The 288,358-nt window shown below is 43.4% G+C and overlaps 4 protein-coding genes and 1 long non-coding RNA gene across 18 annotated transcripts; 2 read left to right on the forward strand and 3 right to left on the reverse strand.

Annotated features, from left to right (window-relative positions):
- Positions 1–10,311: 10,311 nt before the first annotated feature.
- On the reverse strand, positions 10,312–103,625 carry SMAD4 (SMAD family member 4). 7 transcript variants are annotated; one of them, XM_049112691.1, is made up of 12 exons: positions 103,494–103,625; positions 48,170–48,549; positions 46,970–47,144; positions 46,496–46,525; positions 41,569–41,781; positions 38,260–38,379; positions 38,049–38,165; positions 36,545–36,595; positions 28,577–28,760; positions 27,303–27,471; positions 18,458–18,596; positions 10,312–16,945 (listed from the first exon to the last, which is right to left on the reverse strand). In XM_049112691.1, exons 2-12 carry the CDS (start codon positions 48,416–48,418, stop codon positions 16,734–16,736), a joined length of 1,659 nt encoding a protein of 552 aa, XP_048968648.1. In that variant the 5' UTR covers positions 48,419–48,549; positions 103,494–103,625; the 3' UTR covers positions 10,312–16,733. The 7 variants fall into 7 exon arrangements, with proteins under 7 accessions (XP_048968648.1, XP_035561010.1, XP_048968639.1 ...); XM_035705117.2 differs by lacking the exon at positions 103,494–103,625 and adding an exon at positions 64,211–64,248; XM_049112682.1 differs by lacking the exon at positions 103,494–103,625 and adding an exon at positions 62,040–62,200.
- On the reverse strand, positions 85,449–105,700 carry ELAC1 (elaC ribonuclease Z 1). 2 transcript variants are annotated; one of them, XM_035705146.2, is made up of 4 exons: positions 105,550–105,700; positions 103,494–103,658; positions 96,918–97,385; positions 85,449–95,438 (listed from the first exon to the last, which is right to left on the reverse strand). In XM_035705146.2, exons 2-4 carry the CDS (start codon positions 103,648–103,650, stop codon positions 94,972–94,974), a joined length of 1,092 nt encoding a protein of 363 aa, XP_035561039.1. In that variant the 5' UTR covers positions 103,651–103,658; positions 105,550–105,700; the 3' UTR covers positions 85,449–94,971. The 2 variants fall into 2 exon arrangements, with proteins under 2 accessions (XP_035561039.1, XP_025278041.1); XM_025422256.3 differs by lacking the exon at positions 105,550–105,700 and adding an exon at positions 104,080–104,100.
- Positions 105,701–106,800: 1,100 nt separating this feature from the next.
- On the forward strand, positions 106,801–143,475 carry LOC112644109 (uncharacterized). The gene is made up of 3 exons (XR_003126135.3): positions 106,801–107,143; positions 108,505–108,559; positions 143,213–143,475. It is a non-coding gene; the product is annotated as an uncharacterized LOC112644109 (long non-coding RNA).
- ME2 (malic enzyme 2) lies at positions 119,595–168,447 on the reverse strand. 6 transcript variants are annotated; one of them, XM_049112678.1, is made up of 17 exons: positions 168,292–168,445; positions 166,257–166,483; positions 159,977–160,096; positions 153,225–153,358; positions 150,895–151,044; positions 148,705–148,780; positions 147,199–147,360; positions 146,607–146,710; positions 144,296–144,405; positions 143,879–143,976; positions 143,475–143,588; positions 140,634–140,748; positions 138,040–138,182; positions 132,719–132,821; positions 125,484–125,554; positions 124,706–124,804; positions 119,595–120,426 (listed from the first exon to the last, which is right to left on the reverse strand). In XM_049112678.1, the coding sequence occupies exons 3-17, from the start codon at positions 160,082–160,084 to the stop codon at positions 120,259–120,261; spliced, it is 1,755 nt and encodes a 584-aa protein (XP_048968635.1). In that variant the 5' UTR covers positions 160,085–160,096; positions 166,257–166,483; positions 168,292–168,445; the 3' UTR covers positions 119,595–120,258. The 6 variants fall into 6 exon arrangements, with proteins under 6 accessions (XP_048968635.1, XP_025278046.1, XP_035561065.1 ...); XM_025422261.3 differs by lacking the exon at positions 166,257–166,483 and having other exon boundaries at positions 168,292–168,447; XM_035705172.2 differs by lacking the exons at positions 166,257–166,483; positions 168,292–168,445 and adding an exon at positions 167,147–167,206.
- A 47,954-nt stretch (positions 168,448–216,401) lies between these two features.
- Positions 216,402–228,697, forward strand: MRO (maestro). Of its 2 annotated transcripts, none has more exons than XM_025422264.3 (6): positions 216,402–216,504; positions 217,594–217,740; positions 218,805–218,987; positions 222,163–222,318; positions 223,136–223,243; positions 223,561–228,697. In XM_025422264.3, exons 1-6 carry the CDS (start codon positions 216,406–216,408, stop codon positions 223,612–223,614), a joined length of 747 nt encoding a protein of 248 aa, XP_025278049.1. In that variant the 5' UTR covers positions 216,402–216,405; the 3' UTR covers positions 223,615–228,697. The 2 variants fall into 2 exon arrangements, with proteins under 2 accessions (XP_025278049.1, XP_025278050.1); XM_025422265.3 differs by having other exon boundaries at positions 225,580–228,697.
- Positions 228,698–288,358: the final 59,661 nt, after the last annotated feature.

Genomic DNA, 288,358 nt, shown 5'->3' on the forward strand with positions numbered 1-288,358 from the left:
GCGGGCAGGCGAGCAGGTGGGCAGGTGGGCAGGTGAGCAGGCGAGCAGGTGGGCAGGTGAGCAGGTGGGCAGGCGAGCAGGTGGGCAGGTGGGCAGGCGAGCAGGTGAGGGCTCGGGGAGCCCCAGGCCCTGTGGGGCTCTTGGCGGCCTCCCCGCGGGTGCAGGCCCTCGGAGGGGCAGAGGGGCCTGGACCACCCCCGAGCCCGTGCTGGCCGCCGCGCCGTGACCCCGGGCCCCTCCGAGGCCCCCTCCCACCCGGACCCTCGGGGGTCGGGCCCGACCTTGCCCGCTCTTGCTTGTGCCTGCCTGGCGCAGTCTGCAACCGCGCAACCGGCCCGCTCTTGCCCGCCGCGCCCCGCAGGGCCTCCGTCAGCCCCCAGCGGTGCGGCCACCCGGGCCCAGGCCCTCCCGCAGCGCGCGGGATCCCGGGACCCGCCTCCAGGGCGGACCGCCCCCCCCAGGGGCCGCGTCTCTGCCGCCCGCACCTCCCGCCGCCCCCGCCCCCGCCGTCACCTCGGGCTCCCGGGCGGAGCAGCTGCCGTCGGGGCGGCCGGGAAACTGAGTCACGGCCACACCTGGGCGCGCTGCCCCCCGCCCCCCGCCCCGAACCACCGTGTCCCGCCCCCCGAGGCTCCAGGAGCAGCCCGCGCCCGCCCGCGCCGCCTGCGCCCCACCCGACCCGCCGCAGCCTCCCGGCCGCGCCCCTGGGGGAGGGGACCCGGCCTGGGCCAGGAGCCCCGCAGCGTCCAGGGAGCCCCCCGCGGGCGCAGGCTCCGAGGCGTCGGGGACCCGGGCGGCAGCGGCTGCGCAAGAGCGCGGGAGGCGGGGCGGGGACCGGGGCTCCCTCCGCCTCCGCGGGGCAACGGCGACACCTGCTGGTCACGGGAGGCAGCGGCCCGCCCGCCCGTGGAGGGAGCCCCGCGACCCTCACCCCGGGCCCCCCCACCGCCGGCCCCGCCGCACCCCGACTGCGCGCAGTTGCCCCCGCGGACCCCTGCCCCACCCCCTGGGGGTCGTGGGCTCCGCGCTGTGCCCTGGAATCCGCCGGCTCCGCATCAGCCCTTCCCGGGCGGATCAGGGGCTGCGGGACGCAGGTCGGGTCGGCAGGGAGGGGGCTGCATGCGGAGGGGGGGGCGCCCGGGCCCCAAGACAGCGCCAAGGGGTCCCCCTTGACGACAGCGCTGATAGGATCGTCAGGCCTGTAAGGGGCTTCCCCCAAAATACTGGGTTCTAAGAGTCTTCTAAGGGTGACGGGTGGTGGGGGTGGGTGGGGTGATGATGGGGGTGGCAGTAGTAGTGGTAATGGTGGGGGGGTGAGGGGGTGGTGGAGACGGTGATGGGGTGGTGGTGCTGGAGTGGTGGTGGTGGTGGGGGGGGTGATGGTGATGGGGTGATGATGGTAGTGGGGGTGGAGGTGATGGTGGGGGGGGTGATGGTGATGATGGGGTGATGATGGTAGTGGGGGTGGGGGTGGGGGTGATGGGGGGGTGATGGTGATGATGGTGATGATGGTAGTGGGAGTGGGGGTGATGGGGGGTGATGGTGATGATGGGGTGATGGTAGTGGGGGTGGGGGTGAGGGTGGGGGTGATGGTGGGGGGGCGATGGTGATGATGGGGTGATGATAGTAGTGGTGATGATGGTGGGGTGGGGGTGGGGCTGGGGGCGGGGGCGGCAGCCGACCTCCCTGCCTCGGCGGGCGCATTGCTGGTGGCGTCGGGGCATTTTCCTGGCTCGGTGCCCGCGCCTGGGCCGGCCACTAGGTGTCCCCGCAGGTGCAACAGGTGGGGGAGCGGGGCCTCCGGGAGGTCGCGGAGGTCGCCGCGGACAGACGCGGGGAGGCTGTGCCCCCGGCTGGCGCCCCCCCACCCCCGGGCCCTGGCCCTTTCCGTGGGGAACCCGCGGGCCTCAGCGGGTGCTCGGCAGGTGCTCAGCAGGGACCCGGGCGTGTCCCGGTGTCGCCGCCATGGGCGCCCGCACAGCCGCTCCCTCCCAGCCAAGCGTGGCGCGACCCCTGCCTCCTGGGGAGGGGGCGGGGGTCAGGGCATCCTGGGCCTGTGCATCCCGGCTGGGCTGCCACTCCTGGGGTCGCCCTTGCTGTATCCTCCTGTTGACAGTGTCCCCAGTCTTCGAGGGCCAGCCCAAAGTCCACCTCCTCCAGGAAGCTCTCCCTGAAGCCCGTGGCCCCGGCAATCCAGGTCTTTGCAGGGCTCCCTCTGCCCCCCCACCCCCAGAGGAGTAGCGCACAGAGGCCCAGAGGCGGTTTGGTGGTGGAGGATGCTGGGGGGAGGGGGGAGCAGAGACCTCCAAGAAGCCACCAGCTCCCAGCTAAGTGACTTCTAACACCTTGGGACTTGGAGCTCCTTGTGGAAACCACGCCTGGGCTTCCCTGAAGGTCCTTCTCACACACACACACACACACACACACACACACACACACACACACACACCTGTGCCTCGCTGGAGAATACCCCCCTGCCCCATGTAGAGGTCTCTCTGTGCACCCTTTCAGGTGGTGTGATGCGCAGTGGGGAGGACCCCAAGATTCCCTGCACCCGGGCTGTACCTCCCCTGAATAATCCCCGGGGCTGTGAAAATGCTGGTTTCTGCCTGAGATGAGGTTGTTAGGGCACAGTTGACCGGCCTTAAACTAGGAACATTATCCGGGTGGGCCTGTGGGAACTTTCAGGCAAGAGCACTTGGAGAGCAGTTTTCTTCAGCCAGTCAGGGAAGAGGAAGTCGAAGAGCTCAGGCTGTGAGGGCTCTGACTCAGGGGAGGCCCCCGTGGCAGACGGGGGCAGCCACTAGGTCCCCTAGGAGCAGCCCCAACCAACAGCTAGGAGGACCATCAGTCCTACAGCCCTAAGGAACTCAATTCTGCCAACGATCTCAGGGAGCTTCGACGCAGGCCTTCCCGTACACGGAGCTTCCAGCCGACGATGCCGCCCTGATTTCAGCCTCGTGAGAAACCATCTAAACTGTGTAGACTCCCGAACCATGGGAACTGGGGGTCAACAAACGGGAGTTGTTCTACTCTGCTCTGGGTGCGGTGACCCGTTACCTAGCAGTAGAAATGAGTGCAGGTGGTCAACTCTCCTGGCCCGATACACCTTCTGTGCAAACGAAGAAAGAAAAGCAATGAGGGGATTTACCCTAGTGGCGACACTGAAGTCTATTTTAGGGCCAGAAGAACTTCCCTGGTATTGGCTCAGGGATGCAGCTAGATCAACACACCCACAGAATGCAGTCATGGGCCCAGAATGAAATACACACACACGAAAGTCCTGTTCACGATAGAGGAGGCGTACCAAGAAATAAATCCGTGACCACGTGGTTTATTTAATAAATGGTGCTAAATCAATTAGGTCTCCTTGGAAAAAATGGAAGTTCTGTCTGTAAACCTCACGACAAGTATAAATCACAACTGAATGAAATGACTCAAGTAAGTAACCCCACAACCTGTAAAATACTAGAGCCTTACAACACGGTAGAAGAGCATTTGTATGATCTTGGAGCGGGGAAGGCTTTCCTAAGCCAAACATAAAACACAGAGGCTGTGAGGGAAATTTTCGAGACATGCGACTCCATCGATTCAAAATTTATATAAAACATCGGGACTAATAACAACACTAAAAGGAAGGCTCAGGCTGGAAGAAACCATTTACAAATATAACAGGTGAAGGATAAATATATAAATAAATATATAATATATATTAATTTATATATTAAAAATATATTTATGTATATAAATATACTTATATATTTAAAATATATATTATATGAATATAAAATATATTATTTAGAATTTAATATATTAAAATATATTTTTATGTAATATTTTATAATTTAATATATATTATTTATGTAAATATTTTATATTATATAAATATGTTTTATATATTATATATTTTATATATTAATGTATATTTTATATAAAAATTTTAAAAATATATTTTATATAAAAGATGGTACTGATAGATTTTTATTTATTTATTTATTTATTTTTTTTTTTTTTTTTCTGATAGATTTTTAAATTAAAAAATTAAATTCCAGGGATCCCTGGGTGGCTCCGTGGTTTAGCGCCTGCCTTTGGCCCAGGGTCCTGGGGTCCCGGGATTGAGTTCCGCGTCGGGCTCCCTGCATGGAGCCTGCTTCTCCCTCTGCCCGTGTCTCTGCCTCTGTCTCTCTGTGTCTCTGTGTCTATCATAAATAAATTTTTAAAAATCTTAAAGAAATTTTTTAAATTCCTTGCCCCAGAATCCTAAGCAGGCTCCACGAGGGACCACGAGATCCCCCGCACTTACCAGAGGGCGAGACAGGGAAGATGCAGAAAAGGTCCCACGTTTCATCAGTTGGTCCCGAGACCCCCACCTCGACATCTGTCAACACCTGTGAGGATCCGAAGTCACCTGACAACGAGCGGCTTGTAGGTGCCCTCGGCTAGGCGCCAGTCGAGGCGCCCGAGGAGCTGTGAACCCTGGACGCCTCCAGGGGTGTGACAAGGCCGTGGAGGGACGTGCGGAGAGGGAGCGTGGGCCTGTCACCACGAGCCCTGTTGGCCCTGGGAGGACGAGGGAGCGCTGGCGCCGCGCCTGCCCTGGTGCCGGAGCCGGAGGAAGGCGGGCGCGGGGCCTGGCACAAGGGCCACACGCAGCTTCTGCACGGCCCGGGCACAGCGCGTGCAAAGCAGCCACGGGCGGTCCGGGGTCGCAGAGATTCCCCGGAGTCAGGTTCCCAACAGCCATTTCCAGTCAATGTGCAAGAGACATCCAGGGTGAACAGGTGGGGCCTCCGGCCGGGGCGTGTGTGTCTTGTGCCCCGCGGTGTCCTGTAGCCAGTACGATGCTGCGATGTAATCCCGCCGGTGTGAGCGGACAGTGTGCGTGTGCGTGTGAACATACGCCGGGAAAGCGTCAGAAAGACAGAAGGAGGAGGCTGCTGAAGAGTCCCCGGCTGTAGGGACAGGGATGGAGGAGGCGGGGACACCGAGCAGATTTCTGTGATTGTGCTCCACGTATATGGGCATCTTCTTTTTTTTTTTTTTTTTTTTTTTTTTTTGAGATTTTATGTCTTTATTCATGAGACACAGAGAGGCAGAGACACGGGCAGAGGGAGCAGCAGGCTCCCTGCGGGACTCTGGGGTCACCACCTGGGCCCAAGGCAGAGCCCGCTGCTGAGCCCCCGGGCCGTGGGCATCCCTTACCGTGGGAACGCACTGGCCCCACAGGAGTGAGAGTCTGTTATTACATCTTCCGAGGCCCCAACCACGTCACACGCATTAGAACACTGTGTACAAAGTCGCACGTTGCATGTCTTGCACCTGGAGCTCTGGGAATTTGAGTAGCACAGTGAGGAGGCAGGAGTGCGCCCCCGTGCCCCCCACGGACAACCCAGGGCCGGGGCTGGGGGCGCCAGGTCCCGGGCTGGGCAAGCGTGGCCCCGTTTGGTGGCCGAGGTACCACGCACCCCAGGCTAAGACTGCAGGGGCGCTGGCCAGGCGGAGACCACGGCCTCTCCTCCCTGTAGGGCTTGGCCCCCGAGGCCCAGGGCGCAGCTGCTGGGGCGAGCGCTGCCTGGGGGGGGGGGGGGGCGCCGGCTCGCTGGCCCGGCCTGGCCCGAGGCCCCAGCTATGACTTCTCTGGGCCACGCGCTCTCCACTTCCCACACCTTCCCCAAACCCCCGGAACAGTGTAATAAAATCCTGAGAGTGCAAGAAGAACGAAAAACACTGTCTAGAAATTCCTTATCAAGTGGGATTTTCAAAACTGAAGCCAGAACTTTCTCAAATGAAAACCGAGAAAATGGAGCGCCAGCAGCCCCGGGCTCTAAGAAATGTTCCGGAAATTCCCGAGGCGTAGAGAAAATGTGCCAACTGGGAACTCCAATCTGCACAAAACAAAGTCCCCAGAAATAGTAAGTATTGATTAAAATAAAGGATATTCTTTTTGCTTTTCATATTTCTTAAGAGATAACTGATGGTTTCATTATAAACGGTATAGTGATGCCTTTTTTCGTTTTTTATTGTAGTAAGGACTAAACATTCATTCATTCATTCATTCACTTGGAGCACAGGTGGGGGAGGGCGGAGGGGGGGTTCAAGCGACCCCTCACTGAGCCTGACCCCGAGCTCGATCCTGTGGCCCTGAGATCACAACCTAAGCCAGAATCAGGACGAATGGAGTCACCCAGGCATCCCCCCCCCCCAATTTTTTTTTTTACTTTTACTGTGGTAACAGCATGGAACACGGAGATCCGCCTTCCGAGCAGCTGTTCTCGGGGGCAGGAGAGTATGAAGCCTCAGAGGAGGGGCAGTTGAAAGAGGCCCTGGGGGAGGCTGCGCAGGGGGACTTCGCAGCGTCCAGGAGCCATCCTGCTGCTCAGGCTCCCCTGCCTCTGCTCCCGTGTGACCGCTGTGACCGCGGGGCCATTCGGGGCCCAAAGCCCAAGCCTGGAGTTGAACGCTCAGCAGTGACTTCCCGAAGTTGAGCTGCTTACTCCGAGGCCATCACGTGGGGTCCCGTGCAGCATAAGAGATCCTGCCCAGGGCCACGCCTCGTGCAGTCCGCACCAAGACACCCCCAGGGACAGTCCAGATGCGCTGCCCTCGCACGTTCACAGCCGCTCGCCTCCAGCTATCCCCTCCTCAGGCCCCCGCCACCACTGTGTGTTTTACATGTTGCTGAATTCTATTTGCTAAACTTTTGTTCAGGACCTCTTTGCACGCATATTCACGGGTGAAATTTCTTGCATTGTCTCTGGTTTTGTAGCAGAATACTAGCTTCATGAAGTGTTCCCTTCACTTCCATTTTCTGGAAGACTGCGTGGTTGGCATTACCATAAAATATCATTATGATTATTGTAATTCTTTTGTTTGGTAGACTCTCCAGTGAAACCATCTGGGACTGGAGATTTCATTTCTGGGAGTTTATTTTTTAATTTTTTTTAAGTTTATTTTTTTTAGTGATCTCTACACCCAATGTGGGGCTCGAACTCACAATCCTGAGATCAAGAGTCACATGTTTTTCCAACTGAGGCAGCCAGGTGCCCCTCTTTTGGGAGAATTTATAATTATGAATTGTTTCCTTAATAGCTATAGAGCTATTCAAATGATTCATTTCATATTGGGTGAGTTGTAAAAGTTTGCTTTTCAACAAATTGTTGAAAATTAGATGTCAAATCATGGAAGTTGAGACATTTGTGCTTAAAGTTGTTGGGGTTTTTTCCCCCCTCTTTTATCTTTTGATGTCTCCAGAGTCTGGAAGTGATATCCTGCTTTATTCCCCACACTGGTAATTTGTATCTTCTCTTTGGTCAGTCTTGCTAGAGGTTTGTTGATTTTACTAATCTTTCCAAAGAACCAACTCTGTTTCACTGGTATTCTCTATTGCTTTTGTTTCAACTATATTGATTTCTGCTCTTTAATTTCCTCCTTCTGCTTACTTGCTTGTTTTCGGTTTTTCTAGCTGTTTGAAGTCAAAGCCTGGGTTTGAGATTTTTTCTCTCCTCTAGTAGGGCACTTAATGCCACAAATTTCCCTTTCACTATTGCATTAGCTGTATCTCGCAAATATTTGTATCTTTAATTTTCACTTTTCATTCAGCTCAGTGTGTTGCAGGTTGGTCTTTTTTTTTTTTTTTTAATTTCCCTTGACACTTCTTTGATCCATGGATTGTTTTTGGAAGTACGTTGCTTCTTGTTTCTATGTGGAGATTTTCCTGTTCTCTATTATTATTTTTAAAGATTTTATTTATTTACTAATGAGAGACACACAGAGAGGCAGAGACACAGGCAGGGGGAGAAGCAGGCCTCATGCAAGGAGCCCGATGTGGGACTCGATCCTAGGACCCCAGGATCATGCCCTGAACCAAAGGCAGACGCTAAACCACTGAGTCACCCAGGGATCCCCTGTTCTCTATTATTCATTCTTAGTTTGATTCCATTGTGGTCAGTTCAATTTTTTAAATTTTGTTGTTTTGGGCCTATCTAGGACATAGTTTATCTTGAAATATGATATGTTTGTACTTGACAAGCATATGCATTTTGGTGGTGGTGTTGGGTGACTTCTTTATTTTGATGATTTATGAGAGAAATGTGTCTCTGCCTCTCTGTCTCTCATAAATAAAATCTTAAATAAAAATAAAAAATCTTTAAATAAATCAAATAAATAAATAAATAAATAAATAGGATGTTGAAGTTTCCAACTACAGTGTGGATGTTCATTTTTCCATCCAGTTCTATCATTTTTTTACTATTTTACAGCTCTGTGAGATTTGGTGTACACACAGTAAGGATTACTAGATCTTCTTGATGGATTAGCCTCTTTACCATTATAATGTCCCTGTCTCCGCTTTTTGTTCTGTTTTGGTTCCGAAATCTTTTATCTGGTATTAACATAGCCACTACTGCTCTTCTTTGATTTTTATCTGATATATATTTTCCATACTTTTTCTTTCAGCTTGCCTATATCATTGTACTTTTTTTTGTGTGTGTGATATTTATTTATTCATGAGAGAGACAGACAGAGAGGCAGAGACACAGGCAGAGGGAGAAGCAGGCTCCAGATAGGGAGCCTGATATGGGACTGGATCCCGCATCCCATCCCGGGATCAGACCTGAACCGAAGGCAGGTGCCCAACCGCTGAGCCACTCGGGGGTCCCAATATCATTCTACTTGAAGTGTGTTCCCTGTGGACACTATAGAGTTGGATAGTGTTTTTAAATTTTTTTTTTTTTTTTTTTGAGAGACAACAAGTGGTGGGAGGGGCAGAGGAGGAGAGAGAGAGAGAGAGAGAGACAGAGACAGAGAGAGATGCAGACTCCCTGCTGAGCAGGAAGCCTGACTCCCAGCTGATCCCAGGACCTGGAGATGATGACCTGAGCTGAACGCAGACGCTTAACTGACTGAGCCACCCAAGCGCCCTTGGATCATGTTTCTTATTCCAATTTGCCAATAAGTGTCTTTTAATTAGCATATTTAGACCATTTATATTTAATGTAATTATTGGTATGTTAAAGCTTAGTCTGCCATTTTAACTTTCTGCTTTTTTTTCTGCCTATTGTAAGATACTTGAGCTTTTTTTATAATTGCATTTTATCTTTAGTATTTCTGAATGTCTCTTTATACAGCCTTGTCAGTAGTTTCAAATATTCCTGCTATATACATTTAGAATTACCTTAGGCATAGGCAGTGTTATAATTTTTGCTTCAGCAAATATAAATTTAGAAAACTCAAGATGAAAAGGAAAGCCTACTGTTTTTGTATTTATGCTTACCATGTGTTTTTTTTTTTCCCCCAAAGTTTCCATTTCTCCTCTTTTATCATTTCCTTTCTTTTTAGAGAACTTCCTTTAGCCATTCTTTCAGGGTGTATCTGTTGGAGATAAAATTCTCTGGTCTTCTGAATCTATTCTATCTGTCTGAGACCAAGTGGTAGTTCAACAGAACATCAAAATATAGAAGTGGGTGCCATCCCCAAAGTATGGCAGAGAACCAAAAATAATTCCTCTTTTAGAACAGAAAGGGGTGAAGGAAAAGCACGTTGATGGGGGAAGAAAGGGTTTGAAGGGGATTTGGGGTTTTGAGGTTACCATTTGTGGGACTTTTGATGAGGCAGGGCATGGAATAAAGCAGAAAGAATTAGGATTCAAGAGCAAAGGGCAGAGATGAATACATACAACTGCCCTTTATCCTTAAGTGCTTCACAAAAAAAGTTTTTATTTTTTCCCAAAGAATGTCAATCTACTACCCCCTTTGAGTTCTAACCTTTTAAAATAAAATACCATAAACTTTAGGTGAGGTGAGAACAAGTCTCTCAGCCTAATAAATATCTCTGGAACTCAGGTCAGCAAGATCAGAAAGAAAATACTGATTTGGTCATGCAATTCATAAGTCATTGCCATAGAGTCATCTTACCTGATCTCATCCCCCTCCCGCCCCCCACCCCCCTTGCTTCCCTTTTTAGAGAAGAGGGAACTAGGGAGCTAATAGCTTTCCTTAATTCTTAGGTGGGCAATGACATGGCCTCCGATTTCCAGTGTCTGCCTCTCCTTTAAGCATCTTGGTTCTCATCATCCCCTAGCATCCTCCTCTTCTCCAACCACCATCTCTCCACCCTGTCTCCTTTTAGAAATGGGAAAAGAATGGGGACTCTTCTTGCACGGTCATATCTGAAATGCTGTATATTCCATTTCAGTGGTCACAAAGCAGTGAAGGAAACGGTCGTCCTCAAGTTTGAGAATTCTCCCAGTGATTAGGAACTCTTTCCAGATTCAAGACATCCACGAGCTTAAGAAAAAGAATGAGCACATAATGATTTAATTGGCTTTCTCTTTTAATCAAAAACATACTTTGTTACAGAGTTCTCAGGAAAGGTTCAACTATTTTTCAGCCACAGACTTCAACCAGGCAAAAGTATACAGAAAGCCGCAAAGGAACTACCGGGGCTTTAGCTGACCAGTTTTCCCAAAAGCAGAAGCTAAGTGTGGCTCTTCTCTGGGTTTTGGCATAGCTGCATTACTCTGATTTCAGGGGAAGAGACCAGAGTTGGTAAAATACCACCACCAAATCGATCCCCAACCCCCAGCCACTTCCTCCAAATGGTTCTGCAGTCCACCCGATTTCCATGATCTACAGGCATTCATGCTATCCCCTTAAGTCACATGTCCAAGGCACTGACCAGAACCCCATACCTGGAGGAAGTTTCTTGACTCCGTTTAGCCTTCTAACCAATCCAAGCCCGTGAGTCCTTCTATCAATGACAAGCAGCCATGGCAACAGCAGTTGGTTTCACTCCCTCCTCTCCAGCTATCACAGAGCTGGCCTCTACCAGGACTCCCCAACCCCCGACCCCTTGACCCACTCCCAAGGCAGGCTCTCAAGGTCCTTGAAAAAGCCAACTTCATTAATTATACTTCTCCAAGAATAGGCTGGAAAAGTACTGTGAAAGGAACGCTCCATCCAAAAGTCTAATCAATATGGACCTAAAAAGAGCCAAGAATAAAGTGAACGATCATCCACTGGTGGTTTTTTTTTTTTTTTTAATTCTATTATATGAACCATTGTACAGTTACAATGCGGTTCAGAGGAGTTTCCCTGTTTTGAACATAAAAGAGATAAGAAACCAAAGACCAGAAGTAATGACCTCTAATATCATTAGGCATTTACAGTTAACTTTTCCATTCATTTTAGCTGGAAAACCAATTACCAGCACACAGCACTGAAGAGGATGGCGGGGCACACATACCAGCCCAAAGCTGGAATGCCAGGACTCAGAGAGTCTCACGAAACCTTCGCTAGAGATGATGGGAAAATAGAATGAAGGTGTTTCCCCTGCTCTCAATTTTTTTTTTTTTTTAAGTATTTATTGCAGCCCCCAAGGTGATGCTAGGCCTTTGGTTAAATTTAAGTCTTAAGGACATATTATGTAACTTCTTGTCCATAGGAGAATAGTAATAAAAAATCAAGCCTAATCTCATTTGAATGACATGGAAATAAGTACAAAGCCCCCTCAAACAGCAGAGCAAAAGGAAGGAGGAAGTCAGAGCCTGCTGCAAGGTAGGCAAGGTCACTTGGATTTCAGACCGGAAGAACACATCTAGTCCAACTCCCTCATTTTACAGATGAGGCAACTGAGGCCTGGGAAGGTAGATGACCTGCCCGAGGTCACACATCAGATGAGTGGCAGAGGGCAAGCCAGGCAGGGCGTGCCTGGTGCCCGCCCAGAGCCACCAGTTTCAGGATGAACAACAACATGGGCTCTGAGATCTACTGAGAAAACGATCCACGTCCAGAGAGAGAAATGATTGTCTTCACCTCAATCCTTCCTATGGGGGAGAAAGAGAGAGAGACAGGAAGGAGGAGAGAGCGGTGGGGAGGGAGGGAGGAAAACAGTTCATTCATTCAAGTCTGATGTTAAAATCCCTGAAAACATCAGCAATGACTTTAGCGACTCCTTGGGGCAGGATCTCAGACCCTCAATTCTCATAAAGGCACCTATAGGTCAAAAATATCTGTAGAGGAGGAAAGTCAGAAGATAGGGCGCAGAAGGGGACACCCAAACAAACAAAAATGACCCTCTCGTTCCCCAAGCATATTGTGTTGTTGTCGTTTTTGTTGTTGCTGGTATTCTCTAGGCAATGGAACTGCCTCTGATGACTGATGCTGATTTAGTGAGTCCTGTGACCCCAGTTTTTGTATGAACAGCATTGAGGTGGAAGCAACAAAACGTTTCAAAATCTTTCAAAGGGGGAAAATATGAATATGACCCACTTCTCCCTACCTTGACTACCTGGAACTCAGCCAAGAACCAGCAAACACTTTAAGCAGTCAAACCGATGTCAGACACCAAAGCACTGAAGGCCTCTTCAATGCTTGACAGGGAAGTTTCTTGGGACCCATCCCAGTCTGTCCTCATGTTTCAAAGGTAGTTCTAGTAAGTCTGGTTATCTGGTTTTCTTGCCCAAGAAGTCGGAAAAATGAATCACAAAGGAAAAGAAGAAACTCCTAAGGGGAGGCACACACAAAGTGGTCTGTCAGAAGGGGACAATACTGGAGGGTATGTGTGTTAAAAAAAAAAAAAAAAAAAAAGTAAACATTCAGAACCATAGCAGTCTACAACCATCTGGTTTATCAAGGCAAAAACCTTAGCAGCTCCGGGCATCTACAAAGACAGCTAGGCACAAAAGGAACATCATGCCTAGAATGTTCTCTGATATACATATTAAATAACTCCACCCCCCAAAAAAATGGCTAAAATAAAAAAGGGTTTAAGGCTTAAATAAGGCAAGTCTGGATAATGCAGAAAATTCCATCCCACAGTGACAGCAGATAAACAAGACAGACAACCCGGCAGCACTGGGACAAGTGCTGGGGACGAGGCCGAGCCGAGGATGCTTCTATGAATGTGGCCACTAACCCTATACATTAGGGTATAGGGTATCACTAATCCTGATACATCTCAGGAGAGAGAACCTCGTTGTCAGAAAACAATAGAGAGGCTTGCGCAGAAGATTCTCAGAGCCTGTCTTCTATGACCTTTGCAAAGAAGAGTTTAGGCAACTATTTACAGACCGCTATCTGCGACTGTGACAAGAGGAGGTCTGCCTTTAGAAAGAAAAAAAAAAAAAAAAAAAAAGCATTTCCTTTCCTCTAACCCCTTCTCACATGGTTACTGTAGAGATCAAGGGAGAAACAGTATAATAAAGAGCTTTGAAAGCTGAAACGAACGAGAAAGAAAGAAAGAAAGAAAGAAAGAGAGAGAGAGAGAGAATTTCTTCATGTTATTACCTGCTAGTCTTAGCCCAGCCCCATCTACTACATAGCCGTTAGGTGATTTTGCAGGTTAATTGCTTTCATATACTCATTTACCTCAACAACCTAAAATTCATCTTCCCAATCTGCTATTGTTAAACAAAATGCCAGTAAAATGACTTAACGATGAAGGGAGCAAACCATAGAACACTATCAACAAAAATGATCCTGCCCTAGTCAGAAGAGAACTGCTTTTTCCAAAAGGCTCTAAAAAAGATGTGAACTAATCTAATTCTGCATAATAGCTATCGAGTGACTATTAACCGGTCACCACCAAAGCAGGAATAGAAATATTTCACCTCCATAGATGCGTAAGGAGCACCATGGGAAAATCTAAGATTTCCCTTCTCCAGATGGGCATAGTAAGAAGACGACTGCAGTGAACTTTTAACTAGGTAAGATGTCTATCATCGGAAGACAGAGCATTTGATTTTGCCTTCAAAATTTCTATTACAAATATCCCCCCTTCACGCCACACCCCTCCCCACAAAAATGGATTTTCAACTTTGAAATACAACACAGCTAATATGTGTTCAGTTTACCTGGATAATTCGAGTGTGGTAATCCCTAAGCTAGACCACCCAGCCTGTTAACCTACGGTGGTGATCGCAGGAGAGTAGGTCGATACAAATGAGCCGTGCTTCTAGAAAAACAAGGTTATATGGCAGTGATTTATTATCGTTATCTTTGTACACCAGGGGTAGCATACTATAAAAAATGAGACAGGCTATATCCCACAAAAGAATCTACTCCCTGGAAAATAAAGGCAACACCATTAAGGATTCCCTTTGATAACGCACAGAAAGGCACTGGACCAAAGTGGAATGGCCTCATACTGGATTATAAAGGTACTTGGTTCAACTCTCACTCAGCTTTCAATGAAATTCAACATTTTGAGATAGGAAATAGCTAGAGAAAATCTATCCGGAACCATATCCTCATAATAATCAGATTCTGAGAACTACAGAAACCATCCTACCCTAAAGTAGCCATGAAATTTTAAACCTAGTGATTCTTGAGTTTTACTCATCAAAGATGACTACCTCTAAGAAATGGGAATACTGTTTAACAACTAAGGTCTCAGAATAACCGATCATTGACATACTAGGCGTGTTCTCAAAAGCATGTGACTGATTCTAGGTACAAATATAAAGCGATTAAGAACTAGAAGTACTCCTACGTACTGGTAGTAACATTATGGCTCTTAGCAGAAAGAAACCAAGACGGGTGGTTTGGCTTCAAAGACAGACTTCTTAGTAAATATTTCCCACATACTTTCCCAGATGATTAAACATGAAAACCTTCCTTAAAGGAGAAAAGGAGGCAACAGATGATATCCTAGCACGCTAATGATCCTAATCAAATAATCTGAATTTTAAAAAATCTCTCCCTGCACTCCTATTCTTCATTCACAGTAAAACAGACCTAAAGTCAGCAATTTCTAGAGAATGAAGATATCTTTTCAAAAAAAAAAAAAAACAAACCTGCCAATAAAACTTAAATCACCAAACTTTTACAGATTAAAATGAGGCCTTTAACAAAAGTACCACTAAGTACTCAAGAATTCAAATGAGCCAGTAGAGAAGTTATTTTAAAACAGAAGACATACAGCTTGGATCAAGATCTGTGTTTACATCACAGCGATAAGCAAAGCCAGTGGTTTCTGGAACGGTCTTACACAGAAGACCTTCCGACCAAGGACGCAGATGACTTATCCATTTAAGTCGACAGAAGGAGGACTACTAAGCATAGTGCTTCTCAAATCTCAAACTTGTAACACACCTTAAAGAATCTTATTACAGTTAAGAAGGCCTCCAAGCAAAAAGTGAAAGCATCTAAAAGATGACCCTTGGTTTTACTTCACACTATTTATCCTGTAGACAATCAGGCCTATTTTGCTACAGCAAAATAAAAGCTGAACAAAAAAAAATCCCAACCAACTCTACACTTGATACATAATGTCCGTGGGGAAGTCCTGGCAGAGTGTGAGGGAAACCAAAGCTGCCCGATAGTCTGGCTGCTGCCTGTCATTTAGTAGAAGGTGTCTTGCTTCTGAGGTTGAACTCAAAAGTGCAAAAGAAAACAAAACTTAAAAATCAAACCTAGAATTCAACTTTGTATGTTGAGATTTGGTTTTATTTATGCTACCATCTAAGTAAAAAGCATACATATTGTGTCTGTGGTACAGTCAATACATTTGCAACTTTTCTACTTAAATTCTCTATACAAAGTCACTGCCAATTGATATGATCATTGATGGCAAAGGGCTTAGAATAACCAAAAGGTATAAAAAAGTTTGCAGTCTTGCCCCAAGATACAAAAACTGAATTTTAAACAATGTCATAACATACATGATTTAAACAGTATACGAAAAAAAAGTCACACATCAAATCAAGTACAAAAATATCCAAACTACCTATTATGAACTGTAATGTTTCCATTATTCTGCACAGTATTTAACATAGAATTTAGCAGTTTCCAAAATACTCACTTAGTTTAAGCATTGCCATTTTTGCAGAACAGTGAGATATTAGGTGGAGTGACACTGCTTTTAGTGTTTTTAAAAATACAAAACCTTTCCTTATGAATTCATGAAGGAAAGAAATTTCTCTTCTAGGCATCTTAGTGACCAACCCTGTGCCTAGAAATATAGAATACATCTACTGTATAACAGGGCAAAAGAATTATTTCTTGATAAAATAGTTATCCAACAGGGATAACACATGTAATTTTAAACGGTATTTCTTTGTGGGTAATTGTAAGGAATTCTCAATATACACACAGATTAGTGTTTTGCCTTTGGCAAAAATAAAATTGAAGTTGCAAGGCTATCTGAATTGAAATCGTCTTCACTAGTTTAACTTGCAAAAAAATATTTTGGATAAAAGGTTATAATACATTACTATCTTATTTTTTAAACACAGAGGGAAGTTGCTCTCGGTAAAATTAACTCACCCACATGGCACAACATTTTGGAGTAAAGTATGTTCAACAATAACAACTTGCACACAAAATAACATAGGTGAATTAACTTTGAGAACTTCTCTCCTTTAAAATCGGCAATATTGAACTGATTCTGTTGAATAACACACGTATCAATGTTCTGCATATAAAAGGCTCTAAGACATTTTAAAGGGCTAAATTTTCCAGCACTGGAATGATTCCTTCATACATAACTGGTGAGGATTTTATGTGTTTTTCCTTTTCTTTAAGCTCTGAGCCATGCCTGAAAAGTTCTAAATAGGAAAAAAAAATTTGTTTTAATCCAGTTTCTGTCTGCTAGGAGCAAGGCAGCAAACACACTTTTCAACCCTTTATGAAAAGATAAAGCAGAACAAAAGTGAAATATATCTTCAGATTATAAACAGGATTGTATTTTATAGTCCACCATCCTGACCATGGTAAGGGGCCCAACAGGGAAAGACCTCAGTCTAAAGGCTGTGGGTCAGCAATAGGCATGGTGTGAAGCACTTCATCTAAGAGCTGGAGGGCCCGGTGTAAGTGAATCTCAATCCAGCAAGGCGTTTCTTTGATGCTCTGTCTTGGGTAATCCGGTCCCCAGCCTTTCACGAAACTCATCCTGAGTATGCACAAGCGGCGAAGGTCATCGACACCAATGCCAGCAGCTGCTGACAAACCTAATGGAAAAGATGTGGAAGATGTCAGAGGGACAAGCTGGCATCTTCCATCCTCCCTACACCTTATTAAGTGACCAGCTTTCTTTACTCCATGCTCCCCAGCATATAACTTCCCTGTCAAAGTGCCAAGAAGTAAGTGTAGCTCTACACTGTATCAACAGGGTCTGAAAACCTTTGGTTAACACGATTCACATTCCACACGAGTCTTCTAGCTACCGGCCATCGTAAAGTAAGTTACCACAATCCACCAACACCCCACCTATTTCTCTCTTTAGAAGTAGAGGTGAAGGGTAAAAAAAACAACTTGTTTTTACGAGGTAGCACATGTCCACAGGCTGGTTCTAAGAACCTTACTGTCTGTCTAAGCAGCCTAGGTCAAAGACAGACGTGACTAACAGTGAGAAGCTGATGGTCCTGGTTCCGCTAAGACTCCTTGGACGACCCAGATGATGTCTCTCAAGGTCACAATGTCACAGAGACACCGTGCAATTACTCAATGGGGGGGGGAGCAGTAGGTAAGAATGAGAAATTTCATAGCAGTTTTGGATTCTTTAGTGAAAGCTCGTTTGTAACATCAAAACTAGCAAATTAGTGGTTTAGATGCTCAAATTTTTTTTAAAAAGTCAAACTCTCTAAATGAGTATGTCTTATCTATCTCTACACTGTAAACTCCTGAACATAAGTCACAAGGCAGATTCTGCAGCTAATTTTCCAGTCAGAACATACAGTCATATAGTCAATCTCCATTCATCAGTATCACAGTGAATCTAATGGGAGGAGTCTGCATGTGCTGTAGAGAAACCTGCAGGGCCACTGCAGTTTTCTTAGCCAGTGTGATTTGCTTACCACACTGAAGAGGTTAAGAACAGGGGTTGAATGAATCACTAGTTATGCCTTCAGACGTGGAAGATGGGTGCCACGTGTTTCCATCATAAAAGTCTATAGTCAGGAGTTTAACTCTGCAGTAAAAAATTCCCCATCAGTGTGAAACCTGGCACACAGTTCAATTTTACCCTAAAATTAAAAAAAAGTCTACAAGTTATCAAAATACCACCCTCACTTAGTTTTCTCTCCATGCTTAGCATACTTAAAAAAAAAAAAAAAAAACTTGGAGAAGTACCTAATTCGGAAATTGAAATATGCTTTCCTTCTACAACAAAGCCAAGCACGTCAGTGATTACAACCCACCCTTGCTGGTGAGGCATGAATTAAAAGCATCAACAACAACAACAAAAAACCATGGGAGATTGATCAATATAATCTAACAATAACCCCCTTTTTCTCCTTTATCCCATATTCCCTTTTTGATATAAAACGAATGAAAACCGGGTCCTAGACAAAGCGCAACTATTACAGAAGAACAGTTTTTTAAAATTCAAAAATGATATTATCCCAGGAAAAAAAAAATTTAGTTTTCTATTATTGCCTAAAGTAGCTAATCAACTGAATGAATCCAGATAAAATGCCAACTATTACATTTCAAAACAAAAAAAAAACCAAAAGCATACTTACTGATAGCTGGAGCTATGCCACCTACTGATCCGGGGCCAGGGATGTTTCCCGCCACGGCTGCTGCCTGGGCGGCGGCTGCAGCCTGTGCGGTGGCCGCCTGCTGCTGCATCTGCCGGTGACACTGACGCAAGTCAAAGACCTTTAAATAAACAGTGTGAGTTCAATGCTAGGAGTCCATCTGAAAAGATTCCACCACACATCAAAAACCGATGCACAGTTTGTTTAAAACTCATACCTCCATTTAGCTCTCAGAAAAAAAAGAATTTAAAAATCTAAGTTTTTATGTTGACTATAACTAGTGGTGAGAGAAGGGTACTGGAGCTCAGCAAGAGTTCTGGCTGCCGTGCACCTCCATGGTGTGTATCTAGTTCAGCAGGGGTCAGTTATGGTCCCTGCGATAAACGACCACCTGCATGAAATAAACCCCCAGCCTTTTATAACCAAATTGCTGAGAGCACGCTTTAGGCTGAAAAGATGGTCTTGGTCCCATAGCCAACTTCTTTACCATTCTAGCTATTTGGAGGAGTGTAATAAATGGCACTTCCATGATTTAAGAAAGCATCTATATTTTTTAGAGATATACACAGGAGCAAAATAAAATGGTATCTAGGACCAAGAATACTTAAGAAATAGAGGTGCCTGGGTGGCTCAGTCGGTTCAACATCCGACTCTTGCTTTCTGCTCAGGTCACGATCTCAGGGTGCTGAGATTGAGCCCTGCATCAGGCTCAGTAAGGAGTCTGCTTGAGATTCTCTCTCCCTCTGTCTCAAAAAATAAATAAATAAATCTTTTTAAAAAAGCACTGAAAGATCAACAAGCAGAGTGGTCATCTACAGAAGTTATAAGAAAGGAAGACAAAGAATAGAAACAGGCTATTCTCAATGCAAACTTTTTATATTATTTTAATTTCTGAACCATGAGACTATATTCCTTATTTAGAAAGTAAATTAAAAATTTAAAATATCCTCCTAATATGCACAAAACCTAAATATGAGCAAGCATAATTATCCTTGGCAAAAAAAAAAAAAAAAAGAATGCATAACATACAACTTTATCAGATAAACAAGTTTGGAACCCAAACCACTAATTCTTAGAAGCCTTATAAAAGAAATTCTGATGGTCTTTAATCATGGCATATGGTATTAAAAAGTAAGAACACACAACAACAATAAACAAAGCAAACCTCTGTAAGTTGCAAATCATATTCCTATTTACTTATTTCTCTATTCAACAGCAATCTTCTAGCATCAATGAAGAACAAAGCTTAGACTATCTCATTCTCTGAAGAGATATGAATTTGTCAAATACATAGGTAAGTATTACACTCGGCCAAACTATTAGTTCTAAAAGACTGCAGGATAGAAATCATGACAGAGTCAGGTCTGAACATCAGAAACCTCACAAGGCCCACAACAGGAACCACTATTTTTTTAAAATTTTTATTTATTTATTTTTAATTTATGATAGTCACACACAGAGAGAGAGAGAGAGAGAGAGAGGCAGAGACACAGGCAGAGGGAGAAGCAGGCTCCAAGTACTGGGAGCCTGACGTGGGATTCGATCCTGGGTCTCCAGGATCACGCCCTGGGCCAAAGGCAGGTGCTACACAGCTGCGCCACCCAGGGATCCCTAGGAACCACTATTTTTTTTCAAGATTTCCTAGGAATCCATTAGATTCTAAATTTTTTCACTGAGCCATGACCTCTCAGAAGGCATTACCCAGCATAGCACTAAGCAGGAACTCAAATATTTGAAAAGCCAAATAGCTTTACAGCCACTTTTTTTAAAAGAAGGAAATTAATGAACTTTATATTTTAGAGTAGTTTCAGATTCATGCTAAAACTGAGCAGAAAGTTAAGAGTGTTCTCTATCCCCACTCAAGTACAACGTCCCCCAGCACAAGTGGTACATTTGTTATAATGGATGAACCTACAGTGACACATCATCACCCAAGGTCGTAGTTTACATTAGGTTTCACTTGTGATTTTGTACATATATCCAACACTGTAGTACCATAGACAGTAGTGTCAATGCCCTAAAAATCTTCTGTGCTCTGCCTATTTATCCTTCCCTGCTCACTTATCCCTGGAAACCAGTGATGATCTTACTGTCTTCACAGTTTTGTCTTTCCCAGAATGTCATGGAAATGGAAGCATACAGTATGTAGCGCTTCAAATTGGCTTCTTTTACTTAGTAATATGCATATAAGGTTCTTGTATGTCTTTTCATGGCTTGATGGCTCATATCTTCTTGGTGCTGAACTATATATTCCATTGTGTTGATGTACCACAGTTTATCCAGTCACCTGCTGAAGAACATCTTGGCTGCTCCCAAGTTTTGGTAATTATTGGCAATTAAAGTTGCTATAAATATTCCTGTGCAGGTTTCTGTGTGGACATGTTTTTAATTTATTTGAGTAAATACCAAGGAGTGCAATTGTTGGATGATATGGTAAAAATGTTTAGCTATGTCAGAAACTACCAACTGTCTGTACTATTATACATCCCTACCAACAATAAACACAAATTCCTGTTGCTCCACATCCTCACCAGAATTTGGGCTGTCAGTGTTTAAGATTTTGGCCATTCTTCTCGGTATATAATGGCATGTCATCTTAATTTGCAATCCCCTTATAACATATGATGTTGAACATCTTTTTTACCCTTACTTGCCATCTGTATATCTTCTCAATGAGATATCTACTCAGGTCTTTTGCACTTTTTAAAAATCAGATTGTTTTCTTATTGCTGAGTTTTAAAAGTTTCCTATATTTTAGATAACAATCCTTTATCAGATGTGTCTTTTGCAAGTGTTTTCTCCTAGTCTGTGACTTACGGTCTTATTTTCTTGACAGCCTTTTACAGTTTTTAATTTTAATGAAGTGCAGCCTATCAACTGTTTTTCATGGACAGGACCTTTGGTATGGTACCTAAAGTCACTGCCCTACCCAATGATCTCTTCTAGGACTTTTGTGTTTTACATTTAGGTCTTTACAACCACTTTTAAAAGTTGCATTAATCCTCACTAACCAAGTATGGTCCCTATATAATCTTACTATTTGGGAACAAGGACTATAATTTGCTTATAAATTACTATTTGGGAACAAGGACTATAATTTGCTTACAAATTCTTCCGGTTCAAATATGCTCTCAACATACCCCACTCCTCACCATGAATCATTAAAAATAACCAATAGATAGATCTTCACACATAGGTTCCTTACAATATGCTGTAAACAATCACAATTACGATCATCTTAGCCTACATCTATGCTAACAGCAGCCACACATTATTATAAGTAGCCACAAAAATGAAATTTTAAAATATTATGACTTTTATCTGCAGATATAGAAATGATTCATTAAGCACCTCAACAAATCCCTCCACAGTGGATTATTTATGTAATTAAAGCACTCAAACCAGAAAATTTATAATTACTGACTATACTGCTAGATGAAACCTGGGTCACTTCTCTACTACATACTATATCTGACCCATTAAACTGTAATAGATATCTGTTATACTGCATGGCAAGATGAAGGCTATCACTGAAATGCAATCACCTTCCTTTCAGAATCTGACTGAGTTGTTAGTAAAGACAATTCAAAGGAACCAAGGATTTAAATATCCTTTTGGGCTCAGATCCAAAAGACATTTTTCATCACCACTTCTGATCTAAAAAATCATTTTCACTTATTTTAGCATGTTTCCTATGGTTACTCTCATAGAAGTTTATTGCAAACTTTTTACTTAACACAGGTGAGTGTCTTATAAAGCTCAACATCAACATCTTCAGGATACTGTCTGTCAACCAGGAGTCAAAGTTTTGGCATTTTTTATATATAAGGCTTAATTACATTACTCTTAGTTTAAATTAACACCAGGAAATAGTAACCCAGAGAGAGAAACAGGTATCTGTGTTGGTATACTGGGCATTTGGACATAAGACTGCGTTAAAAATTTGCTAAGTTACCGGACCTGGAGATAAGAATCACAATATATGGTAATTGGGAATCAATTTAAGTTGGGATTATAATAATCTTCAACCTAGCCTACCTGTGGTTTAGAAGTATCCCCTAATGCATACGTGTTCAAAAACAAACCTAACTCAACAGTATCAGAGAAATGCAAATAAAAAACCAACACAATGAGATAATAACCTCATACCCACTAGGAAGGCTAATATCAAAAAGACAAATAACAAGTGCTAAGACTGTAGAGAAATTGAAACCTTCCCACAATGCTGATCAGAATGTAAAGTGGTTAAGCCACTTTGGAAAACAGTTTGGCTGTCCCTCAAAATGCTACAGTTACCTTATAATCTAGCAATTCCACTCCTAGGTATATGCCCAAGAGAAATGAAGACATAAAATCATATAAAAACTCGTACACACCCATGTTCATAGTAGTAGTATTATTCATAATATAGCCAAAGAGTGGAATCTCAGATATCTATCAACTGATGAACGGAAAACAGACAAGATGTGGTATATGGAATATTATTCAGCCATAAAAAGAATGAAATATAGCTATATGCTATATGGATGAAGCTTGAAAACACTATGCCTAATGAAAGAAGTCACAGAAGACCACACTATATGAATTCATTTATACAGAATGTTCTGAATAGGCAAATCTGTAGAGAGAAAAATTAGAGTGGTTACCTAGTGCTGAGGGAAATGAGGGGTTGAGGAACGATAGCTAAACGGTATAAGGTTTCTCTCTAGAGTGATAAAATGTTGAAAAATTGACTGTGATGATGGTTGCATAACTATGTGAATATATTTTAAAAATCACTTAATCATACAATTTAAATGGGTGGATTAAGTGGTATGTGAATTATATCTCAATAAAATTGTTTAAAAAAAAAACCTTACTAACCATTAGTAAGCACCACAAAACAAAACAGATTTTACTTTTGAAAGCAAAACAGCAAGGCCACTTAGAATTCAAACATTTGCTTCATTTAAAGCTTGTAAAATGCCATTTCATTACATCAGATTTTCATGAATGTAAGAGGACTACGGTGTCATGAAAGATGAAGGTGGAAAGAATTCAATAACTTAGAGGGAAAAAAATCTGGCCACAATTTAGTTCTAGCTTCTTGGGCACTCCTTCGAGAGGTTCATGTTATCTGCATATAATTCACCCCAGTAATATCATCTTTGGTGGGAATATGACAATTTAAACAGCAATATACAGATCCTTTAGTTACTACTGCCTAAAAAAATTTGCAAATGAAGAAAATGCCAATGGTTAGACTTAGTGTATACTTGCATCTCTTTCTTTCTGGCTAGTAAGATTCTTCTAAAGAATAATAATATGCTTGATAAACAGAAATAATTCTTTTTATATCTTAAACAATATGACAAAAATGGGATGTTTTTTACCCTACTAAAATGTCCCACAAGATAGGTTATTTATTATTCATGGCAAAAGCCTGTGGGTACTATAAAAATCTATCCATGACCGTGTTTTATCAAGTGATGGTATGTCTCGTACCTCAGGGGTTTTTCAAGAGCCATATGTATCAAAATACAGATGGTACATTTATTTGAAAATTGTAGAAATTACTTAATTATACAAGATCGCACATTTTTAAGCTCAAATGTTTTAAATATGACCCTACATTAAATAAATTCATAACTTCCATCTGACACACATAGTATATATAATCAACACAGTAGTTCTCTGTCCATTCACTGCAAATCACACAAGTAATCCAGAGATTTTTCAAGTTAAGGTGGATGAGTAGGTATGCATGAACAGCTTCTCTCTCTGCTAGAAGCACAAAGGACAGAAAAACTATTACAAGTATATATCCTTCAAGTCAATCATAAAATTCACATGGAAATACAAAGAACAGTCAATAGCCAAAACAATCCTGAGAAAGGACAAAAGTTGGAAAACTCATACTTCCCAATTTCAAACCTTACCACAAAGCTATAGTAATCTAGTCAGAGTAGTACTGTCATAAGGATAGACATATATACAATCAATGAAATAGAATTGATTGCACAGAAGTAAACTTTTACATTCAAGGTCAACTGAATTTCAACAAAGGTGTCAAGATAATTCATAAGGGAAAGAACAGTCTTTTCCACAAATGGTTGCCAGAACAACTGGATATTCCCAAAGGAACAAAGCTGGATCCCTTCCTTACACCATACACACAAATTAACTCAAAACAGAGCATAGACATAAATCACAGAGCTAAAACTAAAAACACTTAGAAGAAAATATAGGAGTGAATCTTCATGACCTTGGATTAGGCAATGGCTTCTTAGATAAGACACTAAAAGCAAAAGCAACCAAAGAATAAATAAGTTGGACTACATCAAAATTAAAAATTTTCATGGTGCAAATCATATCATCAAGAAAGTGAAGTGAAGGACAAGCCAAAGAATGAAAGAAAATATGCACAAATCATGTATCTGATAAGGGACTGATGCTCAAAATATATAAAGAACTCTTACAACTCAGTAATAAAAGTGACAAAGAACACAATCTAAAAATGGTCAAAAGATCTGAATAAATACTTCCAGAGAAGATACACAGATGGCCAATAAACCATGAAAAGATGTTCAATATTTTTAGCCATTAGGGCAAATTAAAACCACAATGAGATGCCACTTCACACCCACTAAGATGGCTAAAACAAAAAAGACAGACAATAACAAGTGTTGATGAGAATACAGAGAAACTGAAACTCTCATATACACATTGCTAGTGGAAACGTAAGATGACATAGCCACTTAGGAAACCAGTCTGGCAGTCCATCAAAATGCTGAACACAGAATCAACCTTATGATCCAGCAATTCCACTCCTAGGTATATATCCAAGAAAATGAAAGCAAATATCTACCTAAAAACAAATGTTCAGAGCAGTATTATTAATAGCCAAAAAGTGGAAGCAATCCATGTGTCCATCAACTGATGATGGATAAACGAAATCTACAGTGGACAGCAGGAACTAAAGACAGAAGGTACTTGGGGTACCAAGACTAAAAAAAGGTGTAAAGGTTAGTTATTCAACTTCTTACAGTAATATGGAAAGACACAATAGCCAGGCTCTCTGAGGGCTACAACTGGGCACCTGCCCATGAATTAAGTGCTGGTTAATTAACTTTGACAGCTAACTCGGAAATGCACCTAGGAATAAAATTCTTGCCCATGGCAGAGATAAGCATCAGAAACCTATGCAATAGGAATTAGGCCCTGAGCATACCTGGGGATTGGAACTCAATTTCCTCATGGGACAAAATTCCTCTACCTCCTAAATATAAGAATTGGTTCTGAGATGTTGATCCCAGGGTGCCAGACTAAGGCAAAACTGCCCTATAGGGAGAAGCAATAACAGGGAGGAAAAAAATAAAAAATAAAATGAATTAATTCTCTCAAGACAAATTTGCCAACCAACATAAAACAGATTGCAAAGCATACGAAGACATCCAACACCACTTAAAAATAAAAATAAAGCACAAATAACTAAAATTCCTTGTGGAAAAATTTGAAAATGCAAATGAAGATAATTCTACTTTCCAGAGACAATTCCTGGTAAGACATTTGTGCACATGATTCTAGAATACAAAATATCCTTGATATTATTTCTTTTACAAAAATAAGACCACATTCTATATATTGATAATCAACATTTCCACATCATAAATATCCTATCAATAAATATATTTTAATATTTTATTGTTCTATTCTGTTCCAGTGTTTAACAGTTCAAAACTATAAAGATTCTCTATTGTCAAGACTTTCAAAATGGAATTACCATTAATTCTTGTTAATACCGTTAATTTTGTTAGGTATGATAAACAGCATTGTGATTATGTCTCTTAGAAATATTTACTAATTAGCAATTCACACAAAAGTATTTTATGAGTGAACTAATATGATATTTGGAATTGGCTTTAAATAACTGGAGAAATAAGTGCAGTGATAAACACAGTACAGATTGATAAAATGCTGATGACTATTGAAGCTGGATGACGAGTACCTGAGGGCTTATTTTCTCTACTGATATATTTGAAAATTTCGTTTAAAAAAAGATCCCTATATCTTTTAACTGAACTATAGTAACTGAAAATGAGATATTGGGTTTGTTGTTGTGAGGCATTCAAACAATTCCACTGCTGCATATGCTATTTGACTATATTATTTGTATGCTAAGCAATTTCTTGGGAGTAAATGATGAGTTACAGTAATTCTACAAATCTACAATGGCTAAAATGAAGATGCTTAGAATGACTGTAAAAAATCTGAAATTAAAAATATATTTAGGCTTTTTAATTCCAACTATCTTTCTTTCAAAACCAGTTTGTTATAAACCAAAATGGGAATCGATTCAACAATGATAAACACCTCAGACTTAATATGCAAAATGATATAATAAATAAAACTCATTTAATATACAAAATAATACTTAAAAACCTGGTATTGAAGAATTTTTCACTTCTCAGGTTCTTAATCTGAAAAGCTATTTATTTTAGAATTCCCCTCCATACAATCCTGAAGACTGGCTAAGACAAATTTCTGGAGTCTGATTTTTACCTATTGCGGATTGGAGATTGGCGATTTCGCTCATTTCAAGAGCCTGTGTATTACTCTAAAACACTTAACAGATTTTTTAATGCAAGAGGGCATGAATGCAACCATAAAACCAGATATAGCCAATCCTGTCAATAAATGCCCCAAGAAATGTGTTTTATTCACAAACATAATTTCTGATTATTTAATTCATAAAAAGACATTTTTTCTTCTCTCCCCACCTCCATCTCAATTCTTTAAACAACAAATAGACCCAAGTCTAAAATGTTGGAGTAAAACTGCAACTAACCTTTATGTATGCACTTGGGTAGATCTTATGAACAGCATCTCCAGGTGCACGACCAGCTTCTCTGTCTAAGTAGTAACTCTGCACAAACACTGCATGGTCACTAAGGCACCTGACCCAAACATCACCTTCACCTTTACATTCCAACTGCACACCTTTGCCTATGTGCAACCTGAGGAAGGAAAAGGGAATTATACTTTGTTTTGATACCTATTTAAAAATAAGTTTTAGTCCAGATTGGACAGCACACTCAATGTTAAAAAAATTCTTTTAAATAAAAGATGTTATATAGCATCGTAACTGAAAGACAGCCATCGTTAACATTTCTGTATACTTCCTTCTTTTTAAATATCTTATTCATATATAATAATGATGAGCATACTTACTATGTACAAATTCTCACTTAACCTTCATAATTCAGTAAGGTAAATACTATTATTTCCATTTTATAAAAGATGAAACTAAGGCTTATAAAAGCTTTTAGCTACACTGTCCAAATCAACAGCTACTACCTACATGTGACCATTTAAATTAATTACAAAATTCAGTTAATCACGTGAGTCATATTTTAAGTGCTCAACAGCCATACTTTAATGTAGGTAGTGGCTACTGCAGTGAACAGCACAAATATGAACTATTTCCTTCATCACAGAAAATTCCATCAGACATTACTGGCTTAGAGAATAAGCAATTTGCCAAAGTCACATAGCTAGTGACAGAGCCATGATTACGTAGTCATGCACACACACAATTCCTTAAAGAGCTGAGATCATATAGTACCTAAAACTATTTATATTTTTCCATAATATTTCATCTTAAGCATTTACATTTGCTATATAAATATTTAATTAACATTTTAATGATACATAAAATGAAAGTTCATCAAAATTTGCTTAACCCCTTCTCTTTTATTATCATTTTTCCAACATTATAAATAATACTTGCAGAAACATCATTTTATATTATTTCCTCAACAGATCTGTAGAACATATGATCTGAGGAAATACAAATTCATTTTCAAACTGGATACCAAAGATCCAATTTATTATTCAAAACAAAGAAACATCACTAACCTAAACAAAAGACAATTTTTATATTTGAAATAACAAACATCTATAATTACAATACAGTGCTTACAAATTCTGAATTTTCAAAATGACCTTTATACTCTTACCTATATTCAAAATCTTATAAATCTACATCGAAAAATGTCACTTAGAATAAATGACAATGTACTATGTTCAAGTTTTAAATAACAACTATACAACCGACAATACCTTGCTCGCTCAATGGCTTCTGTCCTATGAACATTGGAGAGTTGACCCAAGCAAAAGCGATCTCCTCCAGAAGGGTCCACATATCCATCAACAGTAACAATAGGGCAGCTTGAAGGAACCTTAAATGTCTCTCCTACTTGAACATCCATTTCAAAGTAAGCGATGGAACACCAATACTCAGGAGCTACAGTAGGTAAACAGGAGAGAACATCTACCCGGGTAAGAAAAATAAAAGGCATTCACGTTCATTCCATAAGACAAAGCCTTTCCTAAAAGAAAGGGTGAAGGGGAAAAGCGTCTGAAAAGCACCCAAAATAATTTTAGTAAAATGACAATGCAGTAAAAAGTAGGTACCATGTCTTCCATTTTTCAGCTCAGTACCTTAGCATTCTTGAAAATCTAGTCATTTTTAAAATCTAGAATCAGTTCTTACATCAAAGGACTAAGCCAACTAGGAATTTAAAGAAGTGATCAGATTCCAAAGTACATTATTTTATCACAATGTTTCATTTGACTGTACATATTTTCTTTTTAAGATTTTATTTATTTATTCATGAGAGATGGGGGGGAGGGGGGGCAGAGAGAGGCAGAGACACAGGAAGAGGGAGAAGAGCAGGCTTCATGCAGGGAGCCTGATGCAGGACTTGATCCTGAGTCTCCAGGATCAGGCCCTGGGCTGAAGGCAGATGCTCAACTGCTGACCCCCAGGCGTCCCAACTGTACATATTTTCTTTGTAGTCTGAACTACAAAATATCCTAAAATGAAGTATGATTTAAAACACACACACACACACTGACTTTAAGACATATTCTAGGGAAGCATCCTTGAGTGATATCAATTTATGACATACTTTTATAGATCCCTAATTGACAGAAAGGGCATAAGCAAGTCAGCCATCCCAGACTAGAGTCAAGGTTAATTACACCCCACTACACAGTTGCTGTGAGCAGGAATTCTCAACTGTCTCTTGAGTGAAAGGTCATTTGTCCCATCTGCATTTTTACTATAGTCAATTCATGTTAACTAGTATAATTTCAACTTTGCAGATGTATTCAGTGTATTCATTTAAACAACAATAAATAACTTACAATAATTTTAAATGACTGGGGAAAAAGGCACTATTTGGTGCGGTTTGCAAATACAGTTGATCAAATATTTCTAATTTTTGTTTGAATACAATTATTACATAGAGACAACACGCATGGAAATTATTTGGTTTTCCTTTTTTAACTGATTTAACAGATATTTAAAGAGTATCTAGGAATTATTCTAGGCATGATATACGCAGCAGTAAACAAGACAGCTGTTGTCCCATTCTCATGGAGATGCAGAGGCAGACAAATAAAGAAATAAATAAGATGGCTCCAGTAATGATAAACACTGTTAAGAAAATAAAATGGGGTGTAGGATAGATGACAGGAAAGAATCCTTCAGACTAGATGGCAGGGGTACATCTTATCTGAAAAGGTGAAATTTGAAAGACCATGTATCTATGAAAAGACCGTGAGCAGAACATTTCAAAAAGAGAAGAATGCAAAGGTCCTTGAGTAAAAATGGATTTGACATATTTAAAAGAGGAAAAGGCCAGTGCCACTTTTTAGAGAATAAAGTTTTCTGCTAATAAACCAATTATTTTTTTCAATGTGTCCTTTATGAACTCTGACTAAACCAGAATTTGCAGCAGTAAAACTTTCAACAATCTATAAAGATACTTAGGATAACAAAAAAAATAGATCTTTTCAAACTCCCAAAATATCTTAAAATGAAGTATGATTGATACTTAAAATGTATTTTAGAAATCTTGCAAAATCTTGGGTGCCTGGATAGTTCCGTCAGCTAATTGTCTGACTTTGTTCGGCTCAAGTCATGATCTCAGGGTCCTGAGACAGGGCTCCAGCTTCTGGCTCCCTGCTCAGCAGGGAGTCTGCTTGACCCTCTCCCTCTGTCCCTCCTCTCATGTTCTCTCTCTCTCTCTCTCAAATTTTAAAAATCTTTTAAAATCTATGTATTTAATTGCTTTTTGAAATGTTGTCAAGGGATAAAGTACTTTTCAATGAAGAATTAATAAAACAGATCACATGAAGACAGTGATTCAAAAACTTAACAATTCAAATGTTTTGCCACACAGATCATATCAACTAATTATAAATACTTACATTAAAAAATATATTTTTGGTTATCATTAAAACATGGAAAGTAGTAGTGATATACTCAAGTCTCTTCTTAAAAAATCAGTTTTGAGGGATCCCTGGGTGGCTCAGTGGTTTGGCGCCTGCCTTTGGCCCAGGGCGTGATCCTGGAGTCCCGGGATCAAGTCCCACGTTCAGCTCCCTGCATGGAGCCTGCTTCTCTCTCTGCCTGTGTCTCTGCCTCTCTCGCTCTCTCTCATGAATAAATAAATAAATCCTTTAAAAAAATCAGTTTTGAAATATTGGTGAAGTTATTCTACATTAAAGATTTCCCATTGGGATGCCTGGGTGGCTCAGTGGTTGAGTGTCTGCCTTTGGCTCAGGGCGTGATCCCACGGTCCTGGGATTGAGTCCCACATCAGGCTCCCCTCAAGGAGCCTGCTTCTCCCTCTGCCTATGTCTCTGCCTCTCTCTCTGTGTCTCTCTCATGAATAAAGTCTTTAAAAAAAAAAAAAGACATCCCGTTATGCTATGAACAAAAAGCTTCAGCAAACATAACTGGCAGATATATTTATATTAGTTGAAGCTAAAGCTAAAGAGATTGTCTAAGACAAGATAACAATTACCCAAAGTTCTAGAAGCAAAAAACAGTAATAACACTTAAAAAAGGTCTTTAAACAATCCAAACAGTAAATTTTGTTACAAACAATGCCCTGAAGTTATGAATGTTTATGATGCTTGGTAAAAAAAAAAAAAAAAAGTCCCAGAACATGCAATTCCTAGTTCATACTGAAGAACACTATTGGGACACCTGGGTGGCTCAGTTGTTGAGCGTCTCCCTTTGGCTCCATTGTGATCCCAGGGTCCTAAGATCGAGTCCTGCATCAGGCTGCCCTTAGGGAGCCTGCTTGTCCCTCTGCCTCTCTCTGTGTGTCTCATGAATAAATAAATAAAATCTTAAAAAAAAAAAAAAAAAAAAAAAAACACTACCCAGAAGTAAAGTGCATGATGAGCAATCTTTTTCCACTGAGAGTCAAAGCAGGACAGAAAAAGAGAATTGTATAATCTCTATTATGTTTAAATAAGACAAAAATATACTTTCATTGCCATAAATTGTAACATCTGCAGCTGCACTTAAATCTTATTTTATTATTTTCCAATCACCAAAGGGGTTTTTGTTTGTTTGCCTATTATCTCAGACACCATACAACAATGACAGTTACATAAAGCTGCATCTCTGAAAAGGTTTAGTATGAGTTCACCTTTGGTAATGGGAAGAAGAGTTTTAATAAACTTGAAGTGAACAGAAACTGGCATCAGAATTGCAGACCACAAACCAGGGATGAAAACCACCACCTGTTAAGCGATTATTAAGGCCTAAGAAAGCATGAGCAAGGAAGGGGGTTACTATGGTTACTATGTGTGAAGACAGAGAAAAGAAAGGTAATCTAAGTGGGTTCCAGAAAACTCGGCAGTGTTGGGATACAATATACCATGTGAAAAACTTCTCTACTCCACTCAATTTGCTAAACAGCCAGGAAGAAACTTTTTTATTTTAAACAGGAGAAGGTAATAGGAAACGCTTATTAGGACTTCCTAGATCTCTCTTTGCTCTTATGCTCCAAGGACCAAATGCCATATTAAGTGACAAGTCTGTGGCTTCTCAAACCAGTATTAACAGCAGGATGAGATTACTCAGTTCAGAGAGAGCTTTCCTAATGTCCCAATTCATACAAAAGGGAGTGGGGTTGTTATGTGTTTGCTAATGTTGATATTTTGAGTTTCTTGCTGATAAATTAGTGAAGCTGAGGTGGTCTTACGAAGCCCATGGACTGCCCATTACCAGCCAGAGAAAAGGTTCTTAGAAAACTGAGTTAACAACATGATTTTTTTTTTAATATAAGAACTTAGCTAAATAATTTTTTTTTTTAATTTTTATTTATTTATGATAGTCACAGAGAGAGAGAGAGGCGCAGAGACACAGGCAGAGGGAGAAGCAGGCTCCATGCACCGGGAGCCCGACGTGGGATTCGATCCCGGGTCTCCAGGATCGCGCCCTGGGCCAAAGGCAGGGGCCAAACCGCTGCGCCACCCAGGGATCCCTAAATAATTTTTATAATGGGGCAATGTATTAATAAAGCACAATTATATTGAAAAATATAGTCTCCAAGGCACTGTCTTCAATTTCTGAAATAAAGTCATTCAAGAAGTTAAAAACTTGGTTAGAGTGCCTACAAGACTCATTATAAATTATTATTCAGATCTGAATGAGATGCCCTATAAGAATCTTTTATCAACACATAAAAGCAAGGCACTCTCTTGAATAGTAGATAGTTCCTAAGTACTAGACTATAACCTAAATTTGGAAATCTGTGGATTTTGAACTCATCTGTGAATTACCAAAACAATTTCAAAGACACTGAGGAAACTCTTCACTTTAATTTGTAATTAATATTTAATGCAATGAATATATCTCAGCTTTAAGAAAAAGCAAAAACAGAGTCCACAAAAAGAAAATGACTAACCTTTTCCAAAAATTTTTTCAACTTAGTTATCAAAGTCAAAGCACAAAAATCACCAAGTATATGGCCTATCTGAAATCCTTAACCTTACCTTAAGGTAATGTCCAATAATAATTATTTTCATTTTCCACAATTTCTATTACCTCTATTTCTGAAAACATCTATGTAACTGTCTTCAAAAATCATTTCTCAAAAATAGATTCACTATATATTGATGATATTTAATTATTTCAAAGATTTTACCTATTGAAAGGTATAGGCTTATTTCCTATCTAAAGGGCCCTAAGTCTTTGATAGGATACTTTAGGATTTCTTAATCAGACCTTAAGGGGCTACATAAACCAGACACCTAAAACAAATACTAACTTTGTTTTCTTTTCTATCTGTTCATGAAATAGAATTGCAGAGTTGTAAACCAACAACTATAATTTAGTAGAATTAAAAGTGCTAGATAGCAGGGGACATAAGGATTAGGAAAGGTTTCCCAACAGTGGTGTACTCCTGCTAGATCTTAAAAAGTTTCCCACATTTAGGATCTTAGGAGTACATGGATGGGCATCAAGATGGTCCTCAATAATTCTCACCTTCTGATATTCACATCTTTGTGTTGTCCCCTACCCACAAAAAAAGGTCTTACAGAAATTATGACATGACTTTTGAGGCTAAGTCTTAAAAGATCCCAAGGCTCTCTTGTCTTCTCTTGATTACTTACTCTAGGTGAAGCTAGCTATCATGTGAAGACACTCAAGAAGCTCTACAAAGAAGGTCCACACAGAGAGAAACTGGAACTTCCCGACAACGATAACATCAATTTACCAGCTATGTGGGTAAACCACCCTGAAAGTGAATCCTCCAGCCCTAGAAAATCCCTCAGATGATAGTAGCCCAAGCCAACACCTTGACTGCAACCTCATGCAACTCTACATCCAGAGCAAATCAACCAAGTCATTCTCAGATCCCTGACCCACAGAAACTAGTAAGTAAGATCAAGAATTATTACTACTGGCTTAATCAGCTAAGTTTGGAGAGTACTCAGTTTCAGAAAAACAAGTAACTAATTTGGAGTACAAAACCTATCAGAGATTTTTTTGCATGTGTAGAGAAAGCACAGAGGAATGATATAGCTGAGCAAGCTTGAGTAAGTGGTTCAGGGTGGTTAGAGCATAAAGAGACAAAGCTAGGAAAGTACGCAGGGACCAGGATCAGACTTTTTCTGCCCAGCTAAGGAATTTAGACCTTTTGACCAAGCAATGAGTAGGGAAAGCAATGCCAGTTTGTCAGCAGAGAAATAATTAGATTCAAATTTGAAAAGAAATACGGAGTAAGAGCAGAGATTAAAGTATGACTAGAAGCTCTCCCAACAGGAAGACCAGTTAAAATCTTCTCTTAACAAGAGGAGAAATGAAGAAAACAGTTGTGAGGTAAAACTCCTTCGAGACCTGTAAGTATTCATAACCAGAGTTCACAGAGACTGGGTTCTAACTAGCTGACTCCACTAAAGGTTTATGCACAGAGCTAATCCCTTCTCACAACCTCTCAGAGACCTTTCAGGATCATTTGTACTATTAAGTCACTTCCTATTCTATTCGTAGACAAAAGCTTTAATGCCGGTGTGAGGCGTTCCGGATGTGTCTCCCATAACTAGTTAATGCTATTCCCTAACCACCAGAAGCTGTTAGACCTCAACATCAGTTCTACCATGAGAACAATGAAGTAAATCTATCAAGAAGCCAAAAGCATTCACTGAATACAAATTGAGTCCAAACAACCAGCTAGATGCCACCATTTCCAACCCCACCTCACCATCCCATTCAGGGTAGGTCTTTCTTCTGAGCTCTGGTTATCCTCCCTCCTGCAGATCACCTTCCAGCATATGGACACTGAGGCACCCCCAAATGACCAGGGACCACTACTGACTCTTAATGATGCTGCCCTGAAGCCAGCAAAAATTCTCATTCTTAAGACACTAGATTTCCCCCTCTTATCACAATATGTTTATTCACAACAAATTAAGATTATGATACAGTGATTTCATTTATATAATTTCAAAAACAAGTAAAACCAATCTACTAGACTGTCTAGGGATGCATTCATCACTTTTAAAGAGCAAAAAAGGAGTATCCACAAAAAGCAGAATAGTGCTTATCTCTGGGGCAGAGAAGTTTCTGAAACAAAATGCACAGGACAGGAAGTTTTCTAGGGGTGTTGCACTGTTCTAGTTCTCAATCTGGGTGGTGGTTACCCAGGTGTTGGCTTCAATATTATTCATGAGACTGTAAATATAGCTGTTTTATATACTTTTCTGTATACTATATTTCTCAATAAAAATGTTTATAAAAAGGCGAGGATCCCTAGCCAACAAAAAATGTTTAAAGCCACGGTAAATATGAAAATAATATATAGAAAGTCAACTAGAGAGGTCATTTAACTAGCAATTATGTATGCTAACATATTTATATACAAAGCAATTTTACAGGGCGGACTTCCTTCAAAATAATAGGTGAGGGTATGGTTGAGATAAGACTGGCCCTCAGGTGATAGTAGCTGAAACTGAGCCATGAGTATAATGGGGGCAGGGTCTGATATTTGGTGTATGTCTGAAATTCTTCATAATAACACAAATTCTTATTTTTATCTTTAATTGGGGGAAAAACTAAGTGATGAGTGGAAATTAAATATTTGCCATTTTAAACTAAGAAAAATAGATATGAGGGGATAGAAGGAAAACAAATCAAAATCCTATTTTTAGAAGCCTTCAGTATTTTACTTAAACTTTCTGTTTCATTACTTCTGTAGTTTAAAAAGATATGTTCAAACTCTGATTTGAGGAAATCTACTTAGTTATTTTCTCCTTCGAAGATAATTTAATCAAAAAGTCTCTAAAAATTTCAATTAACCAGAAATTCCTGAATTTATCTTCTAAAATAGATACAGTGAATTATTATTTTCAGCATCTACTGCAGATTCTTCCTTGTCTTTTTAAGCTACAGTTTTACAGCTGTTCTATTTGAAACCTAGTTTTCTTCTGCTGCATATTTATATATTCAATGCTAAAACCAGCATTTTGGTACTTCACGTCTTAGCTGAAAAAAATCTTGTTTTTTCTTTTACACACTTAAAAGAGTCAAATATAGACACCTTATGTGTGACTATTTTGGCTACTAATAAACTGTTGATTAGCTAACATGATAAGGAGTATTGTACTTCTCTATAAAGTTAGGCTACCCTGTAATTACACTAAAATGTGTATTTGTGTGTGTTTTAATTAATATAAAGAAAATATGAATATAGGGAATCGATTTTGAAATACACTTACCAGGATGATTGGAAATGGGAGGCTGGAATGCAAGCTCATTGTGAACTGGCCCTAAAGAAAAGACAATAAAAATCCCATTTTTATTTATTAAAAGTTTTCTAATGCTAAAACTTTTAATAAACTTTACTTAAATATAACCATCATACTTCAGGAGTTATTTAGATCAAGCTTATGCAATGTCTAAAACTTTAAAAGCTTCGTTTAGATTACTTTATAATAAGCAAATACTCTTGAGTTACTTTGGTGGATATTTAAGAGCTAACATTTTAATACTATGTGTCAAGTGCGGTTAGCAATTTACAATAATTGTACATGCGAAATTTAATGTAAATTATAAATGAATTATTCATGTAATGTGATAGAGTATAATTTACAATGCAATACATATAATAATAATTCAAATTGTCAGATCCATTCTAAAAACAAATGTTTAAGGTTTATTACATTAAGGTTGTTTACATAATGGACCAGTAGCTAAGATTAAGAGATTAAGAGATTATTAAGTGTTAAAACATGGTGCTAAACACTTCACATGAGTTATTACATTTACTTCCTACAACATTCCTTGAGCTGGATACTACTGCTACCCTTAAGGCTTAGTTAGTGAGGGTTAAAAACTTGCCAATGGTCACACAGCTAATTAAGGGTCCGAACTCAGCACCTTAACCACTATGCTGGGCCAGCCAGCCATAAAAAATTATACTCTCTAAGACATGGAAAAATAGTAACATAATTGAAAACAAGAAGGATACAACAATATATACACGATACGATCCTTTCCCTCCCAAATTTCTGTACACCCATTTATATGACTGGAAGAAAAAATATGACAAAATATTAGAAGTGGGTATCTGTAGGTAGGACGACTCTGGGTATTTTTTATTTTTTATTTACACTCTTCTGTATTTTCCAAGTTTTCTTTGGTACTATTAATCTTATAATGGAGGAAAAGGAATTTAAAACATAGGAAAATTTATGCTCTTCATTTCACTAAGCCAAATGAACAAAGTCCCTCTTCTGCCTGAAACTACAAGCTATGATCATCAGTAGAGTAACCTTCCCAATCAAGCCTACACAAAGTAATGATAGATTCCACAACTAAGTGTCTACAGTATGCTAACAGTATGATGTGGGAACCTTTGAGATCTTGACACTCAAGGGGTTTCAATCCACATAGGATGGAAATACATGATACAGGATATACATGAGATCTAGGAACATATACACAGCGAACAAACAAATGAATGGAAATCAATGTGGTGTTAATGAAACATCAGCAACAGAGAAAGAAATGTATTTAGTAAACATCACTTCTCTAAAACAAATGTATGGTAACAAAACTATAAAAAAGTAAATAATACTGTTTACTAAAAATGCTGAAAAGCAGTAATCATTTAATGAAACTAAACTGTAAGATGAATAAAAGATGTAAAACATAAAAAAAAATAGAAAGAAAACCAGTTCTCAAAAAGAAAAGGCCCTTACAACAAAAACAAGAGCTTACAGTAATGTCCGGGATGGGGCGGCATAGGCGGGTGGTGCTGAAGATGGCCGTTTTGGTGGTGAGGCAAATTAGGTGTGTATGGTGCGCTCCTACTTCCAGTCCAGGTGGTAGTGCTGTCTAAAAATTAAGGCCCACATGGATTAATTTGCTTTTAGAAAGTCTGCCTATTTTTTCTCAACTAGTTAAAAGATTTTAAAAAGCATGTACATACTATGGTGGTAAGTAGCTGGCTGAGCAGTAAATCCATTCTGCTGCTGTCCTGGCTGAGGCCCTGAAGCTATCTGCAACAATCCTTCACTATGGCTGCCTGCCAGTATACTGGCGGGCTGACCTAGAGGAACGAGAAGACATTAATATGGTACATTTATCGATGCAATCCTACATTGTTATACAGTAGATGAAGGACCAATTATATCTGATAATCACAGCTGTATTGATGGGCAAAAAATGGAACTTGTCCATGATTTATCAAATAACAAACTCTAAAGTCATCTACGAAGGCAATCCTTAACTTGAAAATGTCTGAGATTATTCTATCTTAAGAAACAACTGGCTAATCTTTAGAGGACTTTTTCTTCATAGATATTCTTCAAATGCCAGCAAAATCTCACTATATGTCTAGCCTATCATCATAAATTCAGAAGCACATCAGCTCATCCCTGGTCATGCCATCTAGCTCTGGACCTTTTTGATGAGGACTCCCAAAGTCCAGCCCCAATAAAATGTTGAAAACTGGAAATTCATTATTTTTATCAGCACTGGTACTGGTAATTGCAAAATGCTACTGTTTGATAAAAGAAAAGCAGAGCACGCAAGTATTTTAAATGGAATGTGATGGGTAAGGCGAAGTTTAGAAAAGGTCAAGCTCTACTATTCAATCAGTAAAAGCACTGCTAGTAAAAAAATAAATTAAAGAAAGAGAAAGAAAAACAAAAAACAAAAGCCACAACAACAAATTATAAGTCTATTCTGAAATTTTTCATGTACTTTTAAAAACCAAAAAATCACTTCCTTCCAAGAACACTAACATCTTCCTGGACTGACAAGAAATTAGTTACCCTTTCTATGTGTAATATACCAGAAGTAAGATTTGTCTGGTTTCTATTTTACTTAAAACCATTCTAAGATATTGCTTGCTGACCTACATTTTTTTTTAGATTTAAAAAATTTTTAAAAGTAATTTCTGCCCCCAACATGGGGCTCAAACCCACAACCCTGAGATCAAGAATCGCACGCTCCACCGACCAAGTCAGCCAGGTACCCCAACAACCTACATTTTTAAGGCTCTTTTTTTTTTTTAAGTGGAAAAAGCTTGATTTTTTCAAGCAAGCATGAATTGAGTCAATTATTCATCGCATTTGGAAAGCACTGAAATTTCCTAATTGTTACAACTGGCATCACTTCAATCTTTTCTCATCTAAATGGGAGTATAGATAGAAGAAAGGATATGACACCATAGTTCAAAGTATCAAGGAAAAGAAACATTTTTTTCCTTCCTACAAATCACATTTCCTTAAGGTGAAGATTATAAAAGTTAAAAAGATTGTTGCAATAATCTCCAAATTATTTAATTTTAAAGATGTTTTTAGCAACCTCACTCCCTATTTATCCCCCCAAAATTTTTTCCAAGTTTCTTTAAATGTTAATTACATTTTAACAACTATGCATGTCACAGACTTTTAGCTTACAAAAAGTGTCACTACGTAAGTGAAATGAGATTATTTTAATTTACAGATATTTAGAAAGAAAACCTGAAGATATTCAAGAGCCAAGTGAACATAGACTATAAAGTAGCCCACTGTGGTTATCTGTACTGAATATTTCCATTACACAATCCCAAGTACATAAGATGAAATGAAACAATACAACTATACCAGCTTATTTGAAATAGTCTTCCAATCCTTAGTCCAATTTCTTCTTTAATTCTATCAATACACTTTCTGAGATCTACAAAAACATTTTGCAACAAATTCTAAAAATAATCATCTATTCAATTATAAAAAATATCCAAAAAATACCAAGAAAAATTATTAGCATTTCACTCATACCATTTTTCTGGTTTTCAATGGACTTGGCTCCAGGGAATAGAACAGTTAAAGTCATTTTAGCAAGCACCAACAAAGGCATGTAAATTCAAATCTCCAGATAATATCAACAGAAGTAAGTGGCTACACTCTCACTAATCTATGCTTAGGTGGTTTTATTCTCCATCATTGACCACTCTGTCAACTATATTCTCAAACTGGTTAATAAACAGTAGACAGATAACAGAAGCACTAAGTGATTAAGAGGATCCAGGTTCTAAAGCGTGTGCTTAACCTGTATACTCCACGTAGAATATGTTGTCTATGGTGAGACTGTCATCTCACATAGCAAATCCAAAATACACTGAAGAGAAGAAATGAATTAAAGGGGAGATATTTGGTATACTGTACTTATAAATTCCATTAGAGAAATCAGTCCTCTATTTATTCTAAAGATCAAATTTCTCTTTTGAATATGATCTGATATTAAAGTAAATAGAATAATGCTCCCTTTGGTAGCCACTAACAAAGTATTAGTCCAGATCTAGCAACAATCCACTGCTGATGTGGGCTTAGATACAATCTCCGTAGCAACCAGGTACAAATAGCACCATACATATGCCAAGACCCTGCTCTGTAATTAGTTAAAAAAACAAACAAAAAAGCAACTTCACTTGCCAAACAGCAAACTACGCAGCCTTTGGTAACTTTGAAAATAAACAGCAGTATCAACAGAACAGAGTCGTTATTGCCTTGATCAGGCTCCAAGAAAAGATAAATCTAATAACCCTCTGGCTCTATAATGTGGCAAAGAAAATGGCATCTCTATCATGGGAAGAATCTTTCTGAAAAAGACCTCCTGGTTTAAAAAAAAACACACACACATACACCCCCACCCCCCCCACCCCGCCCCAGAATTTAGCTATATTTCAAAATTGACTAAAATACTTAACATCTATCTTCAGGGATGTGTATCATAAACAACTTTGCCAGTATCCCTTTTTTAAAGTTTGTACAATGAGAGACCGAAATGACTATTATAAAGTAATATACTGCCAGATAAAGCACAATAAAAACCCTGATTAAAGGAAAGCATACTATTCCATCTAGAGATTTTATAAACATCTTGGTCCAAAACTACTTGTTAACTACTTAAATATTTCTCTAAAACATATCTGAAAGTGCAAGATGATTCTTACTTCTGCATGTAATAATTGGGAAATTACAAATTAGACCATTAATTTATTTTTATTTCTTTATTTAAATTTAATTTGCCATAGACCATCAATTTAAATCAGTATTATAATCAAAGTCATTACTTAAATCCCAAGTGACCGTTTTTTCCAGGACCAACTGAAAAATCTACTTAATACCTTTGTGCTATAAAGATACCACAGTACTTTTCATTTGGACTTACTTGGAGTTATCCTCCAAGTACATATAAATTTTAAATGGGGAAGATCAATTTGTTGACTACATTTGATTCTACTACTCACTTGTGGAAGCCACAGGAATGTTGGGAAAGTTGGTGGTGCTGGTAGCATTAGACTCAGATGGAGCCAACAGAGCTGGGGTACTGTATGTCTCCGTTGAGGCACGATTACTTGGTGGATGCTGGATGGTTTGAATTGAATGCCCTTCAGTGGATAATGATGGCTGTCCCTCAAAGTCATGAACATATTCATCCTTCACCAACATACTTGGTGGAGCTATATAAAAAATTAAACACATTTTAAAATCTTCTAAGCTTTGGTTACCAGGAAAAAAAATGTTCTAAGTAATATGACAACATCTAAAAATCAACTATAGTGTAAATAACTTTTAACTCAGAATTTTTTCATATTTGAAAACACTACTACTTTATCAGCACAAACTATTTAGAAGTAGGGACCTCTGATATATTCTATCGATCAATCTGACTGACCCCTGAAATTTGAAACTCGACCATATTCCAAACCCATCCAGCAGTGGTCCTCAAGAGGTATTCCTTAGTTTTCTGATTAACCTAGAAGAATAATCACCTTAAATACATGAGTTAGATGGAAAGCATATGGCTGGGGGAAGTGTTTATCCATGAGAAGACCAAAGTGAGATCAAGTACTTGGCTATATGTTTTTGCTAATTTCACAGTGTAGAAATATAAATGGGATCTGATAGCTATTCAATTCCAGGATTTATACTTATCATTAAATGATATGCTTTGAAAGTGAAATGTACTGAAATGTCCCCTACTAGGTCAGAACCAGAAGCAAAAATCCTAAATGGTAAGCCAAACTGAAATTTCCCTCTGAAAATCCAAATCACATAATGATGTTTGATAAATATTTGTTGTGAAAAAATTCAATAATCAACATCTTTCACCTTAATAAGCAATCCTAAACTCAAGCCAATACTACAGAACATTTTTCCTTTAACAAACTAGGGAATGGTTGCCTTTGTTTTAAGGAAAAAAAGAAAACTTAAACTGCATTGATAATGTCAACTGTTCTCTGCCCAGAACCTATTTGTTTTAGGCTATTGCTTTGTGGTATGCTTTTTATCTTTAGCCAACAATCCTTTACTGCTTTTCAACTAATACTACCCCAGAATCTTACAATTCATTGAATTCTAATATTAGGTTCTCTTCTTAGAACACACAATAAATAGTCCACAAAAAGACATTTTTTCCATTAAGAATCAATATATAGGGCCCTTTACCTTTCCCTACATCAATTTTTGAAAAAACTGATTACTAAATACCACTTCATTACATGGTCTTTTGTTTTGTTTTTAAGCAGGCTTCATGCCCAAAGTGGAGCTTGAACTCGCAATTCTGAGATGAAGAGCCACATGACGTACTAAGCCAACTAGGTCCCCCAACATGGCCTTTTTTTAAAAAATGGAGACTATTCCAAAGCAATATGAATAATCTATTGTTCAAATTTCTACATACAATCTCTTAAAGAGGTTTTCCATGCATCGAAAGACATGAAGGGGCACCTGGGTGCAGTCGGTTGAGCACCCAACTTTTGGATTCGGCTCAGGTCATGATCTTGGGGTGGTGAGATCAAGCCCTGTGGCCAGCTCCACATTAAACATGGAGTCTGCTTAAGAGTCTCTCACCCTCTGCCCCTACCCCACCCGTGCATGTACACACGTTTGCATTTTCTCTCAAATAAATAAATCTTTAAAAACAAAAACAAAAAGAAACGTAATGAAGATTTGGATATTTTTAAGACCAATGAATTCCATTCCAAAAAGTTTTTCTTTAAAAAATTCTAGGGAAACAAAAAATAATGAAAAGGACGCTGCTTAACACATCACTGTATCAGTAATAAAATTGGACCCAACGATTCATCACCAATGTTAGCCAGATTATAAAAATACAAAGAAAAAGTCATTTGGGACAAAAAGTAGATATTACTGTTATTTATTCGATCTTTTTTTTTTTTAAATTATACCCTTCAACAAAATTCTCTAATTTTCTTCCTATAGATCCTGACATCTCTATGTACTTCCTGGACCTTTTAGGGTTTTTGGTTGTTATAGTAACAAGGATCTTTTTAACCAAGATATTGGTATTGTTAGTACAAAGGAGAAAGCTACTGATTTGAGGAAATAGTTTGTGAACTGGATGGCTCATCACTTTTGCTTTTCAGTTGACTGTTAGGCTTAAAGTACAACTGTAATGACTAAATTCTCCTTTTAAAGAGCTACGCCTCATAACCTTCTCTCGCCTAATACACTGAATAAACCTTCCCCAATGTAAGTCTGAGAGTTCTACCGACTGCAAGTGTCTTCAATCAAATAACTTAAAACATGTCCCTTAGGTAAAACTATAGGTATCAAGGATAGATATCTGCAGAATATTTTTGCCAAGAGAAAAAAAGTTGGTTACAAAACACCATTGTACACTATGATCACATGCATGTTTAAAAAATCACATTCTGTAATTAAAAAAGCAAGGTCCAGAACAAGTGCACAATATGCTTTTAATGTAAGAAAAAGAGGGAAATAATACATGTTTTTTTGCATAAAGAAACCCTGGAAGGAAACACCAGAAACTAATAAAAGTGATTACCTGAGGTAGGGGGGAATGGGGGCAGGGGTGGGAGCACTTCTTTTCACTGTATACCTTTTTATAGTATTTTGATTTATGGACCATGTATTGCCTATTCAAAAAAATAAAATTAAAAAAACATATAGTATATATTTTTTAAGTCCAGAATAACAGACACCAAACTATTAGCTATTTCTCTTTATGGACTAGCATTCAACAAATTTATTCACTGAATAAATATTTATTGAGTACTGTTCTAGTACCTGGGACACATGAATAAAGAAAAGAAAAATTTCTTTCATGGAACTTATACTACAATATTTTTTTCCAATATTTTTTTATTGTTTAAATATCTAATATCGAGGACACATTACTCCAGCTCCTCCTGTCTATCATGATCTTCATCTCATCAAGCGTAGATAATGCCACCTTCCATGTGGGAGTATAACGAGAACAATGAAGCAATACTTGTAACTCGTACAGCTCAGTTCTGGACAAAAAGTCTGTACTTATCAAGTATCAGCTGTTATGCTTTAACCATACTTTTACAGCAGTCATACATATAACTGTAAAATATTTTATGAGGGGTAAGAAATGTATAAGGGACAGAAAAGCTGAAGCCACTGGACTCACCCCAAGTCAGTGTTCTTATCCCCACCAGCAGGCAGAGCACAGCACTCGTCTGATGCTATTGCTGTCTTATTTACTTTGTCTTTCCTCCACTAAACTATTAGCTACCTAGTGTGGAGAAAACACACCTTACTTATCCTATCGTCCCTAGATCCTAACACAGTACCAAGCAATACATGCTCACTAAACATCTCTTAAAATGAATATGCAGACTGATGTGGTCATGGAAAGCTTCACAGAAGATATGAAATAGGCTGGAAATGATTACCCTAAGATTCCAACTCAAAAGTGAAGGAGTTATCCCATTTTCTTAACTTTTTCTTTACCTGGCTTTATATTATTACTCTGTCCAAATCTAGATGGGGATGTGGAAAACACCTGTTGTTTTTTAAGGAAATAAGCCACTGAAACTGGCCTTTACAAACCACCACTAGGGGGATGTGCAAGGCTAAAACAACCCTTAGAGCTACTAAAAAGAGCCTATCACCCCCACACACAATCTGACCAAAGATAGCTACTCATAACAGCAACATGTTAGGATAAGGGGGGAGTGTAATGAGTCTTCAAAACTGGATCTCCTCACAACCACTCCCACTAAGGAGATTCTGATATAGATATCACTAGAGTCCCCCAATCCTTAACCCCTGCTGAGCTAAATAGTTTAATTCTCCAAAAGCATGGGTGGAGAATGGTGAAGATCTGAAGGGTATTTACTTTCAAAGAAAAAAGAAGACTAATATTAATGTAAATTGTAGTAAAGAGGCAAGACTTAAACCAATCTTAGAGCTACCCTTCCAGACCACTACCACATTACCAATCCATGTTTTCAGAAACCTACTAACCAGTAACAAGTACCAAAAGGGACTGGAGTCTTCCTCTATTATAGCGACATGGAAGAAAGGTGAACTATAAAAACAAGTAGACTTTCAAGCTCTTCCAAAATTTTGTTTAAGGTTAGATGTATTTCTGACCCACCTCTAAGATTCTGCAACAAGTACCAACCCACTGTTCCTCCAGAACAACTGCACATCTTTCTAAGATAATGGTGGTTCTTTATCAGAGTTTCTCTTCAAATTAACTGCTTACAAAAATTTTAGTTCATATTCTAAGTAATAAAACTAAAGTTTCAACAGATCTCTGTTCTCAAATATTACACTAAAAAACACCACCCCTCATTGATTTCATTTCCCTACCTCAAAACATGCTCTTTTAAAAGAGAATTAGATAATCTATGAAAGTTAAAGTAGCCTTGTTTCATTTACTCAAAAATGTAACAAGAAAAAAATATTAACATATGTAGTTTTAAATCATGCTTAAAATTATCATTCATAAAAAATAGGGAAAAACAAAGAAAAATTAGAATATTAGTATTTCTTAAAGGACATGCTATATATGACTCCAAATTACCAAACATTATAGGTATTTATATTCATTTAAATTGGCTCTGTAAGATTTTCTTCCAAAATGATCAGTTTTTATCAATTCAAAAAATATTCTTTCTTCATATGTTTTATATTCCCCTATCATATTTTTTAGGTCACTCCAGTGCATAAATGGTAGTTCAACAAACCACCAGGCTATTTAAATTCAGTTTTAAATACTGATGTGTGCTCCCAAAGAACTGGATTTCCAAAGCAGTAAGTATTTTTCTTGTAAATATTACCAGCATCCATACAAACTAATTTTAGGTCAATAAAAAATAGAGGGAACAGGATAAAGAAGACAGAGAAAGTTACAAGAAACAGATTACCTACCATTACTCTGCAGTGTTAATCCTGAGAGATCTTAATTTTTTAAAAGGGAAAAGAAAATGAAACATTAATCATTACCATGAAAATATTTTCCACTGTATTTAAAATTACAAAGTATAAATTTAACCCAGAGATTCAACACTTCACAAACCATTTCAACTCAAGAGTAGTAGTGTAAATGCTATCTGACGATACATAAACTATTCAATTCTATAATGCCTTCCACCTTATTTTTCAAAACCAATATTCTAGATGAGCAGAACATGAACTATAGTGTATACTTAGTTTTAGCAGTCAAAATACAAGTCTATTCTAAAGTTTAAATTTAAATATTTATATTTCATTAAAAATATCTGATTCTTAACCTTAGCTGAAGTCCTGGCTCTATCCAAATTTATAATTTGGCATAGAAAAATTAAAACAGTATCAAGAACTTTTCCCTTCATGCATCTGAAGATAAAAGCAAAGTCTACTTACCAATTCCAGGTGATACAACTCGTTCATAGTGATATGGATTCACACAGACACTATCACATTTTAAGTCAAATGCATACTGACAATATTTAACATGTTTGAGTTCATTTTTATGAAGATCAGGCCACCTCCAGAGACGAGCATAGATCACATGAGGAAATCCTTTCCGACCAGCCACCTAAGAAATATAAATGATCACTTATAGATTTTTTAAAAGATTTTATTTATTTATTCATGAGACACACACACACAGAGACAGAGAGAGAGAGAGAGAGAGAGAGGCAGAGACACAGGCAGAGAGAGAAGCAGGCTTTATGCAGGGAGCCTGACATGGGACTTGATCCCGGGTCTTGAGGATCAGGCCCTGGCTGAAGGCGGCGCTAAACTGCTGAGCCATCCGGGCTGCCCTAAATGATCATTTATTGATCATCAGTTATACATCACACGTTTAACAAGGCATTTTACATATGTTCTCATTTAATTTTTACAATCCTACAAAATCAGTATCATAATCTCTATCATAAAGGAGAAACATTTATGAACAAAGGTATTTTTCAAGACCTGTGCTTGGGTTTTTAAAATGCAAAAAAAAATATGAGTTGTTGAAGTAACCATTCTTAAAAACCTTGAAACAAAGTGTTTAAATCTAATGACTTAATATTTCTGTATGTTTCTTTAAAAATATTCAGCACAGGAGATACGTGTAGTTCTATAAAAAATGTAATCAATGAAAATGAAAAATTTTAAACTTTTATAAAATATAAGCCTTTTAACTCTGAGTTTTAAAGAAATGCTTACATTCTTTTAGAGTCTTTTTCATATAAAAGTACCAAACCTACAATATCAGATTTCTAAACTATAAAAAGACCAAGTATAACTCAGTTTTTTAAATGTACATAAAATACGCTCAAAAAGAAAAAAAGCTGCAAAGATGAATACCAAAGTGCTAAAAGGCAAGGGTTTCTTCTGCTTTTTTATTTTCCAAATTTTCTACATGGAATTTTTTTCTTAGAACACTAAAAAACTTTTTAAGATATATCTTTATTATTACATTCCCATAATGCATATTGGTATAGTACCTGATGTACAGTATCTGAAGAGATGGAACAAATATTAAATTATCCAATAGTAACTTTAAAGGAAGCAAGAATTTTTTAATCTGCCACTACAAAAGATAGAGAAAAACTCTCAAACAGGACTAACCTGAAGCCTCCCATCCAATGTTCTCTGTATGGTAACACATTTGCTAGGATGAGCTCCATTTGTAGTTATAGCTGTTATTAAAGAATCCAATTCATCTTTTTTCTCCTTCAGCTTCTTTACCAAACTTTCAATTGCTCTTTTTGCAAATGTTTCACTCTCTCCACCTTGTCTATGGCACATCAAACTATGTACAATGCTCAGACAGGCATCATTACTTGTTGGTGTATTTGTAATAGACATATTGTCCATTTGTTAAAGTTTATTTCTTTTAAATCAAATATGTCTCCAATTTCCGGAGAAATTTTGATCTTTTCGAGGCAGTGAAAAACAATGGCTAGCGTTCCAAGGAAAATTATTAGGCATGTGGTACTCAGGATAACCTAAAAAAAAGAGACATAGACATTAAAACACATTTCACAAAGTAAATTCAACTACTTGGGAAAAGATGGAATTGCTCCAGTTAAGTCAAAGACTCAGTCAGTGCACAGAATTTAAATTTGGTGCTTAGCTTTTTAAATAAAATGTTACTGTTTTTGACATTCCAAAAAATTATTAAAGTTAGTCTTGTTATTATAAGGGCACGCTCAATCAAGTCCTGTGGACTGAACTAGTCACTCTAAAGTTAAATCTTAGCAAAACTTTAAAAACGATCACTAATGAAGATCAGCACTTTAAAAATATGCTTAACAGCTAATTAAACCTAAAAGTCCACCATTAATGCACATGAAAAATTTAATATCACCTGTTACAAAATGCTGTTTATAAGTTAAAAAACACCCATCTTTCTAAAGAGACCAATGAAAGAATAAAAAGATGAATACAAATTTTTAAATGGGCAAAGTATTTTAATAGCCATTTCTCCGAAGAATGGCCAATAAGCGTATGAAAGATGCTCAAACATCACTAGTCATTAGGGAAATGCAAATCAAAACCACAAGGAGATAAATCAAATTAATCAATTAAATCAAAAGGGCAGACAATATGGGTATTTGCGAGGAAGCGGAGAAATGAAGCCCTCATCCACTGCTGGTGGGACTGCAAAATGAAATTCCTCAAAATGTTAAACACAGAGTTACTATATGACCTAGGAATTCCACTCCTAGCAATTCTACCCAAGATTACTGAAAACCCATGTCCACACAGAAACAGGTACATAACTGTTCACGGCAGTACCATTCCTAACAGCCAGAAGGTACAGTACAAACGCCACTAACTGAGGACTAGACAAATGAGTATATCCACAAAACGTAATAATATTCGGTCATAAAAAAGAATGAAGTACTAATATATGCTACAACATGGATGAACCTTGAAAACATGCTAAGGGGAAAAAAAGCCAGTCACAATGGGGCGCCTGGGTGGCTCCGCGGGGTAAGTGTCTGCCTTCAGCTCAGGTCATGAACTCGGGGGGCCCTGGGATCCAGCCCCGCATCAGGCTCCCTGCTCAGCAAGGAGTCCACTTCTCCCTCTCCCTTTCCCTCTGCCTCCTCCCTTCTCCTCAGGCTCTGTCTCTTTGTCCTCTAATAAAATCTTTAAAAAGGAAAAAATAAAAAGTCAGTCAGAAAAGGCCATATATTGTATAATCCCATTTATAAGAAATATCAGTACAGGCAAAGGCATACAAAGAAAAAGCAGATCAGTGTTTGCCAGAGGCTAGGGGGAAGGAAAACAAGAAGCGACCACTAACAGGTATGGAGTTTCTTTTGGGGGTAATGAAATGTTCTAAAATTGATGATGGGGATGGTTGCACAACTCTGCCACTATAGTGAAAAACATTTATATGCTTTTAAAGAGTGAATTTTAAAGTATGTAAAGTATATATTAATAAAGTTATTATTAAAATAGGAGGCCACTGAATTCCTTAGAAGATTTTACCTGTAAAAGCAGTAAGGTAAATTATTTTCAAAACAAATCAAAATATAGAAAATGAATATTAATAAAGAATCCATTCAATATGTTCAAAACTAAAGTAACTTATCTAACCTTAAGATCACACATGGAATAAGGAAAGGTCTTCAGCTTAAGAATAAATGAGATAAAGCAGGAATGGAGGCTATACTATATGCTGAATTGGTTTTTTGTTTGTTGAGGATACTGTATTCCATACTTATTCTTTTATTTTCTTTTGCTATTTACTTGAATCATTAAAAATCTATCCCCCCTGGGGTGCCTGGCTAGCCTAGTAGGTAGAGCAAGCCACTCTTGATCTCGGGGTTGTGGGTTCAAGCCCCACACTGGGCACAGAGCTTACTAAAAAACCGAAAAACAAAAACCTAACTCATCAGTCTCTACCAAAGCCTCTTCTGATGACCTTTACTTGTGAAACATTAATTCCACTCAACCACCCGGGATTGGAAAGTAAAACATCCAGTCTCATTTTATCCTAGTTGTCCTTTGAAACACAGCCTAAATGTCTCTTTCCTACACCCCCAATCCAGAAGAAAAACTTTCCTGGTGTGTTTACTGTGTATTCTCTGGTAATTGATCCCCTCCCTCAAATTTAAAACACACCCCAATTACAGCTCAATACATCATATTACAGTTATTTGATTATGTACTTGTCTCATGCTCTGTTGCCACAAATCTAGAAGTTCAAGAAAACAGCAAAACTTTCCCACCTTACAAATTCCCAGCACCATGCACAGTTCCTGACACATACAAGGCAAACACGGATTGACTATAGCTTTTTTATTCTGTGGCATTTCCTTGCAACGAATTTTAAATAATATACATATTTTTGTTGAATTCATTTCTGATACTACTTTCCAAAAGATTTACTAATTTAAAATGTAATTACAGTGGTTGAGTGTTAACTACTTCACCACACTCAGATGATACCATCCCTAAAACTTAAGGTATTTGGGAGCCTAAGGTATCTTAGAAACTGTCTTAATTGCACACTTCTTTGAAAACTGATAAAAATGTCCTCACTTAAATACCACGTTCTTGACTTTATGCTGTTGTACTCCCATGACTACAAGTGCCTGAAACATAAAGTTCCCTGCATAAAAAAATAATACCAACAGAGGTATATAGGTGTTTCCCTACATTAAATGGCTCTAGGTAATAATTTTCTAAGAGTGGTATGCAATGATTGGAACTCTTGGGTGACTCAGTCGGAGAGGCATCTGACTTCAGCTCAGGTCATGATTTCAGGGTCCCGGGATCAAGCTCAGAGTCCTCACAGTCAGGTTACCCAATCAATGGGGAGTCAGCTTCTCCCTCTCCTTCTGCTCCTGCTGCCTCTCTCTCTCTCTCAAATAAATAAAATCTTAAAAAAGAATGGAATGCAATGATAGATAAAAGTACTAGAATGGTATAAATAAATCCGTAAGTTCTGATTAAAACTCTAGCAGTATGACAGGCCACCTTACTATGTATTTCAATTCTCTCTGTAAAATGAGATCTGCCTTGCCAACTTTACAGATTCTCTATGGTAGTAACCAAATGCAACACTGTACATAAAAGCAATCTGGGAACCATAAATTGACCAACTCAACAAACACTGTATCTACTAATATGTGCAAAGCAGTCTGATACAAAAAACAAGTAGCACACAATGAGAAAGTGGTACTCTATCAGACAAACATCCCATTTTTGTAACAAGTAATTTATATCATCCCCTCTTAGCCATTCTGAAACAAAGTTCTAACATAATTACACATATTTAAAAATTTAATGATGCCTTAGTTGTAATATAATGGAGAAAAAGATTAATATATAATAAAGTGTGCATTTCAATAAAAATGCTCAGGCCTTGATCTTAGGGTCGTGAGTTCAAGCCCTGCGCATGGAGCCTACTTAAAAAAAAGTTGCTCAGGCATGATACTTGCACTTGTATTCGGGATCATCATAATTATGACAGCATAATTATGACGAATTCAGATCTTCCAGGACAGGTGTGTTGTTTTGGCAACTCAAATAGCACAATGGAACTGCAGATGGTGACATGGATTTCCCCAAATGGTGAATTCTTGATAAAGTTCCAAACAAAAAACGTCAACTTAAGAATTAAGAGAAACTTAATTCCTGAAAAAAATGAGTATATATTAAGATGAAATTAGATAATAGCTAATTGTATGTTTTCCTCCTACATGAATTTCTGGGGCATGTGGAAGTGTTTATGCGATGCATGATAATTCTTCACAGTCCCTCACTATAGGATGGCATCCCTGCACCTATCTACCAAAGCTCCTCTAATTTCTACAACTTCCCTAAAAGTACAGTACTTACTCCATTGCAAACCACTAATCTAGAAGATACAAACTTATTATGACACTAGAGGTAGGTATTAAAGTGATCCAGGACTGTATCAATGAGAAAGCATGGGAAGTCAAGAGGTAAGATTGCCACGATGTATCAGTCAGGCTAGGCTAGGCTTCACTGCAGCAACAACCAAACCCAAAAATAACAGTAGCTTAAAGCAAAGGTCTATTTCATACATAAGGTAAACTCTACATCTGTCACAGATATACAGATCACTGCCAACTATCATCTTTCAGGAATTAGGTTAACAAAGGCTCCATCACCTCACAGTCCTCAAATGGCAAGGGAAAAGACAGGATAACTCCTGCACTGTCTTTTAAAGTCTATCGCTTCTGCTCATATTTGATTGGCCAACGTCATATGGCCATGCCAGTAGTTGTCAACCAGGAAAACTGTCCCTCAGGGGACTTTTGGCAATATCTGAAGACATTTTTTTTTAATTTTTATTTATTTATGATAGTCATACAGAGAGAGAGAGAGAGGCAGAGACATAGGCAGAGGGAGAAGCAGGCTCCATGCACCGGGAGCCAGACGTGGGATTCAATCCCAGGTCTCCAGGATCGCGCCCTGGGCCAAAGGCAGGCGCCAAACCGCTGCCACCCAGGGATCCCTGAAGACATTTTTGATAGTCACAACTGGAATGGAGAGGTGGAAAGCAGAGAACTACAGGTATCAAGTGGGTAAAGGCTAGAGCTGCTGCTAAACATCCTGCAATGCACAGGACAGCACCCCACAACAAAAATTTAGCCAGCCCAAAATGTCAATAGTGCTGAAGCTGAGATCCCCTGAGCCACGCCTAATTTCAATGTGAGGGAGGGAGATGGAGAAGCGTAGTACTACCATGTGCCAGAAGGGAGCCATCAGAATACTGGTGGAATAATATTAATAACTGCCACATTATATGAATATGTGAATAAGAATTTGCCAGGCTGAAGGAAAATCAGGAAAAGCAGTGGGATAAGAGTACAGATGTTTTGTCTAGAGTAGGTTCATCATAGGAAAAAGCAAGGAATAAGGGCATTAGATTTGCATTAGAAAGAGAACTATAAGGAAAGCGTGGAGAATAGCTTTGGAAAGAGAAACAAAACTTGTTAGGAGACAGTGATCAAAAAAGTGATAGGGCCTAGATTAGGGGCATGGGCAATGGAAACAAAGAAGGAACCAGTATTTCTAGGTAGGATAGATTTTTTTCATCAACTAAGTATCGAGGTGAAAAGAAAGAAATGGGGCAGCCCGGATGGCTCAGCGCCGCCTTCAGCCCAGGGCCTGATCCTGGGGACCTGGGATTGAGCCCCATATCGGGCTCCCTGCATGGAGTCTGCTTCTCCCTCTGCCTGTGTCTCCGCCTGTGTGTGTGTGTGTGTGTGTGTGTGTGCGTGTGTGTGTGTCTCATGACGAAATAAATAAAATCTTTAAAAAAAAAAAAAAAGGAAGGAATAGTCAAGAAAACCTATTTCCTAGTTAAGGAAATGATGAAGAAAAATAAAAGATTTTAAAAGTAACAAACCAAGTCACTCTTGGTTTCCACTTAGGCTGTGATCTCAGGATTGCGATGGAGCCACATGTAGGGCTTTGCTCTCAGCAAGGAGTCTGCTTGGGACTCTCTCTTCCTCTCTGTCCTTCCCCCCAGCACGCATGTGCACATGCTCTCTCAAGGGAAGGAGGGAAGGAACAAACAATCAAACTCTCTAAAATTGAAAACGTTGAGTGCTGGCTTGAGAGGTTCTCATGGGGATTCATAAACTTAAATTAACAAACGTTGACCTTGTTTAATTTCTCAGATGTCTGTTTACTTTTGAATTATCAGAAATATTATATATGTAAAACATACAACTATATTTTCTAGAAGTTATAGGTATTTTGATCAAATCAATAAGCTACTTAATAGAAGTACGAGATAAGCGTTTATGTTTAACAAGAAAAAAAAAAAAACCTGGTCTGATGAAATATCACTAGATAGAAATTCTAAGTACAGGCTTACAAGCAGAAAACATATAAAGGTGTCCAGGCTTAGTTTAACTGCCTATAGCAGAAGTCACAGCCTAGATTCTAAACAGAGGAAAGTTTGAAAATTGGGGTTCCTTAAACTGAAGGTAACTGGAGATGCATTCCCAAGAGGATAAAGGATTATGTGCACAGATATTAATGATTATAAAATCTGAGATGCAGTGATACAATCAAACAAAAAAAGGATGTTTTTGTGTTAACTTTCAAGATGAACTACAAGGGACAAATTTAGACATATGCTGCTTCTTCACCCATAGGTCTTGTGTAAGTGTCATATTGGTGTTACCAGGCTTCACCTTAAATAATCTTATTTTAAAACCAACTTTGTAACTAGACTTACTCTGGGGGTAATTTTGTAACATATAAGAATATCAAAATACCATCATATACACCCAACACTAATAGGATACTGTATACTTCAATTATACCTCAACTAAAAAAGAAGTTTGCTGGGGTACCTGGGTGGCTGAGTCGGTTAAGCGTCTGCCTTTGGCCCAGGTCATGATCCTAGGGTCCCTGTGTCAAGCCTCCCTGCTCAGCTGGGAGTCTGCTTCTCCCACTCCCTCTGCCGCTCCCCCTGCTTATACTCTCTTGCTCTCTCTCAAATAAATAAATGAAATCTAAAAAAAAAAAAAAAAAAAAAAAGCTTGCTTCAATGGGGACTTAACTCCTCTGCATTTCTGGGTTGCGTCATCTGGCTCCTTTGGTTGCTGCACCAGAAACGAGATCCCATGCCCTACCACACAGCATCTCATCCAGGTCCCAAGGAGGGAGAGGGGCCAGAACTCAGAGGGGTGACTGGTCAGTCTGGCTGTGCAGCAGGCCCAAAGACTAGTAACCTCCAGGTGGTAGAGCCATGCAGTCACAAACAGAAGAGGAAGATGAGAGCAGCAACTAAAACAGAAAAAACTGCTAATGATCTGGGAGGCAAGAGCATTAAGAGAATCTCAGAAGGAGCAGAAGATGTGCCTGATCTGAGTATTTCATATCAGAGTTTCAAATACAGTTATTGATAGGGTGTTACAGGCTGAAATGTCCCCTGAACCTCACCAAAATCGCTATGTTGAAGCTCTAACCCTCAGTACTCTTTCAGAATGTGATTATATTTAGAGACAAAGCTTTAAAGAGGTTAATTTAAATGAGATGATTAGGGTGGACCCTGATCTAACATGAGTGGTGTCCTTACAAGAAGAGATCAGGACACAGACATATACAGAGAGAAGACCATTTGAAGGTCTCTATCACAAGGTAGAGGATAGAGCCATCTGCAAGCCAAGGAGATAAACCACAGAAGAAATCAACCCTGCTGACACTTTGATCTTGGTCTTCCAGCCTCCAGAACTGTGAGAAAATAAGTTTCTGTTATTTAAGCAACAAACAAAACAAAACAAAAGCCCCAACATTTTTCTGGATTCATAAATTAGAGGTTGCTAAAAAGGAGAATCAATAAAGTCCTCTAAGTGACACCTGTTTTTTGTCTTCTAAAGAAAATCTCCCCATCCTGAGACGCGCGGGTGGCTCAGTGGTTGAGTGTCTGCCTTCGACTCAGGGCATGATCCAGGATCTGGGATTGTGTCCTGCATCGGGCTCCTTGCAGGGACCCTGCTTCTCCCTCTGCCTGTGTCTCTGCCTCTCTCTGTGTGTCTCTCATAAATAAATAAAATCTTTAAAAAAAAAAAGGAAAATCTCCCCATCCAGGTAGTGAGACAATCCCCAGCTTAACAAGAGTCACCTCCCAGCTACAGTAGTTGTTTGAAAGATGGTACTGGACCCAAGTCCAGTCAATGACACAGTTCCAGGACAGCTCTGCTGGAATTACCGAGGGGGAAAAAAAAAATCTCTCTCTGCTGGACTTGACACTAGGAGTAGCGTGGAGCTGACCTGAGACTTAAACTAACAGAAAGGAAAGCAAAGCCAAGTCAAAGAGTCCTGATGATACTGGCTGGTTGTGACCCAGGATCCAGCACTCTGAGGCCAGCTATATTTCCAGATCAAGCCAATGAAGTCCCCTTTTGACAAGAGTTAGACTGCTACATGTTTCCTAGTATATAATCACTGGACAAAAATTAACATTCTCAGAAATAACAGTGATATAATACAAACCACATAAAAATTGGAACCACTCAATAGTTAATAATACAGATAATTAGTTACTTTAAAATAGCAGTTATCAAATTATCTAATTCAGGTCTCCTTATTTACATTCTTAATTACTGAGAATTCCAAATAGCTTTTATGTTCTAAAATCTAAAAGATGTTTAAATATGTATTTTATTAAATTAATTTAAAATAATGTTAATATAATTAATATTTTATGAAAAAATAATTACTTTCCAAAACAAACAAAAATATCAGTATTCAGAGCGGCATTGTTTTCCATTTTTGCTAATTTCTTTAATGCATGACTTAAAAGAAGACAGCTGGATTCTCATATTTGCTTCTGCATTCAAGCTGTTGTGATATGTTGTGTCAGTCAAAGTACATGAAGAACACGTGCCTCATATACATACATACTAGGAAAAGAGAGGAATATTTTAATGGCTTTTTTAGATAATAAGAGTTATTCGTCTTTTATTCAACACCAAAATGCAACAACTGGCAATCTTTAAAGGTTAGCTGCAACATGGAATCTGAAACTGCTATCAATGAACTTCTTGGCTGTTATATAAAGATCCAAGGGTGTATACTGTACTTTGAATGGATGATTTTGTAACATCATGCACTGACCACTGAAAAATACTGGTTCAATGAATTATACAGATCTTCCAAATGCTGACACATTTCCTTACACAATATATGTTTTTTTAAAATCACATTCATTAATACCACCACCAATCTCCTCAGAAAAATCTTTAAGTATAATGCATTTGGCAAGCCCATGTGGCACACGCAAATTTTCAAATCTAAAATTTTCACTTGAAAGATCAGATTTTATCACTGGCAACAACTAGTTATTCTCCTTGAGTGTCAGGCCCACTCTACTAATTTTCAAGAAAATGCCTGCCAAATATCCAAGTCTGAGAAACTACGGCTCATCTATCAATCGTTCTCTTATGTAAAAATAAGAGTGGTATTTCATTAAAAAGCAGCTAATTTACCTTGCAGTTCAACCAACCACACAAGGACTATTCCTAGAGATGAACCTTGTACTTGGATGTGCAGAAGAACTACTTTATGCACACTTCCATTTAATCACACTGAATATTAAAAAAGATATGCACTCCACAGTGGAGATTTTTAAAATAAAACTTTTTACTGCTTCACCAAGGATATTCTTAAGTGAAACATTTTTTCAAATGGTTATTATGTGTTTAGCTGTGAATAACACAGTAAAGATTCATACAGTTTGATGCCACTACTTTGATTCATGCTAAGGTGCCAATGGTTTACCACCCAACACTGGTTCTTCACTATCAGAGCAGATGTCAACACAGAAAAACACCAAGTAACATGTTTTATTATGAAAATAACCTTGACTTCAAGAACTTCTTAAAAGAAAGGGTCACCGGAACCCCAGGAGTCTGTGGACTACACTTTGGGAAACACTATTTTTTATTTATTTTTTAAAAGAATTTATTTATTTATTCATGAGAGAGAGAGAGAGAGGGAGGCAGAGACACAGGCAGAGGGAGAAGCAGACTTCCCACTGAGCAGGGAGCCCTGACATGGGGCTGGATCCCAGGACTCCAGGATCACAACCTGAGTAGAAGGCAGCTGCTTAATCACCTGAGCCGCGCAAGTGCCCCATGGGACACACTATCTTAAAGATTGAAAATTAAGGTGCAGGGATCCCTGGGTGGCTCAGCGGTTTGGCGCCTGCCTTTGGCCCAGGGCGCGATCCTGGAGTCCCGGGATGGAGTCCCGTGTCGGGCTCCCTGCATGGAACCTGCTTATCCCTCTGCCTGTGTCTCTGCCTCCTTCTCTATCATAAATAAAAAATAAAAATAAAAATAAAGAAAATTAAGGTGAATTTTAATAACTGATAACTGAAAAATAAGTGTCATACAACCTCTGAAATGAAGGAAACTATCAATTCATCTAGCTTATTCTTTCAAAAGAGGTATTTCAGAATCCCCTGAAGATTAGCCCAGCCCTACTAACTGTATATCAAGAGTAGGGGCCTATCTTTAAAAAAGGCACTCTAGGAGTATGAGGGGCTGTCAGTTTTACAAAGCACTGATCTAGTCTATGCTAGTCTACACATCTCACTTTACAAATTACCAAAAGATAGTAAAATAACTGACAATATCATGAATATATGCAATTGATTAAAAGACTAATTGCATAGAAGTCATGTCATTTTTCTTTACTATTAAACTAACTGCTTAATTTCAGCATCTCTACACATAAAATTCTTCCTTTACTTTAGTGGGGCATATCTATGACACTGATGTACTGCATTTATGTACAATGATACCTGGTTTTATCTTACCCCATTAAGTACTACTTCTGGTCATCCCCTCATCAGATGATTGAATTATTACAATAACTAGTATCTGCTGATATGCTCTAGAATTCACTAGCAAATATTACTGATAAATATCCTTAAGTTTTACATTTAGAAATACTTTTTGACCTGAAAAATATCTAAATTCATCCACATTAAAATAAATAATACCTTACTACAAAAGACAAATATTCAGTAACAGGGCGTTAAAAAAAATAATAATAAGTGATATGCATTCCAAACATGTAACCTGGGGTTTGATGGATTTTAAGTAAATTACTCCAGTGCACCAATGACTGGAAAATAAAGCTTGTCCCCTATTAAAGCAATAAGGGTAAAATATCCAAAGCCTTTAAAATCAGGAAGTACTTTAAAAATAACAATAGGGACACCGGGGTGGCTCAGCGGTTGAGTGTCTGCCTTTGGCTCTGGGCGTGATCCCAGAGACCTGGGATCGAATCCCACATCGGGCTTCGTGAATGGAGCCTGCTTCTCCCTCTGCCCTGTCTCTGCCTCTCTCTCTCGCTCTCTGTGTCTCTCATGAATAAATAAATTTAAAAAAATCTTTAAAAATAAAATAAAATAAAATAAAAATAACAATAATAAAGATTCCCATGCCTCCTCCATTCAATTCCCACTCTGAATGTGTGTTGGAATGAAATGTGGGGAAAGAAAAATTAAAAAAAAGAAAAAAAGAAAAACAAAACTCTTCCAGAGATGCTCCATACAACTACTCTTCAACCAGCACTTGGGAACTACTTCAGCTGATGTAAATGGAAAACTGAATATATTCTCCTTAGATGATTTCCAAAGAAATGCTAACTAGTTGGGCTTGCTGAGCAACATCTCACAGGGGGTAAGTTAACTCCTGACACCAAAAGCTAAATGCAACTTGCCTCTCAGGAACCAGTGAAGTGACCAGTTAACAGGTGCCTAGAAAATTTTATGGTTTCCAAGCAGATTAACCCCCTTTGAAGACCAAATTCCATTGGAGTTTAGATGCTAATTTTGACACTTAAAGTCCTAAGTCTCCAAAAGGAGCCCAAGTAAACTTTTTAGAATACTTTAAAAAAAACAAAAACAAAAAGATCAACTTCCTATTTAGAATAGTAATGCTATACCAACTTATCATGGGAAATACAAGTCCCTAAAACCTGCTACCAGACATTTCAAATGAAATGAAAAATGAATAAAGGAGAAAAGAAGGGAGAGAGGAACAAATGAAGATGAAGGGACAAACAATGAAGCAAGACAAATGTGGCAATACCTTCAGGAGATCCACTAAGTTAGATGTGAGATGACTACACAGTACATATGTACATCATTGTATTAAACGATGTAAAGCCAACACAAGAGAAATAGTTCAAAATATAAAGTTACAGGACCCCAATAGCTAAACCACCTTCAATTCTGATCTTGCTGCATCCCAGGCCCACTGAATCACAATTTCTGGAGGTGGGATCCAGCCACCAGATTTTGCAAAGCTTCCCAGAAGATTTCAAAATGCAGCCAAGGTTGAAAACCATTGTCCTCAACCTTGGGAGTAAAAAAGTAATAAAAAGATGAATTCCGGGGACGCCTGGATGGCTCAGCGACTGAGTGACTGCCTTTGGCTCAGCTCATGATTCCGGGATCCTGGGATAGATAGATGGATAGATCCCATCAGGCTCCCTGCAGGGAGCCTGCTTCTCACTCGGCCTGTGTCTCTGCCCCTCTCTTTCTCATGAATAAATAAAAATCTTAAACAAACAAACAAACAAACATGAATCCCACACAGGTACAAGTTTCCCAAAGTGCAAACAATTTTCATTTAAAATGTAAATAAATAGTGTCTTTGAACTTAAATATATTTACAATTATCACCAACTTTAAGATGTCGTAATAGACAGTCTTTACAATCTGTCTCTGGTAGCTATCTATCTGACCTACGATATAATTTGCAGTAGCAAATAATCAAGACTTAAATTATAAGATTCTGACCACTTACCACCTTAGTTTTATGTAAGTAAGCACTACCCTAGTTTCTATCCACTCTCATAGTTAATACAAATTTTCCTGGATGCCAATCACACCAGAAAATAATGTCAAGGTGACACAACCTAAAATACCTTGTTCCTGAGAAACTGGAATTCAGCCACATTTCCCATCACCAAAATTACACATTTTAAAATGAGGGATAAAATCCAAAAATTCTAAATCTGACTCATTACCAAGCATATGTTTTGTCATATTATGATGCAAGCAGTATCATACTGAAAGTTACTCAAATATCTACACATATTTATCAACTGTTTGAATTTCTTTTTAAAACAACCAAATCTTCATCAACTGTTGAGTAAAAAGCCCAAAATTTGGTAGTTTAACAGTTATATTATATTCTGTGTTACGCTGATCCAAGTCCTTTAACTTTCATTTAGTGTAGAAAATAATGAAATCAACGGAACTGTTTTAGTTGTTAGTTTTACACATGATTAAGCATCAATTCAGAGTCAACATTTCATCATCGCTTAAGCAAAACAAAAATTTCTGCCTAACCACACAATCTTCTAGAAAAAAAGGAAATCAAAACATGTACAATGAGCACCGAAACGGCCAACATAAGATGTTTAAAGCCTTGTTTACTATCAAAATCACTGGATGGAAGATGGGAAAAAGTTAGGCATGAGCTAGAGGGGAACAATATAGAACTGAAATAACTTTAAACATAAAAAAAGGTACTCAACAAAATAGGCAAAATTTTAGACAGGACTAAAAATGCGTTTTAAATGAACGCGACAGATCCTGCAGGGTTAAGAGCCCTAGTAGAGGCCACAGCAATTCACAGCTCAATTAGGATAGTGTCTAATGACGTTATAACACCAGCTCAATCAGAAAAAAACAGCTTCCAAGCCAGAGGGCTGGAGTGTGACTGGGCAGCATAAATTAGTTTAATGCTTTTTTCTCTTTAATATGGGGGGGGGGGGGGGTGTCTAAAGGGGAATGCAGAAAAACAATTCAGACACAAATAAACAGCTCAACCAAAATGTAGCCTCAGAATAAAACATACATAGGTTTTTAGAAGATTTGCTGCTTCGTAGTGTAAGCAGCATTGCTTCAAGCAGCAAAGCCATTAGAAAAGGCCAATGATCCATGTAAAAATTTCAAATTCACCTTCTCAGCCCAAATTTCCATCAAATCTCAAACTGACGTGCAATTCTTTTCTAAGCTCGAGATTTACAAGGCGGGCACTCAGCTAAACAGAGAAGCTTCCACTCAGGCCCTCCTACTCGGAAAATCAAAGAATTAAGAAGATGCAGTGCCTCTTCAAGCAACCTCACCCAAAAACCTGGAAAGCAAAGAAAAAGCCACTTCTATTAACAGACCCACGAAAGGTTCTATCCATTTTCTCTAGAAAGGCTCTTAGGTTTAATTCCGACAACTTAAACCTACACAATTCATCACCCCCTTTAGACCCCAAAACCCTGCGAGTCCTGTTGGTTCTGGTAACAAACCCGTTTAGGGAAACAAAGTCACAGCTCATGAAACAGCAGCAGGACGTCATATTTTAAGAGGTCAATCACATCATTTACAACTTGAAATGTCACATACTCGGCATATCAGAACTTTTCAGAAGAAAAAATAAGAAGTCCTTAACGGAAAAGTCCTCACGCCTCGGAGGCTCAGAGGCTCGCGGGCAACACGGCGCAGGTGCAGGAAGGCAGGCGCGGGCACCGCGGCCCACCCACCCAGCTGCGTCCTAAATCCCGTTACTTTTTCAAAGCGTGGATTTCCTTATTTCCTCTTAAGACTCCACGGTCTGTTCCAACAAAAACTACTCAACCTACTTTTTTAAGATCCACAGAGACTGCTGCTGAGACTCAAGGGGCGCTCCCTGAGAAGACTAGAGTGCTCCCTGCGAAGACTAGGGTGCTCCCTGCAAAGACTAGAGTGCTCCTTGCGGGGACTCAAGGGGGTGCTCCCCACGGAGACTCAAGAGGACACTCCCTGCAGGGACTCAAGGGGGTGCTCCCTGCGGGGACTCAAGGGGGCGCTCCCCACGGGGACTCAAGAGGACACTCAAGGAGGTGCTCCTCGCGGGGACTCAAGGGGGTGCTCCCTGCGAAGACTAGGGTGCTCCCTGTGGAGACTCAAGAGGACACTCCCTGCAGGGACCCAAGGGGGTGCTCCCTGCAGGGACTCAAAGGGGTGTTCCCTGCGGCAGGTCGGGGCCCCTACCGAGCCTCTGCACCCCAGCTCCTCCGCACCCTGGCTCGCGGTCAGGAGATGCCCAGGAGCCCGCTGCGCCGCGTCCACGACCCCGAAGGGCCCTCAGCCCCACCTCAGAGTACAGCGCAAAAGGCACCAAGGAACTGGGTCCAAAGTGAATTCATCGGAAATAAAATGTGTTCGTGAAAAAGAATCTTTCACCAGGGCTTTGGGGGGGGGGGGGAGGTGCTGCGCATCACCACCAGCAGAGCCGTCGGACACCTCTCCAGGCCCCCAAAGCCACCTTTCAAGTTAACCCAACACGCCCATTTCTTTGAAAAATCTTCCCTGAGAAATGATAACCTCAGTTTTGGGGGCAAGTGATGGAGCCACCGCCCTCCGTCCTAGAGCCTCGCGCCCAGCGCTCGCAGTCCCAGCAGCGGGAGAAACTGGGTCCTTGGGTTTTCATTGGGAGTGGGGTGGGGTGGGGTGGGGTGGGGTGGGGGGCGGCCGGGAGCTGATTAGGGGAAGGATTGAGGGGTGGAGGGGTGGAAGGGTGGGGGGTGGAGGGATGGGGGGGTGAGAGGTGGAGTGGAGGGGCGGGGTGGAGAGGTGGAGGGATGGAGGCTGGGGGGGCGGCCGGGTGCTCATCAGGAGAGGGGGGAGGGATGGAGGGGTGCGGGGGAGGGGCGCGCGCAGGTCAGCGGGAGGGCTCCCCCCCGCCGCCCGCCCGCTCCCGAGCCGCGAGAGCGCCCAGCGCAGGCCGAGGCGAGCGCCGGAGCGGCCCCGGCAGGAAGGGAAAGTGGAGGACAAAGGCGGCACCGACGTGTCCCCGAGACGGGAAACTTCGGGCGCGCTCGGCGGGGGCGGCGGGCGCAAGTCCTCGGAGCAACAAAGACCGACGGCGACGGCAGGGGAGCCGCGGCGGGCGCGGGGGCGCGGAGGCGCGGGGGCGCTGGGCCCGGGACGCGAGGCGCGAGGCCCCCCGCCCCCCGGCCCCCGCCCCGCCCCCCGCGCACACGCACGCGCACGCGCACACGCACGCACCGGCCGCCCGAGCCCGCCCCGGGGCGGGGAAGCCCGGGGGTGGGGGGGCGCGGGCCCGGCCGGGGAAGGGGAGGGCACGGGGCCGTTACCTGGGCTCCGCCGCCGCCGCCGCCGCCGCCGCCGCCGCCGCCGCCGCCGCCGCCGCCGCCCGTCCGCGGGCCACCGCTCCCCCCGCGCCCCCGCCCCTCCTCGCCGCCGCCGCCGCCGCCGCCCGCCGGCCGCCTCGAGCTCCCGGGCCGCCCCGCGGGGGGGGCCCTCGGTCGCGGGGCGCCCGGCTCCCCTAGCCGCTCCCGCCGCCGGGCGGCCGCGCCGCTGAAGGACCGGCGGGCAAGGCCTCCCGAGGACGGCGCGCGGGCGCCAACGCGGGCCCCGCCACCCGAGCCGCTCCGCTAGCGCAGCGGCGACGACGACCAGGGCCGTGTTGTTGCTGCCAACTTGTCGGGAGGCCACGGAGCATGCGCGCACGGCGACCACATCCGGGTAACTGCAGGCCTCGGCCCGTGCCCCCGCAGCTCCCTCTCCCGCGGCCCCGCCCCCCGCGGAGCGCCGGCGGGGGGGTTGTGCGCAGGCGCGGGGCGCAGGCGCGATGCGCGGCCCGGCGGCGGGCGGCCCCGAGGGCGGACACCTGCCGGGCCCCCTCCCGGCTCCGCGGCGCGCGGACCGGCAGCCCGTGCGGGAGTGTGGCCGCGGGTCACGGAGGCCAGTGGACGGGGCTCGGGGGACACTGCGATGGGGGCGGCGCTCAAGGACCTGCCGCGCACCTGTTGAGGCCACCTGTGGGGCGAAACTCGGCTTCGCAGTGCATACCTACTTATCTCAACTTTTCCAAGATGCGCGCATTTCTTTTATTTTTAAAAGTTTCAGAAAACACGTACGAGTTGCATACTTTCGAATTTTTGTTTTATTTTTTACCACCTAGAAAAAACTTCCCCTGCCGGGGGTGGGGAGCCCGACGCAAGCTAGTGGCGAGGAAGCGCTCAGACCCTCCGTACGCCCGTCCCCGCGCCGGCCCCGCCCGCTGTCCCCACGGCGTCCCGGCCCCGCCCCCGCCCCGCCCCCGCCCCGCCCCCCCGTCCCTGCTCTCCACCCCCGTCCCCGCCCCCGTCCCCGTCCCCTCCCTGCTGTCCTCGCCCCGCTGTCCCCGCCCGTTCCCAAGCTGTCCTGCCTGGCTGTCCCCACGGTGTCCCCCCCTGCTATCCCCTCGGCATCCCGCCCGTTCCCGAGCTGCCCCCCCCCCCCCGCACCACGGCAACCCGCACTCCTGCGTGTCCCGCCGCCGTCGTCTCCCGTGTTCCCTGCTCCTGGGTCCAGGAAGACTTTCCAAGACTAGTTTTAAGGGAATTCACTTAGAGAGCTCCCGTTGCTAGTGCACTACTTAACACAATGGCTCAGCTTGAGAAGTCACCTGAGGACAGAGCATCCTCTTCCAAAACTGTCATTCTCCCATCTGTCGGAATAAAGTGACATTCTCATGCAGGTGCATCAACTCAAGATGTATTTATTTACTTTTTTATTTTAGAGTAAGAGGGAATGTGGGGATGGGAGGGGAAGCAGAGGGAGAGAGAGAGAGAGAAGCCCAAGCGGACGACGTGTTGAGTGTGGGACCCGATGCGGGGCTCGACCCCACAACCCTGAGATGGTGACCTTAGCTGAAATCCAGTCGCGCGGGCACCCCGACTCCAGATGTAAAACCCCCAGGACAATTCAGAGGGACAATTCAAAAACTGGCGTCTGATGAAAGAGCGAGTGACCTGAATGAACGGGTTATAAATTCTTTGTGAGTCAGGTGGTTCCCAGTTCTTTGCTATCAGCAAAACTGAAGGAAGGTTTAACTGGGTGGTCGGGTACCAGAGCAGCAGGTGGCTCCTAAGTTCCTACTTCTACCTCAGACGGAGTTAAAAGTAACATGGCTCTCCGGCACCTGGGTGGCTCAGCTGGCTGAGCGTCTGACTCTTGATCGCAGCTTAGGTCTTTATCTCGGGGCCTGAGCTCCAGCCCCACCTACGCCACAGCAACACCCTTGTAACTGAGCCTCTTCGTTCCCATCCGTGTTACCTATTTCTTGCTGTGTAACGATTTGACCACACATTTAGCAGCTTAACACAACACGCATTTATTAGTTGACAGGTCGTATGGGTCGGGAGTTCAAGCGCGGCTTAGCTGGGTCCTCTGCAGGATCACAGGCCAGAGCTTGGCAGGGAAAGGAGGCGCCTCCAGACTGCCGGCTGCAGGACCCAAGGCCTTAGTCCCTTGCTCACTGTCAGCTGCAGGTGGCCCCCTCCCCAGGGAGGCTTACAGGATGGCAGTTGCCTCGTCAAAGCCACAAGGGGAGAGTCTCCATGTAACACACTGGTAACGACCATATGTGACATAACCATGTGTGCATGACCCCACACACCTAGTCACCTCTGCCGTGCTCTGTTGGCCAGAGGCACCTCACAGGTCCCACCTCACTCAAGGGAAGGAGCCCAGATAAGGGCTCGGATGCCAGGAAGCAGGGGCCATGCAGGGCCACATCAGAGCCCAGTACACCATGTCTACTTAAGCCGACAATGATCCCTGCAGTCCCAGCCTCCTCGGAGTTTCTCTTCAGGTTCTCTTCACTTTCTCGCTTGAGGGAAACTCGACTTTCCCCTGGGACAGTGCATTCCAGGCCTCCTCCCAAGTAGTGGCCGCTGTGTTTTCACCCATAAGCCTCACAGGCTGTGCCTGGAAAGAGGTAGGTGTCCCCCTGGCTCCTCAAGAGACCACGCCCCCCCCCCCCCCACTAACCTGCAGCTTTCCATCGTGTTGTCCAGTATCCCTCATTGCTGCTTTCATCCCCCTTCAGTTTTTCACCATTTGCTCCTGTCAGCCACTCCAATATCACTTCTGTCCAATCCTAGGTGCTTCTAGTGCACATGTGGATGATCTTTCCAATACCCTGACCTCTCAGGGCTGACTTCTCCTCCAGGGATCTGTCCCTCCCTAACTCAGCCTCTCACTCCCACAGGCATACTGTATTATCAAACTTTGCAACTTCATCATAATCACAGTTTCAAACACCTTATACTCTGAACACCATCTCATACTCCAAATCTCCTTGTAGTGATTGTTTAAAGGACATATCCAGTCGCTCCCATCCTTACCCAGCTGAAGCCCCCAGCCAATCATTGCAATCACTCCCTTGCATGCACCCTCAACCCCGGGACTTTCTTCCCCCTTGGCTGTGCTTGCTTGGCCGAAACCACGATCCTGATCCAGCCAGCTCTCCACCTGCCCCACCCCAGCACCCCTGCATCTGAAAGTGGCTGGAGAAAAACACAATCACACTAGTGAGTTTCACTTTAATTTCATCACTTTTACCCTCCACTGGGCCCTCAGTGGTGCTCCAGAATCCCACTTCCCTCCTCCATCCTTCTGCATTCCAGAACTCTCGGTCCTCTAACGACGTACACCTTCCCTTTTGTCTTCATTTCTCAGTTAATAACCTTGCTTCCTTTTTCACTGAGAAAATTGAAGCAACAAGATGAAAATCACCACGGAATCCCACAATCTCATCAACCCGTACCCACGTATCAACATCTGTAATCTCTTCTCCACTTTACTCTCCATTATGTAGTTGAATTTTCCATAGCTCCTAGCTAAAGTCAGTCCCTCCGTACGGCACAAATCCCAATCTTGGCTTGCCTAATCAACATCATCACCATCACTCCAGCAATTATCCCCCCCCCCCCACCGCTTCTTCTAATTATCAATGTTTCCCTCTCTGCTGGGTCATTCCCATCAGCTTAAGAGTGCCTGTAATTTCTCCAATCATACAAAATCTCTTTGACCCACTTCCACTGTCAGCTACTGCCCCATTTCTCTGCTTCAATTCCAACAAAACTTCTAAAGGAGTTTTCTATACTTTCTGTCTCTAGTTCTCCTCCCTCTGTAGCAGAATACATGTCATATGATACAATTTATATATATAAAGTTCCAAAACATGCCAATACAATGCCTATGATAACTATGTTACTATGCCTATGTTACATGTGACTACATACATATGGAACAACGGTAACAATGCACACACAGTTACATATGTGGCATATTTTAGGTATCCAGCTGAGCAGGTCGCCCACCCCTTTTTTTTTCCTCCAAGATTTACTTATTTATTCATGAGAGAGAGGGAGAGAGAGGCAGAGACACAGGCAGAGGGAGAAGCAGGCTCCATGCAGGGAGCCTGATGTGGGGACTCGATCTGGACCCGGGATCACGCCCTGAGCCAAAGGCAGAAGCTCAACCGCTGAGCCCCCCAGGCGTCCCTCCCACCTTCTCTTAAAGTGACTCCATTCATGCTTCCATCTTCCATCCTTACCTCTCTATCCAAACTATTCTAGGCAGGGTCAGCAATGCCTAAGTCCAGTGATCTATTCACACTTCTCATCTTAATTGACCTGTCTGTAACAGCTAACACAGCTAGTCATTTGATTCACCCTTTAATTTTTTTTTAAACCACATCATCTCAGTTTTCTCCTTCATCACTGGTCCCTCTTTCCCTGTCTTATTTCTTCTTTGTTGTTTCTCTTTTCCCAGACCTCTTCACCTTGCAATAACCTAGGGTTCATTCCTTGGATTCTTCTCTTTTATATCTATACTCATTTCATTTGTGATCTCATTAGATCTCCTAACATCTAATACCATCAGAGATATATGATATCATCCCTCATATATGATGACATTTCCAAATTTAAATTCAACCCAGACCTCAGCAGGCTACTGTACATCTCAAATTTATGCCACAAACTGAAAAATATTCTCCCTCAAACCTGTTCAACCCACCAATTTTCCTGTCTGTTGATGACAAGTCCATCCTTCAAACTGCTCAGATCAAAAACCCTAGAGTCATGCTGGACTTCCGTCTTTCTTTTACATCTCAGGGCGAGTGTAGATTCAGAGTGTCCCTTGCCATCCTCATGCCTACCCCCTGGTCTGAGCCATCATCATCTCATGTTTGGATTAGTCTTCCAAAAACTCTCCCTGCTTTCAGTCTTGCCCCTTGGAGTCTATTCTCAACATAACCAGAGTGATCCTTCTAAAACAGAAGTCAAATCATATCACTCCTCTGCTTAAATCCCTGCAATGACTCATTTCACTCAGAGTAAAAGTCTTTGTCCGTACAAGAGTCTACAGGGTTCTACAAGATCTGCACCACCACCCCACCCCATCATTACCTTTGTAATCTCTTCCTGTATTCTCCCGGGTGAGTCCACTGCAGCCCTACTAACCTCCTGTATTGATCCCAGAAGATACCACCCATATTCCCAACTTGGGCCTTTGCATTGGCTCTTCTCTCTGCCTGGCACACATTCCTGCCCCCTCTTCACCCCATCTGCAGTGCTAGCTCGATACCCATTTTTGGTCAAATGTCATCTTCTCAATGAGGCTCACCTTAACGTTTTTAAAATTACTACTCATTGGGCACCTGGGTGGCTCAGTGGTTGAGCATCTGCCTTTGGCTTAGGTAGGTTGTGATCCCAGGGTCCTGGGATCGAGTCCCATATCAGACTCCCTGCATGGAGCCTGCTTCTCCCTCTGCCAGTGTCTCTGCCTCTCTGTGTCTCTCATGAATAAATAAATAAAATCTTTAAAAAATTAAAATAAAATAAAATTGCAATTCATTTTGGTCCCTACCCTACACCCCAGATCCCTCTTACCTGCTCTATTTTTCCTCATAGCACTTCTACTATGCTATATTATTTACTCATGTTTATGTTTCTGCTTATTGCTTATTGTCTATTATCCCCCACTAGGATATAAGTTCCATGAGGGTACGGGTTTATCCATAGTGTTTACTAATATATTCCAAGTGACTAGAGTTGCTATTGACAAATAGGAGGTACTTGATAAATATTTGTTGAATAAATGAATGAGGTATTTCATGCTTCTATCCCATAACCAGTGAAAACTAGGGATAGAGTTGATCTGAACCATATCTTATTCCAGCAAAAATATTCTAAATTCTAAGAGTTCATCAAAGTTTATAATATTTTATGGTTTTTATATCAATTAGGTATTCAGAATTGTATTAATAACACAAGGTGAATGTTTTAAATTTAGAGACTCAATCAAAGATTAAAATTTAAAAAATTAGAGAGGGGCGCCTGGGTGGCTCAGTGGGTTAAGCATCTGCCTTCCGCTCAGGTCATGATCCCACGGTCCTGGGATGGGCTCCCTGCTCAGCGGGAATCCTGCTTCTCCCTCTCCTCTGCCAGCCACTCCACCTACTTGTCTCTCTCTCTCTTTCAAATAAATAAATACAATCTTTAAAAAAAATTTTAGGGAAATATGATAGGCTGATCAATAGAAGACTTTCCAGCCTAAAATCTGATATTATAATGTTGAGGTGCAAGTGGAATAGAAATGTAAGATAAGAGAAATATAAGAGAAAAAGAGTGATGTATAATTTCTTTATAAAGAAAAGCTTGTTCATGTATTTTTAAGTGGATGATAGATACATTATGATATTTAGATTCCCTTGGATACCCTTCCAGAATGATGTAGCGATCTTATTTTAAAATGCCAATACTTATTATGCCAGAAATAACAAACTTTGCCATTATTTAAACTTAAGATGAAACATTTTAGATACGACCTTCAAAAGTACAAGAAGAAACACAGTTTCTCAAATTTCCTTTAGAAGACATGCAAGCAAGAAATTTTGAAGACCACAGTCCCAAAGCACTCCAAGGGACCTAAGCTACCATCTTTCCTGAGACATCTTCAGGTGAAACATCTCAATCCTATATACATCTCTGACCTGGGCAGGCAAAGGCTTAAAAGCTTTCTTCCCCTTTTGTTTTCTTTGAAGGCTCACTTCCCCGACTTGGAACTTCCCCAGGGTAAGGACAAGGTAGAGCTTTCACCTTTCCATCTCAGAGGTGGAGACAGAGAGCTCCCACCTCCAGCACTACCCAGCAAGGAAGAAATATTAGAATAATTTTTAATGTGGAAGTGACCTAGCAATTGACAGCTCGGCATGAGTTAGCATCATGACATTTCAGAGTTAACCCAGCGTTTTAAAAAATAATCTAAATTAAAAAAAATAATAATAATAATCTAAATTGCCCTTGAAAATCATTTAACGTTGATTAACCTAAACACCGTAGGCATTTCCCACATTCCTAAAGCACTATAGTAACCTCTATCATCTCCGTTGGCTTAAAGTGTAGGAAATTATGTTTGAGGGTGACTGAGACGCATTTGACTCTCAAGTGATTTGTGCTTTCAGCTTTATAGGAGGCCAAAGACCTGATGAGGACAAGAGAAGATGGGTAGAGTCAATGCTCCACTATTTATTTATTTTATTTATTTATTTATTTATTTATTTATTTATTTATTTATTTATTTATACTAAAAAGCTGTAGTAACCGTTATCCATGCCAGGTCCAGCAAGGGCCACAAAGGCAGCTGTGGACAGAATCCCAAGGGTAGGAAAGGGGTGGAGGCAGGAAGGAAGGAATTAGGTGGGAGGGGAAGGGAAATCACAGCCCACCTTTGGCCACCGTCCTCTAAGTATTAACAGAGACCAAGAGGCAGCTAAAAGGAAAGCGCCGGAGCAGTACAAACACCTCTGTCAGCCCTGATCATTCATCCAATACACATTTTATCCAATACTTACCAAGTACCAATTATCAAGGGATTCAGAGATAAATTTACTGCAGCCCATGCCCTCCGTAGCTCCCAGTCTAGTGGGGCAAGTGTTCATAGGTAATTCTGATGATGTGGACATGGAATACTGTGAGAAAAAAAGAGAAGGAGCAACCTCATAATCTTGCCTGCAGAAGTTCCGAAGCCATCACAAGAAAGTGACATTTGAACGGGGCTTTGAGGTAAAGTAGGAGTTTGCTGGTTAGAAAAATGACCCCGCAAAAAAAAAAAAAAAAAAGAAAAATGACCCAAGTGAAGACTTTCAAGGCAGAGAAAACAGCCTACAGATAGGAAATGGTTGGTGTGTTTGTGGAATGGTTGAAAAAAGAATTCAGTATATGCCCAAAGGTATACTTGCCACATACAAATAAAACAAAACACAATACACCACTTAGAAGAGGATATGCATGCCAACATTGTTTGCTGTAACAGGCTGTTGGAAAAACTCAAATGTTTACCAAAAGGAGACTGGATAAATAAGTTATGGCACATCCATACAATGAAATACCATCTAAGTAGAGTGGTAATTTTCACTGTATGGAAAGATCTCAAAGGTTTACTGCCAAATGACAATGCAGAGTCCAAAACAATGTGTATATTATGCTACCTTTTTTGTTTAAAAGGAGGAAAAATAATATGTGTTTCTAATAACTGTGGGTATATGGGGTAGGGTAGAAACTAGATGGGAGGAAATTTTTCATTGTTTAATTTCTTTTATTCTCGAACATATTCGAGAATACCTGTTCAAAAAATTTACCTGAAACTTGATTCAAACTTGAAATCCAAAGTGACTGGAACATATATGCTCATTCTTCTCCATTAAGGTTCCATCGATAATCAGGGTGCCTGGCTGGCTCAGTCGAAAGAGCATAGGACTCTTGATCTCAGGGTCCTGCGTTTGTGCCCCATGACGGGCTTTACAATAGAGATCATTTAAAAAAAATAAATAAAGTGGAAAAAAATTAAGACTCAGTGATCCTCTAGGATCCCTGATATTTATCAGGATTGGGTGCCCTACCTTTCTGCACCAACTGGGCTGTGAGTTCCCTGAAGACAGAGGTTCTCTTGAGGGCCTTCCACACAGCAAGCGTTTGTTGAGTGAATGCACTGAGGAGATGGGCGAGGCTGGAAAGAGATTTGGAGCCAAACTATGAAGGAAGATACCCTAATGAGTTGAACTCCATTGGAAGACAGCTATGTTTGAGTTTTTACAGTTTTACTGGGGTACAATTTACATTTACAAGCTTTTTAAAATAGAGTTGGATGAATCGGGGCAAAGGTACGCATTGTGCAGCCACTACCACAACCCCATTTAGAACACTGCCTTCACTCCAGAGAGCTCCCTTCTGCCCCTTTGCAGTCAGTCCCCACCCCCATACCCCTGGCCCCAGGCAACCACTGCCATGCTTCCTGTTTTTGGGGTTTGGGTTTTTCCAAGACTCCATATAAATGGAATCTTACAGCACATAATTTTTTGCATCTGGATTTTTTTCACTCAGCATGATGTTTTTGAGATCCAAAATGTTACCGGGTATATCAGTAGTTAACAGCTTTTTCTTGTGCAGGAGTGTTTTGTTGTGTGTATATTCAAAGCCATGGAAACAGAAACAGAAAGAAGATTCACAGATTAGTGGGGTGGATAGGAGAGGAGGGGAATTGAAAGATACTGGTTTCTTTTTGAGGTAATGGAAATGTTCTGGAATTAGTTATATAGCACTGTGACTATACTAAAAGACACGGAATTACACACTTTAAAATGGTTAAAACACATGCACCTGAAACTAATGCAACATTGTGTATCAACTATACTTCAATAAAAATAAACAAAATTGTTAAAATTCATAGACACAAAAATGGTGGTTATCAGTAGCTGGAGAGACATGAGGAAATGTTGGTCCAAGGGTAACAATTTCCAGTTATAAGATGAGCTAAATTCTAGGGACTTAACATAGAACATGGTGACTTTAATTACAATACTGTATTATATACTTGAAAGTTGCTAAGAGAGATCTTAAATGTTCCCACCACCTAAAAAAAAAAATTATGATTAGGGGAGTTGAGTGATGTATTAACTAACCTTACAATGGTAATCATTTCCCATATATACCTGCACCAAATCATCAAGTTGTATACACCTTAAATTTACAAAATGTTGTATGTCGATTATATCTCAATACAATTGGGAGAAAATAAAGTAATTAAAATGGTAAATTTAATGTTATGTAAATTTTATCTTAAAAAGTTACATTTTAGGGGAACCAGGTGGCTCAGTAGGCTAAGCATCCAACTCTTGATTTCAGCTCAGGTCGTGATATTAGGGTCATGAGATCAACCCTTAAGTCAGCCTCCACATTGGGCAGGAAGTCTGCTTGAGATTCTCCTCTCTCCCTTTGCCCCTATGTGCTCTCTCTCTCTCTCAAATCAATAAATCAATCTTTAAAAAACAAACCCTTACACTTTAGGTAAACATCACTAGCAAGGTTACTAAACAAACAGCCCTTGGAGGCAGGCTGACTTGGTTCAGGTCCCCATTTCACTCCTTACTAAGCTATAAGACAGCAGACAAATAAGTCTCAGTTTCTTCATCTGTGAAACGGATAAAAACGGAGCCTGTGTCACTGAGCCGTAGGGAGGACTCAGTGAGATCATGCCTGTAAAGCACTTAACATGTTATTGACAAGCAATACTATGTTAGCTAATACTGATTAGGTGATTATCAGTATTAGCTAACTTTTTAAATCCACCTACACTTGCCCTATGTCAAATCTATAAGATGTCTGAATTTATTCAATTCAACATGAAGCAGGAACTATTCTCAATCTATAGGTGGTGGAACTGAACCATTAAGAGATTAAAAATAACTTGTCCCCATATTGAGGAATTGGTCTGCAGTTTTCAAAAATGTCAATGTCATGGAAAACAGACTGAAGGACTGTTCCAGACCGAAGGAGACCCAATAGCCATGACAATGAAATGCTGTGCATGGTCATGAGTTGGGCATGGAAAAACTGTGACATTATTGGGACAACTCACAAAATTGGAATATGGACAGTAGATTAGATAAAAAGTATTGAATCCACATTAGGGTTCCTGATTTGGGCAACTACAGTGTGCAGGGCCAGGACTAGGGTGTGGCAAGCAAGGCCTCCTAGGAAGCCCTCTCGGGGCCACTGACTCAGACATTGCTTGCCTCCCTCTGAATCTGGCCCTGGGGTTACGGTGACATAAGAGAATGTCCTTATTCTTAGTAAGTTCACACTGAAGTATTAAGGGGAAAGGCATACCTATGTATATACCTAGCCTTCCATTAGTTGCAAAATAATATATCAGTAGAGAGAGAAAATGTTCAAGTGTATGTGGCAAAATGTTAATCATTGGTGAATCTGGGTAAGGGATATGCAGAAGCTTTTGGTACTATTCTTGTAAGTCTTCTAGAAGACTGATTTAATTTTTAGGTCCCTTGCCCGTGTGATGAAGTTGCTTTAATAGCAGAGCCAGAATCTGAACCCTCTGCAGCCTCCAGCCCTCCACACACAGTGCAGTGTGGAGCTGTCCTGCAACCCAGATCTGAAGCCAGGACCGGAAGGGCCTCCTGACCAGGAGCCTCAGGAAGACAGTGGCCCAGGTACCTTCCAACAGTCTTCCTTCCACTTTAATATGAGCTTTAACATGATCATGCAGATTGTGATTCAATGAGTCCAAGGTAGAACCAGAGAGTCCGCATTTCTTTTTTTTTTTTTTTTTTGAGTCCGCATTTCTAACAGGCTCCTAGATGAGGCACTCCAGCTGGTCCCTGGACTAGAGTTCCAGAGGCAAGAAAGACCCTAGACTCTAGAGCTCAGACCTCTAGGGCCTAAAATGCAAAATTTCCAGAGAAGAGGAATGATCTCCACTGTTGTGATGCACCTGCTTCAAATGCTTTCCAATGATAAGCTCAGCTTTCTTTTTTCAAACATCCCTTCCTTCAGGAACATGGAGCGCGAGCCTACCGGGTGCCATGCTTTTATCTTGGTTGAGGAATTGGATGGTGATGAATATTAATTGAACCATGTAAAATTTATCCAGCCTTTCTGTTTCCCTAGGAGACTCCAAATCAGCCTTAAAAGTAGACAATTTTTGGTTCAAACAAGTGAATGTGGCATCTGTCTCACTCAATGTCACGGGAACAAGAGAGAACTTTGCACAGGGGGTTGGTGGTGGTGGTGGTGGTGGTGATGGCGGTGTTGGAAATAACACTTTCATCAAAGGCAAAAACAAAACATGTTTTTTAAAAAAACTTTTTCAAGATTTTTACATTTATTTATTCACGAGAGACACAGAGAGAGAGAGGCAGAGACACAGGCAGAGGGAGAAACAGGCTCCATGGGCCCAACGTGGGACTCGATCCTAGGACCCCAGGGTCACGCCCTGGGCTGAAGGCAGATGCTCAACCGCTGAGACCCCCCAGGCGCCCCAACAAAACATGTTTTTAAAAGGTGGAGTTGGCATCACTTTTTGTGCTGAAAAAAATCTTATAATGAGTATTTGTGCAAAGGGGTTGAGCTTTCAACTCTGAGGGGAAAAACATCTTATCTTAACATCACCAAAATCTTTCTTTTTTTTTTTTTAAAGCATTTTTCTTGGGAGACAGCCGTGAGGAAAGTAATTAACTTTACCTTGGACGAAAATTGCAGTTACTATTTTCTTTTCAAGGGTTCAAGGATAATCAAGTGCCACCTTTTCAGAGGTGGAAATGAGGTATTTGAAGGAGAAGAGGGATGCTGTGCGCATCTGAAAAGCACTTAACTCGCCTCTGCTCCTTGGGAACAGGCTGTGTGACGGATGCTCCAGGCTGGATGCTCCAGGCTGGTTCCGAGGCTCAGCCCTGAGGCCTCCTCCAAGTATAGGTGCGAAGCTCCCACAACACCTGCCACCCAGGGATTTGTCCTTGCCTCCCGCTGGCTGCCGCCGCCAGCCTCTCCACTGTTTTTCTCTTCCCCTCTCCTTTGCCCAGTGGACTCTCGGTTCCCGGGCCCTTCGGACAAGCTGCACCCAGCTGCCACCTTTGAACTGTCCCCACGCTTGGGGTGGGGGCGGCCTGCTGCCCGCCGAGCCTCCTGCCAGGCCTGGCTACCTGCACCCCCTCCACCAGCAAGGAAGGGAGGTCACCCCGCCGGCCGCAGGCAGTGAGGGCCAGTGCGGTGGTGGAGGGTGCCCTCCTGCCCGCTGGTTCCCAGGTCGGCGCCCACCTGCTTCCACAGTAACACCCATGCTCTGAGAAAGGTGCCCTGGCTCTGAGGTGCCCTGTAGCCGCACGCAGTCACGGGCGGCAGGGGAGCTGTCGGTGGCTCTGAACTTGCCTGAGGCCACAGGCCTTAGTTAGAATGCCAGGCCCGACTCCCTTAGCCACAGGCCACAAAGGCTCCTTGGCAGAAGTTCTTTGTGGAGCATTCGACCCAAAGGCCCAGGAATGCAGGCTTACAGCCGCCCTCCTCCCTCCCTGCTCCCCCAGGAGCAAGTCCCAACCCATTCTTCAGCCAAGGAAAAGGCCACAGTTGCCTGCTCTGCTTTCTTCCCTCCCTCCATCATCCCACATCCCATCCAGAGGCCCAACTCTCCCCTACCAACGGCTCCGGCCCAGCTGATCTCATCTAAAAAACCACAAGCCACGCAGCAGGCCCTTGATTCCTTATGGTCCTGTGTGTTCACATTCTACTTCTTAGCGTGGAGGAGAAAGGTGGAGGTTATGGACGGGCTTTGGAGTCAAATGAGCACCTGTTCAATCCTGGCTCCATTGCTGTGTGTTCCTGGGCAGGTTACTGAAACTTTCTCAGCTTTAATGACTTCCTCTATAAAAGTAGGTACTGTCACACTTGTTGAAAACTTTATTTCCCTGAGGATTAAAGGGAGATTCTCTCATCCAACAAAAATTTACTGAGTGTCTACTGTTTGCCAGGCACTATTGTAGATAAGGGCACAGGAATGTGCGAGATAGACTCCTTGTCCTCAAAGAACTTATATTCTGGTGGGCAACAGACAACAAACATGTAGCCAAACAACTAATACTAGTGATAATTTCTATTTAAAGAAAAAAACCCATAGAGAATGATTAGGAGACGCATGGAGTAGTACTTTAAATGGGGTGACTCAGGAAAGGTGTCTGAAGAGGACACCTCTTGTAGGGATCTGAATGACATAAAGGAGTGAGCTGTGCAAAAATCTGGGGAGAAAAGCAGGTGTAAAGACCCTGACGTAGCAAGGCAGTCGATGTGTACAGCAGTACCGCCAGTGAGCTAGGGCAGGGTAAGAGAGGGGCTAGGGAGGAGGTAAGACCAGAGACTGAGTTGGTGGGGAGAAGGTCTAGCCTGCAGTCAGTGTTCTATAAGTTTTAACTATTAGAATGTGATTAGGTCACATTATATGGCAAAAGGATACAAGAAAGGAAACAAAGGAATCTTACAGATACAATTAAAGTTCTGAAATTAGTCAACTTTAAATAAATCAAAGGGTGCCTGGATGGCTCAGTCAGTTAAACATCTGCCTTCGGCTCAGGTTGTGATCCTCGGGGTCTGGGGTCAAGTCCCGCATCATATTCCCTGCTCAACAGGAAGCCTGCTTCTCCCTCTCCCTCTATCTGCAACTCCCCCCTCTGTCAAATAAATAAATAAAATCTTAAAAAGAAAATAGAAGTCAAAAGACTCTAGATGGTGAACCCTTAGATGTGACCACTTTTAATTCAGAAACAAAACAGACTGGGGATCCCTGGGTGGCCCAGCGGTTTAGCACCGCCTTTGGCCCAGGGTGTGATCCTGGAGACCCGGGATCAAGTCCCACGTCGGGCTCCCTGCATGGAGCCTGCTTCTCCCTCTGCCCGTGTCTCTGCCTCTCTCTCCCTCTCTCTGTGTATCTCATGAATGAATAAATAAAATCTTAAAAAAACAAAACAAAACAGACTACTGCCATTTGACACGAAGATAGAGGACTAACCAATGTAATGCCCTGAGAAAGACAGTTCAAGGATTGGAAAGAGAGAAACATGTTATTGTCGCTCATATGGAAAGCCCAGGAGAATTAACAAATTAATAAATCTCACACAAGCTCAGGAAGGTTGCCACATTGCAGGGCAACATACAGAAATCATAGCATTTCTCTACACCTACAAAACCCAGTATAAGATACCATTTACAGTAGTTATAAAACTATAAAATATATAGAAATTAAACTAGCAGATAATGCACATAAATTATCTGTATAAAAATGTAAAACTCAATTAAAAGGCATAAAATAAAACCTGAATAAATGAGAACATATTGTTATATTCATTGCTAGAAGGAGTTTAACATTATAAAAATAGCAATTCTCCCAATATTAACCTATAAATTAAATGTAATTGCATCATAATCCTAAGTGAAGAGAATTTGATTCTCTTTATTTTAGAATTCTCTATATTTTAGAATATTTGATTCTAAAATATATATGGAAAAACACATATCTACAAATAGTTAAGATACATCTCAAAAGAAGAGGAAAAAGAGGGGCCTGGGATGTACCCTACCAAATAATGAGACATGCTGCAAATCTAGAATAATCAGAGCAGTATAGTATGGGCACAGGAAGGGCAAATAGAGCAGTTATTAATATGGGGAACTCGGCATAGAAAGACACCATTAATCAGTGGGAACTAGATGAATTATTTAGTAGATACGAAAATTGTCTCACTCTAAGGAGAAAGATTCAGTTGAATCTTACAACATATGCAAAAAAAAAAAATCCTCTAAGCAGATTAAAGTCCTAAATTTGAAAAACAAAATTATAAAGCCAACAGAAGGAAATGTAAAAGAATATTGTTTGGACTTTAGGGCTGAGAAATTTTTCTTTAAAAAAGATGCCAAATGTGCACATTTTAAGGGGACAAAAAAAAATCTGTAGATTTGATTCATTTAAATTATTTCTATCTTATGGAGGCCATCATAAACACAACTAATAGGTGATCAAATGGGAAAAGTTATTTGTAATATTCAAAATCAACACAAAATAAAGATTTATTATATCAAAAAAGATTCCAAGATAGTTTTAAGGAAAAGACAGGAAATCCAACAGAAAACAAAATGAGCATAGGCTATGATGAGAAAATTCACAGGAGAAATCCGAATGACTAAAATAAGTCTACCAAGAGATGTTAAACTCATTAGTAATCAGCGAAATGTAAATCAAAGCTAAATACCATTTTACATGTCTCAGACCTGAAGTAAGAAAAAAGGAAGTCGGATATTCCCTGCGGGCAGTGAGTGGGGCACTGGACCTCTAAAGTGTTCTTGGTAGGAGCATGAACTGGGCAGTCGTTCTGGAGGGCAGTTGGCATCACCGTGTAGAAATAGGACAAGGTACCCCTGAAACCCGGAGGTTCCGCTCCTGAGCTTTTATCCTCAAAAGAAGCTTAAGGCTGTTGTGACAATCAAGTGAGTTCCATTCAGGAATCAGTCAAATATTTACTCTTTGGTTGCATCCTTTTTGGCCAACTCTTATTTCCAAGTGGCTCTCAGACATTTTCACCTGGCAGTAGTGGGGCTGGCACAAGGGATCTGGAAATGCCATTTCACAAGCCGATGGCCCAAGGGAACCCCATTGTCAATCCCTTCCAGGTTAAAACTTCTAGCAGCAGCAATACCGTATACCCTTCGGGCACCTCACAATTTGCTAAGAATTTGTGCATGAATGACTACACTTCAGTTATTTAATTATTCGGAGGAGGGTGCCATGAACTCATTTTCAACAGATAAGAAAATAATAAATTTTTGTCAGAAAGATGAAAATCCAACAACGTCTCACAGCTGCTACCTGCAAGGATTGTCAGAGCTTATACTGGATCGGATGACTGCGAGCACAACGACCTAGTAGGCTATGGTGGTTCTCTTGGGGTTGCAAGCAGCAAAACCTCAACAGACACCCAGGAGGAAGGAAGCCCGAAGGTGACGGAGAAGGCTTTCATCTCTACCCAAACTACCCCAGCTCTAGTCTTGACTTTCCTGATCCAGAGTCCCACATGGTTCCACACTCTGAACCCCATCTGTCGCCACCTCCCAACCTCATCTACCCTAAATCCCTTCCTCCCAAGGCCTCACTTAGCAGAAACAGCCCTCTCTGTAGCTACCACTGCTGCCTCAAGGGCATTTGCACTAACAGGATCTCAGGAAAAAAAAAAAAATGGGAAAGGGTAATGGGGAGAAAGAGTACAAATTAAAAAAAGGCAAAAAAACCCAAAAATGCCACAATAAGATATACAAATGGCCAAAAGCACAGTAAAAGAGGCTCACTAGTAAGAGACATCAGTGAGATGCAGGTTAAAACCACAACAAGGGGTGCCTGGCGGGCTCAGTCCCTGGAGCTTGCAACTCGCCATCTTAGGGTCATGGGTTCAGGCCCCACATTGGGTGTAAAGCTTACTTAAGAAAAACCAATACCACCACAATGAGATACCTTCTTGTAGCCACTAGGACAGCTAAAGTTAAACAGATTTGCCGTATCAAGTGCTGACAAGTTTGTGAAGCTCCTGGGATACTAGTAGGAGAGTAAAATGGTACAGTCACTTTGGGAAACAGTTGGGCAGTGTCTTAAAAAGTGACATATACATTCATCATATAACCCAGCAATTCCACTTGTCGATATTACTCCCACCCTCACATGGAAACATATGTCTTCACAAAGACTGTGCACAAATGTTCATAGTAGCTTTATTTAAAATAAACAGAAAAGGAAATGAGCCAAATGTCCATCCATGGGTGAATATACAAACAGATTGTGGTAAATTCATTCAATGGTCTACTACAGAAAAATAAAAAAGGCATGAGTTTTTGATACGTGGAAAAATGTGGTGTTTGGGCCACCCAGTTGGGGCATCTTTATGTTAAATAATTAATTCCGTCTGTATATTTGTGGTTTCGAATATTTACATTGCAGTTCTAATATTGACTAGCTATTCTTCGTGGTGTTTCTCAAATTTACCTAATAATAATTACATGGTATAGTAGCATAGTAGCATGAATAATGGCCCAACTATGTCTGTATCCTAATCCCTGGAACCATCATATGCCATCATATGGCAAGAGGGACTTTGTGGACGTGATTAAGTTAAGGATCTTGAGGTGAGGAGATAATCTTTGATTATCCTGGTGGGCCTTGAGGTAATCACAATGGTCCTCATCAAAGGGACACAGGAAAAGTCAGAGTAGAAAATGATGTCACGATGGAAAGAGAGATTGGAATGTTGCAGTGTGAGGAGGGAGGAAGAGGCCACAACCCAAGGAACACCCCCGGGGAAGCCACTAGAAGCTGAAAAAGACAAACGGATTCTTCCTTCAGAGCCTCCAGAAGAAAACAGTCCTATCAACCCCTTGACATTAGTCCTCTGAAACTGATTTTGGACTTCTGGCCTCCAGAACCGTGGGCCAGTACCTTCGTGTTGTTTTAAGCCACTAAGATGTTGGCAATTTGTTACAGTGGTAATAGGAAACTAACACACTTGGCGTACTTGTGGCGATTTTTATCCTCAGGTAAATCTGGGAACCACAGCTTAGCAGACTGTGATAGCCCAGCCAAATTCCTCAGCATCAATTTTCTGGTAATAGACTCCGTCTGTGTTGATTTGGGTGTGGAGATATAAGGAAGAACGGACCCGTTCTGGCACTAGGTTGCCCTTGAGCCTTAGCCTGCTCTGCAGGCAGACACATGGCTTACCTTGGCCATCACAATCCTTCTCTGGGAATTTATACGTGGAAGCCATGCTCGCCCTTTGTGCTGGGATTGCTATGCTAGGACGGAGCATCAGTCTGCCCTGCTGGCAACCATCTTCTCTGGCTGCGTAGAGAAGTCCATCTGTATAAGCAAAGAGGATAATAAAGAGGGAAATGGAGTTCAAAGTTAGAAGGAAAGAGGAGGAAAACTCTGATATCCTCTGAGCTCCGGATCCAGTTGCATCTGATGCTGGTACCATCCTTGTTCTTTTGACTTATAAGAAATCAATAAATTCTGTTATTGTTTAAGCTCATTTAATTTGGTTTTAGTCCTCTGAAATACAAAGACTCCTATAATCCTGGTGTGTTATGTGAAATGGATCCTTTACACTGGCTTTCTCTTCACCAGTTTCTATGCCCAACATCAAAAGCTTCATACTTGTCTAGGCCAGTTTATACTTGTCAGGTCAGAATTTATATGCTAATTGCATAGAGATTTAGTCATTCTGTCTCTGCCATTCAAGAGAATTCCTTTACACCATAAATACTTTGTCTCACCCACAGAGAGGCAGTCCCCATCAACTAGATGTTCAGGCTACTTCTCTTTCTACTTCTAATCCTGCTGTCTCTCACCTATTCAATGACAAGAAACTCTGGGAGGGTGGCTTTCTTCCAGGGAAACAAACTGCAAAACTCCTGTGATCGCTTTTATTCAAAGTACCTACAAAATACCTTCTGCAGCCACATTACATGTGGTTTTACAGGCATCTTTCGCCTGAAGTGAGGAGCAAAAAGGTTGAGTATTGACTAGAAGACTCTCTCTCATTATTCAAATTATTTAATCAATGATTGTTTTTGATCTTTCAATTCCAAAGTTTCTCAGTTCTAGCAATGCAGTTAAACACTGTTATCTGCAACATTTGGCTGGCATAAATCCTCATTGCCAGAGGGATGAGGCTGTAGCATTTATAAAATGGGATTCACCAAAGGAGGCCTGGGGTTTACATACTGACCACTGCTGGTCCTTAGAAGAGTCAGGCTGTAAAACGTGGTGGAAGAAAGTAGGAATTCCTAACTTTTTCCTCTGCCAGCAGAATGGAAAGGGCACAGGTTAGCAGTTATAAAACCTAAGCACAGTCTTGGCTCTGCCATTTATTATGATTTAGAAAATTAGGCAAGTCAGTCGATATCTCTTAATTCTAATTTCTTCATCTGTAAAATGGAATTCATCATACTCTCCTACCTGCCTACTTCACTGAGCACTCCTAAGCATTAAACAAGGTATACAAATATAAGGTATTACTATGCACTATACAAATGTAAAGTGTAATTATGATGCCTTATTCTTAAGACATCTTTATTCAAATCTGGGATTGTAAGACTGTGACTATTCTAATTACCAAGATTGAAAAAGTGAATTCCTTCTCATAAATCAGTTTATTTAATATCCATATGTTATAATGAGTTAGGAATTACCATATATAGAGTAGCATCAAATTTGGAACACCAATTAGGATATTACTATATGCAAATGGTTGACAATTCAAAGTATGGATGCACATAACAATGTAAATAGATGCTACAAATTTCTGCAAAACATGCCTAAAAATGGTCTTCAGCAGATGCTTCTAAATTCTCTCTGGATTACAGCTTTCGAACAAAACAAAAACCCAATGGATTTGGACCAGAGATCTCTAAAACCTCCTCCACCCCCACAACTGTCTTTATTTAGTCCTAAATTTAGAGCAGATGGAGAAACCAGCAAGCAAGACAAAGCCTGCATCTGCTAATAAATACTGCTGAGCCAAGCAAGTAGAAAAAGCTTGAGCAGTCTCTACATGTCAGCTGTAAGGAAGGCAAGGGCCCCTGCTTCTGAGACATTTACAATCTTTATAATTTAGACAGGATACTATTTGCTAGCATTTATTGAGGACTCACTATGTGCTGGGCACTATTCTAAGTGTTATACTATGATCAACTTATTTAAATCTGCCAGTGACCTTGAGATAGACACTATTGTATCACCCAGTGTACAGAGTAGCATTTATAAAATAGGACAGAGTAGGACAGAGTAGGACAATGAATCAGAGATTAAGGGGCTTTGTCTAATGAATCAGAGTTTAAGGGACTTCGTATGACTAGCAATACAGCTAGGATTTAAAAGACCACTCTCTTGGCACTATGCTAAACAGCTCTTCCAGAAAGACACACAGGAAGGTATAGACTGTCCTGGAACCTCACTTAATATTTACCATACATGTGTTTTTATTATTTTATATTATATGATTGGTGGTTGCCAGGGGCTGGAGGGGGGGACAATGAAGAATTGTTTTTTAATAGGTATAAAGGTTCAGTCATGGAAAATGAGAAAGTTCTAGAGGTCTGCTGTACAATAATATGTTATTAGTAATAGTTAATACTCAGATGTACACTTAAAAATTGTTAGGGCAAATATATGTTATGTGTTTTGTTTTTTGTTTTTGATTTTTTTTAACCATTTGAAAAAAGAAAAAGTCTTGATCCATCAACTGAAGAATAAATAGCCTAACAAAATATGGTATGTCCATACTATTGAATATTTGCTATTCAGTCATAAAAAGAAATGAAGTTCTAATGCACAGATATAACAGTGGACCTTGAAACATACTAAGCGAAAGAAACCAAACACAAAAGATCATATATTATATGCTTCTATTTATATGAAATGTCTAGATTAGGCAAATCCATAGAGGCAGAAAGTAGATTGGTGGTTGCCTGGGGCTAGGGGGATGGGAAGCTAAGGGATGAGAGCTAAAGAGTAAGAAATTTCTTTTCTGAGGTAATGAAAATGTTCTAAAATTGAATGTGGTGACGATTGTAGAACTATGAATATACTGAAAGTTACTGAATTGCACACTTTAAGTGAGTGAATTGTGGCATGTGAATTATACCTCAATGAAACAAATACATTTTAAAAACTACATAGTGATTGTATTCTTTTTCTATTGCTGCATAACAAAATACCACAAAATTAGCAACTCCAAACAATACCAATTTATCATCTCACCATTTTGTAGATAAGACGTCTGTAGTGGGCAGAGAGGGTAAAGAAAGCTATTGACGGAGTTTCCTGCTTAGGGTTCCCAAGTCCAAAACTAAGGTATAAGTAGGGCTGAGTTCTTATCTGGAGGCTCTTGGGGAAGAAAATGCTTCGCTCACATTGTTGGCAGAATTAAGATCCTTACAGTTGTACGACCAAAGTCCTGTTTTCCATCTGGCGACTGGCCAAGCACTACTCTTGGGTCCTTGAATGTGGCCCTTTCCGTTTTCAAAACCAGCAATGGACTCTCAAATCCTTCTCACGCTTCAAACTTCTCTAACTTGCCCTTCTGCTGCTCGCCAGGGAAAATTCTCTGCTTTCCAATAGCACCACTGATTGGAATAGATCCACACAGATAATTTCCGTATCTTCAGGTAAACTGGCTTGGGACTTCAATCATATTTGCAGAATCCACAGCAACACCTAGATTGGTGCTTGGCTGAATTGCCAGGAAATAAGAATCTTCAGAATTCTGCCAAGAATTTTTTCTTCATAAAAGTTCCCTTTTTTTTTTCAGCTTTAAGATATAATTGACATACAATTCAAAATGTTCTTAAGTTTTCATTGATGTATAATGTATATATAGAAAAATGTCCAAATCACAACAGAACAGTTTATTTTCATACTGTGAAGGTACCCATATAACTCCCACCTCGACTAAGAAACTACAAATAAACTTAGGGACGAATGACATCTTTCCAACACTGAATACCCAAAATTTATTAACATGGTATGTGGTTCTATGTATTTGAATCCTCTTTAATATATTTTGATAATGTTTTATAGTTTTCAATAAAGTTTTGCATATCTTTCATTAGATCTATTCCTAGGTCTTTGATGGTTTTGATGCTCCTGTAAATGGTTTAATTTAAAAATTTTTAAGCTATTTACTGGTGGAATATAGAAACAAAATTGGTTTTCCCTATACTGATTGAGTATCCAGACATCTTGCTTATAATCCTAACAAGTTATCTGCTTATTCTTTTGGATTTTCCTGTGCACATAATCTTACCATCTAACAATGACAGTTTTATTTCTTCCTTTCTAATCCTTATACCTTCATTTTTCTTGCCTTGTTACACTGGCTAAGACCTTCAAAGCAGGTTGTATAGAAGTGGTATTAAATGAACATCCTTGTCTCTCATCCCAGGAGGAGAACTTTCAATATTTTATTGCTAAATGTATGTAATATTACTCAATTATTTTGTAGATATTTATCAGATTAAGGGCATTCCTTCCTGTTCTTAATATGCTAAGTGTTCTTATCATGGGGTATTAAATTTTATCAGAGGGGTGCCTTAGTTGGTTAAGCATCTGACTCGGTTTCAGCTCAGCTCATGATCTCACGGGTCATGAGATTGAGCCCACATTGGGCTTTGCACTCAGCAAGGAGTCGGAGATTCTTTCTTTCTCCTTTCTGCCCTTCCCCCCACTCACATGCTCTCAATTGCTTTCTTAAATAAATAGGTCTTTTTAAAAAATTTATCAGAGGGGCACCTGGGTGGCTCACTCAGTTAAGAATCAGCCTTCAGCTCAGGTCATGATCCAGGGTCCCATGATCAAGCCTTGCATTGGGCTTCCTGTTCAGCAGGGAGTCTGCTTCTCCTTCTGCCCCTCACCCTGCCCATGCTCTATCAAATGAATAAATAAATCTTAAAAAAATTTATCAGAAATAATTTTGTATTTATGGAGATCATCTTACTACTTTTTCTCCATTTATTTTGTTAATATTGTGAATAATATTGATTTCAAATTAAGTAAATCTTCCATTCTTTGAATAAATTCCCTTTGTCAAGATGTTTCATTCTTTTTATATATTACTGGATTCAATTAGCGTATTATTTTCTTTACGGTTTTTACGAGAGATTAGACTGTAATCTTCCTTTCTTTTGATGTCCTTAAGTTTTGGCATTAAGGTTATGTTGACCTCATAAAATGAGTTGGGAAGTGTTCCCTCTTTTTCCATTTTCTGGAAGTATTTGTGGAAAAAAGGTGTATTTCTTCTTTAATTGTTTAGAATGATTCACTAGTGAAACCATCTAACATCTAAGCCTGGAGATTTTGGGGTTTAGGGAGTTTTTTTGTAAGAAGTGTCTTCACTACAAGTTAAATTTCTTTAAAAAACAGAAAATCTGAATAGTCTTTTATTTTTGTGTGTGTGAGTCTAAGCAAATTGTGTTTTTTTAGGAAGTTCTTTTAGTAATTTTATCTAAAATAAAAGTTGTAGTATTCTTTTAACTTTTTAATATTTGTAAGATGATTTTAGGAAATACTTCATATGGAAGCGAGCCTGTATATCTTTGGAAGTCTTTGCATGTCCCCAGGAATATAAAAACCCTAGTTTGAAGACCACTGCAGTAGGCGAACCTGCCTCTTAGTAGAGGCATGTGGAAGAAAATCAATCACGTTCCAGTATCTACTAGCTGTGTGAAGACACACTCCACAGCCAGGCCCGTGGTGGCCAGTTAGGAAAGCATTTAGGCGGCTGACCCAGACGTGGATACTTCTACAGTCAGCTCCAGTCCAGGATGTTTGACAGAGATATGGTCTCATTCAGACAAACCTATGATTTCTGGAAGCCACAACAATGTAGAGAACGACCTAGACAAAATAACCTTGGTTTTATCTGGTGACACCGAACTAAATGTTGCTTAGCTCCACCTGAGGGTGCCTGAAGTTTCTGGCAGTTACGGGGGGATTTATATAGCTGGGAAACTTGATCCTTGCCTTTCCCCTTTTACTTTTTCGTGGGCGAATTTAATCTTTGTACCTGCCATGTCTGCTGAGTGTATAATTAGCATGCTGACATCTGAGCAACAGTGTTTCTCAGCTTTATTTAGGAGTGGAAATATTTTTTACTTTGGGTAAACTTAGGCACCCCCCTCAACTTCCTTATTATCCTGGATATGACAGCTTTTTAATCCCTAGACTATGTCTGTCAAGGGCATACAGAAGTGTCTGTATCCAGATGTTAGCTAAAGTTGCCCTGTCCTTTAAGATACACGTGCAATTGTCTCAAACCTCTCCTGCCTCCCCATCCCACGAGTTACATAAAGCCCAATGCCCTCCTTGCAATTTTCTGAAAACTCCTGGGATGCTTTGGTTCTGTGTTCACCTGACTCCAGCTCCTATGAACTGTACTAGGTTAGGGTTGTTTCACTCTCTCATTTCTGCTGTCCCTTTTCAAGATTTTATTTGAGGGAGAGAGCGCGAAAGAGCGAGAGAATGCACTAGCTGGAGAGAGAATCTGAAGCAGACTCGAGTCTAATGCGGGGCTTTGGGGCTCAATCCCATGACCGCAAGATCGTGACCTGAACCAAAACCAAGAGTCAGCCGCTCCCCAGATCGCGTCACCCCAGGTGCTCCCTCCACTCCCCCCTTTCCACCCAGGCCAACCCTGTCAGGGAATTCAGAGCTTGTTCTCGTTTGGTGTGTGGGGCTGAGGGGAGATCTCCTGAACCTACATGTCTATCAGACGTCAAAGACAGTTTGGGGGAATTGGAGGGACTTACTTCCAGCAACACCACCACTATCACACTGAATATCAGGCGTGTATTTTTAAGGTTCTCCCACATTTTCCTTTCCCTGCATGGGACTTCAGATTCCTGCTTGGGGCTTGGCCTTCTCTTCTCATTCTTTACTACCTTTGTTCTGACTTTTCTATGCCTGCCCAAAGTCAACAATCTCTTAGGCACTGAAACTTCTTTTTCTAGACCTTTCTCTGATGCTAGGTATCTGTCTGCATATACAGGACACCAAGTTAGAGCTTAAGAATGATTATTTGGAAGGATTTGCTTTATTAAGTCACAACAATTCTCTTCCTCTCCAATTTTATTTCATAGAGTAAGGGTGGAGATTTTTCTTTTGTTTTTAGTACTGATCAGGAAAAATCTCTAGGAGAATGAGGCACTGGATCTTACTGGAACATGATGGTAAGGACAATTAAGCCAGTCACTACTGCTTATTGAGGGCCTAGCATGCTCCAAGCAATGAGCTAGGAGCCCGGGCACAAAATGCACAAAACCAGACACGGTTCTGCTCTCGGGAACCCTAGTGCTGGCAGGACAGGGGAACATGAATCAAATACTCAAACAAACAAAACGAAAACATGAGTGCCAAACACCAGGAAGGTGGGGAGCTGGTGCTGTTGGAGTAATAAGCTACCTAGTGGGAAGTCTGGGAAGGCCTCCCTGAGGATGACTGCAGAGCCGCGATCTGAAGGCAGTAAGGGTTAGCTTACGGGAAAGAGAACACTCCAAGCAGAGGGAACAGTTCCCCAGGACTGGGTAACAACAGAAACCTCTGACAAAGGACTAAAAGACGGTCCCTGTGGCTGGAGCTCCAAAAATGAATGGCACTGTGGAGAAAGATGAGGTTGGAAAGGGCGGGTGAGGCGAGGCCATCAAAAAGTTTCAAGTAGAGGGATGCATGCTAGGCTCAGATTTGCATTTTGAAAAAAATCACTTTGCAGTATGGAGAAAGGATTGGAATTTTTTTGTTTTTAAGACTTCTTTTTTTTTTTTTGAGAGGGAGAGAGAGCATGAGTGGGAGGGGCAGAGGGAGAGAGGGAGAGAGAATCCTCAAGCCAACTCCCTGCTGAGTGCGGAGCCTTGACACAGGCTCGATCCCAGGACCCTGAGTTCATGACCAGAGCTGAAATCAAGACGCAGATGCTTAGCCAACTAAGCCACCCAGGCGCCCCAGATCGGAATGTTAAAAAGGCTCAAGAGGAACTGTCAAATACCTGGAGCACCCATGTGGAAACCAGCAACTGCTACAATTATTCAGAGTAGAATAATCATATCTATGTGTGTTTTAATATAATTTTAAACTAAGTGAAAAAAAAAAAACTAAGTGAATACACACACACACAAACCGTTCAAAATAGCAAATAGTACCAGTACTATCAGGCTTATAAAAAAACAGTAGTCCTGGGCAGCCCCGGTGGCGCAGCACTTTAGCGCCGCCAGCAGCCCAGGGTGTGATCCTGGAGACCCAGGATCGAGTCCCATGTCGGGCTCCCTGCAGGGAGTCTGCTTCTCCCTCTGCCTGTGTCTCTGCCTCTCTCTCTCTGTCTGAATAAATAAAAAACAGTAGTCCTCTGATCAACCCTCTTCATACCTCTCACGCCTTCCACTAAGGATCCCTTCCTCTACTCTTAACTATGCATCTGGTATTTACAATACCCCCCTTTTTTTCTTTTTAACATAATATACTTAAAGTGCTATTTATTTTCCAGCTTTAAACACTGTTTACTTTCTACTAGGGAAGAAAATAATTTCTTGATCTTACTTACCCCTTGTCCCACCATGCCCAAACTCTATTCTTATCCTGCCAAGAGTGAACGTTCAAAACATTACTAGCATTTGCTTTTTATTCTTACCATGTAAGAAAAAATACTCTGAATCATTCATTACCTGAAAAATCCATCAATCAATAGGGACAGAACCAGTACATTTCATTATAAATTTATGTCTTTGTGAAGACAAAAGTACCTTCCCTGTACATCACTCATGAACATATTTGAAGCAGTAAGGGCTTGTACCCCATAAGTAAATACTGTTCAAATTTTGAAGTTGGCATAAGAATATTCAAGGAAATTACAATTGAATTACATTGTGCAAGCTGAAAGACATAATAAAGCTATCTGCAGCAGGAGGCCAAAATAATCTTTATAAGACAAATGTCTTTGAAGTTGGAAAGGTAATTAATTGATGGACTGTATCATCCACCCATAAATAGGCCTGTCTCATGCTGCTGAATATGGGCTAGAAAACAAGCCGGTGATTCCCATGCAGAATCTAAAACAACCAGTTAGACGTTCTCACCTTCCAATAAATCAACCCTGAGGAAATATTCAGAGATACAAAGATTTACGCCCTAAAATATTCATGGTAGTATTTATATATAATGGAAAACAATCTCAATGCCCCAAAGTAGGAAAATGGTTAAATTATGTGACATTTATAGAATGGACTACTATAAAATCATTAAATTCATGCTTCCAGAGAACAGTTAACATCATGGGAAGATGCTCACAATGTGAAATGAAAAAAAAAAAATTGAGGTTACCCTATATATATGTAAAAATATACACACATATATAAACATAGCATGTTTATATATAAAATATCTATGCACGCTCCCGTTTTTTTTGTTTTTTTTTTTTTTTTAGTGCATAGAAAAAGCCAGTTTTTTGTCCCAATGTGGTCTGCTACTCGTATATCTCAGCATCAGCTGGAGGGCTTGCTGAAAATGCAGATCCTTGGGTTCCACCCCAGACCAACTGAATTAGAGGCTTTGGAATCACAGTCCAAGGATTTCTGCCTACCTACACACCCTTGTCCACCCACGTACTACCTTGTCCACTGATGTGCTACCTTGACTTATACCAACGCCTACCATCACTGAGGGAGAAGTGGTTGCTCTCAGGGTGGGAGAATTATGAGTAATCATCTTCTTTTTGGAATCCTTAAAAAAAATTATCTACCGAGCACACACTGCTTTTTATAATTAAAAATTCATTAAAAGCATATTAAAGAAGCAGGAGTATGAGAAAAACAGGAGATCTGGGGTCTGTTTGAGGAAGTTTCAACACCTTTTCAGAACTGGAAAGTGTATTTTTAAAATCTAAAGTAAGCAGGTACCTGGAGATTCCTGACAATTGAAAAGTCAGTTTAGGATAAGGAAAATACTAAGTGTAGATATGGAATTCATTACCTCAATAAATTATTCAGGTAAAAAAAAAAAAGTAAATATAGTAAATATTGAAAAAGTATTAAGTAACAATATTTCTCCCTGTTCCAAGATGTTCCTTGGCAAAAGAGGGTTGTGATCAAGTAAGTTTGGGGCACAATACACAATACATCTCCTAATCCCCTCGTAGAGTCATACAATCGTGAGCAGATTACAGGCTCTGGGACATCCAGTATAAGCTTCATTCTTAACTCTAGCTCCACAAAGTCTTAGAATGTGTCCTACAAGTATGAACAAAATTCTAGGCCACAAGAGAGCCCAAGAAGGAGTTCTCCCCATGAATTGATCCCTGTGCTTGATCGATCCATCGTATCAATTTGTTCCCACATTCCCATGGTCTCTGAGGGCTTAGCTCACATATTAACAGGGCCTGTTTCTAAGGGCACGGCTCAAGTCAGCTACCAAATATGCTCAAGAACAGCAAAACTGAATGCCAGGCTACAAGATTAGATAATATGTAAAGGAATGGTATATTTACTTTTGTTCACGATCAGTATCTACTACCTAGACAGTGAGCCTAACTGTCTCATATTCATTTATGTAGTCCCAGTACAGTAAAACCTAACACTGGCACTTACTTGGTACTCATGTGAACACCAAATTTTTGGGACAAATACAGTAATGAAATGGGCTAGGCACAGGTCCTAAACTTTAGGTCTCAAAGTTTATACAGGTCATGACATCAAGGCCTCATTTCATTCGATAAACATTTCTGAGTATTTATTATGAGTGGGTAATTCCAAGAATGCAGAGATGACTAAGATACAAGTCTTTACCCTCAAGAACTCCATAAAGTAGCAGCCATTCCCCGATGTACAGGTTTGGGCACACATTAGCTGTCTAATAAATGCTTGTTTTAATTGAGTTCAGAAACCAAGATACACTTTAAGTTGGCCAAATTTTGCTGGCCCAAGAGCCTAGAGTAGGGTAGTCAGACCATTCTGGATACTGCTTCAGAATTATGAGAGAAACCCCAGAACGCAGAAGAATTTAACAGTATATACTGTGATAGAATTTCTACGTATGTCCACTATAAAACTCTGTAGGTTCCTGAAATGTCAATAGCTAGTATATGGTGAAACAGAACTGAGAAAGGGGTTCAAAACGGTTGACAGGTCCCTCTACTGCAGAACTTCTCAACACCTGTGCGCAATGTGCTATTTTCCTTTTATGCACTGCCTCATTTAATCTACACAGAGATCCTACACAGTAGGTCTAATCATTTTTTCCATTTTAGAAGTGAGCAAGCTGAAGCTCACAGAGAGTAAGTAACCTGCCCCAGACAAGAAGATACAGAATGGGACTCTGAAATCATGTCTTTCTGGCACCAGAGACTGGCTTGTGATCATTCAAGCAGTACTGTTTTTAATATATCGACGGGCACCAGAACACCTCCAGAGGGAGATACAGCATACGGTGTTTCCCAAACTGTGATTAGGAAATCCTTTTAAAAGAACCTGTGCTTGCGACTAGCTTTCCATGTCACCCATTTTGAGAAATATTGTGGGTCAACGAATCAGAGATATTCCATGGCAGACAGAAGGGAGGTGGAAGGCAGCTCAGAAGGCAAAGCGAGCTTATTAACACAGTGCTCAGAGAATTATTAATAGGGACACATAAATTAAACCTCAGTTTGATATCATTTCTTTACCTCCAGATTCGTAAGTTCCAGTTCATGCCTCATTGCTGTCAAATAATATTTGATATTTGATATATATAAAATCACAACATCTTCACTTCTTTAATGTTAGTCGCAGAATTTGACCTAACCAGTGGTTCCATTCACGCCACTAATTTTGATAAAGTATATTCATTCACAGCGGGAGTATAAGTTTTAACCTGCTGTGTATTTCAATAGATCTGCAATTTGCATTTTGGGGAAAGATCATTTTTCATTGTATATGATTGACCCAAACTTTGTAGGATCTAGCATCCCTGGCCCCTACTGACTAAATTCTAGTAGTACTCTTCTCCTGCCCCCAAGTCATTTTGATAAGAAACATCCCCGTAATTTCTAGGGGAGTGGCATCACTCCCAGCTGGGACCCACAGGTTTAGAACAAACCAGAAAGTTCCAGAAACATTAACTGAAGGATAAACACCTACCCTGACCCTGCATTTAGTATACCAGCAAACAAATCAGGATTTAATACGCTAGCTTCAATCCTGCATGTACCGTATCTCATTACATTTCTCTGCTAATAACATGAACAGATTCAACAAACTGCCAAAATACCATTTTTAGCCGGGAGGGCCAAGCCCTTTGTACTTTGCCAACAACAGCAATAAAACTGGGCAGAAGCGAGCCAGGATCGCGTGGGAGTACTGGCTTCTAACTGAAGCAGCAGCCACAAAATGAGAAGGATACCTGAATAGCCTATCATTTTGCCAAATTTGGGCTTTAATAGGATGCTGGGTTTTTTTCTTTCTTTAAAAATGATTTATTATCAAAAAGCTTGCTCCCTCTCACTGCTGGGTCAGTTCAGCAATGAAGCTCTATCCTTTATAGGATTATTAGGACCCAAATAGTTTTAGACCAAAAACAATCACAACCACCACCACCACCACCAACTTGACTGTTGGTTCAGTAACATATTCACAGACATGTCAGGACGCATTCAGGAATATTGGTTTCACTTCTTGATCGGAATGCCAATCACCATAAAGTCTTCTGCTAGAGTCACTTCTTGGAGATCTAATACTGATTCAGCTTGCTTTTTTAGTTCTACAATCCCATCTGCTTCTCCTTCTCTGGCCAAGGCAACCGGTTTGTACCTCTGACTGAAGTGAGTCAGAACTAGTCTCTTCGCTTGGCACAACTTTGCAAATGCTGCTGCCATCTGTGGTGTGCTGTGGCCGTGCTCCTTGGCTTTGTCCATCTGAGCATCATCTAGGGTTGCTTCATGGATCAACAGGTCTGCTTCAAAGCACAGCTTCACTCCTCCATCACCCACAACCCCAGAACAGTCACCCAAAATGCAGATTTTTCTTCCAACAATAGGCTTTTTTAAGACATCTTGGGGAGAAATTGTAACTCCATTGTCCAGAACAACAGAAATTCCATTTTTCAGCTTCCCATAGGCAGGACCTGGAGGCACACCTAATGATGGAGGCAGATAACATCACATCATGGGAATGGAGTCTATGACTTGTTAAGAGAGTCTGTTTTAACAGCACAGAAAACGGAAAAGGCATCCAATTCTTTTCATGATTGTTATATTTTACTACTTATAGAAAGCTGGAATATTTATATATTTTTAAAAGTTCAGTGTTGGCTATTGGTATTAGTGATGTCCTAGTACTTAAAACATTTCCCAAGCACACAGGCCACATAAGTTTTAAGCTTTTAAGTCCCACTAAGATGAAGGCCTTCCAGACAAGCTACCAGCTTTGATGCTCTACTGTGAACGGGAAGTAACAGTTTTTGAGACGCTTTATTTACAAGCTCTCTTTGAGTAAATTTAGTGAGTCCATTTAAATAATGACAAAGTGACGACCTTAATTAAAAAATGGTGTGAGAGGGTCATTTGGATCACAAGATCAAGGAGCACTTCCAGCAATCATACATCAATCTTCTTTGTAGGCAGGGGCAGTTCCTTGTTTACCAAACTAGGTTTGGTAAATCTTATATTAGTTATCTTACATTCATCTAGAACAACATGTGACCATCACTCTGAATAACACCTACAAACAGACAGAATGTATTCACTAATTCTAGCATACATCGTGTTTAGAGTTTCCCAATATAATAGTATTTCTACAGGTTTCTAGATAAGAGAAATACCATTGGCCTAGGTCACTTTTCTTCATTAGTTAGCATTTTGTTTTAGTTGGCGAAGAAGGAAGAGATTGTATGAAGAAACAAATATACAAAAGACACCATCATGCTTTGTACAGGCTCCGCCGTGGGCATGACCAAGAAGGTGGTGATGCTGGAGGTAGAAGGGACCTGGACACCACTTCGAGCAAGGTGCAGAAGAGCCCCTCCTGCATGATGGCCTGGCATGGAGGAGGTACAAAGCCTCAGACGGGGCCCAAGTCTCTGTGCTCTTGCTTCCACCTATGAGGAACCCACGCACATAAAACAGTGGGGGCACAGTGTTCTGAACACCAAATTGACTTAACCGAGGTTGAATGAGTAGGCAAAGTTGATAAAGAAGGAAAACCCTGAAAGTAGTTGGGTGCAGCTACAAGGCTAAGAAGTATGGCAAAAATTCTCAGGCCAAAGAGGTCACTGAAAACAGATTTCAAAAGGAAGACATGAAAACATAAAAGCCTAGACCTAAGACAACCACCACCCCTCTGCCAACCCAGATAACTGAAGGTAAGACAGACCAAAAATGTGGATCCAGGGAGCCGAAGAGAAAAGGATTCAAATGTATACTTGGGTTTTGGCCTGAATAGGATCTTTTGGCCCTAAGTATTTCCCTTAATAAGAAAACTTTGGGCCAAAGAAATAAGTGGAGAAAATGTCAGTTTTAGGCCTGGGAGACAGGAAAGTCATTATGACACTTTTAGCAACTTTACCTAACAACAGTTTAATTAATGAGAAGGAAGGAAAACAAAAACAAAAACTTACCGAGGTCTTTCAGTTTCTGTGCATTGAGTTTACCTGGGCGTTTCTTCTCCACAACTGAAAACCCAAAGGACGGAATTCGGTGAAAGAGGCGAAATGCTTTTACAACAAACTGTTCATCATCAACCAGGAGGTACGAGTTTTCCTCTGAGTCTAATAGGATGGTTCTTCCTTGCCCCTCCTTGGGAAGGCTGTCCATTTCATTCACATGCGTAAATTCTTTTTGTTCTTCTGTAGGACACTGATCTGCTGTAGGCACCAGCTCATGGACCACGTAAGGGAAGACCAGCTCCGTGTGGGAGAGTTCCATGGTTCGCCAGATAAAGTCTCGAAGCCCGGCAGGGCCATAGATTTCAATAGGCTGTTTGGTGACCACAGAGCCACTCTGCAGGCTGATTGTGCAGAGGAGGCCAGGAAGGCCAAAGAAATGGTCTCCATGAAGATGCGTAATGAAGATCTTGGTAATTCTCCCTTTTGATTGAGGCAGAGAAATAAAATTGGGAATTTTTCCAGAAATAAAGACCAATACAATACTACTTAAAACATGTGTAACAATTTACACAGAAAACAGCAAAATGAGTTTAGAGTTTTATTTATCACCATAAACTTATTTCTTTATATTTTTCTACATGATTCTAGAAGCAAGAAAGACAGGATTTATGGTTTTAATAAGATACAACTTTTTTCATAAAAAATCTTCAAATTACACAGTACTGGTTTTAAGAATATTTTCCTACATATCTTCTTACTAAGAGAAAGAAAGAAGAAAGAAAGAAAGAAAGAAAGAAAGAAAGAAAGAAAGAAAGAAAGAAAGAAAAAAAAAAGAAAGAAAAGAAAAGAAAAGAAAAGAAAAGAAAAGAAAAGAAAAGAAAAGAAAAGAAAGAAAGTAAGAGAGAGAAATAGGAAAGCGTACCAAAATATAGTTCACTTAAACCAGACAGGCCTCCAACATCAAAAACGTCTGACAGCTACAGTGCCCTCTACTGCTCCCTCTCGGGAATAACAAATATAACACTTCTGGCAACACAAAGGATCCCCTGGCTCCAACTCGACCAGTGCCTGAACCCCAACTGCCATTTAAGGACTCTACCCGGGGTAGAGATGAACTAAGGCAGAGCCTGCCGGTCTGAGTTAGAAGAGGGAGGAGCGAAAGGAAGCCCATGAGGCAGGAGGGAGGAAGGAGGGGGTGGGGGAGGAAAGGGGTGAAGGACCCCGAGGGGAGGTGGGCAACAGATGCTAGAAGGTAGATCAGGGGGCCGATGCCCTGTGGTGTTACATGGAGGTACGGGGCCCATCCCTTCTTTTCAGCGCGAGCTAACAATGGCTTTCTCAGTGCATACTGGGTTAGGTTGTAACTTGATTTAGCCAACGGTAAACTGAATTTACTGCTGGTATGTGGCAGGATGCCACATTAGCATTTTTCTGAGATGCACCAGGGCATTTTAAAAGTAGCAATCACAATTAACACAATTTTCGTGCAACAGAGGCTTCTGGTCCTAGCTCACGGCCCACCTATTTCAAATATTTGATACCATAAAAGAACAGTTTATTACTGTAAAGTGATTTGTCCGGTGACATCAAGGCAAATGTGTTCTCCAAGCACGTCTCTCCAGCATTAATACACCAAGGCCAGGCCCCAGTGGGAGGGAACAATAGATTGGACAGAGGCTGATTTGAGATGTGGAGAATCCTGAGGCACTCTAGAAGTTTCCTCGGTATGCTCCTTCTTTTTTTCTCTCTCTTTAGTCCTTGCTTTCGCTCTTTTGACTTCTTGGAGCCCTTTCACCCCTCCCCTTCCTGCCCTCTGGGCTGCCAAGGCACCCGTAAGTATGACCTGAGGCCTCTGCAGAGAACTTCGATGGTTACCTGACCTCACGTTAACCTCCCAACTGCCAAGTAAGATGTTCTGTTCCTGTCCCTACCTGGTGCACAGCGAGGCCAACACTAAAACAATCTGTGAGCCCAAAGCAAGTGAGACCAATTAAGGAAGTCAAAAATTGTCTCCTACACTTATCACAGTTTCAGGGAAAACATTTCATTTTTCAAGAAACTTGATTTTGCAGGGAGAAGGAATGGTAACCACAATGATCAAAGTCAGGGGACACTATCAAGTGAAGAAAGAGGAGTACATGAATTCCCTTTTACTTGAGAACAAGAAAGTTACAGGGGACATGTCACCCAGAGCAAAGTGGAATACTACCCCTAGCGAGGACGCAGTTATATTTACTGCCACAGGAAAATGTCTGCAATATAATTGTTCCGGTGGAAAAAGCAAGTTACACCCAACATGACACCATTTATGCAAAATTGTACACACACATACACACAAATACAACTATGCCATTAACATACCTACATCTACAAAAAATTTACCAATAAGGTAATTTTACCTATAAGGAGAATTCAGACTTCTCTTATTTTATTTTCCTGCTTTACTTAAATTTTTACAATGAGGCTATATACTCCTTTTTTAAAGTTCTTATTTATTTATTTAAGTAACCTCTACACCCGATGTGGGGCTGGAACTCATGACCCCAAGATCAAGGGTCACATGCTCCTTGGAGTGAGCCAGCCAGGTGCCTTGCATGTACACTTTTTATGATCATTTCTTCATTACATTTCTGTAATATTTTTTTCTGTGACATTTTTAATCATCATTTTAAAAATCATCATTTTAATCATCCTTTAAGAAAAAGGAAGGCTTAAGGTCACTCTTTAAGAAAAGAGGGCAGCCCAGGTGGCTCGGCAGTTTAGCACCTGCCTTCCGCCCAGGGCGTGACCCCAGGGTCCTGGGATCGAGTCCCGCATCGGATCCCTGCATGGAGCCTGCTTCTCCCTCTGCCTGTCTCTGCCTCTCTCTCTCTCTCTGTGTCTCTCATGAAAAAATAAATAAAATCTTTAAAAAAAAATTATGAAAGGAATAGACCTGACAAACCTATATTTGTTAATCAGATGCTTGCCCATTAGGACCAAGGAAGCTTAAAAGAAGTGTGTTTAGATAAATAAAAAGTACTTCCTTATGAAACTCATAAAACATTATCACCCCAGGAGGAGTACAAGCTGAAAGCGTTTTCATGAATCAAACAATGATAAGTCTGTGTTGGGTTGAGAGTAAGGCAGATGTACTGAGGGCACCCCATGCCAGTTTGAGACTGGAGCTTTTGAAATGCTAAAGATTATAGATAACGTTCTGTGATTACCACCTTACCCTCCTCTCTGTGACCAGGAATTTTTTTAGCCAATAAGAATTTAGTAAACTAAAAGTTCCCTCAGGCTTTATTTTATTTATTTTTGGTGAGGCTTAGCTTTGTAAAATGTTTACTTATATATAAAATAGCTATAAAATATAAGACATTAGAGAAAGGTATTGTAGCAAATAGACACGAGATGGTACACACGGCCCTGCCTCTTGATGCTCATCTCTCTCTACAATTCCTTTTTCTTGAGTGTGGGTAGGACTTGTGACTTGTTTCTAACCAGTAATATATGGCACAGGGATGCAGTGCAATCACACTATATTATAAGACTCCAACTGGCTAGCAGACTTGCTCTTGAGCTCCTCCCTGACAGTATGGAATCAAGTTGCTATGAAGCAGAAACCCGCATCATTGGAACCAGAGGAGGCTGCTAGGATCTGCGGCAGTCTTGGTCCTACAGCTGTAAAGATTCTGCCAACAACCTGAGTGAGCTCTGAAGCAGATTCTTCCCCAGTTGAGCATCTTATGAGATCTCAGCCCTGGCCACACACCGACTGCAACCCAGTGAGAGAGACCCTGAAGTAGAGAACCCGGCCAACTGAGGCCCAACTCCCCAACCCACAGAAACTATGAGATAATAAATGCAAATAAGACACTAAATGTAGGGGGGCCTGTGGGGCTCAGTCGGTTGAGCATCTGCTTTCAGCTCAGGTCATAGTGCCAAGGGTCCAGGGATAGAGTCCCACATCAGGCTCTCTGCTTAGCGGGGAGTCTGCTTCTCCCTCTCTCTCTGTGTGCTCTCTCTCTCTCAAAAAGATAGGTAACTCTTAAAAAATATATAAGATATTCTTTAAAAAAAAAGACACTAAATTTATAATCTGTTATGCAGAATTGATAACTGATACAGGTGTTAAGATAAAAAGTAAAGATTTACCCCACACTGAAATCTGGTACCCACATGTAACAGTTTCTTGTTTCTGTAAACTGTTCCTCAATCCCTACTTTATAAAATGTGAAATATCATAGACTTCAATCAAGCCTGTTTGTCCCTGAGAGATCCCATGAAAGGAACCCTGTATGACCCAAGGGAAATAAAGCATAGTAGCTGTCCTCGCCTCAGGGTCTTAGGTTGAACAGTGCATACCTCAAGGCCATGAGTCCCACCTGATAGACATTAGTTCCTTCCTCCAACAGCTCTGTTCTTGATGCCCTACTTAGGTTTGGGGCACCATCACCCCTGTAACTTATAGGAATCCTTCACTTCTTCACATCCTAGACAGTCAATGAGTCACCACCCCTGCTAGTTTCATGTTTCTTAAATCAAGTCTCTCATCTTCATCCTTATCCCTACTTCCTGCTTCATCTTCATCTTCTCTCTCTTCTCTCACATGAATGCAACTGCCTTAAAACTGGTCTCTCCTGGGGCACCTAGGTGGCTCAGTCACTTAAGTGTCTGCCTTAGGCTCAGGTCCTGATCTCAGGGTCATGGGATGGAGGCCTACACCTCCTTTTCCTTCTCCTTCTGCACCTCCCTTGGACTCTCCATCTATCTCAAATAAATAAATACAATCTCAAAAAAAAAAAAAAAAAGTCTCTTGAGGCTCCAAGCTCAGCAGATAATCTGCTGGAGACTCTTTCCCCCTGCCCCCCCCGCCCCCCCAATCACACACTCTTTCTCTCAAATGAATAAATCTTAAAAAAAAAAACAAGAACAAAAACAAAACTGGTCTCTTCCAATATATTTGCCATAGAAAAATAGTCCTAATATATAAACCAGACTGTATCATTTCCCTCCTTAAAAACATTGAATGGTTCCTTATTGCCAGTAGAAGAAGAAGGCCCAAATATGTCAGCAGACCACAGAGGACTTCATAGTCTGCCCTAACTTTTTCAGCATTTTTCTCTCTCTTCTATCCTGGCCAACCGCTCAATGCTCTGGATGGTTCAACATTCACTCAACATGTCACTTCTCTCCTGGAAACTCTATTCCTTCTTGCTCACTGCCTCACCTGTTCCTTGAAAGTCCATCTCTACTTTCCTCCCCAGAGAAACTTCTAATCGTCTCTTAGATCCTAGCTATACTGTCTCCGTCTCTGGGATGTTTTCTCTCAACACACACTTAATGTCCCCCTCCTCTGTGCTCCACAAGTACTTAGAAAACAAGAACAAAAGAAGAAGAAAACAGCTCCACTGTTGTCTTTATCCCATTACCCTATGTCTGTCTACAGGTCGGTTTCCACCACTAGACCACGAGATCCTTGGATGCTAGGACTTTTCGTCATCAATGTCACATACTGTGATGAATCACAGGAATAATTTCAATAACTACCATTAATCTCAATAACTACTATTAATCAAGACCTAGTAAGTGAGAAGCACCACACGTTGAGCATTTTATTCATGAATCAATGGAACGGATATTTATGAAGCACCTACTAGGTATACACGTGATCCTTGACCTTACTTCTTCATACCGGGAAATACACAGTGAACGCAGAAACAACTACTTAAATACCAATTTTACATGCTGATGCTAAAAAGTCAGTAAAACTAGCACAAGGCAGTAGAACATCTGGGATGAACAAGGAATTACCTAACCCCAGAGGTTCAGGGAAAACCTCTGAGGAGATGGCCCTTGAACTAAGATTTAACTGATAAGAGACAACCATACAGAGAAGGGATTGCTATATATAATTCTTACAATGTCCCTTATTAGTTGAGCTTTTATCTTTATTTTCAAGAGGAGGAAGATAAAAGCTTGAGTTTGTTGATCCGCTAAGGCCACAATCCGACACGCAGCTGGGACCGCATCCCAGGCTGGCCTGCCTCGGCCAGGGCTTTGCACCACCATACTCCTTGACCTCCCCGGTGCTAGACCTCTGCTCGTGCCATTCCCCCTGGCTGGCATGCCCATCTTCCCCCAGCCCAGTGAATCCCTCCTCCTCTTTCAACAACTCATGGGTCACCTTCTTTGAGAGGACTACCCTGACAGCCCCAAATAAAAAAGAACATCTCACTCTTCTGAATGCCTATTGTTCTTTGTATCCTCTTGTGATACTTACAACTATCTCCTGGTGGAGGTTAAGTATGTTCACTGCTCCTGTGCTTGTGCAGTACCCACGTAATATACCTCAGGTATCCCCCTCCAGCCTCCACCCCCTATGCTTACATAAATCCTTGCTCTCAACATTTACAGGAGAAACAAAAAGTAAATAAAGTTCAGTGGGTATAGCCGGACGCCTGAGGGCCTTCCGAATCTTCCCAGGGCTCTAGCACTAGGGTGGGATGCAAGTGTCAGTGCTGTTTCTGAGCAACAGGCCCAAGGCAAGCCAAGAAAATGAATAAGAAATAGTCTTAATGAGATAGCTGAATACACACTAACCTGCTTTAAGTTGGCTCTTCATAAGCTGTGTCTGAGTCCCCTCCCCACAGTCAAAGAGCCAGCACTCGCCCTCACACCGAAGGACCAGCGCAGAGGCACCCCGGGTTGGGGACGGGTATGCTGCACCCGTACCCAGAAACGTCACATCCATAGACATCTTCCACCCTGCAATGAAAAGATTACCCACGGATTATTACACATCGCTGCTTGAAAACCCCAAAAATACGCTGTGAAATACACTGCTACTGACATTTTCATTATTCACAAGAGGCTGGATTCTTGTTCTCTAACGGTTTTCTGTAGAAATACCAAGTAGGACTTTTAATAACTTTCTGAGTTAAAAACCACAAGTCACCAAACCTTGTAGGACTGCTCGCACACACAAAGACAAACTTAAAAACTGCCAAATCCAGTCAATTAAAAACTGTCGCTGAATCCCAACTATACGATATTCTGAGAAAGGTCAAACTGGTACATAGACCAAAAGTTGACAGTGGTTTGGGGAGAAGGAGGGAAGGATGAAGAGGTGAAGCACAGGGGGAAGCGGGTATTCTCACGTTACTAGTGGTGGAGGCACAGCACTCACCTATGTATAATGACGTTTCTGGTGGTGCCTTTAAGGCGGCTAACATTTGGAAGCAATCCTAACATATTCATTCCGATAGGGAAATGACTAAGTATCTTATTACGGATTCATACCACGAACTACTTATCCTGCAGTTAAGTCAGGTCTGTTAACTCTTGTCCTGGAGAGCTGGCAAAGAGAAGTTACAGGTGGCTGTTGCACGACCTCATTGTTACGATGCCCCAAACCTGTGCATTCACGCAAGACAGAGAGAGCCTGGGTGGAAGGACAGACGCCTCGCTGTTAATAATGGTCATCTCAGGGGCGCTTAAAATGGTGATGGTGGGGAGTGGCTATTAAATTTTCTTTTAAATTTTTTAAAAAGATTTTATGTATTTATTCATGAGAAGCAAAGACACAGGCAGAGGGAGAAGCAGGCTCCACGCAGGGAGCCTGATGCGGGACTCGATCCTGGGTCTCCAGGGTCACGCCCTGGGCCAGAGGCAGGTGCTCGAGCACTGAGCCGCCCAGGTGTCCCTCTTTTAAGTTTTTTTTTTATTAGGTTTGCTTGTGATGAACAGCATTTGATGTCTTTATTCTCAATGTACTTTATATTTACTCAATATTGGTTATTTTTTAAAAAAACGTGTTGTAAGCCTGAACATACTTTTTTTTTTTTTTTTTTTCTTTCTGAACACACCGTCCAAGTACCACTTCAGCTCCTCTTTCTCCGTTTGGGGGGGGACCCGTCGGCCGTCCTGGCCCCTCACCCCGCGCACAGGTCTTAGGGGATGCTTTCGGCCTCCAAGAGCAGCCTTCCCCGGTACTGGGCGGTTTGACCTGCCGAGGCCTTGCTGTCAGGTTGCGGCTTGCCACAGAGGCGAGCGTGACGGAATGGGGGAAGTCACGACACTTCAGAAGCTGACACACGGAGGAGGAACAGTACCGGCCCTTTGCCACCCTCGCAAACCAGGACAGGGCGGGCGGCGGCAGCCCGGGCGCCTCAGCCGCCTGGAGGCTCACCAGGGAGCCGTGAACCCGCGGCAGTACCGGGGCTCCATCCCGGGACAACCGGGGGGAAACTCCGCAGGAACGTGCTTTAGTATCTAAGAAAAAGAAAGACACGTTCATCCCCTGGGATGCTGCCGCGCAGCCGGGCCGGAGAATCACTCAGGGAAGGGCCGGGGAGGGCCACAGAGGAGGGATCAGGCCGGCCTGGACTCGCGAGCCAAGCAGTCCGTGTTCAAGCAAAAAGTTACTACGAAAGATTTCAGACACAAGAAGCTCGCCCGCCCCGGGACCCGCGGCGAGGCCGTGGCCCGCAGGCAGCAGCGGGGGCGGGGGCCGCCGCGGACACGGACGCGGACGCGGACACGCGGGCCCCCCGCGCCGCGGGCTCCCCTCGGGGCTGCGCCGGGCCCCCGCGGCTGGCGGCCTCCCCGGCGGCGCCCCCCGCACCGCGGCCGCGCGCTGTCCCTCGCGCCCACTCACCCGCTCCCGAGGCCCGCGGCCAGGCCCAGCCGTCCACCCGGCGGCGCGGGCGGAAGTGCGCCGCGGGAGGTGCCGGCGAGCGGCCGCTCTAGGGCGCGCCGGAGGCCCTCTCGGTGGTACCGGGCCCCCTGCGAGGGCTCGGCGTGGGCGGAAGTGCGCCGCGGCCGGTGACGGCGAGCGGCCGCTCTAGGGCGCGCCGGAGGTCCTCTCGGTGGTGCCGGGCCCCAGGCGAAGGCTCGGCATGGCCGGAAGCGTGCCGCCGGAGGTGCCGGTGGCGGCCGCTCTAGGACGCCCTGGAGATCCTCTCGGTGGTGCGGAGCCCGAGCCGCCGACGGAAGTGCGCCGCGGGGGGTGCCGGCGAGCGGCCACTCTAGGACGCGCCGGAGGTCTTCTCGGTGGTGCGGGGCCGCGCGCGTGGGCGTGGGCTGGGCGCGGGCGCCCTCCTGGTGCCGCCCCCTCCGCCCCACCCCCGGGCCCGCCCGCTGCCGCCGCCCGCGCGGTTCCCCGGTCAGCAGGTGGCGGCCACGCGCGAGGCCCAGGGCGCCCACGGGGTGTGCTCGTCGCCGGGTGGATCTCGGTCCCCGGGTCCGCGGATCTGCAGCCCGGAGCCCGCGAGCCTCGGGCCGCCCCCTCCGCCCCCTCCGCCCCGTGGGCGACTGTGCCGGGCAGCGCTGTGCGGCCTCGCGGGCGCCTTCTCCCCGGACGGCCGAGCTGCCGCCTGCGCTGTGCCGTCTACACGGGCTGCACAGGGTGGTGCCGTCTACACGGGCTGTGCGCGGTGCTGCCGTCTACACGGGCTGCATAGGGTGGTGCCGTCTACACGGGCTGTGCGCGGTGCTGCCGTCTACACGCTGCAAGCCGCCTCGGATCCGAGCTCCCGGGCGGCAGGACGCGGCTGGGCGGACGCGCTGGAGGCGGGGGCGGCGGGTCAGCATCTCGGCGACCGGGCCGGGCGGGGCGGGGGCGACGAGGCTGCACCTGCCCTGCTGCTGCGGCTGCTGCGCCCGTGGGCCCCGGCGGAGTCGGCGGTGCGGCCCGAAGCCTTTCCTCAGGCAGGAGCTGGGCCCGGCGTTGCGGATCCCGTGTCCGAGCCCCCCCGGGTCCCCCCCCCCCCCGGCCGTCGGGGCTTCCCTCGGCCCTTCTCCGAGGCGGACACAGCGCTGGCGTCACGGGGCACGTCTCGTTTGTTTTCTGAGACTGCGCCGTCCGGGAGCCTCGGCACACGTGGGGGGGTGGGGGGGGGGACACGGCCCAAGGGAGCCTCCGGCCCGCGACCCTGGCCCGCCCTGGCTCAGCCCAGCAAACCCCTCCGCTCCCGTCCGCCTCCCCCTCCCCTCCCGCCCCTTTCCAGGCCCAGCATCCTTTCACCCATAAACCGTTCCGCGAGCGCTTAACGACCGTTCCCCGGGGAGGTCTCCACGTGCGATGACGGTGGGCAGCCCATCCGACTATATAAATACAGTAGACACATACTTTTGTTTATTTGTATTTAAGGAGGCTCCGTGCCCACCGTAGAGCCCAGTGTGGGGCCTGAACTTAGGCCCTGAGATCAGCAGCTATCGCGTGACCTACTGAGCCCCCCGGGTATCCCAAGGTAAGTTTTTGTGTTTTCTTCTTAAGATTTTATTTATCTGACAGAGAGAGAGAGGGAGAGAGCACAAGCAGGGGGAGCAGCAGAGGGAGAGGGGAAGCAGCCTCCCCGCCGAGCAGGGAGCCCGACGTGGGGCGCCCAGGACCCGGGATCGCGACCTGAGCCCAAGGTAGCCCCTCAACCAGCTGAGCCACCCAGGTGCCACAGGTTTTTGTTTTAAAGATTTTATTTATTTATTTGAAAGGGAGACAGAGCAGGAATGGGGGGAGGAACAGAGGGAGAAGGTACAGGACAAGACACTCTGTGGCGCGGGGAGTCAGCCTGGGGCTCCATCTGGGACCCTGAGATCATGACCTGAGCTGAAGTCAGATTCTTAACTGACTGAGCCACCCAGGTGCCCCAGGATAAGTATTTTTTAGAATACTTAGAATTCTATGTTTAGAATACAACCCTAATAATATCATAAAAAAGACAATAATTCCTCATTATCCAATATTCATTCATTGTTTAAATTTTCCTGATCATCTCATAACTTTGAGGCTCAATTGTTCAAGTCAGAAAATTTAAAAATACAATAAAAACATTAAAAACCTTTTGAAAAGCTTAACTACAATGCTATCGTCTCACCTGATGATTTGTTAAGACATCCAATTACTTACGAATATCACCTAATAACTGTTCAATGTTCAGATTTGCCTGATTATTCCCAAAGAGTCTCATGTGTAGGTGGTTTGTTTCAATCAGTATTCAGGAAAGGTTTACATTGCATTTGATATAAGTTTCTAAAATTTCTTTTAAGTTTTTATTTATTTGTTTGTTTATTTATTTATTATTTATTTTAGAGAAAGAGAGAGTGGGGGGTGGGGGAGAAACAAGTCTCAAGAAGACTATGCAGTGAGTGCAGAGCCCAATGGTGGCTCCATCTCAGGACCCTGAGATCATGACCTGATCTAAAACCAGCAGTCAGATGCTCAACCAACTGAATCTCCCAGGTGCCCCTCTTTTAAACTTTAATGGTTTCTTTTCCCTCTCGTTTTCTCTTGTCACTTATTGGTGGAAGAAATTGGGTCACTTGGCCTCCAGAATTTCCCAAATTCTGGACTGGACTGATTGCATCTCCATGGTATCATTTAACATGTTTTTCTATCCCTTACAGTTCTTATCACATGGGAATTAGATGTAGAAGCTTGTTCTAAGTCTTTTTAGTGGACAGGGCAAATAAATATATATATTTTAACTGAAATTGTGAATTCATACTGATTTTTTCAATTCTAAAGTAAGATTATACAGTTTTTACTTAATTTCTTTAATTTTATGCTGATGTCACTTATACACTAAATCTTGGTTCCTAACGATATTAACAGTTTGATTTAGCTCCAGTAAAGAGACTCCAGCAAACCATTGGATATATCACACTGGGTATGTACAGTCAAAAAATTATTTTTTAGGTTACTTAAGAATTATTTTTTCCATGTTGCTATGCCACCAACCTGGTAAACAGTTTCTTCTATTTATTTTCCATTTTTAGGTATTGCTTTTTAAAATGTGTTTTAAATTATGCAAATTGTTTACATGGGTTCCAAAGTCAAAATTATATTCAGAAAAGAATTACTTCCTTCCCTGCATAGGTGGCACTTTATTAAAATTAGTTTTAGAGAGACTTGCAGTATGACAGCATGAAGTGCTCTATGGGCCCAAACCCCAGATAAACTGGTTAAAATAATAAAAACAATCATTTAAAGCCTCTGGGAATGGTCTGGTCCTAAGGAAATTTAGTAAATGGAGAAACACTTAATAAAAAACTACCAAAATTCAGTAGGAACAATGAGAGTTTATAGAATTTGAACCGAGACCTGCTTCCTCCCTTTACCTCTCAGATCTGCGAGATTGAACTGTCGACTGGTAAAGCCGATAACACAGGTCTCCCTCTCTTCCCAGCTCAGAGTCAGAGAGCTGTCTTCTAGGAAGGGCTAACACATCAGTATTCCTCATGCTGCCCCCAGCTACGAGTTGGTGAGGCTAAATTCGAGCCAACCGTTGCTAAGAGGCGAGATGGAGGCTTTAGTTTAGGTTTGGCCTAGCGAGAATACTAGGTCCCCGGTTGCTCTCACCCTGGCTCATAAAGTGGTGGTTCCATGTAGGGAAGACCAGCCAAGAAGACCTGAGGTCTCTGCCCCACTCAAGTGCCCAGCTCCTAAATTTGTGGTGTCACTAAATGAGTAGCATGCCACCGTCTCCAGCTCCACAGCCGTGGCTCAGAGATTTCGCCCAGAGGGAGAAGCAGATCTAAACTGGACCTTTTAATCTCTTCCAACATGTTGGGTTCACTTGCAGTAGACGGTGGAGACCTTAAGCTTAAGGACGCTCCAAAAGGAATGGAGATAGATGATGGTGAAAGGGAATTGGGAGGAGATTGGTGGGATCGTTGGACATCTATAGGCTAAACTGTCAGCATATTGTTTTCCTAAGAAGGGGCGATGGGCACAAGGCAAATGGAAGGAGCTTACCAGAGGTGAAGAAAAATTCAAACAAGGACCTGAGAAACTTTCCCTACACAGGAACTCAAATTTGATTGCTTTATTCTGTGGAGCAATTTATGCCCTGGACATTGTTGAAAATAATAGAGCAATCAGCTGGTAATCAGAGGAGCTTAGTAGAGCAGTATAATTAGGGAAAGAGACAAAGAGAGCTGTGCCGGGACTGTTTCCTAAGGGGAAATATCGGAGGGTGACCTCGGTAAGTAGATGGGGTTGGGGGGATAGAGTCCGATAATCCAACAGTCACTAAACAAATAAAAGAGCAAATGAGTAACAAGTTTCAGAGGTGGTGGGTGGGCAGTACCTGGAGTTGCTATGATATATAATCTAAAATGTATGGTTTCCAACAAGAAAAGTTAAGAAATATAAATAAGTATGAAACTGTGATCCCTAAAATAGAAAAAAAGAGGAGGCAACAGAAACTGCTTGTGAGAGTAAACTAAGATGCTGGGGTTGTGAGACAAAGCTTTTTGAGTAGCCATTTATATATGGTCAAAGAACCAAAAGAAATCATGATTAAAGAAGCAAAGGAAGATATGATGACAATGTCACATTAAATTTAAAATATGAATAGAGATAGGATAATAAAAAAAGAACCCAAGTGGAAATTCTGGAGTTGAAAGTACAACTGAAATGAAAAATTCAGTAGAGGGGTTCAACAGTAAATTTGAATTTACAGAAAAGAAAGAATTAGCAACTTGGAAGTTATATGACAAAAATTATGCAATCCAAATATCAGAGACAAAAAAAATTAAGAAAAATGAGTAGAATCTCAGAGAAATGTGTGCCACCATTAAGCACACCAACATGCATATAATAGGAGTAACAGAAGAACCATGGTCTTTAAAAGAAGCCGAAAAAAACATTCAAAGAGAATAGCTAAAAGCTTCCCGGATTTAATGAAAAAGCAATAATCTTCACACCCGGGAGGCTCAACAAACTCCAAGCAGGATGATCACAGGAAACCCACAGACACATTGTAGTAAAAATGCTGAAAGCAAGAGAAAAACTTGAACCGAAGAGGAAAATAAGTTAATTATGAGGGAATCTGAGCGGGATTAACGGCTGACTTCTCAGCGGAAGTAAGGAGGGCAACGGGGTGATTTCACACCTGCAGCTCCATCACTGGGGTAGCCCACGTTAGTGAAAGGAAGGACAAGACCCACAGGATCCTGTGAAGTGGCGCGTCTCCGTGGTTACGGGCCATCTGTCCACGTGCGTGCTTCCTCCTTCCTCTTCAGCTGTCTGATGCTGATCACACCATAGTTTATTCACTCAGTCCTCTGGCTTGTTTACGTCTTTTGCTCTGATGGTGTCGTAACAAATAGCCTCTGCAGAAGTCATTTTTTAAAAAAATGTTTGTGAGTATATCTCTGGCACAGATTCCTACAAGTAGGATTGATGATTCAACCAATAAACATGTATAATTTTGCTAGAGAAAGCTAAAAGGACTGCTCTGGGGGTTGGGTCATTCTGCCTTTCATTAGCAACTTATCAGAATATCTTTTTTCCTCAGAACTCACCACCAAAATGTTGGCAAACTTTGGGATTTTTGCCAATCTAACATCTTAGTGGAATTTATTTATTTATTTTTTTAAAGATTTTATTTATTTGAGAATGAGTGGGGGACAGGGGGCAGAGGGAAAGGGACAAGCAGACTCATCGTGAGCTGGGAACCTTACTCAGGGTTTGATCCCAGCACCCTGTGATCATGGCCTGAGCCAAAGGCAGATGCTTAACCTACTGAGATATCCAGGGGCCCATCTTAGAGGAGTTTAAACTTGCAGTTATCTTTCATAAACGAGCTATGTGAGTATCTGCTCATAAGTTTAAAGGTCATAAAAAAAGTTTAAAGGTCATTTGCCTTCTTTTTTCTTTAAACTTTTTGTGCATACGCTTTGCCCAGTTTTTTTATTGTAATGGTCTTTTTTTTTATGAATCTTTAGATGCTTTCCATATATCAGGGATAATAATTCTTTATGATGTAAGATGCAAATATGTTTTAAGTTTGTCATTTGTCTCTTTACATTGCTTAACAATATTAACTTTTGAGTCAAAAGGTAGTTTGGGTCTTAATTTTGCCCCTTTGTATTTGGGTGACCTTGGTCGGGTTATTTAACTTTCTTCTGTTTTCCCCTGGTGAAATGAGGATAATCATTGCTCTTCTTGCCACAAACTTTTGTTATAAAGACAAAATGGTGTTTGTTGAAATGCCTTGTAAAGTGTTATTCAAATGTGAGTCATTCCAAAGTGACACCTAGCACATCTAATAATCTAACTTATGCCAGCAGGAGAAAGCTGGCTTCTCTTTTCTCTCCCATTCTCTGCTTGGAGGCAACCTAGATGTAATGGAACAGCGGTCTTCTCAGATCAGTAAACGAACCCACCTGTCGTTACACCTGCAATTATAAATAACCTGGAATTAAGGGGAAAGGATAATCATTATAATCACAAATTAGTAAAAGCAGTGGGTAAGTTTCAGAGCCAACAGAGTGATAACATGGCAGATTCCATTACTTTATTTTTCTCATTCAAACTATATTCGAAAACTTTTTTATTGATCATTCGATTATTTGAAATCAATCGCTGCTTAAATCTATATAGCACTAGAGCACTGACCTGGGTGAAAAAGAGATTTTGCGACTGTAGGAAATAAACAAAAAACATGACCCAGCCCTTGGTTTGCTTGGAGTATTGACTGGACAGGCTGCTATTTACATACTTAGGAGCAGCTGATATCTTAATTCGATGTCAATCGGAATTCTTGATCATAAGCATAGAAGTCAATTTTAGCTGATTCACGTTGCAGATTGAAAGGAGATCAGGGAGCCTGCAGAACTGATAGAAAATGTGAACTGGTGGCGGCCGGGCGGCCCAGGTCTCGGCCAGGGTCTCGCCTGTGTCTCCTCAGGGTGCCGCTGTTGGCGAACCTCTGCTGGGTGCGTGGCTCGGGTCGTGGCAGCCACCAGCAGGGAGATGCAGGGTCCTGCCCCCAGCTGTGGCTTCCGGAGGACGGAGGCCCAGTCTGCGCCCTGTAGGTGGTGGGCAGGTGGTAAGGTGGGTGGAGGAGACAGGAGAGTGTGGGGAGCTGAGGTCGCAGGCTTTAAAGGGGCCCCCTTCCAGGTGACGTGGGGGCGGAGCCGCAGGCCGATGCTGGGAATGGCCCTGGGGGGCTCCATCTGGTGCCCAAGACAGGGGGCAGCGGGGGGGGGGGGTCACGGGGGGCCGCTGGGGCACCCGAAGACTGGCTCAGCCATTCCAGCTTTTACCAGGGCAGGAAGTGGCCACATCTTAGGTCTGAAAGGGCTGCCCTGGCCGCTCTGCTGGGACCAGGCTGCAGGTGGCGAGGCCGCGGCGGGGACAGCAGGTGGTGAGCACGACTGTGGCCGGGGCTAGGGAGCCGGGGGTCCAGGAGACAGAGCCCTCGGGACCTGCTGGGGGAGGCCGAGTCTGGGCAGCTCCGCGGCCTTGACTGGGGGAGAAGGCTGGGGGGGCCCTGAGCCCCGGGGCTGCGGGTGCTCTGACAGGTGCCTTCCATCCCCGAGGATGCAGGGCCGAGCTGGGGGCCCAGCCGCGCGAGCGCTTGCCGAGCTGCTGCTTCTCCCTTCCTGTTTTGTGTTTTTGTTTTTTGTAAATTTTCTTATCGGAGTTGGATTTGCCGACATAGAGCATGCCCCCCACCCCCTGCCCCGTGCCCATCCCGCCCAGTGCCCCCGTGCCCCGCCCACCTCCCATCCCCCGCCCCTGTTGGTTGAAGGATGGAGAGGACGGTCTCCAGGGCCAATGGGACGCTCCTCACCATCAGGAAGGACAGTGCCCCCACTGCCTGGATGCGGGGGGAATTGGAGGGGATCAGGCGGAGGGAGTGCGCCTCTCCCTCTCAAGACGCCCCTCCTGTGACCCCTTTTCCGTGAAGCAGGTAAGGCCGCGAGTGAAAGCAGAGGTGCGGGGTGCCCGGATGTGACCCGGGGCGGGTGTCAAACCCCAGGCGCCCGCGAGGGCAGGAGCACCAAGGCTGCCTCGGAGTGGCCGCGCTCGGGGCGGGTGGAGGGTGGAGGGAGCGCTCTGAGCAGCCCCCCACGTGAGCTGCCCGAGCCCCCGAGCCCCGACTCTGCCGTCCGCGGGAGCTCCGGGACTTCGAGGCCCTGCAGGCCCTGCACCGCGGGTTCTGCGAAGTGGGAAATACTAGAACCCACCGCTCAGAAGGCTGCTGTGAGGGATCCCTGGTGGCTCAGCGGTTTGGCGCCTGCCTTTGGCCCAGGGCGCGACCCTGGAGTCCCGGGATCGAGTCCCGCGTCGGGCTCCCGGCATGGAGCCTGCTTCTCCCTCCTCCTGTGTCTCTGCCTCTATCATGAATAAATAAATAAATCTTAAAAAAAAAAAAAAAAAAAGAGGAAGAAGGCTGTGAATGTGAGACCAGTAAGTAGCCAGCAGATCCTGGGAGAAGCGCCTGGCTCGCAGCAGGCATCCAGGGGGATTAGCTCCTAGACCACTCTCCTCCCTCTACAAAACCCACAAGCAGGCTTTGCTGAGGCTGCTTGGAATGGGTCTGGCAGGGGAGAAGTGGTGAGGAATTGGTCCTTCATACTGCTGTGATTAAACTAAATGAGAACAGAAATCAAGTAGGAAGCTGAGCAAAAGGAAAGGAAGAGATGATGAGCATGAGTAATGCTCCACTCGTGAGTCCCGGTCTAACCACAGAGCACTCCCACGGGACAGGTGTTGGGGGGCGGGAGGGGGCGTCAAGGATCAAGATAATACCAAGTTTTAGAAGTGCCCTCTCTATAGCAGCCTCTAAAAAACAAGGTCATAACAAACTTTTTATGCATGGAAAATACCCACATCTCGTGACAATTTATATATCACAAAAGAGAAAAAGCCAATCACATCATTATGGAGCATGTAGGCGGATTCCAGAGCCATCTGTGATAAGCTGATCTGGTGTCAGAAACTACACAAGACGCTCCCCTTAGGTGGGTGTTCCCATAAACAATGACCACAAGTCTGTTTATGCCCTTTTATCTTAAATGCACAAGTGAAAAAGGCTAAGCAGTGACTTTTGCAATGTGTGGTTTCCTCAAAGTTAATGCTTAGGACATTATCAAAGGGAACACAATATGAATTGCAGAAATATGGTCTCAATTTCAGTTGATTTTAAAGGTCAATAGGCAAAGTATAATAAAAAATTAAGCAGAAATGCTATTTTGTCAAATAGCTAAGATAGGTCTCAGAAATTCTTTATTCTGCACATATATTTTATATTTCTACTTTTTAGCTATTCTCACTTTTTTTAATAAGTTCCACATCCAACGTGGGACTTGAACTCACAACCCAACATCAAGAGTTGCATCAGCAAGCCAGCCAGGCACCCCAACTATTCTTACTTTTTAATGGAAGAAGTTGTATGTATGCATATAATACAGTAGCTATCATTGTATCAAAATATCACTGTATCGAGATAAGGAAATCCATCTAACAATTCACATCGACAATGGCAGAGGCACAAAGTATATAAGCATTATCGAAACTGGTTTGCACAGAAGTGATAGCAGTTGGTGGTTCTGGAAGGATTACCCAGTCTAGAGATGTTAGTGACTGGCTATTGAGAATCTTTGGTGTAATTTATCAAATTCAAAGCCAAATCTTTTATGTTCGCATCCACAACTTAAAATGCTGAAGACTAACGAATAAAATAGTTTATATTGTATTTGAGCTTAAATGGCAAGTAGAAATCAAATAAACTGCTAAAACACATTTAAAAGGACCTCAGCTTAACCTTATGAGTAGGTGAAGACTTCATCTGATATGATAATTCTTTATTTAAGATCCAGATAAAATCACCCGTCACAGAGGCGCTTCTTCCTTGAGAGGGGTTGAGGTAAGGGCCCTGGCTCTGCTACTTACCCGCGGAGATCCTGGGCAAGGTGCTTAACCTCTCTGTGCATGTGTCCTTCTCCGTAAAAGAGGTGCAGCGACAGGAGGGCATCTGAGAATTAAGCATGCTCATGCATATTAGATGCTTACAACAAGGCCTGGTGCTGTCCATAAAATGTCCTTTAGCATTGTTTGCTAATTGTACATAGCTAGTATGTTAGTGATGATTCAGGACTCTGTAGGAATCAGTGATTTACTAGAATATACACCTAGAATTAAGAAAGGTAATATAATTTTTCTAGGACATAAAAGGACATACTGAAAACTGGGGAAGAAATACCTACAAATTTTCCCTTAGTCATAAAATTTTAAAAAGTGTTCTGAATGTAGGGATAACTTCCCAAAGATAGAAGTGGCAATTAGGTTTTTGTCTGGAAAAAGCAAGATTAAATAGCCATACAAAAAAGTGTTTATTGGTAAAAACCTGTTACATAAATATACAAAGCATCTAAAAGTCATCTGACTTAATTTGTGTATTTTATGTGAACAAAGTATGAACGTATTTCCATATCACATATCATATCATGTTACTTTTCTCTTTGAGAGACACAATTTTCCTTATCTAAGAAAGGAAAATAATTATTTTAAAATCTAATCACTAATTCACCTGAGAAACTCCTGGCAATAATTATGCAATAAGTAAGAATCATGTCCTAATTAGGCCCAGTTTATTAAAATTTGAAACAAAGCCTTGAGCTTTCTCTCTGCTAACATTAAAACATCCTCATTTCAGATGAGGGGCAAACTGTCTACAAATTATCTTGAATATTTTAAGTTTTAAATGTTATTTATAGCTTTGCTGTAGAGGATTTATTTCATTTTAACATTTAGATGCACATCCAAGTGCAAATCGCACATCAATTGAGAATCAAAGTAGGTAACGAATCTGTTTTCTATAAAGTCAGTAATGTGTCTGCACCTGAAAACATGCGGTCTTATTTTGAATGGAAATATGATATTGGTGCTATTATATTGTTTATGAGAGTCCCTTAAGTGGAATCCCAGTAGAGAGCTTTAAGATTTACATGGATGTTCTTTTTTTTTTTTTTTTTTTTTTACATGGATGTTCTTAAGTGTTATGCTCAGCAGAGCGGATTCAGTTTTGGTGAATCCAACAGAACCCTGGGACTGTTCAAGAGTATGAAGCCTCTTTTAGGGATACTGAGTGGGCTTGGGGGAAAAAGCTACAGAACATTTGGATGAAGGCCAGGCTTTCCCACTCGCCTACCACCCCTTTGGGCTTTCTCAGTTATCTGAAAGCAGTAAATAACGTTCCACACCCTTAATAATTATGCTTTGATCCTAATTCATTAGCAACTCCTTTGCAAAGCAGAATGTAGGATCTTATTTCTCCAGAAGCTGGTAATTTAGAGAAAGAAAAAGAAAAGGATAGGGTGAGTCATATTAAAAGACAACCAATAGAGAAGAAACAATTATTCACTTGATGGCTAATCTTTTCAAAAATGAAAACTGGTTGCTAGGTTTTACTTAATAAGGGCACAGAGAACTGAGCAGTATTCTAGTTATGTATTTTCAGAGAAATCTGTTTAAAAGTTCCATGTTTTTGTCCTTATCGACTCTCCATAAAAACTATACATAACAAAAATAGGCGGAGCCAATTCCATGCGAGAACAGAATCTCAGGTATGGCTTCATAGGGGTATGCGCCGGATGAGCACGGAGCAGCCTGCTCGCCACACTTGTGCTCTGGAGCGTGCACCTGGGTCTTCTCTGGAGCGGCGGCCTGGGCGCCCCGGGTCAGAACAGACAATTGGGCCCACCCCAGGCCCACTGCCTCGCCAGGAGGAGCCTGTGAGCTCCACAGAGTACTCCCGTGTCCCCTGGAGGCAGCAACCCGGAGGCACGGCAGGTGTGCCTAAGATCCCCCCAGGGCCCTGCAGGGACCACACCTGCCACGGCTCCGCCCCCGCGGTCCAGGCCGCCTGGCAGGAGGAGGAGGCATATGCAGTTTAAAGAGGCTTCAGGGTGACTCTGAAGCATCTTCCTGGTTAAGAAACCATCCTTTCAAATGATTCTAACAGGGCAGCCCAGATGGCTCAGCAGTTTAGCACTGCCTTCGCCCGGGGCGTGATCCTGGAGGCCTGGGATCGAGTCCCACGTGGGGCTCCCTGCATGGAGCCTGCTTCTCCTTCTGCCTGGGTCTCTGCCTGTCTCTCATGAATAAACAAAATCTTTTAAAAAAATGATTGTAACCAAAATCTTTAACACGGTTGCCATCACAGTCAGTAAACCTTCCCCCTTTCACCCCATGGCTACTGGTGCCAGATCAGAACACGAGTGCTCACTTTGCTCTCCTAGGTCATTTCTGAGACTAACCTTACATAAGGTCTTCTCTATTCAAAAGATTGAAAATGGCTCTCCATTGCTGTTTTTAAAAATAATTACCTTATTGCTTGGTAAAAGTTTCCAGAGCTCTGAATGCTTGTTCCTTCCCGTCTGACGGCATAGTGCCACCAGGCCCCTGGTGCTAGCTGGTGCTGGCAGCTCCTGCCTGTATCTTACATTTTTTTCTTCACCTTACATCCAGTAATTGTTACTTGGTTGGTAAAACACTGGTTAGTAAATAACACATGAGAATAGGTGGCTTTTAGTGAATACAAACTGATCTGGAGAAATAAGATATATTTACACATATGTGATAGACAATAAACATATATTAGAATATATATAATGTGTATTTATTAAAGGCCACCTATTCTCATGTGTTATTTACCAACCAGTATATTACTGGTTTTATATCTATCATTTCTGTCATACTTAAATATGTAGGCTATATGCCAGTTGGCCTATTTTCCTCAAAATAAAATTTCCATAAAGACTGTACTAGACATATTTACTAAGCAATCATCTTAGTAAAATTACTTGAATTCAGCATATGGTCCTACCTTCAATAAGCACTAAGCAAAACAGGATTTGTAATTATTATACTTGTAATGTTAAACTAAAATCAAGAGAGTATTTTTGAGAATGATTTTCTCAAAATCATCAAAATGTCAGTGCCATTTCAAACATTTGTAAAATGTTGAATTACATTTAAAATTAGTATGAATCAGTCTCTACCTACACATAGAAGGACAAACACAAAAATGATGCCCTTTTTCCCTACAGAGTATCGCATCTAATATATCAAGGACTATGGAGAGAAATAACAAGTAATGTGCACCCCTACAGGTAGCTATGAATAACTTTCTGCACTTAATCTTCTAGAATGAGCGCTTAAAATATAAGTTTTTGTTCCTTCAAAGCAACTATGGTAGGCATATATAAAGTAATATCACTAACTCTCCAAATGCTTTGGGTTTTCCTTTAGAACTCTCCCATATGGGCAGCCCGGGTGGCTCGGCGGTTTAGCTCTGCCTTCAAGCCCAGGGCATGATCCTGGAGACCTAGGATCAAGTCCCACGTCGGGCTCCCTGCATGGAGCCTGCTTCTCCCTCTGCCTGTGTCTCTCTGCATCTCTCTCTCTGAATAAATAAAATCTTAAAAAAAAACAAAAAACTCTCCCACACACAAGCCACATAAGAAAACTGGCCTCACTAGCCAACTGTTAGCCATTTTACCGGGATTAAAAATGGTATTTTCTGGTCTGAACACCTACCTTATTCATCCCCACTTAGCTCTAAATTAATTTTGGTGGCTTCAAAAAAGCAAATCCATCTTTGGTGGAAAGAGCTGTCACTAACGGTATTCAAAGAATATATCATACAGACATTTGAAAATTATCTCAATAATAAAGTGCAGCACTACTGGAATAGGGGGTATAGCCTCTCCAGTTAAAAATGCTTCACTTGGATGTAAAATATGACTAATTTGTTAAAAGTCACATGATGTCAGTTATAATTTATGCATTATATATCCCCTCCTTTGAAACATCTAGAAATAAAGAAAATGAAAATAGGTGCTTTTCATAATAAGCAAACCTAAATTTCTAGTTGGGCAATAAAATCGCATTAATTGAAGCAATTAAATTTAAGATAATATCTTTATTAAATAAAAAAGTTACACTATGATTTTTATACACTGTTGAAAATAATGACCACTTTATTTATCTAAAGCCAGCAGTACTTCCCATTTTTCTCTCATGGTGTTGTAGTTAAGCCTCAATTTAGGTCCAGAAAATAAGTAATAGGGTAGATTTTTCCACATTTCTTTAGATTTATCAACTGGAAAGGAATTTCAGAGCATGAAAATAAAATGAGGCAGAAATAAAAGAACTTTTAAATTTGGCTTAAAATTCTATACTCCTATCCACAGAAGTAAATTTCTATTTTAGTAGCCCTCAAAGAGCTGGGGAGAGAAGATTATTACTAATAACAGTAAGTAGCAAATACTTTGGCAAGCATGAACAGAATCACAAATGAAGACATTTACAAATACATTTGTAACATCTCTTTGATGTGGTGTGAGCTATAAATCAGAATGAAAGCAATACAGCTGTTTGATTGCAGATTCTGGTGGGGATTAACAACGTGGCCAATACATCATGAAAAAAAAAAAAAGTCAAGCAAAGCAGTAGGGGAGTACACAGGAAAAAACCATCAATTCGAGAACATTATCTCTTTTTGTTTGGGAAAAAAAAAAAAAGGGTTCCCTGAAGCCTGGAAAGTATTTTTCAGTGGACGTGCTTCTATTCCGTTATCAGGGGAGGGCTTAACGCAGACTCGGGCCAGTCATACACATCCGGCAGCAGGGAATCGTATTCACTTCGCCATATTCTTTCTCTAATGTATTTGGCCTTGTCCTCAGGTTCCGGGTACCGGAAAGCCATTTTGTTAGCATACAGGTACTCTGTGACCTGAAAAATAGGTAAGATTACTGTGCAGGCTCTGAGTATTAACCTGAGAGGGGAAAGTACCGTTAAAACACAGAAGAATGAATTTAGAAGAATGACATTTTTTTTTCAAAATAAATAACATTACTTTGACTCATTTCAAAACATTTGCAAACTACTAAGGGCTTGAAAGATGAAATAAAAATCATCTGTAATCTCACCATAAATTTGACGTGTTTTCAAGTCATTCCCCCCATTACTGGCATTCCCCCCCTTAATACTTCAATCAAACAAGCAATTAAAAATGACTTTTTGTCCTAGGGACTCAACCTTACTATATTTTGTGATGAATGTGTTTCAATTATTTTCTAGCCTATTCTGAGAAACATATTTGTACCCACAGAAAAAGCTGGGGCAAAGCATGAGGTCGGAGAAGCTCACTGGCTGTGGGATGGGGTAGGGGACAGAAAACAAAGCACTCCTAGTCTCCTGAACCCTCGGTCTTGAAAGCCTTAAGCCAATGAAGGAGCAAATTCTCTACCCTGCAGAAGGGAGGTGAGACATGACCCTGGGGCTACACTCCAGTACCAACCCCTAAGCACAGGTATCTCCTTCTATTTCATATGACCTCTCACCTGGACACACTGGTAATCTCTTAACTGGCTGATATGGTCCAAAATCTGTCCCACATGTAATATCATTCTATAAATTCAAAGGTGAGCTCTACTCGTCCTACTTCTGGGCTCTAAAATCCTCAGCTGTTTTGCAACAATAAGGTATTCATTCAGACTCCTTAGCCTGACATTTGTCCATCTGTACAATGTGGCCTTAAGATAACTTTCAAATCCTGTCTTATGCCATTTGCCTACCTATTTAGATTCCAGTTCAACTGAACTGGCTGTTATTTAAAGATTTTAAAGTCATCTTTCTACCCAATGTGGGGCTCGAATTCACAACCCCAAGATCAAGAGTCACATACTCCACTGATTGAGCCAGCCAGGTGCCCCTGGGTTGGCTGTTATTCTTTCTTTTCTTTTCCTTTTTTTTTTTTTAAGATTATTTATTTGAGAGAGAGAGAAAGCACGCAAGCACAAGTGGGGGCAGAGGGAGAGGGCGATCATCTCAAGCAGACTCCCTGCTGAGTCTGTGCCTAATGCAGGGCTTGATCTCACAACCTAAGCTGAAATTAAGAGCCAGACGTTCAACTGACTGAGGACTCGGGCACCCCTGGCTGTTATTTCTTAAACATATCATCTCTTACTCCTAATCTTTGTTTAGTTTACAAGTATTAAAATAATGCAACAATAACATTTATAGTCAAAGGGGTAAAAATTTTATGATCATCAATACACAGTTGAAAATGTGGTTGATAAAAAAAAAAAAAGAAGAGGGCAGCCCCGATGGCTCAGTGGTTTAGCGCCACCTTAGGCCTGGGGTGTGATCCTGGAGTCCCAGGATCGAGTCCCATATCAGACTCCCTGCATGGAGCCTGCTTCTCCCTCTGCCTGTGTCTCTGCCTTTCTCTCTGTCATGAATAAATAAAATATTAAAAAAAAAAAAAAAAGAAAATGTGGTTGATAAATTCTACACTTAATCCTGGTGTTTAAGAAAATCTTAGGGATCCCTGGGTGGCGCAGTGGTTTAGCGCCTGCCTTTGGCCCAGGGCGCGATCCTGGAGACCCGGGATCGAATCCCACGTCGGGCTCCCGGTGCATGGAGCCTGCTTCTCCCTCTGCCTGTGTCTCTGCCTCTCTCTCTCTCTCTCTCTCTGTGACTATCATAAATAAATAAAAATTAAAAAAAAAAAAAAAAAAAAAAAAGAAAATCTTAGTAAACTAGGGATTAAGATTACTTCTTAAAAAGATAAAAGAATATTTATTTCAACCAAAAGCTAGTATCATATTTAGTATTAAAATACAAGGATGCCCTGATCAACTAAGTTGCTTAAAACTGTTCTTATGGGAGAAAAAAAGAAATACATAGTAAATGAAGAAACAAATCACTTGCAAATGATTCAAAACTCAAAATTCCAAAACAGTTCATTAAGAAACTATTAAAGAGAGTTAAGATTGCTCAATTAGGTGAGCTACTTATCAAGTAAATTCATAAAAATTAATACCTTCCCTATATGCCATGACTACCAAGGAAATAAGTATAAGAAGAAAAATCTTTATTATAAAGAACAAAACATTTTAAATTCTAGGAAAATAAGCATTAAGCAACATACTACATTTAGAGAGGAAAACAACAAAATTATATTGAAAGACTTAAAAAGAAGAAACAGACTGTGCTGAGTGGAAAGAGGTACTGATGGGGAGGGAAGAGCCAGTACCAAAGACTCAATTTCACTGATTTAATTTGTAAGTTTGATAGTTTCCTACACAGATGCAGGGTTTTCTTTAAATTAAAAAAACTGGTAAAAAAAATTCATCCAAAAGAATGCAGTTTAAACAGATAAGAAAATACTGAAAACGATTATTGATGAGAAAGATATAGTATCTAATAATACACATTATACATACCACAGTAATAATTATTTTTTTAAGATTTTATTTTTAAGTAATCTCTATACCCAACTCACAATCCTTAGGTTGAGTCACATGCTCCACTGACTGGGCTAGCCAGGTGCCCTACATACCACAATATTTTTAATGGTGCCTAATAATAGGCCTATATGGTTAGGAACAGACTCTCAGTGACAGATTTGAGGACTTTATGTTAGTAAAAGGAGCATTCTCAATCAATTGGTGCTGGGGCAACTGGTTAACTATTCAGAAAACAATGTTTCTCGGCCTCACACATCTTACTCTAAAAAAACCTTAGGGATTAAAAGGTTTTATGTTCTTAAAAAGCAAAGGTAGATATTTATATGATTTTTGGAGTGGGAGAAGGCATTAACATTCATAAAAGGTGAGGAAACAAGCCATAGAGTAAAGAGATTATTCCACAAAAAAAACCTCTTAAAATGTGGCATTCCAGTGTTAAATTTCCACAAGTCAAAATAAATGGCAAATGGGTAAACACCTGCACCACAGCAAACAGAGAAATCATGATGCTCAATATATTAAGGGCCTTTTAAAGCCAACATTAGAAAGAAAACAACCAATATAAAAACAAGCAAAGGTCATGAACAGGCAGGCAGTTCACAGAATATGATTATTTTTTTAATTTGATTTTTAAAAAAGACTTTACTTATTTATTGGTGAGAGAGAGAGAGAAAAACACGAGGGGTGGGGGGCAGAGCGGGGGAGAAGCCGATTCTCCACTGAGCAGGGAGACTGATGCGGGGCTTGATCCCAGGACCCTGAGATCATGACCTGACCCAAAGGCAGACACCCGACTGACTGAGCCACCTGGGTACCCTATTTTATTTTTTATAATTGTTTAATTAAGCAAAAAACTCAATCTCACTAATAAATGCTTTAGATAAAAATGAAGACATAATCCTCCACTCACTAAATATGTAAGATTTAAAGAATAACGCTCAGTATCGGCATCACTGATACTGCAATATAAATTGATACTTTTTTCCTGAAGAAATATGATGGTAATCTGTATCGGAAGCCTCGGCACGTTAATACTTTTTGTTCTTTCGATTAGACATTTATCTTAAGAAAAAACAATCAAAAATGTACACAAAGACTTAAATAAGGATGTTCACTACAATATTATTTCTAACAACAACAAAAGATGCTTAAAGTCCAAAAATACAGAAATGGTTAAACGAATTATGATGCCTAACAAAGACAAGATTACGCAGCATTAATGATCATACGGGAGAACTGCTATTGATTTACCCGGGGAAAGGCTTACAGTGTACTCAGTGGAGAAAGAGCAGGGAGAAACCATCCTAAAGAGGCACCGGTGGCTGCAGGTGCTGCAGACATATGCATGCGTTGGGGAAGGAAAAGGACTAGAAGGCTACAAATCCCAAATAATAATGTGGGTTATGGGGCGCCTGGCTGGCTCAGTCGGTTAAGCGCCCAACTCGTGACTTTGGCTCAGGTCATAACCTTGGGGTCCTGAGATGGGAGTCCGCATCAGACTCCATGCTCCGTGACGCACGGGCTTGAGGATTCTCTCTCCCTTGCCCTCTGCCCCACCTCCCACTCTCTCTCACTCTCAAATAAATAGATCTTTAAAAAAAATAATGTGGGTTATATTCTGGTATTTAGAAAATGAGTGATCTAAAATTTCTTCTTTGTACCCTTGAAATGTTTCAAACTTTTCTCTAGTAAACTTATGCTACTTGCTTAAGAAAACATTATTAAAATATTTGTGAACAGGTATAAATTATACTTACTTTAATAGCAATGTTAATAGAAACTTCCTGAATATCAGCAAGTGGTGGGTAAAGTCTCCCTTGAGCTAGCTCTTTATCTGTCAATTGATTTGCCAGTGCCTGAAGAGAAAAACGGCATTTTATTTTTATTTTGTCTAAATGCCACAGAATAAGGACGTGATAAAATGGAAAAGTGGTTTGGGGAGCAGAAAATAATACGAGTAACATAATTCTTCTTATTTTTAGCAGGAATATATATACTTAAAGTGCTGCAGAAATTAAAACTGTTCACTGCTAAACAATAAACAACTGGATTGAAAAGTTTATTGACATATTCTAGTTAATACATACAAAGTTTGGAATAATTACATCAGCTACTATGAAAATAGACATTAAAATCTGTTATTAAAAAATGTGAGTTCGTCAAAACTCACACTGTAGTCCTGCACTGCAATAGTCCTGCAAATAAACCAGTTTGTGTCCATTAAAAAAATGAAGGCGTTACACCTTTGGTCTATGCTGTCACGATACGTTACCTTCAGACACATATATAACAGGCACGATAGGTGTTATACATATGAAAGGATTCATAGCTTACATTCAGAATTTGAAAAATCATGATAAAAAATTAATCTTATGCAAAAGTAGACGGCCAAATCAGAAAAGCCAGAGATGAATAGCTTCCTTTCCATTCATAAGGCAGCTCTAATCCATTTTCTCTCTCTGCTTTTAACTAAGATCCACTCATCTTTATAATTCATCCTTTATAAAAGAGTCGAAAAAGATTTAAAACACTTACCTTTGCAGCTTCTAGGAAAACATGGTCACTAATATGCCGGGTGTTACAGAGAATAACAGCTAAAGCCACGCCTAGAAAACATTTTAAATGTTTAGTGAGGTCTTTTTTTTCAAATTGTGAAAGGAACCGAATAAATACCCAGACTTACAGCCAGTTAATGGGAACCACTACCCCAACAGCTCCCCTCACCCAAGCAGCCAAGACACAACAGAAATCGGAGAGTTAAAATCAAATAACAACATGTCTTTTAACTGTTACGACACTTACCTGCTAGACAGAGATATCAAACGGCTTTTCTCAATTTAGTTTTTATAATTAGCAAAATTACAAGTGCATACACTTCATCAATACTTGTTACAAGAAACATCAACTCCCGGCCCACCCCTAATCCTTCCAGTCTTGCTCATTTTTGTGTTCCTCTCTCCCACCGTGGAACGGCTTGCACACGGTTCTCCCGACTGACTTCCCAGGCTCAGAAGCCAGCGGCTCCTTCCTGCAGGAGGAAGTGCGTGGCTCTGGTCCACGCTTCCCGCCTCCCCCGAGGCCTCCCCCGTGGTCTACACGGAGCACCGCCGCCCAGCTTCCTCCGAAGGCTACTCAAAGCGCGGCCGTTGCCAACACCGGGTCGCGGGCATCTCTTCTCTTCTGCGTGACTTGGGTTTTCCCTGCTGATCTCCTTATTTTAGTTTTTCAGCACTTGAAATTATCTCACGCCGGCTCATCCAGCATCTCCGGCACATCCCGCACGCGCCTCCTTCATCCTCCAGAAGAGACCGCCGCGCCGCTCCGTGGTGGCCGCTCTCCGTCCCAGACCGTCCCAGGTCGGAGCGGTCATCCTGGACAGTCTCTCCCCTTTAGGCAGCTTGCCTGGGTTTCTTCGGAGTTCACTTCTAGATCCCACTTCCTCCCAGTGTCTGGTTAGTCCCCATTTGGGGCAGGACATGTTTTCTTTTTTTAAAAATTTTTATTTATTTATGATAGTCACAGAGAGAGAGAGAGAGAGAGAGAGAGAGAGAGAGGCAGAGACATAGGCAGAGGGAGAAGCAGGCTCCATGCACCGGGAGCCCAACGTGGGACTCGATCCCGGGTCTCCAGGATCGCGCCCTGGGCCAAAGGCAGGCGCCAAACCACTGCGCCACCCAGAGATCCCAGGACATGTTTTCCTACAGTTTTCTGAGGATGCTCCCCGGCACTCCTCCCCCCGCCCCACTGTTTTTTTTTTTTTAAATTACTTTCCACCTATTCGATCATTTGTTTGGGTTTAGAGTTCTAGCTTGGAAATAATTTCCCTTTAGAGCCGTGAGGCGCTCCTCCCCTCCAATACCTTCTGGCCACCAGTGTTGTTGGTGAGCAATCAGTGCCAGCTGAATTCTAGACCCTTTCTGGTGATTATCCTCTTGCTGTACCTCTGGAAGTATCAGGATCCTTCCTGAATGTTCCGCAGTTCCCAGTGATGTGCCTTGAGGTGCAGGACTTTTCCACACCGTGTCTGGCACTCGTGGGGGAGGCCCTTCCTACCCGGGAACCTGGGTCCTTCAGTTTGGGTAAAGATTCACGAAATCACCTGTCATTTTCTTTCCTCCACTCATCTGTTCTCTCACTCTACAAGGCTGTTTTCTGATACTGTCCTTCCTGGACCAGCCCTCTCATTTTCTTCTGCTTTCCAGCCCTCATTCTTTGCTCGATTTCTAGGTGACTTCCTCAGCTTTTAAAAAAATAATCCTTCTGTTCTCAAACTTTTTATTTTCAAGAGCTCATTTTTGTTCTCTAATTTTTTAAACAAAATTTTTGTCTTCATGTGGATATTGATAGTTTTTAAACTTTCCTTCTCCCCACCTAACCCCTGCTTCTTTCTAAGCAGCTTTTTACTCCTTGTCTATTTTCATCTCTTTTATGAAATAAATTGTTCATGTTAGGAGACTTTCCTTAGCTGACCAGTAATTTTTAAGTGTTTCTCATATGTAAGGGTTAGGAACTGGAAGGATCACTGGTAGCCATGAGCACGAGGAGAGGGCTTGCCCCTCAGCATCACTGTGGTGATTTGGCTTTTAATCACCCTCCTTTCTGGCATCTCCTTCCTCAACTGTGTCCAGTGTCCTCTGGTCTAGAAATTCTCAGTTTTGCACACACTATTGAATCTTTAGCCAGAGCGAGGCAATACAGTTATCCAGTTAATCATGGACAAGAAGAAAATCGGGTAATAGATTCCTTATTTTAATCTAGCCTCTGGATAATATATGTATTTCAGAAAGTAGAGCATCTGTTCCATCTACAGTTTATATAGTTGCTTCAATGTTTGGAGCAAAATCTATGGTCTTAGGTTTGTCTTGTCTCTTCCATGTTCTTTCTTTTCCTCTCCATTCTTGACTTTTGGATTTTTTTTTTTTAATCATTTCCTTTCCTCCCCTAACATTCTCTCACCATAGTTAGGAAGTTTTTCTGGTCTTCCAGTGATTATCCTAAAATTTATAACAAGCACCCTTATGAAAATTCCATGGCAATCTCTAATTTGCCCTTCCACCAGACAATGCCTCCACCACCCTCGTAACAGTTTCACTCTACTTATAAGTTATTATACTTGATCTTTCAAGGAAATCTTTTTGCCTTGGCTGCATTCATAGTTTTCTTTTGTTGTTATTTGCTAGAGTCTCACAACGATGTTCCTCGATGAGGCCTTCTTTTATTTATCCCGCGTGGGTTTTACTGAGCTTCTGGATATTGTGTACTGACGTCATCATCAGGTTCTAAGAAATTCTCAGCCACGAAGCGTACAAATACTGCCTCTGCTTCATTCTCATGCTATCTTCTGGGACTACACACAGTGTATCAATTAAAGGTATATATCTGCTTTCCTATATTTTTCTCTTGCTTTGGAAATCATTTCTTCTGACCTATCTTACAGTTTCATTCTCTTCAGTCTAATCTGCACTGGGCCTCATTCACTGAGTTCTTGAATTTATTTTAGTTTTTCAATTCTAGAACTTAAGTGTTACTTGGCTGAGTTTTTCAAGCTTGGATTTTATCTCCATAAACACAATAGGCATACTGATTTCATAATATCTGTTTGATATCCAGAATTCCAGAGTTTTCTTGTTGTTTCGGGCACTGTCTTGTCTTTTATGTGCTCTTTATCTTTTATTTTTTAACTGGGGGTGTATTTTAAAATTTGTGAAAGTCACTTGAAGACAAGGATAGTGTTACCTTGTGCCACAGAAGATTTCATTTCTATTTGCTTCTGGCCCGGCCCTGTGGATGCTGGTAGGCCAAGACAAAGATCTGAGGCTTTCCAGGTCACCATGTGATAGTGCAAACTATACCCATATTCCAAGGTACAGCCTTTAGCACTTCAGCCCCATCAGTGGTTCACTAGAACCCTATTCCTGGCAGATGCCAGACTCTAATGCTTGCCTTCCCTCCATGAAAAGCACCGCTTTGCTGTGCGGCCACTCCTTGCCGACGAGAGAACGCCTCCAGTGCAAAACTTCACATGCTGGTTTTCTGAGCTCTAGTTCTCTCCCCAACCTTGATCCAGAACTCTTGAGTATTTCATTAGTCAGTATCTTTTTAGCCTTTGGCCCTTTCAAGGTCTGATTTTTGTTGTTATTTTATCCAGTTATAATTGCTGGACCAAGTAATTCAAACATCATCGGAGCCTTACATTTTTTTATAAACAGACTTTTGGCCTCCTGCTTTTCAGTCCACTTTTACCTCTACATCAAGTCATTTGTGTATCTATATTTATAGATAATGGTGCTGATAATGGTTAACAGTAAAGTTAGGACTTTGTAGTATTGTATAAAAATCATCAATTGCCAAATTCCTTATTAGTCAAGTAAGACACAGAAAATGACATTGTTAAATTCAGCGGATAGGTATTCGTTTCCATGTTCTTATGCCTTTCTGCCACAGAAATAGTGCTGGGTAGAACAGATTGATTTTGAACATTGTCAAGTTCTAGAAAGAGATCACTGGTGATGGGAAAGTTTCTATAATAGACAGTAGGTCTCAAGAGATGAGCAGCGTAGAATTCTAGACATAAAATAGCTACGGGGAGAAAAATTCATAACAAAAGCACTGAGATATTCACAGGTTAAAAGTCTTCTTTACTTTGACAACAGTAATAGCATGCTTGCTTGATGCTAGCCTACATCCACTAAAAATCTACCATAAAAGACATGAAATCTTAGCACCTACAGTCAGCTCATCAGGGAGAGGCCCACAAGGAGAAAGACAAAGGAAATTCAGGTCGATTCCCTATTTTACTCAACAAAGTCTTTCATTAAAATGAATGAACTAAGGATCACCAGAAAAAAATTTTTTAAAAGATTTTATTTATTTATTCATGAGAGACAGAGAGAGAGAGAGAGAGGGGCAGAGACACAGGCAGAGGGAGAAGCAGGCTCCGTGCAGGGAGCCCAACGTGGGACTTGATCCCAGGACCCTGGGATTATGCCCTGAGCCGAAGGCAGGTGCCAAACTGCTGAGCCACCCAGGTGTGCCAGGATCACCAGAAATTTATAGAAAATGAACAGCACAAAGGAAGAAATATTTAAAAGAATCTTAGCTCTCAGAAGAAATTCAAAAGGATCCTGAAGTCTTAAAAAAAAAAAAAATGAAAGTGGCTATAAAAAAAAAGTGATTTTAGGATAAGATAAAGGTATTGGGAATAAAAAATATTTGAACCTACTGAACTGATGATATGAGATATTAAGCAAATGTTAAATGTTAATTTCATATGTATGACACCAGTATTATAGTTATGATTAATTTTAAAAATTACTTGTTCAGAGATACATACTGCAGTAGTTACGATGGAATTATATGACGTCTCTGATTTGCTTTAAAATAACCCATTGAGGAAAGAATGGGCAGGAAAATATAGTTACATGTTGGTGGGATCCCTGGGTGGCACAGTGGTTTGGCACCTGCCTTTGGCCCAGGGCGCGATCCTGGAGACCCGGGATCGAATCCCACGTCGGGCTCCCAGGTGCATGGAGCCTGCTTCTCCCTCTGCCTGTGTCTATCATAAATAAATAAAAAAGTTTAAAAAAATATATAGTTACATGTTGGTAACTGCTGAAATGTGGGCGACTTGAACATGGGATTTCATCTTCTCTCTGCTTTTCTATGTATTTGAAATTTTTATAATAAAAAAATACTTTTTTTGTTGTTTTAAATTTTCAGTTTTAAGTAGGCTCCACGCCCAACATGGGGCTTGAACTCATGACCCTGAGATCAAGAGTTACATGTTCTATGGACTGAGTCAGCCAAATGCCCCATAAGAAAAGACTTTTGAAATGAGCAGTAAGAGTGCCAAAAACCAGAAAAGATGAATGAATGAATGCCATAGAGCTCCTTCATGTTACAGAATTAAAAAGGCAGACATGGAAACGTGAAATAAAATTTACAATAGAGGTATTTGATCATGGTCTAACACAAGTTCCATAAGAGAAAAAAAAAGAAATAATGGAAGGAAAGAAATGAGAAAGAAAAAAGAATTTAAAAAATCCTTTGGAAAAGAAAATATAGTGAACTGGCCCTACATGGATATGCATAATAAATGAAAATAAGCCCAAATCTGGATGCATCCTAGTAACATTTCAGAACTCTGAAGATAAAGAGAAAATTTTAAGTATTTTTAGGGAGAAAAAGCTAGTACGTATAAAGAAATGAGAATCTCAATGACATCAGATTTCTTACAGCAACATAAAATGGAGAAATATATTCAAAGATCTGAGGGAATGGGCTTTCCAGGTACACATCTCTACCTAACCAAACTACCACGTGAGGAGAAGACAAAGACATTCTTAAGGTAAGTAAAAATTCAGAAAGTTTTCTTCCATGCTTAATAAAAACATTTATTCAAAGGATGTACTTCAGAAAAATGAGACCAAGACGGAGAGGAATAGCACCGGGACAGAAATAGCACGTGAGAGAGACAACGGCAGTTGAGACACGAGAGTCAGTCTGCTGAGGGGGGCGCCTGCGGGGGTCAGTCAGGGAAGCCCTGAGGTTCCGGTTCAAGTCATGACCCGGGGTTGTGAGACGGAGCAGCAGGGTCCCCAAGCAGCAGGGAGTCGGCTTGGGATTCGCTCCCTCGGTCCCTCCCCACACTTGCTCTTGCTCTCTTTCTCTCATAAATAGATAAATCTTAAAAAAAAAAAAAAAAAAAAAAAAAGTCTGCTGTGGGGTAGGACCCAGAAGTGAAGAAAGTCAGCAGGAAATTAAAGAGTCACTATACCTGATACTTGAAAGATTTTTACTTTGAGTTTCAAAAATTTTGTAATCTAAAACTACATATTCTACTATATTTATAAAATTATACTCTTGTTTAAGCGTAAATAATATATAATCATGTAATTTGAGAATCAATCTGTAGACAAAGTACAGAAAATAACAACACAATGTACATGTCTAAAAACCCTCTGTGCAATGTAGAAATGTTAATTAGCCAAAATTGAGGGATGGAATTAAGAGCAGATAAGAAACCTAAATACGAGACTTTCAACAGTAGGAAGCTAATAAAAACTGTCATTAGTTGCTACTGAAAGCTTTTTAGATATGTTATATAAAAACAAACTACTAGGAAAACTAAAAATAGTAACACAAACTGAGAGGTAGAGGAAGCAAGGTATTAGGAGGTAGGTAGGTGTTCACTACTATATTCAACAGTGGGAAGTGCACATACATGGTCTTCAGCCAGAATCAAGGTAAGGGAGGGTAAGTGTATCAGTCGTGATGGTAGTAAACCGTCAGAAACACGCAAAGCAAACAACCGACAGTGTTTATAGCTGAGAAGTACAATAAGAAGGTACCCAGGGGACACTGGGCTGTTTCCATGGCTTGGCTACTGTAGGCAATGCTGCTGTGAACACCAGGAGCATGCATCCCTTTGAATTCATATTTTGCATTCCTTGGGTATAAATGCCGAGTAATGCAATTGCTGTATCACAGGATAGCCCTATTTTTAACCTTTGAGGAACCTCCATACTGTGTCCACAGTGGCTGCACCACTTTGCATTCCCACCCGCCTGCCCACCGCAGTGCGAGAGGGCTCCCCTTTCCCCACATCCTCTCCAACACCTGCTGTTTCTTGTGTTGTTGATTTTAGCCATTCTGATAGCTGTAAGGGATTATCTCATTGTAGTTATGACTTATATTTCCCTGATGATTTCGTGAAGTATTTTTAACATAATTAGCCATTAATTTTTAACATAAGTAATACTGGCATTTACCTGGAAAAATATACACATTGTTTCCTTGGCCTGGTGTAAAGAGCTGCCCATCACTGAGTTTCACTGGCTCAAATGGACTGCCACTGGCAAACAAACATCTTCCCTGTTAAGAAATGAAATAATCTTAATTTGTAACTACATGGACTTAATGTGAATCCAAACAAAATTAAATCCTGTACTAAAACAGACCAATAGATTACTTGTCAATAGGCATAACTTACTACATAACTTAACCTTTCCATTAAAATTCTTATAATGAATTTTTATGCATAGCATACATTCACATAAAGTTGAAAACTATCTATTAATAAACTAAAAAACCCTGACGTTTCTATTTCCTTAAAAAGTTTAAAGTATAAATGGGCCAATAGATACCATCCCAAATAATATAAATCATGTGTGAATGAAGGGGAGCACATCAACAATTAGACCGAACACTGACTGTACATCTGTTATTTTTGGCTCCGTACCAGGTATTCTGTGTTAGCTGAGTTTAGCGTGCATAAAAAGCCTTATGCAATTATCATCTTCATTTCACAGACATAAAAAAAAGGGGATCTCTGGGTGGCTCAGCAGTTTAGCGCCTGCCTTCAGCCCAGGGCGTGATCCTGGAGACCTGGGATCGAGTCCCATGTTGGGCTCCCTGCATGGAGCCCGCTTCTCCCTCTGCCTGTCTCTGCCTTGCTCTCTGTGTGTCTCTCATGAATAAATAAATAAAATATTTAAAAAAAAAGAATTTCAGAAAACTACTGCTTAGATTTCCAAATACTTTGTAAAATTCACACATTACAATTGTAGCAGTTAAACTTGAATCCAGATTTTTTTTTAATTATTCCGAAGACCATGGTCTATTATGCTAAAGTATGACTAGAGTAAGTCATATTTTTTATTTCTATTTTTTGAAGATTATTTATTTATTTGAGAGAAAGCCTCTCTGTGCACAGGGGAGGAGGGGAGGGGCAGAGGGAAAGGGAGAGAGTGTTCCAGGTGGACTGTGCTCTAAGCACAGAGCCCATCTCAGGGCTCCGTCCCACGACCCCGAGGTCATAACCTGAGCCAAAATCAAGAGTTAGTCGCTTGAACAACTGAGCCACCCAGGCGCCCCAAAAGTAAGTCATATTTGAGTATCTGGATTAAGTAAGAGATGATTTGTAGAAAACTGAACTATCTCCACCCAGTAGGATGGACAAACTGACATGGCGACTGAACATTGGCAATATTCTAAACACAGAATAGTAAGTGCTAAGACAATGCTTTTGTCTTCTTCTCTCTAGATCTAAAAACGTATATTATACCAAGGTTGATTATTCTTTGAAGTAGACCGGACCATTGGCATTAGTGGATTTAACCAGGAATTTGACCCTTTGGACCATCTGAGGTCTACGATGTATATTAATTATTACTTTTACAAGACATACTTGCAGTTTCAAATTGACACAAAGTGTAGAACCTGTCCAACTATGCTAGTGGTGAGCCCAGGTGGCTATCCTGAAGCTACAATGTCAGGCAGATTTATCATTTTCTCCAGATAGCTATGCTTATTCTCTCTCTGTTCCAAGTATAGCTCTACTTGTGATGAAACTGTGTTTCTCTGAAGATTAAAGTCAGCTCATGGCTAATGCCATATGTTACAATGATAATGCGCATATTAACAGATGATTTTTGTGATACCACTAATTTTAATAGCTTTATAAACTGGTTTATACAATATAAGCTTTTTATAGGAAAAATGTTCCATTCTCATGATATCAGTAAATTTGGAGATTTAGAAAGATCTTGGACATCTTCTCTAGAATGGCAAGATTCTACAGTTCTTCAGGTTATTTTTTTTTCTTTCATAATCAGCCTACTGTTTAAATGTGGCTAGATCTTAATGATAACCAAGTGTTCTAATTCTGAAGTTCAAGAATTAAAAAAAAGTATTTTTTTTCACTAAGCAGCAGAGGGTGTTAGAGTAAGACCAAGACGTCTCTCTATTGAAAACAGAAGGACACTAAAAATTTAAGAGGTGACTGCAAATACATAATTTATGCCATTATTTTATGTAACACTAAGAAGGAATTTATGTAAAATTGATCTATGACAATGATTTTTTATCCTTTTTAGGAGATAATACAATATCGAGAAAAAATCTGCATCTTAGAATTGATGGAATACAATATATCAAATTAGTCTCCTTGGAGGATTTTTATTCATTCCAATAACATACATCTAATTACAACAGTATTTATTCACAAAATACAATTCTTAGATGTTTGGGCAGCCTTCTAGTAATATACAACGACTGCCCAAAACATTTACGTTTTAGATTTCTAAACTGCCAAAGCTCACTGATACACTGAGTATATCTATCAAATAGTCATTGTATAAGACTAAGATTTAATTTGGGGGCAATACCACTAATTTTAAGTAGAAAAGACTAGTAAACAGGATACCATACTTTGGTAAAAAGGTAAGACAGTGTAGTAAATAGAGACTGATTTTTATTTATTTATTTGATATCTAGATGCTTGATTTCAAAGAGAAAGATTTCAATAACTATTAGAAGTTTCAATGATTACTATAACCACTGGAAACCAATTTAGGAGGATTTATTTTGACTAAACTGAGTGGCAATATGAAATGAAAGGAATTTGGGGAGAATGTATGTATCAAATTTTTTGGCAGTGATGAGAAAAGAATGCTAAAGACATAAAGAGCATGGATACTAAGTATGGAAAGTTATGAGAAGGTTCTGCTTTGGCCATGATCTAGGCTGTTTCATACCAGTTCTCCCTCTGATAACAATGAGAAAAACTGGATAAAATGCATGAAGAATTTCTGTTAAGGAAGCAGTAGTCTTAGGAAGATAGTGAGAGCGTGGGTGTGGGAGATATTCAAGATGCACAAGAAGAGGAAAACAAGATATGTGAGCCCATATCTCACATGCTGAGAGCCTGGACAACAAAGCTCTCAGGAGTCGCACAATGACAGAGAGAAAAGTAAAGTTCAGGGACTGCTAGGGATGATGGGTGCTAATAAATACCCTCAGAACTTTTGATTCATGCCCAAAAGGGTTACACGCTGGGAGAAGGGGTAAACCACAGAATTCAAGCGGGCACCCCATGGATTGCATCCTGATTACATTACGGTGAGTTGCTCCAGACCAACACCTACCAGAGGGAAAGGGAAAGCCCCTTCACGCAGAGCCTTAAATTACTGCTCAACTGTTCACCCACACCATCTAGCACCCAGTAAGGAAGCAAAAAACAAAAATAAACTAGGCTTACAAAAATATAAGAACTGCATAGCCAAGAGAAAGACAAATAATAGAAGGACTCACAGAGAGTAAGGTATTTGTTGCTATCATACAGTAACTTTATGATTCATGCATGTGAGAAACTAAATGACAAGACAGACTGTTTTAGCAGAGAACCATAAGCTATGCAGAAAGATGAAATACGTATTTTTAAATTACTGTTAAAATTATGAGGTATGATGATACTGTGATTGTATTTTTAAAAGAACTCTTAACGTTTGAGAAATATACTGTAATACAATGAAGTGATGTCTTGAGAACGGCTTCAAAATAATCAACGGTGGGTAAGATGTACAAGAAACAAGATTGATGATGAGGTGATAATTTCTACAGCTGGTTCTGGTATACGGGAGTTGATTACACTATTTTCACTTCTGCATATGTTTGGAATTTTCCATAATAAAAAACGTTTTTAATAGAGTGGAGACAAAAACACTTATCATAGATTGGTTACCTATTCTGAAGTATATGATCCAACAAGTATTCCTGGTGGGTATCAATGTAAACAGCATTTAAATATCACTTCCTGGGACCACTTAAAGATCACTTTACAAGAACAATACAGAAGAAAGTGATTTTATGTGGAGATTACAAATAAATCCCTACAGAACAGTAGGAAAAAAATCTAACTGTCCTAATGGTATAGGAGCAGATATTCGTAATTGGGATATAACCCCATGGCAGTGTCAAAAAGTTCAAAAGAACTAAATCCTAAATGATTTGGATGAAAGTAAAAATTTGTTCCTGACAGCTGTCAGATAACGACTGAAAACAATGGCCCTCATAAGGACAAACCGTAACACTGAAGAGAGTGAAAAGAATTGTTTTATGAAACATGAGGGCAAGAAGGCAGACTTTATTTAATGAATTGACATTATGACAAAATGAATTGACTTATTTAATGAATATGACACTAAATAATTAGAAAAATAATCAAATGGAAATTCTACAAATGAAAAATACAATAAAATTAAGAAACTAATAATAGATTAGCATAGCTAAAAAGAATATATGCAAACTGGAATATAAGTCCAAGGAAAATCACCAGATTAAAACACAGTATGCAGGGGTACCTGGGTGGCTCAGACAGGTAAGTATCTGACTCTTGATTTCAGCTCAGGTCATGATCTCAGAGTTAGGGATCAAGCCCCACATTGGGCTCAGCGTGGTGTCTGTTTCTCCCTCTCCCTCTCCTCCACTTCCTCCTCTCTCTCTCTCTCTCTTTCAAGTAAATAAATAAAAATAATTAAAAAAAAAATCCACACAGTATGCAAACAGGATGGTATATATAGAAAGTAGTAGAAGAGATACATATGTAAAAAAGTCTGACATTCATATAACTGGAGTCCTATGAGAGGAGGGAGAGAATGTAGCCAACTCAGAGATATTTCTAACACAGATCACAAAGGAGGGCATCATGATAAAGAGTTCTACAGTCCCAGGTGGAATAAATATAAAAACCCCCACAAACTATGCCCATTGTAGTGAAACCCAAGACAAAATGATGTATCAAAAGGAAAACAGAAGTCAGAAAACAATAGAATAATATCTCTACCAAGTTTTACTTCTATGCACAGCGAAAAGATATCCTTCAAAATGAAGGCAAATAGATTATTAAGGGAAATTCATCAGACCCACATTCAAGGAAAATTCTTCTGGTAGAAGGAAAATGATCCAAGATAAAAGCAGAGACATAAAGGAAGGACAGAATGGCAAGAGAAGATATTAAAATGTATCAAAGTGAGTATTTTGTGTTTAGAACAATAACAGCTTTGGGGTTTAAGATACAGAGAGAATTAAAATCCACAACAAGAGCACACAAGACGTGGAGGTGTTAAAATGGAGATATAAGGGAATTACTTTCCAGAATTCATACATGCAATAATTTTATATCAGAAATTGATGATCCATGGGTGCACACTGTAATCTCTAGAGTGACCATGAAAAGTATTATGCAAGAATGTGTCACTAAGGCCAATAAGGGCAAACAGGAGACTGAACGAGTTCACATAATTATTAGTACCTCTGTAAGTGTATACGCTTCCTCAGCAGTGCACTCAGCCATCGCTGTAGGATTGCTTAATGCAAATATTACAGGTCTTTCATTGATATCAGCCATGGCTTTGATTACACCGGGAGTGAATAGTCGGCCGGCTCCTGCAACTCCTATGATAGATAAGGGGGGAGAAAAGCAACTTTTTTTTTTTACAGGTGACATAATTCTTATCCACAGCAGTTCTACAATAGGTTTAATACAACAAAAGCCCAGGTAAACTCCCATTACAAAGAAAGATTTTATATCGCTGAGAAAATGCCATGGGAACACAATCTCGAATCTGAAAAAAATAAAACGCTAAAAGTTTTCACTTAAATATTTATTGTTTATCTCACATAGTAAATTGTAGGAAATAAAGAAAGAGTATGACTATCTCCATCACTGTCTGGTGAAGAAGATAAAACTTGCTACAACGTGAATGAACCGTGAGGACTTTATGCTAAGTAAAATAAGCCAGTCACAAAAGGACAAATACTGTTACGATTCCACTTAAATGAGATACCTAGAATAGTCAAATTCATGAACACAAAAAGTAGAATGGTGATAGCCAAGGGCTAGGGGAAAGTATTTGCTTAATGGGTATGGAGCTTCAGGTCTGCAAACTAAGTTCCAGACACCAGCTGCACAACAATCTGAATGCATTTAACAATACCCAATTTTACACTTAAAAATGGTTATAAAGGCAAATTTTATTTTATGTGTATTTTATCACAAAAATAGATTTTTAAAAAGATAAAAACTTTCATCTCAAATGTTAAATTGTTAAACTCTGGTATTCATTACAAAATCATAGGAATTTAGAAGGGATAAAAAGTCATCTTGACTAAAGCAATCTACTTTCTTGATTCAATTTAATGACCTTCTCTTAACCCCTATCACATCTCAGACACTGTATTAGGCCACTGGGATATAAGATTGAGTACGATGCAGCTTACAGTTGAAAAACAAAGTCAACAGAAAAAGAGAAAATGTGTAACAGGTGCCAAGTATTCAGTGTTACAGAAGCACAGCATGAAGAACACTCAGGCCATGATGGGAATCTGGGGACCAAGCAATGGCTCAGCAGAGTACTTCTCCAGTTCATCTAGTAAGAACACTTGTATTCAACAGTCAAAACAATTAATTTTCAATTCCATTTTATAAAACAGTATGAAATAAAGAAAAATACTGATCTAGAGACGAGAGTTTCAGGGTTTACTCTGTGTCACTCCTGGCCTTATGAAATAGTGAAAAAACTTGGGCAAGTGGTTTAACATCTCTGTGCCTAATTTTCTTATGTAAAAAAGGAATCTGAAATGCAGGATCACAGGGGAAGAGAGGAAAAAAATTAAATAAGACAAAATCAGAGAGGGAGATAAACCATAAGAGATCTTAACAATAAGAAACAAAAAGAGGGCTGCTGGAGGGGAGGGGGGTGGGGAAATGGGGTAACTGGGTGATGGGCAATAAGGAGGGCACGTGATGGAAGGAGCACTGGGTGTTATAGAAGACTGATGAGTCACTGACCTCTACCTCTGAAACCAATAATACGTTATATGTCAATTAATTGAATTTAAATCAATTTTTTTTAAAAAGTAATTTATATTCAGTGTTTCTTCATGTGGAGGGGTGTGGACATATTTTTAGGAGTCCATAAGTTCTAAAAGAATTAAACATTTTTAATTTTTGTTTCCTTGATCCTCCAGAGTCAATGGACAGATTCTCAGGTTTCCATATTGAGTTTTGAGAGGAACTGATTGGATGATCTTTAAGATGTCCTCTTGCTCTAAAAAATTATGAGTTCTAATCAGTGAAGAAGCTAATAACCATAGAAACTGTGATTGTTTTACTATTTAACATTCAAAAGGGCTTCTACAAGAAAGTGGTATAATTACTAAAAAAATTATAGATCCAAATCTCACAGCTATATAGGAAATGAAAGGCTCCTCTTTTAAAGACTTTACATTTTCTGGGGCATCTGGGTGGCTCGGTCAGTGAAGCATCCGACTCTTGGTTTTACCTCAGGTCATGATCTCAGGGTCCTGAGATCGATCCCTGTGTCAGGCTCCATGCTCAGCGTGGAGTCTACTTGTCCCTCTACTCTTCCCACCTGCTTACCTCTGCTCACTCTGTGTCTAAAATAAATTAATCTTAAAAAAAAAAAAGGACTTTTACATTTTCTGCTGTGAACCCAATGCCATTTTGGCATAGCTATGCAGTGCCTGACTCTCAAAACATACCAAAGCTTTCTGCTTTGTTGCCAACGCAAAGCCTTGACTCTGCATAGGACTGTCTTGGTTCAGCCTGTCAGGTGACCTTGGTCTTTTTCAGGTTTTGAGGGCAGCAGTCACGCCAATTCTAAAAGCAAAGCATGATCAACTGCACAGCTTCCCATACTTAAAAGCACAGGCAACATCTGTTAATTGAACTTTACACGCTATGACCAAAAGGCTATCACAGAAAACCACACTATATGCTGAAAGCAAGATAAAATCAGTCGTTTGATTTTTAGTACTGTCCAGTAGTTATGACCGGCAACATATAGTGAAGTGACACATTGATTTTTCGACAACTCTACTCACCAATTATAGCTGAAGGCCTGAGTATATTGACTGCATCTTCAAAAGTATCAGGTATGATCCCTGGGGCTGAATGAGCAAATGGTTCCTGATGATTCTCTATTTTAGCTTTCCGCCCCTGAATTTTTTGGGAAAAATACATATTTTTTTAGTAGATGCTTACTGAGGATTAATCGAAAAGACATCATTATGAGTCACACATTGTCTCTACAATAGGAATGTCTTTTCATTCTCATTTACTTTCCTCTTCAACATCTATCTTCCAATTCTATCTTTGCAGTATCCACAAAATCCAGATACAAAAAATAAATGAAATTCCATCATAACCAGGAACTTTCTAGCCCCTCTCAAATACTCACTTTGTGAAAGTGCTTCTAAATCCAAAATGGCACAAAGGCTTATAATCCCTTATCTGGGCTAGATGTATTTTGGAATTCAGAATTTTTCATGTTTTAGTAATATATTATGGCAATATATCCAATATTATAAATCCCTCCAACATGGGCACCCCAAACTAACAAAACTTAGGACTAGTACGCTAAGTACAAAAGATCAAGACTACAAATATCCTCTCTGGCTTTGCTACCAGGTAAGTTCAAGCCAATCAGATTTATTACCAATTTAAAAAGAAAAACAACTTTGGGATTTCAGAGTTGCAGATTAACATCGTGGTCTTGTACTAGCAAAAGTTCCGAAATGAGAGGAACGGAATTGTGGTTCAAGATGGCTGAATGAAGAAACGTGCTTTCCTCCCGAAATCCCAGGCAAAAACTATAAAAATTATATCCTTAGTAGTGTTACAAGGCCAGGAGACATACCACTGACAAACTACAACAATGAGGAATTTCTCAACAGTGTGAAGCAGGCAAAAACACATTGAATGCAAAAACCAACCAGGCTGAGAAATCCACTTCCTTATTTTGGCAAAAGAGAAGACCCTGCTGCAGAGGTGAATTCTTCTATCAGAACTCCGGAATGACCCCAGGTAAGAACTAGCGGGGTCTGGGAAAAGCAGCATACCATCATCAGCTGGATGGGAAGTTAATCAAAGGGCCGACATATAACCTAAACAGATCCAGGTTCTCAGAAGAGTGGCTTCTTATGCTTGCCCCCAGGAGGACCACAGCTCTCCAATATGTGGGTTCAACAGGAAATTCTCAGTTTTAAAAAGCAGGGTAGTGTTTGGGTCACCAGGAGAGACTGGACACCTAAAACCCATAGGTCAAGCTATTCACACATCCTGAAAGAAAACTATACCCTCAACTTGCAGATATACAGGGATTCTCATCTGTGCTCACCTGCTGCATATATTCATTCTAGACCCAACTCGTAACAAATATATAAAAAAAATTAGAAAACATTTATGAAAACTAGCATCACAAAAGGATGCATCAAACTGCGGACCAGTAAAAACAGCCTTCTAAAAGAACAAGGTTTATGATCCTTGTATCCTACAGAGAAACAAATACGTGGTTACAGCTCACTTGGGAGGCGGCAGAGCCGAATGGTTAAGAGACCAGCTTCACGGTCAGGCTGCCTGGGTGTCACTCTTACAGCCACTACATACATGCTGAAGACCCTGGAAAAGTCACCTGCCCTTTTCAAACTTCAGTTTCCTTATTTGTAAAACTTCACAGAATTTTTGAGAAGATTATATGAGGTAATACCTGTAGAGTCTTATCACGAGGTCTGGTACATTTTAAACTACTATTTTAAATTATGTATAATTTAAGTGCTCAAGATTTTTTATTCAGATGCTTTTTCGTTTTATTTCTTGTAGCAACAGTTGCTAGTATTAGTTAAGAAAAAAGATTTAAAAAGAAAAAAGATTTCAAAGCTGAAACAAAGTACATTGAAATAAATCTGCTCCAAAGATGTATGTTTCAAGTCACTGCTGTATGTCATTACGTACAGCAAAAATACAACAACATTGTGTCCTGGATAGGTTCAACCAGGAAAGAGTTTACCTAACGTGTTAGACGAATAAAATACAAGGCATTTCTTAAGCTACTAAAAATAGCAATCAGTTCTAGGGAGGCAGGCAGGTGCAAGGGATACTAAATTAATGGGATGGAAGCTCTTTATTATCCACGAACTGGCTTCAGGAAAGGGTCCAGGGATTTCTCTTAGACTGCTACAAGGGCTTATACTCTCTGAATGGTTAAAGAATTTCTGCTCAAATGCCAGGTGTCCTGCTAACAATTTAATTAGAAACTTCTGAGGTCCCATTAAAACCTAGTTTTAGCTGAGTGAAGTAAGCCAGTCGGAGAAGGACAAACATTATATGTTCTCATTCATTTGGGGAATATAAATAATAGTGAAAGGGAATATAAGGGAAGGGGGAAGAAATGTGTGGGAAATATCAGAAAGGGAGACAGAACGTAAAGACTGCTAACTCTGGGAAACGAACTAGGGGTGTTGGAAGGGGAGGAGGGCGGGGGGTGGGAGTGAATGGGTGACGGGCACTGGGGGTTATTCTGTATGTTAGTAAATTGAACACCAATAAAAAAAAACAAAAAAAAAACCCTAGTTTTAGAAAGGTGAAGTACAATTTTATTTATATGGTTGCTTGATCTCGTTAGGGTCAGAGAACAAAGCAAGAGAGAATATGTCCGGTGCCAACGTGGAGATGATGACTTGACTATGAAGCAAGAGTCTTTATGAAAGACAAAAAGGAGACTAGAGGATTTCTGTTGAGAACATACCAGAAGGTCTCCAACTGGTACAATCTGGATAGTCCAGTGTGATACAATATTTTAAGAACTGATAATATTTCTAAAAATTCAAACCAAAAATATCATTGTAACAACATTCTTTTGCTTCTCCGAGATTTAGATACCTTACCTTAAATAATAAACCAAACTTGTCAACCATCCAAATTTTCTTTTGTGCCTCTTCTTCTGAGAGGCCATTTTCTACCATAGCCATAACTATGAGATTTGCAATTCCAAGAGCAGCCTGTCCAACAAAACATAAATTTAAAAAATAAAGACCAGGGTACGATACAAGCTTGAATTACTTTATATATGAGGACTGTCTATCATGAGGAATATTTGGTTCATTCTTCTGTAACAAATCACACAAAAATTGATTCTTAGTGATATTCTCTCTAAACATTTTAAATTATCTACTTTACAAAGAGATCTTCAATTCATACAAGATCTCAACAAAATTAAAAGCTCATTATGTCCCATTTTTCCAACTCTAAAGCAGAATGTTGGTTTTAAATTCTAAAAGCTTACACTTACCTCTCCTGCTCCAAGGAATAAGATTTTGTGTTCTGAGAATGATTTACCAATAACTTTTTGTGCTGCAAGAAGACCTGCTAGAGCTACTGCAGCTGTTCCTGTAAGAAAAATAAAGATTTTTAAAAAAAGATTTGTTTGAGGAAGAGAGAACGAGAGAGTGCACGCCAACATGGGGGAGGGACAGAGGCAAAGAATCTCAAAGTCAACTCCTGGCTGAGCACAGAGACAACTTGGGGCCTGATCTCACAACCCTGAGATCACGACCTGAGCAGAAATCAAGTCGGACACTCAACCGAACTGAGCCACCCAGGCGCTCCCCAAAATAAAGATTTTTTAAAATAAACAATGGGCACATTAAAAACATAATTTAAACAGAGTAGGGATCAAAAACCTGTGGGGTTTTTTTTTTTGCTTTACCTTGAATATCATCATTGAAGGTGCAATACTTTTCTCGATATTTTCTCAAGAACCTGAATGCATTATGATTTCCAAAGTCTTCAAACTGAATAAGTGTGTTCTGTCCATATCTAAAAACAGCAAGATCCATAATGGCGGTGTTGAAAATGCCACTATTCAATAGCTTTCCTGTCTAATACTCCTTATGATCTCATTTAAAAATAATGTATCATGTTAGTCCATTTAAGGCCACCTCGCAATTTCTGGAGCCTGTGAAAACTGGAGTCGAGATGTAGAAATCTATTACTCATTCAGAAAATTTTATGGGGTCAGCCTATGGGATATTAATCAGTACAAACTATTTCCAAGTACCTATGAGGTTGCCCAGCACATATAAGCATGAAATAACTTCCTAAAAGGAAACTTTTATCTGAGTCTCATAAAGTATATAATTTATATGTGTATTCTTATTATATTAGCAGTCAAACAGCAACACAGGACAGTTTATATAAGAGGTTAAAAAATCATTTCTGCAGGACTTCACGGGGATTCAAAGTAAGATACTAATCGTCTTGGTAAGCTGGGGTAAGGGAAGGCCTAAAAAGGAGGTAAGACTTTATTTGGGCCCTGAAAGAACAAAAAGTAAAGAGGTAGGAAGAAAAAAAAAAGGTGTAGTTTGGTGACACTGAATTTTCAAAAGTCAAGTTATATATTTCAGGGTTTATATGAAAGGATAAAGAGAAGTTGGTTAAGGTAGGCTGGGGCCATATAGAAGAGAATCTTAAATGCAAAATTAGGGAATGAGGACTTTGTTCTGTATTCAGTGATATGTAGCATATACTAGTGTGTGGAGAAGCAGCTAGGAGGCTCCTATGGTACGGGGACAAGAAAATCTGAAGGAGAAGCCACGAGAGGTTAAAGGGACAATTATGAGACATTAGAATGAGTAAACAGAGCTTGATGAGGACCACCTGGGAAGTAAGGGAAAAGCTGTTCAAGTGCCACGACAATATGGATGACTAAGAAGACACTTTGATTGTCCAAGGTAGGGACGTGAGGCAAAGGGGAAGAGATGACAATTTCTGGGAAGATGAAAAGTTCAGTTAAAAAAAAGAAGTATTTCATTGTATGGCTACACTACAAAGTGCTTATTAAATTCTTGAATATGTGAAAAAAAAAAGTTTAGTTTTAGATGTCAACTTTGACTCTGAAAAGGCATTAATTTTTCAGTATCTTCTATGTACTAGTAATGTAAAAGGTAGGGCTGGGCTAGGTCATGAAGAGTTGGGACTTTACCCTATGACAACAGGGAACTACGGAGCAATTTCAAGCAAAAGAATGACATGATGAAGTGCATGTTTTTTATAAGATTAACTGGGAGGTAAGGTGGAGATGAAATGCAGAGGAGAGAAATTGGAGGCAGGTTTAGAAGTACCCCGGAGAGAGAGGAGGATCTGCAGAAAGGCTGTGAGGATGGAAAAGAGGAGATGTATCTCTGAGGCATTTAAGTGGGAGTACCATCTGGGTCTGGGAACTGACAGACTGCGTAGGGCTTGATGGAGAAGGAGGAAGAGTCAAAGATAATATCAAGAGCAAAGTTTTGGCCAGAGGGTGAATGTTGTTGCCACTAACAGAGGCTGGCTAAAGGGAAGATGGGCAGTTTGCTAAGGGAAGTTGTTTTGCACATGAATATGAAGGAGCAACACAATGTCTAGATGGAGGATTCTGGACGTCGGAGATGCAGGTCTCAGAGAGAGGCTGGACTAGAGATGGGTTTTCATGGGTTTAGGAGTCACAGAGCTCACACGACTCAAAGAGAAGAGAACTATGGACTCATCCTCATTTAATGAAAGTGAGCGAGAAGAACCAGTGAAGATGACAAAGACAGAGGTGGAAGAAAGATCAAGTTAGGAAAGCCCTCTAGTAGTTAAGAGAGAATTTCAAGGATGAAGAAGGAGGAAACCTGATCAGATGCTGCAGAGGTGGAAAGGGAGGAAGACCAATGGTTAGTGAATTTAAAATATGAAAGCCGCCCAAGAGTCCCAGGAATGGTGGAAGGGAGCCCAGGTGCTAAGGGCTGGAGGAAGGACTGACAGTGAGGGTCTGGCAGGAGCAGGGAGTGCAGCCTTCCCACAGGAGGTCAGGTAACGCAGGAGGGCAAGACAGGCTGTCACCAGCATCAGCACACCGAGGCGGGCAGGACAGGACCCAAGCTCTCAAAAACGTTATCTCCTTCTATGCATCTTCAAAAGAGATAAAGGAAAACAAAACTGTGGTGCCTTTCTTTTAGTAATTGAAGATGCCTTCATTTACTCAAACTTAAAAAAAATACCTGTCAGTAATGGCTTTCATAAACTCATCAATCAGGTCATCATAACGTTGTGATCGATCTCTTTTCTGATATAAGCCCATGTAAAATGGATCTTTTAAGAGTGCCTATAAGATAGACCAAATGTAAAAATAAAATCATTTTGTTATATAACCAGCTGAAACATATTCTATAAAGCAAAAATCGCAATTTAAAAAGTTACTAATGTAATTTTTAAAACCTTACTACATTTCCTTCCAGAAACTCTAAACAGGCTTAATTTACTGTTATTTATATAAATACTGAAAGTTTGGGAAACAGAGGTTTGCTGGAGGGAAGGGGGAGAAGGGATGGGGGACGGGGTAGCTGGGTGACAGGAGGGCATGTGATATGATGAGCAGTGGGCGTTATACACAATTGATGAATTACTGAAACATACACTTGAAACTCATGATGTACTATATTTAAATTAAAAAGAAAAGCATAGTTTAAGCAAAGACTAACTTTCATCAAAAAAATTTTCCCATCTTATATTATCTTCAAAGGAAGAGTGTAATAAAACTTTTGTTTTTCATATACAGGAGGAAGATCAAAAGAGGAAAACGGTTTTACTCACTGGATTATCCGTTCCTACATCAATACACACAGGCAGGCATCTATCAGGCCGTATTCCTGCACAAGCTGTATACAAACAAAGTTTTCCTACTGGGATTCCCATTCCATAGACACCCAGATCTCCGAGACCCAGAATTCTCTCTCCATCAGTCACCACAACAGCCTTAATTACAAAAAAATATATAAATTAAAAGTTGTCAAAAATAGGGTACTAGAGAAAAAGGCATTTGAAAAAAAAATTCTCTTCGTATATTTTCACTGTCAGTTTAAAAAATTGCTTCTGGACTAACTTCCAAGTAAACCAAACAAGCACACTTAAAATTCTAGGATTTCTATAATCTAGGTATTAAAATAGAGATGAACTAGATGTGATTTCCCTTAGTCTTTGGTTTAGAAACAGAATGCTTCTGACTGGAGGTTCAGCTTATATATCTTCACAAAGACTAAACTGGGGAGAGGCAGGCAAACTTCTGATAGAGATTTAACCAGAAGAGAAAAACAAGGTTAGAAATGAACATGCTGGGGCAGCCCCGGTGGCGCAGCGGTTTAGCGCCGCCTGCAGCCCAGGGCGTGATCCTGGAGTCTCGGGATCGAGTCCCACGTCTGGCTCCCTGCATGGAGCCTGCTTCTCCCTCTGCCTGTGTCTCTGCCTCTCTCTCTCTCTCTGCATCTCTATGAATAAATAAATAAGATCTTAAAAAATTTTTAAAAAATAATAATAATCTTTAAAAAAAAAAAAGAAATGAACATGCTGCTCCCACGTAATAACCTAGGCCAAACAAGAAACACCTGAACAACAGTGGGGGGCAGAAAAAAGATCTGAAATAAAAAAATATACCTATCTACAAGGTTTTAAGATGATGTTAGGAGTTTAATTATCTAGCCAAATTGTTTTCTAGATTATTAGAACTCACGATTATTCATCAAAGGTTATTTTGGTGAGGAAGACATGTTATAAAGGCAAGTAAGATTACTGCCTGTAATAAGCACTGAAGTCTACCAAAAGATCCTAAGTAAGTCATTAGATTTTACTTTGTGAAAGATAGCCAGATTGATCAAGATTTGTATTTATTACATTTGAAACTCTTAAAGAGTTTTAGATTTGCTTAAGGATCTAAAACCTATCTGAGGTTTAGGAAAAAAAAAAAAAAAGCATAATCCTCTCACTACCCACCAAAAGGAAAAGTTTTTATGGCATTTTAATGTTTTTTCTCTACCTAGAACAGTATCAACCGAAACAGAAAAGGAATATAGAGAAGGTGAGAAACCCCAGTGGTAGCGATAGTGATAGGTTCACCTCGTGAACTCCCATTTCAGTCCAAGTCAAACTCTGTACTGGTGACCATTTTGCAACTATTATTATCACGATTTCCTCAGAGCACTAAACTCGCATGTATGCAAGTGCAAAATAAATCAGCAACAATGAAAACTATCTTGTAAATTCAGAGGTAACTTACAAAGAAGGAAAAAAACATCTTGAAGAGGAAGGTTGTGCTATTAGTAGTACCTTAACATGATTTTCTGGCCAGTTATCCACAATTGATCTAACATGACCTCTGTCTGAGATTGAAATAAATAATCCCCTGCAACAGAACAAAAACACCTTTGCATTTCACAACAGTTTTTTGTTTTCTCCTAAGTTTTTGTTCATAACTGGAATATTTAGATATTTTAATAAAACATCAAGACACAGTATCATTTCCGAGCAGATTTAGTGAAATCATACTAGATTATTTTCAAACATTTTCAGCTACTTCAAACTGTAATTGCATTGCTCACACGGAAGCTGCAACAAAGATCATTATTAAATGGCATAATCGTTTTACCCAAGAAGAAACTCGATACACCTCCAGTAGAAAGCAGTATAAAAATAAACCATCAACGCAGGAGAGCGTAATAAAGCTATGTAAACTACTATTAAAACTCAGTAAAACTGATCGTTTGAAATCTGAAGGAGCAGGAAGGGAACAGAGAAAAGTAAAGTAACTTCACGCAAGAGAAGCCACCTTTGAAGCATTAGGAAAAAATGAAGTTATTTTCAACACACAGTATACTGCTATCCAAGTGAGATAAAGCATCTGGATTTTAAAAAAGAAGAGACAAAAAGAAGAAGGGGATGGGGGAGAAAATGAGTCAGGTACAGAGGAAGGCCAACAGGTCCCAGGGCCTTCACACTGGTTCTTACACTGAACTTTCTCATTGGTATCTCAACTTTGGCATTGCTATCCTAGCTCAAATGTGTTTATTTATTTATTTATTTATTTATTTATTTATTTATTTATTTTTTCAAATGAGTTTAAACAGTTTCTCAACCATAGCTATATACTAGAATCACCCGATGGGCTTTTTAAATAATGCCAGGGCCCCCATCCCCAGAGATTCTGATTTAACCGACCTGGAGTTTAGGTCAAGATTTACTTGATCTAAATACAAGACCATCTTCTGTGTAAAAAAACACAGTATCTGCCCTCACCCCAAAGTCATACTCTCCATGCTTCATGTCACTTCTGAGCACTGGACACATGTCAGAACCACACCAGAAACTTCTATGAAACATCTACATGGGGGCCCAAGTCCAGCCTGACTGAACCAGAATCTCTATAGGTGGGGCCCAGGGATAAATAGGTCTTTTTCTCCTTGCCCTTTAATCTGGATTGAGAACCCCTATTCTGAATGAAAAAGAAACTCTAAAGGAGCTCAACCGCTGCGTTAACTTAAGAAATGTTTAAGACACATTAGCTGATGTCAGTACACAGGATACAACAGACAGTGTTCTCAAAATATCTTCCAGGGAACACCTGCAATACCGTTGCCAACCATGTTCATTAAAATGCAGACCTCCACATCTTCTCCTTTTTCATTAAAATCTTGGGAATGAGAAGGAGAGGAAGGTTGGCACGGATCATCATTTTAAGTCCCACGGTGTTTTGTTACACACATTAAAGTCTGAAAGCCACTAGGTTAGATGAGAGGCGAGTGAAGATCAACGCTACCCACACATTACTGAGGCTACATCTGTATCAGCAGGACATGGGAAAGGCATGAGGACGATGAAAACGCTAACAGGTGAGAGGAACGCAACAAGAAAACACAAATTAAAAGTTTACGAGGAAACGGTCTCCTCAGTTCCTCCTGTGACCTCAGCTGCTTTTGGGTAGGCGCTAGCATCCCGATTTTATGAGAAAACAGATCCAGAGGGAGAAAGAGACTGATGAGAAGACCTCAGTAGACGTCCACTCCAGTACTCTATTTACAATAGTGGAGGTGCTAGAACTATTTGAAATTGAAATTTGAAGAAGTTCATAAAAAAAGAACAAACAATAGAAATTAAAGGCAACAAAAAAATGAGAATCTTTTAATTTGGGCAGACTGTCAAGTTGATATCAATGAGAACTCTGGAGAATCTGCTACCAAAACTAAAGTACCCCCTGTTTTTGGTACAGAAATGCACAGTTCTTCTAACAATCATAATAACTTACAGAGGATTAGGAATGAATGGTGCCGTTTCTACAAAAGCAAGATATGAACGTGTTGGGTTTTTACTGACCCTTTTTTATCCTAATGAAGCTTTTGGGAGGAGGGAAACGTGATTGACATAAGATCGCAATCTTTAAAGAGAAACATAAGGGGTGCTAGGGAGTGCTATTTTTCCTACACAATCATCATTTACAAAAATATTTTTGAAAATCAGCCTTACTTAGGTCTTCTAAAGATGTGTCCATACTGGGAACAGGCAAGACCCACTGTTGGCGTGTACACAATCGGCATCAGACTTTCGATATCATCTTGCAGAATTCTATAAAACAGCTTTTCATTTCTTTCTTGTATTCCCATTATATAGATGTACCTGAAATTAAGCGTCCAAAATAATGTCTACATCAGTCAGCATTTATGCTCAAAGTTTTGGCCTTTGGAAATTACACCTAAACATCTAAGATGGAGGACTAGCTTCCCTACCAGAAAAACAAAACCCTAAGTTATTATTATTTAACACCAAGGACAAAAATTAACTAAAATAAAAAATGTTCTTAAATAGCAGATGATAACGAAGAAGAGGAGGAGGAGGAGAAAAGCAGGAATAGCTACTATTTATTGAGCCCTCTGCTGTGAGTCAGGCTCCACACCAGGCACTAGAAATGCAAAGACTACCGTGAGACCACCCTACCCTTAAGGAAATAACCTTCAAGGTGGTGGACATGTAAATATGGAAGCAAAATAAAGTGGGATTGATTCAAATATTTACTAAGTGCCAGGCACTATTTTGGACTCCCGGGATATAAGAAGTAACCCCTGTCCTTGTGGAGTTATAATCCAGTAGGCTTAACGGCATTATGAAGTCTTTAAAGGAGCACAGAGGTGCCACAAAGACAACGGTCAATTCATATATATGTATAAATGGCTTTTCAAGAATAAAGTTGAGAAAACTTGGAAATACTGGCTTGAAAAAAACAAAAAACAAAAAACAAAAAAACAGTGGCTGGGGCGCCTGGCTGGCTCAGTCAGAAGAGAGTATGGACTCTTGATTTGGGGATTGTGAGTTGGAGCCCCATGTTGGGTATAGAGATTACTAGAAAAAAAAAAAAGAAAGAAATGGACTTAAAAATAAAGAGCTGTAGCTTCTACTATTAATAAAGAAAGAAAGAAAAAGAAAAAAAACCAGTGATCACCTTGAATTAAATACATGTAAAACAGACTCATTACTTTTCACTCAAACTTGTCTCTCCTCTTGTTATCTGACCGGATGGGAATCGCAGATCCCATTCTTGATTTCTTCCTCTCCCACTGTGCCTTTCCCTAGTGCAGTAAGTCAACAAGGCCTAGCGTCCTCCGGCTAAATCATTTTCAAATATATCTCTATATATACCTTCAACTTCCTTCTAGCCTAAAATACACCTCCCCAAATACAGTCCCCAAGCAGGACTATAAACCCAAGCCCTGCTTTACTTACTGTTCAGTGTCTTTCCTATCTCCTTACCTAACTTCTTGAAAGTTTGCATTTCCCTTCATGAGAATCCCAATCATTTCTCAGTCATTGTACTTTTCCGTTTGCCCCATCAGATCAAAGAAATCACTCTCACCTGTCATCAAACAATAATTTCCTGTACTTAACAAACCCAAAAGATATTTTTAATTCTGCATGCAGACTGATCCCTCTACCCAGAATACCATGCCCTTCTTTCTCATTTTACCTGCCACCTGTAATACGCGGTTTAAAACTCAGCACAGGCATCACTTCCTCTAGGAAGCTTAAATGAACTCCCCAAGTCCAGTGAAGGGCCCCTATTTGCGCTTTCAGAATATCCTCTGCATGTACCTTTTCCTCCTTGTTCTGCACAGTGTAGTATAGAGTACAATGATGATCACAGTGTAACTAGTTATTGATGAGCTCCTAGAAGGCAGGGCTGGGATGATGACACATTCTAGTTTGCCTGGGACAGCTTCAGTTATGCTTCTTTTTCACTCCCGTAGATTGGATTATATATTATATGGTCACCTATCATTTACCTACTTTACATCCTTAGTGGCTAGTACAGTGGCACACACAAAGTAGAAGATTAACAAAAGTTGAATAGAAAGGGTACAAATCAGGGCAGCGCAGTTGGCTCAGCGGTTTAGGGCCTGATCCTGGGGTCCCGGGATAGAGTCCCACATTGGGCTCCCTGCATGGAGCCTGCTTCTCCCTCTGCCTGTGTCTCTGCTTCTCTCTCTCTCTGTGATAAAATCTTTTTTTTTTTCTTTTTTAAAGAAAGGGTACAAATCAGATGACAGCTTTTGCTCCTAAACATTCCATTCAAGGCTGAAATGCTCTGTGATTTTAAGCTTAAAAAATAGATTTCTCCTTAATCTTATAATAGTGAACACAGTATTCAATGAAATAAAGGAAACAGTCATTATAAAAATAAGTTAACTCCTAAAACACAAACTTCATTATGAGACTGCATATTTCTTATGCAATAATAATCATAATGCTCCCAATTCTTCTGATCAGAGCATCAATAAAGAACTAGACATCTAATCAACTCTTACTTTTCCAAAGGGCCATTCATTTTTTTCACGTTTTTATGAAATCGTAAAGCTTGAATATCCTGTGTCTCTATTTTGGGAGGTAGAAGTCCTTGAAGACCAAGCATTTGTCGCTCTTGTAATGTAAATGCCATTCCCTAAAAAAGAGAAAAGGATTAAAAATTATTGCTCACTGAGGTTGCAATGATGCTATTCTGCAAAAATGTAATTTAGATGTAAATTTTAAAAAAATCAGTAAGGTATCATTTTGCCCAGACTATAAAACATTTTTATGACTGATCATCTCTATTATTGGTGAGGGTGTGGTAAAAGTTACTCTCACATATCAATGCTGGAAAAATAAACAGGCTTAAGCTTTTTAGAAGACAACTCAAAAATATTCTTAAATTTTAATGCACATACTCTACAATAGAGCAATTCTACTTTTAGACAGCCATCTTAAAGAAATATTCATGCATAAAATAAAGAGGTGTATATAAAAAGATTAGTTATAGTAGTGTTTCTATTTCTCTTGACTATAACATACTAACTAAAAGCCCATCAATTATGGGGAACCTATGATATTTCCAGACTATGAAATACCATACACCTAACACAGATCTCTAATTACGTAGAAGAATCTCTCAGACACATAGTTAAGGGGAAAAAAGCACTCTGCAAATCAAACACGCTCACTGTGGACTGTTCTGTTCAGAAAACCCCCATAAAGTACATACTATATACAGGTGCATGAGAATATACATTACACATTAGAAATGTATAATGTATACATTAGAAATGAAATGAAATGAACAGAATACAGCTTGAAGAACACAAACCAAACTGATGACAGGAGCTACTCCCACTAGAAAGATGTGAGGTGGAGTTGAGAAGGGCAAAGGAGGGAATGATACTGAGAAAGAAATTAACCTATGTCATAAGAAAATCTTTTCCAATTTCTAATACTTGGCTGCGTGTTAAATCCTTTTCACCAAAGTGATGTCAGTGAAAATGCCAGAATAGGGACTTCCCAAATGTTTTCCTCTATAAAAGTAGTAAGAACACTGGCCAAGTGATCAGAATAAATTTTTTTCAGAATTCTGGAAACTAACCAAAGGCTTCAGCAATCAGGGAACATTTTACTCAAGAAAAACAGCTGAATTTTCGTAAGAACAGCTAGTTTTATGACATTTTTATTTGCCTTATTCCTATTTTTTCCTTAGCTCCACAGTAGCCTAGAAAGCAGCAATCACTATGAAACAATTGCTTTGAAAACAGAATCTAGCAGCTACTAAAGGGAGGCTGGAGGTAATTCTAAAGCCCTGTATCCAGGAAATTTGCCATTATTTGACCTGTCTGGTGGTTCAGGGGAAGACCCCACTTGCAAGGCTGTATTTAACCTGATTTGGAGTTCACCCAGTGTGAATAGGTTTTTCCTCCAGAAAATCTTGTTGAAAACAATCAGAGGTAATTATTTAACATGGCAGCTGCCTAAGGCAGTGGATAACAGCTCACACAAACAGGATAACCAAAAATCTTTCTAAAAAGGAAAAGCTGAGAAACAAAATGTCCACAGAGTGGGTGAGAGTTTGAAAAGTTTAATATATTCCTAGGAATCTCATCATGAGCTATAGGCAAGTCCAGGAAAAGACCTGGGGCGGGCGGGGGTGGGGGGGAGGCTTCAGCTCCCACCTCGGACTACCTTGAGGCTCCGTGTAAGCAGGAAATGATGGCTGACAGTTAGTTGTAAACTGCCTGACTGAGTACTAAAGGCATGCCCCAACATGCACACAGAGCCCTCAGGTATTTAAGTCTCCATCTAATCATCAGTGGACCACCAAGCTCACAAAGCAGACTTTAGTGGGCCTATCAAACAAGAATAAACCCTTTAAAGAAGTAGTTCAATTATACATCACACACATAAAAAAATTAGCTCAGAAATTTAGTAAATAGACAACAGCAATACAAGAAACACTGGGAGGAATATCTGGTTTCCAGAGCAGCCACATTATTGATAATGTCCAGTTTTCAACAAAAAAATTATAAGGCACACAAAAAAACAAGGTCTGGCTCATATAAAGAAAAAAGGATAATTAATAGAAACCGTCCCTAAGGAATCTCAAACATTGTACTAAATAAAGACTTTAGTCATTTTGGATATATTCAAAGAACTAAAAGATAGCACATCTAAAGAACTAAAGGGAAGTACAAGAAGGATATCCCACTAACTACAGAATATCAATGAAAAGATATAAAAAGGAACCAAACATACAAATTCTGGAATTGAAAGTACAATCATTGAAGTAAAAAGAAAATCCGAGGGGCTCAACAGCAGATTCGAGCAGGCGATTGGCAAACATAAAGATAAGTCAACTGAGATTACCCAGTCTGAGAAATAGAAAAAAAAAAGCAATTAGTAAATATGAACAGAGCCTCAGACACGAGTGGAGCATTATCAAGTGTGCCAATGTATGCATAACAGGAGTCCCAGAAGGCCAGGAGTGTGGAACTATACACAGTAATAGTTTTTGTGTACGATTAAAATTAAATGAGAATCAATCTCAACTAATTGTCATAAAGACAATAATTGCAATCCCCAAGGCAAACCACTAAGAAAATAACTCAGAAAAAGGCACTAGAAGAGGGGCACCTGGGTGGCTCAGTGGTTGAGCGTCTGCCTTTGGCTTAGGGCGTGATCCTGAGGTCCTGGGAGCGAGTCCTGCATCAAGCTCCCTGCAGGGAGCCTACTTCTCCCACTGCCTAGGTCTCTGCCTGTCTCTCTTGTGAATAAATAACATTTTTTAAAAAGGCAGAAGAAGAAATGAAAAAGGAATTAAAATGGCATACTAGAAAATATCAATTTAACACAAAGGAAGGGAACAATGGAGAAATACGGGAACAAAAAAGACAAGACACAAACTACAAAATGGCAGACATAAATCATTTTATCAACTATTATATAATGTAAATGGATTAAAATCTATAATAAAAAGGCATGGATTGGTAAGACGGAGAACATGATCCAATTTTATGATGTCTACAAGAGACACTTTAGTTCAAAAAACACAATTAGGTAGGAAGCAAATGGATGCAGCTCCATCTCATGACCCCAAGATCATGACCTGAGCCAAAAATCAAGAATCAGATGCTTAAATGACTGAACCACTCAAGCGCCCAGGTGTCCAAGTCTTGATCTTGGCCTGGGTCTTGATCTCAGGGTCATGAGTTCAAGCTCCCCACTGGGTGTGGAGCCTACCTAAAATAAAAAGTTAAAAAAAAAAAAAAAAGTGTTGTATTTATAATGCAGGGTAGAAGTTAAAATGATTTAAAAAGCAATTTTATATATTAGGTACTTATGTTAATAGTTGATCAAATGCTTAAATCTGCTAGCCTGCTATTAATAAGTGAAGCAAGCCTGCAAAGATGACATTAGCTTCACATGAACACCTTGATTAGTTCTTGAACCGTCCCCTTCTCCTCCTCTCTCCATCTCCCCAGGCCCACCTATCCTGCCACGTCTGCCCTTTTCTCACCTATGCCACGGCAATACCCTCCCAATCAACATCATGGAAGTGTGCCTCCTTCAGCTGATCCTGAAAAACTCCCTGAGATATTTTCCTCTAGACACACTCAGTTTCTTCACATATGCCAACACTGAAAAAAATCCGTTAACCAGATCCGAACGTACAGGTAAACACACTGGGGAGCCCCTCTATTTCTTTCCCTCCCAGTGAGGCTAGAGTTCTCTACTGGGGATTAGGAAGTTACCAAATACCTACTTACAAAACTGATAGCTAGTAACTAACGATTCATAACGTCCAGACCGAACACAATAGGGGCACCTGGTGGCTCAGTCAGTTAAGTGCCTGCCTTCAGCTCATGTCACGATCCCAGGGTCCTGTGACAGAGTCCCGCCCTGGGCTCCTGCTCGGCAGAGAGTCTCCTTCCCCCTCGCCCTCTGCCTGCCTCTCCCCCTGCTTGTGCTGTTTCTCTGTCAAATAAATACATAAAATCTTTAAAGAAAGACTGAAAACAATATTTAACAATAGCATTATGGCTAACTGATTATAAAACATCCCCTAAAGCAAGGAACTCATATTTACATTGCCTAAAGTAGCTTTCCAGTTTTCTTTTTCCTCCACAACAGTCTAGATGAAGAAACTGGGATCCAAAGAGGTTATGACCACACTGAAGATTACATGTCCTGTAAGGGTCAGTCTCTGTGATTCCAAATCGACCTACTCAACCACGATGTAGCCATATACAGAAGGCTTATGAAGCATCATGGAGATTATTGATAATATGCTCTCCCCAGGAGTAAAATGGCATATAAAATTGTACACTACGAATTTAAAAGTAAATACATTTTTAAGGGGATTTGGCAAAATAAAAACAGATGATATACTGGGGTGGTAGGAATGTGATTTTCCTTCATTAGTCACATTATAATTCTTATTATTTACAGAAATAACAAGAAAAAATTGAATGAGTTTATATTAGAGATCCAGTCAGAGGAAATTAAAATAAAAACAGAGATCTGGAAAGGTTAAACAAAGAGCCAAAGTTTCATGGCTAGAAATCAAAATTCACACCGAAATTCCTGCTTATAACCCAGCGTGATGATGTCCAATCCTTTAAAGTATAAGGACTTCTAAAAAATTTCATAAAGAATTTCATATTCATACCAGAATAGACAAATCTATAGGAAGAGAAAACAGATTTGTGGTTGCCAGGGGCCGAGGAAGGGAAGGGGGGCGGGGGGCTGACAGCCGAATGGCCTCCATGTTTCCATTTCAAGTGATGGATGCAGGACACCGAATGCACCTAAGGTCATCGGCCTATACAATTTTAAATGGTTAAAACTGTAAACTGTACACTATTTAACAGAATGAAAAAGCCTTACAGACATAGCAACAGGTCTGCCTTTAGTAGGCAGTGACTACAGACATCTTAAAAGATTACAATCTTAAAAGAATTCAGTACTGCCTAAAATTACTATTTAATTAATCACAGCAGCAACATACTCTTAAAACATTTAGCTTACAAGGTGTGAAGCACAAACCTGATTTAAGTCCCCAAGAAGTTCATGACCCTCGAATCAGGAATCATGAGTCTATGTTCCTTCTTAAACACACATGACAGAAAAACTCTCTCTGATACTTAAGGGGCTTCCAAAAGTCATCTTCCGTTAGGTACCTACACAGACGCTATCCAGTCGTGGAGGTTTCAGAGGGCCAGAGCGTTAGATTTTCTTTTCTCTACAGAAGTACTGTAATGCATTGGAGATTACCTTCCTCCTTAAAATTAATTACTTAATAAATTTAACAATATACTTCATAAATTTAATTTAATGTACTTCATAAATTTCTCATAATTCCGAGTACATTTTAGATAGTTTCTGTAAGGATAAAAATAAAATAAGACCAACATAATTAGCAAATGTTTTCTATACCCATAGCGTTGTAAAAAATGTAAAATTCTGAATGGTGCCTGTCCCAAAGGAACTTTAACCTTAACCTTCAGTTAAGAAATAAAAGTTCACGAAAACGTAAATACCAACGATAACTTCAATGACAACGTAAGACATGAAAGGAAGCACGCAGCCACGGACGTGGGTTACTCGCCACAGGAACAGGAAGATAAAAACTGCTACGGGTTGCAGAGAAGGGAACGATTATTCCAGTCTACGGTGTATGAGACGGCTCTACAGGAGAACTGGATTTTGGATGAGCTGCATCGTGAAGAGCAAGCAAGATTTGGGGAAGCAAGGCCAAAACGAGGGAGGATTAGAATATCCCTCAGTGAGCGTCACTCAGTTCACTGCTGCCGGCCGAATTCTCATTCTGGCAAGGTCTCAAAAATGCAAAGAAGAGGCGCTTGTGTGACCCGTGGTCAAATGTCCCTTTGTAGGCCTGAAGTCCTTCAAAACACATCATACTGGACACGAGTTACCCCCAACGCCCATCATGGCAGACAAATGGGATTGGCAAATTTCTGAGGACTGTTGCTTTCAAATAAAGCCCACCTTAATCTGCACCACTCCCAAGAGGTAAATCTCACATGTTACAATAAACTCCGTGTAAACTCTTACAAGGTTTCAGTAAGAAATCTCTCTCCAGAAGTATATGTACTTACTAATTAATATAACCACTAAGAAATAGGGACTTGCCCGGTGAACACAGTTTGGACCCTGAATAAAGGCAAGACTAGATACGAACAATTCCCATCACTTCTGCCCCAAAAGCATAAAGAGGGGGTCGGAAGTCTCTCCACTTTGAAGCAGTGCTGTGAGATTAAAGGGCAAAAGCACTCGAGTGGAACGATTTGTGTCCAAAAAGCTGTGTGGGGGTATGGTAGGGGTGGACGTTAGACAAAATTTTATTTTACAATTTTGACCCCGTATCCCAAGGGCTCAGATGCATCGGTCCAGGATAAGTACATGTTCCGAGCTGGGTAAATCTAAGTTTCCCACACTGGCCAAAAGTCCTGGCCAGACTGCTATTCTAGGCACTTTTTCTGAGCCAAGACTAGGAAATAAAGTCAATCTTTTTCTGGTGGTAGAAGTTGTGGTGGGTGAAAGTGGAAGCGATAAAACAGTCATGAGTCTTGCCCCGTGGAGAAAAGTGGAAAGTCATGCGGAAAAAACCCAAATACTTCTGAATAGTTTTAGCATGAGCCTACAAAAAAAAAAAAAAAAAAAGTTCACACTTTATCAGTCTAAAAGATATCAAACCTTTACCAGGAAGAGAGAAAAGGTTAATATTAATGTCACTAACCTTGTTTGTTCTTGGGTTTAGCATGAGCGGCTTGCCTTTCTCTTTTATGTGTATGTGACGACATGCCAGGGTGGAAGGAACAGCAACTATTCTTAACCGGGACAACATCTTTCCTTTCACCTGTGAGAAAAGAAGAAAATAAAGGATGAGAAACATATGATAGAACTGCCTGCCCATCCAGCTATCAGTTTTCAAAAGCTTAATTTTCCACACTTGAAAAAGCTTTTTTCAAAGTATGATTATGTTTCTACAGGTTGTAACAGTTATAAAAGAGTAGTAATTGGGTGAAAACAAAGACTGACTTTTCCTGACAACACTCTTAAGTCCCTGGTTAATAATCATTGCTATTTTGCATATACTGCATTTCTTTTTCTAACCCACCCAAGTGCGGCAAGGTACGTATCTCCCCTTTAGGAGAAAAAGAAATGGGAAGATTAATAAACAAGGTAACATCTAGTAAACAAGGACATGTGGTCCATGCACATGGGTGTGGGAGTTTAGGTTGAAAGTGGAAAGGTAACAGGAAAGCCTGGAGCACAAACATTCAGAGGAAGAGAAACTTATTCAAATTCTTAATCTGGATGTAGAATTTTAATGTACTAATATAGTCAGTGTTTATTTTTATTTTTTTAAAGATTTTATTTATTCGTGAGAGACACAGAGAGAGAGAGAGAGAGGCAGAGACACAGGCAGAGGGAGAAGCAGGCTCCATGTAGGGGACTCGATCCCAGGACCCCAGGGTCATGACCTGGGCCAAAGGCAGGTGCTAAACCACCGAGCCCCCCAGGGATCCCTATAGTCAGTGTTTAAATGTAATGTACTAAATATGTTTTGTTTTAAAAAAAAAACCTGTTATTTAATATTAAAAACATGCAAATTGGATATAAAACCTGTTTTTACCCTTTCACACTCATCACAAACACATGGGAATCTTTCAAAATGGGAAAACTCTACATAATACATTAAACATCAAATATTTACTGATGGGAATATAATAGATTCTTCTGCATATCAATTCTCCCACCCAGAATCAATTTGCAAAGCCCCTCTATCTTAACCATTGCATTTATCCCACAGTAAGTTTTCTACTGGGATTTTTATTTGCTGAAATATCAAGGTTTCAATACCCTGATGCAGCAAACAGGTGCAGCAAACCATTACACTGGGATTATTTTTTAAGTTAATTTTTCTGAAAGTAAAATTCACATAACAAAATGTGCCATTTTAAGGTGAATAATTCAGAGGGATTTAGAAAATCCATAATGTTGGGCACCTGGGCAGCTCAGTCGGTTAAGCATCTGCCTTTGGCTCAGGTCATGATACTCTTCTCCCTCTCTCTCAGCCTGCCACTCCCCTGCTTGGACTCACTCCCTTTCAAATAAATAAAATCTTTTTTAAAATTTGAAAAAAAGAAAAATGAAAATCCATAATGTCGTGCAACCCATCTCTATCTAGTTCCAAAACACCTTCACTATCCCAGAAGGAAATACTACCCATTACACGGCTCTGCCTCCTCCTCCAGTGCCCACAACCACCAACCCGCTTTCTGTCTTTATGGATTTACGTGTTCTGGATGTTTTATATAAACGTGCTGCATAAATGCAGCCACAAAAAAATATCTATATTAGTATAAGGACATCAAGAACCATGAGAGATGGAGACTGGGGGTGGGAGGACAGAACAGATAATTCAAGGTACAAACCTGCAGTGAGAGTCCTAAGAAATCATAACTCCTAAAGGTCTAATGCATAGGATAGTGAATACAGATAACAATTTTGTAATATAATCATCAAACTTTCTAAGAGACTAGATCTTAATTGTTCCAACCACTAAAAAAAAAAAATGATAATTATACAACATGAGAGGCAAGAGCTATCAATACAATGGCAATCATATTACAATATATAAATGTATCAAATTAATGTTATACACCTTAAATTTACACAGTATCATATGTCAAATATACTTCAATAATATAATAAAGAATTATGAGAGATATACAACAAAATAATTGGTCATTTTAAAGAGTTAATGTCCTGAAAGACAAACACTAAGGAACTACTGCAATTTAAAGAAGGCTGACCATATGACAAATGCAAAATCTGAATTTAAAAAAATGCTATCAAAGACATTTATTGGGACAATTGGCAAAACTGAAAGATATACTGTAGCTTAAATAAAAGTACTGTAGGGGCACCTGGATGGCTCAGTGGTTGAGTGTCTGTTTTAGGCTCAGGTCATGATCCTGGGGTCCTGGGATCGAGTCCTGCATTTGACTCTTCGCAACGAGCCTGCTTCTCTATGTCTCTGCCTTTCTCTGTCTTTCATGAATAAACAAATAAATCTTTTTTAAAAAAGTACCATAAAACTTTAAGTTGTCTCTATTTGATAGCCATATGTAAGAGATATCCTTGTTCTGAAAATACAGTGAAGTATTAAGGGGCCAAGAAGTATGATATATGCGACCAAAGCCTTTTAAATCATTTCAAAATAAATTTTTAAAAGATTTGAAACGGTAGCTTTGATCATGTGTTTGTGTGGTTCTTCCAGGAGAGACAACATTATTGCACAAAATTAAAACTTTGGTACGAAAGACTAGTATTGCAGTATACTGGCGAGGCAGACATATCTAAGATATAGGATGGAATGATTTTTACTTTAAATCAGAGGCAATCTGAAGAAAAATTCATTTTGTAATCAGCACTTGTAGTATAATCAATACTTGCAGGGGCGCCTGGGTGGCTCAGTCAGTTAAAAGTCCAACTCTTCATTTCCACTCAGGTTATGATCTCCACGTCCGGAGATCAAGCCCCAAGACAGGCTCCAGCGCGGAGTGTGCTTGAGGCCCCTGCCTCTCCCTCTGTGTCCTTCCCTCCCAAATAAATAAGATCTTAAAAAAAATTTTTGGTTTTTGTCCCCAGTTTCTGGCACAGAGCCCCTAAAAACCTGTGGAATTTCCTGAATGATACAAGTATTTTTTTGTTATTCATAGGAAGCCACTTTTGACAATACGTGAGTTTATGCTAACGAGGTGACCTAGGGGGGACCCCTACAAAGCCTCTGGATACAGCTGGTCACCAGAAATATCATGTGATTAGAGAGTAGGATATTTGTGCCCCACTCTGGAATCTGCAGAAAGGGAAGTGGGCAGGCCTGAGATCTCCTTTTTAACAAGGAGATCTGCTGAGCTTTCATGTTGGTGCACACATGTAGATGCAGGGGGGTGGCATGCTCAGGGAGGGCAAAGAGCTCTACTCTATGTCTTCCCCCCACTCTCATCAATACCTAGTTCTATGTATCCCTTCTGTGGGTTCCTAAGTTGTATCCTTTTATAATAAACCAGCAAATGTAAGCAAAGTATGTCTCCGAGTTCTGGGTGTCATCATAGCAAATCATCGAGTCAGGAGGGGGTTGTGGGAAGCCTCAATTTACAGACGGTTGATCAGAAGTATGGGTCACAGCCTGGGACTAGTGATTGGCATCTTACATAGGGGCAGGGCAGTCTTTTGGGACTGAACCCCTAACCTGTAGGATCTGAAGTTATCTCCATTCAGACAGTGTCAGAATTAAGTTAAATTAAGGCACGCCCAGTCAGCATCTGCTAAGAACTGGAGAACTGCTGGGCGTGGGGGGGGGCAGGAAATATCTCACGTTTGGTGGCCAGAAGAATTGAGACTGCAAGTAAGGAGAATTCGAGTTTTTCCTTTCAGGAGTTAATTTAAGACCAGCATTCTAATATATGAAATCTATTTTCAACTCCTGGTTAAAGTTTTACTTCTCTACCCAATCCTGAATGTAGTCTGTATAATAAACATACCACCACTTGTCAAATCTACCTTCCAGATGATGGGGACGATCAAATGAGAGACCATATGCAGAAAAGTATTACAATTACAGAATGTTTTATCACTGAAATTACTTTATTAGTAAGTCATATAGGGTAAAATAAAATATGAAGTAATTTTAAGAGTGTCTTTAAAAACAGTGGGCGTAAGTTAAAAAATTAAGGAAAAACAAATCTGCCAAAACTAGAACCAAGGACTCAGACATAGGCAAATAGGCTTAATATCAGCTGAGGAGGCAACAAGATAAAATGTTACGTTAAACAGATGTGATGAAAGGAGAACTCTAAGAATGAGTGGGGTAAAAACAGGAACCAAAAGGCGGGCTTCTAATTTTCAATCACCATATAAAATCGAGCTGCGTGCTTGGGCTACACCTCTGGTTTCTCCCCCTGGTGTGTCATTCATGTGGCCTTGCCCTGGAACTTACTCTCTGGTATTTACAAACTGGCCTGGGACAGAAACTGCTAGGCCCCTGGCTGCTGGAGACTACTCTCCCTACGTGGGGTTAAAGGAGGCCAATGCAGGGGAGACAGAAATTAGAGGTCACGACTGGGTGCAATGAGCACAAGCTCTGCAGTCAGACCGGAGTCTGAATCTAGACGCAGCTCATCGCTGCTCTGGAATCAGCCGTGTCACCCAGGCATTCCCAAATAGTGTCTGAATCGGTGTTAGTCTGGAACAATTTTTCACTGGTGTGTGGCCGAATGAGAAAAACTGGGACAATGCAACACAGTCTTTCATAAAACAAAATTTGTCTTTGTTTTCCTGCTCTACTTATGATCTTCATACCCTTTTTGGTGATAAAAATGTCTTGTCTTTTCTGAAAAGATGGGGACGGTAGATTGCAATAGTTCTTTAAAAGGTCCTTAATTTAAAAAGGTCCTTTAGCTACTGACAGAATTAAAAGTTGGCAATCTTATGCCTGGTGCCAATTGTCCCCCTTTACATACCTGCCCCTGAAGTCCAAAAGCCCTGAGAATCTCATACTCTCATCAATCAAACAGGGGAGAGGGAACTCTATTTTGCAGAGCTGTGTGTAGCAATGATGATATTTATAAAAATTATCAAGCAATTAAGAGTTTTATCATCATCACAAAGAGCTTAACTACAGGACGTAAAAGTTTACTTAACAAAACCCATAACCAGGCAGCTTAGCAGGGTAGTCAAGGCAAGCTCTGGACTCAAAACTACTAGATTTAAATCCTGACTTGGCCAATGCTAACTCTGATTTTGAAGAAGTCTGTTGCAGTTTTCTCATCACTCAAATGGGGATGATAAACAACAGGACCCACTAAACAGGGCCACTTTAAGATTTAAATTAGATAATCCATGTAAGATACTTATCACAGTGCCCTCTAAGTGTTCTATAAATGTTAGTTATCTAAGCACTATTAGTAGTAAAAATAGACTAAAGTGGTCACAAGGTGTCTTCTGAATGCCTGTTAGTTTCTGCATCAACATCTTTTTCTTTAAAGATTTTATTTATTTGACAGAGAGTGAGAGAGCACAAACAGGAGGAGCAGCAGGCAGAGAGGGAGAAGCAGGCTCCCCACTGAACAGAGCCCCCGACATGGGGCTAGATCCCAGGACCTGGGATCATGACCTGTGCCAGGGGCAGATGCTTGATCGACTGAGCCAACCAGAAGCCCCATATCACCATTTTCTACTATGAAATCCTTATTAAGAGCCTATAAGGATAATCATGGCTAGTGAAAAATACTGTATTGATTCTCTAGATGTTGTTTAGAATGACATTTGATGTTGCCTGGATCTACATATACCATCCAAATTCTCATTAGTGACCTAGAGATTTAATTGGAAACAGTTTAAATAAATGCTAACCATGACTGGATATATATTGGATATATATTGTTCAAAGGAAATACACAGCCATATAATGAAAATGGTGACTTTAAAATAAAAGCTAACTTTTAATAAAAGACATTTTTAGAAAATGTAGAGTGAGTTTGATAGTATGAATTTTGTGCTCCCTCTAAAATTGATCCTCAGTAAACAACTATAGGTTTCAGTATTATGTATGTTTTAAAATATGACTAAGTTTGGGGTGCCTGGGAGGCTCAGCTGGTGAAGTGCCCAACTCTTGATTTCAGCTCAAGTTTTGATCTCAGGGTCATGAGTTCAAGCCCTGTGTTGGGTGTGGAGCCTACTTAAAAAATAAAATAAGTAAAATATAACTAAGTTTGTTGAAAATTCATCAAGATAAATTAAAATTTTAGTTTAACCTCATATATAATTTAATGTAGTTTAGAATAGGTTGTTTTCACAGGAAATTAAAAATAAATGCATGAGCAGCATTATAGGAGTTAATCTGCATAAGAAATTTTCAATTGGTAAAGGGAGTCTTTTTTAATGAATTTTTAACGTGTTTCCATAACAAACGTATTATAAAAGACAAAAACACTACGCATAAACACCTTGTAAGGATGAAACCTGTAAGCAGTTCTTTCTCAGGAGTTAACTGTCCAGCAAGAGTATATTTAACTCTTGGGGTGCCTGAGTGGCTCAGCGGTTGAGCTCTGCCTTTGGCTCAGACCATGATCCTGGGGTCCTGGGATATAGTCCTGCATCGGGCTTCCTGGAGGGACCGGCTTCTCCCTCTGCCTATGTCTCTGCCTCTCATGAATACGTAAATTTTAAAAATCTTAAAAAAAAAAAAAAAGAGTATATTTAACTTTGAGGACATTGGAGAATTTCTATAAACCGTAGCCCAACATTTCCTCAATATATGATAAAAGTCATATCAGCATATCTGGTATCTATTCCTACCTTTTAATTAAGTCTTTATAACTACCATAAAAGTCAAATACAGGTTACAAATCAAAGTTCAAAGCTAATTAAAGGTCCCACATTAAGAGACAAGGGTTAAACGGTTTTTTTCTGTGTTTTTGCAAACCATGTAACATAGTACATGTAACTCAATCAGTTTTAGTAGTTGCACAATAGATTATATATTTACCTATGTTTTATCAGTCCTGAAGCATGTGCGTGTGTACATATACACATACAGATACACACAAGGGGCGGGGTAGGGAGGAGCAAATGTGGGCAACTATTTCTTCTCTTACTTCCAGAATGCCTGGAAACTACAGAATAAATGCATGGGTGAAGATTAAGGTTAGAGTTCACCAGTACAACATTGCAATTACTTTAACAACAAGTAGGGAGGGAGGGATGGGGCCCTTACCTTAAATTACCTGGGTTCGAATCCAGACTTTGCCACCTAGAACCTGTGATCTTGTGCAAGTTCCTTAACCTTCTTAAGCCTCAGTTTCTTTATTTGTAAAGTGGAAATAACAATACCAACCTCAAAGAGTTATTTTGAGATGATTCACGGACAGAACAGTGTCCAGGCGGGAGCGGACAATTAATAGGAGCTTCTATTGTTACCGACTGCAACACGAGAGGAAACCACCTGGCTATTTATCGACTACTCGGCCTGGAACCGGCGAGTGCACCCGGCAGGAGGGACCCACCGGGGCACCGCTACTAGAACTGCGGTCGTGACCTCCAGGGTCCATCCCCGGCCCCACCCCCCAGCCCCCAGCCCCCCACTTCCAGGCCTGCGCGGGCCACTGGGGGTGAACCCACGACCTGCACCGACAGCTCCCTGCGGCGAGGAGCCGGGAGCCCCGGAGCTGGAGCCCGGGCAGCCTGCTGAACCGAGTCCTGCCGCCCGCGCAGGTGCAGGGCCGGGCCCGGCTGCAGGGGCGCGGGGAGCTCGGGGCTCACGGGTCAGCCCGGGACCCGCTGGGGCCGCGAAGGATGCCCGACCCCGGGCCCTTCCCTCCGCCGCGCCCCGCCCAGCGGCCCCGCGCCGCCGCACGCGCCCAAACCGGCGGCGGGTCCACGAGGAGCGCGGCGGGCGGGGAGATCGGCGCCCGCGCCCTCTCCCTCCCGGACCCCTCCCTCCCGGACGCCCCATCCTCCCGGACCCCCTCCCTCCTCCCCCCTCCCTCCTGGACCCCCTCCCTCCCTCCCGGAGCCCCCATCCTCCCGGACCCCCTGCCTCCCGGACTCCCCATCCTTCCGTACCCCCTCCCTCCTCCTCCCTCCCTCCCTCCTCCTCTCTCCCTCCCGGACTCCCCATCCTCCCTCCCCCCTCCCTCCCCCCCTCCCGGAGCTCCCCTCCCTCCCGGCGCTCGCTTCCTCCGGGACACCCTCCCTCCCCCCTCCCTCCTGGAGCCCCTCCCTCCCGGACCCCCCATCCTCCCTCCCCCCTCCCTCCCGGACACCCCCTCCCTCCCAGACCCCCTCCCTCCCCCATCCCTCCCGGCGCCCGCTCCCTCCCTCCCGGATCCCCTCCCTCCCGGACCCCCATCCTCCCGGACCCCCTCCCTCCCGGACCCCCACCCTCCCGTACCCCCTCCGTCCCACCCTCCCTCCCCCTCTCCTCCCCTCCTCCCCTCCCTCCCGGCCCCGCCGCGCCAGGCCGCGCCCGCGGAGCCCTACCGAAGTCCGTGCGGGCGACAGGTGGTGCTGCCGGCGGAGAGGCCGCGGCCCGCCGCCCACCAGGCGATGCTCCGCGGCTGCCGAGCCCGCCCCTTCCCCGAGCTGCGCGGAGCGGGCGCCGGGCGGGCCTCGCACAGGGCGGGGCAGCGGCGCGGCGCGGCGGCCGGGAGGCGGCGGGTGGAGCCGGGGGGCGGGGCGGGGCCGGCGCTAACTGACGGGCACGCGGGCCAATGGGCAGGCAGAGGCCGGGTGCCCCGCCTCCAGGGGGCGGGACTCGGGCCGCGGCTCTGCTGCCGGCGCGCCGGGTTCCGCCGGGCGGTCCGCGGGCTGGTCCCTGGAGGTCGCGGTCCGAGGTCGCGGTCCGAGGTCGGGCGCGCTCCCGTGTGGACGCGACGACCAGGGGCCGCGCGGAGCAGGACGACCCCGGACACGCCAGCGAGGCCCGGGCGCTCGACGCTGAGGCCCGCGCGTTCGCGCGAGAAGAGGCTCTGCGCAGGCGCGGGCGCGGGGGGCGGGTCGGCGGGAGGACCGCGGAGGGATGCAGGCCGCCGGGGATGCGGGACCACGCGCGCGGGGGGCCGGCCGGGAGCCGCCAGGGCCCTGCGCCGAGGCCCGCGCCCGGCTCCGAGCTGCGCGCGTCTAGGCCGCGCTCCACGGCGGCCCCCGCACGTGCCGGCCCTCCCCTCCCCCCCGCACGTGCCGGCCCTCCCTCCGCAGGTGCCAGCCCTCCCCCCCCAGGTGCCCGGCCCTCCCCCCTCGCAGGTGCAGGCCCTCCCCCCCAGGTGCCCGGCCCTCCCCCCTCGCAGGTGCAGGCCCTCCCCTCGCAGGTGCCAGCCCTCCCCCCCCAGGTGCCCGGCCCTCCCCCCTCGCAGGTGCAGGCCCTCCCCACCCCCCCTCCGCAGGTGCAGGCCCTCCCTCCGCAGGTGCAGGCCCTCCCCCCCCAGGTGCCTGGCCCTACCCCCTCGCAGGTGCAGGCCCTCCCTCCGCAGGTGCAGGCCCTCCCCTCGCAGGTGCCAGCCCTCCCCCCCCCAGGTGCCCGGCCCTCCCCCCTCGCAGGTGCAGGCCCTCCCTCCCCAGGTGCCAGGCCCTCCCTCTGCAGGTCCCACCAACACCTTCAGGCCCGTCGCAGGCCGGGACACCGCTTTGTCCTCTGGACAGCAGGGACTGTCCCTGAACACAGCCCTTTACCCGCTCATAGTTATGACGTTGACGTTGGAGGACATGTATTCACCTTTTTTTTTTTTTTTTTTCAGAAAAATCTTATCACCAAAAATTCTTTGTGAATGAGCTTGTGTACTTTTAAAGTGTGGTAATGATCATTGTATTCTTTTTTTTTTTTTTTTTATGATAGTCACACAGAGAGAGAGCGAGAGAGAGGCAGAGACACAGGCAGAGGGAGAAGCAGGCTCCATGCAGGGAGCCTGACGTGGGATTCGATCCCGGGTCTCCAGGATCGTGCCCTGGGCCAAAGGCAGGCGCTAAACCGCTGCGTCACCCAGGGATCCCGTATTCATTTTTTTTTTTTAAGATTTTATCTCTAAGTGATTTCTACGCCCAAAGTGGGTGTGGGACCCACAGCCCCTAGATCAAGAGTTGCAGGCTCCACAGATCGAGCCAGCCAGGAGCCCCTGGTAATGACCATTTTTAAGTGAAGATGTAAAGGATACGAAAAGAGTCAAGGAAGACGGAATAAGAAAACCGAAAGCGATGGGAATGTCAGAAAATTGAACGGAAGTAGAGAAAAGGGAGTGGTCCTTCCTAAACGCCAGCAGTGCCACAAGGTTGGAGCAGCCGGGCCACTGGGAGCATGCAAGTGCGGGGCATGTCAGGGGGCCCTGCCGGCCAGAGTGGCCACCGCAGTCCGAGGAGGACTGGCAATAAGCTTCACCTAAGATAACCTTGCTTGCGGGAAATGGCCAAGGCCATCAGGCTCACATGAGGGAAACTTCAAAAATGACAAGCATCATAAAGGTTCACGAATAGAGGTAGAACGGTTTTGTCTTTGAAAGACAGCCTGTCCTTCATTAGACTAACCCTAGTCTGAAGGGTTGTAGAGAGCTATTATGGATGGGACTTACTTTGCTTAAATTGAGACATTTCATTCCTTAAATGAAATACTCGTTAACGGTCCAGAAGGCAGATACTGCTATTTATGCCCTGATTCATTTCTCCTCCTGAGTCGCTTTGGTGATTGGTCTGACACTTCATATCCAAGGCAGTAATACATGGCTATGGAGTACCTGAAAGGTGGCTAGTCTACACGGAGATACACACGGAGTACGAAGACAATACAGAAAAGGTTGTAAAACATGTACCTTGAATTTTAAAATACTGATCACACGTCAAAAAAAATGTTGGATATTTTTGGTTAAATGAAATATGTCATTAAAATAAATTTCCTCTCTTTTTTACTTTTTAACATGGGTACTGGAAAATGTAAAATTTCACATGTAGCTCCTATCTGTGACTTGCATTATAGTTCAGCTGGACAGTGGTAGTCCAAGAGGACCTTGTTATAGCCACATACATAGAAGCTGCTGGATGGGACCTCTGGAAAGGCTTTCAAAGGCTTTCAAAGGCTCAGCTGGCACGTGCCTTTGGCTTTTTGCTTCATCCCACTTCTTGCCAGAAGAGTTTGAAGGCATGGCACCCATCATTGGACCATAAGATGACAAGCAAATGGGTGAAGGCTTAACTCTTTAACTCTAAGGGTATTGGCAGGATTAAAGAACTTGGATCCCTGGTAATATTATTGAGCCACATTCAGCTTGGTTCCTACCCTTATATTTCTTATTTTGTGAAATAAGCCTCTCTTTGTGTAGATCTACTCAAATAGGGTTTTCTCCTGTTTGGGCTAAAAATAATTTCTAACAAGTGCTATTAAAATGCACAAAAATCGTGATCCCTGCCATACTTAGTTTATACTTCTCTTTGGAATAGGTCATAACTCAAATTGAGGATATCAAATCTAAAGTAGTAGTGGCAGCAGCAGTCATGATAATAATACATTTTCCACACATCTCTTTTATTCTCACAGAAAGCTTACCACCAGTTACAGAGTCATGGTCACGTTATCTAACCCAGGAGCTGTATCTTTCACTGCAGTTCTCAAGGAAAGAGCACACTTTGGGAGTTTGAAATATAAGAGTTCTAGTACTCTCTTACACTCTTTAAAAAAGTCACTCGACAGCTTTCTCCTGTCAGGTAGGTGCTATTAGACTTTGTGTACAAAAAAAAAAAAAAAAAAAAAAAAAAAAAAAAAAGACTTTTTGTACCTATCTCAAAGTTCACTCATAGGAGGAAGTATAATAAAAAATATACAGTGGCTTTGTAAAATCAAAAGGATACAAATGAAAAATGAAAAGTATTCTCATTCTAGTTTCCTGCCCGGCATATAGCTGATGTTCAATAAGTAATAATTAGCATTCATTGAGCACTTATTTGCTAAGCATTGTTCTAAGGTTCTATATATATATATATATTTATATATAGTCATTTAATTGCCTCAACAATAGTATGATGTAGGTATAATTCTCATTCCCATTTTACATATGGGAAATCTTGGGGTTTAGAGGTTGATTCATCCAAGAACAAAAGGGATACAAACTATGTTGTACAAACTCTAAATATTCTTGAATATTTTTACATACAATTCAATGTCTTGGATAGACCAGAAAAAGCCTTTGGAACATTATGCCACTCCAACCCCCAACCTAGGAGGTGGGAAAGCCTTTCCCATTTAAGCTGTCGATTAAAATCTTATACATAATTCAAGGACAAATTCTATTTTCACCTCTTCAGTAAAAGCTGGTGTGACAGTGTATAAATACACATTGGGATTACCTAGGATCATTAAAAAAAGTGATGGCTATTCTATACCAATTAAATAAGAATCTTCTGATATGGGACCCTAGCACCTGTGTTTCTTAAATCTCATTTGTTTCTTTTTTATATACTTTGTGTACAGTAAAAGCTCTATGAGAGTAGGGTCTTGTAAAAATTATTTCTCACTATACTCTTTTCAAGTCCTCACATATGATTAATGTTTTATTAATTAATATGCAGGTTTAGAAATGTCAACATCTTTCTTGTTCCAATGAAGGAGTTCTCAGAGTATGATTCTCCATCATCATCATCATCATAACCTTTACTACTACCATCTGGAAATCTGTTAGAAATGCGACCACGTGGGCCCCGCCATAGACTCAATCAGAAATTCTGGGGTTGGGGCGCAGCACTGTGTGTTTCGATTGGATACACACTCAAGTTTAAGACCCATTGTCTGATGCCATGCATTGATCAAGAATCTAATCTGTTTTTGTGTAGATTTTCCTACTGAAAAGAGCTCATTGGAAAACAAGAATGGAAAAGGTACAATGCTTGCCCTCACAGAGTTTACATTATAATGTGGAGACAAAGCATTTACTCCTCTAAGGGTAATTTAATAAGCAACGAGTTATTTACAGGTGAGGTGACAGGATCATGATGTCTTGGGTTTGTTTTAAATTATTTTAGAGAAGGCTGCCTGGGTGGCTTAGTCAGTTAAGTGGTCAACTCTTGGTTTTGGCTCAGGTCATGATCTCAGGGTCCTGGGATTGAGCCCTGCATTGGGCTTCCAGGTCAGCACAGACTCCGGTAGTTTCTCTCCTCCTCCCTTGGCCTCCACCTCCCCAACTGTTCACAGTCTCTTTCTCTCCCAATTTCTCTAAAATAAATAAATCTTTAAAAAATTATTATAGGGTGTTACACTATATGTTGGCAAATTGAATTTAAATAAAAAGTTTAAAAAATTATTCTAGGGAAAAAATGGGGATTGATGAAACAAGATTGGCAAAATGCTGTTATTAAGGCTGGGTGATATCTTTAAGGGAGTTTTTTATACTATATTCTCCACGTTTTATATAATCGAACATTTCATTGTAAAAAATTTTTTAGGCAATATGTGAAAAATAAGCTCAGTGCTGTAGTAGTTCAAAAGAAGCAACCACTTCTTAAACTTGAGTTACCTAGAAAGCTCTGTGGAGGACATGATATGAGAGCAAGACCTGACTTAAGTAGAAAAGTTTCTTAAGTGTTGTATTACCTATAAGCCCACAAATTCTTATGCATAATTTCAAAGGTAATAATTTCTAAAAAACAAATAAAATAAAATAATTTCTAACGGTTTTTATTTGTCATTTTGGTGGTGCCAGAATTTATTTGATGGCATGTAAGAGTTGTCACAAAGCTATTTATGGCCTGCATTTCCCCAACATAATGTAAATATTTGTATTTATATTACTATTCTTTACATATTTGTATCTTACATAATCTTCAATAGTTATTAATGTTTTTATAAGGCACACTGCCCTAGGTCCCACTTCAGATAGTATATAACATCCAGTATATGCTCTATTTATATCTTCTCAAATCCAAAACGTTTTGAGTTCTCAAGTCCAGCCCTCTCCAAGGGCTTCATCCATTTGTATGATCTAAAAGTGCAATCCTTATGGTATAGTAAACTAGGGGAAGGCTATGTATAGTTCTTAATTTCAATTTTGCTGGAATTAAGCAGGTAATTTATTACTTAATTTATTACTTAAATTTATTACTTAAATTTATTACTTAAATTAAGCAGGTAATTTATTACTTAAATATTGCTTATTATAATACTCAAGCTAAATTTATTATGAATGACAAAGAATTGTTATGACATTTTATTTGGTGCTGTGAGCGCAGAAATGAGTGATTGGATGAGTTATAAAAACTTAGTTTTTTAGGAGAAATTGTTGATAATGGAAGTCAATAAAGTGGTTAGCTTTAAAGATTTATTTGAGAGAGGAGCGCACGAATGAGTGGGGCGGGGGCGGGGAGAGGGAAAGCGAAGGGAGACAGAATCTTAAGCAGACTCTGTACTGAGTGTGGAACCCAACATGGGCCTTGATCTCACGACCTTGAGATCATGACCTGAGCCAAAACCAAGAATCGGACATTTAACTGACTGTGCCACCCAGGTACCCCAAGCGGTTGGCTTTAATGGAGGGTTGACTGAAAAGAGACAAGGGAACATTCCATAACTCAGTCTGGATGATGGACTGCACAAGTGTGTACATATGTTAAAATTCATTAAAATTCATCATACTTGAATAAGATACTTCACACACCTCACTGCATGAATTTTATATCTACCCCACCCAATATGTAAAATAAACCATTTGCATTGTGCATTGCTGTTTCATTTTGGAATAAATGCCCCTGAACTCTGTTGTGGATACAGTACCTTCATCTTAGGCTTCTTCCATGGTGTCCTCCACTGGACCCTCTCAAAAAAAAAGCAGGGGACTGTTCCTGGCTGTCAGGGTGTAGCTCACCAGGCCTTGCAGATTTATCTAAATATACAAGCCTGGAAAGAAGGCACAAGCTCTTCCAAGAGGGATGGATTATAGGGCAGGGGATCAGGGAAAACAAGGTGCCAAGGCCCAAATTAATGAGAAAGTGGGAGGAGGAAATAGGAATAGGGCTTGGTCACTAAACAAATAGAGAAGGACATGGGTGTGGATAAGTTAGTGTGAGTCCTGTGCTTTTGGGAGCTGAGGCTGGTATCAGCCTTTGTCTTCTGTTTGGGTATGTTTGGCTAGTTTACCTGTGAAGTGGGAGGAGCCTTAAAGGGGCAGGCTTCCAGGGCATACCTGGCCAGGTGGCTTCCCTATAAAACTTTTCAATAGGCAGCTGAAAGTGTCACATATGCCAGTTATCTCAAGATGGGCACACTTTTGCCTGCCTTTCCTACAATTAAAGGAAGATGCTTGGACAAATTTCTGTACCAGTTGCCATGAAAATACAGCAGCTTTATTTCATCTAAGCACCAAGTGTGTTTGCTTAAGGAAAATTCATAGGATTGAGTTTTCAGAGAATCGTAGAAGGTCGTTCTTATAACAAGAATATATGTGGAAAAAAAAAAGAATATATGTGGTAGGGTCGTTGGTTTTAGGTTGACACATCATCTATAGCAAAAGCAGATGGATTGTGCTAATCACATGTTTAGATTTACACAACTTCATCCACCTTAGACTAGAAAACATTAACAATGAATGCTGGTTGCACCAATGGGAATGACCTTTCAATAAATTAGGGTCATTAAAAATGCAAGCTCTAAAAATAAAAGGGAAAGTAAACAGTTTATCTAACAGCATTTATTCTAGACTGTAGAAACAAACCTCCAGTCCGCCAAGCTTGGAAGTGACCCATAAAAGCATTTGGTGTTAAAAAGGGGGGGGGGGGCGCATTTGGTGTAGGTAAGTACTATCATTAAAAAACAATGATGAAGACTATAGTTTCAGGGATCATTTCTATAGTTTGCAAAAAACCAATGATGTTTTAAAATACAATAAAACACCAATGATGACAATTACCACTAAAAAGCAGCACTGTTTTTTATACAATTAAAATAATGTAGGGGTGGCTGGGTCCTGGGATCAAACCCCACATCAGGCTCCCTGCTCCAAGGGGAGCCTGCTTCCCCCTCTTCCTTTGCCCACTGCTCCCCCTGCTTGTGCTCTCTGTCAAATAAATGAATAAAAACTTTAAAACTAATTAGTTACTTACTTTTTTTTTTTTAAAGATTTTATTTATTCATTCGTGATAGACACAGAGAGAGAGAGAGAGGCAGAGACACAGGCAGAGGGAAAAGCAGGCTCCATGCTGGGAGCCCGACGTGGGACTCGATCCCGAGACTCCAGGATCGCGCCCTGGACCAAAGGCAGGCGCCAAACCGCTGAGCCACCCAGGGATCCCCTAGTTACTTACTTAATGCTGTGTAAAAGAGTAAACGGATACCGAGATAAGCAGTACCTTCATTACCAAAATATTTTAAGGAAAGTTCCAGAAACTTTTGTGATGAACAAAGAAGTTAATATCATAGGCTTATGAACAATAGAAGACACTTTACTCCTTAAAGAAAAATAGCACTTTGATGTTTACGGAAAATATTTTACCTCTTTATTTTCCTCTAGGATTTAGGTAACGTGGAGAAAGTAAAAATTGCTAGTGTCATGTCATTGTGGCAATACCTTCTTTCTTTTATGAAGGTGATTCAGTCTTACTAATGCCACTTCTAAAATTTTCCTGAGCCATTGGCTGCTTGGTGTTACTCATTCTAAATCCTGGTCTGGCTCCATCATTATCTATAAGCCCTTAAGTGAAGACCAGAGGAGTAGCAACATCGGCATCACAAGATAAAAATGAAATCTGGGTCCCCACCTCAGACCTACCGTGTCAGAATCCAACATGCCCAGGTGGTTTCATGCACATTAACATTTGAGAAGCATGGGGAACCTCTGAAGTTCTAGATGCTGTGGACTCATGCTGCTGTGAATGAATCTTTATTTCTAGATATGGGCTAATGAGAAACCCATGAAATTTTTTATCTTCAAGAAGTTCCTGTGCCAAGGCAAATGCAGCTGTCTTTTCCTTCCCACACTGAGAATACGTTATGCTTAAATCATGAGCAGCACCATTTTATTCTTCATTCACCAGATATATGTAGTAATGGTCTAGAAACCAAGTAAAGCATTTACACCAGATAGAATGTATGCAAAGTCTCTGTCTGATGTCAAGGGGAAAAAAAATCCCAAAAATATATGCCTTGATCATCCAAATAGCATCCCAGGGATCCTGAGCATTGCTTTACATATGGGTCCTTAATAGACACTGCACACTTCATAGTTCTTAGACTGCACGGGATGAAGAGGTACCTCTGAGAGTCTCTCTTGGGGGCAGTACAGGGACACTTTTCCACAAAGTTTTCAAGATTTTTATGGCTACCCAGAGAGTAGCCACAATAGATACAGTAATCGAAGAAAACCATGAATCAATAAATTGAGTTTGATCATCCAGGATGTTTTCCCTACTGAGCAATAAATGGATTCTTCGGCACAAAGGATATCAGAAGCCTAAAAACAGCTTTCATATTGTTAAGTTGAATATTTCATATCTTTTAGATCAACAAGATGTGGTCTAACGGTAAAAGAAATCTCCCAGGCGTGCCTTTCCTCCCTTTACTGTTTGACTTTGGGCCTGCTGGCTTTCTGAAATGTTTCTCCATGTGAATCTCCTCCCACACCAGGCTGTGCCCCTGGGCTGGGAAGTCTTCCGTATGTTCTTTCCATGGCCATGGGTTACCTCCTGAATGTCTGGGGACCCCACGGACTCCCTGGAGGCTTGATTCCATGCTGATGGTTCACATTAGAATTTGGCCGTCTTGGGATCTGCACCACTTCCAGCAGTTAATTGGAGCATTTGTCTGAATGGGCATCCAAAGGGGAATAGAATATCTTTCCTTCATTGCACTTGATCCAAAATTATACTGCCCAGGAGACCTAGAATAAAAGGTTAGTCCTAAACCACACAACCTTAGAAAAATTATGTCTGGATTTCAGCTTGGTAAGGGCACCAAATGGTGCAAACAGAATCTGTTGTTCATATCTTGTGCCTGCAACTAGGAATGATGAACCATAAGCTTTATTCATAAAACACCGGATCAGAGATTCTTCATCTCTTTGTCTGCAACGGACATCACCAACAGTCTGGTGAACCCTATAGACTCTGAAGAATTTTTTTTTTTAATGTACAAAATAAAGTACATAGAATAACCGAAGAGTCCAATTATAATGACATAAAATTATGAGAATATTTTTAAACCCCCAATTTCTGGTATAATAATACATGTGCTACTTTATAATACATTTTTAAAAAAGATTTTATTTATTTGTTCACGAGGGACACATAGAGAGAGAGGCAGAGACACAGGCAGAGGGGGAAGGAGCCTGCTTCCTTCTGTGCATGCTCCCTGCATGGAGCCTGCTGTGGGACTCGATCCTGGGTCTCCAGGATCACGCCCTGGGCCGAAGGCAGATGCTTAACCACCGAGCCATCCACGGATGCACTACTTTATTTTTTTATTTTTATTTTTTTAAAGATTTTATTTATTTATTCATGAGAGACAGAGAGAGAGAGAGAGAGGCAGAGACACAGGCAGAAGGAGGGAGAAGCAGGCTCCTCGCCAGGAGCCTGATGTGGAACTCGATCCCGGGTTTCCAGGATCACACTCTGGGATGAAGGCAGGTGCCAAACCGCTGAGCCACCCAGGTGTCCCAATCCCCTACTTTATAATACATTAAAAAAATCTAATGGTGGGTCTAAAAACTAGTAGTGGTGAGTATAAATGATATTTGAAAGTATTTGCAACAACTACAAGGCGGCACAAAAAATCTGTGGTTTTTGTGTGTGTGTGTGTGTGTGGATAAAGATAGTTTGTCGCTTTCATCCGTAATTGAACAAAATGCTAAATTCTGGTTAGAACTAGTGAAAATAAACACATTTTTCTCAATCCAAGTCCACCTACCCGCTGTGGTTGAGAACCCCCTGTACCGGACTGTTTTTCATGTAAGTCCAGCTAAGCGCCTCCTGCTACCTGTCAGCAGGTTCTGATCCGGGAAATCGTTTCCTGCAGCAGTTTCTCTCGGCAGATCTCCAGTTTCAAGGATGTGTGGAGACCTTGCCTGTCAACAGGCCTTTTGTGACTCACAACAAATTCCACTCCATGTCGTTGTCCTGCGCATTACCTGGGGACAGTCCTGCAACCTGGGCTTTTCCTGTGGTCCGGTGACTCAGAATTGTGAGTTTGCCTGGTTAGCATTGCGGGGGGGGTGGGGGGGGGTGGGGTGGGGGGGTGGGGCTTTCAGTTTGGAAATTGGCCAAGTTTTCCAGCCTCCCAGGTTGGTAATTCAGGAAAGTTCCCCTAATCCTGTTCTGTTCCTCATTGAGGGGACTGTGTTTGTGGGCTCCCTGGCCCAAGGCCATACTGCTAGACATGCTGAGAAAGTACCTACTGACATTCTTACTCTTGGAACAATCGCTCTAGAATACATTTTTGAAAGCGTATCATGAGGATTTTTAAAAAAGCATTTTGTTTGCAATTTTGTCTCGGTAGAAAAACGTATCTTAGCTCCTTTTGTGAAGAAAAATGACTTGTTCATATTTTAAAAATTTCATTCACATTTTCTGGGTAGACACGAAAAGCAACTATCATCCTTCTGTAAGTTGGGAAAAGGAATAGAATTTTATTTCATGCCAACTGTGAAAGTAGCATTCAAAAAACATGCCGACTGGGTGGCTTAGTTGGACAAGCCTCTGCCTTTGGCTCAGATCATGATCCCAGGGTCCTGGGATCGAATCCCGTGTTGGGCTTCCTGCTCAGTAGGGAGCTTGCTTCTCCTTCTCCCCTGGCTCATCCCCCTGTTTGTGCTCACTTGCTCACAAGCTCTCTCTTTCTCTGTCAAATAAATAAACTCTTAAAAGAAAAACAAAAACATTATGCCAACAATGAGAAAAGGGAACTTGGACTGTTTGGTCATGAATCCAGCCCATTCTGTACTTATTAGGGTGGAAAGGAGAAGTGAGAAGGAACATTCTGGAACTCCTTTTACTCTATCCAAATGAGGGAGCTTGACTTGCCTCCATGGTGGTAACAGTCTGCAGTCTGCAGCTGGCTTGCTCCTATGAAACCATTCCCTTCCTTTTTTTAAAAATCAAATTCAATTAATTAACATATAGTATGTTAGTTTCAGAAGTAGAGGTCAGTGATTCATCAGTCTTAGAAAACACCCAGTGCTCATGACATCACGAGCCCTCCTTAATGTTCATCACCCAGTTAGCCTGCCCCATCCCCTCCCTCCCCTCCAGCGACCCTCAGTTTATTTTCTAGAGCTAAGAGTCTCTTACGGTTTGTCTCCCTGTCTGGTTTTGTCATGTTTTATTTTCTCTCCCTTCCCCTATGATCCTTTATTTCTTAAATTCCACATATGGACGAGATCATATGATAATTGTCTTTGATTGACTTATTTCACTTAGCATAATACCCTCTAGTTCCATTCACGTTGCTGCAAATGGCAAGATTTTTTTAAATGGCTAAGTAATATTCCAATATATATATTTATACTACATCATCTTTATCCAGATTGGCTCTTCCCATAGTTTGGCTCTTGTGGACATTGCTGCTGTAAACATCGGGGTGCAGGTGTCCGGGCGTTTCACTGCATCTGTATCTTCGGGGTAAATCCCCAGCAGGGCAATTGCTGGGTCGTAGGGCGGGTCTATTTTTAACTTCTTGAGGAGCCTCCAGACAGTTTCCAGAGGGGCTGCACCACCTTGCATTCCCACCAACAGTGCAAGAGGGTCCCCCTTTTTCTGCATCCTTGCCAACATCTGTCATTTCCTGACTTGTTAATTTTAGCCATTCTGACTGCTGTGAGGTGGTTGGTATCTCATTGTGAAAACCAGTCCCTTTCTTCTTGCATATGGTCTGGCTTCCTTCTCCCCAGCTTTATTGGAACTAGGCAAAACTTCCTCTTTCAAACCTTTTTAAAAATATTTTATTTTTTTGTTTATTTATAGATAAAGAGAGAGCAAGGAGGGGAGAGGCAGAGAGAGAGAGGGAGAGAGAAATTCAAGCAGATTCCATGCTCGGTGCAGAGCCCGACGTGGGCCTCGATCCCACGACCCCAGGATCATGACCTGGGCCAAAACCAAATTGGACGCTCAACTGAAAGAGCTACCCAGGCACCCCAAACCCTCTTTTTAATCCTCGATTTCCTTATTCTTTGAGCAAAATTTGACCCACCTGGCTTTCTCTTCCTTCTTTTTTTTTTTTTTTTTTTCTCTTCCTTCTTGAAACACTTCCTTTGGAGTCCTTGGCACCGAACTCGGATCATCGGCTTCACCTTTGCCATCTCGTCTTCCTGCTGCCCCGTAATGAAGGGTGATCCCCAAGGCTCAATACGAAACTAACCCATCGTGGTGGCTTACTAGCCTGGGGGTCCTCGGCTGCAAATTTCCACCTTTGATCCTGCCCTTTCCTCCTCAAGTTCAGGAAACACTCTTAGAGTGCCTACCTGCTTTCAAACACTTGATGAATTGTCCCTGCACTGAAGGAGGGTGGAGGAGGTGGAGGGGGCAGCAGATGAAAGATTAAAGAATAAAGAGAGGTGGGAGCAGACATCTGTACGCATAATGACGTCACTACACTAGTAGAAATAAATGCGTCTTACACTGTGTAATGGGGGTGTCGAGAAGAGACACCTAACCCATCCGGGATGGGGTGGGGAAACTTACTGTTTTTTTCTTTTTAAGATTTAATTTATTTATTTATTCATGAGAGACACAGAGAGACAGAGAGGCAGAGACCCAGGCAGAGGGAGAAGCAGGCTCCATGCAGGGAGCCTGATGTGGGACGTGGGATTTGATCTCAGGTCTCCAGGATCACTTCCTGGGCCAAAGGCAGCCCTAAACCACTGAGCCCCCCTGAGCCCCCCCCCTCCCGCCAGGCTGCCCAAACTTACTGGTTTTAATTCAATGGCCGTTCACATTCATTCAACAAATAGCAGCAGGGACCTGCCTGCACCAGGAGTAAAGCCAGGCATTGAGACTGGGAGCGTGAGCAAGGCAGCCCTGGTCCTGGCCTCCATGGAGCTTCGGGTCCTCCAAAACGGGAGAGACATTAGAGGAGTCCTGCAGTCCGTGACCGTGATAGGTGCCCAGGGAGGTAGGCACAGGGCCTGAGAGGTCTAATCCGGCTGGAAACGGAGGGCTTTCCTCTGGAAGTGACATTTCAGCGGAGGCTTGAAGCTGAGTGGGGGATGGGCAGGGTGAAGGAAGAGGAGTCTGGGTATATGATGGCTCAGCGTAAGGAGACTTCGACAAAGGACACAAGGTAATTTGCAGGCCCTTGCTGTTAAATAATATAGCCTCTAAAAAAAGAAAAAAATCATCTAACAGTTTTTCAATAGGTAGTTGACAAGGTCAAATTTCCATTCAGAAAAGGTCAGTTTGGTGACAGGGGGGGTGATAGATGGGGTGGGGCAGCAGGCAATGAGGAGGGATGGAAGGCAGGGACGGCTGGGTCTTGGAGGGCCTGTGCAGATGGGAGGAAGCGGAATGTTGAGAAGAGTGGGAAGGAGCAAGTATGGGCCTGGGCGATGGGTATTGGTGGTGACCAGTATGGGTAGAAAACTTCATAGGACAAGCTGCCTTCGGAAGAGGGTAGAGGGGTGATGTCCCAGAAGCGCAAGGATGTGGGAGGCCGGAGTCCCCCGTGGCGGGGCAGCAGGCCTGAGCCTGCAGGAGGGTGCAGGGGTGGCTGTGGCCCCCGCACAAGGGGAGGCCAGGGCTGGAGGGCGGAGGGCCCACTCTGCGTGCCAGACCTGGGACTGCAGTATGGCTCACGCCGGTGGTGGGGAGCGCTTTGGGGGGACACCTCTGACCTGAGTCTTAAAGCAAGAGTGGGATTAGCCCCGAGGGGGTGTGGAGGAGGGACGGTTTTCCAAGCAGAGGAGACAGAATGGGCGACACAGCAAAGCTCAAAGGATTCATAATTGCAAGGGCGACACAGCAGAGCTCAAAGGATTCATAATTGCAAGGGCGGCAACAGGGCAGGAGGGCAGGAGGGCAGGAGGGCAGGGTGGTGCTGGGGGAGGGCAGGCCTGGCCGGCGGAGCTGGAGGGCTCTACCGGGGAGGCCTGGTTGGGTTTCCTCGCCCTCCCTTAGGCAGGGCCTGAGTCCCAGGCAGGCAAGAGGACACTGAGGGGGGAGGTGCTGGGGGCGGGAGGGGACTGGGCCGAGGGACCCTGAGCAGGAGGGTGGGGTAGGGGCAGGTTCCCGGGGTCTGGAAGGGGGTGAGAAGAACTGCCCCCCACCCCGGCCCCGCGGGAGTCCCAGTGGGAGGCGCTTCCCATCTGCCGGCCTGGCTGGGCCGGACTAGGATTCTCGGCGTCGTCCTGGGTGCTCCTGGCCCTGGTCCCCGCCCCCCACACCACCCCGCTGTTCCCCCCGCCCCCCTCCTGCTCCTCCGGCCCCCTCCCCCTCCCCCCTGCCCCCCGCCCCCATCGGGCCTCCCCCCCCATCGGGCCTCCCCCCCCATCGGGCCTCCCCCCCCTCGGGCCTCCCCCGCAGCCTGCACAGCGCCCCTGGGATCCCGGGGCATCGGCCTGCGGGGGCGGGGGGGGGGGGGTACCCTGGGCAACAGCTGGGCGGGGCAGGCAGCAGGGTCCCCGAGGGGCTGGGGGTGGGGGTGCGGGGCGGGAGCAGAGCCTCTGGTCACAGCCCCAGCCCCAACCCCAGCCCCAGCCCCAGCCCCTGCCCCAGCACCAGCTCCTCCACAGCCCCTGCCACAACTCCAGCTCCAGCCCCAGCCCCACCCAAGCCCCAGCCCCAGCTCCAGCCCCCTGCTCCAGCTCTAGCCCAGCCCCAACCCCCACCACAGCTCCAGCTCCAGCCTCAACCCAGGCTCCAGCCCCAACCCCAACCCCAGCTCCAGCCCCAGCTCTAGCTCAGCAGGGTGGCCTCAGGTGCTTTGATGTCTGTAAGTGCAAGCTCACTGATGGATGGGGACACTAATTTAGGGCCATCTCACTGGAATAAAAAGATAATGTAGAGGAGCAGCTGAGAATGGACCCCCCCCCCCCCCCACCAGGCCTCCTACCTGGCTGCAGAGCAAGGTGCAGCCAAGGTGAGGCAGCAGCAGGTTGCCTGCTAGCCCTGATCCCCCAGAGCCATAGCCCAAGCCTGGAAGGGCGCCTGCAAAGAAGGGAGTGAAGGTCCCCAAAGGTCAAGAGGGGAAAGCGGATGCTGCAGGAAATGCAGATGTCAGTACAGACTAGGCCCAGAAAGCCAAGCGAGGGCTGCGCATTTTTGACAACCGTGTGCTGCCGGTGACTGTACAGTTTGAGATACTACTTTTTATCAAGTTTTATAAAATGCAGAATTTTGTTTCACTTTTTTTTTTTTAAGATTTTTTTATTCTTGAGACAGAGAGGCAGAGACCCAGGCAGAGGGAGGAGCAGGCCCCATGCAGTGAGCCCGACCTGGGACTGGATCCCAGACCCCAGGGGTCTCGGCCTGGGCCAGAGACAGGTGCTGAACCGCCCAGCCACCAGGGCTGCCGTGTTTTACTTTTTTTTAAGCGACGCTCAGCACACAGAACACTTGACTGCTGTTTTTTTTTTGGGGGGGTGGCGCATAAGTCACTAACAGAATATCTCCGGAGCTAGGTTGGTAACAAGGGGAAAGACACTTCTAGTTTTGAGAGACCTCCTGTTGGCTCCCAGGAGGAGGGATTCCTTGATGTTGGCAGGCGCATGCACGTGAGCCACCTTGCTGGTGTGGACACACTAACATTCATTTGTTTATGTCCTCTTCCCTGTCTCCGCATTCAAGCTAGACTTGACTCCCTGAATCCCAGCGACCTGTTGGAACCTGACCCCACGAAATGGTTCCCAATCTGGACTTTACAGTGTCAGCACTGGGATGATGTCCCTCAAGAGTTCCTTTTTTTTTTTATTTTTATTTTTTTAGCTTATAGAACTTGAGATCGGTAACTTTGCCATTTTCATGTCATTTCCTGAAAGCCGAAAGGGTCGGCTTAGGAGAAGTCATTAAAGAACGTGCGAACCGTGAGCTGCGAGCTCTCGGCCTAAAGTTCCGTGTTCAGAGCCTCCCGTGAGGACTCCTCGGGGGTCTACAGTGGCTTCGTGACCTTGGCAGTGGGTGGAAGGAGCAGCCTGAGAGCCTGTGTCTGGTGGTAAGGACCGTCCGCCCAGGTCCCGCCTGAAGCAGCCTGACTGTTGGTGCAGTGTCTGCGCTGGAGCTGGGCACACTTTGGCTTGAAAAAACAATAATGTAGAGTGGAGAGTTCCAGGAAAATGAAAATGATGCACATGCATTAGGAGGGTATTTAAGCTCATAGGGAGGAAGTGAAACTCCGACTGCGGTGGGCTGAGGAGCACGTGTGCGGCGAGGAAGTAGAGACGGACCCTGTTCTGGGAAGTTTGGACAAGCAGGGGAAAGAGGTTGGACCAAGGCTAAGAGGACAGTGAGGTCAAGGGAGGTCAAGGAGGAGAAGGTGGAGAATGTTTCGAAGCTGGAAGGGGCCAGCAGGGGAGCCGAGTTCGGGGGAGCAGCACGTTGGGGCCTTGGGAGGAAGGGATGAACTGATTGTCCGTGGTGGGTGGACAAGCAGGGAGGAGGGGTACATCCGGATACAGTTGTGATAGCAGCGACAAGGGCACAGCAGGCAAGGCCAGCTTGAGCGGCGCCAGGACAGAATGTCTCCAACTGGGGGGGAGGGGGTCTCACTATGGCTCCTACTGGTGGGCCCAACATCAGACCCAGCACATTTGCCCTCCGTGGGCCACAGCTCTCAACTGTGCCATTTCTGGCAAATGCCCTATCTCTAGACCCATAGTGTCATGAAGAAACCTTGGAACTCGGAGTTAGGACCGCTGGATTCGAATTCTGCACTAGCACTTATTAGCCAGACTACAGGTGACCTTCTCAACACCCTTACAGAACTTACCTCTGCATGCTTGCTCCGAAGACCAGTTAAATGGGCCCGGTAAGCACACAAGTGTATCATTAGAAATCCAATAAATGCTCAGCAGATAACGATGCAATCTGAATATGATTTTTCCTTTACCCCCTACAGTGAAGGCATCACCAAGAGAGGCCCAACCCTACTCTTTGCAGTGCCTTCCCCGGACCTTATGAACCGCCGGCCTGCTAACTGGTCACATTTTTGTCTTCCTCCTCTTCCAGTGCCCATCATCCTCCAAATGGCTGCCTAACCTATCTTTCTAACACAGTGCTCGTGGGGCGCCCAGGTGGCTCAGTGGATTGAGCACTGCCTTCGGCTCAGGTCATGACCCAGGATCCAGGGATTGAGCCCCACATTGGGCTCCCTGCTCAGTGGGGAATCTGCTTCTCCATCTCCCTCTCCCCTTCCCCTTCCTCATTCTCTCTCTCTCTCACCGTCTCTTGCTCTCTTTCTCTCTAATAAATAAATCAAGTCTTTAAAAAAAACCCAGCACTGTTATCATATCATGCCCCCATGTCAGGGTAGTGGAAAGAAGCAGTGAACTTTAAATCTAGAGCCTAGCAAACATTTTATGTCTCTCATTTTAGATTCTTCATCTGGTGGAAGCCGGGGGGTAGGGGGGGTGCAGCATGCAACCAGCCCTAGTGAACTTCAGGAGCCCACCGGTCCAGAATGGGGCCTGGAATCTATCCCCTATCAAGATTTGTAGCTGGGACATTATGATTGGGAATCATGAACTATTTTATTCACCTCTAGTGAACCTGCTCACTGTCCCTATAGCTCACCCAGCTCCTAGGGTACTTACTGTGAGGCTCGGATGAGATAAGGGAGGTTCCTAAGTCCGATATTCTCTGTCCTCTCCTCCCTACTCTTATCCCTTCCCTTTGCCAAGATGAGATTTCACAACCTGACTCCACAGACTCTCCATGAATTGGCCTCATTTTATTCCTTCCCTATTCTATTCCCAACCTAGATATTAATTTTCTTTTTCATGTGTGTTAGTTTTTCCCTCCTCATCTGGGCTCCAGGATCTTTTTTTTTTTTTTTTTTTTTTTTCACTTCGCAGGGATGCAACAAAGACACTCACTCATTATGTCTACTCACTAAGTGAATGAAGTCCCCCAAATCACAGCCTTAGGGCTAGAAAGCACCTTATGGTTCCCTAAGTCTGGGGTCCGGGTCCGTATCATTCTCTGGAAGTGCAGTGAGACTTGGACAAGTGAGCGAATGAGCCCCCCGAGGACCCACGTGGGCAGGACCAGCTACACCCCAGTTGTCCTGACTGCTGGGTCAGAACTCACCCTTCCACCCACCACAGTGACAGGCTGGCCCTCTGCACCAGCTAGCTTTCCCTGGCCTCGTGTGTCATGTGGCAGAAGCTTACTTGCATTCATCAGCACCTTCTTGGATGACTCATCAGCTGCAAGAATCACGCCCAGGAAGACCCAACACAAACCTCTCCCTCAACCTCGCAAGGTGCTAAATCTAATCTCTGCCCTCATTTGCTGGGAAACTTGAATGTGCTCCTCACCCATCCGGTTTCCTTCCCTCCCCTGACTCAGGAGGAATACAAAGGAGTTGTTCTTAAGGGTCAAGTACATAGTTATCTGGACTGGGACTCACCCAGATTTGTAATTAAAGCTCATGCCCGTATGGATTAACCTCTGGACTGAGAGTCTGATTACATAAGAAGTGATTAACATAATTTCCTGGAAAAATGTACATACATTCAAAAAAGGTTGTAAATTGGAGTTGAAGCTATCTGCCTGCAAATAAATGCTGTTGACTAAAATCACTGGTGTATTGATGGATTTAACAACTATTTTATTAAGTAAGTACATGTAAGGGAATAGGTGAGGCATGGAAAGGGATATAAAAATCAATGACACCAGGCAGCCCGGATGGCTCAGCCGTTTGGTGCCTGCCTTCGGCCCAGGGCATGACCCCGGGGTCCCAGGATCGAGTCCCACGTCGGGCTCCCTGCATGGAGCCTGCTGCTCCCTCTGCCTGTGTCTCTGCCTCTCTCTCTCTCTCTCTCTCTGTGTCTCTCATGAATAAATAAATAAAATCTTAAAAAAAAAAATCAATGACTCCCACCTAGACTTTATGAAGTTCGTGTTTGACAGAGGAGAGAACTCCTACCCCAGTTACTGCAATACCCTGTGAGACGTGACAGTGCTCAGGAGGAGAGGACAGTGCCGTGGGCCTGCAGAGTCCAGGGAAAGCATCTCATGGAAAAGTCAGGAAGGTCTGTGTAGTAGGTGTCATTTTATCTGAGCCTTGAAAGATAGCTAAAGGCTTTTGTTCATTTGATTGATTGATTGATTGAGTTCTTTGTTTTTAATAGACTTTATTTTTTAAGAGCAGTTTTAGATTTGCAGCAAAATTGAGTGGGAGGGACAGAGTTCCCGTATATGCCAATCCCTTCACGTGCACAGCGTCGGCTGTCACCAACTCTGCCCCCCAGGGTGGTGACTTGTTGGTCAGTGAGCCTACCTCTGTACTGACACACTGCCGTCCCCCAAGTCCATGGCTTACGTTAGGGTTCACGCTTGGTGTGGACATTCTATGGACTTGGGCAAATATGGAGCGTGTATCCCCCATAATAGTACCATAGAGAGACCTTTTGCTGCCCTGAATATTCTCTGTGCTCTTCCCTAGTCATCCCTCTCACCCCTGCCGCCCTCCTCCAATCTTGACAGCCATTGACCTTTTTATGGTTTTCAAAGTTTTGCCTTTTCCAGGAAGCCATCTAGTTGGAATCATATAGTGTGTAGCCTTTTCAGATTGGCTCCTTTCACTTAGGAGCATGAGTTTAAGTCTCTCCCATGCTTTCCATGGCTCCGTAGCTTGTTTCTTTTCAGTGCTGGATAATATTCCACTGTCTGGATCTACCGGTTTATTTACCCAGTTACTTACTTAAGGGCATCTTGGTGGCTTCCAAGTTTGGGCAATTATGAATAAAGCTGCTATACACATCCGTGCTCAGGTTTTTGTGTGGATGATCACTAAGGTTTTAATAGGTAGACGTGCATTCCAAGAGGTGGGTTTGAAATCTTGCAGCTTATTCCGTGGGCAGGAATTTAGAGGATGAGGATGTAAGGCTAGACTGGCAGGTTTGGAGGAAACATGGAAGCCTTGACTACCATGCTAAGTAGTTTTGTGTTTGCTCCGTGAGTTAACTGGAAATTTTGGGGAGGGAGACTATAGAGCAAGACCCTATACTAGGTAAACCACTAAGAGGGCCAAATCCAGGAAAATGGGATGGGAATGGCAAGGAAGGAGTGGAGAATAGAGCCTTGCTATTTTGAAAGGAAGAGGGAAGAGTTTATCTGAAGTTTTAAGATTAGTTCTTTTTTTTTTTTAAAGATGTTAAGAAAATGGAAAGTGATTTTTTTTTGAGTCCTAGAAACAGAAGAGTCTTAGAAATACAAACCTCCTGCATGATAGAGGGCAGCTCATCTGTTCTGTGAGCACCACACACTCCTGGGCGAAGGTCAGACGAGAAGGAGTGGGGGATGGAGAGGTCTGGTGGGCTTTGCTTTTGAAAACAGAGACTGGAAGCCCCTTTAGATTATGACCTTTTGAATTCTATAAACTACGCATTGTTTATTTCTAGTGAACTAAGGTTTCCCATGCCATGGGAGCAGCTATAAAACCCTTCCTGGGAAAAGTGACTCCATTTTCTTTGACTCTGATTTGGCTTTGGTGACCACCCTGGGATGAGGAGGGGAACCCTGGCTTCATCCCTGGAGCTTACCGCTAAGAAGGGAGGAGAGCTTACAGGCTCTGAGTCAGCCCAGGAAAGACAGAGCCTTGGGGGCTGGGTAGTAGAAGATCTGTGAGACTTCGTGACCTGGGAAATAGATATGTTTAGCAGGAATTGAGAAACCAGGAAGATGAGCACACCTGGTGTGTGGGGAGGTGAAGGGCTCCATTATGGACGATGTGAGCTTGAGGTGCTGGCTCTGGGAGGACAGTTTAGTCATGGGGACCTGGACCTGGGTTGATGGGCTCAGTGGTTGACACCAAGCTAGGGACCAAGGAACACAAGCTCTGGGTTGAGCTTGTGGGGGTGGGAGGGGTGGGGGGTGGGGGGTGTTTGGGCCTGGGAGGCATTATGTGAGTGACATGACTTCTCATCCAATCAGAGAGAGAGGGTTTGCCCAATGTCCAAGCTGACTCGGCTAAGTTGCTTTGTCGAGATAGTGTCCTGGGTTGGGGAGGAACAGCCCGCCTCGGGAGCTGGGCCATAGGTTTCCTTGATGAGGAAGTACTTTGGCTGAACAAGATGTTCCAGTGACTTAGTTGTAGGAACAGATCAACGCATCTGCAGTGGAGAAAAGTTTCTGAGTCTGGGTCAGGCTGCGCTCCGAGAAAGGGCGCTCATATTCCGGGGAAGTATTAACGGTCTTGTTAGGCTTTAAGCCTACCTGCGGCTATTGCATATGCCTCCCTCTGCCTTCTGTAGGGGCAGCGAGTACTCCTTCAGCAAGTGGACTTGAGAGCAACAGGTGAGGGAAGAGGGAAGTCAGGCTATAAAGTACCACCCATAATGACAACCTGTCCCCAGACAGCCCCCCACCCTAACTGGGTTTGCACATAATCCCTTCCTTTGATGAGTTGGCTTTGAACTCAGATGACTTTTATTTTCGGTTTCCCTTGCTCTCCAATACTCCCTCGAAGGTCTTTGCCATGTAGGAAGGCCTCTCCTTCTTTTTCCTTCTTCCTTTGCTTCATTCTTCAATTTACCGAGCTTCTGTTTCCTGCAGGATATGCTGCTAAATGCGTTTGGCTTTACATGGACATTCAAAGACATAGTTCTTGACACCAAGGACTTTATAGTCAAAGAGAGGAAAATGAGATTTTCACATATTTTGCCATAACACAAAGGTAGAAGAAACTGGAAAGTACCATAAGATTGCTTCTGGCAGGAGAGATGGGGAAGGCTTCCTGGAGGAGGGCACATTTGCATTGAGCTTTGAAAAATGGAGGTAACTTAAACATGCAAAAATGGGGCATTTTATCTGTGTTACGTCAAATGTATACCACATGGATGTTTCTCAGTCCCATTTCAGAGTAGATAAATCACTGATGAGGGGTTCGTAAAAGGGAAGCTGGTGGTAAATAAATGTTTTAAAGCATAGCCCCAACAGAACTGCCCGGTTGTCAGTTTGGAGAACTATCCGATGGTGGTATAGTAGAGAGAATGGAAATAGCTTTCTGATGGATGGATGGACCCAGTTACCCTTACATCTATTTAATATGCCTTCCAATGCTGAAATTTTAGATTTTATCATACTTACAGATGATAAAATGGCAGATTTACTCATATCCCTATGTTGCAGTTGGGGAAGTTGGAATTATTACAACCTAGGTCACACAGAGGGATAAAAGTAATAAGTATGGGTGACAACAGATATCAACCTATGACAAAGTTTTCACTAGTCTTAAGTGGAATAAGAAAAATAGGGAGGCTGCAATGAATTTTTTAATAAACCAAATGTATTAAGCACAGGGGTTATCTTTTATCCAGAGATTAAATTGCTGGTCTTAAAATGGCTTGTTGAAATGACCTGATGGTAATAGTTGGTAGGACGGGGCATTAAAAGTAAAAAAAAAAAACCTTCTTCCTTATCAAAATAAAAGGCCCTTAATCTTAGGAAGAGTCCACAGAAAAACACTGGAAACCAGGAATTTTTACTGGCCTATGAAATCTTAAAACTAAATTTTCAAACTAATAAACCTGTTTTAAGGAGCAGCGGGGTTTCTTTGTTGTTTGTTTTATATACAGAATAAAATAAGAATTGAAGGAAACGCAGAAATCATCTACTTTGCGCCACCTCCTCATTTTACACATGAGGAAACTGCGGCTCAGAAACATCAAGCGGCTTACCCGAAGTCACTTATCTTTGTATTTTTATATTTTCAAGTAGCCCTATTTTTAGTGTTTCTGATTTGTGTGTGAGTGTTCATGATAAAGCCAATGAGCTCTTACCAGGCAGGGTATTTATAATAACCTCAAATTACGTATAGTAAACTTTTTTTTTAAAGGTTTATTTTTTACTTTTATTTTTTAAAGATTTATTTATTTATTTATGATAGACATAGAGAGAGAGAGAGAGGCAGAGACACAGGCAGAGGGAGAAGCAGGCTCCAAGCCAGGAGCCAGACGCGGGACTCGATCCCGGGACTCCAGGATCGCGCCCTGGGCCAAAGGCAGGCTCCAAACCGCTGAGCCACCCAGGGATCCCCACGTATAGTAAACTTTAAGAAATTTTTGACACTGATTTCTCGGAGTCTGTGCCGCTATTTATAAGTATTCATGAAATAATTGTATTTTATTGTTGTGCACTGAAGAAAGATCTCAAGAGCTTACAAGATTAGGCAAAGCACCGACCTGTCAAAATGCCCTTCTCGTGCTTTCTCCTCTATACAAAAGCAAAACATTCACACCACCTATTAACGACTCTGCCCTGGTAATTACTATGAAATGGGTGGTATGACCTGCTCTGTGGGCTTCAAAGTTTGTTGGTTCATTTGCTTGGAATCTACTCCCTGCCTCCTCCGTGTTACAGACTGTGTGGGTTTGCAGTGGGGTCAGTAAGACACCCCTGTCATCAAGGAGGCGAAAGTCTAATGGAGAAAGCTCAGTGGTGGGTTGTAGATGGTGTTGGAGGTGCTAGAGGGCTGCCATCCTGTGCGCTCCTGCTGAGGAATGACTCCATGAAGATGACATTTCAGGGACATCTGTCACTGGCGTACGAAGCAGATAGGACGGAGAGGGCCCTGGGGCCAGGGTTGTCGTACTCAGCGTGTGACCACTGGGCACCTGCCCTGGCTGAGGACAGAAGGGAAGGCATGAGTCTCTTCAAGGAATCAGTGCCTAGAGATAGATGACTTAGCGGAGAAGGGAAACAAGAAGAGTGAGTCAAAGATGCCCCAAGTTTTGGAATTGTAAGTGACGAGAACTGGTGATAGCATCAGACAAGACAGAGGGGACAGGAAGCAAGCCTGCATCTTGAGGGCAGAGGGGAAGAAACTGGGTTCTAGACTACTTGCTTCCCCTGGGTGGGAATCTATCTGTACTTTCAGGATCCCATAACTTTCAGGGAGTTCTTCCGAAAGCCAATACCTGCTGTTAGTGGCAGCTTCTTTTAAAAATTTTATTAGTTATAGATAATAGTGTCACAGAGAAGCAAAATATACGGAGAAGCTGTAAATTCTGCATTATTCTTTTTGGCTACCTCTGTCAGGAGTTGAGAAGGAATGCACTTGTTCTGGCTGGTGGGAGAGGCATAGAGCGGGGGGGGGGGGGGGGTTGGGGGGGCAGGTACCCTTGCGGCATCCCTGTCTCTTTCTGTAACCAGGCTGGTTCACATCTCTGGTTCTATTCTGGGACGCGAAGAGCTGGAGATCTGGGTGTGCACTGCCTTGTTAAGCCAGAAGGCACAGGAATCGGAACAGGGCTGCAACAACAACTTTGTGCTCTCTGCCTTTGGCTGAAGAGCTGTTGGGCCTGTTCTCAGATATTAGGCCTGGAACACGCTCGCCCTGCAACATAAAGCCCGAGTGTGACCTTACGTCTGTCTCACCGGTAGCTGTTTGACCCTGATGGTTGGGCTGCATTCAGCCTTCCACCCACAGGCCATTCTGGATTTATTACGTAATTCTGTAACACTTCGACGTATCTTAGATGTTCTAATATAGTTCAAGAAGGACAAACAAAAAAACAGCAAAAACAACAACAACAACACAACAAAAAGGACAAACAAAACATAGATGCATTGATGACGGTGCAGAATATATTGTTCCTAATTTTGTGAGGCTTTAAAATCTAGTAAATTAGGTTCCACAAAAAAAAAAAAATACATTAGCTTTATTGACAGGCACTCACTTTCACTTTCACCAGAGTCCACCCCACCCCACTGACCTGGGAGCAGTGTTTTTAGAGTATTATAACTTTTGTCTCCGATAATGCTTTCTTGCGAAGGGAACCCTGCCACCCCAGAGTTAACTTCACTCATTTGTTCATTTATTTTTAGAATAGTAGAGCACTGGGTGGAGTCAAATTGCACAGTGATAATACCTGACATTATAAGGCTAGACGTTTGAAGGCAGTTGCTGAGCACTGTGCTTGAAGTCGCCCCAGTAAAAAAGTGAAAGTAAAAGTAACCAGCAATTTAGAAAGGAAATCCCCTCTCCTTGTGTTTTGTTGTTGCAACCCAAGAACCCTATATATAACCTGGGACATAATTTGTCCTGCCATTTCACGTTGTCTTTTCTAAATAATGGAAATAAAGCGAATTGGTCCGTCCCTTCCAAGTGGGGATTTGTGGAAGCATTTCGGAACAATTAATGCCATAGTTATTAGGTGACATTCATGTGAGGAGCTAACCCTTAGGTATGTGGGTGAAAAGCTAACCCTTGTGACTTGGATAGCTCTTCACTCTCTGAGAAGGGCACTCTGCACCTACTACGGGGGTGGGGGGATAAACAGCAGGCTAGAGTATCGGGTAACATGCTGCCGAGCTAGAGAAGAAAGAGCAAGCATCTAGCAGGACGATCATATACTTGATTTAGCCATGAAACTTACTGAGAGATGGAAAAATCCTTGGGGATGTTCTTATTTCGGACTAAAAAAAAATTAGTATAACTACACAACTGACTGTCTAGCAGTATCTCAAATTCCTACCTGGAGGAAGCCCTTCGGTTTTTTGTTTATTGTTTTTTTCTCAGCTGGATTGTAGCCTCAGACTAATCTTTGGGTTTCAATTTTCTTAGTTACAAATAGACCCTCTGTGGGTGACAGAGAGTGGGGAAAGACTGTCAGTGGGTATGGGATTGCTTTGAGGGTTGATGACAACATGCTACATTTGACTTTGGCAATAGCTGTGGAACTCCGAATATGTTGAAAAACATTGACTTGTATACTTTGAATAGATGAACTTTATGGTGTGTGTTATGATGTCCTGATCAGGGGGCGTGTGTCGCAGTCTTCGTGGCCAGTACTTCAGAATGTGACTGCGTTTGGAGATACGATCTTTAAAGAGACAATTTAGTTAAAATGACGTCATTGGGATGGACCCTAATTCAATATGACCTGTGTCTTATAAGAAGAGATTAGGGTACTCGTGGGCGCACGTGCACACACACAGACACACACGCGGAAGAGAGTAGGACATAGACACCTACAGAAGGAAAACCAAGTGAAGACACAGGAAGACAGGCATCTACAAGGCCCGCAGAGAGGCCTCTGGACAAAGCCTGCTAACACCTTGGACCTGCAGCCTCCCAAATTGTGAGCAAATGAGTTTGCATGGTCAAAGCCACCCCCGTCTGTGGCACCTCTTCACGTATGGCAGCCTCCAGTGGTTGAGTTTATGTGACGACTTGGCTGGACCACAATCCCCTTATTTTTGGCCAAATGTTATTTTGAACGCTTTGAGCGTCCTCCAACGAAGGCCTGAGAAGAACCAGGACTGACCTCGCCCGAGGGAGAAGGAATTCTCTCAGTGCCTTTTGGTGGCAAGTCTTCCCTGGGCCTGCAGCCTGCTTGCCCACTTGGCAGGTTTCGGACTTGCACCTTGAGCCGATACCTTAAAAATTAATCAATGAATCAATCTCTCTCCCTTTCTACCCCCCCCCCCCCCGGTTGTCTGTGTTTCTCTGGAGAACCCTAAGACTTCGCCCTAGCAGACTAATTCCGCATGTGCATTCTCTCTCCATAAGGCTGCTAAGAAAAGACCCCAGAAGGCTACATCCAAAATGTTAACAAGAATTACCTGGTGGGAGGATTTGGAGTGTTTTAGGTTCATTTTTTTGTTGTTCAGCTTATTCGGACTTGTGAGTTTTTATACTCTGTTGTCACTTTTAGGCAACAGGCTTGAGCTGTGGAAGCTTGAGCAAAACCAAGGCACCCACAGAGCCCACCCGGGTGAATGCAAACAGGCTCACCGTGAGCTCCCTTGAAGCAGCCAGAGGCCCTACCTACTCCCACAAGTGGACATTCCAGAGGATCCTCTACCCCTCTCCCCAGCCTAGAACTGTGGCCCCTCCCCACCGCCTTGTCACAGGCTCTCCTTGGCTCTTCCACCTGCTGCTTCCCTGTGGTGCCTTCAATAAACTTTCACTCTCTTGTTGGGCCCTGGGTGAATTCTCCCAAGGCCCGCCCCGGCCGCACCAGAGTCCCCCTCCCCACGTGTGTCACCTGCCTAAGAACTTCAGAGAAGATTTCTGCTGGGAGAGATGTTTAGAAGCAAGGTTCCACAACAGGAGCCCGAGCTCCTAGGGCTGCGCCGGCTGCACTGTGGCACCGCTTCCTGCAAAGGCGTGGGTGACCAGAACCCACGTTAGGTGCAGCACCTACGCGGGGCCCTTATAGCCCACGGCACGGTTCGCTTCTGCTGCGGCTGCTGAGTGGCTAAAGAATTTCATTTTTCCTCCCAACTATTCTCAGCTATTCTCTCATTCAACGAGCCGACAAGGCCAGCTGTGTCCGAGGGGCATGCGACACACCAGGGCCTGAGAGCAAACGAGACAGACTCATTTTACACTCCTGAGGAGGAGGCAGCGTGGCCCGATGAGGGCTCCCGTGGGGTACGGGAAATGCTGGGGTGCACGGGAGGACCCGCGGCCCCAGAACCGTGGGAGGCAAGACGAGGCCTTTAATTTTTAAAATTGTTTTGTGTATTTTTATTTTATTTTATTTTATTTTTTTATAAATTTATTTTTTATTGGTGTTCAATTTGCCAACAGTTTTGTATGGTTTTTTTTTTCAGTTTTGTATGTTTTTAAATTGGGGTTTGATTTGCCAACATACAGCATAACACCCAGTGCTCATCCCATCCAGTGCCCCCTCAGTGCCTATCACCTGGTCACCCCGTCCCCCTGCCCACCTCCCCATCCATTACCCCTTGTTCGTTGCCCAGAGTCAGGAGTCTCTCATGGTTCATCACCCTCTCTGATTTTTCCTACTCATTTTCTCTCCTTTCCCCTCTGATCCCTTCCACTATTTCTTCTATTCCCCGTATGAGTGAGACCATAGGATGATGGTCTTTCTCCGACTGATGTACTTGGTGCAGCATCACACCCTCCAGGTCCTCCACGTTGTGTAAAAGGTGGGTATCCATCTCTTATGATGGCTGAGGAATATTCCACTGTATCCATAGACCTCATCTTCTTTATCCGTAAGATGAGGCTTTTTAAAGTTAATTATCATTACCCCATTTTAAAATACCATTTTTTAAAAAAGATTTTACTTATTTATTTGGGAGAGAGAGAGCAAGAGATAGAGAGCACGAGCAGTGGGGAGGGATAGAGAGAGCAGCAGGCTCCCCGCTAATCAGGGAGCCCAACGTAGGACCTGATCCTAGGACCCTGGGATCATGACCTGAGCCGAAGGCAGACGCTTGACCAGCTAAGCCATCCAGGCTCCCTATTACCCCATTTTATGGTTGAGTGAATGGAGGCTCAACGAAGTGAAGCAATCTGCCCAAATCTCTCAGAAAGGAGAAGAAAGGGGTGTGACTCGCATGTCCTTTCTGCTCTGCAGCGTTCTGTGTCCCTAGTGCATTGTCACGCGGGCAAGCAAACAAGTAAAATACATGAAAATATAATCAATTTATATTTTACTCGGAAGTGAGGACCCACTTGGTCTTGGTCTTAATTTCCTGGTCCTGGGCTTCCATCAAGTCCCATAAGCACTAATGACGGTAACAGTTAACAGGTATGCTTTCCCATGTGTCAGGTGCTATTGTCCATGCTTAGATTAGGTTCTCTCAATTATACCTCATTGCAGCCCAGTGAGGCGGGCTGTGCTATTGTCCCCTTTTATAGACAGGGAAACTGAGGCTCTGAGAGAGTTAACCCATGTTCAATGCCAAAGCTGGAATTTGACCCCAGATCTGAATCCAACAAGATTGTAACCCTCTTGCTGCAGTGCCCAAAACCAGAAACCCGACAGCTTAAAAACTCCTTGCCAGTTGCTGAATTTTTTTGATTAGAAGAAAATTCTGAAACATAAGTGACCAGGTCACATAGGGATGATCAAGAATGTTCTCTTCAATTTCTGAAGAGGAGCTCCTTAGGGGAGGTTCAGTGATTTTATTTCAGCTAGAATATTTATGCATTGCTGCATCCACGAGGGGTCCACACTGGGGTCCTGCAGCTCTGGGTCGTCCTGAGAGATAGACACTGGGCTGCTGGGAGGGATGGATTTGGGACCAAGGGGACCCAAATGGCCCCGTCCTCAGATCCTTCCCTGGCAGCAGGCTCAGGTGTTCCATTCCATGGATGCCCGCCGCCCCCACCTCCTGCTTTCAGTTTTCTCCCCTTGAAAGCCTGGACTCTTATGGAAAGAAACCAGGTAACTCTACAATGATGTGTCTCTGGAGACGATTTGTAAGGGATGGAAGAAAGGGCAAGCTGTGCTTTCTTGGGTGGTTCTGGCCCAGCGGCCTGCTGAATGGGAGGCTCTTTTCCTGATTCAAGATGGGATGAGCCCATGCGAGGCAGGCACAGAGGTCCCTGGGACTCGGGGGGCCCAGGGAAGTCGAGGCAGAGCAGAGGAAGGAGAACCAGCCCACAGCCAAGGTTTTGATTGGGAACGAGGCTGAGATACACCCATATAGATCCACTAACCTTCAGTTTAAGGTGGCTCTGGTTTAGGACAAATGCAAAGATGACTTCCAGAGTGTTGATTGCTTACTGTGAAAGCATTCACCCCTTGCTGTGGGCCAGGGCACCAGAGAGCTCAGGAATGCAGCAGTCCAGAGCTCAGGGACCCAAACTTCAGCTCTGACCATGATATGACCTTCAGAAGTAGTAATTTTTTTTAAGGGCTTGAACTCATGACCCTGAGATCAAGACCTGAGTTGAGATCAAGAATCTGATGCTTAACCACCTAAGCCACCCAGGTGCCCCTAGTAAATGCAATAATTTATCCCTAGAAAGGAGCATTTATGGAATCTTATTAACCTGTAAGAGCCTACTGGTGTCCTGCATTTTCACAAAATTGAAATGAGGGTTTGCAAGGGTTAATGTAGTGGACGCATTTAGTCTTAGTATTTGCTGGGTAAATCCACAAATCAGTTCAGTCCAATTCCAAACCATACAAATCAGTGCAGTTGAACAAATACTTGCTAGATGGCTAATAAGTGCCTTCATGGGGCCTATAGTTCAGTGTCTTTAACTTTCTCACTGGGACACGGTAAGAAATTTATTTTATGTTGTGATTCCACATATCCCTTTCAATACACAACTGCAACAAAAAAAAATTCTCGATAATGTTCCCGACAGTGATATGCCTTGGTTCTGTGGATGATTCATTATTGGCCCAAGAAAATGATGTGATCCATCTTTCCTTTGCCAGAAACTTGACTTTCTTGCCTCTGTTGCAATTGGAAAGAAGTGTCCTAGTTGGAAAGAAGTGACTAGTTTCGGGTGAAAATATTTAGAGGAAGGGTGCTGAGACACTTCTGGTGAGGATCTTATTTCTCTGATGAAAGAGAAAGATGTGGCTGGTGGCATCCATCCAACCTTGAATGAGGACTGATACTTGGAGACGTGGTCACAGTCCCGGCAAGCACATGATGGGCTGGTATGACGACAACGGCCGACTAAGTACAAGGATAACATGGACTGAGGTCCTTGATGGTCCTTGATTAGCCCCTGAACCAGAGCGAGTAATCCCTGTCCCGATGTTTGTGTTATGCAAACCAAACCAAAACCAAAAATAACTCTTGCTCCCTTCAGTCGGGAAGGGGTGGATATCATGGTACTTAGAGCTAAAAGCTTTCCTAATTTATGTGGCATATTGATATGAGATACATCAATGGCCAGACCTTTCCAGTCCTATAAAAAAAGAACAAATGGAACACAGTTGTGTTTATTTTAATGAAAGGCTAATGAGGGAATTTTGTTTTACAAAAGTAACATGTTTATGCCTGAAATAAAGATATAGCGCCCAGAGGTCGATCCCAAAATACACACAGCTAATCCTTTAAGAATCAATGAAACGTACACTGAAAAGAAAAACAAAAAACAAAAGAATCATGGAAAAAGGAATCGGTGTGTGCTGTGTTTGCCACTGGCCTGGCTCTACTCCACATGTCTTCACGTGTAATCCTCACAGATCTCACAAGAGGCATTATTTTTTTCTATGTCATGAATGATAGACCTGAGCTTTAAGGATGTTAAAATAACAGGCCCAAGGTCACACAGAAAATCTTAGAGCCAGGAATTAGGCATAGAGAATTATTTTAATGATCTCCAAATGAGTAAAATTTTATTCATTTTGCACTAAATTGAAGGGATCTGAACTAGGGGAAAAAGTTAAATTAAAAAATATGTAAAGGAAAAAAATATGTAAATAAATAAAAAATATGTAAAGGAGGGCCACCTGGGGGGCTCAGCAGTTGAGCACCTGCCTTCGGCCCAGGGTTGATCCTGGGGTCCTGGGGTCGAGTCCCACGTCGGGCTCCCTACGTGGAGCCTGCTTCTCCCTCTGCCTATCTCTCTCTCTCTCTCTCTCTCTCTCTCTCTCTCTCTCTCTCGGTCTCTCTCATGAATAAATAAATAAAATCTTCAAATGAACTTCTTAAAAGCAGAGGCTTCATCTTTCATCTCGGTGGCATACTTACACGTATGAATCACATTATGTCCAAGATACGCATTCAAAACCTATTCTTCAAAATCGCTTACTCAACCCAAACGTATGAAGTGATAATATTACAAAGAAACACAGGCTCAAGGCTGACGCAAGAAGACTCTGGGATTTTTGCAAACCTTCTCTGGTAGGGAGCTCCAAGGACAAATTAGCAACAATTGGGGTGGATTACTTGGTGGCAGTTTATCTGTCCTTGGCCATCACTCTCAAGCTGGTAATTTCATGCTGACCCTAAATTTGGGTTCTGAACCCACTGAGGCAGGGTAATAGAATGTGTGGTGGTGGAGACAACATCCAAGACAAGGGCGGGCAAGGACATTCTTCCTGTCTGTCATCACCAATTCAAGTGAGTGACATGTGTATAAATTCCTTCCTTAGTTTCTCTGTGGTTCAGGTCTGTATTTAGGGGACCTGATGCTCGGAAACCTTGCCGGCTGGTTCTAATCCAACTTTATTTGTGGATATTGCAATATGAGTTTCTTATCATTTTTATGAGTCGTAAAATACTCTTTTTTTTTTTCACTACTTTCACTCTCTGTTTTTCACTATCATGTTCCCTACTCCCCGCCCCCACCTCTGGGAAGGCCAGTCTCTGTTTCTACAGAGTTCAGTGTTTTTCAGGTTCTGCCTAGAAGTGAGAACACACGGTGTTTGTCTTTCTCTGATTTTTTTTACTTAGCACGGCGGCCTTGAGGTCCAACCACATTGTTGCAAATGGCAATGTTTCCTTCTTCCCTCGGATAAATACCCAGATGTGACATTGTTGGATCATTCAGTAGTTCTATTTTTATTTTTCGGAGGAACCTCCCTACTTTCAGAAAGCCCTAAAGTCGAAACTTGGAAGCAGATAAAATTGACGATTCTTCATTTATATTTCCTTTAAACCCACCAATTCCCAACTAACGAATCTTAAAATCTTGGTTTGACAGATTTCCAATGTCTGCACAGCTGTCCAGAAGCCTATACACTGAGCAATGTGAATTTTTCCTCATTTACCCTCCAGCTACAACATCGCTGCTTTTCAAGCCAGGTCTCCTGAACCGTGGTCAACTGGTCGACAGCCACTGGCCAGACTGCAGTAGTAGAAGCACCTTGGGCTGGGCCCACTGTGTTCCGCATCTAGCATGTGGTGCTCATTCTGATTTTTACACATTTTAGGCCGAGGGCGGTGATGCCCGTGTGCAGGGGGGATGTCGGAGAAGCACATCACAAAGGGCTTTGCTAAGATCTTCCAAGAAAGATAAGACTTTTCCATTCAGTACTTTGAATTAGTGTTCTTGAAATATTTTACCAAAGTCGCTATAACTCTAAGCTGCTTTGTCAAATCGTGGCATGGAGACAAAATGTCTCGTACAACAGGTCCTTTGGAGGAAACAGCAAGAAGAGGGAACGGCTACTCCCTAGTTCCAAGCTCTGGCCATTAAATCAGTTCCAAGACGGGCTTCACAAATGCTCAGGGTCGGGTTGGTACTGGGGTAGTTTTGATAGACGGTCTCTTTCATGGCCTTGCATAAACCAAATGCCATGAGTAAAATTCTGCTGAGGGTCCCAGGCCTCCAACTCCTGCAGGACACCATCCTGGGAAGTATTCTTAGAACCTTGGCCGTGTCCAGGTCTGTCCTGCCCGCTATCATCCTCAGTAAAGAGAAGATCTTGCTTATCATTAAGCGTCGCCCAATTTGAACTGGGTCCCCAGTGATATCCACCAGCAGATGTCATTGTGAAATGTGGTTGCCAGAGAAGTGGCTTGCAGATGTCCACCCGGGGACTCTCTTCCATGCAGTGAAGGGAAAGCCTATTGTCCTAACACCTTAACCACCACTCCCCACGCCTCCCTACACGTAAATGAAATCAGTGCTAAATGGAAGGTCCATTTACTGAAGCTACTATCACATTTAATTAGTTGCTGGGAAATACAAAAAAAAAAAGTGCCTTTTTTGTTTTTTAGCAAACTGACTCCTTGTAATTCCTATTTTGCTTCTGGAGAGTCCAGTCGGAGTCCTGTGAATGCCTCAAACCAACGTTTGCTTCTGTTAAAGTGAAGGAAACACTAAAAATGTGCTGAAGGTTGTAAAGGTTCAGGCAAACGGGGACATCGCTGGCTAGGAGCTGAGTGGGGGGCCGAGTGTTTGTGCCCCCACCTCCCAGGCTGGGGCCTTGGGGTGAGGAGGTCCTGAGTGGAGCTCTCAGGGCTGTGAGGGGAGCGGGGGTGGCTCCCTGCCCTGGGCTGGTGAGACGGCGGGCCTGGGAGCTGGCCTCCCCTGGTCCCCTGACCCCGGGCTTGCAGCCTCTGGGCCACCCTGTCCTTGGCACAAGGGATGGGCACCCTCAGTGTGCAAGGCCCCAGCTGGGCGCCCCAGGTCTGGAGGCGCATCCCACAGGAGGGAAGCCGGGCCTGCTGTCCGTCGGCTCACAGCTCAGGGCTGAGGAGGTGCGTCCCCAGGGAGTGACGGGGCCACACACTGGAGGTGGCCGCAGTGGGGCAGAGGACCCAGAGGACCCCCAGCCGAGAGGATCCAGCTGCAGGGTCAGAGGAGCAAGCTGGGGGATGTCAATCGGCGGGCAGCGGGGGGCCAGGAGCCCCGGGATTCTCGAAGGTGCTGCCTTCGTCGCCCACCTGCACTGCCTGCCCTGACGGGACAGTCCCCTCAACCTGCCCACGGCTCCCCGGCCTCGCCCGAGCTCTGGCCTGGCTGTGCCAAGCAAACCGGGCACATGGGACACAAGAGCGCGTGGCCTGCCAGCTGCGACCTGAGGGCAGGGGTCACACGGTTCGTGTCCGTCCAGTGGCCTTCATGTCACCTGCCCTAGTGCTGGGTGACAGCCTGGCCCTGACGAGACCCTCCAGAGGCGTTCACAGAATGAATGAGAGCTTGTGCAGTGACACAGGCAAGGTGACCAAGGCAAGCGCGGTAACAAAGAAACACTGGAGCTCTGAATAGTCTCCAGAAAGAGATTCAGCAAGGGGCGAGTGGGAGACAAGGCTTTCCCCGGAATAAGCTCAGTATTTAAGACCGTGGCTCAGCGTGTGGAAGCACAAGGACGTGTGTGACTCGTCGTCGGAATACACATGACGTATAATCGGAGTCCAGGCCTTGCCCTGGAGCTGGACCAGGTGCATCACCCGGGACACAAAGCCCCGAAGTAGCAAACTGCTCGGGGCCGTCTGTAGCACTCCCAGTGCTCTCCTCCTACATCCGCTCCTGAAAGGAGATTTTTTTTTTTTTTTTTAGGAGATTTTTCTTAAGAAAAACAAATAGTTCTCTTTTTCAAGATCTGAAAGCATTGTTAGATTTGGGATTGCGATGTTACTTAATTATATTAAATGTTACTTCTGCTCATCGAATAAAAAATCTTCCTTTTCATCCTTTTGTGTGGGGGGTGGGATGATGTATGTGCAGCCTAAATCAATATTCATTTGTGAGGAGTAAATTTTTTTTTATTTTTATTTATTTATTTATTTATTTATTGAGTAAATTCTTTTTTTAAAATTTTTTTTAAAATTTTTATTTATTTATGATAGTCACAGAGAGAGAGAGAGGCAGAGACATAGGCAGAGGGAGAAGCAGGCTCCATGCACCGGGAGCCCGATGTGGGATTCGATCCCAGGTCTCCAGGATCGTGCCCTGGGCCAAAGGCAGGCGCCAAAGCGCTGTGCCACCCAGGGATCCCGTAAATTCTTAACATAAGATTTGTGACAGTGAATTCAGCTTTACTGTTACTCTAACAGGTTTAAAATTTCAGGGACAAATAGAAAGCTGGAATTCCCTTTTCACTAGGGATCCAAAGCAAAAAGAAAAAGACACCTGATCTCATTATTCTCCACCGTCTTAGCACCATATGAGGAAGGAAGGACACGATGAGTAGCTTTCTAACAGGTCCCTGGGTTTCTAATGATGGGCAACTCTGGAGGCACTGAGTTTCACTCAACTAGACCTGAATCCATAAAAGAAGGTGAGATTCATGATACTCTTGTTCTGTGATATCAGTGGTCTAACAGACACAAATTTCCAACAAGAATTGAAAGGTGGAAGTGCCCTTAAAAGGCAAGGGCACAGAGAGGGCTCTGTGTCCCTGCTTCTCCACCAGCCTTGCTACTTCCCCTCCTCAGCCCTTTGCTATAAATAAATAAAACCAAAAAATAAAAATAAAATAAAAAGCAAATACAAAAAAAAAAACCACCACCCCACAAACAAACAGAAAAACCCCAAACAAACAAAAAGCAAGAAACTGCAGTTTATTTTTCTAATATATTCTGTTGGGGGATGTGCACAGCAATTTAAATTTAAAAACACTTCTTAAAATAAAATATGATAAAAACAGAGAGGAGGCAAGCCATAGAGACTCTTAAACATAGAAAACAAACAGGGCTGTTGGAGGGCTAAGGAGGGCACTTGTTGGGATGAGCACTGGGTGTTGCACGGAAATTATGAATCACTAAATTCTGCTCCTGGAACCAGTACTACACCATATGTTAACTAACTTGAATCTAAAAAAACAAAAAGTTAAAACCCCTCACATTTCTTAGATTTTTTTGTGCTTAAAAATGCAAGAAAAAAAGATAATTTTCTATTCTGATTATCCCTGCTGATTTTTTATTTATTTATTTTTATTTTAAAAAATATTTTATTTATTTATTCATGAGAGACACAGGGAGAGCGAGAGGCAGAGACACAGGCAGAGGGAGAAGCAGGCTTCATGCAGGGAGCCCGACGCGGGACTCGATCTCGGGTCTCCAGGATCACGCCCTGGGCTGAAGGCGGCGTTAAACCGCTGAGCCACCCGGGGGGCCCACCCTGCTGATTTTTTAAACTGAAAGTAATAAGTACTTTTGGTAAGAAAATTCAAACAATGCAGAAAAGTATATATTTGAACCAACAGCTTTCTTTCTTGCCCAGTTATTCTCCTCCTAGAAGACTCCTGTTAATAATGTCTTGAATATCTTTCTCAAAAGAGAAAAATGTCAAAAGACATTCAAAAACTTGCTGATATAGCCAATTTTTTCTTAAAATATATTCACATACATTGATTTATTAATATTCTCCTCTGCATCTTGCTTTTTTCACTTCATAATTTACCTCAAATATCTTTTTGTATCAGCAAACGTAGGTCTACTCTATTCTTTTTATATTGCTCCCCAGTATTCCATTGTATAAAGGTCCCTTAATATATTTATTTAATCTGTCCCCTGCTGATGGACATTTGCAACAATTTTTTTGCTATTACAAATCACGTTTCTATAAATATGTATTTACATATATATTGATGTCACCCTTCATATGTATTCATCAGGTACCTGGGGCGAACATATACAGTTGTATTGGTTGTACACTGCACGAAGCACTTCACCTATGTGGGCAACAGTCACCGTGTAGGTATCATAACTTTAAATACTTATTATGAAAAATCTCTGGCACCGTACAAAATGTCTTAAGGAAGGGGGTCCTTTTTCTCACTTGCGTGAAATCACCATGGTCCCCAAGCTAAATGACTACCAACAGAATTACTATGGCAGAGGGCGTAGGCACAAGGACTTTGGGTAGGTATCATCAACTTTCCCTCCACAATGGGTGTACTAATAGGCATCAGTTTGGGCAGAGACAGCAGTGAACTCTAAGGTCAAAAACTTGTGCTGTTTTAAGCCATGGTCAACGTCTGTTTGCCTGAAATTATAAGAAAGAGTAAGAACAGGAACACGTAAAAGTTACCAAAAAAAAAAAAATCCCAGTGGATAAGATTAAGTGATTTGGAGGCACCGGGTGGCTCAGTGGTTGAGCGTCTGTCTGCCTGTGGCCCAGGGCGTGATCCCGGGGTCCTGGGATCGAGTCCCACCGCAGGCTCTCCACAGGGCGCCTGCTTCTCCCTCTGCCTGTGTCTCTGCCTCTCTCTGTGTCTCTCATGAATAAGTAAATAAAATCTTAAAAAAAATGATTAGATGATTTCCTTATTACCTACTTTCCTTTCTGGGGGACAATCGAATGTATAGTCTCTTAGAGGAGCGAGAGGAGGCTGCTCGGGACCTAAGGCTCACAGAGCTGATTCCTGAACATGCATGCGTTGGTCAAACTGTCTCCTCTTGTTCTTGTCCGGAGGAATTGAATGAGCAATATTGGGAAAGGCACAGTCAGCTGCGATCGACTTGTGGGGAAGAGTCTGGGATCATAGGATCCAAGACGGGATCATTGAAATACACCTGTTGTGGGTTATGGAATAGACATCCTGATAGGATAGCCTCCCGCAATCCGTCTGGGAAGAGTCAGCTGCCCCAATAATAGGATTTTTAAGGACAGAACACACATTTCAAAGCACTTTGGGACACGGGTGTATTGTTCTATTGGTAAAGTGGTGCCTGAGACTGTGTCATAAGGTGCCTACACGTTTGCCGCTCGGTGGGGTCCTACTGTAAATGGAATATTGAAGGAAGAGTAGATGCAATCCCGAGACTTTTTAGTGGAAGAAGGAATATGCTAAGCAACGTCCACAGCACACAGCATAAGGCCACAGGGGAGGAGGAAGAGAGGGTGGAGAAGAAAGGGATGGGAGGGAGCACAGCCACGGAGGGAAAGAGAGGCCTGGAGAGGCGAGTGCCCGGGTCCTCAGAACAGCTAGCCGGAGACGACTCAGGGAGGACAGGGAGCCCGACATGGAGCCTCTGGTCCCACCAGGCGGCCTTGGGACATCGGTGACCCCCCTCCCCATGCCTGGCTCTCAGCTTCCCTCCTGTCCAGGAGGCCTGAGGGTGACCCCACCCAGGATGGGGAGGACGGCGTGGCCGGTGGCTTAGCAGACTCGGAGGCAGAGGGCAGGGACCAGGATGACCCCGCCCAGGATGGGGAGGACGGTGTGGCCGGTGGCTTACAAGGCTTGGGGGCCAGAAGAGCAGGGGTCTGAGGATGACCCTGCCTGGGACGGGGAGGATGGTGCGGCCAGTGGCTTAGCAGGCTTGGGGGCAGAGGGCAGGGACCTGGGATGACCCCCGCCCAGGATGAGGAGGACGGCGTGGCCAGTGGCTTATAAGGCTTGGGGGCCAGAGAGCAGGGGTCTGAGGATGACCCTGCCTGGGACAGGGAGGATGGTGTGGCTGGTGGCTTGGCAGGCTTGGGGGCAGAGGGCAGGGACTGGGATGACCCTGCCCGGGATGGGGAGGACAGTGCGGCCAGTGGCTTAGCAGGCTCGGGGGCAGAGGACAGGGACTGGGATGACCCCGCCCGGGACGGGGAGGACGGCGTGGCCGGTGGCTTGGCAGGCTCGGGGCCAGAGGGCAGGGCCGAGCGGCACCATCTGGCAGGGGCTTCACTTGGCTGGTCCCCAGCGGGCTGACCCCAGCTGTGCGGAGCCTTCCCCTGGCCCTGGGGTCCTCAGGCCCGGCAACCGCAGCCCCCGGCGGGCCTGGGAGTGTCAGGGCCTCGTCACGTCTCTGCGTCTCGTGATAAAGGTGGAAGGCGCCCAGTGTTTCACATTCAAGGACACGCTCGCTCACAGGCTGCGGCTCCGGCGGCCACCGCCCCCAGGACGTCCAGGCCCAGGCCCAGGCCCCGAGGCGGGCACAGGTAGGAGGCGAGGCCCGGGAGCCCCGGAGCCCGCTGGCGGCTCTTACAGCCCCGAGGGCACCTGTGGGAGGCCGGGCGTGGGGCTGCGGGGCTGAGGGCTCGGGTGGGAATGTGGCTGAGCTTCAGCCCCGCAAGCCTCGCTTGGCATCTGTTCGGCGTCGGCTTCCTCCGGGCCGTGCTCGTTGCTCGGGCTCCTGCAGGGCAACCGGCTGCGCTTTCCCGGGGGGTCCTCCAGTGCGGCCGGGGTGGGGTTGGGGGGCTGCGTCGGGGCTAATGCCGCCCTGAGTCCCTGGATCCCGAGCTGCGTCCCGGGGGCTTGTTCCCCTAGACGAGCCCAGTGACCAATGGCTCAAAGTCTGAATTGTTTTTTAAAAAAAGATTTTAGTCGGAAAAAAAAAAAAAGATTTTAGTTGATTGAGAGAGAGAGAGAGAGAGAGAGAGAGAGAGAGAGTGGACGGCAGGGGGAGGACAGGGCTGCAGGGAGCCAGTCCTGGGCTCAGTCCCAGGACCCTGAGGTCACGCTGAGGCGGGGGCCTGAGCCCCCAGGCGCCCCTCGACATCCGAATCCTTGGACCCAGCATTACTCTCCTCATTTCTAAGCTGCGCGGTGGAAACTCAGCGGCTTTTTGGGGCCGCAGCCCTGAGTCCAGTGGTGGGGGGGGTGGGGAGGGTGGGGGGGCAGGGGGGCCACGCCAGCCTAAGGATGGAGCAAGCAGCCTTCTGCAAAGGGACACCTTTCCGACACCGGGTGGCTTTTCCCTGTGGATGCCTTGGATCCTCTGGGCTGTTTCTGGGCCTTCTCAAGGGAAACAGCTTTGAGCCTCCTGATCCACAGGCCTGGCCGGGTCCGGGTCACATGGGTAGAGACGCATTTTGGGAGATCCTGTCCTGCCAGGTGAGCCAGGCTTGGAACTGGTTCTGGCATCAGGGACGTGGTGGCGGTGGGGGGGGGCTTGGCGGGGCGGCCCAGGCCATGACCCTGGGGTCCCGGGATCGGGCCCACATCGGGCCTCCGTGGGGAGCCTGCTTCTCCCTCTGCCTGGGCCTGTCTCTCTCTCTCTCTCTCTCTCTCTCTCAGGAAGAAATAAGCAAACTCTTTACAAAAAAAGACTGTCAGGTAACAAAGCCAAGAAAACAAGGGGCAGGACAGCCTGAGGGCGGTTAGAGACAGGCACTTTCTGTCCCTCCGCAGCCCTCCCAGTGGCCCTGCTCCCCTGGGCCAGGCTGTACCGAGGCTGAGGCCCAGGAGCAGGACCCGCGCTTCCCCGACGCCGCCCACTTCCCTCAAAGATGTGAGAGCAAAAGAGCCGGGCTCCACGGCTCTACGTGAGAACAAAGCGGACAGAGCAGAGCGGGGAGAGGGCCCCCCCAGGCCCGCAGCTCCGGGTCACTTTCCCCGCAGGTGGCCTGGGAACACCCTGGCAGGTGGGCCCTCGCACTGCCACGCGCACCTGCGTCTCGGCCCCCTCCCTCGCTGGGGACGCCAGGGACTGGCCCTTGGGCCCACGCTCCTTGTCAAGTCCTGCTGGGGCGCCTGCGGATGCCTGGGGTTGCTCCCCACACCGAGTCCCCCCCGCATTGGTCGGCCGGAAGGCAGGAGCTCCGTGAGCCTGGAAGGAGGAACAGGGCAGGTGCCTGGTGCTCTCGGGGAGGACGGCTCCCTGCCGGAGGGAAGGTGGAGCAAGGTCCCCTCAAAGACGACGAGGTGGAGGAGGTGGGAAACCCGATGAGACCCCCCCGCGCTGTCACCGGAGGGGGGCTCTGAAGACGCTCCTGCGGACAAAAGCCATCTGATGGGGGAGCGTCCTCCTCCGCAAGGCCAGTGGGCAGGTGCACTGGGCCCGCCGCCCTTGCCATCGGCAGCGGCGACTGAGAGCTTGTCCTCCTCGCTGCTCAGTCCCTGGCCCCAGGCCTTCTCCTTGGCAGATGCGGAGGTGGTCGCGGGGAATGAAATGGAGCTGCTCAACCACAGGCCGAATGTACGGCGCGACGGGCCTCATGTCACCAGCATATCCATATGTCACCATCCAATTGTCAGAGACTTCCGCCTTAACTCCCAGAAGAACGCTGCTGTGTCCCCAGCCACGTGAGCACGTCCCGAGCCCGTGCTGGTCTGGAGCTCTCGGGGGCTCCCAGCGCACTGGGGCCCTTGCTGGGATGCGTCCAGGGGCTGGACTTGACGCCGACGTGTCCTGGGCACCAGTTCTGCTCTGCCCGTGGCCTTCTCTGTGGCTTTAAGCCAAAGGGGGCCGACTTGTCTGCCCTTTAACTTTCCCATTTGGCAAGTAAGGAAGACAATGTCTATCTGTCCACTGTTTTAAAACCTGAATACAAAAAAAACTCCTTTAAACCCAAAGGGTCGCGCATCAGCTGTGCTCGCGTCCACGCCGCGGGCACGTGGCAGGCCTGGGTCTGCGCTGAGGTCCTGCAGGGAACCTCACACTTGCAGCGTCTGCTTTCCTCCCCCAGCCTCCTCTGCTGCCTCACGTAATTTCGTCTGCTTTGCGGTCACTCTAAGTACGAAATGGATCAGTTCACAGGAAGAAAGTGTCCCCAGGTCTTGTTCCCACGCCTCTGCTTTTACCAAGGAGAGGAAGGCTGATTTGAAGACTTCAACTTGCACAGGGTTCCATCCGGGTACGGCCTCCTGGTCTCAGGCTGAAGGGGCCTCTCTCCCTCCTCCCCACAGCTCCCCCGGCTCCCCGGGGCCTGGACCCCCCTGGACCCGCCAGGACCGGCCTCTCCTCTCTTGTTTCTGTCTCTGCCTCTCCCTCTCGCGCTTCCCACTACGTGCACCACTCCACGCTCCCCAAGGCTCTCTTCTGTTCCACAAGCGCACAGGAAAACTGGGGCGCCTTTGCTCCACCTTGCTGTCTCTTCTCGCCATTTAGGGCCTCCTTTTTCGAGCAAGACGTCGCAGTTTCCTCCTCCTACACGGCCCCTCAGCTCTGCGGCCTGTCACTGTTGGAGTTGGTGTGCGGTGGGCCCAGTCCAGAGAGGGTTCTGTGTTGGCCTCGGCCCCCTTGTTTTATCAGAGGCATCGCCGTCCTTTCCCTGTCCTTTTTCCTTGAACCTTCCGCTCTGACACACTTCTCTGGTTACAGTGTCCATCCACGTACGTCCTAATCATGTTTTCCAAAGTTGCCCACAACCCAGCATCGTGGCCAAGCCTGAGCCCTGACGCTAGCCCGCCTAGGGTTGAATTCTGAGTCCGCCACCAGCTAACTGCATGGTATTTGGCAAGCTCTGGATTTGGCAAGCGCATCGCCCCCTGCCTCAGTTTCCCCACCCTTACTATGGGGGTCATAATAAAAGCACTTATCCTTAGGTTTGTTGTAAGAATCCAATGAGATAGTTTGTGTAATATTCACCTGGATGTTTGGCACGTGGAAATATCCAACACACATTTACTAGCATAACAATAAACTGCTAGAGCTTAAAATGAAACTTCTTTTCTTTTAGGACATTTGCCCACCTTGCCAAACACAAGGCCAGGCAAGAAATAACTACTGATAGACTTCTGGAGAGTCTGGGGAGGGAGGAGTGAGAGGAGGGAGGGAGGCCACCAAATGTGCAAGTACAATTATTCCCGGTTTTTTGCTTTGTTGTGTTTCACCAAAACATCAACAGTTTTGTTCAGTTTAAACCGGTTCTTTCAGGACCCATGGTGTTTGTTTTTTGAGCAGAAAGGGGCCTTGGGGTTAAAGCTGCAGCTGCGGGTGCAAGGGTCACAGGGGGGCTGTCCCGGTGGGTGGGATGGGACAGGATGGGGAGGGATGGGGCGGGATGGGGGGAGGCCCTGCAGCTGCACCTGTGCTGGGGGGCGGGTGCCCCGGACCCATCTGTTGGGTGACGCTGCCCTCTAGGGGCGTCCCAGGGACCACGCGGGGCCTCAGAATCGCGGTGCTTTGTCTATGGAGTGCGGGTGACCCGTGACACTCAGAGTGAGGGAAGAATGGGGGGACTCAGCGGGGGGGGGGAGGGGACCAGCATCATCAATTTCTATACTGATTAAATGTGACAGTTACGATAACAAGTACAGGTGTCCGAAACTGGTTCTTGGTCAGGACAGAAGGAGCAGGGCAGCAGGAGTTAGGAGGGCAGCGTCAGCCCCACGCAGGGCTTAGTGCAGTTCTCAGGGGGCCTGCAGCGCTGCTTGCTCTGGAAGTTGGCTCAGCGAAGGTCAGCGGACCAGCTTCCCCTCCTGCTTGGTGCACAAAGTGCTAAATGGGGTCCCTGGCATACACAGTGCCCGGTAATTGGTAGCTATTAGTAGTATTATCAAAGGTCAGGGTAGGGAGGAATTTTAGAAATAGAACAGTTCTGGGACACCTGGGTGACTCAGTCCATTAAGCATCCACGCTTGATTTCGGCTCAGGTCATGATTTCAGGATCCTGGGATCCAACCCTGTGTCAGGCTCAGCGCTAGGCATGCAGCCTGCTTTAGGTTCTTTCTCTCCCCGTCCCTTGCCCTTTCCCCCTAAAAAAAAAAAAAAAAAAAAAAGAAAAAGAAAAAAGAAAAAGAAAAAAAAAAGAAATCTAACAGTTTCTTCCCCTTATTTTAAAGAAACGATGAAAGTGTTTTGTAATTTTGGCATTCATCATATACCTTTCAGCTTCACTAAAAGGATTGTTAACCATGGACCTAATATTTTGAGTCAGAGGGATTTAAATTTCCAGAGGCATCTGGGTGTCAGCCTAAAGCACAAAGCAGTTTTCTACGTCACCCTAAACCCACGTCTGTTCGGGAAGACTGAGTAGAATCACAACATGGTGATGAAGACAGGCTCCAGTCTCAGAAATGGTGAAAAGCAGGGGCCAGGGCATTAGCACACCCATTAGCACACCCAGACAGGACTTCCCAGGGGAAGAAGAACACGTCAAAGAATGCACCCAGGCGGGACTGAAGCCATAAGCAGAGCCATGCCTTTGGCTCCAAAGTGGCCGGGTGGTCCCCCAGACTCAGGCGCACCCGTCGGGGCACCTTTGATGACCGGAGCAACCCAACCAGAAAAACCCTAATCCCCTATAGCAAAGTGTGGAGGCGCGTGGGCTTGCAGCTGGGGTTAGAACACCTAAAAATCTTTGGGTCCCTATACTGTGGTTATTTGTAATTTGTTTAAAATGTTCCTGAGATCCCGTACGGCAACAGGGGGAAATCATCCTTTTGTTTGGTTAGATTGGGTCTGCAGGACTCCAGTGTGGGCAAGGAGAAGGGAGGACCTGCAGGGGGAAGGGGTGCAGGTGGGTGGTGGGAGCCACAAGCTCATGGGCCACAAAGCTCCAGGTGAGGGGCTTTGGGACCCCAAAGCAACTTTTATGCTTGTTTTCTTTTTTAAGGAAACTTTAAAAAAAATTTTAAGGTTTTATTTATTTGATAGAGAGAGAGAGAGAGCGTACAAGCAGGGGGAGCAGCGGATGGAGAGGGAGAAGCAGACACCCCGCTGAGCAGGGAGCCAGATGTGGGGCTGGATCCCAGGACCCTGGGACCATGACCTGAGTCGAAGGCAGATGCTGAACCACCCTGGGGCCCCTTAATGGAACTTTTTATTTAAGACTAGTATCCAAGAAGAGTGTACAGATCATAGCCTGTTCAGTGTGATTTTTTATTGTGAAAGAAATTCAGGGGCACCTGGGTGGCTCAGTGGTTGAGTGTCTGCCTTTGGCTCAGGTCATGACCCCGGGGTCCCAGGATCGAGTCCCACATCAGACTTCCCGCAGGGAGCCCGCTTCTCCCTCTGCCTGTGTCTCTGCCTCTCTCTGTGTCTCTAATGCAGAGAAGCCTCTGGTGTGATTTTCATGTCGCAGAACAGAGATTCCAGATGTTTTGTAATGAGGCTTTGTGCCTCCCTAGTGAGCAGCCCTCAGCTTGAGGCATTTAGCTTCTTTGAGTGTCTCCTACCTGCAGCCAGGTGCTCGTCAACTCTGATCCAGAGCATTCAACCCAACGAGAGGCAGGTCCTACTGAAGATCCTACTGAAGGTTGTGTGCAGAAAACCCCAAAAGAAGCAACCAAGTGTGTTTTGCTTCAGTGTGAATTTGAAAATCCCTTCATTCCGGAGAAGACTGGCGTAGTAATGCTGTGGCTTCTTTCCCCTAATGCGGTGGTTCTCTAAGTGTCTCCCCAGACCAGCAGCACCCCAGTATTACCTGGGAGCTTGTTAGAAATATCAATTTGGGGCCCTGCTTCAGACGTACGGATTCAGAAACTCTGCGGACCAGGGCTGGGAATCTGTGTTTTAACAAGTCTCCCAGGTGATTCCAGTGTAGGCTCAGGGTGAGAACCGTTGGCTTAATGTAATGTAAAACTTATGGGAATGCCTTTACTCAAACAAAGAAAATATTGCTAATTGGTGGGGTGATTTTTTTTTCCTGGGCTTTTATTTGAGGTAGTGAGGGGAGGTGTGCTGGCCAGAGATGAAGAAATGGAGACTAGGGGCTGGAGACGAGGAGGTGTTTTCATGGATCTATCCAGTGTCTTCTGACCAAGAGAGCATTACAGAAACCACGAGGGGTGGGGGCGCGAAGACAGTGGAGAAACCAGCTCCCAACACACCTCCAGGTCAGGGCCAAATGTTCTAAAGCTCAGCCGTGTAACAGGATGGGGTTTGCTCAGCCACCTGTGTTTAAATACGTTTGCAACTCAAGTACAGTAACTAGGGTGGCCAACATGCCCAGGCCTGCCTGGGGCCTTCCTGATCTTAGCACTCAAAATCCCAAGTCCCAGAAAGCCCCTGTGTGTTCTTCCCAAAGCGCCAATCAATTCTCCAGTTCTCGACAGATACTGAGTGGGCGTCCTACAATTCCACAGGTGAAAGGCTCAGTCCTACAAGGCAATGACCTCTCCCTTTATTTCAGATGCCAGTTGCAAGTCTGGGTTGTCATCTGTGCCTGTAACCAACCAGCTATGGATGGGATGTTCCCACATTCTCCTCCTTGGGTTTGATGAATTTGCCAGAACAACTCATAGAAATCAGAGAAACGTTTACCGAGTCACTAGTTTGTTATAAAAGGATATAACTCAGGAAAAGCCATATGGGGGACACATAGGGTGAGGTATGGGGACAGGGCATAGAGCTTCTATGCCCTGAGTGTGCTATGCCCCCCAGATCTCCCCATGTTCAACAACCCAGAAGCCCTCCGAGCCTCATCCTTTTGGGGTTTTGTTAAGGCTTCATTTGACCTAGGCACTCTGGATTCAATCATTGACCATTGGCTGTTGAGCTCAATCTCCAGCCCCTCTGGCCTAATAAGACTACAGGATGGGACTGGAGTTTCTGGCTCTCCAACCATGGGGTTTATTCCCCAGGCAACCAGCTTCATCCTTTGGTGAGAAAGGGCTTTCTGCAAGTCACCTCATTAACATGACAAAAGACGCCTTGGTCATTATCATCACTTGGGAAATTCTAAGGGGTTTAAGAGCTCTGTGCCAGGAAGAGGGACAGAGGCCAATGGTATATTTATTATAAATCACTGCATTGTGGGGCAAACCAAGGCGATTGGTCAGTACTCACCCTAGTCCAGTGACCGCTCATTGGAATTACTGGGTGAGCTTTACAATTACGGATGCCCGGGCTTCCCTCCAGAGATGGTGATGGACTTGGTCTCAGGCTCAGCCTGGGCACTAGGAGGTAGAAAGTTCCTCCGGTGACTTTATTGTGGCTAGCCACGGAGAACCCCTGCAGTCGGCTGCCTGAATAGCATTTCTCCTGGTAAAAAAAAAAAAAAAAAAAAAAAAAGAAAAGAAAAAAGAAAAAAAAATTTAACCAAAACAAAAGTTAGTGGTTCTGATGAAGTTAGACTCCTACTATGTACCACATACAAAAATGGACTCAGATTGGATCAACAGTCTAAATATTACCAATTGCATTGTGGTCATCTGTAGCTGTATAGTTGTAATATATATGTATAACTTATTTATATTAAATAATTAGTTACAACTATTAAAGGACGTTATGTTGTTCATTACAAAGTGATAGTACGTATCCTATATGATGGTCTTGGAGCATATGATGTAGCAGTGTGTCTGTGGGATGCAAGAATTGCTGAGAGATATGCACATTTCAAAATTGTAAGAAATAATATTGAGGCCCCCTCTAAAATGCAGTATCAGTTTACATTATTGGGAAACTAAAAAAACATGAAGTTTCAGGCTACTTTCTTACTTTGACTCTTGAGAATCTGTGTGGGTGGGGCCCAGAAACTTTATTTTCTTTCTTTGGTGATTCTGGTACAAGAAGGCTCTAGGATGGGATGGGAACCACGCGACACACCGTCTGGGTGCCCCTGCTGCATTGCCTCCTGCTCTTTATCTTTAGACGAGACTGTCCCATCTCCTCACCAAGGCGACAGGTTCCAAATGGTCAGGCCTCAGGGAGGTTGCTTCTTCATGTTGTTACCCTGGCACAGTGCCTTGTAGGACACTGCTTGTGGATGACAAGGCTTGGAAGAGTATTTGCAGCTCATATGATGATTTGTTTTCTTTTAGTTCCATGGACCAAATGGAGAAAGGAACCCTGGGCCAGCCGCTGCCGATGGCCACCACCCAGCCTGAGAGGAAACGGACATCAGTGATGTCTTTCCTTTCCAAGGTCTGTCACAAAGTATTGGAAGCAGAGGTCCCTCCCCACCAGCCACTTGTAACGTGCGCTTGCCTGGCCTGCATTGGTTCTGTGGCTCCGTGGAGGCGTCCTCTGAAAAAAGCTTGATGACACTTCTCCTAACACGGGCAGAAAGTTTACAGGATAACAGGATGAGCCGGGAAGACTTTAGCTTGCTGCAAGCTTAATAATAAAAGTATAGAATGAACTACAATGAATACTGAGAAATAATGAGGAGACTTGGTAATCACTCAAACACCGAACAGGACTGTGGTCCCGTCTGTAGCCCCACACTACGCAGGAGGGTGGGGAGGTGGCTTTTTCTTGACCCTGCCTGGATCTTGCATGTCTTGGTTCTGACGCCAGCAGATTATTTATGCATTTTTCCCCCTAATCTTAATGGCGCAGATGTATGCATTCTGGGGTGGGACATCCGTTAGGTGCCCTGAAATGCTTGTGGACGTGCTTTGCTAGTTGAGTCAAATGTTGTTGAGAGGTTGAGGAAGAGGAGAACTGACAATCAACCCTGGATTTAGCCCCACTAGGGAGGCATCGACCCCCCTGCAGAAGGGTCAAGAGATCATGGAGAGAAGAACTGGAGAAAACAAGTATAGACACGTCTTTCAAGGTGTTTAACCACAAAGTAGAGCAGAAAATATGGGAGGAGCTGGAGGAGTAAGAAAGGTTGGGGAAATGCCTTGGGATGGAAGCAGGCATTTCTTGTCCATGAAGGATCCCTGTTCTCAGCCATATCAGCTGTCTAAAGCCCCCTTTCTTCTGAGCTCTAGCATACCCTCAGTGGTCCTAGAGCACCCGTCCCTCTGCTTCCCCCAACCTACCTCAACCAACCTTCCCCTGGCCCTACATTATTTTTTTCTACCTCTTTCCTTTTCCATCTGTTTTCTTCATTATGTAGATCAAGCTAATGATTTCCCAGCAAAAATCATGTGTCTTTAGGTAGAGAAAGAAGGGCTAAGTTGAGCAGGCAACACAGGATTTTCTTTAGAGAGAGGGATTGGGCTTGGGATGGGTATGACTCTGAACGCTCCCAGATCAATACTCTCTTGGCTTACTGCCCAGGTCTCTTGGAAACTGAAGTTCCAGAAGCGGGAGTCTCTGAAGAATGCGTTTTCCATCTTGGCAGAAAAAGCCCGGGACCCCAATGATAAAAAGCGTCACATGGCAATGAGAGGCCTGGGCACCATGGCCTGTGAGACCCCCGACAAGGTAGGAGGGGAAGGTGGCACGCCATCTGCCCTCATGGCCTGGTATCCCAGGGCTGAAAGATGGTGCCTCATGTACTGGTTATCTGTCGCTTGTGACAGATCACCACAGGCCCAGCACTCATCCTCTAGCAGTTTCCTTGAGCCGGGAGCTTATCTGGCTTGGCTGGGTCCTCTGCTCAGGGTCTCACAAGGCTACAATCAAGGTGCGGGTCAGACTGCATTCCTTTCTGAAGCCTGGCCTCCTCTTCCAAGCTTCTGTGGCCATTGATGGAAGGCGGCTCCTTCTGGTTGTAGGACTGAGGTTCCTGCTTTCTTGCTGGCTAGCCCTCAGCGTCTTGAAGCTGTCCTCTCATAGCATGCGAGCTTACTTCTTCAGGGCCAGCAGGAGAGCCTCCATCACTCATGCCTGCTACGATGGACTCTTACGTAATGTAATGTAACCACGGGAATGGTGTCCCGTCACTGTTGTCATAATCTGTGGGCTAGAAGCAAGTCACTGGTCCCTTCCACATTCAAGGGAAGGAGATTGTACAAAGCATGGCTCATTTGGGGTTATTTGAGGGTCATCACATCTCAGTATTATCAGCCTTGGGAAGCAGAGCTGCAGATGCGATTAATGCACACCTGGACATCACCCTCTGCAGTGCTTTTAATTTATTTTTTAATAGTCTATCCCTGTTTAGTAAAAGATGTTTCCCCCACCTCTGCTTTTATCATCTGTCCACTTCAGTGACCATTTTGTCTCATCCCCTATAAAAGTACCACTGTGCCTCAGATGCCTAGGTCATCCGGCCTACCACACTCCTTGATGTGCCCTTTCGGCCTCATATGCTCATAGGCCAAGCTGAAGATGGCTTTTTCTGTTCTTTTTTTCAAGACAGATCTGGCTCTTGGGTCAGGTTAATGGAAACATTTGTATTTCAATGAGAGGTGTTACAGCAATTCCTGAGGAAAGCCACACTCTCGGGCCAAGTCCTAGGTTATTGAAAGATTAGAGGTAGGATCACTTTTCAGCTCATGGGAGCAATTTCTGGGCTACTCATGCTTTTCAAACCTTGTTCACAGGTGCGAAAGTATAAGAAAGTTGTCCTAGACCTGCTGGTGCATGGACTCTACGACCCTGTGAGTACTGAAGTCATCCACGAGAGCATGAAGACTCTGACCATCATCTTGGGCAAGATCCAGGGGAAAAGTTTGGGCTCTTTCTTCGTAGACATCACTCTTCAGACCAGGACTTTATTAGATGACGTAAGTGAGAAAATTCAGAAGAATTTTGGGTTATTAAAGTGGAGGTGGGATTAGCAATGGGAGCCCTGGGTGGTGTGTTGCTCAGAGAACCTGGTCTGTATTATTAACTTATTTACTAAGAGATGGTCGAGAGACAAGTATTATACTGGGGGTTTGGAAGACATATAAAGAAGGAGGAGTTTTTGTTGTTATAGAGAAGTGAATATATGTACCCTGACGATGAAGATGGTGATGGAGATGATGGTGAAGGTGTGATAACAGTGCCAACATGTATTCAGTGCTCTGTTACGAATGTGATGTAACAGTAGTTAGCATTTGGTGAACCCTACTGTGTGCCAGGCCCGGTGCTAGGCAGCTTTCCTAGATTATCCCATAGACTCTTCTCAATAACCCTATGAGTTGGGCACTATTTATCTTCACTTTATAAATGAGGAAACCAAGGCACAAATAGGTTAGGTGACTTGCCCGAGATTCACAGAGCCAGTAAGTGGATATGAACCCAGGTCCTCTGACCACAGGATCTGCACTCTTCACTGCCAGGTGACAAGGCAAGCTAAGCAGAGGGGCACCAATACATCGTTTACTCTGAAACTGTGGGGACTCTGGGATCCCGTCCTTTCAAGTTAATCGGCTTGCCTGCTGCAGTTACACACACGCCACACACACACACACACACACACACACTCACACATGCTCACACACACACACATACCCTCTAACGGGGAGATGATACCTCTAGAACAGGAAACCGACATCTTACTTACTCACAAAGCACCTTGTGTGAGTTCCCCACACCTAATTCCCCAGGTGGAGCTGCGCCACACCAGAGGAAGAGAAATCTTGAAATTATGGAACTTGGCATTTCTATAGGAGCTTCTGGCCCGTTTGCCTCTCCTCCCACTTGGAGAGACAGGGAGAACTTGGCTCTGGAACGCAAGCCTGTCATGTCTGTGGTCGTGGGGAGAAAAGTGTCTACTCTACCTCCCTGGAATGGAAACAGATATCTCCAAGATGTCTAAATCTCTCTGCGGGTGCCGTCTTAGTTTCCAGGACTGGTGTGCTATGCAGTCACTTTTCAAATAACCAGATTGACTATAGTTTTTTTTTATTAGGAAGCCCTGGTTGTATAGTAACCTGGAAATACTCGTGGAGAGTTATTTCCTGACAGTTTATCTCTATTACAGCACTCGTGACCACCTGTCTTGTGCTGTTGCTCACTTGTGCATGCGTTCCCTGTCGGATGATTGTCAGGTCCCTAGCAGGCTAGGGTCTTGTATGTCTTACTGCATTAGGGTAGGATTGAATTGAATTATACAAGGGCACCTGGGTGGCTCAGTGGTTGAGAGTCTGCCGTCAGCCCAGGAAGTGATCCCAGTCGGAGGATCAATTCCCACGTCGGACTCCCTGCATGGAGTCTGCTCCTCCCTCTGCCTGTGTCTCTGTCTCTCTCTCTGTGTCTCTCGTGAATAAATAAATAAATAAAATCTATAAAAAATGAACTATACACGTGAGTGCATGTGCGTGCACATACCCACACATATAGGTGGAACAGAGGACAGTGAAACACTAAAGCAATTTGTCAAAGTGTCCTATGTGCTAAAAAATATTTTTATTATTTTTATTTTTTAAAGACTTTAGTCATCTATTCACAAAAGACACACACAGAGAGAGAGAGGCAGAAACACAGAGGAGAGGCAGCCCAGGTGGCTCAGTGGTTTAGTGCCGCTTTCAACCCAGAGTGTGACTCCAGGGTCCTGAGATTGAGTCCCACATTGGGTCCCCACAGGGAGCCTGCTTCTCCCTCTGCCTCTGCTTCTCCCCCCAATAGTGTGCATGCTCTCTCTCTCTCTCTCTCAAATAAGTACATAAAATATTTAATTTTTATTTTTTAAATTTTATTTATTTATTAATGAGAGACAGAGAGACAGAGAGGCAGAGACACAGGCAGAGGGAGAAGCAGACTCCCTGCAGGGAGCCTGACTTGGGACTCGATCCTGGGACTCCAGGATCACATCCTGGGCTGAAGGTGGTGCTAAACTGCTGAGCCACCCGAGCTGCCCCATAAAATCTTTTAAAAAAATAAATACTTCACAAAATGATGAGTGTCTGCCCCCCACCCCCTGACCATTCTAGTTGCTTCTCACTCCTGAAGATGCCGAGTCCAGCTTGGTTCTCTCTGGTTTGCCTGGAGCTTTCATGGGACCAGGAAACATTGATATAAAATCCCTTCACCAATGGTCAGGAGACTGGGTACTACCCTGGCTCCTTGTCACCTGACAGTGTGGCTCCAAGCAAGTCACTGAAATGCCCTGAGCCTTGGTCTCCTCATCAGGAAAGGGAGATACTTGGACCAGACTGCTCACAGTGGAGAACAAGAAAGGACTGAACCCAGTGACACACGATCAGGGACAAATTAGCCAATAGTACTAAAAGCAGGGAGAGTTGGCAGGGTGTCAGGGAAGAAATACAATTGTTATTTCTGCTGCAGAAGGGAGAAACGGAGACCACAGGTGTAGAGAGATGTCCTTCCAGAAACACTGAGAATGATCAACAGGAGATGGCTTGAATAAATTACAATGCGGCCACCCCAAATTCCTTTAGGTATCAACATGCAAAGAGCTCCCAGATAGGTGGTTGGGTGAACAATCGAGGTCGTGAACACACTAGCATGGTGTGCTGCCACTGTGTAAAAATGTGAGAAAGGACTGTGTGATATACATTTTATTCTTTTTCTCCTTAATTTTTTTGGAAGGACAAAAAAAAAACCCTGCACACACAGTTTACAACCTTGTTCATTCATGGGAGGGAAATCAGTGGCAGGCAGAAAGGGGTAGAAAGGAGACTTACTTTTGTTAATAAAATGATTTGATTATTTTGAATTTTGACCCATACAAACCCAAATGTTTGTATCTCTACCTCCAAAATTCTCCAAAAACAGAGCTGGGAAGCCGGATTATTAGCACAGCGATCCCCAGTCTGATAGTCTTGTCTGCTGGGGAAGACGCTCATTGAAGACCCAGCCTGCCTCCTCTCTGGCCCCCACCTCGGCTAGCTCAGAGCTTTAGACTGGGTCTGACCCACCCTCCACCAACCGACAAAGAGCGATGGATGGCGCAAATGCATCTGGTGCCGTAATGACCTGGGTTCTGTCCTTTTGTTCCCTGGGGAACCACAGGAGAATGACCACCTGAGATACTCAGCCTTCATCTTGTTCGGGCAACTGGCGGCTTTTGCTGGGCGGAAATGGAAGAAATTCTTCACCAGTCAGGTTAAGCAGACTCAAGATTCCCTCCTGATACATCTACAGGACAGAGATCCCCACGTTGCCACGGTGAGTCTGTGACTGTCTCACTGAGTGCATGAGAGCTTGGTGCCATTCCTCAAGTGAGCTGTGGTGCTGCCCTGTTGTGCTGCAATGCTTGACCCTCTCCGTTCCCGCCAGCTCTGCTGTGGACACTCAGCAGTGTGGTCACATGAATCCTTGGAGATGCCTGCCCAGTGTGTCATCTCTGAGCAAGCGTGTACATTTCCATTTGCTCCTGCCCCACCTGCCCCATCCAGCACCTGCTGCTGGAGAGTGGGGGCCAAGAGGCACGCGGTTAAGCTGTGGGGCAGTAGCCCACCTAATGAGAACATTAATTCATGCCCATTAGCTTCTTTCACTGTAGATTTCCCACTCACAGCCTCTCAATCCCCTAGAGAGGTTTTGTCTTATTCTTAGAGGAAATATGTCCTAACAGGGTTGGATCAACATCAGGCCTGCTTGGGAGTGGGTGACTATTTTTCAAAACCACTGGGAGCAAAAGGTGCTACCAAACCACTTGTCTTCTTTAGGTTACTACACACAAGAGAGAGACAGAGACAGGGGGAGAGAGAGAGAATTTAGGAATTAAAGAATCCAGAACTTCTTTGATGGGACAATAACCGGGTAAACTCTAAAGTGATTCTCTCCCCTTCAGCCCCAAGTTAGAGATGTGGTCATTTTAGGGGTAACATCCTTTAAGGTTGAGGTCTTCAAACTTCCTGGAAGTTACTTTCATACCCTCAGTGGCCCCCAGACCACAGATTGGGTGCCTTGCCCTTCCGTGCTTGGATTATAGAACTCTCTAATGCCTTTGACAATCGAATGGTCATACTGTTTTTCTCAGGCTTGCAAAACAACATTTCGAGCCTGTTCTCCGTATCTGAAAGAAAGAAAGGAAAACAGCTTCCAGAGTGAGGAAGAACAACGGAACCTTAAACTCTGCCGGCAGCTGGTGAGTGAGAGGGCAGGAGAGAATGCTCCCAGAGATCCCTGCCCTCCTGGTGTCATAAAATGACTCAGGCCAATTATGTGCCGATTGTAACTGACCCGTCTTGCAATGTAAATGACAAAACGCCCGGAGGATTATGCACAAAATCTATTGGCACATGCAGTGTAGATCGTTAGAGGAACGCAGACCCTGATCTCCACCTCTGAGAATCTGAAGATCCAGCGTCCTCACGCTCTGCGTTGACAACTATCTACTCATTGTAGAGTCAAGGAGGTTTATTGAATCCTCCCCTCACGTGCACTTTTGCTGATTTCTTTCAGAGCCACTATCATCCAGAGCTCCTGCAGTTCCTCTATGCAAATAAGATTCTGTAAACACAGAGCAGCAGGGAAATTGTTCCAGTGAGAGCACCTTGCTGGGGGGCTGGTCTTTCCCCCCCTTTTAACTCTTCGGATGCTTCTGCTTGCTTCTCGTGATTGTAATAGAAAACGGGATGCTGGGAGAACAATTGATGGCAATTGCATGGAATTGTATGATTCTCTCCTAAGTAAATTCTAAATTGCTTTCATGTATCTCATTTCCTCCCCAGAAGAATTTGATGCGAAGGTACATGCTTTGTTTAAAACATTTAAAGGATATGTAGATTCAGGGCTTATTTCTCAACTTTTCCTTCGTAAGTTCATCTTTGTCACCTATCTTCTATTTTTTATTTTATTTTTAACTTCTGAGGCTCAGGAGAATATTACCTTAAGTGATTTTTTTAATCTGCTATTGATCCTTTGCAATTTGTTATTGATACCTTTTATTGGCAAGATCTATTTAGAGTTGGCCAAGGGACCAAGAAGGTCGTTTGGAGGATGTCTTTAGCTTCTTGGAACCCTCAACAGTCATTGCTTCCAAGATCATAATGCAAATTAAAAAAGAGAAAAAAATCTGTAAAGCATGTGTTGAAAAACCTCAGGCTAATAGTAGCGTGTGGAATAAGAAGTAACGTTTATGGAGAATGTTTATTGGACACTGAGTATTACCTGATACTTACTGCAACCCTGTGAGAAGTGCTTTGCAAGTATTCTTTAACACTTACAATAACCCTCCGAGAAAGGCACTATTATTACTCTCATATTCTGGGTGAGAAAACTCAGCCACAGGGAACTAAGTAGCTTACCCAGATGCCCTGGTGAATGACGGAGCCAGAAGTCAAGACCAGACAACCTGCCTTCTGGAGCCTGTATTCAATCACCACGTGATTCTGCCTCAATGTGGAATAATTGACAGATGGCTAGCAATGTAAAAAAAAAAAAAAAAAAACAACCAAAAAACCCCAAAACTAAACAAATTTAAAAGCCCCCTCAGCTCCAGCTCTATTTAACCCAGTGAAGTTTTGCTTTTATATGCAGTAAGTACACATTTTTATTAATGTAGTTTATGATCTAAGTATATATTTTTACTTGTCACCTCTTGGCTAATTATGACAATTTTTTTGGAGCTCAATTCCAGTTCTATGAGGAGTCACGTGGCTCTTGCAAAAAGTTTCAAGAAAAACCTCTTTGACCCTCCCCCCTTCCCTCCAACCGGTGTGCCTCCCCAGCTTCTCCTATGGACATTCTCGTATTATCACCAGACTTGGCGTTCAAGCCCTACTGGATGACTGTGTCCAGGTTGGGAAATGGAGAACACGGAGGGTCATAAAAGCTGCAGAGAGATCTTAGTGTCCTTCTGAACACCAGGAGCTCAGTCTTCTGGTCTAGCGCTCCAGAGATAGGACCATGCAACACGGATGGGGACCCAGGTGTCTCCTAGGGGAGAAGAGCATATGGCAGATGGTGGGAGGGGGGCAGGAGCCAGGCGTGAGTGGGGTTTCTTTCTTCCTATTTTTGAAGCTGGGATACATGACCCAGGGGTTCTTGGGAGTGACACAGGCTCTGGAGCAGGTGGGACAGCTCTGAGCTGAGACCTCTTTCCCTTCCCAGTAGTTGGCCTGTTTGAAACTATGCTACAAGGTCCGTTTAGAATCTGATGCAGTTCTCTTAAGTGAGTGGCCTGGGAGACAACTGCATTTTGCTAGCATTCAAAAAGGCGGGGGTAGAGTGGGGCAGGCCGGTGTGTGCTCTAGAATAGGGACATCCGTGTACTTAAAACCCCTTCATTGGTTAAAATTGTGGAAGATGCCGTTGAATTGACTTTAGGGTTAGTGGTAGACTGTTCCTCGGTGGCCTCCAGTGAATCATGCCTCCTGACACCCATGCCCCCGCATAGACATCTCCACTGGAATCTGGGCTGGCTTAGTGATCCACTTTAACTACTAGAATGTGCTGAAAATACCACTGTGTCAATTTTAGGCTAAGCTTTAAGAGCCTGGCAACTTCCTTTTTTGTGCCCCGGGTGAAGCCAGCTGCCATGTAAGACGTCAGATTCCCAGGAGCAAAGAATGTCTGAGATCACCGTTTTGGAGGGAAGACCAAGCTCACTGCATGGAATGCCATGTGGAGGACAGCTGAGGAGCCCAATCCGCCACGGAGTTGGAGGTCCGGACCTGTGACACCGGTTGGCCGATCCAGCCAGCCCCCGAGGGCAAGCCACCCCAGCTGACACCACGTGGAAGAGAGACGGGCTCCCTCTGCGCAGCCTACCCCAAATTGCAAAATTGTAAGCAATCTGATCAAATGACTGCGGTTTTAAATCACTCCTTTTTGGGATAGTTTGTCCCTCAGCATTAAGTAACCTAAAGAGATTCCTTATCATTAATTTTGTCGTTTGGCCAGGTTGGTTTTGCTCTCACTAAGTCCTCTTTGAGTTTAAACTCTATTTCTAGAAACGCATGTTATCACGGCATTGTGTGCCGGGAGCCAGGGAAGGCTTGCTTTTGTACCACACAATGCCTTGTTCTCCTTTTTGTATCTCACCTTGTGCATCACCCTGCCCAGCAGGTAGCAGATGATGGAGAGACATTTGCTGAATGACGAAATAGTCGCAAATTGTAGGGAGAACAGAGTCCAAACCAGTTTGTTACCCTGGGCTCTCAGCCATGGGCTCCCACTCTTCCTTCCCAGCTTTCTTCTGTTCCTCTTTTTGCTTTAGCCAAGCTTGGCTCTTCTCTTCATTCAACACTTCTTGGTCTCTTATGCTCCTTTGCCTTTGCTCAGACTGTTCCCTCTGCTTTGAATTCCCTCCCCTGCCTGGCCATGCACACTCACAGGCACACACGCACGTTTCTCGGGTATATCTGACCTGTGCTCTAAGACCGATCGATGCTCGTATCTCTGAGTTCCCAGAACATTCTAACGGTCTTATGCCACTTACCATGTTTTATTTCATTTGAAAGTTTTACCTACGTGTCTCTCCCACTCTGGTTCGAGTGAAGCTGCTGGAGAAGGATCCTATCTTCTATAGTTTGTATCTGTCACATGACCTCACAGGTACTTGGGAGGTGCTTGGTAAATAAATGTGGATTGGGAGAAAAAAGTCAGGAAGTCCTCTGAAGCTACTTCTCCTTGGGAGAAGCCCATTTTGTCAAATGAGGGCTATCATTTCTTTTTTTTTTTTTTTTAATTTTTATTTATTTATGATAGTCACAGAGAGAGAGAGAGAGAGGCAGAGACACAGGCAGAGGGAGAAGCAGGCTCCATGCACCGGGAGCCTGATGTGGGATTCGATCCCGGGTCTCTAGGATCGCGCCCTGGGCCAAAGGCAGGTGCCAAACCGCTGCGCTACCCAGGGATCCCCATCATTTCTCTCCTTATGACCAATCTGCTGGTGACTTTTATGCTTGTGGACCTAAAGCATCCCTTTCTCCATAAGATGCCGGTTAACTTGCCAATCTTGAGGTAACGCTTCGACATCTCTTACTTTTAAACACTAGACATGCAACAGGTGAGTGAATTTATATGTCGGCAAATTGAACACCAATAAAAAATAAATTTATAAAAAAAAGAACTGGTGTAAAACAGGAGATTTAAGTGCCATAAGCATCAAAGGAATGTGGAAAATTGAATCCAGTATGGACAAACTGATTGCTAGAGAAATCTGAATTAAAATGGAGTATTAGATGATACATTAAATTTGCTAGATATAATATCACAGAAAGTATGTTTAAAAACAAAAGGCCTTATCACTCATACATATATAATAAAATAAAAATAAATGAATAAATAAATAGTCATAAGTAAAATGACTTTCTTCAAAAGAGAAGGGGGAAAAGTAGAGGCAGGGAAGGAGATGCCTAAAGCAAGATCAAAAGGGGTTTCTGAAACTGGGTGAGGAGGTAATGAATACTCTCTCCTTTTGTGTTTTAGAAGTACTAATATAGACCCCCCCAAAAAATCTTATGCCCAATGTACAGGTGAACAAAACAATTGGAAAGAATTGGGAAACGAAGAAATTGCTAAGGCTAATCAAAAATGCACATTTAGAATATATCTAGAGATCTAGAGCAAATATATATTGATATCCTAAATGAAGGTCACTTCTGCCTTTTGTATGCAAAATGAGGAGCTCTGCTGGAAAATGTGAAGTTTCTTCCACTCTAACATTCTCAATAAATGCTTTAAATAAATGAAAAAAGAAAGAAAAAGAAAGAAGGAAAGAAGAAAGAAAGAAAGAAAAAGAAAGAAAGAAGAAAGAAAAAAGAAAGAAAGAAAGAAAAGAAAGAAAGGAAGGAAGGAAGGAAAAGGTATGTTCAGGTGCTACCTTGCTAAGTGCTCAGGGTGGAGATCTGCACATACCTTAGTCTCTGCTTTCCAGTCACCCACAGGATTGGCTTTTTTAAAAAAATGTTTTTTTAAGGTTTTGTTTATTTATTTGAGAGAGCGAGAGTGAGAGCGAGAGTGCAAAAGTGGAGAGGAGGGGCAGAGGGAGAGGGAGAAGCAGCCTCCCTGCACTGAGCAGGGAGCCCAACACGCAGGATCCCAGGACCCTGGGGTCATGACCTGAGCTGAAGACAGACGCCCCGCCGACTGAGCCACCCAGGGGCCCAAGGTTGGCCTTTCTTAAAGGAAAGGAGAAAGGAGAGAAGACAAAGAAGGAAGTTGAGACTCTTAACAGGTAACCAGTGCTGCTACTCCCTGTCAGCAGCAGCCAGTGGAATTCCAGTTCCTGGAGCAATTAATCGAGGGAGGGCTTCACAACTTACAAAAAGCACCAGAGTGTTTTACAGAGAAATAGCAGCCACGTAGGACAGCCAGCAGATAGTGCTAGAAATAAGGCCAACGTATATTTGTGTTTTTCTGCATTTTCCCGGTTTTCTGCAATAAGTATGTATTACTTTTGTAATCATAGAACACACGCAAAAATGCTCTTTAAAATAAAAATGAAATGCTTATTGGCGTGTGAAGTGGTAATGCTTTGGAAAGCCTGGGGGTGATTACTGCTCACTCCCGCTAGTCTGTATGTGCCTTTGTCCTTCTGTGACATTCTTTTAGCCTATTGATGACAAATAAAATGACTTATGGCTGATTGTCAGTGGATATGTTACTGAATTTACATTCTTTCCGTATAACCATAGCAGAAAAAGCGTTTCGTTCCTGTGTTTACTTATGTGTTAAATGCTCTCAGAAAAACCGTGGTTTCTAGAGAAACGCGATGCATCCCCGTTTACTGGTTTGATATTGCAAACGCCCCTTTAAATGATCAAGTGAAGCAGACCCCCAAGCCTGACATACAAGATCCTTCCTAATGGACACCAGCTTATGATTTCCCTCGGCTCTTCCTAAATTTCTACTACTGGAATGCTTCATCCTCCATTTGCTTGTTTCTATCCACTATTCATTCTCTGGGGTGATTCCAAATGCCCCTCTTTTCCAGAGGTAGAGGTAAAGCAGAGCAGTTGGGAGGATGGGGCCTGCAGTCAGGCCCTCCTCATTGTGAATCTGGCTTCGCCACTTACTAGTATGACCTTGGGGAAATCAGCCTACCAAGCCTCAGTCTGCTGATCCGTGAAATGGGCATAATAACCCCACCCATAGGGTTGCTGTGCTACAAAGATTCAGTTATATAGCATCGAAGGCTTTGCACAGTGCTTGGCACAGAGAGACGCTCAGGAAATGTTCATTTTGCCCCTCACACCCAATCAGCGATCCAGGTCCTGTTTCTTCTCTTCTTGGTGCTGCCCAGGTCCTCAGCGAGGTCCGTTCTGGCTTTCGGAGTGGGGTTTGAGTGTCACCTTGATCCTCCCAATGAGTGATTGCAGTCCTAGGGGCAGCTCTGCCTCTTGTTCATCAGCAGGTCTCCAGGACCGCAGCTTTGAGCCTTGCCCACCATGGGTGCTCAATAAAGAATGATCGAATTTGGGGCGCCCGGGTGGCTCAGTCGGTTACGCATCTGCCTTCGGCTCAGATCAGGATCCTGGGGTCCTGGGATCGAGCCTCGTGTTGGGCGCCCGGATCGCCTGGAGCCTGCTTCTCCCTCTCCTTGCCGCCTGTGCTCTCCATCATCATCCTTGTTTCTCAAATAAATAAATAAAATGTCTAAAAAAATACTTTAAAAAAAAAAAGAATGATTGAATCTATGGAGTCGGAAACACTGGTGCCCTGACCAAGCGCGAAACGGGCACTTGGCGGTAGGCTTTGGAATGGCCTGATGCATTTTAAGAAGGATGAGAGTCGTGACTGAATGAGAATAGCAATTGTTCTTCCCCGTGAGCTCCGTGGGGTGGCCGAGCGCTCAGGGCTGCGTCCGTGGGCTCGGCTTGTCCCTCTGGGCGGCCCTGGGACGCTGGTAGCAAGTCTGCATCAGATGTTTGGGCGACCTCTTGTTAGGAATTAGCACCCCACCTGTGCTGTGGCGCGACTGCTGTGATCCAGCGCCTCTCACGCTGATGCATCCCCCACAGCCCGTGAATGTGTTACCCAGGTGATGGCCCAAAGGTGTCCCCGCAGGACGAGAATGTTTTTCAGAGACGTAGATCAGAGAGTTGAAATGTCATTTCCCGAGCCATGCTGCTAGAGGCACCTGCCCCTGCCGGGCAAAAATGCCACAGGAAGGCCGATGCTTTTCGCGATGCTCACCGGGACCGCGTTGGCAGGTGCAGCTTCCTTAGAGAAGGAGACAAGTTCAGTCCCAAAGGTGACGGCCCGCGTGCTGGAAGGACTTGTGAACTGGTGTCAGAAGACCTTGCTTCGTGCCAGTTATCCTCATCGAGTCACATGACCTCTCGGAGCCTCAGGGTTTTCCTTGGTCCAAAGGGAGGAGGACACTGCGATGGTCAGGTGAGAGCAGCCGGTGTGGGCCTGCACAGCGCTCCCCGCGACAGGTGGGCTTACCTGCACGGGGGCGGGGCCCATAGCCGACGCAGGGGAAGGAGGCGATGGTGTTAACACAGTGTGGACATGGACCCCAACCTAAAAGTGACAGACAATCGATATTAAAAATCTTAGAATAATAAAAACGGTAGAATTAGGTATGACGCATTGCTCTGTGTCAGGATGCTTCTCCGGGTAACAAGTAGCCCCGTTACAATGTGAGGCAGGAGCAGGGTGCGAGTTTGCCTTGTACCTGTTCTGTATGGTTTAGCCACATCTAAACTTTTTTGATAAGATATGATGAGTAACATTCAGAAGTTGTGGGAGACGTGGCTCTCTTTCTTTGGACTATTCTAATGCTGGGATCAAATTTAACTCAAAATACTTAGGACTCTCTTAGGGGAGAGTGAAAATTTTGGTCTGTTTGGATTTAAAACTGCCTGAGTGACAATTTATTCACCAGCCCCTTAGAAGCCCGAGGAGAGCAAACCCAGGGATCTGAGATTTTTCTGAGCAGCAAGACCATCTACACAATGTGCAGGGTCCTGGATTAAATGAACTCAAAGCTAACGAGCTCGTTTTATGATGTAGGTTATACGCCGTTCAATCAGCACATTAAATCCCATAAACAAAAACTGTATGACTTAGAGAACAAACACCGTTTCCTGTCTTAAGCAGGCGTTTCCTGTGTAGATGGCTGAGTTATTTTATTTGGAAGCGTCACTTCTCGGTAACTCTCAGTAAGGAAACGATTCTGTCATGAAGATAAAGGAATGGGCATGGATAAGTCCGTTTAATCTTAGGGGCCTTTGCCCCGCAGGTCTGGGCTCAACGTACCTCTTGGTTAGCCTCCTTGCTTCACCTTCCCCCAAGAAAACCTCAGGCAGGCCCAGCATCTTGGACTGCACCTGACTTTTTATTAAATGTGATTTAAACGTGTTTGTCAGTAAACGAGGTCCGCCCGAGCGTCGAGGCCTGGTCACCCCTGGTTTCCCGGTGTTGGTGGGATCGTCGGGGGCAGGCTTGGGGAGGGCACTGCTCGAGGGGAGTGCGGGGCTCCAGGGGGGACGGGCATGCTCCCTCCGAGGGCAGCCGAATCTTCCCGTCTGTACTTCTGGACGCTTCCAGTGCTGGAGCCCGGGGCTGGCCGGCGGCCCGGGCGAGGGCTCCGCTTCGGGCTTCTCTCCCTCCCAGGCCTCTGTAGTAAGAGGCCGTCAGTGGGGCTCCCTCGGCGCGGGAGAGTGGCCATCCATGGATTTGTTCTCACGCTTGGGCATAAAACAGTCCTTAAAAGTGCCCCTGGCGGGCACCCCTCGCCTCGTTCCCAGCCCAGCGAGCGGCTCGGGCACTGGACAGAAACGTGGGGTGTCCGGAAAGACCTGGGGCCACGACCCCCTTGCAGGGTGTGCGGGGCAGGGTGGGGTACCCTGCTGGATGGGGGAGGATGTCGGGGCTCAGCTGTGAGCCGGGAACAGGCCACCCCGGGGCCCACCAGGCATGTTCCTCGTCCTTGGAAGCGCAGCCCTGGCCCCTGAAGTCGGCTGCCCCTGGGCCGCTGTCGTGCAGCCCGCGGTCCCGCAGGTTGTTGGCCCTTAGCCCGTCACTGTCACCGTCGGCGCTGAGGAGGAGTCTGGGCCCAGGACCCGCATGATCCCGCTCGGGGATCCCGCTCCCGGCCCCCTGAAGCCAGCACACCGTCCACCATCGTTCCTAACCAGATCTAAGCGTGTTGCTTTGCTTGACGTCTTTGACACCTCAACTCTGCCAAAGGCCATCGATCCCAAGGACCCGTGGAGTGCATGTGCGTGTGCGTGCGCGTGCGCGTGTGCAGAGTATGCTCGGGTGGCTGCAGACAGGAAGACCTCCAGGCACACACCACTTATCAAGGAGCCTGCACTTCAGGGAAAACTCAGCGGAACTGTTTTTGAACCATCTCCAACCCATGGCAACAGCCCAACATAGCCAATGGTTCTTTTTTTTCCCCTTTTTTCCTCTTTTTTTTTTTTTCCCCCTCGAGGCACCCGAGATTTGACAAGTAACCTCTGGGCTCCGGGGGTGCCGCATCACTACGGTGTCAGGAATCCAGGGCCCTTAGGCCAAGCGGGCCCTGCGCATTCCCTTGATGTCTTCAAGGAGCTGTGCTCTTCCTGGGACCCCTGCCCGGAGAGCTGCACTGGGCCTGGGTGCCCTGCTAGCCGTGCATGTCCCCGGAGGAGGGGACTGTGGCCGCGGGCGCCAGCAGGTGGCTCAGCCGAGTGGGGGACGCGGGTGTGAAGCACCCTCCCTTCCCTGCAGGGCTCCATTGGAAGCCGGGGAAGGTGTTAACACGGCACGGCCTTGGGTCCCGCACCCATCGGTCTCTGGCCTGTCACAGGCGCACCACCTCGGTGGTGTCCCTTCCAGGCAGAGTGACTGATCACCCCGCTTTGCCTGCCCACAGGACTGTCAGGGCTGACTGGGGCTCCAGGGGCTGAGCTGGGACTAGAAGGTGAATAGCTGCTAAATGGCCAGGGTGGGGGGCAGGGCGCCCGGGGGCTCAGGGCTGGAGCACCTGCCCTCGGCCCAGGTGGTGACCCTGGCCCAGATCGAGTCCCCTTGGGGTCCCTGCAGGGAGCCTGCTTCTCCCTCTGCCTGTGTCCCTGCCTCTGTCTCTCTGGGTCACCCATGAATAGATAAATAAGATCTTGATTAAAAAAAAAAAAAAAAAGGCCCCTTCTGGGGAGGCGGGCAGGGGCTGTGCCTGTTGGCAGGAGGCGGCGGGCGCACAACAGCCCGGCTCGGTCCCCCATCGCCAGCCACCCTGGAGCAGCGGCGCCCTGGAAGGCCCAGTGGCCGAGGCTGCGGGGACCAAGTCACCGGGAAGGGGCCTGCCCTCCACGCGGGCGACCTACCTCCGCAGACGGCTCCCTCGGGGACCTCGGCGACCGCGGCCCGGGCACAAAGGGCCACCCTCCTTGTGAACAGTGGGGCCTGGCTCCGCAGTCCCCGCGGGGACAGCCCCCACCCGGGGTCCCTGCAGCTGGGGACAGGCTGCCCGCGGGGTTCCCGGCCTCCCCGGCCGCCTGGGGCCCCTCGGGGTGTCGGGGGAGCGGCATGTTCCGGGGCCTGAGCGGGTGGGCCCCACATGGGGCCTGAAAGTCCAGAGCATCCGGGCCGGTCCCCTGGGGCCTACGGAATCAGACCTCACAGGAGCGGGACCCATGCGTCCGAATTTTCAAGAAGCTCTTCTGGCTTTTAAAGATGTGAGAAAGGGGGATCCCTGGGTGGCGCAGGGGTTTGGCGCCTGCCTTTGGCCCAGGGCGCGATCCTGGAGACTCGGGATCGAATCCCACATCGGGCTTCCGGCGCATGGAGCCTGCTTCTCCCTCTGCCTATGTCTCTGCCTCTCTCTTTCTCTCCCTGTGACTATCATAAATAAATAAATAAAAAAAATTAAAAAAAAATAAAGATGTGAGAAGGTGCACAGAAGCGTCTCACCGAGGGACCTGAGGCGGGAGCAAAGCAGCACTGGGACAGCTGCGCTGCTGGGAGGGGCTGCAGGGCCGGGCGCCGGGCTCATGGGCACAGAACCCGGGCGGGGGGTGCAAGTGCAAGAGTCTTGGGGGCGGCTGGCACGGACTTTGCTCCACGACAGGGATGCACTAAGTGCCACTGGACTCAATGCTTAAAATGGGACGTTTTTTATTATGTGCATTTTACCACAGGTTAGAAAAGGGAGCGTCGAGGAAAATGTGCCTTTTGCCCCTTATCCCCTTGCTCTCTTTCCCACGAAGATCATACCAGCAGGTCGTTGCGCGCCCTCCCAGGCACCGTCCTGCACCTGCGAGCACGGATGAATGTCCGCCTCCGGGTCTCTGTCCTCCGTTCAAGGGGAAGCGCCCCACTCACCGTAGGACACGCACCTTTTTTTTTTTACTTACAGTAAACCTTGAAGGTATTTCCCCATCAGATCTGGTCAACGGCCCCATTAGTGGAGAACTCCATGGTGTTCCGGTGGCTGTGCTGGGATCTAGGCAGCCCCCCGAGGCCGGACCCTGGGGGCTGCCCCCCTGCTCCTCCCGGCTCTGCGGCCCTGCGTGGCTTCGGCGTTTCCTCCACGTGCACGTGCATCCAGAATCAACACCTGGAAGGTGAATTGTTGGTTGAAAGCCTCCGTGCGTTCAAATCCTGGTGGGCACGGCCGGGCGGCTCCTGGCATGGGGGGGCCCACTCGGGCGGTGGACCCCCAAGTGTCCACGTGTGTCCCTTGCTCACTGGCGTGCTGAACCTCTGCCAGCCTCGTGGTATGGAAATGACACCTCGGGCAGCCCGGGTGGCCCAGGGTGTGACCCCGGGGTTCTGGGATCGAGTCCCGCGTTGGGCTCCCCACGTGCAGCCTGCTTCTCCCTCTGCCTGTGTCTCTGCCTCTCTCTCTCTCTCTCTCTCTGTCATGAATAAATAAACAAAATCTTTAAAAAAAATGACACCTCCGTGCAGCTTTGCTTTGCATTTCTCTCAGCTGTGAGACGGAGCATGCTCCCAGTGGTTCTGGGCCACATGGGCTGGCCCAGGGCACATCTCTGGGCACCGGGGGTCGAGGATGCCGCAGGCTCCCGGGCAGGGAAGCGTTACTTGTGCTCCCATGGATGAGACTGGAGCGCGCAGACAAGGGACACCTGTTGGCCCTGCCATCCTTGTCCGTGGCCTGGGAGGAGGCCGGCCTGCCCCCGCGGTGGTAGGACTGGGTGGTGGCACGTTCTCGCCCCGGGCTGAGAGCTGGGCCCTGCACCCTCGCGGCCCCCGGGCTCTCCCTGGGGTCAGCAGTGTGCGGGGAGAGGCCGTGAGCAGCGGGGTGGGGTGTCTGTGGGGACCCGGGGGGCAGGAGGGCAGGCTGAGGTCCCTGGGGCAGCTCCGGCCACTGGGTGCAGGTTGTCCCCTTGGGCCAAGTGCATGACCAAAGCTGCTCATGACCAGAGGAAGGCTACGGCGTCCTGCCCTTGACCCCCTAACAGTGTGGACAGCGGCCTGTCGCCCACAGCACAGGCAGGAAATGTCCTTTGCGCCCGCAGACTTTCAAGAAGGCTGTGTTGAAACTGCTTGATATCTTAGCTGGTAACTGCAGGTCGCTTTGCCCCGTTGTGGGAGCCGCAGGTGCACCTCTGGGCTGTCGCGGTGCCCCTGCCCTGTGGACCGCCCCCTGCCCCCCCAGGCCTGGGCTGCCCCACGGAAAGCCCCTCTCCCCGTTCCCTGAGGCTGGCTCCCTCCCTCCCTCTACAGAGCCCCCCTTCCCTTTGTTTGTGGGTTTTTTAGTGGAAATGCCCATATAGCAGAAGACTTGCCGTTGAGATCATTTCAGGCTACAATCCAGCAGCATTCAGCACACCCTGCACATCATGTGATCACCAGCACCCCCCAGCTCCAGAACTCTGATCCTCAGGACCGAAATCATATATATATACATCGTCTTCTGCGTCTGGCTTCTTTTGCTCAGCACAGTGTTGCTGAGGTTCCTCGATGTCGTAGCATCGTTATGACTGTGAAATAGCATTTGTTGTGTAGAGCCCAGGGAGCCAGGGGTGAGCCCCAGTCCGACAGACCACGGGAGAAATTGAAACAGAGTCGTGTATTTTCCCGGGTCCCAGAGGAGCCACAGCACAGCCCCAGGGGCCACCTGCGGAGATCAAGGCGGCATGCACAGGACACGACCTGAGCCACAGGCCTCTAGTAGGGTCTGTGGGTGCAGTGCTTTGGGGTTCCCGAGCTAAGGCTGATGGCTGAATTTAAACCCCCAAAGCATGGTGTTGGTAAGTCCCACCTAAGGTCTGCGTGAGGCGCACAGACATGGGGAGGCAGGACTGCTGACCCCGAAGGCTCTTGCGGGAGTCTTATCAGGAACTTAGGTTTGCCTGTGACTCCATGGGCTGCTGTCAAGTGTGTGCGCTTGCGTGAGGAGGCTAGTGTCGGTCTGAGGTCCCCAAAGGGTGCCTGGCCACACAAAGTGTATGCCAAGGCTGCAAAACCACGGCACAGTGCAGCTAAGCACCCGACACGTGTGCGGGAGGACTTCGTTCCTCGTCCACCGCGTGGGCGCTCTGCAACTGGTCCATCCATCCATCTGTCGATGACTCTTTAGGTTGTTTCCATCTTTTGGCCACTGTGAGTAATGCTGCGATGAACACCAGGGTACAAGTACCTGAGGCCCTGCTTTCCGTCTTTTGGACGCATACCTAGGAGTGCAGTTGCTGAGTCACCTGGCAATCCTCCGTTGAACTGTGTGAGGAATGGCCCGGCAGTCCTTTGTAGAGGCTTGGCATTTTACATTCTTACCAACAACGTATGGGAGTCCTAATCTCTCCACGTCTTCATCAACATGTGTCCTTTTTCGTATTATTGCCATTACCAGTAGCATTATTTTTCTATCTGTCCTACTGGGGCTGAAGTGGTGACTCTTGAGGCCCTGATTACACTTCCCCAATGATGCCTGGTACTGAGCATTGTTTCGCCTGCTGGTTTCGTCAGTGTGTCTTCTTTAGAGAACTGCCTGTTCAAGGTTTTTGCCCATTTTTAAAATATTGGGCTGGTTGTGTTTTTGTTTTTGAATTTTCAGAGTTGTTCAGGTAGGTATTCTAGAGAGTAGAACCTCACTTATTTTCTCCTGTTCTGTGGGTCGCCTTTTCACTTCCTGGCTAGATGCACAGAAGGTTTTGATTTTCATGATACCCGATTTATTTTTTTCTTCTGTTGCTGGTGTTCCGTGTCACATCTAAGAAAACTTTGCTAAATTCACAGTAATGAAAGCATGAGCCCTTATGTTTTCTTCTAAGAGTTTTATAGTCTAAGTGGCTATAGTCACGCCTTTGATCCATTTTTTTAAAAAGTGTTATCCCAAGAGCATCTGGGTGGCTCAGGCAATAAAGTGTCTCACTCTTGATTTCAGCTCAGGTCACGATCTCAGGGTTGTGAGGTGGAGCCCTGAGTCGGGCTCCGTGCTGAACGTGGAGCCTGCTTAAGATTTTCTCTCCCCCGGGAAGCCTGGGTGGCTCAGCGGTTGGGCAACTGCTGTCAGCCCAGGGCGTGACCCTGGGGTCCTGGGATCGAGTCCCGCGTCGGGCTCCCTGCGTGGAGCCTGCTTCTCCCTCTGCCTGGGTCTCTGCCTCTCTCTCTGTGTCTCTCATGAATAAATAAGTAAAATCTTTAAAAAAATTTTTTTTCTCTCCCCCTCCCCCTCTACCCTACTCTTAGGCTCTCTTTCTCAAAAATGAATGAATGAATGAATGAATGAGTGAATAAATAAATAAATAAATCTGTTATCCCTGCTGGATTTTTTTAATTGAGGTATAATTGGCATGTCAATTATGTTAATTTCAGCTACATAACATGATGACTCACTGTTTGTACTTTTGATCCATTTTAACTTACCTTTTGTATGTGGTGTGAGTTAAGTGTCCAACTTTATTCTTTTTTTTTCCAACTTTATTCTTTTGTATGCGGATGCCAAGTTGTCGCAGCACCATCTGTTTTTTTTTCATAATAAATTTATTTTTTATTGGTGTTCAATTTACCAACATACAGAATAACACCCAGTGCTCATCCTGTCAAGTGCCCCCAGCACCATCTGTTGAAGAGACTGGTCTTTCCCCCATTGAATGGTTTGGCATCTTTGTTGACAATCAGCTGACTGTTAATTCTGTCCCATTCTCTTTGTTTTTAAGCCTGCCCGGACTATTCGAGAATAAGGTGCTTTTCTTCTATTCTCCACCCCCTTGGCACGCTTCTTCGTTTCCATTCCTGGTACTTCCTTTCAATTCACCATGTGATCTCCTCCATATCTTAGCCTGAAATTCTGCAATGTCAATGTTTATGTAGACATTTCTCTTTCTGACTTGATCTCTCCGTTCCCAAGCCTCCTCTTCTGCGGCAATCTTCTCCCACCCTACCACAGCCACCTGCCTCTGCTGGTATTCCCTTGACCTTGACCTCACTAATAACTCCACTCTCTCTCCATAATCACAATTTCAGGAATCCCAGGCTCCAACCACCACCTCATATTTATTAGAGAATTGTAAATTAAAGTAGTGAGGCACCACTACACACCTATTACAAAATCCCAGACACTGACACCACCAAATACCAACGAGGCTGTGGGGCAACTGGAGCTTTCAATCATTGATGATGGAAGTGTGAAATGGTACGGCCACTTTGGAAGACAGTTTTGCAGTTTCTTACAAAATTAAACATAGTCTTATCATATGACTAGTAATCACACTCTTAGGTATTTATCCAAATAAGTTGAAAACTATGTCCACCCAGAAACATGCACACCAATGTTTATAGAAGTTTTACTCATGATCGCCAAAAATTGGAAGGAAGCAAGATGTGCTTTAATAAATAGGTGAATGAATAAACAGACTGTGTTGCCTTCAGACGATGGACTGTTACTCAGCAATTAAAGGAAACGAGCTCTGAAGCCACAGAAAGACAAAGAGGAATCTTAAATGCATATTATTAGGTTAAAGCAGCCAGTCTGAAAAGCCACATACTGCAGGATTCCAAATATAGGACATTCTGGAAAAGGCAAAACTTTGGATCCAAAACTTGAGGGGAGGACGGGAAAGAGGAGTAGGTGAACATGGGGGATTTTGAGGGCAGCAGAGCGATTCTGTACGATACTGTAATGGTGGACACTTGTCACCCGTTGGTCCAAACCCACAGAGCTGAACCAAACAAAGAATGAATCTAAGGTAAATTATGGATCTCAGTTAATAATAATTATCAATATTGGTTTTCACCGACTTTAACAAATGTGACACATCAATGTAAGATTTTAATAATAGGAGAGACTGAAGGGGAGAAAGGGGGAGTATGTGGGGACCTCAGTTCCTCTATAAACTTAAAAATGCTCTAAGAAATAGTTCATCAATTAAAAAAAATTAAAAATCTCAACAGCAGGTGCACCTGGGTGGCTCAGTTGGTTAAGCGTCAGACTTTCGATCTCAGCTCAGGTCTTGATCTCAGGGTTGTGAGTTCAAGCTCTGTGTTGGGTTCCACGCTGGGCATGGAGTCTACTTAAAAAACAAAATCTCGGGGCACCTCAGTTGCTTGGTGGTTGAGCGTCTGGCTTTGGCTGGGGTCGTGACCCCGGGGTCCTGGGATTGAGCCCCACATCAGGCTCCCTGCATGGAGCCTGCTTCTCCCTCTGCCTGTGTCTCAGCCTCTCTCTGTCTCTCTCTGTGTCTCTCATGAATAAATAAATAACATCCTTAAAAAGAAATTAACAGAAAGAAAATTTCGTCTGAAGATGCTGTAAGATTAGCCCTGAAACTGCCTCATCTCCAGAATTCTTGTTGTAAGAAAACAAACTGTTGTTAATTACTTTTAATTGGTCTTCACTTTCCTGCAGTTGAGAACACCCTAATTCATGTATGAATGTAATCAGCGCACTTTATACATAGACAAACGGAGGTGAGAAGAGATCAACTACTTGTCCAAGGGCACACAGCTAGGAAGTGCACGGCTGGGTCTCACACCTGGTTTTCTTTTCTTTTTCTTTCTTTCTTTCTTTCTTTCTTTCTTTCTTTCTTTCTTTCTTTCCTTCTTTCTTTCTTTCTTTTTTTTAAGATTTTATTTATTTATTCATAGACATACAGAGAGAGAGAGAGAGGCAGAGACACAGGCAGAGGGAGAAGCAGGCTCCATGCAGGGAGCCCGACGTGGGATTCGATCCCGGGACTCCAGGATCACACCCCGGGCTGCAGACGGCACCAAACCCCACACCTGGTTTTCCTGACTCCTAATGCTCCATAGTCTTCCAGTCTAATGTGTGCTTTCCTTGAGTGTGGGTAGGACATGTGATTTCCTTTTGGCCAGTAGAAGGTGGCAAAGATGTTGGAGAGACTCTCGTTGCTGGCCTGACGAAGTCTGTGGCCACGGAGGAGAGACACGGGCTTGCAGAGGGCCTCTGGAACGTGAGGGTGGCCTCCAGCAGCCGCAAGCAAAAACCTGGGACCTCGGTCCCATAGCTCAACAGCAGAATGAGCGTGGAAACAAATTCTTTCCCAGTTCTGCCTTGATGAGAATGCAGCCCAGTTACCGCACTGACTCCAGCTCTGTGACCCCAAGCAGAGGAGCTCACTACGCTGTGTCTACACTCCTGACCCACAGAAACTGGGAGGTGATAAGTGGGTGATGTTTTAAGTTATTAAGTTTGTGGTGTATTTGTCGTGCAGCTCCAGGAAACATGAACACTTCTCCTCGTGCGAGCTGTATTTTGATTCTCTGCAATTATCCAAATTGTGTTTCACAAATCCTGACATTGATGCAAATATTAGGCTTATGCTTCGGATGGGGGAACAGTGATCCTGGAATCAAACGACTTGCCAGCCACAGTTCGTCTCTTTCTGTTTTGAATTGCAGGAAAACACAAAAAAGTGGTGTGTGTCATTTGAACAGAGCGTAATTCAATTGTCTTTCTTGAGACCTTGTGTCCATCTGATTAGCAAGTAAATTGTTGTTTCTTCTGGCTCCCTGGGCTGTAAATATTCTCTATCTTCTAACTCGTTTTTCCAGGAGGGATTTATTACATGAACTAACAAAGTACTTTAGGATTCAAATGATGTGTTTCAGTTTCTCTTTCAATGAAAAGCTTATCGCATTTTAAAGATCCCCATGTGTCCGATTTTATATTCCTCTTTCTAAAATAGAGACTTATTTGTGCTAATTCCCTAGACTTCCTATAGGCAGCTCCTCCACCGGACACAAGGCAAAGTCTCCTTTTTTTTTTTCTTGTATTTTTTTTAATAATAAATTTATTTTTTATTGGTGTTCGATTTGCCAACATACAGAATAACACCAGGGCTCATCCCGTCAAAGTCTCCTTTATCGTGAAAATGTAAGCTGAGATGCGGTTTGGAGGGAAGAATGAGAATTTCCTGGCCTGGTTGCCCCAGCTTACAGGTTTGACTCACAGAATTGGACTGCTCTTATTTTTATCATTTTATTTGTTTGTTTGTATTGAAGTAGAGTTGACATGCGATGTCACACTTGTTTCTGGAAAGGTGGGCTCTCTTTAAACCTGGGCCAGGGGGTGGGGGAATAGAACTCCCAGGCCAACTCCAGGCCCAATTCTAGATCATAGCAGTAAAACTAGCCAAGAACCCTGGTTTTGAGTTATAAGCATGAGAGATTGACTAGAAACGGGCCAGAGGCCTATTATATTTTAAGGAAGCTTTATTACCAAATAATCCCAAAGCTGGCAGACAATCGCTCGGTCAGTTGTGAAGTTGCTCACAGACAATAGGCTGTTGAGCCTGTATGGTCCTCAGAAAGGACCTTCTTTTCAACGCCCACCTGAGAAGTGGCCGTGGAAGACAAGCTTCAAGGGATATCTTCCGGAAGCTGAACCAAGGGCAGCCAGATGGTGCCGATGCCAGTGTAGGGAGTCCCTCCTACCTCTATCCCATGGCCCCCATGTGGGGTTTACCTTTCTCCCTTTTTCCAAATGGGAGTTTGCATGGCAGTTATCCTGTTCTCATTCAGCACTGGGTTTTGGCCATGCTGGGGTAGGTTGCTTATTCTTTAGCCTTTGGTCACTGACCTGCTCCCCAAGGTCTCCCAGAGGACTGTTCATCTCTCAGAGATCCTGGGCTTGGGGGTGGATGAAGCAACTGGCTCGTTCTGTTCGGGAGAGACCGAGCATACAGCTTACGACCCGAGCTTATTGGAAAGTATACATAGGAGAAGAAAAACATAATAGGAGATCAGGTCGCACAGGGGTCAGCTATACTGGAAACTTTCCGGTTTTGTCTCTGGCTTCTAGATCCTCCTTCACTCTTCCCCCAGTCTCAATTTTCACTGAGGATCCAGATGGTTCTGGGCTGAGCTTTTCTGAATGTTCCTTCCCACGGGCAGAGGAATTGGCTTTGACTGGCTAAGTCACTCTAATCAGAATGAGTCTCAGGACTTCTGTGGAGCGTCTGGACTTACATGTTTTTTTTTGCTTGGCCCCATGTGGTAAACAGATATGAAGCCCCAAAGGGCGGCTGCCATCTTATTCTCAAGACAAGCCGGTCTGCAATGAAACTGATGCATAAGAGGAGCATGGTTAAGAGAGTAACAGATAACTAGAGCCTAATCCTGATCAAACCATGCCTGAAATCCCTGCTACCTTGGGGTGTCCAAGTTATAGAAGCTTATAGATGCCCCTAGAGTTTGAGAGTGTGCGCTGCATTTTTATTTATTTGTAACAAAAACATCCTGATTGCCAGGAGAGATCTGGCTGCTACCACAGCTCTGGGAGGAAAGTCCAGGATTTCAGAAAACCTGCAACCTGGAAGGGCAACGTGAGTGGTTCCATAGGCAACAGGCAAGTGTAAGGAAGTTAGCCGAAGCGGGCAGGGGATTGATTGCTCAGAACTCCACGACAGAGAAGATAGGAAAGGTGGAATTGGCTCTTTCTGGAGACATAGTCAGGTTCTACTTTTCTTTTTTAAAGATTTATTTATTTATTTTAGAGAGGGTGGGCGAGCACGAGTGGGGGAAGGGGCAGAGGGAGAAGGTGAGGCTCTCAAGCAGACTGCCCGCTGAGTACAGAGCCCAGGGCTCCACCCCTCGATCCTGGGATCATGACCTGAGCCAAAACCAAGAGTCAGACGCTTGATGGGCTGAGCCAGCCAAGCGCCCCTAGTCAGGCTCTACTTGAAGTGAGAAGAAGCCGGAGGGGTCCGAGTGAGGTCACACCCATGGCCGAGGGGATGGAGCCCTCACGGTTGCTGGAGATCGTGAGAACAAGTGCCGCCCATCTCCAAACGTCTCACAGCCTTGTTTTCACAGCGCTTCTTCCGAATTCTCTACAACCTAGTCTTCACAGGTGCCATGTCAACGCTCCACCCCCACTGTCCCCAATTCTTCTCTTACCCCATCCTCCCCTCCCCCCCAGGATGGTCTCTTTGGACTGAGAGGTGAGTTAATGGGAATCAAGGAATCATCTTGCACCATCTTTTAGAGGCTGAAAGTGTTCACGACTCTTACAACTAGAACCTGGTTCCTTCCAGCCACAGATAATTTGGATGTCTGTCCAGAACCTGGAACACATCACTGGGCTGGTAGACCCACTGCGTGTCCTTGAACACTTAGCACACTGGCACCTTGGGGCTTGTGTACTTGCTGTCCCCTCGGCCTGGAGACTGTGCTCCATCTGCCCTCAGGGCCGTGCCTTCTCTTCCTCAAGATGACCTGATGAGGAAGACCAATTACAATAAAATAGCACCTCCCATCTCCAGTTGCCAGCACTTTCCAGACTCACTGCCTTCTTTGTTTTTGTCTAACATCTGCCCCCTTCCGCATACTACATTGTTTATTGTCTATCTCCCCTCATTAGAATGGAGGGCAGAGGTTTTGTCACCTTTTTTCTTTTTTTTTTTAATAAATTTATCTTTTATTGGTGTTCAATTTGCCAACATACAGAATAACACCCAGTGCTCATCCCGTCAAGTGCCCCCCTCAGTGCCCATCACCCATTCACCCCCACCCCCGGCCCACCTCCCTGTCACCTTTTTTCTTTGCTGTATCTTGCATACTCAACGAGGGCCTGATGTTCAATAAATACTTGAACGATGTTATCTGCTGATAGGAAAATTGGATTTTTTAAAAGTTTTATTTATTTAAGTAATCTCTACTGTCAACATGAGGCTTGAACTCAGGACCCTGAGATCAAGAGTCACACGCTCTTCTGATAGAGCTGTGGAGACACCCCGGGAATGCTGAAGTTTTTCAAGACGCACAAGGAAAGAAAAAGGATGTGTATTTTAATTAATTAATAAATTAATTAATTTAAATTTTTAAGAAATATTTATTTATTTATTCATGAGAGACACAGAGAGAGAAGCAGAGACACAGGCAGAGGGAGAAGCAGGCTCCTCCCGGGGAGCCGGAGGTGGGACTCGATCCTGGATCCTGGGATCATGCCGCAAGCAAGCTGACGGCAGGTGCTCCACTGCTGAGCTCCCAGGCATCCCTCCCTGAATATTCATTTTAAATCCCAAAGCAGCTCCTGAATATTCTTTTCTATACAAAAAAGCTGTTCCTAAAGACTAAAAAAATTTATAACTATGTCCTCCAATGCTCTGGAAATCATTTTTCTCCTATTCTGTTCGTCTGAAGAATGAGTGCTTTTGGAGTGGGATAAACACAAGATATCCGTTTAATTTGCAACTTCAGTTTTGTGTGGTTTGGGGTTCTCAGGCCGCAGACAAGGGAAATCAGTTTCGGCAAAGCAAACGGAATTCCCTGAAGGGTCCTGGTGGCTCAGAGAATTCACGAGAAGGCTGAGGTCCCGCCTCTGGGGCCGAGATGCCGGGTCAGGCCGGGGCGAGCAGGGTGTGCGGCCTCGGCAGGTGTCGCAGGCCCTAGTCCTGGGGGTCGAGTGCTTGCCGGGCCCCTGGGGGGTGGGGGATTAGGGGGTGGGAGGGGATTAGGGGTTGGGGAGGCACAGAGCATCACCCGGGAGGGAGGGTGGGGGCGCAGAGCATCCCCACGGGCCGGCCTCCTCGGGCAGCCCCCATCGCCCCCCCAAGGGCCTGTGGCCCCACGCTGTCCCCCCTCCCCAGCGCCTCCCCAAGTACCGGGGCGTCTAGCGTCAGGGCCACCTCCTCCGGGGGGCCACGCCGGGCCTCTGGCTCGTCCCCTGGGCCAGCACAGCCTCGGTGACAGGGCTCTGCCTCAGTTTCCCTGATGTGTCTCCGGAGGAGCCCGGCGGGCACCTGTTGCAGGGGATTCGGAGGGTCGGGGCTCCGGCCGGTGCCGTGGGGCGCAGCTGCCCACTGCTGCAGGGCACCCCGGGGCCCTGGGACTGGAGGGCGGAGCCGGGGAGCACGGGGGGCAAGGGGAGCTCCTGGGTCAGGGCGGGGTCACCGCTGCCACTTCGGGGCAGACACGAGGTGGCGAGTGTCCAGGTGTGCTGCGCTGGGCTCCGAGGCCCTGCAAGCCTCAGCTGGGCTTGCTTCCTTACCCACATGCTCCCCATGGTGCCTGACACATAGCAAGTGCTCAGCCAACAGTCGTGGAATGGACTCGTGCCTGAATGAATGAATGGGTGAATGAATGAATTTGCTCCCATGCTCACGTGAAAGCACCTGGTGCGGCCCAGCCAGGCCTCCAGTCAGGAAGGGCTGTTCACAGCATCACCGGGCAGGCTCTGAGCTAATGGGGCCTCTGCCCACCCCAGGCTCTGGCTCCAGGGCCTGGTCACCACCGCCCCTTCCTTCCTCCAAGGGCTCTGCGTCCCCTCGTCACTCCCCAGTAGCAGTCGGTGCTCCTCAGGCTCCAGCTCACTGAGCAAGCGGAGGAAAGCAAGTGTGAGCAGGCAGAGGGGCGAGGCTCAACACGTCATCCAGAAAGGCTCGGGTCAGCCCCCCTTCCTCCTGGGCCTGACGGGGCCTTCGCAGCAACATGGGCTCTTCCTGCCTGGAGGAAGCGCGTGGCCCTCCCACCTTCCCCCAGCGCCCAGCACCCAGCGCCCAGCGCCAAGGCGCTCCCACCTTTCCGGGTAGGGCTCTAGCGGCCCCGCACGTCCTGGACCGGTTTCTGTCCAGGCTGCTCTAACCGGCAAGGGGGCTTGTGAACCACAGACGTTTATTTCCCACAGTCCTGGCTACGAGGTCCAAGATCGGGGCCAGGAGATTCAGTGCGTGGGGAGAACCGGCTCCTCATGGACGCTGTCCTCCCCTTGCGTCCTCCCACGGCAGAAAGGGTGCGGGAGCTCCGTGAGATCTCTCCAAAAGCACGGAGTCCCTGCACCCCCTGAAGAGCACTGGTCCCATACCTGCGGGCTCCGTCTTCATGACCTAATCACCTTCAAAGGCCTCACGTCCCAACACCATGACCTTGGGAGTTAGGATTTCAGTGTATGAATTTGGGGGGGCACAAACATCCAGGCTTTGGTACTCGCCCCCCACCTCGGCCTCCCCATCCGTTAGCCCTGAAGCTCTGGGCACCTGACCTGAAGGCCTGGTTCCACAGTCTAGTCCAGCCGTAGGTCACGGACAGGGCACTGAAGCTCCCCTCCCTCGGTGTTCCCATCTGGAACCTTCCTGCCTCCTTCTGGGGGTGGATTGAGGTCATAAACGGACGCCTCTCTGCAGGCTCTGAGGTCTTCTCACGGGGACGGAGTGCACGTGCTTTTGGTCATTCAAGGGCCGTGGCATTTATCTGTTTTCCCAGCCCTTGTCCCAGTCCTTGGGATATAGTAGATCCTCACCCCATACATGTTCATGGAGGGAAAGATCGAAGTAATCATTTACTTATGTATTCACTTATTCATTCATTCCTTTGTCTGTGCATTTAGTTATCTGAGAGGCAGAGGGGGCTCGAGTGAGGGAGCAGGAGCAGGAGGACGGGGAGGAGGAGCGGGGGGAGACGCACACTCCCCAAGGAGCAGGGCCTGCCTGGACTTGGGGCTCAGTGGCAGGACCCCGAGGCCACGACCCAAGCAGGAGGCAGATGCTTAGCCGACGGAGCGCCCCAGGTGGCCCCCAAGTGCAGTTTACTTGTCCTGGTTTTGCAGGTCAGGAGACAGGCTCAGAGGGACGACCTGAGCTGCGTGGCAGGAAGACTTTCAGACGGGCCCTGGCCGAATTACTGGCGTGGCCGCAGGTGGCACTTCTCCGTGCCCGCGGCCTCCCAAGGAGCCGGGCCCAGGGGCAGATGCTCAGCAAGGCCGCGCTCCGTGGCCCCCGCTCAGCTCGTGGGTCCCCGCGTGCCTAGGGCTGGTGGAGGCTGGGCTCCAGGCGCTGGGCCTGCGGGCCTGGCCCGATGGGGGGTGGGGGGGCTCTTGGGCCTATGGGCGCGGGGGGCGCAGAGCCGGGTGGTTCCAAGGCCGATGCTCGCTCCGCCAGGTGCCCTGGGTGCCGTCCTCCCGCCCGCTGGGCGCAGGGCAGGGGGTCCCCATAGGCTGTGGCCTCGGGGGCAGGTGCGAGGCGGGGGCTGCGGACAGACGATCCTCGGCCCAGGTGCTCGTGGCGGTGGATCCACCAGAACCGAACCGGGTGCCATTCCAGTTCCCTGGGAGACGAGGCTCCGGGCAGCTGTGTGGGGTCCGCGGAGCAGTGGACGTCACTGTCAGGCGGGGTCCCTGCGGTGCCCCTCTCTGGGTCTCTGGGTCTCTGCTTGCATCCCAGGGTTAGCCCCCTGGTGCGTGGGGCACCTTCCGGAGCCCCTGCGACCACATCCAAGCAGGCTACCCCCGGGCTTTTAAGAGAAACCCGCCAACAGTGAGGTGCGGACCCCGGAGGAGGCACCAGATCCCTTGGTTTCCGAGGGCACGGGCTTGGCCTTTGGGTGGGTGACAAGCCTCTCAAATGGGTGGGATGGGTGGGACACCCAGGGGGCTCAGCGGTTGAGCCTCCGCCTTCAGCTCGGGGCCTGATCCCAGGGTCCTGAGATCGAGTCTTGCACCGGGGTCCCTGCGGGGCTCGCTGATCCGAGGGGACCCCGCCTCTCCCTCTGTCTCCCTCTCTGTCTCTCATGAATAACTAAATACAATCATTAAAAGAAAAAGCCCCTTCCCCCAGGGAGAAGGGCTCTCCAACGGTGGGGCTTCCTTCCTGCCCTATGAGTGACCGTGAGGTCTGGGGGCCCCATTCTGGACTCCCTGAAAGCATATCCTGGAGCTGAACCACGAGGCTGGCAAACTCCAAACGCCACTGCATAGAAGCATGTGGGGAGGGGGGAAAGAGGGACAGTCAGTGTGGCCCCCCCGAGCGGGCCTGTGCGCCCTGCCCCTGGCCCTGGCCCCTTCCGGCGGGAGCAGGTGCTCTGCACACGGGAGCAGGTGCTCTGCACACGCGGGCAGGCTGCTTTGTCCCCTTCCGGCTGGTCCAGTCCTCCACTCTCACAGCAGCTGGGGCTGCTCTCCCCACTCCCCCGCCTGCTGCCCGCCCCTCTGCTTCTCCCTGCACCCCAATCGCTACTCTGCACTTCCTGGCAATTCCATCACCAGGCATTTGACCTAATTTGGGGGCACAGCTTCCCACGCATGGCAGTCAGAAGACATCAGAATCCCCAGCTGACGGGCTGGCCGGGGCCACTCCTGAGTCAGGCGGGTGACGCTCGGAGCACCGGGGTGGCCAAGCTGGACGGTTCCAACTCCCCTTGCCTTGCTGTGAGCTCCTTTGGGGCCGAGGAGGGTCGGCCTCGCTCATGCTGCGTCCCCAGGGGGCACCATGCCCTGTGGGCGCTTTACCCGAGGGGCGTCACCACCTCCGGCCTTCTCTGGGGTTCCTGTTGCCCTAGACACTTGCTCAGAAGAAACCTCTTGCCGTTGCCAGGGTTGCCTGTCCAGGTGTGTGTCCACCTAAAAAATCCCTCCTTTTTAAGTAGTCCTTCCCATTAATCGGTGATACACGTGACAGGACCCCGAGCATGTTGCACCTCTCAGCCCATCCTCTCATGGGGTCATCTCCACTATGTCATGGGGACAGCAAGGTCCACATTCCCCATGATGCAGACAGGCGGCAGAAGGACCCCGAACTCCTGTCTCCTGGCTGGAAGTCTGGCCCAACCACACCCCCAGGCCTGGCTCCGAACCTCAAAGGATGGGGACTCATGAGCGACACCATAAAGGTCGGCCGACCTGCTGGGTCGAAACAGTGCCATTTGGACCAGGGGCAGAGAGGGGGAGCCTGAGACCGACGAAGGGCTCCTGGGGCCCAGGCCAGGGCGCCCCTGACTCAGCTGCGCCTCGCCCTCCACCCTGCTCCCCGGAAGGTCTCCACCATGGAGGTGGGAAGGACCTACCAAGCTGCGGGGCCTCAACCAAACCCTAGTCTGGGTTCTGAGCTGAACCAGCCCCAGGGCCTGGCTCTAAACCCCGAGGGATTGAGGACACGGGATGGACACCAGAGAGCTCGGCCGCCCACCCAGATTGACACGGAGCCCTTTGGGAAAGTAGCTCAGAGAGAGGCCGAACAACCTGGAGGGCTTGATGAGGCCAGGCCCCAGGTCAGCGGCCCCCGCCCCCGAGCCCTGCACCCGGGCACCTGAGCCTCCGCTGAGCCTTGCCCTCAGCTCCGCCCTGCCCGATGCTGGCAGATTGCAGCCTCCCAGCTCCTGGGCCCTAAACCTAACCCTACATTGGATTCTGTCCCAACCCAGGCCTGGAGCCTGGCTCTGAATTCCAAAGCACTGAAGACCCTGAGTGACACCAGAAAGGTCGTCCATGCACCCAGATGAAATAGTGCCGTTCGGAATTCCAGCAGATGATTCCAGCCTGAAAAACCCAAAGGGCCTCCTAGGCCCAATCAACATGTTCCCGGGGCCCTGAACGGCAGTTCCACCCCTGAGCCCCTCAGCGCAGGCCTCCGGGAGGTCTCCACCACGAGGGCAGAGAGCACTGTCAGAGCACCTGGGCCCTAAACCTGGATTGGGTTCAGACCCCAATCCGCCCCAAAGCCTTGCCTTGAACCCCAAGGGACTATTGAAACATGAGCCACAACTGAAAGCTCGGGAAACCCCCCAGGATAAAAAATTTCCATCTGTATGAGGGGCAGATACAAGACCTGAGAAATCTGCAGGACCTCCTGAGCCCAGGCCCACAGTCAGCAGCCCCTTGCACACAAGCCTTGCACCTGAGCCGCACACTAACCCTGGCCTTCACTCCACCCTCCGGGGACGTCTCCCCCACGACAGCAGAGGGGACCCTCCAAGCTCCAGACCCTCACCCTCAGCCTTACCCTCACCCCGAACCCCTAACCCTAACCCTAACCCCTAACCAAACCCTAACCCTAACCCCTAACTCTAATCCCTAACCTGAACCCGAACCCGAACCCAAACCCTAACACTAACCCTAACCCTAACCGGAACCCGAACCCTAACCCTAACCCTAACCCTAACCCTAACCCTAACTCTAACCCTAACCTTAATCCTAACCCAAACTTCAGCTCTCAATTGAGGTGTCCTCACTGCTGGCAGATAGGCCCCTCCAAATTCTTGGTCTCTAACCCTAACCCTAGCTTTGCATCCAGATTTCATAACATATCTTTTCTTTCTGATCAACCAGTCTTACTTTTTTTCCACAATTTTCTTCATTACCTTCAACAAAGTGCTTTTCCATTCCTTATTACTTTGTAACACATCTCCATGTTTTCTGCATGCAGAACTTTTACCTCATTCCTATCAGTCTGTATACATTTAACAGAATTTTAACTTTTATTTTTTATTTTTTTTAAAGATTTTATTTATTTATTCATGCGAGACACACAGAGAGAGGCAGAGACACAGGCAGAGGGAGAAGCAGGCTCCCTGCAGGGAGCCTGACGTGGGACACGATCCCGGGTCCCCAGGATCATGCCCTGGGCCGAAGGCAGATGCTCAACCGCTGAACCACCCAGGGATCCCATAGAATTTTAACTTTTAGAAACCTTAGTCTCCCTTGAAGACAATGTAGTAAGCAAGTGTGAACACTTCTATAAGAATTGCTTAGAAATAAATTTATGAGTCAATAAATTACAAAACATTTGTACCAACAGACTCAAAAATCCTTCTTTGCAACAAGAAACAAACACCCTAAATCTATGTTTCGTATGCAATGCTTTAGTACTTTATCCGAACTCAAACCCAAACTCTAGCCTGAATGTTAACACTAACCCCTAATGTGAACCCTACCCCTAATCCTAACCCCTGAATCAGCCTAACCCCGAACCTAACCCCGACTGTCCAAGCTCCTGGGTCGAAAGCCTAATCCAAAATTGGGTTCTGACATGACCCAGCCCCATGGCCTGTCCCCGAAGCAGGGGGGACTGACGATGCATAAGCAACATGGGAAGGCTCAGCCACCCCCCCAGGAGGAAATGTGGCCTTTTGGAAGGCGGGCAGACAGCTGAGCTGGAGCCTGAACAACCGGAAGGGCCTCCTGAGCCCAGTCCCACATTTGACGTACCCACCCCACCCCGCTCCCCGCACATCAGCCACAAGCATGAGCCTCATGGTGAGCCTTGCCTTCACCTCAGCCCTCTGGGTAGATCAGGACTCGATCCCGGGATCCCGGGATCATGCCCTGGGCCAGAGGCAGATGCTCAACCGCTGAGCCCCCCCCCCCCCCCCCCCCCGGCGTCCCTGCTGTGCATCATACAGAGTTTGAAGACCTTCATTCAGCAAATGTACTGAGGGGCTACTCCGGGCGAGTCACTGCCAGGTAGAAGGTCAGCGGTGACATAGGCCCAGTCCCGGGCCCCACGAAGCCTACATTCTAATACGGAGAAAAGACACTTCAACGAATGAGGGACATAGCATGCTGCGGGGTGCTTGGCACCACAGGAGAAAAGAAAACAGGGTAAGGAAATTGGAGTTGACGAGGAAGGTCAGAGAGGGGGTCCAGACGGGTGAGGGGACTTTTATTAAAACCTGAAAAAAGTGCAGGGGCGAGGCGTGAGGCCATCGGGCATCAGTGCGCTGGGCGGGGGTCAGAGTGGGCACAGCCCTTGAGGCCGGGGCCCTGGCACGTCGTGGGGACAGCGGGGGAGGGGGGTGAGGATGGAGAAGGAAGGAGCACGGGATCGGGTTATTCAGCCCCTTGTGGGCCGTTAGAAGTATTTTGATACTTTCAGTCTGAACGAGGTGGAAAACGCGTGGAGGGTTCTGAGCTAAGGAGTGACAATATCTGACTTCTCTAACCGTGGGTGGGGAATAGGCCGGGGGGGAGCGTGGAGGTGTGGAGGTCGCTGGGGGGGTCGTGTAGCGAGCATCCAGGCAGGAGGAGCATCCGAGCATCCGCTTGACCACGGCAGCAGCAGTGGCCATACTGAGACAGTACAGGGTCCGGTTATATTGCCCGGGACAGACCTCAGGATTTGCTTAGGGATTGCTGTGCACGTGTGTGTGTGTGTGTGTGTGCGTGTGCGTGTGTGTGTGTGTGTGTGTGTGTGTTGGGGGGTGTAGTTAGGAATCTCGACGGTTTTTGCTTTAAGCAGCTGGAGAATGGACTTGTCTTTTCTCGGTGGAGAGCCCTGAGCATCAAGCAGGCTTCCTCGAGGGGGTTGGAATGAGACGGCACCAAAATTCATGTTCAGGTCCCTGTTAGATATCTACGTGGAAATGTCTAGTAGGTAGTCGCACATCGGAGGTTCCGGGGAGAGGCCCAGGCTGGAGATAGAAATTTCCGATTTAAAACTCTGAAGCTGGGCAGCCCGGGTAGCTCAGTGGTTGAGCATCTGCTTCGGCCCAGGGCGTGATCCTGGAGTCCCGGGATCGAGTCCCGCGTCGGGCTCCCTCTGCCTGTGTCTCTGCCTCTCTCCCTCTCTCTGGGTCTCTCATGAATAAATAAATAAAATATTAAAAAAATAAAATAAAAATAAGACTCTGACGCTGAGGGCAGTCAGCCAGAGAGGCGGGGTGGGTGGGAGGGAGCCAGGAGCCCCCGCCGAGGCCCTCACCGAGTGGAGGCCCGGGAGACAAGGGACCGGCCGAGGAGAAGGAGGAGCAGCAGCTGGAGACGTTGGAGGACCCAGGCCGCCAGCTGTGTCTTGGAAACGAGTGAAGAAAGTAGCTCTTCGAGGCCGGAGTACAAACCCCACAGTGTTAGGTCGAAGAAAAGGAGACTGAAAATTGGGAGATGACGGGGTGGCCACAGGGAGCTCAGCGGCGATGGTGACGAGCGTTTTGATGGGGTGGTGGGACAGTGGGTCCGGGAGGGGCCCGGGGTGGGATTCGATGCCTTACTGATCCCCTTTGGAGGGGTATGTGGTAAAGGGAGCGCAGAGAGGATGAGGGACAGGGTATGAGACAAGGGGGGAGGCTTTCTAAAAGGCGAGGAACTAACCACCTGCAGCTGGGAGCGGCTGCCCCGGGATTAGGAGGAGGGCCAGGCGCTGGAGCGGATGTCACTGCACGGTGACAGGGCTGGAATCGAGTGGAGACGTGAGCTTCCCACAGGAGTACTTCCCACAGTACTGATCCACTGGGATCGAGTGGATACGTGAGCTTCCCTGTGTCACACGTTCTGCTCTGTGGAGTGATTAGGGCAGCCCAGTTCCCCCCAAACCTATACTGCGGGCATCTGTCACCGGCCCCAGCACAGTCGTCGTGGTCTATCTCACCAGCTGTGGCAGCTCTTAGAGGACCCTTCCGGGTGTCAGGCCCTCTCCCTTCTCCGCCGGGATCGGCCCTTGCTGGCCACGGAGCACGGCCCGCACCTGATACGCCTCTGAGGCTCTTGAGGGTCAGACTCCACCGTGTCGTTCACCGTGTTATTTTCACGCCCCAACACGTTGCCAGAACACGCTGGAGCACCTGGCTACTGCCACCGCACACTCAGTGCTTAGAGTGGGTTTTGGAGTCAGAGCTGGGCTTGGATTTTACCAATTGTGCCATGTTGGGTAAGTTTAGCTAATTTAGTCCTCTTGTTTGTTTCTTTTGTAAAATGGGATAAATGGGTTAAGGTAGTGGGAATGCGATAAATCTTGATTCTCTTCGATTCTCCTCCACCCTTGCTCATGTTTACTTATCGTTGAAAGCCCCCTGATGCCATACTTGGCCTATAAAAGTTCTCATTTTTCAAGGCACAGGGCCAATACTCTTATTTATTGAGACTTTTGTGATTAAATCCTTTTTTAAATTTTTTTTTGTGTGTGATTTTTTTTTTGTGTGATTAAATCTTTGTCACTGAATTCCATAGAGCCCTTCCATGGTCAACGCTCTGAAATATTTCAGAGATGACATCTCCTAAGTACTGTGATCAGGGTTAAGTAGAAGCAGTGTGGGCCGGAGGGTCTCTCAGTAATACAGACTCGGCGCCAGGGTTTTCCAGAGTCAGTCCTTTGTGTACCACGTTGGCCGTTTTTGCCTTGTCTATGTGCCAGCTATACTTAAAATTTTTTTTAAAATTTTTTAAGATTTATTTTTATTTTTTTAAAATTTATTTTATTTTTTTTTGTGCCAGCTATACTTTAATTAACTTTTCCGTCAGTGGACCTCCTTTGTAAACTAACATTTACTGGTCCTTACCAATAATTTCTGAAATCAGGGGCTACATTTTGCTGGTTCATTTTTTTTTCTATTCCATGTTAGAATAAATACCTAACTCCTCCTACGTAGCCTTTTAAGTGCATCCTGAAACCATCTGTATGTTCCTCTTGGGTCTTTGTTTCTTTACTACATAAACGTGGCAATTGCTGTTCTTTACTAGAGCAAACCCAGAGTAAATTAGGCTGTGTTGCATTATATTTTGTTATTATGTTTAATTATAAATAGTTTGACATTTGGTCTCAGCTATGAAGTAGCAAAGTATTCTGAAAATTTATCTCCCATGGCTTGCTGATTTTACCCTCTTTGTGCTGTTCCAAAAAATGATTTTTTCCCTGAGAAAAAATTTATGATTATTAGTTTTATAAGATTAGTTTTATAAGATTTATAAGATTTTGAGATTAAGTTTTATAAGTTTTATGAGATTTTTAGTTTTATAAGATTTATGAGATTTTTAATATTTGAAAAAGTTTTGTAGTAATATTTTTTTTTAAAAGAAAACTTACTATTGCAGTGGGATGCAAACTTACTATAGCAAAGATGGAAAATTTTCGAGGAATAGCTCAAGAGTCATTTCCAAGCTTTTTAACCAATTCGTTACTTGGAAATAGTGAAATTTTGGAAAATGTCACTCCTTGTACACGTCTTGGCTTGCTGGCTGCTGTTTCAACACTTGCTAGAAATAGATCCAGTACTGACAACAGGTAAGAATTGCTTGAACAGATGATTTTTGGGTAAGATCTAGAAAGCCTGCAGTTCACTGATACTTCAGTAAAAATTTCTCGGGCAAGTGGCACGTGGGTGGCTGGATTGGTTAAGTGTCCAACTTTTGGTTCCAGTTCAGGTCATGATCTCAGGATCCTGGGATTGAGCCCCGCATTGGGCTCCACACTCAGCTGGGCGTCAGCTTGGAGATTCTCTGCGTCTCCCCCTCACCCCTGCTCATTTGCACAGGTACACGTGTGTGTGTTCTCTCTCTCAAATAGATGAATCTAAAAAAATCTGTCAGCCAAGCTTGAGTTTTTGCTTTACGTATATAGTAGATATAAACACATGATCTTTATGTATATGTAGATGATTATATATTCATATATATAATTATCATAAAAGATTTACATGCTTCCCTATTACATTGGCCTTAATCAGTAGTGGGCGGGTGGATTTGGAACTGAGTACCAGTGACCCTTTGGTCTGCTAATTGTTTTCTCTATTCATAGTGTTTGGATTTGTATTAGTTCAGTCTTACTGGTAACTAGTAATTTGAGCTTCATCTCCTATGTGATGTGTACAGTTCATCCATCTTGTATGATGTGTAGAGTTTGCCCGTTCTTAAACATCTGACTCCTTTCCTGTCTTCCTCCCAACCTAAACACTTGGTGAGAAGCTTTACCTTTATCTTTGGAATGAAGTTCACTCCAAAAACTTTCACCTTTAAGATTCCTGCGACTTTTGTTTACTATGTGTACACTTCATTCCTGATACATGGATTTTTCAGTGCTTTGCGCATGAGATGGTGGTTTTGAACATTGGGGGCCCTATTTGTTTCTGTCCCCTAGCAGTTGGTTTTAGAGTCGTGTGGCCCTAATGTCATGGTGAATTTTAAATATGCATAATTTAATTATTAACACAACAAATTTTTTTTGTTTAGTATCCTCATATCGAGCCTTCTTACTTAGTAGAAGGGAGGTTTTCCGTTCCATCTGTGTCATCTCCCACTAGCCAGAGTGAGGCTGAACCAAGAGAGAAGTTACAACTTAGCTTTCAGGATGATGAGTAAGTGCGTGCATATCTTTGTTTTGGTTTTGCCAAGTTAAAAACAGGTCGTACTCAGTCTTGTAGGAAATAAAAATGTGACTGTGTCTTCGAATAATTCTGATTATGAGAATCTTGAAGCGTTTTCTTTATATGATCTTAGTCACGAACATTCTTAGTTTTTCAAAATATTTTTTCTCATTCCAAAAGTTATATAAAACTCATTTTAAAAAGTAGGAACTAAAAAGTAGGAATTCTAGTAGGAACTAGAATTATAAGGAAGACCATAAGTCTGTGATCTTACTAACTAGAGAATAGTCTTTGGGCACCTGGCTGGCTTAGTCTGTAGTGCATGCAACTCTTGATCTCAGGGTTTGAAGTTTGAGCCCCATGTTGGGTGTAGAGAGTACTTAAACATAAGATCTTAAAAAAAAAAAGAATAGTCATTGATGATCTATTTATAGTCTTCCAGACTGCTTTCTTTCTTTTCTTTTTAAGATTTTATTTGAGAGAGAGAGAGATTGAGAGAGAACAAACAGGAGCAGGGGAGGGGCAGAGACAAGAAGCAGATGCCCTGCTGAGCACCACGCCTGAGGTGGGGCTCTATCTCTGGCTCAGGTCATGATCCCAGGGTCCTAAGTTAGACCTTATGCAAGTGAGTCACCCAGGCACCCCTTCCAGACGGCTTTGTTTGCACCTATACATGTACATATTAATTTTTTTGCAAATATAGGATTGAACTGTATATATTTATAGCTTTAAAAATTAGTATATCATGTTCATTTTTCAATTATAATTAATGTAGGTATGTGTCATGTTAATGGCTACATTATGTCAGGCATTTAGATTATTGGAATTTTGTTATTATAAATGTGCTGAATTTTATTTATACATTTGCACACCTAGCAGATTACTGTATTCAGATAAGTTCCTAGGATTAAAATTGCTGAGTTAATATTTAGACTGTTACAAATCACCACGTTGCTCTTTAGAAGATTTGTACCACCTTATGCTCCCACTAGAAGGTGTACCTGAGAATGCCTACTTCTCTGACCTTTCCTAGCATTTGGTGGTATTTTTAGTCCTTGATTTTATTTTTTTTAATATTTTATTTATTTATCCATTTGAGACTGACAGAGAGAAAGAGAGAGAGAGAGAGAGGCAGAGACACAGGCAGAGGGAGAAGCAGGCTCCATGCAGGGAGCCCGACGCGGGACTTGATCTCGGGTCTCCAGGATCACGCCCTGGGCTGAAGGCGGCGTTAAACTGCTGAGCCACCCGGGCTGCCCCTAGTCCTTGATTTTAGAAGTAAAAATATCTGCACATGCATAAATGCATAGAAGAAAATCTGGAAGGCTATAAACCAAAATGTAAATGGTAGTTATCTCTTGACAGTGGTGTTACAGACATTCTTAAAGTTTTCTGTTTGAATTCATAATGGAGCATTTATGGAATTGAACATACTTTAATGTTTATTCATTACTTATATTTTTGTTGTAAATTTGCTTTTTGGTAACATTTGGATATAAGTGCTTTCTATATATTAAAGATGTTAACTCTTTGGATACTCATTCATTCCATGTGTATTTTTGACCGAGTGTCTACTGTGAGCCAGGTGCTTCTCTAAGTACTTGGGAAATACCAGAACAGGCATTAAACAAAAAGACATTAAAAATGTACCAGTTTTATAATCTATTTGAAGGGAAAATGCTAGAAAAAAATAGAACATGATAAGGAGGATAATTGGGTGAGCTGAAGGGAGTGGTCAGCATGGGCCTCATCGAGGAGGTGTAAATATGGGCAAACTTGAAGGAGGCATATAGGACTCCTGGGTGGATTAGTCGGTTAAGCCTCTGCCTTGGCTCAGGTCATGATCCCAAGGTCCTGGGATCGAGTCCTGCATAGGCTCCCTGCTCCACAGGGGACCTGCTTCTCCCTCTTCCCCTGCTGCTACCCCTGCCTGTAGGCTTCTTCTTCTCTCCCTCTCCCTCAAAAAAAAAAGACTTGAAGGAGGTTGATAGCCAGTTAGACATTAGGAAGAAGAGGATTTTAGGTGGCAGCCTCTCTAAGGTAGATGCCTCCTTGTGTTCAAACAGCAGGATGGAGGCCACCTGGGGTGAGCAAGGATTTTGAGAGTTGGAAACCATTAGAGGGCTATAGCTTCAAAGGTTCGGTCTGGCTAAGGTGGAGGCAAGTCTGGAAGCAGGACGACCACTTAGGAGGGTGGATCATCAGAGGGTGGGGTAGGTGGAGAGGAGCACCGGGGCCTCATGGTGGGGCACTTCCATGTTCAGTTGGGAGAGGACGGATGGGCATGGAGACTAAGGATTTGCAGGGCCTGGGGTCAGGAAGAAAACAGTGTCTCAGAAGCCACAGAAAGAATTTACGTAAAAGAAAAGACAGGGATCCAAACGTGTCCAATAAAATGAGGTCTAGGAAGTGACCTTTGGAATTAGCTCCAGTTAGGTCGCTGGTAACCCTGACAAGTGGTTTTGGTGGAAGGAGGAGGCACAGTAGTGCAGGAGGGCGAATGGGGGTGAGTATTCGAGATGGTGAGTTTGCTGCCAAATGTAGTGGGTCTTTTGTGGTGGGAGAAGTTACTGCGCGTTTACGTGGTCATAGGAATGATCTGGAAAAGGGAAATCTGATTCTGTAAAAGAAGGGAATTGGTGGAGCAACGCCTTTACCAAAATAGGAGAAGCTGGGATCTAATGTGCGTGGAAGGAAACGACTGGAAAGGGAGGAGCGTGGATAGCTCCTCTGTGCTAGCAGGTGGGAAGGCAGAGAGTGTGGTGCGTGTGGCGGTAAAAAGCGGGGGAAGGTGTCTGTGCAGTGCTCAGGGGCTCTCAGTGCAGTGGGAGCCGTGACATCCACTCAGGGTAGAGGAGGAGTGGGGGGTGTAGATGGCCATGGGTGTGTGGGCGAGTGAACGGAGAGGGAAATAGTGGCCTGTCAGCATCACGAGTCCCCCTCGAAGGTCGTGTCATGGATCTAGTGTGATTGTGATGTTTTCTCCAACCCCACTCAGCTGTAGGGCTGCTGGCAAGGTACGAGGGGAGAGTTGGCTTTAACTAGGCTTGGGGTTTGATGAGAGCAGTGAGATGTGATGATCGGCCATGGGATTTAGTGTGAGGAAGAGACGAGGAGAGCAGAAGGGCGAGGGGGTGTGAGATGTGGTGGCAGGAGTGGACAGGGACTTGGGTTGGTCAAAGGATTACGGAGTTGAGGTATTAAGGCAGATAGTGTGAGGGGTCAAAGGTGACTCCGGGCTATTAGGCTTTATCCATACTCCGCCTCTTGCTGGTCGAAGGCCGGTGAGCTGCATCAGACCCAAGAGCTTTTGCAGAAGATTGGGAGGAACATTGCCTTTAAGGAAAAACATTGTCATCCATACATTAAAACAACAGAGGTACAAAGATGGGGACAAGGCCAGTGGCAGGGACTAAAAAGTAAAACTTTCGAAGCATTTAGTAATTCAGAGAATCAGCTTTTTGGCAAATATCCTCATATCCTTTAAGTCTATTTTGTTTTCAGAAAGCTGGAGCCTTTTCCCGCATATGATAGATTTAGAGATACTTATTTGGGAAAGAAAAAAACCCTTTTTATCACTTGAGAGGCAAAATAACAATGTGATGATGTATTTGGTTTTGGTAGACCGTGTACTCTGCAACCATGGTGTGCACTTCCCAGGGCCCCGGCAGTGGGGCCAGTGTCAGTTTCTGGCTGACCCTAAATGCTTTTCTTTTCACTGTATTGATTTTCCCCCCTTTTTGGGAGATTAAATACATAACTGGTTAATGTTTTATTGATTTACCCAAGGTAACTGACATTTAATCATGATTCTGTCTTCTGATGAAAAGTTCCATCTCTTAAGAAAAAGAATCCTAGAAAGTCAACATTTGTCAGATGCTGGTCTTTTTTTTTTTAATAATAAATTTATTTTTTATTGGTGTTCAATTTGCCAACATACAGAATAACACCCAGTGCTCATCCCGTCAAGTGCCCCCCTCAGTGCCCGTCACCCATTCACCCCCACCCCCCCGGCCCTCCCCTTCCACCACTCCTAGTTCGTTTCCCAGAGTTAGGAGACTTCCATGTTCTGTCTCCCTTTCTGATATTTCCTACCCATTTCTTCTCCCTTCCCCTCTATTCCCTTTCACTATTATTTATATTCCCCAAATGAATGAGAACATACACTGTTTGTCCTTCTCCAATTGACTTGGAGCGTCTTCTTTGCAAAGTGATACAACAAGAACAGGAGAGGAGCAAGCTGCAGCTACAAAACCCTTGCAGAGCCAAGATCCTTTTGATAGGATTTCACCACTGGAACAAGTGCAGGTACTGAACTTTTAGAAATTACCTACTAATGTATATATTTCCATTTCCTTTCTCATTTGTCTATTTTAGGTTTTTATCTTGAGCTACAATATGGTAAACTGAAAATATGGTTTGGCAATTACCTGTTAATATTTTTACAGGAAAACGTCTCTTGGGTTATCTTCTAACTGTCTTCACTGATTAAGCTGAAAGCTGCTTTCCTTTGGAAACCATGCTGTCAGGTGGCCACAGCACACATTATGTTCCAGACATACCTTTCACATCCTCCTCCACCAATCAGCTTATATTACTACCAGTCATTTTTGTTCCTAAATTTATTTTTATATAAATTAGTGAATTATAAATTCTAAAAGATATTCTTGTTTCTAAGAAAACCAAGTTGGACACTTTGGAGTCATTTGAACAATTGCTATCAAATTGGATCTGGCCAAGAAACTATTAAAATAGGGACTGCTGGGTGGCTCAGTGGTTGAGTGTTGGCTTTGGGCTCAGGGCGTGACCCTGGAGTCTCCGGATCGAATCCCACATCGGGCTGCCTATGAGGAGCCTACTTTTCTGCCTCTGTCTCTGCCTCTCTCTCTCTGAGTCTTTCATGAATAAATAAATAAAAATATATTAAAGAAAAAAGAAACTACAAAAATGAGGGGAAATTATAAAAAATGACTTACACCTGTGCTTTCTGATTGCTTCTAAGTACTCTATATTCTCTTTGTCAGAGAAATTAAAGCTAGGTATTTTAAACTATGTATTGTATTTTTATGTAGTGAAGATAGCATGTCATTTCAAACTGTGTGGTTCAGTACTTAAACCCATACATATTATAGGATTATAGGATTGATGAGTGAAGTTCCTCATATGTATATGTTATAAAGCTTAATGGATGTTTTTATTTCTCTTGATGAAAAGTGTCAAATATGTATGAAAATATTAAGAATGGTATTAACTCCTCACACTTAGAAGCAATAAAAGAAAAAGTTGGTAAATTGGACTTCATTGAAATTGAAAACTTTTGTGCCAGACAGTGAAGAGGCAACACAAAGATGGAAGAGCATGTTTGCAAAGCACATACATGGTAAGGGACTGGCATCCAGAATACATGTCTTGCAATTCAGTAAAACAAAGAACTGAAAATCATTACTGTAAAATGGGCAAAGGATTTCAATAGACATTTGTCTAAAGGAGTTGTAAAATGACCAAGAAACACATGAAATGATGTTTGCCATCTTTATTCATCAGGGGAGTACACATCAAAACCATGCGATAATTACTTTGCACCTACTATAATAGCTATACTCAAAAAGTTGGAAAATAGCAAGTGTTGATGAGGATATGGAGAAATTAAAACTCTCATCCGGTGCTGGCGGGCATGTAAAATGATGTAGTTGCTGTGAAAGTAGTTTGACTTTTCTCAAAACGTTAAATGTAGCACTAGTGTATGAGCCGGCAGTTCCAGTCCTAGGTGCATACCCAGGAGAAATGAAAACATATGTCCACCCAAAACCTTGTACGTGAATATTCATAGCAGCAGTAATCACATAGCAAAAGAGTGGAAACAACTCAAATCTCCATCAACTGATGAATGGATGAACAATATATAGTGTGTCCATGGTGGAGTATTACTGAGCCATGAAAAGGAGTGAAGTATTGATATGTACTGTAATGTGGATGAATTTTGAGAAGGAAGACAGATACAAGAGGTCACGTGTTGTAAGATTCTTTTCATCCACAGACATCTGTAGACCACAAATCAGCAAATCCATAGAGATAGTAGATCAGTGGTTGCCATTGCCAGGGGAAGGGGAGAGTGAGGAGTGACTTTAAAGTTAGCTTTCAAGTCTTGATTAGGGGGCAGCCCGGGTGGCCCAGCAGTTTAGCGCAGCCTTCAGTCCAGGGCATGATCCCGGGATCCTGGGATCAAGTCCCACATCGGGCTCTCTACGTGGAGCCTGCTTCTCCCTCTGCCTGGGTCTCTGCCTCTCTCTCTCTCTCTCTCTGTGTGTGTCTCTCCTGAATAAATAAATAAAATCTTCATTTTTTAAAAAAAGTCTTGATTAGGTTCATAGTCAAGTTTTTTTTTTTGTCATGTGTATACTTTTTCATACTTCCCCACCCTGACAATTTAACTGACCAGTCATAAGTTCCTATACCATCATTTAAAAGTGCTCTATTCTACATAATGGAAAATATGTTTAGTTCATTAATTTGCTATTTTAGGGATTATTGCATATTTAGTTGATAAAATAATTTGGTCTCAATTATTTTTGTCTTCTCAAACAACCTCACCGTTTGTTTACAATCATGGATAAATAATGAGAACAAGGTAATCTTTCATATGTTATCAATTTCTGGAGTGTTATCGGGAGAGTGCAAGTTCTTATTTCACATGTGCAAGAGTTAAATAGTGTTAATATTAGTTAGAAGTCTTGTACTTTAAATAGCAGAAATCCATGTTACTGCTTCAAGTAACCAGGACGTGAGTAGTCCTGGTCCAGGGCTTCATGTATCACCAGGACTTCTCCACCTTTGCTCTACTTCACCCCTTGCTGGCTGCCTCTAGAATAATGGCTCTGGGAGGGAAAGGGTTTCTTTTTGTTTCGTTTGTTGTATCCTGAGTGCCCGGCATCTAGTTGGTAATCAGTAATTGATCGAATGATCAAGAGGCTGTCTTCATTTGCGGGCAACCCAAGCCTACATTCTTAACATTCGTGATCAAAAAGAGAAGACTGTGATCTTCTTTGAGAATAAATTAAAAACAAAAAAAGAAAAAGATGGCAACTTTAATGAGCTCACTAGGGTCATATGTTCTTTCCGATGTAAGTCACTGCGCCAAGGGGTAGGTTGGGATAAAATACTCTGTTTGTTGAGCCTGGACTTATCTCTGCTTCTGTGTGTGTGTGTATGTGTGTGTGTGTGAGTGTGTGTATGTGTGTGTGTATAGGAGTGCAGGTGACAACCCCACCAGGCCCACATGATGTAAAAAGAGATGGGCTCCTCAAAGGAAAAGATGCTCTAGCAGAGCAGTAGTTCGTGTCCCAACATAAACCGTTAACAGCGATTTCAAGCCTGGAGTCTTATATTTATATTTTATACACAAAAACGCCTAGAGAGTTATTTCTCTGTGCTACAGGTTGGCAATCTGTCCAAATCCAGTCTGCCCATTTCTGTAAAGTTTTGTTGGATCACAGCCATGCCCATTTGTTTCTGTATTGTTTAGGGCTGCTTTGTGCTACCATAGCTGATTTGAGAATTTGGGACAGAGACTGTAAGGCTGACAAAGCTTGAAATATTTTGCTAGCTGACTCTTTACAGAAAATGTTTGTCGACCCCTGCTCTATACACTTGCTCTTTGTATGTAACTATTAACAAACATTCAAATTTGAGAGGTACCTTTTAAAGGAAGTTCAGGTCAAATTGAAATGGAGTCAGAAAGCATGATTTCTGGAACATTTAGAAGATATGGTTTCTCAAGGGAGAGAACATAACTTTTCTTCATGGTAGGAAATTTTTTTTTTTTTAGGGTGGTTGAAGAATTGACATCCAAAAAGTGTTGGAAGTCATTGAAAGTAAGAGAGGGACCATAACCCTGGAAAGCAGCAAAACGAGTAAAGAAACACGAAATACTTGATAAAAGGGAGATGACAAAGTAAGAGCAAGAGGGAAAGAAATATGCTAGAAAACATTGACTAGAGGGAGCTACTACTGCATTTGACGTGTGTGTGTGTGGGGGGGGGGGAGTGTAAGAATAAACTATTTTTAATTTAATTAATTAAATTTTTAAAAGCTTTTCCATTTTTAGGTAATGTCACAAGAATGCAATTATATGGAGAGTCCATGTTTTTATCTTAAAAATTGTGTATTTTGCAATCTAACTTTAAAGATGGCGATGTCTGATATGTATTTAATATGATTGTGAAATAAAGTTGACACATAGAAGGCAATGTTCAATTTTATTCTGGGCCTTGAATGCCCTTAACGAACTGCTATGTGCCCTTAGAGTTATGTGGTCCCTGGGCTGAGGAGCAGAAAACTCAGCAATGCCAATGTTGGTTGCAGGGTCCAACTTGGCTGTTCCCTTCACTTCCTACCCTGAGCCTTGTATGGTTCAAATTCAGTTGGGTATTAGTATACTAATGTTCACTTTTGAACTAGGTTTTTTGAGCTTGTGCACACAATATGATAAGAAGCTTCTGCACAGCAAAAGAAACAGTCAACAAAACTAAAATACACCCTACAGAATGGGAGAAGATATTTGCAAATGATGTATCAGATAAAGGGCTAGTTTCCAAGATCTATAAAGAACTTATTAAACTCAACAGCAAAGAAACAAACAACCCAATCATGAAATGGGCAAAAGGCATGAAGAGAAATCTCACAGAGGAAGACATAGACATGGCCAACACGCACACGAGAACATGCCCTGCATCACTGGCCATCAGGGAAATACAAATCAGAACCACAATGAGATACCAACCTCACACCAGTGAGAATGGGGAACATTAACAAGACAGGAAACATCAAATTTGGAGAGGATGTGAGAAGTGTGAACCCTCTTGCACTGTTGGTGGGAATGTGAACTGGTGCAGCCACTCTGGAAAACTGTGTGGAGGTTCCTCAAAGAGTTAAAAATAGACCTGCCCTACGACCCAGCAATTGCACTGCTGGGGATTTACCCCAAAGATACAGATGTAGTGAAACGCCGGGACACCTGCACTCCGATGTTCACAGCAGCAACGTCCACAATAGCCAAACTGTGGAAGGATCCTCGGTGTCCATCGAAAGACGAATGGATAAAGAAGATGTGGTCTATGTATACAATGGAATATTCCTCAGCCATTAGAAACGACAAATACCCACCATTTTCTTCAACGTGGATGGAACTGGAGGGTATTATGCTGAGTGAAATAAGTCAATTGGAGAAGGACAAACATTATACGGTCTCATTCATTTGAGGAATATAAAAAATAGTGAAAGGGAATAGAGGGGAGGGGAGAAGAAATGAGTGGGAAATATCAGAAAGGGAGACAGAACGTGAGAGATTCCTAACTCTGGGAAACGAACTAGGGGTGGTGGAAAGGGAGGTGGGTGGGGGGTGGGGGTGACTGGGTGACGGGCACTGAGGGGGCACTTGACGGGATGAGCACTGGGTGTTATTCTATATGTTGGCAAATTGAACTCTAATAAAAAATATTGGGGGGAACAGTGAAATACTTAGTCTCTGAAAGTTCTGCCAAGTAAGAAAAGGGATGCACAGCTAAGCCTCTGACTACATCAGGTGTATCTCCACAGTGCACATTGTGCAGGAATCATAGGAGGGTGACAAGTTAGTTTTGATTGCAGAAGATATCTGTGAAGCTTTATTAAAAGGGGATGCAATTTTTCCTTTTTTCTTGGAAAGACCCATGATAGGCCTTAACATATATTTAGGAAGAGAAGTGTATTTCAGGACTTCTGTAAAGGCTCTGGGGTGGAGGCATTTGAGGCCATGATTGGAGGATAGCCAAACTCTTGTGGTTTTGTGGGGCATGTTTACAGCACCTGTGGGAGGCTATTTTGGGAAATAAACTCAGAAAGTAGGGGGGACCAAATTAGTTACAGCTTTGAAGGCCAGGCTGATGAGCTGAGTGGGATAAATAAAAATTATAAATTCAGGATGGGTTTTGCTGCCAAAATTTGGAGTTATGTTTGGATTATGGAATTGTGAATAAGGAAACAGTGAATTCATACAGCTCTTTGTTTTAGTAGGCTAGGTTATTAGAGGTGAAATACCTAAGTAAAAATTATGAGCATTTTTTTGGGAAATTTTCTTTTTTTAAATTTTTAAAAAATATTTTATTTATGAGAGAGAGAGAGAGAGAGAGAGAGAGAGAGGCAGAGACACAGGCAGAGGGAGAAGCAGGCTCCATGCAGGGAGCCCGACGTGGGATTCGATCCCAGGTCTCCAGGATCACACCCTGGACCGAAGGCAGGCACTAAACAGCTGAGCCACCTGGGCTGCCCAATTATGAGCATTTTTAAGGCTCTTAATGCCGACTGCAAAATTATCTTCTTGAAAAGGCAGTGACAAGTTACATTACTGTTCCTAGAGATTGAGTTCTGGTTTTATCCTGGCTTTGCTCGGCTGGGTGTTAGAACATTAAAAACCACTGCTAGGTTTTGTTTATTATTTGGTTTTGATGGGAGTTGAATAATTTTTATTCGTATCTATTGGTATTCAACTTGCTATATATTTTTTCCCTTAGTTGCTTAGTTGCTTTCTTTCTTTGAAGTTTCATTTTATGCTTAATCATTAATTCACCAAGAATATATTTTTAATTCTCCTGTGACAGGCTTATCTGTCTGTTTTGGATAGTTACCCATTGCACACTATTTTCTGAAGAACCTACAGTTTTCCCACTGATCTTTGATGCCACATTTATTCTAACTTTTGCCATGTGCCAGTATTTTTTTCTGTGCTATGCTCTCGAAGAAGATTAGTTTGTATTAGAAGGCCTGTAATGATTTATAGACTGAAATTATAGTTTTTTCATTACAGATATTAAAATTACATGAACCCTTGACTCATGTTTTATCATTCATTTAAAAAAAATTTAATTCCAGTATAGTTAACGTCCAGTGTTATATTAGTTTCAGGTGCGCAATAGACTGATTCATCAGTTTTGTACCTTACTCCGTGTTTATCAGGTGAAGTTTATCACCTCTTTCACCCATTTCCACCACCCTTCCCTCTGGTAACCATCAGTCTGTTCCCTGTAGTTAAAAGTCTGTTTCTCAATTTGTCACCCTTTCTCTTTGTTTTTGTTTTTTTTTTTTCCCTCTTAGCTTGTTTGTTTTGCTTTTTAAGTTTCACATAGAAGTTGAATCATATGGTAGTTCTGTCTTTGACTGCCTTATTTCACTTAGCATAATAGTTTCTAGCTCCATCGATGTTGTTCCAAATGGCAACATTTTATTTTATTTTTTTTACATTTTTAAAACTTTTTAAAAGATTTTTATTATTCTTAGCTCGTATGTTGAAGATTAATCGACCATATAATTATGGGTTTGTTTCTGGGCTTTCAATTATGTTCTCTTGATCTATTTTTGTGCCAGTACCATATTATTTTGATCACTACAGCTTTGTTGTACATCTTGAAATATGGTTGTGATATCTCTGGTTTTGTTATTCTTTTTCAAGATTGCTTTCGCTATTGGGGACTTTTGTGGTTCCTTACAAATTTTAGGATTGTTTGTCCTTACCTCTGTGAAAAATATTGTTGGTATTTTGATTTTGATAGGGATGGCATTAAATCTATACATTACTTTTGCTCATATGCACATAGTAACGATTTGTTCTTCCAGTACATGAGCATGATTATCTTTCTATTTGCTTGTGTTGTCTTCAATAGTGTCTTACAGTTTTCAGAGTACAAGTCATTCACCTCCTTGGCTAAGTTATTCCCTGGTATTTTACTATTTTTGGTGCAATTGTAAGTGGGATTTTTAATTTTTCTTTGTGCTACTTCATTATTAGTGTATAGATATGCAGTGGATTTCTGTATATTGATTTTGTATTCTGTAGTCTTATTTATCAATTCTGTAGGTTTTTAAAATTTTTGTAGAATCTTTAGGATAGTCTATATATGGTATCCAGTCATCTGCAAATAGTAAAAGTTTTACTTCTTCCTTACCAATTTGGATTCCTTTTATTTCTTTTTGTTGTCTGATTGCAGTGAATAGGACTTGTCTTGTTCCTGAACTTGGGGGAGAGCTCTTATTAGTTTTCCCCCATTGAATATGATGTTTGCTGTGGGCTTTTCATATATGGCCTTTATTATGTCGAGGTAGGTTCCCTCTAAACTTACTTTGTGGAGGGTTTTTTACCATGAATGGATGCTGTACTTTGTCGAATGCTTTTTCTGCATGTATTGAAGTGCTATATGGTTTCTATCCTTTATCTTGTTAATGTGATGTTTCGTGTTGTTTGATTTGTGATTTTCAACCCACTCTTGCTTCCCAGGAATAAACCCCACTAGATCATGTTGAGTGGCTTTTTAAAAATGTATTGTTGGATTTGGTTTGCTCATATTTTGTTGAGGATTTTTGCATCTCTGTTCATCAGACATATTGGCCAGTAGTTCTTTTTTTGTAGTGTTTTTATCTGATTTTGGTGTCAGGGTAATGATAGAATGAGTTTGGAAGCTTTCTTTCCTATTTTAGTTTTTGAAATAGTTTGAGAAGAATAGATACTAACTCTTCTTTAAATGTTTGGTATAATTTACCTGTGAAACTGTCTGGTCCTAGACTTTGGTTGGGTGTTTTTTGATTACAGATTCAATTTTTTTGCTGGTAATCAGTCTATGCAGTTTTCCTATTTTTTTCTGATTCGCTTTTGGAAGGTTATGTTACTATGAATTTTTCCATTTCTTTTAGGTTGTCTCAATTGGTTGGGATGTAATTTTTCATAATATTCTCTTATAATCCTTTGTATTTCTTTGGTACCAGATTTTATTTCTCTTTTTTTTTATTCCTGGTTTTGAGTCCTCTCTCTTTTAAATGAGTACTGCTAAAGATTTTTCAGTTTTGTTGATCTTTTCAAAGAACCAGCTTCTGGTTTCATTGATCTGTTCTATTGTTGTTGTTGTTGTTGTTTTTTTTTTTTTTTTTAGTTTCTATTTCATTTATTTCTACTCTATTATTTCCTTCCTTCTACTGGTCTTGGGTTTTGTTTGTTGTTCTTTTTCTAGCTCCTTAATTTGTAAGGTTAGGTGGTTTGAGATTTTTCTTGCTTCTTGAGATAGGTGTGTGTTGTTATAAAGTTCCTCCTTAGAACAGCTTTTGCTGCATCCCAAATTTTTTGGACTGTTGTATTTTCATTTTCATTTGTTCATGTATTTTTTTATTTCCTCTTTGATTTCTTGGTTGACCTATTCATTGCTTAGTATCATGTTATTTAACTTCTGTGTACTTTTTTGCAGATAGTTTCTTATGTTTGATTTCTAGTTTCATAGCACTGTGGTCAGAAAAGGTGCATTGTGCAACTTCAGTCTTTTTTAAAAATTTAAATTCAGTTTGCCAACGTATAGTGTAACACCTCATCCCATCAAGTGGTCTCCTCAGTGCCCATCACCCAGTTATCCCATCCCCCATCTCCCTCCCCTTTCACAACCCTTTGTTCATTTCCCAGAGTTAGGAGTCTCTCATGGTTTGTCTTCCTCTCTAGTTTTTCCCAGTCAGTTCCCCTCCTTTCCCTTATAATCCCTTTCACTATTTCTTATATTCCACATATGAGTGACTTCAGTCTTTTTGAATTTAAGACTTGTTTTGTGGTCTAATATGTAATCTATTCCGGAGAATATTTCTTGTGTGCTTGCAAAGTATTCTGTTGTTTTAAGATGGAATGTTCTAAATATATCTATAGATCCATCTGGTCCAGTGTGTCATTCAAAGTAACTGTTCATTTTCTGTTTGGATGATCTGTCCATTGCTCTAAGTGGGAGTTAAAGTCCCTTATTTTTATTGTGTTAGTGTTGATTACATTTTGCATATTTATCAGTTGTTTAATGTATTTGCGTTCTCCCATGGTGGGTGCATATAGATTATAACTGTTATATCTTCTTGTTGGATTATCCCCTTTATGTTTGTATAGTGTCCTTCTTTGTCTCTTGTTACAGTCTTTGTTTTATAGTCTGTTTATTCTATATAAGTGTTGCTACCCTGGCTTTCTTTTTGCTTCCATTTGCATAATAAATGCTTCTTCCTTTCATTTTCAATCTGCATGTTTCTTTAAGTCTGAAATGAGTCTTTTATAGGCAGCATATAGATGGCTCTTGCTTTTTCTTTTTTCTTTTTGTATATTTTTAATTGGAGTTCGATTTGCCAACATATAGCATAACACCCAGTGCTCATCCTGTCAAGTGCCTGTCACCCAGTCACCCCAACCCCCCGCCCACCTCCCTTTCCACCACCCCTGTTCGTTTCCCAGAGTTAGGAGTCTCTCATGGTTTGTCACCCTCACTGATATTTCCCACTCATTTTTTCTCCTTTCCCCTATGATACTTTCCACTATTTTTTATATTCCCCAAATGAATGAGACCATATAATGATTGTCCTTCTCCAATTGACTTATTTCACTCAGCATAGTGCCCTCCAGTTCCCTCCACGTTGAAGCAAATGGTGGGTATTCGTCGTTTCTAATGCCTGATTAATATTCCATTGTATACATACCGCAGCTTCTTTATCCATTCATTGATGGACACCGAGGCTCCCCTCACAGTGTGGCTATTGTGGACATTGCTGCTATAAACATCGGGGTGCAGGTGTCCCGGCGTTTCATTGCATCTGTATCTTTGGGGTAAATCCCCAGCAGTGCAATTGCTGGGTCATAGGGCAGCTCTATTTTTAACTTTTTGAGGAAAAACAGTTTTCCAGAGTGGCTGCACCAGTTCACATTCCCACCAACAGTGTAAGAGGGTTCCCCTTGCTCCACATCCTCTCCAACATTTGTGGTTTCCTGCCTTGTCAACGTTCCCCATTCTCACTGGTGTGAGGTGGGATCTCATTGCGGTTTTGATTTGTGTTTCCCTGAAGGCCAGTGTTGCAGAGCATTTTCTCATGTGCTTGTTGGCCATATCTCTTCTTTGGTGAAATTTCTGTTCATGCCTTTTGTCCATGTCATGATTGGATTGTTTGTTTCTTTGCTGTTGATTTTGATAAGTTCTTTATAGATCTTGGATACTAGCCCTTTATCTGATACATCATTTGCAAATATCTTCTCCCATCTGTAGGGTGTCTCGTAGTTTTGTTGACTGTTTCTTTTGCTGTACAGAAGCTTTTTATCTTTAAGTCCCAATAGTTCATTTTTCCTTTTGTTTCCCTTGCCTTCATGGATGTATCTTGCAAGAAGTTGCTGTGGCCAAGTTTTTTTTTTTTTTTTAAGGTTTTTTTTTTTTAATTTTTATTTATTTATGATAGTCACAGAGAGAGAGAGAGAGAGGCAGAGACATAGGCAGAGGGAGAAGCAGGCTCCATGCGCCGGGAGCCTGATGTGGGATTCGATCCCGGGTCTCCAGGATCGCGCCCTGGGCCAAAGGCAGGCGCCAAACCGCTGCGCCACCCAGGGATCCCTGCTGTGGCCAAGTTTAAAAAGGGTGTTGCCTGTGTTCTGCTCTAGGATTTTGATGGATTCTTGTCTCACATTTAGATCTTTCATCCATTTTGAGTTTATCATGGTGTCTGGTGCAAGAGAATGGTCTAGTTTCATTCTTCTGCACGTGGCTGTCCAATTTTCCCAGCACCATTTATTGAAGAGACTGTCCTTTTTCCAGTGGATAGTCTTTCCTGCTTTGTTGAATATTAGTAGACCATAGAGTTGAGGGGCCATTTCTGGGTTCTCTATTCTGTTCCATTGACCTATGTGTCTGTTTTTGAGCCAGTACCACACTTGGTGATCACAGCTTTGTAGTACAACTTTAAATGTGGCATTGTGATGCCCCTGGCTCTGGTTTTCTTTTTCAATATTCCCCTGGCTATTCGGGGTCTTTTCTGATTCCACACAAATCTTAAGATGACTTGTTCCAACTCTCTAAAGACAGTCCATGGTATTTTGACAGGGATTGCATTAAACATGTACATTGCCCTGGGTGGCATTGACATCTTCCAATCCATGAGCATGGAATATTTTTCCATCTCTTTGTGTCTTCCTCAATTTGATAAGTTTTTAATAATTTTGGATATTAACCCTTTATCTATCATTTACAAGTAACTTCTCCCATTTCATAGGATGCCTTTTAGTACTGTTGACTGTTCCCCTTGCTGTGCTGAAGGTTTTTTATCTCAATGAAGCCCCAATAGTTCATTTTTGCTTTTGTTTCCCTTGCCTTTAGGGATGTACTCTGCAAGAAGTTGCTGTGGCTAAGGTCAGAAAGGTTGCTGCCTGTGTTCTCCTCTAGGATTTTGATGGATTCCTTTCTCATATTTAGGCCTTTCATCCATTTTGAGTTAATATTTGTTTATGGTGTAAGACAATAATCTAGTTACATTCTTTTGTATTTGCATGTCCAATTTTCCAAACACCATTTTTTTAAAGAAGTTATCTTTTTTTTACATTAAACATTCTTACCTGCTTTGTCATAGATTAGTTGACCATAGAGTTGAGGTTCCATTTCTGGTTTCTCTATTCTGTTCTTTTAATCTGTGTGTCTTTTTTTTTTTTTGCCAGAACCATGCTGCCTTGATGATCAAAGCTTGTAATACAGCTTGAAATTCAGGCATTGTGATGTCCCAAGCTTAGATTTCCTTTTTCAACATTCCTCTGGCTCTTTGGGGTCTTTTCTGGTTCCATACAAATGTTAGCATTATTTGTTCTAACTCTCTGAAAAATGTTCATGGTATTTGGTAGGGATTGCACTGAATGTGTAGATTGCTCTGGGTATCATGGACATTTTTCACAATATTTATTCTTCCTATCCATGAGCATGGAATGTTTTTCCATCTTATCTTCCTTAATTTCTTCCATATGCTTCTGTAGTTTTAGACTAAATATCCTTTACCTTTTTGGTTAGGTTTATTCCTAGGTATCTTATGCTTTTGGGTGCAATTGTAAATGGGATTGACTCCTTAATTTCTCTTTCTTCAGTCTCATTGTTAGTGTATAGAAATGCCATTGATTTCTGGGCATTGATTTTGTATCCTGCCACACAACCAAATTGCTGTATGAGTTCTAGCAATCTTGGGGTGGAGGCTTTTGGGTTTTCTATGTAGAGTATCATGTCATCGGTGAAGAGGGAGAGTTTGACTTCTTCTTTGCCAATTTGAATGCCTTTAATGTCTTTTTGTTGTCTGATTGCTGAGGCTGGGACTTCTAGGACTATGTTGAATAGCAGTGGTGAGAGTGGACATCCCTGTCTTGTTCCTGATCTTAGGGGAAAGGCTCCCAGTATTTCCCCATTGAGAATGATAGTCTGGGTTTTTCATAGATGGCTTCTATGTTATTGAGGTATGTTCCCACTATCTTTACATTTTGAAGAGTTTTAATCAAGAAAGGATGCTCTGTTTTATTAAATACTTTGTATTGATGGAGAAGATCATATGGTTCTTGTCCTTTTTTATTAAAGTGATGTAACACATTGATTAATTTGTTAATGTTCAACCACCTTGCAGCTCAGGAATAAATCCCACTTGGTTGTGGTGAATAATTCTTTTAATATACTGTTGGATCCTATTGGTTAGTATCTTCATGGGTATTTTGATCCATGTTGATCAGGGATATTGGTTTGTAATTCTCCTTTTTGATGGAGTCTTTGTCTGGTTTTGGGATCAGTGTAATGCTGGCTTCATAAACAAATTGGAAAGTTTTCCCCCCTATTTCTATCTTTTGAAACAGGTTGAGTAAAATAAGTATTACTTCTTCTTTAAATGTTTGGTAGAATTCCCATGGGAAGCCATCTGGCCCTGGACTTTTGTGTCTTGGGGGATTTTTGAAGACTGCTTTGATTTCCTTGCTGGTTATTGGTCTTTTCAGGTTTTCTATTGTTTCCTGCTTTTCTTTGGATAGTTTTCTAGGATTGCATCCATTTCTTCCAGATTTCCTAATTTGTTGACATATAATTGCTCATAATATTTTTAAAATCCTTTAGATTTCCTTGGTATTGGTCATAATTGCTCCTCTTTCATTCATTATCTTGTTAATTTAGGTCCTTTCACTTTTATTTTTGATAAGTCTGGCTAGCAGTTTTCTATCTTATTAATTCTTCCAAAGAACCAGCTCCTAGTTTCATTGATCTACTCTACTTTTCTTCTGGTTTCTAGTTCATTGATTGCTGCTCTAACCTTTATTATTTCTCTTCTCCTGCATGCTGCACACTGTATTTGCTGCTCTTTCTCCAGCTCCTTTAGGTGTAAGATTAACTTGTGTATTTTAGATTTTTCTGAATTATTTTATCAGAGAGGCTTGTATTGCAATGTACCTCCCTCTTAGGACTGCCTTTGCTGTATCCCAAAGGTTTTGAACACCTGTGTTTTCATTTTCATTCTTTTCCATGAATCTTTTAAGTCATTCTTTAATTTCCTGGTTGACCCATTCATTCTTTAGTAGGATGCCCTTTAAACTCCAAGTGTTTGAGTTCCTTTCAAATTTCCTCTTGTGATTGAGTGTGAGTTTCAAAGCATTGTGGTCTGAAAATATGCAGGAGATAATTCCAGTCTTTTGGTAATTGTTGAGACCTGATTCGTGACCCAGTATGTGGTCTATTCTGGAAAAAGTTCCATGTGCATTTGAGAGGAATATGTATTCTTTTGCATTAGGATGGAATGTTCTGTATATATCTGTGGAGTCCATCTAGTCCAGTGTGTCATTCAAGGTCTTTGTTTCCTTGTTGATCTTCTGCTTGGATGATTGGTCCATTGGTGTGAGTGGAGTGTTGAAGTCCCCTACTATTAGTGTATTATTATTTATGTATTTTAAAAATTTGATTATTAATTTGTTGGTATAATTCGCTGTTCTAAAGTTAGGAGCACAAATATTTATCATTGTTATGTCTTTTTCTTGGATCAGTCCTTGAAATATGATATTGTGTCCTTCTTCATCTTACTACAGTCTTTGGGATAAACTTTAACTTATCTGATATGAGGATTGCTACCCCAGCTTTCTTTTGAGGACCATTTGAATGGTAAATGGTTCTCCACCCCTTCATTTCCAGGCTGGAGGTTTCCGGGGGTCTAAAATGGGTCTCTTGTTGACAGCATATAAATGGGTCTTGCTCTTTTATCCAGTCTGAAACCCTGCATCTTTTCATAGGATCATTTATCCCATTCATGTTCTATGAAAAGATATGAATTTAGTGTCCTTGTATTGCCTATTCAGTCCCTGTTTTTGTGGATTGTTTCTTTGGACTCCCTCTTTCTTTTACAGGATCCCCCTTAATATTTCTTGCAGAGCTGGTTTGGTGGTCATATATTCTTTCAATTTCTGTCTATCCTGAAAGTTCTTTATCTCTCCTTCTATTCAGCCCAGCTGGATAAAGTACTCTTGGCTACATGTTTTTCTCATTTAGGACTCTCAATATATAATACTGGCCCTTTCTGGCCTGCCAGTTTTCTATGGATAGGTCTGCTGTTAATCTAATATATCTCCTCTGTTTGTTGTGTCATGCTGCTTTCAGGATTTTCTCTTTATCTCTGGAATTTTCAAGCTTCACTATTATATGTCAAAGTGTTGATTTTTTTTTGAGACAGATTTCTCTACCTCTTGGATATGAATACCTATTTCTTTCTCTAGATTAGGGAAGTTCTCAAGTGTGATTTGCTCAAATATACCTTCTGGTCCTTTCTTTCTGTCTACACCCTCAGGAATTCCAATAGTTTGGATGGGTTTTTTCAAACTGTCACTTAACTCTTAGGGCTATTAGTTGTTTTTCTCTTTTCCTCAGCGTCCTTCCTTTCCTTCAACTTGTCCTCTATGTCACTTATTCTCTCTTCTGCCTCATTTACTCTGTTAGAACATCCAATTTAGATTGTATCTCACTTAGAGCATTTTTAGTCTCAGCCTGATTAGATATCGTTTCTGCACTGAGATTCTCTAGAGTCTTTTATGCTTTTTTTAAGCCCACCTAGTAACTTTATAACTGTTGTCCTGAATTTCATCTTTGACATTTACCTTAAACCCATATCCATTAGATCTGAGCAAAGAGTATTACCTCTGGTTCTTTATTTTGTTGTGAATTCCTCCTTCTAGTCATTTTTCCAGTGAAGAATGGCTCAAGTTCTATATTATTTTCCCCCTGATCCCTGGAGTTTTCTGGTGCTGTTTGGTCCGTAAACTTGATGTTCCCCTGTTCTTCCAGGTGGTCTTCTTGGGGGAGGGCCGTGCTGCCCTGATTCCCAGGTGTCTGTGCCTGGGTGAAGTTGCACCACCCCTTGCCTGGGGAGCTGGGATCAGTGGAAGCTGTTTGCTGTGTGCTGCTTTGTTCACTGATGGCTTTCTGTGCCTCTTTAGAGGGTGAAAATAAAAATGGCTGCACCCCAATCTCTAGCCCTGGAGCTGAAAGATCTCAGCATATGCCAAACTCTGCAGATCCTTATGTTCCCTGCCTGCTCAGATCCTCCCTCAGGGGAAGGTGGAGGGACACTGATTTGTCCAATTTTCAAGGCTCCAGCAAGGAGAGCTTTTATTTTCTTGGGTACACACCTGCTCCAGCCCTCCTGGAGGAAGCAGGGTGTTGCCCCATTTGTCCATCACAGAGTCCTGGGTGGAAAGCATTCACCCCATTGAGTGTGCACCTGCTCCACCTCTCCAGGAGGAAAGTGGAGGGTTGCTGTGTTTCAGTCCTTTATAGGAACCTAACACGGAGATCAGTCACTCAACCCAGCCACTCTTCTTGGTTTATAGCCAAAAAAGCTGGGCATCTGCTCTTGGGCTTGCTGACCTCAACCCATTTCCCCATCCCTGCTCTTTGTGTGCCTCCAAGAATATCGAGACCCCACTGTCCACCTGGGATTGTGTCCTGCTTCACCACCTGAGCATCTTTAAGGCAGAGACATCTCTCACTGGAGCAGATTTCTGAAGATCCTGATTTTAATCTTCTTTCCAGCAGCTTTGTTACAAAAGCTCCCTCCTCCCACCATTTATATTTTGATATATCCCCTATGTTTCTCTTCTCCACACTCCTACCTTGCAAAAAGTAGTTAGTTTTCTATTTGTAGGGTTCCAGCCATTCTTTCCTTACATCTCAGGTTGAATTTATAGGTGTTAAGGGTGGTTTGGTAGTTTTCTAGCTAAATTAAGGGGACCGGATAAAATGAGGACCCCTGCTTTCCCACCATATTGCCTCCTGCCACTCCTAAAAAATTATATAATTGTAAAAACCATCAGTGAACTTCATCAATTTCTCTTTAACACCTATAACTTTCTGATAAGCATATCTTTTACTTACTTTCTTTGATGTCTGTCTCAATCTCTGTAATATAAAGTCCCTGAAGGCAGTTTGCTTTTCATGTTTCTTTCACTGATGTATCTCCAATGCCAAAAACAGTTGATATCTAATAGATATTCAATACTCTTGAACAAATGGCTAAAGAAACAAGAAGTCTGTCATCCCAGCTCAGCTGGAGACTCTGTTTTGGTTTTCTGTCTTGGCCTGCCCCTCTGGCTTTCACCTTGCTTAGTCTATCACATATCAGTTCCAAACCTGAAGCCCTGTCACTGAAGCTGTGGTATGCCCCCATTCTAGTGTCTGTTCTTACTACTCCTTACTAAAACCTCCCCTGCAATAAAAACTGCCAACATATCACATCCCCTTATGTTGTCTGCTGTTCTTTTCCTCTGGAAAGTCCTCTACTGTCCCTTGATAATAATTACCTCTGCTTTATGGGTATTGGGTCATCAGCTCCAGAACACTTTCTCTGAAGCCAGGATTAACACTGACTTAAGTGACTTTGGAGTCACTACAAGCTATCACTGACCCAAAAGAGCCTTTATTTCAGGGACTATATATGGTGTTAGGCATGTGGAACTGTGTAAGAAATGATTTTGTGCGACTTATGCATAATAAATAAACAGCTAAAGGAGGCATGAAGAACATCCTGCTGGAATGGCTAAAATAAAAAAAAACACAAGAAACAACAAGTGTTGGGGAGAATGTGGAGAAAGAAGAAAACCAGGCACCTGGGTTGCTCAGTGGTTGAACGTCTGTCTTCAGCTCAGGTCAGGATCCTGGGGTCCTGGGGTCCTGGGATCGATTGCTGCATCAGGCTCTTTGCTGGAAGCCTGCTTCTCCCTCTGCCTGTGTCTCTGCCTCTCTCAATCTCTCTCTCTCTCTCTCTCTCTGTGCCTCTCATGAATAAATAAATAAAATCTTTAAAAAAATTAAAAAAAAAAGAAGGAAACCTCATGCACTATTGGTGGGAATGCAAACTAGTACAGCCTCTGTGGAAAACAGTATGGAAGTTCCTAAAAATATAAAAATAGAAATACCCTATGATCCAACAATTGCACTACTGAGTATTTACCCAAAAATACCTCTGGTCCAATGAGTCATTCAAAGCCAGTTTCTTTGTTGATTTTCTACCCGGATTATCTATCCATTGATTTAAGTGGGGTGTTAAGGTCCCCTACTATAATTGTATTCTATAAATTTATTTCTTTATGTATGTTAATAGTTGCTTTATTTATTTTGGTGCTTCCATGCTGAGTGTACAAATATTTACAATTGTTGGATTGTTCCCTTTATCATTGGGAGTATTCTTTTGTCTCATTGCAGTCTTTGTTTTATTCTTTTTTTAAAAGATTTATTTATTTATTTATTCATGAGAGAGAGAGAGAGAGAGAGAGAGAGACACACACACACAGGCAGAGGGAGAAGAAGGCTCCATGTCGGGAACCTGATGGGACTTGATCCAGGGACTCCAGGATCGCACCCTGGGCCAAAAGCTGATGCTAAACTGCTGAGCCACCCAGGGATCCCTGCAGTCTTGTTTTAAAGTCTATTTTGTCCAGTATAGGTATTGCTACCCAAGCTTTGTTTTTGCTTCCATTTACATGATAAATATTTTTCCATCCCTTCACTTTCAACCTGCATGTGTCTTTAGGTCTAAATTCAGTCTCTTGTAAGCATGATAAGGATGGGTCTTGAGTTTTATCCATTCATTCACCCTATGTCTTTTTTTAAGATTTATTTTTATTTATTTATGATAGACATAGAGAGGGAGAGAGAGAGGCAGAGACACAGGCAGAAGGAGAAGCAGGCTCCATGCCGGGAGCCCGATGCGGGACTCGATCCCGGTACTCCAGGATCGCGCCCTGGGCCAAAGGCAGGCCCGAAACCGCTGAGCCACCCAGGGATCCCCCACCCTATGTCTTTTGATTGAGGCAGATAGTCCATTTACATTCAAAGTAGTTATTCATAGGTGTGTATTCATTGCCATTCTGTTACTTGTTTTATGGTTGTTTTTGTAGGTACTGCTTATTCTTATCTTTTTCTTTCCTTTGATGGCTTTTTAGTGACATGCTTGGATTCCTTTCTCTTTTTCATATATATTACAGATTTTTGATTTTTGATTACCCCTAGGTTTATGGATAGTATCTTATGCATATAGAGATCTATATTAAATTGATGATCACTTAAGTTTGAACCCATTCTAAAAGCATTGAATTTTTACTCCTCCACCCATATTTTAGGTATATGTGTCATAACTTACATCCTTTTATTTTGTGAATCCTTTGATTGATTTTTATAGATGTTGATTTTACTGATTTTATGCCTTTAAACTCTATACTGGCTTAATACAGTACAGGTTTAATAATTGATTAATCTACTACATTTATTTATGTATGTACCTATGATTTTTTTCCTTTCCTAATTTTCTTACTCCTGATTATGGCCTTTTCCCATCTCACTCAAATAATACCCTTTAACATTTCTTAGAAGTCTCATTTAGCAGTGAGGAACTCCTTTAACTTTTGTTTGCCTGGAAAAGTCTGTATGTCTTTTTCTGTTCTGGACAGTAACCTTGCTGTGTAGAATATTCTTGGTTGCAGGTTTTTTTTTCTGTAACAATTTTGAATATATTATGCCACTCCCTTCTGGCCTGCAAAGTTTGAGCTGAAAAGTCGGATAGCCTTATGGCTTTTTCTTTGTATGTAACTGTTTTCTCTTATTGTTTTTAAAATTCTCTCTTTATTACTACTGTTTGCCTTTTTAATTTTTACATGTCTTGGTGTGGATCTCCTTGGGCTGATTTTGTTGAGGGATCTCTGCACCTCCTGGATCTAATGTCTATTTCCTTCCCCAGATTATGGAAGTTTTCATCTCTTATTTCTTCAAATAAATTTTCTGTTCCCTTTTCTCTCTCTTTGCCTTTCAGATCCCTTACATGCAAATGTATTTACATTTGATGATGTTGCTGAGTTCCTTTAACCTATCCTCCTTTTTTATTATCCTTTTTAAAAATTTTGATAGTTCGGTTGCTTTCCATTATTCTGTCTTCCAGCTCACTGATCATTTCCACTGCTTCCTCTAGTCTGCCATTTATTCCCTCTAGTGTATTTTAAATTTTGTTGTTTGATTTCTTCAACTCTGGTTCTTTTCTGTATTTTTCTGTCTCTTTCTTAGATAGAACTAGAGGGTGTTATGCTGAGTGAAATAAGTCAATCAGAGAAGGAAAATCATCATATGGTTCATATGTGGAATATAAGAAATAGCGAAAAGGATTATAAGAGAAAGGAGGGGAATGGAGTGGGAAAAATCAGAGAGGGAGACAAACCATGAGAGACTCCTAACTCTGGGAAACAAAGGGTTGCAGAAGGAGAGGTGGGTGAGGGGATGGGGTAACTGGATGACAGACACAGAGGGGGGCACTTGATGGAATGAGCACTGGGTGTTATACTGTATGTTGGCAAGTTGAATTTAAATTTAAACAATAATTAAAAAGAGAAAGTATTGCTGAGATCACCTACTCTTCTCAGTTTCATTTGTCATTATAGTGATTTCTTTTTTAGGCATATTGCTTATTTCTGTTTTGTTTAGCTCTTATGCTTGATTTTGTCCTGTTCTTTCATTTGGGACATATTCCTCTGTCTTCTCATTTTGTCTAACTCTGTGTGTGTTTGTATTAGGAAAGTCAGATATGTGTCCTGATTTTAAAGTAGTGGCTGAAGACAAGGTCCTTTGGTGTCCTGTAGCACAATGCCCCTGTTGACTAGGACCAGTGCTTCAGGTGTGTCTCCTATGTGTATTGCCTGCACCCTACTGTTGTGGTTGAGCAGCATTTGCCTTCAATACAGTCAGATGCAATGGCCTCCTTTGCCTGTTGTTGGCAAGATTTGGTCCTTGTGCTTGTAAGGGGCCATTTTGGGTTAACTTGATTTGGTAGTTGGGTCAGAACACATGCCTGCCCTCAGCCTGTTTGCAAGGGCTGTGGTTGCACTGAACTGCAAGGATCTTTCCCTACATTGTCCCTTGATAGGCTTTTGTTGGTTGGTGAGAACTGCAGTCACACCAAATGTCTGCCCTCAGTCTGTTGGGGCTGCAGTGACCCTGAACTACAGGGCTCTACTTGTGCTGCCCTCTGTGATGTTTTCATCTTGGGCAGGACTGGCAATCAGATGTGATGTCTGCTCCGGCCCAGTGCTGGGACTGTAGCTGAACTGGTATGTGTAGCTATCTTCCCCTCTTCCCAGGGCAAAAGTCACTTTGGAGTGGTGCTGCTTACTGTTGGTGATGCTTGCAGAATGAAATGTGTCAGAAGCCACTTTGAAAAACTCCTGCTGAGTGGGGTGGGTTGAATGAGGTTGACTTTTAAAAGAGTGCAGGGGCAGGAGCACAGTGTAATCAAGAGATATGGAGAATGTTTATGCTAGTTCCTGCAGGGGTCTGGGATCTAGGCTGAGGTGAGGGTAAGGGTAAGGAGAAGAAATGATGCCTGACAGTTCTTTTATTCATGGAGAAATTTTCTAAACATCCCTGCCACTCCAGTGCATGTTCTGAGATTAGTAAATAAATCTCCTTCCTGTATACACCCAACTGCTGCTTCTGTGCTGTATCTCCGTAGAGTTGTTTATTTTGCAGTCTCTTTAAAGGTGGGGACTCAGTTTCCCTTTGCCCTATGTCTCTCCTAGAGCTGAGCCAACTGATTTTTAAATTACCAAGATGGAGTTAAGCCTGACTGATTGTAAAAACTCATGAAGTTAAGCCCCACTGGTTTTCAAAGCCAAACGTTATGGGGACCCATTTTCCCAGCACAGCTTTCCAATGTCTGGGGTGCCACTCGGAGGTCTGTTTATCTCCCTTCTCAATGCTTGTGGTGTCCCTCCCTCTGGTGCTTGGTCTTAATGCTTATTTTGGTTCCTGACTTAACGCTTATTTTGGTCTCTGCCCTTCCTATAATTTTGGACATGGCCTCCTCTCTATGATTAGCGTTAGAAAATCTGTTCTGCCAATCTTTGGATTGTTTTCTGGGTCACTTGCATTGATGTGGCTGTTATCAATGTGTATCTGTAGTACAATCTAAGCTTAAGGTTCTCCTACTCTGTCACCTTCCCAGCCTGCCCCATGGAACTCTAATTTATGTCTGGAGTGTAATGAGAGTACTACTTCAGAAAGATCTGTATAGGTGTGGTAGACATGGGTGATACCAGTCTGATCTTCATAGGACAGTCCTTATATAACTTGTCCCTCCATGTAATTTTCAGTATCTCCCTTTCACTCCAAAGTATCCCAGTTCAGATGATAAATCACTTGAGGTGAATCAAATATTATTTCCTAGGAAAGCTGTGTAATATTTACATTATTTTTATTCTCTTGGTTCTCTTTTCTTCTAATGTGACACAATATACATTTTCTGATTTTTACATTTTAACCACTTGATTCAATCACACATGCAACCTAAGAAAGCAGAGAGGAATAGTTCATGTTTTTCAAATTTTTTACTTAAAATCAGTGGCATCATTTAGACTTGACTGTGCATGGTGATAATAAAAAACAAGAATAAGTAAATAAACCCAAATTCTAGTTGGTTTAATCAAGCTAGTTGGTATGTCAAGCTCATACCTACAAGATAAGACAAGGCTCAGAAATGCTACAAGTCAAAGAGAATAACAGATGTATAATGGCCCCAATACACTCGTCAGCAGACTCCATATGGCTAAGGAAAAAAATAAGTAAACTTGAAGATGGATCAACAGAAATAACCAAACAGAACAAAGCATTCAAGAAATGATGGATGATAGCAAATGGTCTAACAGAGATGTTATTAGAATCTTTGAATGAGAAGAGGGAGAGGGTAGAAGAAATATTTGAAGAAAAAATAACCAGGCATTTAAAAAATTGATGATAGACACCAAACCTAGACATAAACATCTTAGAGAATAAGCAAGATAAACACACACGCGCACACACACACACACACACACACCACCTAGACATATATTCAAACTGCTGAAAACCAAAAGCAAAAAGAAAAACCTTGAGGTAGCCAAAAAAAAAAAAAAAAAGGAGGCATTACAAATATAGGAACAAGATAAGCATGTTAGCATATTTTCCCTTAATGCCATCCAGAAGACGATGGAGTGACACCCTTAAAATGATGAAAGAAAAACACTGCTCAACGTAGTATGCTAGACTCCAGTAAGTTTTAGAAGAACTGGATTTATTGTGTATTAGATTGTTTGCAGAATTTCTGGAAATTCAAAAGAATCAAGCTTTGTTGCTGTGCTTTTAGCAGAAATATAGCTAAAGAAATGCCCAATCTCTTCATGAGACTGATAAACTATGAATTCCACTGCTGCTGCTGCCTTCCACCTGTGCTATGAAACTAGACACTGTACTTCCCTCAGCAGCTTCCACAGAACAATCAGATGCTTCACCAAAGTCTGACAGAAAATTTGGTCTCTACACACACTGTGATTTCTTCATGTGGCCCACTCCTCCATGACCTGGGTACGTGCTTCTGCTTGGTAGACTTCAGAGCACATATGGACTCTCAGCTGCAAGAGACTCTGAAAGATGTCATGTACAGATTTCCAGATTCCATAAGACAGGAAGACACTTTAAGAGAAAATGAAGTAGATATTGAGAGGGTCAATCTGTAATTTGTATCAAGGCTGTTCTACTGATTATCACGGAGTTAATTTGTGTTAGAATCAGATCTATGATTTCTGTTCCAATAGCCGTCCCTCTTGTTTGTGCATGAGGTAAAGGCCCTCTTAGGGAGTGATGATCCTCTGCTCAGACCTATGAACTGATGCCCTTTTCCCCGAACAAACTTAACACTAATATAAAAGGCACAGCTAAAATATGATAATAGTATTTATTTATGGTCCATTTATTATGCTTTATTCTTTAAACTATCACTTTATAATATAATTTATCAAAAGAAGTACATACCATATGATGCCACTAAAAGTATGAACACCTGGTGAAAAACAAGACTGTCCATCTAAAGAAGCTGGAAAGCACACATTGTAGGCAATTAATGAAGAGCTGGTCATTCCTCATAAAGCTTAGTGCAGCCCAGAAAGAAAATAACAGATATTTATCATGAGCGAAAAAGACAAACACCTGTTGTTGATACTGAATTTGACATCACTGGCTATGCAGCAACATTACTGCAATTCAACCCAGCGGGACTCTCTCCCCCTTTCCGTGGCTTGAGCACGTGAATGGACTGAGAAGACAAATGTGGCAGCAGGCAAATGAAGGTGGGGATGATTATATTCATCATGAGTTTTGTGAAACTGAGTAAAGGAAACCCCACTTAAAATGGAGCTGGGAGGCCAGAAGGGGGAGCTCTCACACCATGCTGCTCCTTGCAGCTCTTTGCAGAACCCACAGGAGAGGTACCTTGCATTCCGGCAAAAAGAAGCCTATACTGCTCTGCAGGGGGGAAAAGCGATTTTTCTCCTTGCCTGGCAATAGCCTCACCAATGAACTGAGTCTACTCCAGTAGACTTGTTTATAACAGCCGCTCCCAATGCCCCCTTCCCTCTAGAAAAGAGCTTTCCTTTCCTTTGTTCTCCAGACTTGGTTTTGACATAACTTGCTTGTCTCAAGTTGCTATTCTCTATTATTCCTGAAAAAAAATCGATTTTGTTGATAAAGTAACTAACAGTTTTACTTGAAGTTTCATCCTGGAAAGAGAAGCATGAGAAATTACGAGGGATAGAGTGAACTGCAAAATATGAAAAGTATAAGAAACCATAGGCACGTCAGAGGGAATGAGTCAGCAAGGTGACACTAGATGCAAGGTAGAAAATGTGGGGTGGGGTGAGGGTGAAGCTGTATAGTATTTAAGTAGAAGACCAAGAAAAATAAGGCAAAGCAGAAAAGGCCAATCCACTGCGGTGCTGTCCTTGCCTGAGAGTGTTTCCAGGAGAGTTACAGGGACATCAGGGAGGTGGAAAAATGGGAAAATTTAGTACCGTTCTATCACTAGCCAACCTCATGACTAAAAGCTTAGTTCAGAGAACTGGATGATTAAGGTAAAGCAAACTTCATTTGTGCCACCTCTTGTTCTATACCAGCAGGTCCTGAGTGTATGGCCATGTCACAATGTTGGCCACACACTATGATCACTGGGCGGTTGTTAAATAGTGATGGTTTGGGCATAGCCTACATATACTGAATCAATATCACTGGGGAATGGGGTCTAGTCAGGGATTTTTCTAGAAGTCTTCACCCCACCCAAAAGAGAAGGACAAATTAATGAAATCTTTGGATCAAACGAATTCTGTCAGCCTTCATCTTTGTGAGTAGTGTCCCTTCACAAGTAACTCCACCCTCTAGTGGCCACTCTTGACTCTCCAATGACTTACATGCCATGAGAATCACTATTTGTTTAGGGAGATAACTCCCCTTCTCCTTGGGGAGAAACCCAATTCTCAGGTCAGGGAGGAATCTAATTGGGACCAGTCAATAGTGGACAGGATGTCCAGTTATGATCAATGGGATGTGAGTGGCAGTCTGCTAGGGGCTTCCTGAAAAAGTGTCCTTGTTCCTAAGAAGTAGACCTTGGGACAATAGCCTATCATCTTTCTCTGGATGTTTTCATCACTGGCAGAAGCTTTGGGAATGAGCAGCAGTCTGTGGCTATGTCAGACCTGTTCTAAAGAAGGTAGAAACTCTAGATGAGGGCTGGGAAGACCCACCTCTAGGGGGGAGATTGTGGGTCTGATGAACTAATGAATGCTGGAACTATCCTATCTCCAGACTCTTCAAAGAAGCCTAAGGAAACTTTGGAAAGTAAGAACAAAGGAAACAGAAAGATGAAGTGAAGCATCACTAAACAGCTTGCTCATGCCAGAGGATGTTAAGAATCAGCACTAAATCTTATAAGCTATTTTCATATATTCTTCTATCCTTTTTTCTTTTTTGTAAGATTTTATTTATTCATGAGAGACACACAGAGAGAGAGGCAGAGACACAGGCAGAGGGAGAAGCAGGCTCCCTGTAGTGAGCCCGATGTGGGACTCGATCCCGGGACCCTGGGATCATGCCCTGAGCTGAAGGTAGACACTCAACTGCTGAGCCAGCCAGGGATCCCTCTTCTATCCTTTTCTTATTCCCATCGTCAGAAACCATTGGCAACAACATGTGCAGCAGCACTCAGAGTATAAAAGCCATCTTGCCTGTCAGGAGGTTGAAACCTCCAAACAGGGCTACTGGAGCTCTGGCCACACTTTCCTTATAGTAGAACTACCTCTTGTCTAAAAAGGAAAATTGGAATCTGAAAATCCAAATCCAGCACTACATTTCATCAGTTTGGAAATTAGCCCATTTCCTCTACTTTCCAGAATTCTCAATATGTGTAAAACAATTTTAGTAATCTTGCTTTGTGATACCCAGATATGTATTAAATTTGGTTTTCAGTCAAATCTCCATTTACTACCAGGGAAATGAGATAAAAATCAAGCCTTTAAATAAATGATGTAAGATTTTTAGTTGAATTCAATGTCAGTGCTTTGCATTTAAAGTAAAAATGATGAGTTACTTCCAGGCCAGATGGCAGAAAAGTAGGGGACCTCATTTCATCTGGTCACTTGAATTTAGCTAGATAACTATCAAATAATTCTGAACACCTGTGAACTCAACCCGAGATGTAAGAAAAGAATTGCTGGAATTCAACAAATGGGAAAATGACCACTTTTGCAAGATAGGAGGTAGAGAGAAGTGAATCTGAGGGGACATATTAGAAGATAAATGGTGAGGGGAGGGAGTCTCAGCAAGTCAGCTACCAGAAAGGGATATAGCCCCAGAGTACAAAATTGGAAACTTTAGGAATATGTTCCAGTGAGAGATGTCCTTGCCTGAAAGGTGCTCAGGTGATGGAGCAGGACAGAATCCTAGGTGGACAGTGTGGCCTCGGGATCCCAGGTCACAGAAAGAGCAGGGGTGCCTAAGCCCACAGTGCTCCCAAACATTGGAGCAGGGAAACTGCTGCTATTAGTTTGGGGGGCTCTCAGCTCAGTATGCCATAAACAGAATCCCAGCATTCTGTGTGGGGACCCTTGACCTGCCCCCAAGAGGATCAGCGTGGGTGCACACTGCGAGGGTTTGCAGAGTTTGGCATGCACCAAAGTGAGGACTGCTTATCCCTGAGGTTTGAAGAGAGGGCACCATAATCTTTCAGCTCCAAGGCTGGAGATTGAGGCATGGCCATTTTTATTTTCATCCTCTAGAGAGGCACAGAAAGACTTCAGGGAACAAAAGCCACATAAAGCAACCAGAAGCAGCTTACCCCGAACCCAACCTCCTGGCAAAGGGCAGTGCAACTTTGCCCAGGAAAAGATAACTGAGAACAGAGTGGTAGGCCTCTCCCCCAAACACTGATTGAAACAACAGGCAAATACCAAGTTTATGGTTCCCAAAAGACTGCAAAACACATTCTTCTTGAGTGTACATGGAATCGTCTTTAGAATAGATCACATACTGGGTCACAAATCAGGTTTCATTCCAAAACATTTGGATTATTCCCTGTGTATTGTCAGATCACAGCTTTGAAACTTGAACTCAATCACAAGAGGAAATTTGGAAGGAACTCAAACACTCAGACGTTAAAGAGCATCCTACTAGAGAATGAATGGGTCAATCAGGAAATTAAAGAATTTAAATTTATGGAAACAAATGAAAATGAAAACACAACTGTTCAAAACTGTTGGGATAAAGCAAAGGTGACCCTAAGAGGGAAATACATTGCAATACAAGCCTTTCTCAAAAAACTAGAAAAATCTCAAATAAACAAGTTCAACTTACACCTAAAGGAGCTGGAGAAAACAGAAAATGAAGCCTAAATCCAGCAGAAGAAGAGAAATAATAAAGATTAGAACTAAATCAATGAA

This window comes from Canis lupus, chromosome 1, assembly GCF_003254725.2.
Source record: "Canis lupus dingo isolate Sandy chromosome 1, ASM325472v2, whole genome shotgun sequence".
Lineage (NCBI taxonomy): Eukaryota > Metazoa > Chordata > Mammalia > Carnivora > Canidae > Canis > Canis lupus.

Excerpts from the sequence above, each read along its gene's own strand:
- ME2 (XM_025422261.3), bottom strand. The coding sequence starts at position 160,084 with ATGTTGTCCCGGTTAAGAATAGTTGCTGTTCCTTCCACCCTGGCATGT. Across the intron at positions 132,822-138,039 it reads AAGCGTATACACTTACAGAG|GGAAGATGTTTGTTTGCCAG; the intron begins GTACTAATAATT and ends ATTTCTTAACAG. Across the intron at positions 124,805-125,483 it reads TTTTCCTAGAAGCTGCAAAG|GCACTGGCAAATCAATTGAC; the intron begins GTAAGTGTTTTA and ends TTTTCTCTTCAG.
- MRO (XM_025422264.3), top strand. The coding sequence starts at position 216,406 with ATGGACCAAATGGAGAAAGGAACCCTGGGCCAGCCGCTGCCGATGGCC. Across the intron at positions 217,741-218,804 it reads CCTGTGAGACCCCCGACAAG|GTGCGAAAGTATAAGAAAGT; the intron begins GTAGGAGGGGAA and ends CCTTGTTCACAG. Across the intron at positions 218,988-222,162 it reads CCAGGACTTTATTAGATGAC|GAGAATGACCACCTGAGATA; the intron begins GTAAGTGAGAAA and ends GGGGAACCACAG.
- ELAC1 (XM_035705146.2), bottom strand. The coding sequence starts at position 103,650 with ATGTCTATGGATGTGACGTTTCTGGGTACGGGTGCAGCATACCCGTCC. Across the intron at positions 97,386-103,493 it reads GAAGAGCCAACTTAAAGCAG|GGAGAATTACCAAGATCTTC; the intron begins GTTAGTGTGTAT and ends CTCAATCAAAAG. Across the intron at positions 95,439-96,917 it reads ACAGAAACTGAAAGACCTCG|GTGTGCCTCCAGGTCCTGCC; the intron begins GTAAGTTTTTGT and ends CTCCATCATTAG.
- SMAD4 (XM_049112691.1), bottom strand. The coding sequence starts at position 48,418 with ATGGACAATATGTCTATTACAAATACACCAACAAGTAATGATGCCTGT. Across the intron at positions 38,166-38,259 it reads GCCAGCTACTTACCACCATA|ACAGCACTACCACCTGGACT; the intron begins GTATGTACATGC and ends CTTAATTTTTAG. Across the intron at positions 18,597-27,302 it reads ACCCAAGTGCATACATAAAG|GTCTTTGACTTGCGTCAGTG; the intron begins GTTAGTTGCAGT and ends GTTTATTTAAAG.